At 45.4% G+C, this 253,972-nt stretch overlaps 94 protein-coding genes and 4 non-coding genes across 98 annotated transcripts; 47 read left to right on the top strand and 51 right to left on the bottom strand.

Annotated features, from left to right (window-relative positions):
* Nucleotides 1-1,152: 1,152 nt before the first annotated feature.
* On the bottom strand, nt 1,153-3,517 carry FPOAC1_004490 (uncharacterized protein; the record flags this gene model as incomplete). Its single annotated transcript, XM_044849036.1, has 4 exons — nt 1,153-1,733; nt 1,788-2,323; nt 2,373-2,771; nt 2,823-3,517. 4 exons carry the CDS (start codon nt 3,515-3,517, stop codon nt 1,153-1,155), a joined length of 2,211 nt encoding a protein of 736 aa, XP_044707746.1.
* Nucleotides 3,518-7,402: 3,885 nt separating this feature from the next.
* On the top strand, nt 7,403-8,291 carry FPOAC1_004489 (uncharacterized protein; the record flags this gene model as incomplete). The annotated part of the gene is made up of 2 exons (XM_044849035.1): nt 7,403-7,546; nt 7,605-8,291. The coding sequence occupies 2 exons, from the start codon at nt 7,403-7,405 to the stop codon at nt 8,289-8,291; spliced, it is 831 nt and encodes a 276-aa protein (XP_044707745.1).
* A 1,948-nt stretch (nt 8,292-10,239) lies between these two features.
* On the top strand, nt 10,240-14,150 carry PAN2 (poly(A)-specific ribonuclease; the record flags this gene model as incomplete). Its single annotated transcript, XM_044849034.1, has 9 exons — nt 10,240-10,260; nt 10,412-10,519; nt 10,575-10,750; nt 10,799-10,925; nt 10,975-11,561; nt 11,612-12,031; nt 12,080-12,984; nt 13,037-13,250; nt 13,298-14,150. The coding sequence occupies 9 exons, from the start codon at nt 10,240-10,242 to the stop codon at nt 14,148-14,150; spliced, it is 3,411 nt and encodes a 1,136-aa protein (XP_044707744.1).
* A 340-nt stretch (nt 14,151-14,490) lies between these two features.
* FPOAC1_004487 (uncharacterized protein) lies at nt 14,491-16,642 on the bottom strand (the record flags this gene model as incomplete). Its single annotated transcript, XM_044849033.1, has 3 exons — nt 14,491-14,500; nt 14,550-14,566; nt 14,615-16,642. The coding sequence occupies 3 exons, from the start codon at nt 16,640-16,642 to the stop codon at nt 14,491-14,493; spliced, it is 2,055 nt and encodes a 684-aa protein (XP_044707743.1).
* A 658-nt stretch (nt 16,643-17,300) lies between these two features.
* FPOAC1_004486 (uncharacterized protein) lies at nt 17,301-18,363 on the top strand (the record flags this gene model as incomplete). The annotated part of the gene is made up of 3 exons (XM_044849032.1): nt 17,301-17,381; nt 17,432-18,039; nt 18,096-18,363. 3 exons carry the CDS (start codon nt 17,301-17,303, stop codon nt 18,361-18,363), a joined length of 957 nt encoding a protein of 318 aa, XP_044707742.1.
* Nucleotides 18,364-18,565: 202 nt separating this feature from the next.
* Nucleotides 18,566-19,186, bottom strand: FPOAC1_004485 (uncharacterized protein; the record flags this gene model as incomplete). Its single annotated transcript, XM_044849031.1, has 2 exons — nt 18,566-19,083; nt 19,138-19,186. The coding sequence occupies 2 exons, from the start codon at nt 19,184-19,186 to the stop codon at nt 18,566-18,568; spliced, it is 567 nt and encodes a 188-aa protein (XP_044707741.1).
* Nucleotides 19,187-20,124: 938 nt separating this feature from the next.
* On the top strand, nt 20,125-21,783 carry FPOAC1_004484 (uncharacterized protein; the record flags this gene model as incomplete). Its single annotated transcript, XM_044849030.1, has 1 exon — nt 20,125-21,783. The coding sequence occupies one exon, from the start codon at nt 20,125-20,127 to the stop codon at nt 21,781-21,783; it is 1,659 nt and encodes a 552-aa protein (XP_044707740.1).
* Nucleotides 21,784-22,020: 237 nt separating this feature from the next.
* On the bottom strand, nt 22,021-24,453 carry FPOAC1_004483 (uncharacterized protein; the record flags this gene model as incomplete). Its single annotated transcript, XM_044849029.1, has 2 exons — nt 22,021-24,146; nt 24,315-24,453. The coding sequence occupies 2 exons, from the start codon at nt 24,451-24,453 to the stop codon at nt 22,021-22,023; spliced, it is 2,265 nt and encodes a 754-aa protein (XP_044707739.1).
* A 487-nt stretch (nt 24,454-24,940) lies between these two features.
* On the bottom strand, nt 24,941-26,722 carry FPOAC1_004482 (uncharacterized protein; the record flags this gene model as incomplete). Its single annotated transcript, XM_044849028.1, has 1 exon — nt 24,941-26,722. One exon carries the CDS (start codon nt 26,720-26,722, stop codon nt 24,941-24,943), a length of 1,782 nt encoding a protein of 593 aa, XP_044707738.1.
* Nucleotides 26,723-28,863: 2,141 nt separating this feature from the next.
* FPOAC1_004481 (uncharacterized protein) lies at nt 28,864-29,815 on the top strand (the record flags this gene model as incomplete). The annotated part of the gene is made up of 3 exons (XM_044849027.1): nt 28,864-28,914; nt 28,976-29,678; nt 29,730-29,815. 3 exons carry the CDS (start codon nt 28,864-28,866, stop codon nt 29,813-29,815), a joined length of 840 nt encoding a protein of 279 aa, XP_044707737.1.
* A 354-nt stretch (nt 29,816-30,169) lies between these two features.
* Nucleotides 30,170-31,265, bottom strand: FPOAC1_004480 (uncharacterized protein; the record flags this gene model as incomplete). The annotated part of the gene is made up of 5 exons (XM_044849026.1): nt 30,170-30,525; nt 30,574-30,798; nt 30,847-30,966; nt 31,016-31,142; nt 31,203-31,265. The coding sequence occupies 5 exons, from the start codon at nt 31,263-31,265 to the stop codon at nt 30,170-30,172; spliced, it is 891 nt and encodes a 296-aa protein (XP_044707736.1).
* A 375-nt stretch (nt 31,266-31,640) lies between these two features.
* On the top strand, nt 31,641-33,311 carry BFR2 (rRNA-processing protein bfr2; the record flags this gene model as incomplete). Its single annotated transcript, XM_044849025.1, has 2 exons — nt 31,641-31,701; nt 31,756-33,311. The coding sequence occupies 2 exons, from the start codon at nt 31,641-31,643 to the stop codon at nt 33,309-33,311; spliced, it is 1,617 nt and encodes a 538-aa protein (XP_044707735.1).
* Nucleotides 33,312-33,368: 57 nt separating this feature from the next.
* FPOAC1_004478 (uncharacterized protein) lies at nt 33,369-33,761 on the bottom strand (the record flags this gene model as incomplete). The annotated part of the gene is made up of 1 exon (XM_044849024.1): nt 33,369-33,761. One exon carries the CDS (start codon nt 33,759-33,761, stop codon nt 33,369-33,371), a length of 393 nt encoding a protein of 130 aa, XP_044707734.1.
* A 661-nt stretch (nt 33,762-34,422) lies between these two features.
* Nucleotides 34,423-37,731, bottom strand: FPOAC1_004477 (uncharacterized protein; the record flags this gene model as incomplete). The annotated part of the gene is made up of 6 exons (XM_044849023.1): nt 34,423-35,106; nt 35,153-35,419; nt 35,471-36,482; nt 36,529-36,536; nt 37,012-37,346; nt 37,677-37,731. 6 exons carry the CDS (start codon nt 37,729-37,731, stop codon nt 34,423-34,425), a joined length of 2,361 nt encoding a protein of 786 aa, XP_044707733.1.
* A 3,101-nt stretch (nt 37,732-40,832) lies between these two features.
* FPOAC1_004476 (uncharacterized protein) lies at nt 40,833-42,316 on the bottom strand (the record flags this gene model as incomplete). The annotated part of the gene is made up of 3 exons (XM_044849022.1): nt 40,833-41,434; nt 41,485-42,119; nt 42,186-42,316. 3 exons carry the CDS (start codon nt 42,314-42,316, stop codon nt 40,833-40,835), a joined length of 1,368 nt encoding a protein of 455 aa, XP_044707732.1.
* Nucleotides 42,317-43,544: 1,228 nt separating this feature from the next.
* FPOAC1_004475 (uncharacterized protein) lies at nt 43,545-45,142 on the top strand (the record flags this gene model as incomplete). Its single annotated transcript, XM_044849021.1, has 2 exons — nt 43,545-43,663; nt 43,741-45,142. The coding sequence occupies 2 exons, from the start codon at nt 43,545-43,547 to the stop codon at nt 45,140-45,142; spliced, it is 1,521 nt and encodes a 506-aa protein (XP_044707731.1).
* Nucleotides 45,143-45,209: 67 nt separating this feature from the next.
* FPOAC1_004474 (uncharacterized protein) lies at nt 45,210-46,641 on the bottom strand (the record flags this gene model as incomplete). The annotated part of the gene is made up of 2 exons (XM_044849020.1): nt 45,210-46,397; nt 46,456-46,641. The coding sequence occupies 2 exons, from the start codon at nt 46,639-46,641 to the stop codon at nt 45,210-45,212; spliced, it is 1,374 nt and encodes a 457-aa protein (XP_044707730.1).
* Nucleotides 46,642-64,805: 18,164 nt separating this feature from the next.
* FPOAC1_004473 (uncharacterized protein) lies at nt 64,806-65,226 on the top strand (the record flags this gene model as incomplete). The annotated part of the gene is made up of 2 exons (XM_044849019.1): nt 64,806-65,091; nt 65,222-65,226. The coding sequence occupies 2 exons, from the start codon at nt 64,806-64,808 to the stop codon at nt 65,224-65,226; spliced, it is 291 nt and encodes a 96-aa protein (XP_044707729.1).
* A 4,163-nt stretch (nt 65,227-69,389) lies between these two features.
* MIC33 (putative mitochondrial 2-oxoglutarate/malate carrier protein) lies at nt 69,390-70,424 on the top strand (the record flags this gene model as incomplete). The annotated part of the gene is made up of 2 exons (XM_044849018.1): nt 69,390-70,318; nt 70,376-70,424. The coding sequence occupies 2 exons, from the start codon at nt 69,390-69,392 to the stop codon at nt 70,422-70,424; spliced, it is 978 nt and encodes a 325-aa protein (XP_044707728.1).
* A 526-nt stretch (nt 70,425-70,950) lies between these two features.
* On the top strand, nt 70,951-71,033 carry FPOAC1_004471. Its single transcript has one exon. It is a non-coding gene; the product is annotated as a tRNA-His (tRNA).
* A 1,660-nt stretch (nt 71,034-72,693) lies between these two features.
* On the bottom strand, nt 72,694-72,775 carry FPOAC1_004470. Its single transcript has one exon. It is a non-coding gene; the product is annotated as a tRNA-His (tRNA).
* A 295-nt stretch (nt 72,776-73,070) lies between these two features.
* Nucleotides 73,071-73,856, bottom strand: FPOAC1_004469 (uncharacterized protein; the record flags this gene model as incomplete). The annotated part of the gene is made up of 1 exon (XM_044849017.1): nt 73,071-73,856. One exon carries the CDS (start codon nt 73,854-73,856, stop codon nt 73,071-73,073), a length of 786 nt encoding a protein of 261 aa, XP_044707727.1.
* Nucleotides 73,857-75,700: 1,844 nt separating this feature from the next.
* Nucleotides 75,701-80,551, top strand: FPOAC1_004468 (uncharacterized protein; the record flags this gene model as incomplete). The annotated part of the gene is made up of 1 exon (XM_044849016.1): nt 75,701-80,551. One exon carries the CDS (start codon nt 75,701-75,703, stop codon nt 80,549-80,551), a length of 4,851 nt encoding a protein of 1,616 aa, XP_044707726.1.
* Nucleotides 80,552-80,831: 280 nt separating this feature from the next.
* On the bottom strand, nt 80,832-83,353 carry FPOAC1_004467 (uncharacterized protein; the record flags this gene model as incomplete). Its single annotated transcript, XM_044849015.1, has 2 exons — nt 80,832-82,481; nt 82,529-83,353. 2 exons carry the CDS (start codon nt 83,351-83,353, stop codon nt 80,832-80,834), a joined length of 2,475 nt encoding a protein of 824 aa, XP_044707725.1.
* Nucleotides 83,354-84,046: 693 nt separating this feature from the next.
* Nucleotides 84,047-89,433, top strand: FPOAC1_004466 (uncharacterized protein; the record flags this gene model as incomplete). Its single annotated transcript, XM_044849014.1, has 3 exons — nt 84,047-85,589; nt 85,678-87,884; nt 87,940-89,433. The coding sequence occupies 3 exons, from the start codon at nt 84,047-84,049 to the stop codon at nt 89,431-89,433; spliced, it is 5,244 nt and encodes a 1,747-aa protein (XP_044707724.1).
* Nucleotides 89,434-90,017: 584 nt separating this feature from the next.
* Nucleotides 90,018-91,145, top strand: FPOAC1_004465 (uncharacterized protein; the record flags this gene model as incomplete). Its single annotated transcript, XM_044849013.1, has 3 exons — nt 90,018-90,240; nt 90,287-90,650; nt 90,707-91,145. The coding sequence occupies 3 exons, from the start codon at nt 90,018-90,020 to the stop codon at nt 91,143-91,145; spliced, it is 1,026 nt and encodes a 341-aa protein (XP_044707723.1).
* A 5,788-nt stretch (nt 91,146-96,933) lies between these two features.
* FPOAC1_004464 (uncharacterized protein) lies at nt 96,934-101,688 on the top strand (the record flags this gene model as incomplete). The annotated part of the gene is made up of 5 exons (XM_044849012.1): nt 96,934-97,631; nt 97,678-98,115; nt 98,168-99,010; nt 100,152-100,162; nt 100,220-101,688. The coding sequence occupies 5 exons, from the start codon at nt 96,934-96,936 to the stop codon at nt 101,686-101,688; spliced, it is 3,459 nt and encodes a 1,152-aa protein (XP_044707722.1).
* A 295-nt stretch (nt 101,689-101,983) lies between these two features.
* On the bottom strand, nt 101,984-103,082 carry FPOAC1_004463 (uncharacterized protein; the record flags this gene model as incomplete). Its single annotated transcript, XM_044849011.1, has 2 exons — nt 101,984-102,805; nt 102,858-103,082. The coding sequence occupies 2 exons, from the start codon at nt 103,080-103,082 to the stop codon at nt 101,984-101,986; spliced, it is 1,047 nt and encodes a 348-aa protein (XP_044707721.1).
* Nucleotides 103,083-104,191: 1,109 nt separating this feature from the next.
* Nucleotides 104,192-104,505, top strand: FPOAC1_004462 (uncharacterized protein; the record flags this gene model as incomplete). Its single annotated transcript, XM_044849010.1, has 3 exons — nt 104,192-104,314; nt 104,373-104,443; nt 104,499-104,505. 3 exons carry the CDS (start codon nt 104,192-104,194, stop codon nt 104,503-104,505), a joined length of 201 nt encoding a protein of 66 aa, XP_044707720.1.
* Nucleotides 104,506-104,984: 479 nt separating this feature from the next.
* FPOAC1_004461 (uncharacterized protein) lies at nt 104,985-105,865 on the bottom strand (the record flags this gene model as incomplete). The annotated part of the gene is made up of 2 exons (XM_044849009.1): nt 104,985-105,735; nt 105,783-105,865. 2 exons carry the CDS (start codon nt 105,863-105,865, stop codon nt 104,985-104,987), a joined length of 834 nt encoding a protein of 277 aa, XP_044707719.1.
* Nucleotides 105,866-106,561: 696 nt separating this feature from the next.
* FPOAC1_004460 (uncharacterized protein) lies at nt 106,562-108,313 on the top strand (the record flags this gene model as incomplete). Its single annotated transcript, XM_044849008.1, has 3 exons — nt 106,562-106,572; nt 107,972-107,988; nt 108,042-108,313. 3 exons carry the CDS (start codon nt 106,562-106,564, stop codon nt 108,311-108,313), a joined length of 300 nt encoding a protein of 99 aa, XP_044707718.1.
* Nucleotides 108,314-108,683: 370 nt separating this feature from the next.
* FPOAC1_004459 (uncharacterized protein) lies at nt 108,684-109,262 on the top strand (the record flags this gene model as incomplete). The annotated part of the gene is made up of 1 exon (XM_044849007.1): nt 108,684-109,262. One exon carries the CDS (start codon nt 108,684-108,686, stop codon nt 109,260-109,262), a length of 579 nt encoding a protein of 192 aa, XP_044707717.1.
* A 2,869-nt stretch (nt 109,263-112,131) lies between these two features.
* On the top strand, nt 112,132-113,577 carry FPOAC1_004458 (uncharacterized protein; the record flags this gene model as incomplete). The annotated part of the gene is made up of 2 exons (XM_044849006.1): nt 112,132-112,315; nt 112,379-113,577. 2 exons carry the CDS (start codon nt 112,132-112,134, stop codon nt 113,575-113,577), a joined length of 1,383 nt encoding a protein of 460 aa, XP_044707716.1.
* Nucleotides 113,578-115,938: 2,361 nt separating this feature from the next.
* On the bottom strand, nt 115,939-116,262 carry FPOAC1_004457 (uncharacterized protein; the record flags this gene model as incomplete). The annotated part of the gene is made up of 1 exon (XM_044849005.1): nt 115,939-116,262. The coding sequence occupies one exon, from the start codon at nt 116,260-116,262 to the stop codon at nt 115,939-115,941; it is 324 nt and encodes a 107-aa protein (XP_044707715.1).
* Nucleotides 116,263-116,331: 69 nt separating this feature from the next.
* On the bottom strand, nt 116,332-117,294 carry FPOAC1_004456 (uncharacterized protein; the record flags this gene model as incomplete). Its single annotated transcript, XM_044849004.1, has 1 exon — nt 116,332-117,294. One exon carries the CDS (start codon nt 117,292-117,294, stop codon nt 116,332-116,334), a length of 963 nt encoding a protein of 320 aa, XP_044707714.1.
* A 6,510-nt stretch (nt 117,295-123,804) lies between these two features.
* Nucleotides 123,805-124,187, top strand: FPOAC1_004455 (uncharacterized protein; the record flags this gene model as incomplete). Its single annotated transcript, XM_044849003.1, has 2 exons — nt 123,805-124,005; nt 124,053-124,187. The coding sequence occupies 2 exons, from the start codon at nt 123,805-123,807 to the stop codon at nt 124,185-124,187; spliced, it is 336 nt and encodes a 111-aa protein (XP_044707713.1).
* A 2,576-nt stretch (nt 124,188-126,763) lies between these two features.
* FPOAC1_004454 (uncharacterized protein) lies at nt 126,764-127,167 on the top strand (the record flags this gene model as incomplete). The annotated part of the gene is made up of 2 exons (XM_044849002.1): nt 126,764-126,924; nt 126,975-127,167. The coding sequence occupies 2 exons, from the start codon at nt 126,764-126,766 to the stop codon at nt 127,165-127,167; spliced, it is 354 nt and encodes a 117-aa protein (XP_044707712.1).
* Nucleotides 127,168-127,973: 806 nt separating this feature from the next.
* FPOAC1_004453 (uncharacterized protein) lies at nt 127,974-128,654 on the bottom strand (the record flags this gene model as incomplete). The annotated part of the gene is made up of 4 exons (XM_044849001.1): nt 127,974-128,057; nt 128,121-128,424; nt 128,477-128,514; nt 128,565-128,654. 4 exons carry the CDS (start codon nt 128,652-128,654, stop codon nt 127,974-127,976), a joined length of 516 nt encoding a protein of 171 aa, XP_044707711.1.
* Nucleotides 128,655-131,173: 2,519 nt separating this feature from the next.
* FPOAC1_004452 (uncharacterized protein) lies at nt 131,174-131,767 on the top strand (the record flags this gene model as incomplete). The annotated part of the gene is made up of 2 exons (XM_044849000.1): nt 131,174-131,302; nt 131,366-131,767. 2 exons carry the CDS (start codon nt 131,174-131,176, stop codon nt 131,765-131,767), a joined length of 531 nt encoding a protein of 176 aa, XP_044707710.1.
* Nucleotides 131,768-132,051: 284 nt separating this feature from the next.
* FPOAC1_004451 (uncharacterized protein) lies at nt 132,052-134,210 on the top strand (the record flags this gene model as incomplete). The annotated part of the gene is made up of 4 exons (XM_044848999.1): nt 132,052-132,190; nt 133,749-133,809; nt 133,881-134,082; nt 134,145-134,210. 4 exons carry the CDS (start codon nt 132,052-132,054, stop codon nt 134,208-134,210), a joined length of 468 nt encoding a protein of 155 aa, XP_044707709.1.
* Nucleotides 134,211-135,376: 1,166 nt separating this feature from the next.
* FPOAC1_004450 (uncharacterized protein) lies at nt 135,377-136,768 on the top strand (the record flags this gene model as incomplete). The annotated part of the gene is made up of 1 exon (XM_044848998.1): nt 135,377-136,768. One exon carries the CDS (start codon nt 135,377-135,379, stop codon nt 136,766-136,768), a length of 1,392 nt encoding a protein of 463 aa, XP_044707708.1.
* Nucleotides 136,769-138,110: 1,342 nt separating this feature from the next.
* On the bottom strand, nt 138,111-138,552 carry FPOAC1_004449 (uncharacterized protein; the record flags this gene model as incomplete). The annotated part of the gene is made up of 2 exons (XM_044848997.1): nt 138,111-138,301; nt 138,522-138,552. 2 exons carry the CDS (start codon nt 138,550-138,552, stop codon nt 138,111-138,113), a joined length of 222 nt encoding a protein of 73 aa, XP_044707707.1.
* Nucleotides 138,553-140,099: 1,547 nt separating this feature from the next.
* Nucleotides 140,100-140,848, top strand: FPOAC1_004448 (uncharacterized protein; the record flags this gene model as incomplete). The annotated part of the gene is made up of 4 exons (XM_044848996.1): nt 140,100-140,229; nt 140,313-140,364; nt 140,451-140,634; nt 140,687-140,848. The coding sequence occupies 4 exons, from the start codon at nt 140,100-140,102 to the stop codon at nt 140,846-140,848; spliced, it is 528 nt and encodes a 175-aa protein (XP_044707706.1).
* Nucleotides 140,849-141,622: 774 nt separating this feature from the next.
* Nucleotides 141,623-143,088, top strand: FPOAC1_004447 (uncharacterized protein; the record flags this gene model as incomplete). Its single annotated transcript, XM_044848995.1, has 2 exons — nt 141,623-141,690; nt 141,744-143,088. 2 exons carry the CDS (start codon nt 141,623-141,625, stop codon nt 143,086-143,088), a joined length of 1,413 nt encoding a protein of 470 aa, XP_044707705.1.
* Nucleotides 143,089-143,161: 73 nt separating this feature from the next.
* On the bottom strand, nt 143,162-143,881 carry FPOAC1_004446 (uncharacterized protein; the record flags this gene model as incomplete). The annotated part of the gene is made up of 1 exon (XM_044848994.1): nt 143,162-143,881. The coding sequence occupies one exon, from the start codon at nt 143,879-143,881 to the stop codon at nt 143,162-143,164; it is 720 nt and encodes a 239-aa protein (XP_044707704.1).
* Nucleotides 143,882-144,720: 839 nt separating this feature from the next.
* Nucleotides 144,721-145,223, bottom strand: FPOAC1_004445 (uncharacterized protein; the record flags this gene model as incomplete). The annotated part of the gene is made up of 3 exons (XM_044848993.1): nt 144,721-144,894; nt 144,959-145,098; nt 145,205-145,223. The coding sequence occupies 3 exons, from the start codon at nt 145,221-145,223 to the stop codon at nt 144,721-144,723; spliced, it is 333 nt and encodes a 110-aa protein (XP_044707703.1).
* Nucleotides 145,224-145,523: 300 nt separating this feature from the next.
* On the bottom strand, nt 145,524-147,736 carry FPOAC1_004444 (uncharacterized protein; the record flags this gene model as incomplete). Its single annotated transcript, XM_044848992.1, has 4 exons — nt 145,524-145,961; nt 146,052-146,242; nt 146,666-147,107; nt 147,629-147,736. 4 exons carry the CDS (start codon nt 147,734-147,736, stop codon nt 145,524-145,526), a joined length of 1,179 nt encoding a protein of 392 aa, XP_044707702.1.
* A 2,367-nt stretch (nt 147,737-150,103) lies between these two features.
* FPOAC1_004443 (uncharacterized protein) lies at nt 150,104-151,163 on the bottom strand (the record flags this gene model as incomplete). The annotated part of the gene is made up of 2 exons (XM_044848991.1): nt 150,104-150,464; nt 150,514-151,163. 2 exons carry the CDS (start codon nt 151,161-151,163, stop codon nt 150,104-150,106), a joined length of 1,011 nt encoding a protein of 336 aa, XP_044707701.1.
* Nucleotides 151,164-151,718: 555 nt separating this feature from the next.
* Nucleotides 151,719-154,070, bottom strand: FPOAC1_004442 (uncharacterized protein; the record flags this gene model as incomplete). The annotated part of the gene is made up of 3 exons (XM_044848990.1): nt 151,719-152,231; nt 152,280-153,692; nt 154,059-154,070. 3 exons carry the CDS (start codon nt 154,068-154,070, stop codon nt 151,719-151,721), a joined length of 1,938 nt encoding a protein of 645 aa, XP_044707700.1.
* Nucleotides 154,071-154,553: 483 nt separating this feature from the next.
* On the bottom strand, nt 154,554-156,215 carry FPOAC1_004441 (uncharacterized protein; the record flags this gene model as incomplete). The annotated part of the gene is made up of 1 exon (XM_044848989.1): nt 154,554-156,215. One exon carries the CDS (start codon nt 156,213-156,215, stop codon nt 154,554-154,556), a length of 1,662 nt encoding a protein of 553 aa, XP_044707699.1.
* Nucleotides 156,216-158,096: 1,881 nt separating this feature from the next.
* FPOAC1_004440 (uncharacterized protein) lies at nt 158,097-158,414 on the bottom strand (the record flags this gene model as incomplete). The annotated part of the gene is made up of 1 exon (XM_044848988.1): nt 158,097-158,414. One exon carries the CDS (start codon nt 158,412-158,414, stop codon nt 158,097-158,099), a length of 318 nt encoding a protein of 105 aa, XP_044707698.1.
* Nucleotides 158,415-159,443: 1,029 nt separating this feature from the next.
* On the bottom strand, nt 159,444-160,657 carry FPOAC1_004439 (uncharacterized protein; the record flags this gene model as incomplete). Its single annotated transcript, XM_044848987.1, has 4 exons — nt 159,444-159,486; nt 159,539-159,595; nt 159,652-160,525; nt 160,585-160,657. The coding sequence occupies 4 exons, from the start codon at nt 160,655-160,657 to the stop codon at nt 159,444-159,446; spliced, it is 1,047 nt and encodes a 348-aa protein (XP_044707697.1).
* Nucleotides 160,658-161,055: 398 nt separating this feature from the next.
* Nucleotides 161,056-161,754, bottom strand: FPOAC1_004438 (uncharacterized protein; the record flags this gene model as incomplete). The annotated part of the gene is made up of 2 exons (XM_044848986.1): nt 161,056-161,179; nt 161,231-161,754. The coding sequence occupies 2 exons, from the start codon at nt 161,752-161,754 to the stop codon at nt 161,056-161,058; spliced, it is 648 nt and encodes a 215-aa protein (XP_044707696.1).
* A 1,422-nt stretch (nt 161,755-163,176) lies between these two features.
* FPOAC1_004437 (uncharacterized protein) lies at nt 163,177-166,341 on the top strand (the record flags this gene model as incomplete). Its single annotated transcript, XM_044848985.1, has 1 exon — nt 163,177-166,341. The coding sequence occupies one exon, from the start codon at nt 163,177-163,179 to the stop codon at nt 166,339-166,341; it is 3,165 nt and encodes a 1,054-aa protein (XP_044707695.1).
* Nucleotides 166,342-166,922: 581 nt separating this feature from the next.
* FPOAC1_004436 (uncharacterized protein) lies at nt 166,923-167,544 on the bottom strand (the record flags this gene model as incomplete). Its single annotated transcript, XM_044848984.1, has 3 exons — nt 166,923-167,242; nt 167,293-167,355; nt 167,406-167,544. The coding sequence occupies 3 exons, from the start codon at nt 167,542-167,544 to the stop codon at nt 166,923-166,925; spliced, it is 522 nt and encodes a 173-aa protein (XP_044707694.1).
* Nucleotides 167,545-168,377: 833 nt separating this feature from the next.
* On the bottom strand, nt 168,378-170,045 carry CBS2_2 (Cytochrome B translational activator protein cbs2; the record flags this gene model as incomplete). Its single annotated transcript, XM_044848983.1, has 4 exons — nt 168,378-169,501; nt 169,558-169,789; nt 169,840-169,896; nt 169,950-170,045. 4 exons carry the CDS (start codon nt 170,043-170,045, stop codon nt 168,378-168,380), a joined length of 1,509 nt encoding a protein of 502 aa, XP_044707693.1.
* Nucleotides 170,046-170,800: 755 nt separating this feature from the next.
* FPOAC1_004434 (uncharacterized protein) lies at nt 170,801-172,792 on the top strand (the record flags this gene model as incomplete). Its single annotated transcript, XM_044848982.1, has 3 exons — nt 170,801-170,913; nt 170,982-171,900; nt 171,959-172,792. 3 exons carry the CDS (start codon nt 170,801-170,803, stop codon nt 172,790-172,792), a joined length of 1,866 nt encoding a protein of 621 aa, XP_044707692.1.
* A 159-nt stretch (nt 172,793-172,951) lies between these two features.
* On the bottom strand, nt 172,952-173,804 carry FPOAC1_004433 (uncharacterized protein; the record flags this gene model as incomplete). Its single annotated transcript, XM_044848981.1, has 3 exons — nt 172,952-173,242; nt 173,290-173,516; nt 173,567-173,804. 3 exons carry the CDS (start codon nt 173,802-173,804, stop codon nt 172,952-172,954), a joined length of 756 nt encoding a protein of 251 aa, XP_044707691.1.
* A 1,491-nt stretch (nt 173,805-175,295) lies between these two features.
* FPOAC1_004432 (uncharacterized protein) lies at nt 175,296-175,742 on the top strand (the record flags this gene model as incomplete). Its single annotated transcript, XM_044848980.1, has 1 exon — nt 175,296-175,742. The coding sequence occupies one exon, from the start codon at nt 175,296-175,298 to the stop codon at nt 175,740-175,742; it is 447 nt and encodes a 148-aa protein (XP_044707690.1).
* Nucleotides 175,743-176,099: 357 nt separating this feature from the next.
* Nucleotides 176,100-177,695, bottom strand: FPOAC1_004431 (uncharacterized protein; the record flags this gene model as incomplete). The annotated part of the gene is made up of 1 exon (XM_044848979.1): nt 176,100-177,695. One exon carries the CDS (start codon nt 177,693-177,695, stop codon nt 176,100-176,102), a length of 1,596 nt encoding a protein of 531 aa, XP_044707689.1.
* A 2,424-nt stretch (nt 177,696-180,119) lies between these two features.
* Nucleotides 180,120-180,193, top strand: FPOAC1_004430. Its single transcript has one exon. It is a non-coding gene; the product is annotated as a tRNA-Val (tRNA).
* A 100-nt stretch (nt 180,194-180,293) lies between these two features.
* On the top strand, nt 180,294-180,367 carry FPOAC1_004429. The gene has a single exon. It is a non-coding gene; the product is annotated as a tRNA-Val (tRNA).
* A 178-nt stretch (nt 180,368-180,545) lies between these two features.
* On the bottom strand, nt 180,546-181,626 carry FPOAC1_004428 (uncharacterized protein; the record flags this gene model as incomplete). Its single annotated transcript, XM_044848978.1, has 2 exons — nt 180,546-181,505; nt 181,555-181,626. 2 exons carry the CDS (start codon nt 181,624-181,626, stop codon nt 180,546-180,548), a joined length of 1,032 nt encoding a protein of 343 aa, XP_044707688.1.
* Nucleotides 181,627-183,086: 1,460 nt separating this feature from the next.
* Nucleotides 183,087-184,303, bottom strand: FPOAC1_004427 (uncharacterized protein; the record flags this gene model as incomplete). The annotated part of the gene is made up of 4 exons (XM_044848977.1): nt 183,087-183,617; nt 183,676-183,726; nt 183,774-183,976; nt 184,030-184,303. 4 exons carry the CDS (start codon nt 184,301-184,303, stop codon nt 183,087-183,089), a joined length of 1,059 nt encoding a protein of 352 aa, XP_044707687.1.
* Nucleotides 184,304-184,809: 506 nt separating this feature from the next.
* On the bottom strand, nt 184,810-186,608 carry FPOAC1_004426 (uncharacterized protein; the record flags this gene model as incomplete). Its single annotated transcript, XM_044848976.1, has 3 exons — nt 184,810-185,283; nt 185,334-185,793; nt 185,851-186,608. 3 exons carry the CDS (start codon nt 186,606-186,608, stop codon nt 184,810-184,812), a joined length of 1,692 nt encoding a protein of 563 aa, XP_044707686.1.
* Nucleotides 186,609-187,560: 952 nt separating this feature from the next.
* Nucleotides 187,561-187,982, top strand: FPOAC1_004425 (uncharacterized protein; the record flags this gene model as incomplete). The annotated part of the gene is made up of 3 exons (XM_044848975.1): nt 187,561-187,594; nt 187,661-187,801; nt 187,864-187,982. The coding sequence occupies 3 exons, from the start codon at nt 187,561-187,563 to the stop codon at nt 187,980-187,982; spliced, it is 294 nt and encodes a 97-aa protein (XP_044707685.1).
* Nucleotides 187,983-188,718: 736 nt separating this feature from the next.
* On the top strand, nt 188,719-188,959 carry FPOAC1_004424 (uncharacterized protein; the record flags this gene model as incomplete). The annotated part of the gene is made up of 2 exons (XM_044848974.1): nt 188,719-188,813; nt 188,863-188,959. 2 exons carry the CDS (start codon nt 188,719-188,721, stop codon nt 188,957-188,959), a joined length of 192 nt encoding a protein of 63 aa, XP_044707684.1.
* Nucleotides 188,960-188,979: 20 nt separating this feature from the next.
* Nucleotides 188,980-189,486, top strand: FPOAC1_004423 (uncharacterized protein; the record flags this gene model as incomplete). Its single annotated transcript, XM_044848973.1, has 1 exon — nt 188,980-189,486. The coding sequence occupies one exon, from the start codon at nt 188,980-188,982 to the stop codon at nt 189,484-189,486; it is 507 nt and encodes a 168-aa protein (XP_044707683.1).
* A 704-nt stretch (nt 189,487-190,190) lies between these two features.
* On the top strand, nt 190,191-190,826 carry FPOAC1_004422 (uncharacterized protein; the record flags this gene model as incomplete). The annotated part of the gene is made up of 1 exon (XM_044848972.1): nt 190,191-190,826. One exon carries the CDS (start codon nt 190,191-190,193, stop codon nt 190,824-190,826), a length of 636 nt encoding a protein of 211 aa, XP_044707682.1.
* A 3,315-nt stretch (nt 190,827-194,141) lies between these two features.
* Nucleotides 194,142-195,190, top strand: FPOAC1_004421 (uncharacterized protein; the record flags this gene model as incomplete). The annotated part of the gene is made up of 4 exons (XM_044848971.1): nt 194,142-194,268; nt 194,323-194,695; nt 194,948-195,098; nt 195,161-195,190. 4 exons carry the CDS (start codon nt 194,142-194,144, stop codon nt 195,188-195,190), a joined length of 681 nt encoding a protein of 226 aa, XP_044707681.1.
* A 761-nt stretch (nt 195,191-195,951) lies between these two features.
* On the bottom strand, nt 195,952-196,265 carry FPOAC1_004420 (uncharacterized protein; the record flags this gene model as incomplete). The annotated part of the gene is made up of 2 exons (XM_044848970.1): nt 195,952-196,028; nt 196,082-196,265. 2 exons carry the CDS (start codon nt 196,263-196,265, stop codon nt 195,952-195,954), a joined length of 261 nt encoding a protein of 86 aa, XP_044707680.1.
* A 488-nt stretch (nt 196,266-196,753) lies between these two features.
* On the top strand, nt 196,754-197,048 carry FPOAC1_004419 (uncharacterized protein; the record flags this gene model as incomplete). The annotated part of the gene is made up of 2 exons (XM_044848969.1): nt 196,754-196,857; nt 196,922-197,048. 2 exons carry the CDS (start codon nt 196,754-196,756, stop codon nt 197,046-197,048), a joined length of 231 nt encoding a protein of 76 aa, XP_044707679.1.
* A 569-nt stretch (nt 197,049-197,617) lies between these two features.
* On the bottom strand, nt 197,618-201,006 carry FPOAC1_004418 (uncharacterized protein; the record flags this gene model as incomplete). The annotated part of the gene is made up of 7 exons (XM_044848968.1): nt 197,618-198,195; nt 198,245-198,433; nt 198,484-199,630; nt 199,684-200,178; nt 200,241-200,368; nt 200,420-200,515; nt 200,568-201,006. The coding sequence occupies 7 exons, from the start codon at nt 201,004-201,006 to the stop codon at nt 197,618-197,620; spliced, it is 3,072 nt and encodes a 1,023-aa protein (XP_044707678.1).
* Nucleotides 201,007-202,335: 1,329 nt separating this feature from the next.
* FPOAC1_004417 (uncharacterized protein) lies at nt 202,336-202,704 on the bottom strand (the record flags this gene model as incomplete). The annotated part of the gene is made up of 1 exon (XM_044848967.1): nt 202,336-202,704. One exon carries the CDS (start codon nt 202,702-202,704, stop codon nt 202,336-202,338), a length of 369 nt encoding a protein of 122 aa, XP_044707677.1.
* Nucleotides 202,705-203,570: 866 nt separating this feature from the next.
* On the bottom strand, nt 203,571-204,752 carry FPOAC1_004416 (uncharacterized protein; the record flags this gene model as incomplete). Its single annotated transcript, XM_044848966.1, has 4 exons — nt 203,571-203,576; nt 203,624-204,061; nt 204,154-204,226; nt 204,277-204,752. 4 exons carry the CDS (start codon nt 204,750-204,752, stop codon nt 203,571-203,573), a joined length of 993 nt encoding a protein of 330 aa, XP_044707676.1.
* A 718-nt stretch (nt 204,753-205,470) lies between these two features.
* Nucleotides 205,471-207,128, top strand: FPOAC1_004415 (uncharacterized protein; the record flags this gene model as incomplete). The annotated part of the gene is made up of 2 exons (XM_044848965.1): nt 205,471-206,816; nt 206,870-207,128. 2 exons carry the CDS (start codon nt 205,471-205,473, stop codon nt 207,126-207,128), a joined length of 1,605 nt encoding a protein of 534 aa, XP_044707675.1.
* Nucleotides 207,129-207,921: 793 nt separating this feature from the next.
* On the top strand, nt 207,922-210,573 carry FPOAC1_004414 (uncharacterized protein; the record flags this gene model as incomplete). Its single annotated transcript, XM_044848964.1, has 1 exon — nt 207,922-210,573. One exon carries the CDS (start codon nt 207,922-207,924, stop codon nt 210,571-210,573), a length of 2,652 nt encoding a protein of 883 aa, XP_044707674.1.
* A 585-nt stretch (nt 210,574-211,158) lies between these two features.
* Nucleotides 211,159-212,342, bottom strand: FPOAC1_004413 (uncharacterized protein; the record flags this gene model as incomplete). The annotated part of the gene is made up of 2 exons (XM_044848963.1): nt 211,159-211,488; nt 211,536-212,342. 2 exons carry the CDS (start codon nt 212,340-212,342, stop codon nt 211,159-211,161), a joined length of 1,137 nt encoding a protein of 378 aa, XP_044707673.1.
* Nucleotides 212,343-212,596: 254 nt separating this feature from the next.
* FPOAC1_004412 (uncharacterized protein) lies at nt 212,597-213,098 on the top strand (the record flags this gene model as incomplete). The annotated part of the gene is made up of 2 exons (XM_044848962.1): nt 212,597-212,657; nt 212,710-213,098. The coding sequence occupies 2 exons, from the start codon at nt 212,597-212,599 to the stop codon at nt 213,096-213,098; spliced, it is 450 nt and encodes a 149-aa protein (XP_044707672.1).
* Nucleotides 213,099-213,430: 332 nt separating this feature from the next.
* Nucleotides 213,431-214,774, bottom strand: ARO4 (3-deoxy-7-phosphoheptulonate synthase; the record flags this gene model as incomplete). Its single annotated transcript, XM_044848961.1, has 3 exons — nt 213,431-213,696; nt 213,746-214,525; nt 214,726-214,774. The coding sequence occupies 3 exons, from the start codon at nt 214,772-214,774 to the stop codon at nt 213,431-213,433; spliced, it is 1,095 nt and encodes a 364-aa protein (XP_044707671.1).
* Nucleotides 214,775-217,531: 2,757 nt separating this feature from the next.
* Nucleotides 217,532-218,497, top strand: FPOAC1_004410 (uncharacterized protein; the record flags this gene model as incomplete). The annotated part of the gene is made up of 2 exons (XM_044848960.1): nt 217,532-217,627; nt 217,697-218,497. 2 exons carry the CDS (start codon nt 217,532-217,534, stop codon nt 218,495-218,497), a joined length of 897 nt encoding a protein of 298 aa, XP_044707670.1.
* A 744-nt stretch (nt 218,498-219,241) lies between these two features.
* FPOAC1_004409 (uncharacterized protein) lies at nt 219,242-220,121 on the bottom strand (the record flags this gene model as incomplete). The annotated part of the gene is made up of 2 exons (XM_044848959.1): nt 219,242-219,807; nt 219,860-220,121. The coding sequence occupies 2 exons, from the start codon at nt 220,119-220,121 to the stop codon at nt 219,242-219,244; spliced, it is 828 nt and encodes a 275-aa protein (XP_044707669.1).
* Nucleotides 220,122-222,387: 2,266 nt separating this feature from the next.
* On the top strand, nt 222,388-223,332 carry FPOAC1_004408 (uncharacterized protein; the record flags this gene model as incomplete). The annotated part of the gene is made up of 5 exons (XM_044848958.1): nt 222,388-222,390; nt 222,477-222,510; nt 222,578-222,624; nt 222,709-222,867; nt 222,940-223,332. The coding sequence occupies 5 exons, from the start codon at nt 222,388-222,390 to the stop codon at nt 223,330-223,332; spliced, it is 636 nt and encodes a 211-aa protein (XP_044707668.1).
* Nucleotides 223,333-223,643: 311 nt separating this feature from the next.
* Nucleotides 223,644-225,722, bottom strand: FPOAC1_004407 (uncharacterized protein; the record flags this gene model as incomplete). Its single annotated transcript, XM_044848957.1, has 3 exons — nt 223,644-225,163; nt 225,213-225,467; nt 225,515-225,722. The coding sequence occupies 3 exons, from the start codon at nt 225,720-225,722 to the stop codon at nt 223,644-223,646; spliced, it is 1,983 nt and encodes a 660-aa protein (XP_044707667.1).
* Nucleotides 225,723-226,417: 695 nt separating this feature from the next.
* Nucleotides 226,418-226,940, top strand: PAM16 (mitochondrial import inner membrane translocase subunit TIM16; the record flags this gene model as incomplete). Its single annotated transcript, XM_044848956.1, has 2 exons — nt 226,418-226,420; nt 226,527-226,940. 2 exons carry the CDS (start codon nt 226,418-226,420, stop codon nt 226,938-226,940), a joined length of 417 nt encoding a protein of 138 aa, XP_044707666.1.
* A 1,351-nt stretch (nt 226,941-228,291) lies between these two features.
* FPOAC1_004405 (uncharacterized protein) lies at nt 228,292-229,644 on the bottom strand (the record flags this gene model as incomplete). Its single annotated transcript, XM_044848955.1, has 2 exons — nt 228,292-229,489; nt 229,547-229,644. The coding sequence occupies 2 exons, from the start codon at nt 229,642-229,644 to the stop codon at nt 228,292-228,294; spliced, it is 1,296 nt and encodes a 431-aa protein (XP_044707665.1).
* A 708-nt stretch (nt 229,645-230,352) lies between these two features.
* FPOAC1_004404 (uncharacterized protein) lies at nt 230,353-231,264 on the bottom strand (the record flags this gene model as incomplete). Its single annotated transcript, XM_044848954.1, has 1 exon — nt 230,353-231,264. The coding sequence occupies one exon, from the start codon at nt 231,262-231,264 to the stop codon at nt 230,353-230,355; it is 912 nt and encodes a 303-aa protein (XP_044707664.1).
* Nucleotides 231,265-231,897: 633 nt separating this feature from the next.
* FPOAC1_004403 (uncharacterized protein) lies at nt 231,898-232,662 on the top strand (the record flags this gene model as incomplete). Its single annotated transcript, XM_044848953.1, has 1 exon — nt 231,898-232,662. The coding sequence occupies one exon, from the start codon at nt 231,898-231,900 to the stop codon at nt 232,660-232,662; it is 765 nt and encodes a 254-aa protein (XP_044707663.1).
* Nucleotides 232,663-232,750: 88 nt separating this feature from the next.
* Nucleotides 232,751-235,078, bottom strand: FPOAC1_004402 (uncharacterized protein; the record flags this gene model as incomplete). The annotated part of the gene is made up of 6 exons (XM_044848952.1): nt 232,751-232,774; nt 233,042-233,352; nt 233,404-233,675; nt 233,726-234,301; nt 234,351-234,984; nt 235,042-235,078. The coding sequence occupies 6 exons, from the start codon at nt 235,076-235,078 to the stop codon at nt 232,751-232,753; spliced, it is 1,854 nt and encodes a 617-aa protein (XP_044707662.1).
* A 196-nt stretch (nt 235,079-235,274) lies between these two features.
* FPOAC1_004401 (uncharacterized protein) lies at nt 235,275-235,798 on the top strand (the record flags this gene model as incomplete). Its single annotated transcript, XM_044848951.1, has 4 exons — nt 235,275-235,342; nt 235,399-235,430; nt 235,576-235,640; nt 235,730-235,798. 4 exons carry the CDS (start codon nt 235,275-235,277, stop codon nt 235,796-235,798), a joined length of 234 nt encoding a protein of 77 aa, XP_044707661.1.
* A 269-nt stretch (nt 235,799-236,067) lies between these two features.
* On the top strand, nt 236,068-237,054 carry FPOAC1_004400 (uncharacterized protein; the record flags this gene model as incomplete). The annotated part of the gene is made up of 2 exons (XM_044848950.1): nt 236,068-236,732; nt 236,787-237,054. 2 exons carry the CDS (start codon nt 236,068-236,070, stop codon nt 237,052-237,054), a joined length of 933 nt encoding a protein of 310 aa, XP_044707660.1.
* Nucleotides 237,055-237,400: 346 nt separating this feature from the next.
* FPOAC1_004399 (uncharacterized protein) lies at nt 237,401-238,608 on the bottom strand (the record flags this gene model as incomplete). Its single annotated transcript, XM_044848949.1, has 3 exons — nt 237,401-238,295; nt 238,347-238,496; nt 238,580-238,608. The coding sequence occupies 3 exons, from the start codon at nt 238,606-238,608 to the stop codon at nt 237,401-237,403; spliced, it is 1,074 nt and encodes a 357-aa protein (XP_044707659.1).
* Nucleotides 238,609-240,282: 1,674 nt separating this feature from the next.
* Nucleotides 240,283-241,342, top strand: FPOAC1_004398 (uncharacterized protein; the record flags this gene model as incomplete). Its single annotated transcript, XM_044848948.1, has 4 exons — nt 240,283-240,589; nt 240,639-240,699; nt 240,762-241,175; nt 241,228-241,342. The coding sequence occupies 4 exons, from the start codon at nt 240,283-240,285 to the stop codon at nt 241,340-241,342; spliced, it is 897 nt and encodes a 298-aa protein (XP_044707658.1).
* A 1,268-nt stretch (nt 241,343-242,610) lies between these two features.
* FPOAC1_004397 (uncharacterized protein) lies at nt 242,611-243,043 on the bottom strand (the record flags this gene model as incomplete). The annotated part of the gene is made up of 2 exons (XM_044848947.1): nt 242,611-242,933; nt 242,983-243,043. The coding sequence occupies 2 exons, from the start codon at nt 243,041-243,043 to the stop codon at nt 242,611-242,613; spliced, it is 384 nt and encodes a 127-aa protein (XP_044707657.1).
* A 526-nt stretch (nt 243,044-243,569) lies between these two features.
* FPOAC1_004396 (uncharacterized protein) lies at nt 243,570-243,876 on the bottom strand (the record flags this gene model as incomplete). Its single annotated transcript, XM_044848946.1, has 2 exons — nt 243,570-243,799; nt 243,861-243,876. 2 exons carry the CDS (start codon nt 243,874-243,876, stop codon nt 243,570-243,572), a joined length of 246 nt encoding a protein of 81 aa, XP_044707656.1.
* A 22-nt stretch (nt 243,877-243,898) lies between these two features.
* On the bottom strand, nt 243,899-244,609 carry FPOAC1_004395 (uncharacterized protein; the record flags this gene model as incomplete). Its single annotated transcript, XM_044848945.1, has 3 exons — nt 243,899-243,997; nt 244,115-244,224; nt 244,582-244,609. The coding sequence occupies 3 exons, from the start codon at nt 244,607-244,609 to the stop codon at nt 243,899-243,901; spliced, it is 237 nt and encodes a 78-aa protein (XP_044707655.1).
* Nucleotides 244,610-248,114: 3,505 nt separating this feature from the next.
* FPOAC1_004394 (uncharacterized protein) lies at nt 248,115-251,495 on the top strand (the record flags this gene model as incomplete). Its single annotated transcript, XM_044848944.1, has 1 exon — nt 248,115-251,495. The coding sequence occupies one exon, from the start codon at nt 248,115-248,117 to the stop codon at nt 251,493-251,495; it is 3,381 nt and encodes a 1,126-aa protein (XP_044707654.1).
* A 1,593-nt stretch (nt 251,496-253,088) lies between these two features.
* FPOAC1_004393 (uncharacterized protein) lies at nt 253,089-253,454 on the bottom strand (the record flags this gene model as incomplete). Its single annotated transcript, XM_044848943.1, has 2 exons — nt 253,089-253,237; nt 253,388-253,454. 2 exons carry the CDS (start codon nt 253,452-253,454, stop codon nt 253,089-253,091), a joined length of 216 nt encoding a protein of 71 aa, XP_044707653.1.
* Nucleotides 253,455-253,972: the final 518 nt, after the last annotated feature.

The following is a 253,972-nucleotide window of genomic DNA, read 5'->3' as shown; positions in this document are numbered from 1 at the left end:
CGCCCTTTGAAGTACACACAGTTCGGCTCGGAGTATCATCACGATGAGTGTTGAACAGCCCCACCACGTCCAACGAAGATTCTTCAACATGCATGCATGTCTATGTTTGCTTTGTCCATTAGGCTAGGAGATGCATACAACCTTTTTTGCTTTTTTTTTTCGTGCTGTGCATACATCCATCACTGGGTCCCGGTCCGGCATCAGTTCAGTAATGCAGGGCCTGGCCTGGTCTATTTTTTACCTAACCCTGACATGCAGTTGGAGGGAGGGGGGCGTATATCAAGCTTAGGAAGCTTCTGTGCGGCTTCTTAATACCAGTTCAGTCAGGTACGCGTAGGTCTCGATGACAACTGGCCCGGTAGTCTCAGAGGAAGAAAAAAGTTCATCCAAGCCGCTAGTAGAAACCGTTCCAGTACTAATCGTCCATCGTCTTTTAACTACCGGCTGACCGACAGATTCACAGACACACCAATCAATCACTAATAACCAGACTAGTCTAAAGCTGAAAAAAAAAGGCTTTTATTCGATAAGGGCAAGTTACGTAAATCCAATCCCGTCATTACTCGTCGCGTCTCTCCCCGATCCTCGGAGGTAGAAGTAGTAGTAGTAGACGACGTACGTGTCGATCAGGCACAGCTTGAGATATGCAAGATTTGACTTTTATTCCAACACTAACAGATGGATCAACTGAATATCTAAACTCTGTTTGAAGCCTTTTGCTGCAGGTGAAATGAATTTTCGGTAAAAAGACCGTTTGATAGGATAGTTAGGCAAGATAATCTTATTTGATACAAATTGAGCATCCCCATAATAGCATCTCAACAAAACTTGACGCCATCATTCACAGTGCGAGCTTTGGCGTCATGTATTATTCTTCGTCATCAATCCCCATTTTCATGAACCCGAGTTTAACAAGTGTCAAACCGGGAATACTAATAGTACAAGTCTTCTTCTTCCAAAACAACCCAGACACAGGCCTTCCCATTGTATTATGGCCCCCTTACACCATCTTCCAATTGTTGGTTTACAGTTCTCGGGGTATTAAAAAAATTGACCATAGAGAGCAAAAGAAGCAAAACTAAAAAGTAAATGTATGCTCTTTAAACCCCTAAGCTTGGAGGTCAATTTCTATCCCCGAGGAGACAAAACCTACTAAGCCATCTCCAAATATCCTAATGCCAACGATGGACCAAAAGGAATGTCATCGCCTTCGTGGGCTGTGGCCAGGTCTGCCAGGTGCTGGAGTCCCTGACTCGCGGTTGCTTCCACTGAGGAAGCTGGTCGCAGTTTTTCTGTGAGCTTCTCACGAACACCGTCCCATACCGCAACAGGTTTCTCTATGATGTCCTTGATCAGTTGCGTCGCTTCTTCTCGTGACTGGTCCAGCTTGATCAGCTTTGTTAGAGACATGGAAACAAGCGCTACAAAGTGGTTGATAAGCGGGCCGCGCCGCAAATGGTTATTAGCGAAAAGAAGATTGATGAGTTCCTTAGTAGGCCACATCGTTTCTGATGGAGTAGCTCCTGGGGTAAGCAGTATTACGAGGAGTCTGCAGTGCCAGTATGCCATATGGACCATTGGGTGCGATGCGGGTTCAATGTGCGCGGGCAGATCTTCTCGATAATTCTCGATGTAATCTGAGAGAATTTGAGCCGTGATTTCCTCGGTTGTTGAGGCTCCGGGCTGCAGTGTTGAAATGGCATGCCAGAGGCGACCAAGCAACTTCGAAAGTCCTGGGAATTGGTTAACTATTGCTGCTTGATCAGGAGGGTTGAGATGTCACTTACGAACGAGGTAGAAACACACCTCTCCCAGTATATTCTCCAGACCAGGAGGAGCCACCACGCTGCGTTCTGGTATGAGAAGCAATTTTCCTGTGCCAACGGCGTACCAGCGATCCATCAGAATTAACGACCACCATATCTGCACAGACAGTGCATCATCTGAATCTGGCTCGACGAGCGACTCCATGGGAGTGTACCTCCAAAGCCTTACTGAGCTGGCCAGGGCGATAGCACGTGTCAGAAGGAAGGGCAAGGTGGGCAGTGATCGTAAGTCGGCATCAATCACAAGCAATAGCAAGCTTTGCCCGTGAACAATGTGTGCGGCCCGTGTAACAGTCCGTGAAGCAGTGCTCTCGTCGCTCTCCCATTCAGAGAGGAGCCAGTTGGCAAGTTTTGTGTCGCCACCAGATCCCACGACAGCAGAGAGGGCGTTCGCAAATGCGTTCTGAAGAAACACTGGGCATTGCGCGAGCAGTGCCTGCATCCGCTCCTTCGTACTAGGCAATATCGGATAGACAGGTTGAAAGCTGGACAAATAACTGAGAGATGATTAGCTACAGAAAACACAGTATGTCAAAAATCACTAACCTGTGCAGCATGCCTTCATCGATGTCTACCTCTTCGTGTGCATCGGGCATAGAAACGTCCATAGGAGCCACAGGCGGTTTGGCAGACGCGCTTTCAGGCTTGAGGAGAGGTGCAGGTTGTGGTACTAATGAGCTATTGTCATAGGATGTGTATGCTTCAGGTGTTTCTGGGGAGGCCTGGATTCTATGCTCAGATCCCCATGGAGTCTGTCGCGAAGGAGTAGTAAATTCGTTTGTTGAAATACTGGAGAATGGTCGTTTGCGAGCCGACTCATCGCTCTGACTCGGCCGTGGCCTATCCGTGACGAAGAGTCTGTCGATGTCGTCTTGGCTGAGGCCTCCATCTGATTCGAGTTTGTTCTCAATGCTGTGAATACGGTCTGCCAGCTCCTTGATATATCTGCGATACGTCAGTTATTTTGTTTTACAATCGATACAAAAATATACGTACCCCTTACTCGGACCTCGTTTTTGAGGTACACGGCTGAACAAACATCTGATAGAGGACCTTGCACAGCTTGAGCAGGGCGCATCGCCAGTGTCGGTCTGGGCGTCACACTTTATCTTCTTCCTCCGGCATTCATCGCAGGCTCTTGAAACCTTTGACCTCTTCCTTGGAGGGATGCTGTTGTCGAGCGGATATTGAGGAGCCATAGGTGGCCCAACAGAGACAGACATGGCATGAGATACCATGGGATCGCTCGTAGGAGTATCGTGAACATATGATGGTGTTTGCTGCTGGTCAGGTTCAGGGTGAGGCATGATGTTTCGCAGATTGGGGTCCTCAACATTCATGTTGGGATCCGTGGCAGGCATCATGGGTGTTCCTGCCAGTCCTTGACCCAGCTGTGCTGCCAACTGAAGTTCCTCTAGGTTGGGGGGACGAGAGACGTGCTGTTGGGGAGCTTCTGTTTCTGGCTGTTGAAGTTCACTTTGATCATGGTCCTGGACTTGTACATGTTGGACTTGTTCGGGGACTTGATGTTCGGACTGTTCGTGGTGGCCATGATGCGCTGCGATACCATCGATCCTCTCTTGATGTTCTTGGGCGCCATCTCGACCGGCAGTGTTGTAAAAAGGACCGGATTCCATTGCCTCGGCTCCTGGAGAAGGATATGTGATGTTGCCATCGGTATCAGGTTCCATTTTTGTGGCCATAATTATGTTCGTCTGAGTACACGAATAGTACTCGACTGGGACTTGCGGGGTATTAAATCGTCACTCAGGATGGCAATATGCGCCTGGTATTAAGAAATTAGAGCAATGCCTCAATGATTCTAGTCTGGATACGCAATATAGACGCGTCCACCAAGGAGTCCTGCGCGACGCGCAAAGATATCACTGAACGAAGGCATTGTTAGCAGCAGTTCGACACGATGGCGACGATCAGTCCAATGTGAAGCTGACAACAAGCGCGACAACAAGATTGCGTTCGTGCTGTAAGATGGGAAAAGGAAACTATGTCTTGGTCTTGACGACTTACACGACTTCTTGTTCTGGGATCTCGGAACTGAATAAATGCGACGCCTCGACGGAAGAGGAAGAACTCGGCCCCGATGACTGAACAGGCACTTTGCTTTGTGTGGGTGTTTTGACAAGATCACGGAGAAGGAAGAATTTTTCGGAGGAGGCGGGAAATGCTCGGCCTCTGTATTGTGTGTGCGTGCTTAGTCATCAGGATACCCTAAAGCAACCTAATGCCGAAGGTTTGGCGACAATACCTACCTCTAGGTACTTAGGTAGGTATGTTAGGGTTCAATACATTTTGTAGTAAATAATCTGCTTCTCTTTCATATGCCGCTGGGGTTAGTCAAAGCGTTCAAGTGAATATTTTGTGGTAAGTTTCGTTTGGTTGTATTGTTGTTAGAGGTTGTACGTTGTCTGCTCTGTTTGATATTGCAAATATATCTAAGCAATTCAATTTAACTTGACGGACGCTCATGACTACTTCCTTCAGATAAAACAGCACAAAACATACTCCCTAGACAGACACATGAAAAGAACTGAGATATACCGGAAGTATAAGAGACGAAATTGTTAGGTTTGTTTATGCTCCTAAGACTATAGTTCTTAGGCGACTTACTTTCATACCCCAAGACTGAGGAGGCCATCTTTTCTACTACTCACTTGACAGGTACCAACATTACCAGGGCGACTGCGAAACAAGAACATACATGTGGGTACATAAAGTCTCAATCATGCGGCCGAAAGTATCGGACAGACATTCAAGGAATGAATCCGTTTATGTCAGGTGTTCATATTGTGCATGAAGGTATGGGAGACCTAGAAAGGTAACTTGCGAGCAAACTTGGCAAACTGTAGACTTGCATATGTAGGCTAACGGCCAAGCTTTGGACTATAGGTACAATATAAAACGCCGATGATTTTATAGGTCGTTAAGGTTTGCTGTGCCATTAATACTGCACCGTAAACCTGTCTTACTGCATGCGAATGACACCCTCTGATGGACCCTCATTCTTTGTTTCCTTTACACTGCAAAGCGTCATTCCCACCTCGATCGAGAAGTAACAGAGAAAGTAGCTTTAAGGTTCAAGATCTAATGTTTGATCTCAAAAACTAAAGGTAAAATATCCCTGACACATGAAAGTCGGGGGGTCAAACCAAGGTCGAACTGCCTATCTTTGTCTAGCGTATCCAGCAACATGTCGATATGCGCCGGAAACGCGAGATGTTGAGTGGTTTGATTGGGAAATAGCTTCAAGGACAGAAATAGTAAAAATGGCCGGTTCTGCAGATCAACTGAAACATTGGCAGGGGACTGGATGCTCAGATGACATCCCACTTACAACAACCGGCAAAAGGCGTGCAATTTCCCGCCTATGAATTTACGGAAGATGCAATTGTTGATCTTCAGAAGTCACTACTCATATGTCTGCCACGGGTTAAGTATTGATTGTAGAAATCTGGATTATTTGTCACCAAAGCTTCAGCCCTATTGATGATTGTCGGACAGAGGGAGAAATCATTCATGATGGTTATCGCGTACAGGGCGGTTGACCGGAGCTCCAAAACGAGGCGGAAGGATAGGCTCGTTGAGGCTTGATCGAGATTGCGTTGATGCCCTGTGCGCATAGTTGGTGATGCTTACAGAGTAGTACTATTTGAATGGATTTCTTTGTTCAGGGCCATAGCGTATCATCGCGAATTCTATTGTACTCGGACTGACCGGGTATTTAATCGCTTCCCCAGGTTCAGATTCCTTTGTCCAAGAGCGAGGACGAAGCTCTACCTGATCAATCTCTTTTGACCGTATAAGTAATCCGAATTTTGTTGATCACTTATGCACCAAATCATCCCTGTCCCTGTTGAGCTGCAGGTGCAAATTAATTACTGTAAGGATGTTTCTGGGGGAGGAATGCAAGCACTAGAACCGACAACATCATGGATGAGGCCTAGCTAGATATTGGTTAAGTATCCGTGCTATCTTCACATTTGATACTCTCTGTTTCTACTGGCAGGCTCTCCAAATTGTTCTGCTCGGGTTTCTAGACCCTGTTATCCACTCGGCAGAACCGGGACGTTGAGGCTGTCTCAGCAATCCCTGACAGCCGCCGCCTCCGCGAATGGATACGTACATGTTTCCCGCAGCGGAGGCTAGCGGGTAATGAACATCCTAGTGCACCTGGTCTCTTCAGCAGCCTCTGGGTGAAGGGAAACACATACATGTGTACCAACCAACTAGTCCGGCATCTATTCATGTTTGCTTCTTTCTGTTGGTTCGAGTCCAAAGAGGCGACAGTACGAGCCAATGGGATAATACAAAATCATCTGACAACTTGTTCGAAAAATGACAACTGGGCTTAGAGTGTATGTATGGCTGTTGTGTTACATGTGTTTTGCTTTTGATCCTTCGACCGTTGTCATATCTGACAAGTGGATTATTAGTGAAGAAAACCGAACGACAGTTTTTATTAGACGGTGAGCATTTTAATTACTAACGAATGAAATCGCTTTATAACCGGCATCAAAAGTCCACTTACACGAGCCATCTGTAATTCTACAAGCTGACAACTAGAAAATTGGTCCGAGTGAGAGGCCGGAGGCGTTGAAAACATGGAGACATTAGTTGATGAGCCAGGCCTGCTGGGGTAAGGACAGGTGAGTGGGTATCGTCAGCCCAGCCAGTGCCCATTGAATGAATGGTATCAAAACAGAATTGGATGTGGTTGCAACGGGAGCGGCAGTCATAGTGGCCTAAGGAGAAATATACCCCTGAAAAAGAACGGGAATGATTACCTACCTAATTTCGTTGATGATTCTAGAAGCTGAGAATCTTGCTCACTCAAATGCAAGTGTTTGGATTAAGCAACAGTTACAATGAATTCCAAGAATATTCCATTCATGTTTATCTCTCAATTAGCTTGTCTTTTAGTTACCTTCTAGGCCTTCTTTTAAGCACTGTCCTTCATGCTTAAGACTCTTAAAAACGGCCCTAACTCTCCCTCTATCCGCGCCCATAAAAAAAGGGACCCATCCATACCTAGTGCCTCACTGACCTGGCTGCCGAGCGAACGTACAGGAGGAGGTCGCACTCTAGCAAAGGTACTACGTAGTATGTCAGGTATCCTTGTCACTTGTCTCACGAACCAGCGAGCTTATTATTAGTCGATTCGGCGAGTTATCAACACGGCAAAAGTCCCCTTACCCTGCCTTTTCTGCTTCTAAGGTTTGCATCGCATCCACTCTCTCTTTTCTCTTGTCTCAGGGTCTTTCTTGCTTTTGCTTTTGCTTTTATTTCCATCCTTCCTCCTTTTTCTCCTTCCCTGTTGAAACGCCCTTGTCTGCTACACTGTCATGGCATCATCGACTGCTTGTCTCCTGCCTTAAGGGAAGGGTCGTTCTCACACACTTTCAACATTGGGTTTCTCAACTTGTTTCTTACTCGCATCACCCAACGTTATTGCAGTTTCAATGACGCTTGCGAAATAACCTTTTTTGTTATATTACAACTGCCGATCTACGTTGGAGTCCTTCCCACAACGACTAAACGCTTAATTTCTTCATCCCACCATGTTGTTAAGTATGGACGTTATGAAGGTGCGAGATTGGACATATCTCGAGGATCCCCCACAAGATATTGGCCCAGCCCGACATCTTCTCGAGGTTTACAGCAAAATCCCCTACAATGACTTGGACGGCCACATACGTCGAGTTGTAAGTTCATTCATCCATGTTTTGTTATTCCTGGCACAGCAACTGACTCTCTATCCAGCGAGAGAAGGCTTGGTGCGTCTCACAGTACCCTTGCGTTGGACGATGGAAATTCCTATACATCCCAGACCCCAAGGATCCTCGCTATCAACAGGCCCTTTTCCGCCTCAACGTCGCCGGCTCTAGGGATGTGCTTCTTGATCTCGGATGTGGCGTCGGACAAGTGATCCGACAATTCCGTGCAGATGGGGTTGAAGGCGCTCAACTCATCGGTACTGATCTGCAGTCCAAGTTTATCGACATTGGTTATGACCTTTTCCAGGATCGACATCAACTAGGCGCTTCTTTTGTCGCCGGCGATATGCTAGATCCCGAAGACAAGGAAATGGCTTCTTTACGCGGCAAGATCACCATGGTCCATGCAGGTAGCTTCTTTCACCTCTTCAACTGGATTCAACAACTTTATATCGGCAAACGCGTTGTCGAATTTCTGAAGCCAGGTACCAGGAACGCAATGATTTACGGCCGCCAAGTCGGCACCAATCACCCAGGACCAACCTCGACCAGCACTCGATCCGCTTATTTGCACGACCAAGCGAGCTTTCAACGACTTTGGGACGAAATTGGCGATTTGACCAAGACCCGATGGCAGGTCCAGGTTGAACCGACAGGAGAGGCTGTATCAAAAGTCCCTGGCTTCAGCAGTCATACATTCCCAGTCAACTTCACTGTTTACCAGGTGTCATGAGACATGAGCGAGGCGCATCATAGTCCCGCTTCATTTCTCCATATTACCGGACAATTTGATTGCGAAGCTTGTACCCAGCCCAGCGACTTTTCTCTTTTGGGTTGGTCAACGTATCCCCAAATTAGCGCCAGTGCGTTTAGCATCATAACGACTCAGATTCACCACCAATATCACAAAATAGTGAGAAACAACTATTGGAATTTCTTGGTCTTGCTCGCACTTATCCCTCCATTCCTTCTAGACTCGGCGGCTCACCAAGAGTGCCCGCAGGGTCACTGAAGCTTATCTTAGCTGGAACTAGAAAGGGGGTGATTGCCTAGCCTTCACCGACAGGCATCGGCCCTTGACCTGTCTACTTTCACAGCTAAGATACTGATCGACATGGCCTTCGCCTTGTGGGACCACGGCTTTTGACCTACGGATATAACTCCACAAGCTTCTTGACACTCAAGATTCGCTTGCGCAGGAGCTCCTAATACTGGCCCGACGCGCCATAAAACAACAAACAACTGCAACTGACGGTTCAGTCGAGAGCTGACACTGCCCCAAGACACGATTTTGCCTACAATGGGTAAATTATTCGAATGATTGATGAGACACGATAATATTGGCGGCGCTGGGTAACACGCAGTGTTCGTGATGTTGAGCTAGTTTGACTCATGCTAGTCCTTTTTTATTGGGCGTTCGACGATTTGTTAACTATACATGGATTAAAGTGAGAGAAGGTAAAATATAGACTGGTTCACATTGGTATGATTACTATTAGATTAATAATTGCATGATTGACACTCTTGTCTCTGAACTTTTGTCTGAGCTGCGTATCGTTTCTTGGCTTACAGGTCATGCTTCTATACTAACCACTTACACATGAGGTCCAAGACTTTAATGTCCGTATCCTTCATAAGCAATGCATCTCCAGGTTGTTGGACTTATGCGTTCAAGTTGGTAAAAGAAAAGTGGACTTCTTAATTCTTGAGCTTTCAAAATAAACAGCATAAGAAGTCTTGTCTCAGTAGCATACTATGTAAGCTGGCTTACTATTTTACTGCTTCAGCGGCCAATTTTTCTGATAGCCCTGGGACGCTATAGTCTTATGACTGTGATTTTATTGATGAATTGTATTTATTCTCAGCTTGATAGGGCATATGTCATTGAGATCCTTTCAAAGATGCAATGCTATTAAATTATCGAGGATAGCTAGTGGGTAGCAGAAAAAATAACCTTCTAAGTATTAGGTTACAGAAATAAATCGTCTAAGAGCTATAGTCTAAGGAGCATAAAGTGACACACTAATTTCGTCTCTTAGGCTTTTAGCGGCCAATTTTTCTGATACCCTGAGGGATAGGTAGGCATTTGCAATTACACTTGCTTGCTTGTTTGTTAAGTTATGTATTGCGGAATCATTTTTGTCAAGTCTTGATTAGCGCAGGCTTAACTTTGTAGTTGAGAATATTGAGTACATTGGGGTATAGGTTAGAAGAGGTAATTAGAATTATATGTCTCCGTTGATAGAGCATGATTATAGTCCTTTTTTGTCCGTTGTTTAGGTAGACAATCCACCTATATCTTGGTGGCCGTTTCAGACACTCTTTCAAGCTGGAATTCCTCCTTTGTTGCTTTGTTGAAAATGAAGGCATCATCGGTGAATCAGAGGTTTTTTCTTTCGTGAATCACAACTCATATCGTTTATGAATCACAGTCGAATCAATCCAAGGTAGGAAGGAAGTGATGTATAGAGCCCGGCGAGGAAATAAGACGTTAGACGCCGCTAATCACTAAGATAACGCGTCAACTTCGTGCGCCGGATGAACATCGGTTCGTCGTGCTGCCCCTCCATTGAGCTTGGAGCTGTTTACTTCCGTCATCAGCATCCTTCTATCGTTAACACAGCGGCGCACGAGTTGACACTTTTGTTAAGCTATGCGCCTACAACACTGCAAGGACCACAATGGACGCCGACTGGGATGAGGTACGCATACTCCCTGATTGAACACACCGAAAACACCGAGAACACCGAGAACACCGAACACATCAAATCGTCGAATCGTCGAATCGTCGACCGTCGAATCACTCTGGACCTATAATTTGTGCACATACTTACTTACACGCCGTCGTTATAGGTCACCCGGATACCCTTTCCGCCTCCGGGCGTGCACGCGATGCCGACGCCTGTAACTACTATGACCTTTGACACTGTTCAGGAACTCCTTTGGACAGGCAACGATTATGTATGGGAATATTGAAGCCTGAGCGCCGTGGCTAGGCTCTTGCTAACGATAACAGGGTCGAGTCACATCCTTCTACGGCCCCGAACTTCAGCGGTACACATCGTTCAAAGCGCACACCTCCGCCGAAGGTCCCGTCCGCCAGATACTCGTCAACGAAAAAGGTGTCGTAGCCTTGGGACCTCAGGATCTTCACATGGCTTTACGAAGGGGGCCGTATGTATGGCATATCAAGTAGGAGAACCCCTCGACACAGATACTCCTAGTACTAACTACGGACAGGCATGATGATATGAAAGATTTACGATGCATGAGTTTTACATCGAAGGGAACGGCAGAAATCGTTGCTGCTGGCTGGCAAGATACGATGCTTGTTGTTGACCTTACTAAGGGTAATGTAGTCAAACAAGTGAGCAACATGGCCCTGAATGCTGCAAATCTTTGCTAACGAACATTAGGTACCTACCGAACACCAGTACACCATGATGAAGCGTGGGCGCCTTATATGTGCAGCTACCAGAAACGGCACTGTCAATCTCTTGGACCCAGTCAGTCTTGCGGTTGTCAAGTCATGGAGTGCCCATTCAGCTTTAATCAACGACATGGATGCGCAGCACGATTTCATTGTCACTTGTGGTTTTTCACTTAGGCCGGGCCAGGGTTACATGCTCGATCCCTTCCTCAATGTGTTTGACCTGAAGAAAATGTCATCCATGCCCCCTATACCCTTCCCAGCAGGTGCTGCCTTTGTGCGAATGCACCCGAGGATGCTTACCACTAGTATCGTGATATCTCAGAGCGGTCAAATCCATATCGTGGATCTTATGAATATTAACACTAGTAACGTCCGACAGGCTAACACCCTCGCCTTAATAGGCATGTTTGAGATTGCACCTTCTGGTGATGCCATGGCGTTAACGGATTCTGAGAGCAATATTCACTTGTGGGGATCACCATCAAAGCTTCGTTTCGTGGAATATCCACAACCTGTCGAGTTCGCTACCCCACAAGAGCCTTTGCCCAACATCGAGTGGACGGAAGAGACGTGAGTTGCCTCTTTGAGACACCACATCCTCCATTTACTAATCCCTTTAGTCCTTTCAACACAATTGGCATGCCCTATTATCGAGAAGTTCTAGCATCCGCTTGGCCAGCTATACCCTGCGATGTCGGGGCACCCCCCGTCAAGTTCGACGCACAGTTTCTGTCAGGACTCAAAGCCACAGAGTTTGGACTCTATGGACGAAACACCAGGGGAATGCGAAGGAACCAGGTCGAGAACACGCGCAACGTTCATAAGTCGGGTAGCTCTGGGCTCAAAGCCCCCAAGTTCCTCAGCGAGAAGGCTCGTGAGCTTGCCTCTAGTAATGTTGCGGACTCTGATGACAGAATTGATGAGATGCTTGGTAGTCTTGCCGTTTCGGGGATTGAAAGCAAAAAATCCGAAGTGCCCATGATGTATCGGACTGTGGAGATCAAGTATAGTAGGTTTGGAGTTGAAGACTTCGACTTTGGGTTAGTTTCTTGGTCTCTGATAAGTGAGCTATTGCTAACCACGAGCAGATTTTTCAACAAAACCCGTTACTCCGGACTTGAGACACACATTTCTAATTCGTATGCCAACTCTCTCTTGCAGATCATGCATTTCACTCCTGTCATCCGAAACTTCGCTCTTCAGCATGCTGCTACCTCTTGCGTAAGCGAGATTTGTCTGCTTTGCGAGCTTGGATTTCTATTTGATATGCTTCAGAAGGCTGAAGGCTCGGTTTGTCAAGCAACGAACCTGCTTAAGACGCTTAGTAGCCATCCTCAAGCGGGCCCGCTTGGCCTCCTCGAAGAAGACCCCCATGGGTCATCTCTTAATGTGATGCTTCAGGGGCTTACTCGCTTTCTTTTGGATAAAATTGTACACGATGGCAAGGCCATCAAACCAGCTTCGCCTGATATTGACCAGGTGCTGGCTACCTCCGCAACAACCCTCATCAAGTGCATTAATTGCAGAAGTGAGTATACTCGCCCTGGCTCAACGTATGTGAACGACTTGCTTTACACTTCTGCTGCTGCTGCTGCTGGGGGCCGAGGTGTCAAGTTGCCTCGCATCACATTCTCTCAAGTTCTGAAGAACAGCATCGAAAGGGAAACAACTTCCAAGGGATGGTGTAGTCGATGTCAACGCTACCAGACTATCGCCACTAAGAAGGGTATCCATAGCATACCCGAAGTGCTTATGCTAAACACAGCCATAACGAACCAAGAACAACGGGCACTTTGGTCAACACCGGGATGGCTACCTGAGGAAATTGGAATCATTGTGGATAGAGAACAAATGTTCTGCTATGAGGGTGAAGATTTGAAGCTCCATCTCCAGCGAGGCATGCACAAGATAAAAGTATACTCATTGACTGGTATGGCCATCAATATTGAGAGTGGACAAACACAGAAATCACATCTTGTGTCAATGGTCAATGGTAAGTTTTTGAGACCCCATTAGCGTCGTCCTATGACTGACGAAAAATATAGTGGCACATGCAGAACCAGGACCACAGGAAGAAAGTCGATGGCACTTGTTCAACGACTTTTTGGTGAAATCTGTTAGCACAGAAGAAGCGCTCACTTTCAATACATCTTGGAAAGTTCCTTCGGTTGTTGCGTATCAGGTGAAGGACAAGGTCAACAAAATTGACACAGAATGGAAGAAGAACATTGACACTTCCATCCTATACCAAGACTTCAAGTATGTGCCGACCCGTTGTTACGCTTCATTTTGCTGACATTGTTTAGTCTCAACGGAGATCCTGCAACAAAGACGTACCGGGTGCTCAACCCCGATGATGAAGTCCCTGGCCCAGATACAATCATCGCGCTCGACACCGAATTCGTTTCTGTGCGACAACCCGAGATCGAGATGAACTCGGACGGTGAAAGGGAGACAATCCGTCCTACCGTACACGCACTTGCTCGGGTTTCTATCATCCGCGGCAAAGGTGAAGATGAGGGTGTGCCATTTATTGACGATTACATCAACATCAGAGAACCGATCGTGGACTACTTGACATCCTGGTCGGGAATCACTGAGCAAGATCTAGATCCTCGGGTTTCGAAGCACAGCCTCCTGCCACTGAAGATGGTATACAAGAAGATGTGGATTCTTCTCAATCTCGGATGCAAATTTTTAGGCCATGGACTCAGTCAAGATTTCCGAGTCATCAACATACATATCCCCAGGTCCCAGGTCATTGATACGGGCCAATTGTTCTTCCTCAAGTCTCGACTACGAAAGCTATCACTAGCCTTTTTGGCATGGTATCTTCTTAAAGAAGATATCCAAATGGAGACGCACGACTCCATCGAAGATTCCCGGACAGCCCTCAAGTTGTATAAGAAATATCTCGAGTTCCAAGATGCCGGAATCCTCGATACGATGTTGCAGGATATTTACCGTGGAGGTAGGGATGTTAATTTTAAACCGCCCCGAAAGGGTGATGTGCCAAGGTCCGATACGCCGCCTTTGCCCGAAAGCTCGACAGAGCCGGTCACACCGGTGAGAAACACCAATTACTTGGCACAGACTCCCGGCTCTGCTTTCGGAGGCGGTTGCTGGACACCAGGAAAGGGTTCCCCACTACCGTCGTAGGTGATAGAAGGTAGGAGGGGTCCTTACGAGGTTTTGGACGAGGATGAGGATGAATATTACTACACAGCGGAAGAGTACAGTAGCTCGGAAGAAGACTACGAAACGGCGGAAGAGTAGATGTCTTTATGAAAATAGCCTAAAGTATTATCAAAGTCACCTAAACTGACCCACTAATTTCGTCCCTTATGCTTCTCTATCATAATTCAAAATGAGCTGGGTGTATGTATGTGTTTGATGCGAGTGGATTTGTATATCTAAATCTCTTTCTTCAACTCCGAGGCACGCCTTGTAATCCAAAACAACCACCCTATCCGTGCGCCGGTGATGCTGTAAGCTCCAGCTATTCTGATCTAATACAGAGTTCTACACTATTATATATTCGGAGAAAGTTGATCGTACTTGACACATCGCTCGACCTGGCCGATGTTAGTATCCGCGTAGCACAAAGGTACTTCTGAACTTACATCTTCGATACTAGCCTGCATAAAACGTCTGGCTTCTAGTCCTAGCCACACAACCAACATGGAAAAGTCTCCGTGCTTGGCCATACTTGTTCCACTCTGAGCGCTAAGTTGTCGAAGAATTGGTAGCGAGCTGCTGAGTAAATCGACATCAGGGTTCAGGCTGCGACCGATACCCTCAAGAAGGAGGATACTGATAACAACATTGACAAAGTCACCTTCTAGACGGACATGGTGGTTTCGAACCATGCTGAGTACTTCTTGTAGGATGTCACCAATCTTGACGTTACCAAGGGCCAAAGTACGGCTCTTGACGCTGAGAACGAGATGTTGCATCTTGAGAGCAAAAACCTCCTTGTCCAAAACAGCATCTGGTTGGCGACAGCGCTCGCACATGAGATGGCCAGCCTTGTAACCGTCAAACTCTGCAACAGCGCGGAAAAGGTCGAGGAAATTTTCGCGATTCACAGCATTGAGCTCGGTCACCAATCCTGTATCGATAAAGATGAGCTGAGGGCGGAATCCCTCGGCATCAATTTTGGCCAATTCCTCTTCCCATGCCTTTGTATCCTTGCGATGTCGGTATGGTCGAAGCCGCTCGAGCACTTGCTCAGTGACATCCTCTGTCTCATCAGGATGGGCTTTGGTCATTGCCTTTCGTAGGCGTAGGTCTGGGTGGGCTGATTGGTAGAATCGTACCATGATATTGCCCGGATGCAAATCCGCGTGAACAAAGTTGTCAAGCAGCAGCATACGAAGGAAAGCGTCGAGACCCTCATCGGCGATATCGTGTTGGAAGACACCGCCACCGTTCTCCATGAAATCTGCTAATGGGATACCCTGGGCGTACTCCTCGATCAGAACATTACGAGTTGTGTATTCTGTGTAGGGATATGGGAACCAAGCAGTGGACCGGTCCTTGAAGTTCTTTCGGAAAGTCGCCAGGTTTGCAGCCTCGATACGAAGATCAAGCTGAAGCTTCATCATCTCTCCAAACTGAGTTACCTCATCTGGTAACGAAAGCCACTCAATAGTCGGGATAAGGTTGAGGAGCGAGGCAAAGAAGCCCATGATTCGAAGGTCTCTTCTGACCGTTCTCTCTACACGGGGATGTAGTACCTTGATTGCAACATACGATGACGGTATCCTCTGTGGTGAGCTCTTCAGGACTGTGTCAACGTTGCGCTTCACATTCTGGGCCAGAGGATATGAATCGCGTAGATCGGCTTCCTCGGGTTTAGCTAAACCAGGCCTCAGTTTGGCCTTGTAAACCTGCGCAATGGCACCGACGCCGAGGGGTTTCTCATGGAACTCTTCAAAGATCTCCTCGAAGGGAAGCCCGCCAAACGCAGCTTCAACAGTTACGCGCGTAGCATGGAGCGAATGAGCTGGCGCGTTCGAGTGGAGTTTGGACATGATCTCACACATTTCCGTTGGGAAGATATCGGTTCGTGAAGCAGCCCATTGCCCAAGCTTGATAAAGGCTGGGCCAGCTAGCTCCATCTCATTGACCAAAAAGCCATACCACCAGAGTGTCCCTGATCGCTCATTATCTCTATCGGGTTGTCGGCTTCCAATGTAAATGGCAGGGATCGTGATGATGACTGGTACGAAAATAACGACGAGCTGTAGAAAACGAAATCCAGTGCAGACAGGTTCGATAACCAACAGATCGATCAAGTATTTGATACGCTCTCCCACTCGCTCGAGGCCTCGAGAATCAGCCGGAACGCCCTTTCTCACTTCAGCTCGCGAAGCTTCGAGCATACGCTTTTCTCCGGTTTCTTGATCATTGCCGTTTTCTTGTTGCGACAATTCGACAAAAGCAGCTGTTCCTAGTGCCGCCGCACCACTGGATGCATGCAAAACTATTCTTTTCGTTGTAGGCGAAGACCATTTTGTAAATCGAGGATGGCGTGAGCTTTGTGAAGCGAATCGACGGCTAAGGATCGAGATGTTGGGCCTGACATTCGGACATGTTCGGAGGCCCGGATGCACGAAAAAGTGGCCTATGAAAGGACCAGCTCTCATCGCGACAGAGGAAATGTCTTGTTGAAGAATTGAATAGACGCGAACACTCTCATGTTAGAGAGGAGGTTAGGGAGTATCGCATTCGAGAATTGAGAAGAGAAGGTGGGATGCAGGTAGTTCGAAGGTATTAAAGAGCGACAAATACTTTTGCATGTGCTAACATTAATGATGCAACGACTTGATTGCAGGGATGCCCGCCATCCCCTGGTACAAGCTAAGGAATAGTGTTAGTGACGTCGAAGCTTCTAAATGCAAAAAGTGACGTACAAAGTACGCATTCATTATCAATCTCCTTATCGATTAACTCTTATAAGTTCAATTCTTTCTCGGGAACAACTCGGGAAAGCAGTGCGACGCTGACAAAAAGCAGGAACGTTTCTTGCTGGAGAACGGGACTTGCAAGGAAAGTGGGAAGCACTTGGCGCGGTTTGCCCCGGTCTTGCCTCTTTCGCCAACTCAAATTTTTTGATAGGCGCGATAAAGCATCCATTTTTGGGAATTTCCTGCTCATCCATTTCCCCATTCTCCAATTCTTTGATCTTGTCATCATCGCCAACGACATTTTCGATTCTTCCAAATATTGCGCTTTTGAGGCTAATACCTTTTCTCTCTTGGGCTCTTTATCAAACGATACAACAATATTTCATAACTATTTACAATGGGTTGGTTTTGGGCAGACGCAGCTCCTGCTATTGCAGTTCCCGTTGGCCATCCAGCGACTACCAACAAGGCTCCTCCAGTGCGCTCACATTCTTGAGATCCTTTGTTAATATGCTAACCACTCTACAGCCCGGTTGCCCTATGCACCAAAAGTCGGCCGACGCTTTGAATCCCGCTGCTAAACCTAAGCCCGCCCAAATCCCGTCTACTTCAGGATGCCCTGTCCCTCACGGTGCCCGAAACGAGGAGCAGCCCAAGTCTTTGATCTCTCAGCTCAACCCTCTCAACTACATGTTCCCCGATCTCTCCCAGAAGCCCGCGCCTAACCAGGAATTCGCCTTGCCGACTAGCCGAGATGAGTCAACCATTCCCAAGGGTTCTGGTGATGGCAACTGGGAGTACCCTTCGCCTCAGCAAATGTATAATGCGCTCCTGCGCAAGGGCTACACTGATACCGATATTACTGCCGTCGAGGGCATGGTTTCGGTGCACAACTTCCTCAACGAGGGCGCATGGCAGGAAATTCTTGGCTGGGAGCAACGATTTGCGCGGGGTCTCTACAAAGGCTGGCAAATCTGCAAGAGAGGAGAAGGTCATGTTCAAGAGGAGTTGAACAAGCATTGGGACGGTGTTGATACTGAGCCAAGCCTTATTCGATTCCAGGGTCGGCCCAAGGAGCTCACTCCCAAGGCTTATATGATGCAAGTCTTGGGTTGGGTTTACCCCTCCAAGTATGGGTAAGTTTCTCGTTATTTTCAGTATACCCAAGATTTCTTGTCTAACTCATTTCCAGCACCGAGCCCCCTTTCGACCGACACGACTGGTACGTCGGACGAGAGATCAACGGACAGAGGAAGGAGATTCGATACATCATCGACTACTACTCTGGTGAACCTGAGACTGACGGCGAGCCTGTTTTCTTCCTCGACGTGCGTCCCGCTGCTACTCCTCTGGGCGCAGCCGAGCGTATTATTCGCTGGAGTACCGATACTTGGTGGAAGGCCATTGGCGGCGACAGGCACGAGCAGGATCCTCAGCCTTGGTTCCGGGGCTCTTCGTAAAATCATTTCTTTGGCGCTTGGGTCACGATGAATGCCGGTGTTTCTGGGGATGTTTCTAGCGTATTTCATTCTCCTCTCTAATTGTTGTGATGGGATGTATTTTTATAACGATGGCTATGTGGGAGTCACTTGTACAAACAAACATTGGGTTGGATAAAAATTAGGGCCATTTGTATTATTATACTGCGTGTTTGCATGGCACTTAGTTCAAATTAACGGCCAATTCGTTCACTTGGTTAAGGAGAGCCTGGTCTTCTCCGGCTGCATTCTTGAGCACCTTTTCGAGCTGGTGATCCACGGTCATGCCAGGAATGTCGGACACAGCGCCTTGTGCCTGCTGAATTCGAGCAATCTGGAATTGCAGGAAGAATTTGGGCACTTTGATGGCAAGGTTTCCTCCAGCCGCCCTGATACCAGCCTCGGTAGCAAGGTAAACATTCAGCTCATTCTGAAACTTGTTGACATCGTTATCCGCCAGCGGTGATGAAGTCGCGAATTGGTCGAGAGCAAAGGCCAGAGGGGATTGACCTGATTCAGCAAAGTTGATGGAGGAAAAGGTCACGCCGTTTGAGTTCACATCAGGAACGCCGTCGATGGTGGTTCGCGAAGTGTCGCAGGTGACAGCAGAGGCCAGACCTGCGGCCCCGGAGGAGACCTCTTCAGGCAGGGCTTCGGAACCAACGATGAAGCAGGGATTCTGTCTCTTGGCCAAGTGAGGCGCTACAATGACGAGTTAGTATCGTGATGGTGATTTCTGTTAAAACGGGTGCATACCAGCGAGAGCAGATCCGGCGAAGAAGACGATGAGAGTAGGCCAATGCATTTTGAATGACAGTTTGGAAATAATACTGGTGAGAAAAGAATAAAATATAATTAACAAGTAGAAGATCCTCCAGGGATTGAAACGAATTGAAGAGATACAGACAAAGTGCGACGATATCTACTGAATCTTTGTCGAATAAACAGGAACTATTCGCCTTTTATACACTGAGACTATATGTGACCATGGTTAAGCAAAACAAGCCAAGGCATGAAATTAAATCAAGCATGATACCAAACTATAGAACCGAGTATTAAGTTTCCATCCCAATATCTAGGTATATCCGACAGGACCTGTATCATGGCTGTTGTCGTTAAGGCTGTCTGCGACACTATTCGTCCCAAACAGTACGAGCCAAGAGTTTCAAGGATCCCTGGTTTGTCGCAATACTACACACGAATTATCGACACCACGATCTAGAACATTTCTTACCGTCAATAGGGTTACATCATCCGTACTCCATCTCCCATTTAAGCTTGTCGCCGAGGCTGTCTAATGGCTGCTTCAGTCTTTGGTATACTTTCCAGATTGGGTAATGGGATCTGTAACAGAATGAGTTGACATCTCAGCGGTAACTGAGACGTCTTAGTCAACCTACCAACTCAGTTTCGTGAACCTTTACTGGTTAAATCCAAAACTTGAACGACATTCCTGTAATGAGAAAGTCCAATAGTATATTTTTCATCTGATTTTATAAACATTGTACATCAATTAATATCACATCTCTAAGATCCAATCGCCCGGATCAACGTCGCTCCATTCAACCAATCAGAGGTTGCGCTTCCTTACCAACGCTAAAAGGGTCCCTGGAACTTTTTTTCTTAGGCAAATCGCAAAAGCAAAAAGTAAAAGCTCGTCCCTTTTTTCTTTGAACGTCCATTTCAGAACGACGCTTTCTGCGTCGCACAACCTCAAATTATACCAGCAATCTCCGCTTCGCAATGTCTGCTGAAGCTGAAGCTGCTTCCAGCGACTACGTCCGACTTCACATTACCCCTCTCGATTCTGAACTTATCAAAGTCGTCCTGTCAGCGTCTGTAGCTCCCAAGGCGCGAAACATTTCTTACCACACGATTGACACATTTCCCGAGCGCCGCTACGGTTACGTCGAACTACCGACCATGGAGGCTGATAAATTGAAGAAGAAGCTTAACGGCGCTACGCTCAAGGGTACCAAGGTCAAGATTGAAAAGGCCCGGCCAGAGAAAAAGATTGAGCCTACTGCCGAGCTTGACAAGGCAGATGAGGAGCAGGAGAAGAAGCACAAGAAGACAAAGGAGTCAAAAGAAGAGAAGAGAAAACGAAAACGTAACCCCGAAATTCTTGAGGGTGTCGCTCTGACGGATCGCAAAGTTAAGAGAGGCTGGACAGAACCCGCCGACCAAAGAAGGAAAAAGAGCAAGCAAGATAAAGAAAAGGAAAAGGATGGCAAGTACACAGAAAAGAAGAAGCGCCTAAAGTCAAAGTACACAGAAGGAGATGAGTGTTTGCTCAAGACAAAGGTTCCTCCTAACCTCATGTCCACTCTCCACGAGGATGATCAGCCCCGGAAGCGCAAGAAGAAGGGCAAGGATCGCGAGGTGGTTATTCACGAATTTGAAAAGACGACAAAGTTTCCGAGCTTCTTGAAGAACTCTGCCGACGGCGAAGCCAGCACGACGACTGAGTACGTGGAGGGCAAAGGCTGGGTGGACGAGGAGGGTAATGTGGTTGAGACTGTTAAGGAGAAGAAGAAGGTCTGCGAGCCTGCACCCAAGAAGAAAAAGGTCAAGAAGGCTACGCCTCCTCCAGAGTCAGATGACGAGACTAGCGACAGTGGCACGAGCAGCAGCGGCTCATCTTCAGACGAGGATGAGGATGAGAGTGAGGACGAAATGGAGGTCGATGCTAAAGTAGAGGAGAAGAAGGAGGAAAAGACCTCCAAGGAAACCCCCCAAAAAGATGACGAGTCTTCCTCCGACGAGTCCTCCGACGAAGAATCTCCCGAACAACCTCAACAAGCAACACCTCTCTCAGCCATCAAAGCCGACGACAGCAGACCCCCCTCCCGCGATCTCACCATCAAGATACCCCCTCCTCTGACCCCCTCCACCAAGATCCATCCCCTCGAAGCCCTGTACAAACGTTCCAAGCCCGAACAAAGCGCCACCGAGACCCCAGCCAAGAAAGAAGCCGAGCCATTCAGCTTTTTCGGCGGCGGAGACGACGATGATGATATCGAGAACGAAGAGGACCAAGACCCCGCCAACCAAACGATCGCAACACCCGGACCCATGACTCCCTTTTCTCGCCAGGACTTTGAATGGCGCGGCGTTAGAAGCGCTGCTCCCACGCCTGACACGGCGCATCCCTCGCGCATGCGTAACTTTTGGCCTGAGGATGAGGAGGAGGGCGATGAAGATGCCGATATGGCGGAGCATGGATACGATGAGGAGGAAGGAGATAAGGATGCTTCTGGTCCACAGAGCTCAAGTGATTTCCAGGCTTGGTTCTGGGATAACAGACGTGATCTCAACAGATCTTGGATGAAGCGTCGCAAGACAGCAGCCAAGGAGAAGAGGCATAAGGAGAACAAGGCCAGAGCCAGCAAGGCAGTGTAGAACATATCGACGTGGTATAGCAGGTATTAATAGGACATAACGATGCATATGCGTTGATATTTTATGACCCCTCAAGATCCAACCATCTCCAGACGAGTTTGTCAAAATACGAAGCAGTTACGCATTTCGACAAAAGTCATAGGTATACCAAGTACTTGCATTCTTTCTATCAACTGAGGTTTTTAGGTATTTATGCTCTAATTGCGCTTTCCATCATCCCTCTCTCCACTGGTCGTCTCATTTGGGAGATAGATCGCGAGACGAACAATCGTTGACGCATCTGTGTGGCTCGTCATCCTCCGAACATACCCCCTCTTCATATGAGGCGACATTGACCTGACTCCCTGTTGCGGTCTTGTGTACTCTTGAGCTATCCGATATGGGCGGCTCTGGAGATCTTCCTCTTCCTGTACTGTTCCCTGAACGCACGACACTGCTCTCCTCAAAAGCATCATCTTCGGTCGTTGTACTCCTGTTTGGCCTCCGAAAATGACTTTTGTGAAAAAGCTTGTGGCTACCGTGCTTGATCTTGTTCATAAGACCAGGGCGAGGTTGGCAATCATCCACAGTCTCTTCTTCAATGTCAGCTATCAGCGTGCTGCGGCGTCTTTGAGTATCGGCATCTAGGGAAGCGCTCAGTCTTCTCTCTGCTGCGAGAGGGGTTGGCAAGTATTTATTCTTGAGTCTATGGTTGAAGGGGTTTGTATCAAAGAGTGAACCGCCGTTTGTCCGGGATGTTGGACCTATCGGGGGGTGCTCATTGGCAGGTGAGGGTACTGGTTCATGAAGGCCACTGCGGGCATCAACACCATGATGGTACAAAGTAGACGCCGCCGGTTTGTTCAAGTCTCCGCCATCTATAGATGATCTTGGCCAGTCGCTGGTCAGATCGCGGGAAAAGAGCCTCGGAAATGAGGTTATGACAGTGCCATCACTGACTCGCAACTGCTTTTCAAAGTTTTTGTTGCACATAATGTCCGCGAGGATTTCAGCTGTACTCTTTGGTGTAGTATAATGTCGCAGTGTAGGATCGCCTTGAGCTACCTTAGGATGACTCTGTCGTCGATCATCTGTACACGAACGCGAGCCTCCATGAGTGGGTGAGCAACAGTCGGACACAGTTCGACCATGCGTTTGCGAATCCGGACCATAGCCTTCAGGATAAGCCCGAGACCAAACAATTTCAGCAACGCTCCGCCGTGTGATGACTGTCGTCGTTGCATCAGATTCCGCACCACGGACTTTTGTGTGAACTTGCATGTCTGATGCGTTAATATTCGCGTAAGAGGTATTCGGCAGGTTTATGGTTGTTGCTGGATCTACTGCTGTAGGCGTAGGCATCAGGATGGTGTTCGAGTCTCCGTCTAACTTTGGTAAGGGTCGATCCTCAGAAGATTCTGTTGTAGTTCTTCTTTCGGATCGGTCGATTTGACCATTCTTGAACACTTCACTCAATACAATACTGACGACGTCGCGGATATCTTTGTCGCCAATGAGATACAGTCCTCTCGCTTCTGGGACATCACGCCCTTTGCCGTTGATGACACGCAGGTGTTCCCTCAAATGCCGGATCTTCTGAAGCCGATCACTCACTTTCCTGGCAATGCTTTGAGTTGCTTCATCGCCAGCGTACAAAGGTTCGTTCTCGCCCACTACCGCTTCGTGGGAATCTGAGCTGTCGGAATCAATGATAACTGCAGGAACGCGAGACGAGTCGACCCTCCACAATGTCTCTTGGCTCGCGTGTCTGGGCTCACCTTGATCTTTCTCCGACGCCTCAATGCAGTATGCTCGCTGTCCTGGCTCTGGCAATATGGGCTTGAAGGGAACTTTCTCAATCTTGTAGCCTTCTTGTGTATCAGCATCTTGATACATATAGTACGCAGAGCCAGTTGACCGGGGGTCGAAGATGTAGTAAGCTGGATACTCCGGTTCTGAGGTTGATCCAAGATCTTCAAAAGTGTCATCAGGATCAGCGTTAGGGTCTGGCCGAGGTGTGTCACTACCAGCAGTGGCAGCCTGCGACTCTTCTGCCATACCTTTCAGCTTGTTGTATACTGAACCCAGCTTGTATAGTCGAGTATCCGGTATTGATTGTAGGCGGTGTCTTGTCAAGGGCTGCGGTACTTGTTCTTGAGCGTCAATCAAGTCTATGCCCGACTCGAGAAAATGTGCGTTTGGTGTTGTTCCACCCGAACTGCTGGAACTAGTATCATTAGAGTGATCATCTGGGTTGAGAGCTTCGTTGCCCAAATTTCTCCAGTCTTCCGTGGCTTCTCCTTGACAATCGCCATCCGAGTGTGTAGAACTGGCACAGGAGTGAACTGAGGCCGTGTCGTCCTTTAGACACTGTATGATCTCCGCTGCGAAAACTCTTGAGGGTCTTGGGTATTCTTGCGCTTCATTGTTCTTCTAAAACATAGCCTTCTCATCTCCAAGGCTCATGAGCGTCGAGTGGGGGGCGTTGTTAGACAAGGACTCGATTTGTCCTTGGTCTTCCGCTTGTCTGTCGTATTCGTTACTGTCATCACAAGTATCAAGAGCGTGGAGAGTATTGCTACTCGTCACATCACAGGATGCGGAATACAGAACGAGGTCTGGTTGCGAGTCAGAGGTAGGGAAGAGCTTTGGGATTTTAGGGAGGCATCTTGCATCGTCATAACCCTCCATGCTGTCGAGAGAAGGATACGGTTTAGAATGAATTGGATTGTAAAAGTGACAGTAGGCAGGCAATGCGACACAAGTTGAGCAACTAGAGCATAAGATAGGTGGAATAAGTAAAAAGTATTAGCAAGATTGGGTTGTAATCAGTGAGTAGGGAAAATGTTGAAGAGACAAGTTCAGGTCGAAAGATAGGGTGCGGCCATCTTGGTAGGTTGGTCTTTCCATATTTAACTGCCTTAGGCACATTGGTGAAACTTCCACAGAAGGAAAGAGCCCAGCCTCAGAATATCAGAAAAGTTGGCCTTTACAGTTTTTGTAGTGAACGATGTAAAATATGTTTTGATTAAATGACGCTCTAAAGTCACGTCTTCGACTCATACCTTTCTATACCTATGTGCTAGCCGCGCACATTCTTATTTCCTTGATGCACCATGCGCCCCTTTCCCTTAAGTTATAAAGATGTATCCGTATCTGTATCCATACAAGCAGGCTTCTAGTCTGTGCTGGCACTCAACTCCGCGGACTTTTCCCACAAGTTCCTGAGCAGGGCAGTCGTCCCGTCTTCTTCTTCACCGCCGACAAGGCTCGATCCACTTAGTCTATCCGTCAACCTTCCGTCGTCGTCGTTTCCGTCGTAGCTCGATCCTGCACCATTGGTGCGAACCGAGGCAGCTCGCTTTGGTGTAACAGGCCGTCGAGCATCGGGCATGCTGACGTTGCGAGTGTGCTGGCGCATCATGAGATCTCCGGATCGCTTGCCGTTTGTAGAGGCCGAGTAAGGTCGTGGAATGCGCAATGACTTTTCCATACCCGGGAGATGGTTAAGACGTTCAAGTGAACGTGAGACGGGGTTTTGATACCGTCGAACGACAAGATATTCCATACCGGTTCGTTCCAAGAGCTTACCGACACGGGGATCTCGACTGTTACCGCCATCATAGCCTGGTCCGCCGACACCAATAAGTGGCGTATGGCCGACTACACCTCCAACACCACTGCCTGCTTGCCCGGGTTCAATAACAGAGCTGGCTCGTTGTAAGTTCAGCTTCTGCTGTGTCCGTGATGTCTGGGCAGTAGGCGGTGCTGTGCGTCGCGCTGCCTTGGGCGCAAGAGCGCTCACGTCGATTTCTTCCTTTGGCGTGCTGGTAGGTGGCTCTCGACGCTCTTCGCGATCGCCTTTCAAGCTGGTAACGGAGCGGGCCTTGTGAGGAGTTTCATCGTACCGAGGAAAGTCGCCTCGACGCGGTCGGTAGAAGGATCCATCACTAGTCAACCCTGAACCAACAGCCTCGACGAACCGGGATGTTAACTCATCCGTATTGCTTCCCGCAAGAGTACCCGACCCAGGGGTTTCAGCAGAAGCTGGAGCAAAGTGCCGAGGGGAGATCTGCGCTAGGTCGGCGCTCATCTGGGGTGGAGCTCCGTGGGACGGAGTGCGCTTAAGAATGCGGGATGTGAGATACTCCTTGCGATGCGCCGTCTCCCTTTCTGGGCTAGTTGAGTTTTGCTGCTCTGGTTCTTCTTGTTCCCGTTCGGCCTGCTTGTAGGCGGCAGCGTCGTTGGGTGTCACCGGTCTCGAGCGGTCGTCGGGGTGGACAGAGTGATTGCTGCTGTTGAGGGACCCCTTGCGGGAGAGATAGGGCGAGTTAGAACCGCTGGCATCAACCCATTCGTCCTCCTCGTTGCCCAAATCAAAATGCACCTGCGACTTGCCGCCAGAGGTTTGAGGCTGGTAGACAATTGTTGTACTGGATGCGCGCTTGAGTTCCGCAGATCGGGTTCTCTTGCCGATTTCCGTATGTGAGCGATTGCGCTTGAGCTTGGAGTGAGATGGGCTCTTGACGATCTTTGGTTGCGGGGAATTCTTGACCAGCTTCGTTTGTGACGCGCTTTTTACGAGATTGCCCGAGGAGGAGTCGCGCGAAGATAGCTTGGCGTCGCTGGCAGCTCGTCGATGCGAATTGGCGGCTGCGGCTGCAGCGTTTCTTTGAAGAAGCTGCTGCTGCTCGATCTGATCGGGGGTATCGGTATGACGACGGCTGAGCTTTGGTTGTTTAGGTGCAGTCTTGGAACCAGGGCCTCGGGCGTGATGCAGGTGACCAACAGTGTGCTGTCGCTGGTGATGACGAACGTGTCGGCGAGGTTGCTGATGTTGGTGTTGGCTGTGTACGCCGCTGCTCTCGCTCTGCGAATCACTCTCCTGATGGTTGAGCGGAGGTCGTTTTGATTGGCCGCCCGTGGACGATGCGCTGTCCGCATCTTTGGTGTGAGGCATGGCTGGCTGTACCTGTCGGATTGGGATGTGGAGGGGGAGGTAGGTAGGGAGGTATAATACAGCAAGTAAAGTCGTAAAGGTTGCGCACAAATTTCTCTCGGTAACGAATTGATCAAGATCGGTTTGAGGAGTCAAGAATTGCGAGTTTCGCGACGATGATCCTTTTTTTTCCCCCTTCGTTGGCTTATTTTTTGCGATTACAGTGTCAAGTTATGTTCCTCCTGGCCGGACCGAGGATCCGAGCATATGCTATCATGAGCACTGGGAAAGGGCGAATCGCGAACAGGGCAAGATATTGAGAAGAAGAAAGGTTGTAAGAAATTAATTAAAACAAAAGTCGAGTCAAGTCGTGCGTGTCGTGTCGAGTCGTGTTGTATGGAAATATGCAGCCGTCGGATCGCGAATGGTGGTAGTTCCGTTCCCGTAACCGAATATGGAGCTCCCTTTAAGTGTAGGTAGGGCTCCTCCCTTTCAGTGATGTCAATGTTAACGGATCGGCCGAGTAAAGAATTGGTGAGGTCAGGCGTGTGGAGGGGCGGAGTTTATCTCCGACGATCCCTCTGGAGTCTTTGAATCTGGGGATAATGTGATATGAGGAATTAAAAAGGGAGAATAATAGAAAAAAAGGGAGGAGAGAAAAGATGTTTGTACGCGAAGAGGAAGAATCAACTTTTTTTGACGACGTAAGGTCTAGGCGAGTAATTCTAGACCAAACCAACACAGACCAAGTAAAAAGAGCAAGGAAACCCCAGGCGAAACGAAGGGGAACAAACAAATGGCGGAGATTGAAACTAGGAACTAACTAGTGTTGCCGAGAGGAGACGAGCCAAGTGCCGGGACAAGCTTGTTTTTGTAGGGGAATCGAATGAAGTGAAGCCTTTTCGTAATAGAGACGACCGAGATTCGTTGATCTTGGAGAGGGGTGAAAGTTTAAGTTGTTTATGACTCTGACAACAGAGTAGAGCAGAGAGAGCACTAAGAGAGACGGCAGTTTATTACAGTGACGATGTTCCGTAAGAGAAAAAAAAAGGAGTCAAGTTGAGTTGGAGCTAGTGAACGAGCGAGATAATAATTAGGTAGCAGCAGTAGTCGAACAAGGTCCTTGGGGATGACGAGAATCAGACTAGCGAGTGGACTTGTTGAGAGTGTGATGAGCGAGATCAACAGAAGATAACTACCTACTACTTGCCTACCATATCTTAGTAGCGCAGGGAATAAATGACAAGTTATGTCAAAAGCAAAGAGCCGCAATCGGAACTCTCCCTCTTTGGCAATCCGAGAAGAAGGAAGACAACTTACGAAGCCTCGCATTCTGTCTTGTGGAACTTTGTCACAGAATGATAACGAGTCCCCCCCCCCCCCCCCCCCAATAGAAACTAGGTAAGAAAAAGAATGTGAGATTGGGCAAACTCACGAATGCGTCACTTGTAATACATACTGCATTAGTTACGGGACTGGCGGAGTTGGGAATTGCTAGTTGCATAGTAAATGGGGTTTGATCCGGCTTGTCTTGGCTTTTGACTTTTAACTTTTTGACTTTTTGACTTTTGTGTATGGAATCTCATCCCGGGCCGACTATAGGCGTAGCAGTGCAAGTGAAAGTTTGGAGGTGAGATGAAGACATCGTTGATCAACTTGGAGTCATGAACAAATATCAATACTGTTCATGTTGCCGCGTGTCGTCAGGTCGTGCCAAATTCAAGGTTATAATAAAAGTTTCTGTCATGTGATTCTATTTTTCTATTATTGTTCAGCTGCATGCATCTTGGTACAACATTCTTCATTCTTCAACCTCACCAAAGCTGACCAGATTCATTGAATCAGAGTTCTCTCCTAACACAACAGTTTCATAAAATCAAGTAAAAATAATAAGAATTACTGTTAATATGCCAGTAAAGTAAATATAATAACAGTTGTAACAAACTTTGAGTTGTTCAACATTTTCTTTACAACCTTCCAGAAGCTTGGCGACAAGGATAATCTGGGGGTGCCTTGCACGTGACCTTTAACTTCAATCTTCAATCTCCATTGTCCGTGTATTAACAAGCCAACCATCATATCGCCGTCTTCAACCAATCGCCATACCTACCTCGACTTTAGCCATCACTTCAACACCCCAGAACCCCGCAAATACATATACCATGTCGTCTATCGCTGAAATCGAAGGGGAAAAGAAGGCTTACCAAGAACAAGTGCGACATCTATTCCCACACCCAACGTTAGAATCCGTCATACTGACCAGTTACTCTCTAGTTCGAGATCGTTCTTGGCCAGCTCCGCGATGACCCCGACAATGTCGAACTCAAAGCATTAAAGGACGAGTTAAACAGTTTCATCGATCTTCTCAATGAACAGATTGCTGAGCTCAAGCCTGCCCAGGCTCCCAAGCCCGCTCCCAAGCAGCCATCACCACCACCCGAGCCCGAGAAGTGGTCGCGCGAGAACCACCCCGCCTTTAAGAAAGCAGCTCCGGCCGAGGAAAAGGAACAGGCTGCTCCCGCAAACTACCAGGTCAACGATACTGTTCTAGCCAAGTGGGTTTCTGGCGACAAGGGTTTTTACACAGCGCGCATCACCTCTATTACTGGTTCTTCGACGAATCCCATCTATGTCGTCAAGTTCAAGACCTACGATAACACAGAAACCCTTCAAGCTCGCGATATTCGACCCGTCTCCAACAAGCGCAAAGCCGATGGAACACCGACGTCTTCAGCACCCGCGACACCATCTGCTCCTGGGCTTGTCACTTCTGCGGGCGCAACAGTTTATCCCGATGCCAAGAAGGATGCTGAAAAGGATGGCGAGGTGAAGCCTCCCAAGCCAAAGAAGATCAAGGCCAAGAAGGAACTCGAGAAGAACAAGAATAAGTGGCAAGAGTTTAGCGCAAAGTCCAAGGGCAGCAAGACCGCAAAGAAGGACAGCATGTTCCGTACTCCCGAAGGTGTTCATGGTAGAGGTACGCAAAATTTCCGCCTGCTATACGAAAAAGATACTAACTTTCTCTCAGTTGGCTTCACGGGCTCTGGCCAAGCAATGCGCAAAGACCCCACCCGAAGCCGTCATATCTATCAAGTGAACGATGAGCTAGACTAATCAGCATTCTCTCTTGGCAGGGTACTCGGTTCGAAATGTAAAGGACATGCGGTGGGAGGCGTTTGGAAACTTCTGGACCTTTCTTGTTTGGTAACATGCCTTGCGTTTCATCATGGCAGAAGCTAACGATTCATCTTTACGGCGTTCATTCGCGTTCATTCCAGTTCTTTCCCTAATTCTAGTACGTAGGAGCGACGCGGCCTCGACCAGGCCAGCCGAGGTCAAATCAAATAGTGGTTTTTTTGAGCACATCATGTCTTACCCCCTGATCCGAATGTTTTACTAAGTGAGCTGATAGGGACATTCATTGCACATGTCTTTTTACATTTTGTTTGTGGTGAGTCGACCTGGTCATTACTTGCTGCTCAGCTCGATCTTTGGACAAATATCCTGCGCTATCTTGAGAAAGGCTTCAGCCCTCTCGCTCTCAGGTTCCGCCACTACTGTTGGCTTTCCCCTGTCCCCATCGTCTCCAATGTTGGGGTGCAGGGGAATATCTCCCAAGAAGTCGATCTTGTGCTCTTGGCATAACTTCTCCACTCTCGCGTTGGAACCAAATATGTTGGTTTCTCCGTGGCAATGAGGGCATTGGAAAAGAGACATGTTTTGCACCACGCCAAGGATATTGACGTCGACTGTTTTGAACATGTTGATACCCTTGACGGCGTCTTTGGTGGCCAAAGTATGAGGCGTAGTTACGATGACAGAGCCTATTCCCGGTTAGCAAGAGTGATTTGCTGCATGCCGTAATCAACTACCATCTAGAATGACTTGTTGCGTGATAGTCAACTGCGTGTCTCCTGTTCCTGGTGGTAGATCGAGGACGAGGACGTCAAGACCACCCCATTCGACTTCATGAAGAAGTTGTTGGATAGCCTTCATCACCATAGGACCTCTCCATACAACTGGTGCATTCTCGCCAACAAGATAGCCCATAGACATTGTCTTGACTCCATAGTTTGTAAGGGGAACCAATTGGTTATCTAGAGCATGTTAGCCATTGGTGGTAATTTCATGCTATCATCACTTACTGCTTGATAACCTTGGTTCTCCTGAGAGGTCAAACAAGGTCGGGACCGATGGGCCAAAGATGTCAGTATCTAGGATACCAGCACGGAAGCCCAGGCGAGCAAAGGCCAGGGACAGGTTTGCTATGTAGGCTTAGAAACGTTCCAATGCTTGTGATATAGTGTTGAATACCTGCAACTGTACTCTTGCCTACACCACCTTTGGCAGACGATACAGCAATAACCTTTTCAACGCCTGTGATCTTGCGACGTACTGGACGTTTACCCCAAGTTGGGGGCGTTCCAGATCGAGGGAGGCCCTGGCATTTTATATATGAGATTCAAACTCTATAAGAATGAGAATATGAGAAGCCACTCACCAGCGGGTTCTCATGTTGCAGAGCCCGGAAGCTCTGAAAGAGACGAGCTGTAGTTGCTCGCATGTTGGAAGCGATAATGGCAAATACAATCTGAAGTCTCGATAATTTATGGCTCGAGCCCCTCAATTATAAGATGCACAAATCTAAAGTCTGTCAATACCGTTTAAGAAAGAGAGATATCAGATTATCTACCTATGTCAGTAATACTGAAGACTGACTAAATAAGGTGTCATGGAACGCATGGGAATAGACTCCATGAGCTAGCGGACTCTACAGGGCACCATCCACTAATGTCAAGCTGCGACAGTTCTGCCATCCTCCACCGCCTAAAAGTTCAAGGCCGAATCTCAGAAATTTCCAACGTGGGGGCTATTGTTGTTAGTGGAAGATCTTCCATTGCAAGATTCTACAAAAAAAAGTCTAAATAACCAATTCACAATGGTTAAAGCAAAGGGTCGCGCAAAGGATTTCCAGGATCCTGATGAGCCCCTCACCAAGGGTATGTCGTAAATAACTTTTCTTTCATCTTCGCATGTTTCCTAACTATTTCAAGATTACGATCCAGAGGCCGATGCGAGCGAGCAAGGCAGCGGAAGCGAAGACAGCGAGGACGAGAATGCGGGAACTGAGCACTATGTCTCTGTCGGAAAGAGCAAGATGAGGAAGCAAGAGGGCTTGTCTCTTGGTCCCCAGTACCGTGGTTCGCGCGTCTCGCGAGATGCTCTTGAAGAAGAGAGCGCATCCGCGGACAACGACGAAGAGGAATCGGGCGACGAAGAATTCGATGACCCGGAGACCGCGGATCTTGAGCGCGATGAAGCCGAGGCCAACGACTCGGAAATCTCTAGCGACAATGCCCTTGGCGAGAGTGACGAGGAGCGCTTCAAGGATTATACTTTCCGCGCAAGCTCCAAGCCCAACAAGCCTATTTCGAAGAGAGCTACTGCTGCCGACTACATGTCTTCTTCTGACAACGAAGAAGAGGGCGCAGAGCTTGGCGGTTCCGACTCTGAGGACGAAGATATGGATGATGGTCTGGACGCTCTTGTCGATGGCGAGGAAGACTCTGATGATGAATCCGATGAGAACGATGACGAAGAGGGCTCTGGTGAAGATGAAGAGGAAGATGAAGATGATAGCGAAAGCGATGAGGAAGATTCAAAGGCCAAGGCTCAAAACGCAAAGCCCATGATGGCAGCTCTGTCTACCCGACCCGACGTCGACAAGGGTCTGGCAATTCGCCAACAGCGCAAGGCCTACGACGGACTCTTGAACATGCGAATTCGTCTTCAAAAAGCTCTCATCGCCGCCAACACCTTCGAAGCCCTCGATTCCAACCCCGAGCCCGAATCGGAGCCCTACGAGGCTGCAGAAGAGGCTGCCATCAAGCTCCTCAACACCATCAGCAGTCTCAAGGATAACTTTGGGCCATCCCACGCTGGCGAGAAGCGCAAGCGCGAGTTGGACGTGTCCATGACTACGAGTGAGATCTGGGAACAGATCCAAACTGAGGAGGGACGGGCTATCAAATTTAGGGAGGATCGTCTGGAGAAGTGGTCCCGCAAGGTGCAATCCGTCAACGTCACAGCTTCAAAGGGTCTTGAGGGACGAAACAAGACGCTCATCAGCGCTCTCAAGGATCAACTTCTCGACCCCGATAACCGCCTAGCCAAACGCTCCCGTGTCCCTCGCTCATGCGCCCCCGCGCAAGCTGCCAAGGGCGTTTCAGAGGACAACGATATCTACGACGACGCCGACTTTTACCAGGTTCTTCTCAAGGAGCTTGTCGACCAGCGAACAGTGGAGGGCTCATCAGGAGCTGGTGCCGGCGATGCCGTGCCAACAGTAGTCCTCACAGCAGCCAAGGATGTCAAGAACCGCAAGAACGTCGACCGCAAGGCCAGCAAGGGCCGCAAGATGCGCTTCACAGTTCACGAGAAGATGCAAAACTTTATGGCTCCCGAGGACCGACGCGCGTGGGAGCAGGGTGCTATTGACCGTTTCTTCGGCACGCTATTCGGTCGCAAGATGCAGCTCAACGAGAACGAGAGCGATGATGATATGGATGTTGATGTTGAAGAGGCGGGACTCAGACTGTTCAGGAACTAAAAAGGGAAACATTTTTAAAAAAGTTGTAATCGTAAAATCAACATAGACTTATTATTTTTAAGCATTGCCGAATAACCAGGTACCAAGAAACATGGTCAACAAAACAACGTGAACTCCAAGATGCACCACCGGTCCTCCAAGTGTTTTCGTAGTTGTAGCTCCCTCTTCTGTGTAGCCACTCATGCGCATATAAGCGCGATAACAAGGCCAGATATGCCAAAACGCAAAAGCAAGAGCGACATGTTGGGCGACATCGTCAAAAGGTCGACGGAGAAAGACGAGAGCGATGAGATTTGTGGCGAGAATACAGCCACCAAAGGATTGAACGATGAGAGCTGCAGCTGGAGGAAGTGGTTGAAGTTGAGTTGATGGTTTGAGGATAAAAGTGAGAGCAGCAGGAGTTTCGATGAGGGCGTGGACAAGAAAAGGGGTTGTTGCTGCAGACACCATTGTGAATCTACCGAGGATGTTGAGGTACTGGAAAAGTAATGTGTTGGTGTTGATATCTTTAAGTTATGCAAAGTTCAAGATGATCGGTTGTGGTGTTTATTGAACTCGGAGACTTACTAAGCCTGCGCTTACCCTGAGTGAGTACCGAGGCAGTAGGTTTATAGACAACTTGGCATATAGAGTTGATGGGTTCCCTAATTATCTAATTCCTATTTAGATTGATTGAAGAAACTCACTGCATTGTGTGTCTTGGATTGCGGACCTGGGAAGCATCTGCTGGCCAACTCTACTACAGAGGCTACTATACTAGTAGGTGAAACGTAGTCATTTGTTACTATTATTATACTATTCATTGCTAGATCTGCCTTGTAGCCTTCTTTTGCAATAATTTGACAAATGCATCAAATCCGATTGAGTGAAAAGGGTATTTATTATACCCAGATTGCCCCTAGTAGCGGCAAGTGAAGCGGCAACAGCTCAAATTTGAAATCTGGCTCTCGGGCCTAAGTTGTAATTTATACAGGATGATTTCGATACGGTGCCTTCCGAGTTCCCTGGAACGGGGACGCCATAAAGGGTGAGAGCCCCGTCTAATTGGATGCCAATCTCTGTAAATCTTGTTTGACGATATCATAATCATATAACTTCTCACAATGTATCTCTAATACATCTCCTTAAATTGTGGAAAGACTGTGTTGTCGATTCCAAACATGCCATTCGGTGGCTGAGATACTTCATTGTTGGGGCCTTGTCCTTGCCCATCGTTCTCGTTGTATTGAAAGCCATTCAAGCCCACATACCCTTCAAACATGCGAGACATCTCGGCCTGGATACGGGATCCGTTCTGAGCCAACGGATCTGGTGTCGCTGTTGATGATTGTTGGCCTGGTATTGAGGGTTTTCGGAACGTTTGTTGATCCATGTGACCTCGCGCAAGCCCTATCATGCCCAACGCAGCTGTTGACTGCGGATCATCCTCGGGGTTCAACCCAAATCGGGGTGCTACGTCTTTGAGCGATCGAATTGTCCGCCACAGCCGCTGTGAGGCCCAGCTCTTGGCGGAGAGATCCTTTACCAGCTCCAGGGCCATATAAAACTCCTCGCGGCAATTCGCACTGAATCGTACCGGAGCGTGAACGGAAGCAAGGAAGACGACGGCGATAGCTGACGTAAGGAACTGGTGGTAGAAGACCTGTACACGCCTGTATAGGTTTGTTGTGTTGTTCAAATGGCTGAGATAGCGGATAGTGTCTTTGGCAATGTCGACAACACGCTCTGACTGTACAGGGTGTGCCACGATGCTTGTGGCACTATGTAGGACAGGGGTATAAAGCCAGATCCGCATCTAATGATTGTCAGTTTGTATTTAAAACTATTGACAGTATACTCACTTGATTCAGGCGCAGATATGTCCAAATTCGCAACCGTTGGAGGTTATATGATGGTGTTGACGTAATGTGCTTCTCTTTGTCCCAGTTGCGAACTTTGACCTCTTCAGGGATCTGTTCATACCACTGTAGCAGCTCTTGATCGACACTTTCTAGCTCCTCGGACCGCACGTCGCGCGCAAGCACCGGACCGAAATGAGCAACCTGTCGCCACACCTTTGCGCCTATACGGGAATATGTGATCATGGCGACGAGATATGGATACTCTTCCTATTGTCTTATTAGCCAACTTGCCATACGTGGCATAAATCCATTACTAACAGGGAACGGAAGCTGTGTATCGATTTCCTCGTCTTGAACGACGAAAGGAAGGCCAGTCGCAAAAGCCCACCTTCGATCGAGAACATAGGCTGACCAAAAGCTGACCAGGGCGTTCTTTCGCTCCTCTTCGTCCTGAATCCGCATCAGGCCTGTTCTCTGATTGATGCCAAGCTCCAAGCATAATCTGGCAACATGTCCCATAACGCGCCACGCCAGAACTTCGTCGTTGGATAGGAATCGGTAGCCAGCAACAAGGGCCAGTATCGGTATGGTTCCAACATCTGCGGCTTCGGCCATGAGTTTTCGGTTAAGTACTGTTTCCATACTATCGAACAACCGGATTGCCTTGTCGCTATGCCCATGTTCTTCGACTACCAGGGCACAGCACATGATGATCTTGAGTTGTAGAGTCTTGTCGTCGTTGATGAGTTCCCTGGGGTTTTGCTGCCGAACAGATTCAAGAAAAGTTGCCATGCCCTTGGCGTGGGATATAACACTTTGAATGTTTAGCACCGGGTACATAATTCCTATTTCTTCCTCGTGTAAACGGCAAAGACGAACCATCTCGTCCTTGTCAAATTCATGGAGGGGATCCATTGGGCGCATGGACATGGCACCCGGCCCTTCGTTCAAATGCTGGTCGTCATCAGAGATACCCTTGTAGCCCATGTTGTTGATGGTGTTATTGGCAACATCCAAGCTAAAGGCCATGCTTGTAGGGCCTCGGAAAGAACCATACTTTGAACCGTCATGGCGGTTATATGAGGCAGAGCTGTGAGAGGGTGAAGGAGCAATCGTCGATGCACCATGGCTATGGGTCATTGCTCGGTCACTGACTGAAGGGAAACGAGCGGGCTCGGATTGCATGGTCTTGACTGTTTGGTGCAACCAGCCGACTTCGTCCTGGAGCCGACCAAGCTGTGCTGTTACCTGCTTGAATTCGTCCGATTCTTTGAAGCTTCCAGAACAGCAGTTGGGGGCATAAAGGCAGGCGAGATTAAGGTTGCCGCACCTTTGACATGGAGTTTCGCCGTTGCACTTTATCTTGCGCCTCTTACATTCGTTGCTGTGGTTTGTTAGTTAAAATCGTTTCCTTGGCGACGAACGTGATGTGCCGCTGTGTTACGTGCCAATGGCATCGATAAGGAAATGCAACAAGGGTTTTGTACTGACCATGCTATTGATATATACTATGATAAGGAAGACCGCGTGTTAGCCAAGTGACCTCGTAGTGTAGTGGGTTGATGTGTTGACATGGTAATGACAAGGAGAACAAGGGGGTTTATGTGGGCGACCCGGCAGCTTGGGTCTGTCCATGCGGTGCAACAAGGAAGCCGTTGTTGACGTCGGGAGACTCTTGACGTTTCGATAGGCGAATGTCGTCGAGTCCTGTGCTGACGAACCACGCCTCCATTGTTCGCCTTGGCCCTCTTCTTATCGTCTGAAAAGGTCACGTCTCACATCCATCACCCCTTGTCTCATCTGATGTTGATTCTTGGGTATCTGGGACAGGATATAGACAGTGAATGAAGTGGACTTACTCTGTTTCTTTTACTTCTCGTCTGTTTCCCAGCATTGCCTTGGCCATCATCTGTTGACTTTCTCTTATTGTTATTGGGGGCACTCGCACCGTGGGCGGAATTGTCCCCGACAGAGGCGGAACTTGGGCTGGCTTGATTATCGTAAGCAATAGCAGCACCTGCAGATGTTCCCACGGCACTTCCGGGGGTTCGGGCAGGAGTTCCACCTCTTCCGGCGCCGGAGCCGGGGCCCAGAGACGGACTTGAGGTTGGATTTAGAACCGGTACTTGGGCAAGGAATCGCAAGTCGCTTGCTTGTGTCTCAATCTGCTCCATGGTACCGAAATGACCATTTACTATGGAGGAATTATCGACAAGCGACGAATGAGAATGAGAATGAGGTGAATGTGTAAAGAGTATCTGTTCGTGCTGTAATTGAAGATGAGCGTGTTGTGTATTTGGTGTTTGAGGATATGAATAAGCCTGAGTCTGGAAATGAGTTTGAGTCTGAGGATGAATGTGAGCGTGAGCGTGAGCGCGAACTGCTAATGGTGACGCGAATTGAGCGAAGTGTCCGGGTGTCGAGTCCGGGGCTACAGCGGCTGGAACTTGTCCCTGAACGGCAGGAATGGGGTGCTGTGACCTTCGCCTATGCCAACGCCAGGTGCCACTGCTGTCGTTATTACCAGGACCGGGCGTATCAGGGTATTGACGGCCTAAAGGCGATTCCACGTGACCCATATAGTTTGGAGCGGAATGAATGTTCCTATTGTGGAAATCGTCGGCTTCACCAACTCGAACTCCTCCCTCATCCACGTCTCCTTCCATCACACCAAAGACAGAATAATAATCCTCTACCTCAGTCTTCATTCAAGTAACCAAGATTGGACTCTTTGTCCGTATTTCCGGTTTTTCGTCAGAACAATTGCCAAGGTTCAAGCGTTGCCGGTAAAGGAAATTTCAGCCGCACTGAACCACAAGCCTCTTCTCTTAGACGTTCCGGGTCCGCAAGGATTCAGTAAAGTCCCGGAGCCGACCCTAATCCAATCCAGCCCAGTCGGTTGAGCAATCGATTATTAAGCTTGTAACACAGCTCCGCGGGTGCCGAAGCTCGAGTGGTTTTGTTTTGCCTAATAGTCGACTGATTGTTGAAGGGAAAACGGTGAGTTCCAGCTATGCCGATGCTGTCATCGTACTTATGCAGCTCTCTGGTGATGGACGGTGCTGATAAGCGTTGACTGAAGATACTTTCATCAAATGTTCAGTTGATACAGTGAATATCGATTTGGCTTTCGTATAATCCTCTAATATGTTGTTCGTTTGCGATTCGTCGATGGTTGTATATAGGACATTCCTGCCACAATCACTCAGGGGAACTCCTTCAACTTAAACAACTGGCCCAAAGCACTGAGCATTTCGACTATCAACTCTTCAGAGCGCCCACGCCCATGCTCTCTGCCTTACATGTGGAGATTGAAGACACCCTCTAGCTTCCTTGGAACGCGGCCTCCTATCACGCCGCACGCTTAGCTTCACAGTCACAGTCTTGATACTCTCTTGGCGCAGACTCTTCAGCTGTGCGCTGCCGGTTTCCCTAAGGGGTATCCTTACCCTGGCTGCCTGACCAAACGTCGACTATAGCGTGGTCTCGAAGCGAGCAGGCCGGTATCGCACGCCACTGAGCATTCGTCCATGCTTCAAAGATACTTGGTGCCGCCCCCCGCTGCTGCACAGATCGGGAATTTGGAACAAGGTGTGAGGCTAGATCCTCACCTCACCAGCTTAAATCCCCCAAAGGGCCAGTTTCCATGGAACCATGTGTTTCGATAGCGTCGAAAGATCGTCCGCGGAATGCCATGTGTGTAAGCTTCGCTTCCCGAATTCAAGCTCCAAGCCTCATCCCCATGGCTGGGCCGCCAAAAAAAGCCAATTTGCGCGCCGTGCACGAGAGCTTAAACCCACGAAACCACGTTCGTTTCCCGTACGCCTTGAACCCGGCTCTTGTCACTATGATAGTCATGTCACCGTCAACTATCTGCGGGAAACTTCACCAACTACCATGCTAGTGTGAGTGGGGACCGCGTTGTCAAATCTGCAAGCCACAGTGTGCTTTTCAAGACGAGTTCCTGTTTCGAGACTCTTATGGATGCTTCCCACTCATCTCTGATTGGGCGTATTACTTTTGGGTCAGTCGGTGGCTTTTGAGTTGGCCATGAAGTCACTCGATGAACCGTTTGACTAGTCAGTCCTCATCCTGTTTCCTGGGTTCCATTCCGATAAATCCACGTTTCAGGGACACAGACGCACAGGGACACAGACGCACAGGGACACAGACGCACAGGGACACAGACACATGGTCAGAGAGCTTTAGCGTCGTCGATGCCACGAGGTGGAACGGTTGATCAATTCGCCCACTTGGCAAATTCAAGCTGAGAACACTATATGGGGCAGAATCCACTCAGATGGTCTCCGCAGCTCTGGTGATGAGTTACATACGATACGGCAAGCCCCATATTCCTCTTACATAGTATACTTACTTTACCGGTAATCTGGCAACCTCCGCGGCAGCTAACCCATTTCAAGGTTGCTTCTCGCGATGTTACCCCCGACCTAATGCACTCATCCTAAATCGTCGACATAAAACTGTCGACATGGCTCAGGATGAATGTGTCAGAACTGATAGGTTGGGCTAAAGTCATATTAACTAACAGACCATTAAGCGACAAAGCTCAAAACTGTGCTTGGGGAATATAGCCTACTGGTTAGCGTGTCTATTTTATTGCCGAAACATCCACTAACCTCGGCATCTGAAATGAAGATACCAGTGCGGTCCCTTTGTCAAGGTACATATTAATATTTCAGCCTCGAGAACCACACGCTTGGGCGATCTTATTCACGTCAGAGTGGAGGACTCTCGGTAACTTACTTTTCATGACTCATAGCAATTCCTCATACAGCGAGTGCACTCGCGGCTTGGCAAGTCTTTTTGTTTTACAGTTCCAGTAGAGGAAGAAACCAAGACCAGGACGTTCTAGACAATTCAGGGTACGTTTGTTGTCATTCGCGCCCTTCTCTCCACAGGACCCTCATACCCTTCCCCTTACATGTCGACTGACGCTTGTGGTTCTCACCCTGGTCTGCACGGATTTTGATCGTTGGCGTTAAAGTGAGGGCGCGATAAACATACATCATGAGTTGCCAAGCGATCTTAAGACAAAACCCCCAACTAATATGCGAACAGACCGCTAGGATCACCACGATCCTTATTGAACCAATAAACGGCCATTCTTTATTAGCCAGGTCATCCATTGTTTCTGTCAAATCAACCACGGAGCTGTAGAGATCACCAGAAATTAGATAGTCTAGCCAAGCCAGCAGCTTGGGTCGATTCGCGTTCGAAACCTCAACAGTGCTCAACCAGACTGAGACACGCTCTGAGGTGTCATTCAAGAGTTTTCTCACTATATCCGAAAGCGGGCCTCACTGAAATTGGTAATGTATTCGGCAGCAACTGAAACTATTTCTTGGCAGCTTAGCAATCTTGGGTACGGATACAATGACAGGCTCATCAGACCGTACCCATCATGACATGTATCTGCTGGGTATTCGATCCGTCTTGTTCAAAGGCTGGATTACAACTCTAACTCAGTTCTTGGCATTTTTGGCATGCGTCAAGTGACTCGATCCGGAATTAATCAGTGTTGTGGAACGTGTCTCTCGTAATAAACGTACGAGTGTACGAAGCATCTACTACTACCATATTGCGCTACCCATGTTCAAGCACATGGACCCTTAATGCATTCCGATAATCAAGGCAAGCCACCACGTTCTTTTACCCCATACTAATCGAGATCTAGATGTTCTAACGACTCGGTAACAAACCTCGTATACTGATCCTGCGACTCATATACAGATGCAGAGTTCCGCTCGGCCGGAGATCCGCTGTTCTCGGCGCTCCACTCGCCCCCGTCTCCGGCCTCACTTGGCTCCGACTCGGTTTCGGCTGGAGTCTCTGGCGGTGTTTGAAGGCCGGTTACGGTTGTTCTATGAGCCATGTTCCGCTTCATCATACACATCTCAACTGTGATGCCGGGACCGAAAGCACATCCGACGACGTAGTCGCGCACTCGTCCATCAGGCGCAAGGGCATCCATATCTTTCGAGCGCATACGGTCCATCACACTGAAGATTGTGGCAGAACTCGAGTTTCCGTGATTGATATAAGTATCGTAGCTTGCTCGCATGTGTTCTGGTGTGATGCCCATGACTTTCTCTGCGCCTGAAAGAATAGTAGCACCACCAGGGTGCATGGCCCAGTCGAAATCGGCTGCGTTCTGATAGTCCAAAGGTAATTGTGGTAGAGAAGCTTTGAGGTCATTGAAAGCTGGGCCAATCGAGGCAGCGGTGAGCTTGGGCACACGGGGCGTGAGTATGACTTTCCAGCCTATTATTGTCAGTAATATCCTTTGGTCAGTCGGTGTGGTTGAAGCTTACCAGCTGGGTGAACGTCAAAGCCCAGGTCTTCCTCTGTATCAGGGATAGTCCTGTGATCCCAGCCGAGCAGATCATATACAGGTTCAGAGCGCTCACCGATACCATTGCTCAATACGACGGCGCTACCGCAATCTGAGAACAGGCATGCGCCTATCCTCGTCTGCTGCAGCTCGTTGATGCTGTCTAGCTCACTGCGCACCAAAGTGGTGCTGACTTCTAGTGCTACACATAGAACGCGCGCGGGCAGTCCCCGTGCTTTATGACCCAGAGCTAGGTTTGCGCCTGTTCGAAGAGCCGCCAGACCTCCACTGCAACCTACACCGTGCAACAAGACCTTTTCAACGCCATGTGTTATGCCTAGACCTTTTGCGACAAAGTGATCGAATCCTGGATTTGCGCTGTCGGTACATGTTGTGGCGACTATGTGTGTGATGAATCGCGTATCGATCTTGGCTTCGTCAATAGCCTTGCGAGCGGCTCGTATCGCGAGTGGAACGCCATCAGATTGAAATATGCTGTGGAGCTCTGCTATTGATGGGGCATCTTTTTGGTTTACAGCAGGGTGTTCAGGCGTTCCAATAGATGATCGTGAGTCAATTCCGGTGTATCTGTTGATTGCAAGGACTTTTTGCATACTACATAGTATTCATGATATGATTAGCAAGCGAGATGGGCAGTCATGGTTCCGAAATTTGACCTACGAAGGCGTATCAGGATAGAATCTCTCGCCAAGGATATTGAGGCAAGTATAATCTAGTGAGTGAGGCGGATACTCGGCACTAAGGCCAATGATGGAGAGGCCCAGTTCTCCAAATGTGCTCGGAGCTGCCATGACTGAAGCTTTGGTGAGAGTTGTGGCGTTTGTGTCCTCAACAGTTTGTAAGGTTGAGACGATAGAATAAATGTAAAGTAAGTGGGCGATTCAGTGTTGCAACGTTATCCCCGGTAAGACCAGATAAAAGAACAAGGTTGAACAAACTCAATTGGAATATTCACTTGGCAAAACAATATCGTTGACGTGATCAATCGTTAATAATGTCTGTTATCTCGTTCGTCTTTTCGCCCGCGTGAGTTTAATCGATGACGCTATCTTGATGACAGAGCTAGGGGGGTAGCTGCAGGATGAATGCAGGGGTAAAGTAAAGAGAGGGGAAATATGAGAGGTAGCAGTAAAAAAGAATTGAGTAGGAAGAAGAGGACACGATGTTGATGTGGAAGGAGAGGAATTTGTTTATGGTAACAGCACAACACCAAAAGGGAACAGCGAGGCAACCAAGGCAAAGTAGTCTAGTATGTAACAGTACTGTCTCGGGTGTTGTTTGGAGGGGCTAAACGAAGGGGGGGAATTTCATGTGATACAGATAAAGACAAGAACAAGAACGACATGAGCTGCCTATTCTGTCGTTATCATATAATAGTTTTCAATAAACAAGGTTTAGCTTATTTATCTATCTAGTTAGTATCTATACGCGTCCATTCAGGCGCAGTTTATATACTAAGGTAAATATAAATATAAATATTCGGATCGTTCTAACCGAACGCGAGAAATCCCCCATCTTCTTGGGATGACTTGTAAATGAATGATGTATGAAACTAATGCTGAAACTTTCTTTGTTGGCTCGCCCCTGGCTAGACCTAGACGTGTTTTTGGTGCCCTCCATTGCAACGTCATCCCGCTGATGTGGTGGGCTTATGTCAATCCTACCGACGGGGGAATGTATATGCCGATGGTGTTCTTTTAGCTGTTCTATCTAGATTCGCTGTAAAGGTTGTCGTTTTTTGTTGCTCGCGAATACGAGGAGCGAAAATATCGGCTCATATTCCAGATATTGGCAATTACTGTACTGTAGGGCCAATACTCGCACAATGTTTACTGAATAAAACAATTGAGATGTCTACAACAGGATCTATTTAAATCATCGAAACACTTTGTACTTAGATAAACAAGTTTCTCGTGTTCAATGGGTCGATTTGTGGTTACATCATGATCCTGTTCGTTCAGAGTCTGTGAAACCAACACAACTTCTACCTTGCAATCTATTACCACTATTGGGCCGACCATGGCCCTTCTTAGCGTCAACCTTCGAGATGGGCTCATCTTGACAACAGTGATAATAACGCTTCTGTATATTTGGGAGAAAACAAGTGCAAAAATCACTCGTAATGGCGAGCCTCTCAGGTTTGTCGCTCCTCACTCAATTTACCCTATGCTCGCCATCAACATTTCAATCAACGTCAACTAACCACTCATAACAGAAAACCTCCAAACACACTCCCGCTCGTAGGAAACGGAATCATCTTCCTTCAACCTCGTCAAAAGCTCTTTTCATGGTTCCACCGTGTTGAGAGGCTCTACGGCTATGAAACCCTTCACATCACCGTCCCTTCTCTACCACCAGGTGTAATCGTCAACGACCCTCAAAACCTGGACTTTATCTTCCGCAACGAAGGTGTCTTTGAAAAAGGCGATTTCTTCAAACAGCGCTCCTGGGATCTTTTCGGCCATGGTATCATCAACATTGACGGTGAGTTCTGGAGGCTGCAGCGAAAGGCGGGATTGCGATTTCTTTCTGCTGCGGCTTTGAAGACTTTGACGAATGAGAGGTTACCAAGATATCTGGATCAAGCTATTGATGTTCTTGAATCAAAGACGGATACAAAGGAAGTGGTGGATTTGCAGGCTGTCGTTCATGAGGTTACGACGCAGTTGATGGGACGTATGGCGTATAACATGGAGATGCATGCTGACGATGACTTTACCATTGCTTTTGAGCACGCTTCTGGGGCTACTGCTGAGAGGTTTCAGAACCCGTTATGGTTCCTTACTGAGATGTTTACTGGAGCTCGAATGCGACGATCAATCGCGACTGTTAAAGCGTACGGGAAGCGAATTGTCACAAGTGCTGTGGCTGATCGAACGGAAACAGAGGGAAAGACTCAGTCTGACGCCCCGGGGAGTCTTATACAATCTCTGCTCGATTCTATCGGCGATGAGACTCTGGTTGCAGATGCTGCGCTGAACTATCTCTCAGCTGGGAGAGATACTGTTGCACAGGCTTTGACGTGGACGTTATATCTTCTCATGAAGAACCCGCATGTAGCGACCAAGCTACGTCAATCCGTCGAAAGTCAACGAGGTGAACACAGCGCCCCAGTTTCTGCCGCGAACGACCCTGAACTACTCACACCAGTACGGCTACCTTATGTTCTAGCCGTCTTTTATGAATCGCTCCGTCTTCGGCCTCCGATACCCTTCGAAATCAAGCAAGCCCAACAAGCAACTACCCTCCCAGACGGAACATTTCTACCCGCCGGTGCCATCGTGGTCTGGTGTGCTTGGGCGATGGGCCGTTCGCACACGACATGGGGTTCAGACGCAGACGATTTCCGCCCTGAGCGCTGGCTTACTACATCACCAACTGGAGATGTGACCGTTACTCAACGTCCAGCAGCCGAGTTTCCTGTATTCAACGGCGGACCACGAGTATGTCTGGGGAAGAAGATGGCCGAGTTGGTTGCAGTACAGACATTGGCAAGATTAGTCCCCCTGTTCAACTTTGAGCCTGCGTTCAAGGGTGAGAGAGTGAGCAAAAGTAGCTTGACTTTGCCTATGGAGGGAGGTTTGCCTGTATATGTACAGCATCAAATACCCTCATAACGAATAGTTATGTCATATATATAACCAACTTTTATTGACCCCTGGTATCGCTATGCTCTATGTACGCCTAGTCAAAAGTAATCTTTGATCCTGCAAACGCCGCCGTCTTTTCAGCGTCCTTGGCCTGCTTCCTCGCCGCCCAACTAGGATGCAGGACTCCTTCATCATCCTTCTTTGGTGGTGGTCTCTTCACCTCAGGCTTGCCCTCCGCGCCATGCTTAGCAGCAAGAGGGTTACGAATGCCCTTCTTCCAGGGCGTTCGTGGACCATCTCCAGCCTCTACGGCACCGCGCTTGCCATCCCAGCCAGCATCACGACCGCCCTTTGATTCCCAGGCTGGCTTTTGTAGATGCTTGGCCTTGTTGCCGAATTTCTTCTCCCAGATAGCCTGTCGTTGTTTTTGGCCAAGGCGTTTCTTTGCAGGTGCGACATCAACGTCGGAAGCGGACTCGGAACCGGAGATGTAACCGCCCATGAGTGTAGGTAGGAAAGTCGAGGTGCTGGGTCTAGCGGGTGCTGATGCCTTTTCCTTGCTCTTCTTTTTCTTGGCCGGTGGTGGTGAAGGGGATGCTGAGATGGAGAGTTTCTCTTCTTCGTTTGATTCCTCTTCTGATTCTGATCCGGAACCGAGACCCGGGGCTGCGTCTGAGCCAGCGTCGGAAATGTCGTCGAGGTTAACTTGTTCTTTGCCCTTGAATTGCGCATATTTCTCATGGTTGAAATCGTCATCGTCCTCTGAATCCGAAGATCCGCCTAGTAAATGATCGTATTTTGACAGAGCCTTTTCCTCGTCCATTGCATCCTCACTATCAGCACCCTCAGGTTCTTGAGGAGGATCATCATCATGATCCGAAAAACCCTCGAATTCTGATTCGGCCTCTTCCTCTTCCTTCTCGACCGAAGCGCGCACATCTTCCTTGACCTCTGGCTTGGTCTCCTTTTCTATCCTGTCGGATGGCTGCTCTTCTTTCTCTTCCTTCTTGGATTTTCGCACACGCTTCGCCTTTCCGGGTAGAGGGACATCGAGGGCCTGACAAAATGTGGTGATGGCGCGAGTAACGGCTTGCTTGACGAGTTCGCGGTTGTATAGTCCGCTGGTGACATTGTGCAGAGCAGCTTGTTCTTCGGGTGTGAGTTCGGGCTTGGGGACGCCTGTGCGGATCTCTTGGGGAAGGTTGGCCGATGCGGCAAGGTCCTTGACTTTGAGAATCGACGAGTACAAGTGAGCGCGAGCGGTTTGATGGAGATCGAGAGACTATTAGAACTTCAAGTTAGAAAAAAAAGCCAATGCGATAAATATGTATGATTCATACCTTTAGGACAGTCACCTCTCGTTCCAATCTTTCCTTCTTCTCGGGCTCGACTCCATCTTCGTGAAGTCTTTTGCTGTATCGCTGGCGCTCTAGTCCCTTTGCGGCTTTTAGTGCCTTGGAAACATCATTACAATGATTCTCGAGCTTCTCCCCGAGATTGGGTTCTCCGCGCTTTCGTTTGGGCATTGCTGGGTCTTTTTTATGTTGGTTGGCGATGGCTTCTGCTGTGTCGCAAAAAGTTCTATGTCAGGGCTGCAACAAAACTTTTGAGTGCGAGCGATAAGGTGATAACTGTGCGACTGAACTGTAAAGATGTACCAAAGCATAGTGCGAAATTAGACACTAGCAATGGCGACTGTTACTTCACATCGCGATAGTGGGGTACTTTAAATGCATATGGGAGATTGACTGAAACCAAATCTTGTCTGTTATGCTATTTTAGACATAATAAATACCATATATGCTTACGGAGTTCCTCTTGTCATACTGCTATTAGAGTCGTTACCATAGAGGCCCTTTTGCCGAGAGTACTGGATAACTGTCAGTTTAAAGCCAATTTGTATACTCAGTCATGATATGAAGAAAGTAAGGTATCATAAATCTTCTAGACCTTCATGGCCAGAGAGGAGCATTTTCTGCATTGAAATTCTACTTTTGTATTTTTCGTAATATTTTAGAACCTCGGATTGACATTTTGTTTCGGATATCGACCGAGACTAACTCTCAGAGAATATCAATACTGCTTGTCTTCATTAGGCAAAGCCGTCTAGAGAAGAGTATATATTAAGAACAGAGTAAGAAGGTATACCTTCTGGCTTTACCTCTTTAAAGTAAATCTAATATAATAAAACTCTAGAAATTATATTAATTTATTAATTAGTTAAATATTAATAAGATAATAAATATTTAACTATTAACTAGAATTATTTATATTAAAGTAAATATATTAATTATATTTATATAATTATAAAAAAGATATTTCTTTATAATTTTAATATTAATAGTAATATTAATAATAATATTAATAATTAAATATAAGCTAAATAATCTTATTAATATTACTATAGTTATCTCTTTTTCTATTTAATTTTTAATTTATTATAATTATAATTAATTTATATAATACTATTATTACTTTTTTTTCTATTTAATTTTTAATTTATTATAATTATAATTAAATATATATAATATTATTATTACTTTTTTCTTAGCTTAATTCTTAATTTATTATAATTATAATTAAATTTATATAATATTACTATTATCTTTTTTTTTATTTAATTCTTAATTTATTATAATTATAATTAGATTTATAAAGTATTATAATTATCTTTATCTCTATCTAGCTAAAAAGGCTTTAAGCCTTTAATATTAAATAATAATATAAATAAATTTAATTTTTATTATACTTTTTATAAATAAGACTAATTTCTATTAATATATAATTAAATAATAATTTTTAATTATAAAAAGAGAGAGAATATAAAAGATATAAAAGATATATTAATACTCTTTATAGTAAAGCCTTATTACTTTCTTCTTTAGCTTTTATTAAATTTAAGGCATTTTCTATTAATATATAATTAAATAATAATCCTTAGTTATAATTATATAATATATAATTAAATAATAATCCTTAGTTATAAGAAAGGAAAGAGGATATAGAGAGAAAATATAAAGGATATAGAGGATATAGAGGATATAGAGAATATAAAGGATATAGAGAATATAGAAAATATATTAATACTCTTTATAGTAAAGCTTTATTACCTTTTTCTTTAATTTCTATTAAGTTTAAAGTACTTTTTATTATTACTTTATATTTAATAGAGAATATAATAAATTACTAATAATAATAATAATATAGTCTTTAAGATTCCTAGTTAATAAACTAGTTAATAATATATTAATAGAATCTTATAAAGTAGAGTTAAAAGGTTATATAGCTAGATAATTTATATTAAGCCTTTAGCTTTAAGCTTTATTAATATTAACTTTAATTTTATAATAAACTTAACTTTTTTATTACTTATTTAATTACTATTAACCCTGCCTATTGCCTCTGCCTTTTGCAGTTATATATTTATAGTCTTAGGCTATAATTAATATAGTCTTTAGCTATAACTTAAAGGCCTTAATTATAATTACTACCTGCCTTTCTAATTATTTAAATTAATTAGTATATAAATATTTACTATTATATATATTAATTTTATCTAGGAATTCCTTTTATATATATAATAAACTTATAGCTAGCCTTTTAATAAGCTTTTTCTTAAGCCTATATAAACTCTTTAATATTATTTTTAGCTTTTAACTCTCTATATATAAGAGATAAAGCTTATAGCTAAAGGCTATTAATTTAATCTTAGTAAAGCTATTTATTTTCTTAATTATATAAAGGTTAATAGCCTTTATATATAACTCTTTTAATATTACTATATCTTTATAGAATTTAATAAATCTCTTAATAGTCTTAATATTAAGATTAAAAAAGTAATTACTATTAATAGGTTTTAGTTTAAAGATAATAGCTAGTATTATATTATATAAGACCTATAAAAGTAATTAATAAGGTACTATAAAGTATAAATTAAAATTAATTAACTTTATAGATATCTTAAATAAGTAGACTTATTAATTAATTAAGATTAAAAGAGAAAGAAGTTACTACTATTTATATAATTTAATAGAAGCTTCTTTTATTTATTATTAATATTATAGAGTTTAAGTAATTACCCTATTAGTTATATTTATATTAAAAACCTTATCTTAAGAGAAACTATATATAATTCTTTAATTTATATAGATAGATAAAGTATTATAAATAACCTTTAATAAAACTAAAAAGGGTAAAAATAATCTTATAATTATATATTAAAAAAAAAAAATAATCTTTAAGATTAATTATAACTTTAATTAATTATAATTAATTATAATTAATTATAAATATATAGGCTATTAAGTATAATAAGAAAATACCTTTTATATAAAAGGCCTTTAGTAAGGAAATAAGCTAATAGCTTAATATAATAATATAATATATTTATATATTATAATTACTAGCTAGATTAATTAATTAAAAGCTATATAACTTATAATTATAAAATTAATCTTTAAGTAATAAATTTAATATAAATAGCTTTTATAATAGTTTAATAGTTAAGTAATTTCTTTCTTATTTACTAATTATAAAGAGTAGCCTCCTTAATATAGAATTATAAGAGTAATATAATATTAGTAGGTAAGAAAGAGGATGATTTTTTTATTATTATAAAAGTAGGTCTTAAACTAAGAGGTCTTAAAGACTTACTTATATTTATATAACTAGCTTATATAAGTATATATAATAATCTTTCCTCTTAGAATTATTATATATTATATACTAGCTTTAAAGGGAGCTAATATAGTCCTTAATACTATATATATATTTATTATATAGGAATTAATTAATTAATTATTTTTTCTTAAGTAATTTCTTCTATTATTTACTATAATATTTCTTATTATTTTTAAATTTCTCTAGGTACTTTATATAATACTTAATAATAATACTTTTATTAATATCTAATATTTTAATCTAAATATTATACTTAAGGCCTTAACCTTTCTATTATACTATAAATCCTTTAAATAGTATACTATTATACCTAAGGTAATATATTTAATATTTAATTAAAAAGTTAATTTTATATTATTTTTTATTATTTAAGTCTTTTTTAATAAGGCTAGGTTTTTTTTTAATAAAATTATTAATATATATAAGTATTAAGTATTTAATTAAAATAACTAGATATATTATTTAATTAAAAAGGAATTTAAGTTTATAGGCTAGATTATTAACTATTTACTTAATATAGAAAAGGCCTATTTATTATTATAACTATTTATATAGTAATTTCCTAGGTAAATAATAATTATTATATAGTTAAAGGTATATTTTATTATTAACTTTAAGGATAATAAGTTAATATTTCTTATTATAGGCCTTTTTTCCTTTTATAGCTATAAAATTAAATATTAATTAAGTATTTTATTAAATAGTCTTTTAAAGGAATAATAAATTAAATACTTCTTTATTATTATTAAGAAAGTTAAGGGTATTATTTAATTTAAATCTATAAAAATACTCTTAGGCAGATATATTTATATTAATATTAAATACTCTATTTAAATTAAACTATAAACTTAATAATAAGTAACTCTAATTAGCTTTAAGATTCTTAATATAGTAAAAGTATAATATAATCTTAATAATCTAGTTTTTTTATTTTAATAGTCTATTAGCTTTAAGGTAATAGGCTATAATTATAGTTAATTTATAATTAAATTCTTTTTATAAGGATTATTAAAAAGAATTATTAAATTATTTATTTTTATTTAAGATAATAACTTAAGATATTCCTTAGTTAATTAATATAAAGAATTTAATTAAAGTAATTACTTAGTCTTTAATAGAATAAGTAAAATAGCTAGAAATTAATAAGTTCTTTTTACTAGCTATATAGATAACTATTATTAATTAATTAAAGAGATTAAAATTATCTATAGCCTATAAAGAGCCTTTTAAGGGAATAGGTAGTAATTTAATAATAAAATCTATTATAATAGTATATATTAATTAAATAGGTAATTAAATAGGTATATAATTATTAATTTATTTTTATTAATTAGTTTAACTTAAGTAATATATTTTATAAATATAAATATACTTTTTAATTTAATATAAAAAGTTATAAATAAATAGGCTAAATAGTTTCTAGGTTATTTTTTTAATTTTAAAGTAATACTTATTATTATATACTATTATTAGGGTTTTTAATATTATTTTATAAGAAATATAAAGTCTATATATTCCCTTATTATTATAATTATAAAGTAGTCTTTACTATAGAATAAAAAGAATCTTAAACTTAAAAGTATTAATAATAACCTTATTATTTAAAATATCTATAGTAATAAGCTTATTATTAAATAAGATTATTTTAATTATAAGTTTATATTTATTATTATTAATATATTCTATTAAAAAGTAAGCTTTTATCTTTAATATTATTATAGCTTTAATATTAATAAGTATATTATTTAATATTAAATAATCTAGTTTTATTTAATTAATATTTTTATTTAACTCCTTAGCTTTTAATTAATTTAAAGTATTAAAAATAAAGTTTTTTTTCTTTAAGATATAGAAAATATATAAATTATATTTAAATAGGTAAATAGAAGTATTAATAAGCCTTTAATTTACTTAATTAGTATTAAATATCTTAAGTATTATTTTCTTAATAATAAGTTTAATTATAAAGTAATTAATAAAGACTATTAAAGATCTTTTAAATAATTTAATTTAAGCCTTAAGGTAATATATAACCTAGATAAAGTAAGTTATTTTAAGCTTAATTAGCCTATATTTATATTTAGCTAATAATAAAATATAATTTAAAAAGTATATAAATAAGATAATATTAACTAGAATATAAATACTTTCTTTCTATATATAATTATCTTTAATATAGTAAAAAATAATATTAAAGCTTTATTAAAGATTAATATTAATTTAAAGAAATAGTTATTTAATAAGGTCTAGATAAAATATTCCCTTATTAAAGGTAATTTTAAATTAAACTGCTTTAAAGGATATTAACTCTTTAAGTATAAAGTTATAGTAAATTATCTTAATATAAGCTATTCTCTATTTTTTATTATTATTTATAATCTTATTATCTTAATAACCTTTAGCTAGTAAAATAACTTTTTATTATTAAAGTAATTTAATAAGTTTTATATAGTATAGAATTAAATACTTAATATAATTAGTTACTTTAATATATTATTTTAAAGCTATTAATTATATTAGGAATTTAAAGGTAATAAATATTATTACTCTTTTAGCTATTATTAATAGACTAAAGGTATTAACTTTAAAGCTAAAAATATAGATATTTAAATATTTAAACTAGTTTTTCTTTAGATTAATAATAAAATTCTTAAACTTAAATAAAATAAATAGAATTTAAAGATATTTAAGGTATTTAATTATTAATTATAAAAAGATAATAATATTATTAATAAAGGCTTAATAGAATCCTTAGAAAGAATAAAATAAATAATCTATATATTTCTATATATATACTAAGGAATTATAAAAACCTATTAATATAATTATTAATCTCTTAAGTCCTTAATAACTTATAATAATAAAGTAATTATAATATTTTAATTTAATTTTAAATTAATAAAAAAGATAAATATATTTATAGTAAAAATATATATTACTCTTTATAAAGTATTAATAATATCTTTTTATTTAGGCAAGAGATAGTAATTAAATATAATAATTTTATTAAATACTTATAAGTTAATAACTATATATATCTTTAATTTACTATTAATCTTTCTTTATACTATAAATACTAAGGCTATAAAGAGGATAAATTATTAAACTTATTCTATATATCTTTTATAATATAGTATATTAAATATTTTATTAATAAATTCTTTATTCTTTATACTATAAATATAAGGTTATTAAGATACTTTATATTTATATTAGTTATTTATAAGGGGAATAGTTATTTTATTGCCTTTATTAATATAAATAAAACCTTTATTAATCTATATAATAGAGAATTTATATATAAGCTAGTTAGCTTATTATATAAAGGGTAATTTATTATTATAGATATAAATACTATTATTTATAATAATCTTAAGTAAATCTAGCTATTATTATACTTAAACCTTATAAAGAAGTCTATAGAGACTTAGTAAATTTATAGTATTAATAATTAAATTAATATTATTTTTAATAATAAGTATATTAATAGATATATTTAATTCTTTTTTTAAAAATCTAATAAATACTATTAATAGCTAGTATTTCTAATTATACTAGTTTTTTTAAGCTTTTATAATATTAATTATAATAATATTAAATATAGTTCTTAGCTATTTATATATAATTAACTTTAGTATTATAATCTTATATACTAAGTTTCTTATTTTTAAATTATTAATATTAAAGATAATAGCCTTAAGGGTAAAGAATAAGGTAAATTTAATTAATAATAATACTTATATATCTATTTATAGACCTTAAATAAGTTTCTTTTTTAAACTTATTAAGGGGATAGTTATACTAGCTATTATAAAGGCTATAAATACTAATTTCTATATAAAAGCTAAATATAATTACTATTCTTTATATTCTTTAAGGTTTTTAAGTTTTTATTTTTAAAATATATAGATATTAAAATCTATATTATTAATAATTATAATGCCTAAAGGGCTAGTAATATCTATAAGACTATTAACTATAGTTATTAGTAATTTATAGAATATATAAGAATATCCTTTAAGAATTTCTTTTTAGGAAGCTAGAATAAAGTAGAATTCTCTAGCTAGGATTATTATAATATAAATTGCCTATATTTATTATAATACTTTTTTAATAAGTTATATAATTTAAAAAGGGATATAAAAATCTCTTAGTAAAGTATAATTAAAGTATTATATTATATTTATAATATTAATACTATAGAGTACTATTTAATTATTTCTAAGGAAAGTAATTAATAATAATAATAATATTCTATTTTAAACTTAAGTATTATATTTAAATTTAATTATATTAATATTATTTCTATTTTTATAAATACTATTAGTATAAAAAGAGAATATAGCTTATTTATTATAAAGTTTATTTACTTTATTATTAATACCTTTAATATATATTAGTTTTTTCTTTTTAATCTTATAATTTAAAGTATTTAATTAGGCTTAGCTAATAATAGGTTTTCTATAGCTAGTATTTATATAAATAGTAATAAAGAGACTTTTATATTTACTATAGATTTAAAATCTTAAGTAAATATAATTCTTATTAATTTTATATATAGTAAATATAAGGAATTAAATTATATTCTATATATTAAGAGTAATAACTTTTTAATTCTTTTAATTTAAATTAATAATACTATTACTTATAGTATTATTAGTAATATTAAAGTAGTCTTAAGTAATAGTATTTATAATTTACTAATAATAATAACTTATACTATTATAGCTATTTTTAATATAGTAATATAATTTATTATAAGATAAGAAATCTTATTAATAATAGATATAATACTTAGTCTTAGTAAGAGTATTTTTACTTAAAAGTTAAATAAGTAAGATATATATTTATACTCTTAAGTATTTTTATAATAAAGCTCTTATAATAAATATATAGTTATATATCTTATATTTATATATTTCTAATATAGAGGTTAATAAGAAAGTATCTTTTCTTAAGATATTTAATAAATCTTATTTAATAATTATAAAGTTAAGATAAGCTCCCTATAATAATATTAAGCTAATTAAATAGTTATTATTAAATCTATATTTATTATTATAATAATTATAATCTAGTTATATATTAAATATATCTTTTAAAGTATTATCTTTTATAATAAAATAATACTTTTTAAAATAAATCTTCTTTTCTTTTTAAATATAATCTCTTTTATATAGTTAAGTATATTAATTATTTTATTTAGACTTATCTTACTTTTTAGTTTATTTTTTATTATACTTATTATTATATTATTAATTATAACTTTACTTATCTCTTTAATAGCTACTTTAATGCCTATTTAAATAATAAGAATCTTTTTAATTATTATAGCTTTAATTATTATTTTAATACTTATTCTTATAGAAACTACTTTTATATTATTAATTATAGTTAAAGTTAAACTTAGGGAAGTCTTAATTAGCTATTTATATAATAATATAATAATAGTTTTTATAAGTATAAATAAAGTCTATTAATTAGATATTCTTATTAAGATATAGAAAAAAATAATTAACTTTAAAGTTAATTATAATAAAAATAATAAAAAAAATAAATATCTTATTAAAGTATTTTAATTATTTAGCTAGATTTACTTTTTATTAAGCTTATTAAGATAAAGTAATATTCTTTCTAGTAAGCTAAAGAATATATAGATTAGAATATAAAGTAGCCTAAAGCTTACTATTTAAATATTTAAAGTAATATATAAGAATTCTTATAAAGTTAAAGATTATAAAGTTTAAAACCTTTTTTTTCTTATATTTATTTATTTTAAATATTAATTAAGTATTTATTTCTCTAGTTAATATAAAGATATAGCTATTATTAAGATAATCTTTATTATAGTATTTAAATACTAATAAATATTTATAGAATATAAATATATTAATATAAATACTCTTTTTACTAAAGGTTATAATAAATCTCTAATTATATTAATTATTAAAATATCTAAGATTAAATACTTTAAATACTTTCTTTTAAATTTTCTTAAAGAAATTATTAATAAAAAGGGTATTAATAGCTATTTATTTTTAAATATTTAATTATTAATTATAATTTTAATTTAAATTATAATAATATTTATTAATATAGTCTTATATATACTTTATAGTTTATTCTAGGATATTTAAGTAATTAAGGTATTATTAATTATTAATATTTAGTAAGTTAATTTATTATAGTTAAGTAAGAAGTCTAGCTATTCCTAGTTTAAAGAGGATATTTAAATAATAGGTAATCTTTAATAGGGCTTAATTACCCTAGGTTATAAGGTATATTTAGAATACTTTTATAATTTCTTTTTATTACTATAAAAAGTAAATTAAATAAGATATTTAAATATAAAGAAAAGATAAAAGGTTATAAGTTAATATATATTTATTAATATTATAAGAAATAAATTATTAAATTTATATTATAATATTATAATTCTATATAATTATAGTCTTTAATATTACTTTAATAAAGTATTTATTAATTAATTAATAAAATCTAATTCCTTAGGTAATTATATTTTTTTTATAAATTAAAATAAATTTAATATTATTATCTATCTAGTTTAAATTATATAGAAAAAAGTATTATTAATTATTCTTTACTATATTAATAATAAAGAGAAGGTTATTATTTCCTTTAGAATAAATAGAAATAAATTAAGCTAGTATTTATTAAAATAATCTAGTCTATATTATAATTAATTTAATATTAAATTATTATAATATTATAAGTAATATTAAGGCAGATATATAATTATCTTTAAGATTACTTTTTATATTTATTTAAGTATTATATTTTAATTTTTATTAATCTCTTAGAAAAGTATTAAATTCTAAGTAATAAATACTTTATTATTTAATAATAAGTATAATATACTTTTTATTAAAGTAATATAAAGAGGCTTTATTTCCCTTTTTAACTATATACTATAAGTTTAATTATAAAGAAAAGTTAAGCTCTTTTAGTTATATTATAGGTTTTTTACTATAAGTAGTATTTAAATATAAAGGCTCTTTTTTATTATATTATAATCTTATTATTATTATAATAGCTTTAATTAAGCTTTATAGATATTAATTATATTTAATATTTTTATTAAAAAGAGTATTAATAATTTCTTTAATTTAGCTTAAGGGTTAAGGGCTATAACCCTTAGGTTTATACTTTAAAGGAATATAAATATTAATATTAATTATAAATACTCTTTAAATACCTTCTTTTCTTTCCCTTAGGATATTAAATTATCTTTATTTAATTAATATAAAGGTTTATATTTTAATTATAAGTATAATATTAAATATTTTAACTTTTTAAAGCTAAAATAAAGGCTATATTATTAATTACCTTTATAAAGTAAAATTAAATTAAAAGGCTTTTTTTTTTATTAAAAGTATATATTTAAAAAGATTAATTTATAAAGCTTTTTAAGATAGCTAATATATTATAATAATATAAAGATATTATATTTAAGTAGATCTAAGTTAATATATAAGAATATATAATAATTAGCTACTTAGTAAAGCTTAGACTTTATTTTTATAAAACTAAGGTTTAAATCTTAGTAAATTAATTTTTAGTTTTTTTAATTAAATTACTAGAAAAAAGGTATACTTAATATAAATAGTTAGGTATATTAATAGCTTAAATAAAAAAGGGTCCTTATAGCTATAGCTATTACTATTTAATATAGAATTATAAAGGTAATATAATATTAATAGGTAAAAAAGAGGATAATTTTTTTATTATTATAAAAGTAAGTCTTAAACTAAGAGGTCTTAGAGACCTACTTATATTTATATAACTAGCTTATATAAGCATATATAATAATCCTTCCTTTTAGAATTGTTATATATTACTCCTTTACTATAAAATATTTATTACTTAAGCTTACTCTTTAAGGTACTTATTAGACTTTATTTACTTTCTTTTAATAATTTTTCCTTACTTCTTTAATAATAATCCTATATATAAATAAGTATAATATTCCTATAATATACCTTAAATAATAAGACCTAGCTATTTATAGGTATTAATCTATATTAAGCTAATTAGTTTATTTTAAAAGCTTAAGTATAAAAGAGTTAATAAAAATCTCTTTTTAATTAAAGAAAATATAAAATATTATAATTAAGAGTTATAATATTATTATAAAAATAGAAATAAGTAATAATTATATAATTAAAAATTACTTAAATATTAGCCTAAAATAAAGATTATTAATTTAAATCTATATTAATTACTATTTTCTATTTTTACTTATTAATTAAGTAATATAAATATAATAAAATAGTAAATATTAATATAATTTTATTAAAATTATATAATAATATATCTTTTGCCTTTTTATACTTTTTACTTTTTAATTTAATTAACTTACCTTATAATAAGCTTTATTATTAATACCTTTAACTATATTATCTCTTTATAACTTTATAATTATTAAACTGCCCTTTATAACTTTAATTACTATAAAGGTACTTTAATTACTACTATTACCTCTTAATAATAATAATAATAATTAATCTCCTAGTAATTATATATAAATTCCTCTATAGAATTTATAATAATATAATTATTATAAAAAAGTATTTTTTCTTTTTTATTTTATAAATAAAAAGAATATATTTAAGTTAATAATATAATATTTAATATATTAAGAATAATTTAATATTCTTATAAATATTTAAGTTTTTATTATATATATTTTTAATTTACTTTTCTTAAGTATAAGTATTTAATTAGTTTTAAGCCTTATTTTATAGTCTTATTAATAGATATAAATATATTATTAGTAATATTTAATCTTTAGAGTATTAAAGCACTTATTAATATATATTTATTACTTTTAATCTTTAGTTAAATATAGTATAATAAGCTATTACTTTAGTATTTAGACTTTAATCTCTTAATCTATAGCTAAATCTTAATATATTATATAGAATTTTTAGCTTTTTTATATAGTAAATAACTTAAGGAATAATAAAGTTCTTTTAATATAATTTAAACCCTAATAATATACTTAAATAAGCTTTAGCTTAATTTAAGTAAATAAGATAATATTTATTATTACTTTATATTATTATATTAATATATCTTTAGCTAAGAATTTAGTAAAATTATTATTAATAATAATATACTAAAGAAAAGCTAGATTTAATATTATCCTTTAATAAACTCCTTTAAATACTTATATAATATAATTATATACTATAAAAATAAGATTTAATAATATAGTAAGCTATAATTACTATTAATAGTAAACTTAATAGTAAAGATAGCTACTTTATATATAAAGTTTATAGTTTTTATTATTCTCTTTATATATAATATAAAGGAGAAATATATATTTATTATACTTTTAATAAAAAAGGTTATAATTTAAATATTATAAAAAAAGTCTATATATTTTACTTTAGATTTTTTCTTTATTATTAATTTATTAAAAATAATAATAATAAGTATATATATTATATAGGCTATTATCTTAAGTACTATAAAGGTAATAAAAATATATTTATAGTTTCTTTTTAAATTTATTTTAAGTTTAATTTATTGCTTTTAATTACTTTAAATTCTATTTAAAATTAATATTATTACCCTTAGTAAATAATATATTTATTTTAATCTTAAGTATAGCTTAAAGTTAAACTTAATCTATTTTTTAATAAATAATTTAATAACTTATACCTCTTTACTTAAGATTAATAATTACTTAAGAATTAATAAAATAATATAAATAAGTAAATTATAAAGTATTATTTATATTATAAGATTAAGTAATTTAATATTAGCTTAGTAAATAGTATTTATTAATCTTATTATTAATATAATTAAGTACTATATAAACCTATATAAAATAATTAATATAAAAGTTAATTATTTTTTTAATTTATTAAGAATAATTTTAATTTTAATAAAGTTCTAGCTTATTTACTTAAACTTATATAAGTTAAGGAAATATTATATATATAAGTTTATTTATATATATAAATTATAATATATTATAGTTAATAATATTAATACTATAAGTATATTATTAACTTTCTTAAGGATATTAGCTATATATATAACTAATTGCCTTTTTTCCCTTATAACTTTAATATTATTATTTTATAACCTTAAAACTAATTAAATTAACTATATATAGTTTATTAATTTAAAAACTAATTTTAAGTATAATAGTTATATATTTATATTTAACTTAAGTATTTATAAGCTAATTATCTTAAATATTATAATATTATTATTAATAAGTAATCTCTTAGTTAATTACTAGAAAATAGAGATATCTTAGACTAATTAATAATTAAGGTTATAGATAATATTAATATTAAAGATAAATTTAATAATATATAGTAAGATAATAATATATCTATAAATTACTAAGAGGCTATAGCTATATTTAATTTTATTACTTAATAAATAGATCTCTTTATACTATATACTTAAATTTAAAGTAGCTAAACTAATAATATATATTAGCTATTACTTAAAGCTTATTAAATATACTTAAAGATATTAAATATTTATAATATACCTTTTAATAAATTTAATTAATTATAAATAATTTTCTTTTTTACCTTTTTAATTTTATACTTAAATAGGCAAGCTAATTTTATTAAATTATATTAATAAGGTATTATATATACTAACTATATTAAATATCTTATAAAGTATTATAATAAATAATTTATTTATTATTTATAATTCCTTTTATTACTTTTAATACTCTTATATATTAATAAGTTAATTAATATAATTCTTACTATATTAAGAGAAAGAATAACTAATAGAATATAAATATTAAGTAACTATATTATACTTTTAATATTAATACTCTTAAGGCTTAGTCTTTATTAAACTTTATTATTTATTACTTAAGTAGTCTTTATAAAATCTAGCTATTTTAAAATAAATATTAATATTAGCTTAAAATATATATATATAGTCTTAAGTATTTAGCTATATTCTTTATATTTTTAGCTATTAATCTATATTAAGAATCCCTTTAAAAGTATATATTATACTATAAGAAATAGTAAGCTATAAATAATTATTAAAAAGTTAATATTATAATATTTAATTTTAAATATAATCCTTATATTATTACTTAGTATTTTTATATATACTTTATTAGCTTTTTAAATAATATTATTAAGTTAAAATTTAAGGTTAAAGAATACTAATTTTAATATAAATAATAGGCTTAAAGTAATACTTATACTTATAGCTTATTCTAGTTTAAAAACGCTTTAAATATTAATAATTTAAATATAGAGTTTATTTACTAAGGCTTTATTAACTTTTAAAGAAAATATATTTCTACCTTTAACTATAACCTTAGTATATATAGGAATTAATATAATATTAACTTATTAATTACTATTAAACCTAAGTTAACCTTCTATAATTTTATAAAAGTTATTAATTAAATATAATACTATTAATATATAATATAATACTATTAATATATAATATAATACTATTAATACTATTAATAAGATTAAAATAATTACTTTATAAATAAGACTTATTACTAGTTTTACTTTCCTTATAAATAGTATAAAGAACTTATTATTACTATAGATTTAAATCTTTATTTTATAATATATAATAGCTCTTAGAATAATATATAATTAAATAATTATAACTAGATTTTACTTATATTTTAATTAATAAATATTAATATTTCTCTATATATAAATATTTATATAATAATTAATTATATTATTAAATATTACTTTAAGAGTAAAGTTAAGATTAAAACCTTTAATAATATTATTAAAGTAATTCTTTCTAGAGTTAATATAAGCTATAGGCTAGTTAGATTTATTATAAAATTTATAAATTACTTAATTATTAAATAAGACTAATCTGCCTAAGAGGTTTATTACCTCTTATTTAATCTTAACTTATAATAAAGTATATATATTATTTAATTAATTAATTATTATCCTTTAAACTACTATTAATAAGTAAACTTTATTTTTACTAAAAGTAAAGATATTATATATACTTTAAAGAATTAATATTAAAAGTATCTTAAGTAATCTACTTAATAAGAAAAATATAATTACTTTTAATTTCTTATATATATTAATTTTACTTATTAACCTTAGCTATAATATAAGTTTCTCTATATAATTAATTAAATCTTATTCTATTTCTTATAATATAACTTAAAGATTAATATAAATAGGTATAAAGACTATAGTAAAATTAAATTAACTCTTTATTATCCTTATATATATTATAATTAATTACTTATTATTAAAAGTAAAATATTCCTTATATTCTTTTAAGCTTATTAATATTATAGATATATCTATATTAATATTTATCTTTATAATTACTATAATTAAACTCTTAAGCTTAATCTTAATAAATTTAAAAAAAAATAAAAATAAAGAAAATAATAAGATTCCTTAAGAAGAATAGTAAAAGATTATAGCTTAATTACCTTAAAATAATCTTAATATTAAAGATATTAAGCTCTTTAGTAATTAAGAAATTAATATTATAGTAAACTAATTAATATATATTAATAAATATTTAAATCTTATAACTTAAAAAAATAAATATTAAAAAAGTCTAAAAAAGAGCTATATTAAAGAAATTAATAATATAATAAATCTAGAGATTATTAAGAATCTTAACCTAGAGTAATACCTTATATATAATATATTTATTAACTATCTTAATAATATAATTAACTTTATATATAATACTTCTTTACTTTTTTTCCTTTAAGTTAATAATTAAAGTAATATTAAGAAGTCTTTTTTAATTTATATAATTTCTTTTACCTTAAATAATTAATACTTAAAATATATTATAAGAATAGCTTTTATTAATATTACTATAAATATAATTAATAAATAAACTTTCTATTTACTTTTATATTTTCTAATATCTTATTAAGTAATTTCTTTTATTCCTTTAAAAGATAATAAGCTTACTAGTCTTTAAATAACTATTTAAAATATAAAATATATTATTATTAATAAAAAGTTAATAATTAATCTTAAGACTTTTTATTATATTAATATTAAACTTTATTAACTCTTTTTACTTTATTAATATAAATACTTTAATAATTAAAATATTTTCCTATTAAAAGACTTTTATTAATTACTACTTATAATAAATAAGCCTTTATATATATTTAAAAAACTTAATAATACTTTAGATTTTATAAGCCTTAATACTTATTATATTTTTATTTATATTATTAAACTTTAATAAATTATATATTAGTAAAGTATTAATTAAGCTAAATTTTAAAATACTCTTAAGAGACTTTAATAAAATAAACTTATACTTAATTATTAAAAGCTTCTTTATATAAAGGTATAAGTAATTCTTTTTATTATTAAAGTTATAGCCTTTAATAAGGCTATATAAATCTATATAATTAATTAGTAAGTTTATAAATATAATAGGGACTATATAGAGAAGCTTAATATACTTATTATTTATATTAATACTATATATAGTAATAGCTTTAAAAATAATACTAACTCTTAGACTATTAATAACTTATATAAAGTCTTTTTACTCTATATTAATATAAAAGTAATACTTATAGAAAACCTATAAACTACTATTAGCCTTATTAATAATACTATAAGAGTTATTAAAAATATTAATTAAAAATAAAGCCACTTTAGTATTATTAATCTTTAATATAAATCTCTTAAGATTATTATAATTAAATTTAAGAATTACTTTAGTTTTTCTTATTTTAGCCTTAAAAACTTTAAAATAGCTAAGATTATATTTATTTTCTAATTTAAATAGAAATATATTATTATTAATAATCTTTATATATATAAATAATTCCTATTAATTATTTTATATATAATTATTATTTATAAGTTATAAGGTATTATATTTAATATAGCTATTATAAATATCTCCTAAAAAGACTTTACTATTAGCTTTAGCTATATTATAGTCTTATATATTAAGAAACTATAAAGAATTATATTTAAGGCTTTATTTAACCTTAATAATATTATATTTAATATTAATATTAAAAGAAAGCTATATAAGATTAATTAGCTTTAATATTAACCTTAAACTATTTATACTTTATAAGTAAAATACCTTTATACTATAAAAAGCTATAATAAAGTAACTAGTTAATAGGCCTATATATATTAAATCTATTATTAAGATAATAATTAGTATATAAATATATTATATAAATTTATTCTTTATAGCTATTAATATTTTAATAATTATTACTTATTTATATATAAACTAAAGTATATATATATATATAAGTTATATTAATTAATTTAATTTATAAATTAAATAAAGAATATAAAATAAATATAAATATAGAGATTATAAGTAAAAAGATTTTATATAGAGATTATAAGTAAAGGTATATATAAGAATAGCCTTATAGCCTTCTTTAAATATAGAGATTATATAGTATAATAAAATAATATAATAATATCCTATAGGATATTATTAATTTAGTCTAATAATACTAATTTATTATAAAAGGCTTTATTATACCTTAAGATATAAAGAATAAGCTAGTATTAAGTTTACTTATATAAAGCTATTATAATACTTAAAAACATTCTAATAGTATACCAGAAGATAGTATAGTATATATATTATATACTATACTATTATTTAATATAACTTCTATTATTAGTAATATAATAGAAGAGCAGTTAATTAGGATTATACCTTAGTAAATAACTTATATACTGCCTATTAATTATATTACTTAGGCAGTATATATAGAATACTTATTATAGTAATAAAAAGAAATTAGAACTATCTAGATCTTAAATAAGCTAATAACTAGCGAAAGCTATATAGCCACTTGGCACTAGGGGTGGTTAAGTAACCACTAAGGGCGCCGAGAAACCGTATTTAAGTTTACGCGCCGAAATCAATAGCGGCACGCTATCCATTCTCCAACATTCTTCTTCATTCTTCTCCAACATTCATTCTCCAACATTCATTCTTCAACATTCAAAAGATGTCGTTAAAATTTTTGCAGCTATTTCGACAACCTCTCTATTTGGACTATTCAATTTCCAAATTCCCACATTCATTTCGAAATTTCCATTCCTCTCAAGTCCTTAACCGACAACGACAAGTACGCTATCCCATAGCCTCCTGGGGTAAGAAACTTGAAGATAAGCGAACACAGCAGCACAAAGAACTCCTTCAAGCTATCGCGGATATCAAATCCCAGCACCATGAGCGAACACAGCAGCACGGAGAACTCCTTAAAGCTATCGCGAATATCAAACCTCATCAAGGTTTCTTCAGCAGATTATTTTCTAGTTCAATAAACTAGGTATCGAAAGCTGGAGCAGTATTCGGAAGCTGGAGAGTAGGTCTTACTCTAGGCGTATTAATTTATTAAATACTAATAGTATAAACTAGGAGCTTGATGTCTGGTTCCCGACAATTGGTCCGATCATTAAGGCAATTATTCAATGGATAATGAATATGTTTTTCTTCTGAGGGCGAAATCGAGCGGAGGATTTTATAACAAGCGGAATTATTAAATTAATGCAAAGCCGATAAGACGGCATTTCAAAGAAACATGCAGCAAAAGGAATAAGTAAGCAACGATATAAAACATCAATCAAATCAGTGAAATGTCGTTGGAGAGTGTGGATCTAGACTGCATGGATCGCTGACAAGGTAACAAAAAAAGAGTGCATTCTCGCAAGTTAAAGTCCGGAGGTCCACTTGGCAGTTGGCGTTGATCTGTAAAGCATGGATTATCAGCATCGAGTAATGTTTCGGTTGGGTTAGAGAAATAAAAGGAAATGCATATTTTTGGTAGGGGGTAGCTGGTGTTTTTCGCACATCAAACCCCGGTTTATACTATAACCAACCATTTGCCTACGAGCATGTTATCTAGGACAAAGCTCAAGGGATACGACGTTACAAAATTTACGTCTCCGACCAACTAGACAACAAGACTCTTTTTAGGTGAGGCATGATTCTTGGCATTGTTCGAGACGTAATGAATCGCTAAGCATTACGGTCGAAACCGGGTGAGTTTTGGCGGAGAAATCTGGGGGCCTTGGTATCAACATATCATGAAGATGGATTGCTTTTGGGGGATGAGATGGAGTAACCTTGCAATAAATCCTTACGATAGAAAACTCTATGTAAAGCTGTAAAGCGTTGATACCCGTTTCTTACCGTATCATGGCGTAACAAATTGTGGTGATTGTTGTTTTCAAACCCCCAAATACTCTAAACGGCCATTGTCATGATGCCTCAACATATATCCACATGTTCGTTATCTGAACCCAAGGGACTTTTCAACAAACTCTAGGGCAGATAAACACGTGAAACCAGAGATACCAGTGAAGCCACGAGAGATTTGAGACGGCAACGTGTCTTGCAAGTCACAGCAAAAAAGTAAAAGAGAAAAAAATGTCGTGATTTTGGGGTCAATCTTACAGGGCTGAACGTCTTTGGGGGTTGGGGTTCATTCCATCATGAGAATGCAGTTCATGTCTCAACTCCAATTTTTTCTTCTCTTCTCTGTTGGAGACAAGGACCAGATATTTGTTGAAGCCCCAACCCAATTCACATGCTTGTTCAGTATTACATTGTGATAAGATAGGTCTAGCGGTCTGCTTATCGGTAGGTATTTCGGGTTTCTCCTCCTCGGAGTAAGCCTCCTCGGATTCTGTACCGGACTTGCAAGAGCGTACTGAGCCATGATGGAATTTCCTCATTTCACACCTTGTCTTTTTAGAGACACTACCATGACCAGGTATCTTGGGTTGAGGCTCAGTTTCAGGGCTTAGAGTGAATCCACCCGTGGTTTGATAGGTGTATTTCGTTGTTGAGCGTTTACAGCATGTTGCAGATTACGTTGGAAGAAACAGGCCGCTGTGAACTGGTAGGATATCTATTGTTGGGAAGATTGGCCATCAGAGATAGTTTACATGTGAAGACGAATGCTCTGTGTCCAAGTGACCTATGAGCGAATACATGTACACGATATCTTGACCAAGTTCAACAAAGTTGCACGTTCCTCGGGTTATGTTCCACGGCATGATTGCAAGTGACGTGTTGAGTCTCATAACCGAGGATATCAGATATGAACACGGACCAGTGTTGCGGCTTTAATTAGACAATGGCTACTACTTTAGACGCCCGGTGAAGAAGAATATTTACCAATTGTTACGTACAGTAGTTCATCTACCCTTGTATCATCTCAAGGACTTCAATGTCCTAGTCTCAAACGACCCTTGTTTGGTTTCCGATGAAGACCGGGGTTGAGACGGGAATGAAATTCTGGACTTGGTAGCTGAGAATTAGGTGTATTATGTTATTGAGCATTTTAGACGTTGGGGGCTGTTATGATGGACAAGTTTTGGCTTTTGTCGTGTAAACTTGACTTGTAATTGACAGTACAAATTAGAGAACGGCGTTGAAATAGGTACCTATGTAAAGACGTTTAATCGTCAACAGTCAACAGTCAACAGAGACGAAATAGACTCTGTGGAGTTGTAAATCGGTAGGTAGCTGTAGTGGAGTCATGTTCGGTTCGGCAGTGTTGTAGTAGACGCTGTATCCACCAACATCCACTGGGAGCCATGCTGACGGTTCAGTTGTTGAGTATCAAATGAAAGGAGCACAATCAATATGTTGTCATTGAGATACGTTGTATTAATATCGAGTCACAACAACATCCAATGTTGATATCATACTGCGCAGCCAATGAGATGGCTCCCGTTTATTACCGTCTGTTGCGTCATCGCTAGAGTTCATCAAGACGAAAGCCCAGACCTTGGCTTAGTATGTACATGTGACTTGGTACGCTACAACTTGCTTGATCTTCCACGCCTGGTGTTGCTGCAGCTCCAACTTCCAGCCATAGAGAAGACGCTTAATTACTTTCGGATAGGTAAACCAGCCCCTCATTTGCCGACATAAGCAGACCAGAACTTGAGCTACAGTCACGACAGCATTGCAATCAATTCAAGATACATTCAACGAATACTATGATTCTATAATTAGCCATCCAACTCTCTACCCAACACCACAGCTTCTGCTGCTACAGCTCTGGTTACAGCTACAAACATGGAATGAGGGGTTGTCAATCCCGAAGCACCAACATCATTGATTACAATTTGAATTGGCTAATAAGCAACGCGTAGTAGCTTTCAGACTACGGGACTTTGATCATCATGTCATTAACCCGCTTCAATCATTGACGAAAACGCTCCTTCTTCCCCGCATTCTAGACAAAAGCCGATAGCCCGCTGGCCATACACACTGTACTGCAAAGCTGAACGCGTCTTGTCTTTATTCACTGTGCTACTGTACACATTCGACGGACTGAACCTTGGTATGTGACGTCCTTTTGTGAGTGGCTCGACGGGCGCCCTTCTCTTCCCTCTCTGGTCCTCTGGTGGAGGGTCGTCAGTGGTTGATATGCAACGCGCCAGCTTCACGACGCTGAGCTGGATCAACATCACAAGCAGGTCTCGTGCTCTCGATGTAGCAGTAGCAGTATCCGTAGAAGTAGTATCGTTTCGCCTTTCTCTCGGTCGTTCGGAGAGATTCCCCTCTTTCCTTGGACCATCTGAAAGAGGTATCAATAGCCCATCCTCTCGTGTTGCTTGCTGCTCTTGCTCTTTAATTCTTTGCTTCCCTCCCACATCCTGCTGCTCTTCCTTCCCATCATCTGTACGTGACGCCGATCATAAAGCCTCTTTTTTGTCCTGCTACAGTACTGAACTGCACTGCACTGGAACATTGTTGTTGAGACGCCCAAAGCTGTTTCCTTGGGATCCCAATATCAACACTTCCGAAAACTCCCTCTACTCAACCTCCAACAAGTGGCTTCGTGCCTTGTATTAGAGAGCCTCATTTCGTCTTTCAATCTCCATTGTAAGCTCTCCCCTCGGTTGTCGTCTTTCTCTCTGTTTGTTGCTGTATCTCACTCTCGACGGCAATTAGTTGCGGAAGCAAACGATAGCTTCAAATCCTCGGATATCGATCTCTTTCTTCTGTTTATTCTCTGGTAAGCTCTTTTCTGTTTCTGTTGATGCTCCATATCCAGCTGCACCAAAGCCTAAGACATGGCGGGGAAAGGCCCACTGTGCCTGTGCCGCGGGAGGGACCCCAGCAGCGGGAATCTACCCCCGCCCCGTTCATGTTCATGCCTGGCTCTCGTCATCTGCACACACCCCTTGAGTCCATCCTCAGACACCCCAAGACAAGACTCCAATGTCCCCCACGCCAAAGGCACTTCAGGTCCGGGCATCCATTTCCAAAGCCAAGCTCAAGCCCAAGCGCTATGTCACTGGCCTGGTCTGGCTTTCGGATGTCTTCGGTTCCTTAAAGATGGCTGTAACCTGTGTTTGTACTGTAGTCGGCAGTGATCGGTACTGTCCTGTACAAGCAGTCATGATATTATAAAGACTCAATCATGCCCACAACTTGCATCTGAACTTGCACTTACACCAGATCAGCCTCGAACACATTTGCCTACCCATCTTCCTAGAAAACAAGAACCGACCTAGTCTTGTTTAGATCGACCTCTTCGAACCGAACTCACCTCCATACATCCATCATGAGCCAAACATTTAAGCAAGCAGCTGAATCAGCCCGCTCAAAGGCTCGAGGCGACTCGGCTGCCATTGCCAATGACATCCTTCACACACCTCTCATGAAGGCCGCCCTCCCCTTCATCAACGGTGGTATCAGCGGCATGGTGGCCACCACAGTTATCCAACCTGTCGATATGGTCAAGGTCCGCATCCAACTCGCTGGCGAGGGAACTGCCACTGGCCCCAAGCCTAGTCCCTTGGCTGTCACTCGACAGATCATCGCGAGCGGAAAGTTCCTTGACCTTTACACTGGTCTATCAGCAGGTCTTTTGCGCCAGGCCGTCTACACCACTGCCCGCTTGGGCATGTTCGACACACTGATGAAGAACCTGTCCGCCCGAGCAAAGACTGAAGGTCGATCAGTCGGTTTCGCAGAGAGAGCCACTGCTGGTCTTACTGCTGGTGGTATTGCTGCCATGATCGGTAACCCTGCTGATCTTGCTCTCATCCGCATGCAGAGTGATGGCCTCAAGCCTCTCGCCGAGCGAAAGAACTATAAGTCTGTCATTGATGCTCTCACAAGCATCGCAAAGAGCGAAGGTGTTGGTGCTCTTTGGGCCGGTGCTGCTCCCACAGTTGCCCGCGCCATGGCTCTCAACTTTGGTCAGCTTGCTTTCTTCAGTGAGGCCAAGGTCCAACTCAAGAAGAACACCGATCTCTCCGCCCGAACCCAGACTCTCACTGCCAGTGCCGTCGCTGGTTTCTTCGCTTCTTTCTTCTCATTGCCCTTTGACTTTGTCAAGACACGTCTGCAAAAGCAATCCAAGGGCCCCGACGGCAAGCTTCCCTACCGGAGCATGATGGACTGCTTCTCCAAGGTTGCCAAGCAAGAGGGTCTCGGCCGCTTCTACCGTGGTTTCGGCACATACTACATCCGCATCGCTCCTCACGCGTAAGTGTCCTCGTTGTTTCTGAATGTTGATGAATAGTTCGCTAACTTGACTTGTAGTATGGTGACATTGATCGTTGCTGATTACCTTGGCTGGATCACCAAATAAACGAGTCAATTAATAAGAAAGAATAATCGGTCGGACGGATAGATTCGACATCAAGGCGTTTATCTGGCGGGACATTGTAACTGGGTATACTTTTTGGATAGGAGCTGCAGGATACCATTGCTGCTATCATTTGGGATTTTCTTATGTTTTTATGAAGCAATTGATGAGATATTGATCATATAAAGAACACCTTGTTAAAAAGAAAGTTGATGTGTGTGATGTCTGTTGTGACGATGTGAACCGTAAATGTGCTCATGCAAGGTGTAGCTTCCTTTTCTCCGTGAGCTGACTAAATGAGGAACCGGAGAACAGGAAGATTGCCAAATGTTTGTGACAACCATTATAATGGCCGATGGTACGTTGGGAAGTGAAGTCAATTGCACTTCATGATTGAACTTAATTAGGTTTGTCAACAGTTTTCTTGTCCGAACTTGAAAGTTTACATGAAGCTCCTCCCGATAACGGAGTGGGGTCGTCTCTAGACACTCATATACAGAGTTTTGCTTGACCCATGTCAGTAATAAAAGCCGTCATCGTATAGGGGTCAGTACATCAGTTTGTGGCTTTTCCGAAGCACTGAAAACGCAAGTTCGAGTCTTGCTGACGGCAAACAACTTAATCTTTTGTTATTTTTGCTGCGAGTTGTAGATAGTTTGAGAGTGTTGATTTTTGGTGGTGATTTTGAGTGCTGACAGACAGGACCCCTCCATGAGAAAGCTAACGTATGGCGGGGTGAGCAGCTGCATCAGTGCACAATGAAAGCACCTGGCTCTCCTATCTTTTCTTCTTTACCAAAATTCAAGCAAAGTGCTTAGTTACTAAGTTGGTAAGTTAACGGGCAACGAAGGTTGACTTGTAACGGATAGAAACTCAATTGCACCTTAACTATCTTATTCACGACGACCCATGATGACCGGTGGGAAACGATGAAACGTTTGCATCACTTACACTGTCTTCCTAAGCTGTCCGGCTTTGAAAATATATATGTTCTCATCCCAAACATTTGTTTGAATCAGATCCACGCCGCTATATCTGGTTTTTGCCTCCATCACTGTGGACTTACTGATAGCTTCTTTTGTCAGTAAACTTCAATGGGAGCAAGGTCACGCCGTTTAACGCCGACTGCATTCAGGGCGGGTATTATGGAACTATTCTTAGAGTTGTGATCAACTTTGTCATGTAGGTCTGGAATCTTGCCTTGTTTAGGCATCGACAGGATTCTAACAACGCTTATCTTCCGCGTGAGGATCAATCACAAGACAAATTACACCCAGCTCTTTGAGCGGGAAAAGACACAAGAATTCCACGGCCGTACGCCAAAGACGAAGAGATCTGGCAGTCCATGGCATCTGATCCCAGACTTTGTCTGTCGCATTACGAGCCAGTGCATTACTGCCATTCTGGCGCTTAGAGTGAGAGGAAGAATTGACAGCCTTAACGGCCTTCTCGGGAGCCTTTGGGAGTATCGAGATACTGAGAACCATTCACCATGGCAAACGATCATAACACGCAAGGGCCCCTCTATAGAATGCGTTTCCGTCTGGCGCCCCGTCTGGCGCTTTTGCTTCAGCTCCGTGTCAGCCACCAGCCAGTCATCGCCAAGAGAACCAACACAGCAACTCCGGCATGTCCCAAGTCAAGCAACGAGGGCAGGAAAGCCGGGCACGAAGTTATTGAACATTCTTACCAACAGTCATTCTTGATGCTACTCTTTCTGAACAAGGGGCGCTAATAAGTCATACAATGCGTTATGCTATGCGCAATCAATGTTCTTCTACACATCATGATTGTATTGCTTCTTCACTTACATGTAAAATGGGATGGAGTTTGCAATGAGCGACGCAATTGCGTTCGAGGCAACGAGGTTCGCTCCAGGAACCTGGTTCTTCCAGCCATGGACCTTTGAGGTGATGTGCAGAGGTACAGCTATAATGTAATTATTGTTATATTATTTCTAATCGCTCAGATACCGACGAGTCACATGGGAAGGGTATCATGACTGCCCGTCAATCGCTCGAGGTATCAACGACGATCCCTATCGCCGTGATGTCTAATATTATTGTTAGCAGTCCAACTTCATATAAGCGGGAGCCGCATAATAAGAGATCTTTCTGTCGTCCAATTGTCCAGAGCCTTTTTGTCAATCAGTTGTTCAGAGTCAGCACGTCAATTTTCCCACACCATGACAAAAAAAATACCAAAATGATAAAGGCATATTCTAAACTCTACAAAAATAGAGATTCCAATTGAACATCAAAAGTTAATGTTTTGCCGTCAGCAAGACTCGAACTTGCGTTTTCAGTGCTTCGAAGAGCCACAAACTGATGTACTGACCCCTATACGATGACGGCTTGTTATTGGTGATTGACAGCGGAATTATCACAAAACATATACCCTAGTCATGGCGGACCCACTACCCTGTAGTCAAGAGCCTATTCATTCACTTCCTTTTCTTCTCAACTTCACAATCACAAGACAGAATCGGTTTGGCATATTAATTGTTTTTATTATTAGAAAATTCATTTTGCTTCTTACCTAATCAAAGCTCCCCGTCTGTAGTATCCATTCTAGAACCCATTCTTCTATCATGAAATGCTGACCTGCAGCAGTATCTTGTCAAATACACCCACCCATTCATTGCATGACTCAAATCCAAGGTGCAGGCCAGTGGCCTCGGTTTCCAGCATCGTCCCAAACGACCTCAAGTTCCTGAACTGTAAGGCCTTTCACCAAAGACATCTTTTCTTCATGATCTCTCATGATTTCGTCGACGAACGTCCAACTTGCGTTAAACAATGTTCGTTGCGTCGCAAGTGTTTTGCGCATCTGGATAGTCAACGCTTCACCAGTTTCGATAGGGCTTCTAGCCTTACATTCCCACTCGTTCAGCACACGCTCACACTGTGAGCCGTGAAACGCATCGTGAACATCCCTACGCATTTGAATATCGTCAAGGAGGTTGGACAGTTGAGCCTCTAGGGTGACAATGAGACGACCTACATATACGAGATTGTCGACAGCCTCGGCGAGGTGTGGTGAAATTGTCTCCATATGCGGCATACCTGTCGGGAAGAGATCGTCAATTACATCTGTAACCTTGATCCAGCTCTCAGGCTCGTCCTGAGGAGGAGGAAGGCTCCAGATGGAACTGGTGGTTGTCTTCCAGATGTTTCGCGATCGAGGACGGGTCTGGACATAGCGTTGAAGTTCGGTGACGTAGTTGCATGCGTGGACTTCAGGACACCACTCCATTTTGGAAGTCTTCATACAGCAACCATGATCATCGCACTGAAGCCAAGGACGAGCAAGGTGCTCGTTGGCACAGGTGCAAGAGGTTGTCTCTGCAAAGGGATCTGTGTAGATAGTGTTTCCGCTGGAGATGACGGGGCGCATGTCGCAGCGCATTGTGTGAGTTATGACTCGGTAGCACATGATGGCGATTTTGTGTGTAATTCTGTTTTGGTTGATAACTTAGCTTTCGCTGATGATTTCGTTGTGTCTGTAATGTCGAAAAGTTGGATCAAGCTTCATGCTGCATTTCTGGAGGCATGGCTGCGAGTAAGATATATACTTGATACAAAGGTCTTAGTTGGAATCACATCTGAATGGTGTTCTGATAGTTCTTTGTCTATGTATTTAGGACAAGATATCTGTCGGTGAATTTTGAGTGAACAACAGAGGTGCAGACAAAGGTCGGACATGTTGTTCACTGGTCTCATGGGCCCAACATTCAACAAAGGTGTCCCTTATACTGAGCCTGTGGTTGGTCTCAAGTTATTTGACTATACAACAGTTATCATGTTCTCGATATGTTTGCCATAATCTTTATAATGTCTATTCTGTTCGCTACTCTCTTTAGTCAATGGCCAGGCAACATTGGGAGCAGCAACAAAGAAAGCCACGGAACAATCATGAAGAACAACGGCGTTGTAGAACAATTAACAGCCCTGTAGAACCAAAGGCTTGATGAATTGCTCGATAGGTTTCGTCTATTATCCTGTGATAGTATATCTGCCTTGTAGAGTATGCTCCGACTAATACAGAGAACGGTTCCCCATTTGGGACACGGGAACCGGTGGCGGTAGTAAGTTTAAGCACCCACCGATACGGTAAATACGGAAATGCCAGTCGCATCTCGACACGATATGGGTATATAAATCATATGAGCCGGGCGGTATTGTAATTCGTTGTGACACGCAATGTGTATTGAGGCTGTGCAAATCTTGAGGTTATCTTACCGACAGCTTGGCAATACCACGGTTAGATAGGTATGCACACAGCATTTACCAATTCCAAAGACGTCGAAACGCCAAGGGTATGGACGCGACGCTACAGGGATTGGCACGCTGGGCTGACGCTGTCATCGGCATGATTTTTAGCCCGATTCCCGACATCAAATTCGTTTGATAATATCTGTAGTTGGTCTATCATGCGATTAAATTCTCATTGGACGGTAAACTGCTGGTTTGGTGATTTCTCCGGGAGTGACATTCTTGGTCATTACTCCGTATGCATATGAAAAAGGAAGTATCATAGATATTTGATCAGGAGGCGGCTCTAAACTTATATGCGGGTCCCGTACGTATGGTACAGCCGAGGGAGACCCAAGGATGGGGAAATAAAGTCCGATACTCCGCTTCAGCTTCACAAGACATTTGATGATGTGAGATATGGGAACGTGTTTTCATCGCATTCGGCCATGTTACAATTATCGTACTCCGTATTCCTCGTAAACTCTATTGAACGGTTACATGATAGGCTAATTTGACGTGTCGTTGCAATTAAGATCCCGCCACAAGCATTAGATCTAAGCCCAGCAGGGGTTATTCGGATGTCTCAACGCCTCCCTTCCCCTAACGCATCGCCTAATGCACCAAATTCGTTCAAGGAAAAGGCAGAGTTCCTTAGTTAGCAGCGCAGCTGGATGATGGTCAAGTTGACGAGGCATAATAGAATAAGCACGCGTAGACCCTGACAACTTCTGCACTTGAACGATGCACAATAAATGAGACCAACCTTCCCTTCTCAAAGTCCCGGCCGTACTTATCAAAACAAAGCCAAAACTTCAACTCCACTGTTCCTTCCACTAACCAAGCACTCCCTGTGGGCCCTAGTACTGAACCGAGCCACTCCAAGCATTACTTCGCCTACTCCATCATCCTTAAAACTTCTTTCTTACAACCAAACCAGCATCTCACATGTTACTTTAATATCTCTATTAATCGATACCCCTCCTTCGTGCACTCGTGGCCTCTGCCACTCTGCATTGAATCACCATGGCCTTCATCAAGCAGGTCGGGACCCTCATGGGGAAGAACTTCCGCATTCTTCTCTGGCGTCACTTGGCATTATGTATTTGGATGGCCTTCATTTTACCAGTCTTTCTGGCCGCCTTGTTTAGTTTTACAAAAAACCTCCTCGTCCCTCCCGCTAAGTTCGGGATTGGCAATGTCGCTCCCTTGATGCCTCTCGACGAGGCAATTTCAAAAGCAACAAACAATGGCCGTGAGAAACTGGTCCTTGTCAACAACGGCAACAACGATACAGACGTCAACCGCGTATTCGACACCGTGAAATCCAAGTTCGAGGATGCTGCTAAATCTGCTGAAGTCGAATTTGAGGTTGTATTCGTCGATAATCAGGACGAATTGACCAACAACTGCCCCAGCAACCTGAGAGGTGTTTCGAGATGTTTTGGTGCTATTGTCATGGAGTCATCCTCGACAGGTATCTGGAACTACACCATTCGTGCCGACGGAGCTTTCGAATATGCCCCTGCAAAGTTCCGCGTAGACAAGCCCAATGACCAACAAATCTACATCATCCCGCTTCAACATGCCGTTGACCAAGCAATTTCCCGTCTCAACAACTCGGACAGCACAACCTTGGACGACATTTCCGAGTACCCTTACACCAGTTTGACACCGGAAGAGCGCGACAGAGAGATTCGACGACGGTTCCAAAAGGCGATCAAGGGCTGGATGGGTGTGGCCTTTTTGGGCACTGTTGTTTGGGTCACCTACCATCTCACTGGTTTCGTCGCTACAGAGCGTGAGAGTGGAATGTCTACTCTGATCGATGCCATGATGCCAGTTCGGAAACCCTGGCTTGCTATGGTCGCAAGAATCATTGCCCACCACCTTTCATTCTCTCTCATTTACCTTCCGGCTTGGGTTATTGGCTCTATAATTGTTCGCGGAGGTGTTTTCGCCAAGACCAGTATGGCTATCGTTATTGTCTTTCACGTCATCACAGGTCTCGCCTTTTCTTCTGTATCTATGCTATTTGCATCGATCTTCAAAAAGGCACAGCTCAGTGGTAATACTGCCATCTTGGTAGTTGCAATTATTGGCATTGTGTCACAGGTCCTGACTCAACCTGGAACGGTTCCTGTTGCTGTGTTGTCATTGTTATTCACTCCTTCTGCGTTCGTTTTCTTCATCGCCGACATGGCTCGTTTTGAAGAGCAAGAGAGGCCGACAAATCTTTTTGAAAGGGCTCCAAATAGCCCTTCGGCCATTCCAGGAATCGTCCTCTGGGTGTTTATAATCATCCAGATCTTTGCTTACCCGTTGATTGGAGCCTTTATTGAACATGCCCTGTTTAGCAACGACACCCCAGGCCGCAAGATTCTTTTGAACCAGTCCGACGTTGATCGATTGGGTAGCAACGCTGTTCAGCTGCGACGGTTCTCCAAGACGTACAACCCCAATTTCTTTTCGAGACTTTTCCGCCGGGGCGCCAACAAGAAACAGCCTGTTCATGCTGTCAACGGACTAGACCTTAACATTGGCCAAGGCCAGGTCGTTGCTCTCCTCGGAGCCAACGGTAGTGGAAAGAGCACGACGCTTGATGCCATTTCAGGCATGAACAAGTTGACTAGTGGATCGATCGAAATAGATGGCCGCGGCGGTCTTGGAATTGCCCCCCAGAAGAATGTGATTTGGGACGACTTGACGGTAGAAGAACACATTCGTATTTTCAACCACCTCAAGGCACCCAACGCGAGAGCCGACGCCCAACAAATCGAAGAACTCATCAGATCCATTGACCTCTACCCGAAACGAAAGGCCTTTGCCAAGGCACTATCAGGCGGTCAAAAACGAAAGCTTCAACTTGGACTTATGTTGACCGGAGGCAGTGCTGTATGCTGTGTTGACGAAGTCAGCAGTGGCATTGATCCCCTATCCAGACGGAAACTTTGGGATATCATTTTGGCCGAACGTGGCAGGCGTACCATGATCTTGACGACTCACTTTCTCGACGAAGCCGATCTTCTTGCCGACCACATCGCCATCCTGTCCAAGGGTACTCTACGCGCCGAAGGCTCTTCCGTGGAGCTAAAGGATAAAATGGGTGGTGGATATCGAGTTCATGTTCCGAAAGACATCGGTGTCCGTGAAACACCTGATGTCGACGGAGTCGTGAAGAAAGATGCCTTTGATCTCATTACATACACTGCTCCATCGTCACAACTTGCTGCTGTTGTCATCAAGAATCTTGAGGCTGCTGGTGTCAGCGAGTATCGGTTCTCGGGGCCAACCATTGAAGATGTTTTCTTAGAGGTCGCTGAAGAAATCAAAGATGAAGAGGCTTTCCGTAACAACAACCAAGCTTTATCTCCACCCTCAACAGAGAAAATGTCATCAAAGGAGAACAGCATCGAGAAGCCGGGATTGGAGCTTACAAACGGACAACGCATCGGATATGTGAAGCAGGCCAAGATCCTCTTCCGCAAACGTTTAACGATTCTCAAGCGAAACCGAATTTTGTACTTGTTCGCCCTTCTTCTTCCTATATTTGCCGCCGGGTTAACATCAATCTTTGTCATGAACGAGGCCACACCCAGTTGTCAACCGGCAGATCAAGCCTCTCGAACCACTTCCAGGCAAGACATTTTCAGCCAAAAAGGCGTTGAGGACCAAATATACTTCCTGGCAGGGCCGACTGAGAAGTTCACAGCGTCTCTAGACACGGTCGGTCAGATTGGGTCTATGTTCGGATCTGGATCTTCAAGCTTCAAAGGTCCTGGAATCATTACGGTTGATTCTTTCCAGGCCTTCAAGGACAGGATCGAAAGCGATCGGAGGAGAATCACCACTGGCTTTTGGCTTGGTGACGATGTGCAAGGTCCTACTTTCGCCTGGGTCGCGAATCTCTTCATCTCGAGTCCCATCCAAGCACAGCAGATTTTGGATGTATTATTGACCAATACGACAATCTCTACAGCATGGAGTAACCTGGAGATCCCTATCAGCCCCTCTACAGGTGACTCGCTCCAGATGATTGTGTACATGTCGATTGCGCTTTCAGTCTACCCAGCCTTTTTCGCCCTGTACCCAAGCAATGAGCGACGAAGGAATGTTCGTGGTCTTCAATATTCAAACGGTGTCCGGCCATTCCCGCTCTGGGTCGCATACCTTTTGTTCGACCTTCTCATAGTTTTGCTTGCCACCAGTATTGGAACAGCAATTTGGGCTGGTGTGTCAGACATTTGGTTTCACCTAGGATACGTTTTTCTCATCCTGTTTCTCTACGGAATAGCCGCGACACTTTTCGCATACATTATTTCACTGTTCACCTCAACACAGCTGGGGACTTTTGCCTGGTCTGCAGCGAGCCAGACCCTTACTTTTGTCGTGTACATCATCGCATACATGTCTGTGTTGACATACACGCCAGTGACCAAAGTCGACAGCAGCTTGCGGCTTGTTACGTTTCTCATTTCTGCGTTTGCGCCTATCGGCTCGGCATTGAAGGCCCTCTTTATTTCGACGAACCTCTTCTCTACAGCCTGTGATGACACTGAGCTGACAACCAACCCCAGTGGCATTCTTTACTATGGTGGACCTATTCTTTACCTTATCCTTCAATCGATTATCTTCTTTGGCCTCTTGATTTGGCTTGATACAGGATCAGCCGGAGCCTCGATCAGAGGTCTCCTTCACGGAAAAAAGAAAGATACCGTATCAGACGAGGAACAAATCGACGAAGATATCATCAGCGAGCGCAACAAGGTCACCCAGAACTCAGAGAATGAGCACGGCCTTCGAGTTATGAATCTCACGAAGACCTTCCGGGACAATACGGCCGTGGACAACGTCACTTTCGGCATTAGACGCGGCGAAGTGTTTGCACTTCTTGGACCCAACGGTGCTGGAAAATCGACGACAATTTCCCTTATCCGCGGTGACATAAAGCCTGACCGAAACGGCGGTGATGTGTTGGTGGAGGATATCTCTATTAGCAAGAACCTTGCTGCTTCTCGTGCTAACCTGGGCGTGTGCCCTCAATTTGATGCTATGGATCAAATGACAGTGCGCGAGCACCTCGAATTTTATGCCAAGGTCAGAGGCATTGAGGAAGTAGAACACAACGTCAGGGCAGTTATGCAAGCAGTGGGACTCGAATCTTTTGCCACCCGAATGGCGCATGCTTTATCGGGAGGAAACAAACGAAAGCTGAGTCTCGGTATTGCCTTGATGGGCAACCCTACAGTTGTGCTGCTTGACGAGCCTTCTTCTGGCCTAGACGCAGCTTCCAAGCGTGTCATGTGGAAGACTCTGGAGGCTACAGTCCCTGGAAGATCAATTCTTCTTACAACCCACAGCATGGAAGAGGCTGATGCACTTGCTGGCAGGGCTGGTATCCTCGCACGAAGAATGCTTGCCCTCGGAACGCCAGATAATCTACGACATCGATTTGGAGATGCTCTACACATTCATTTGGTCTCGAGCACTGCTCCACGAACAAGTGACGAAGAGATGGCCCGAATCATGAACTGGATTCGCACGACTTTGCCATCTGCCGATGTTGATGAGAAGACATATCACGGCCAAATACGCTTTTCGGTCCGCGCCGGCCAAGTCCTTGCAGCAACATCGGGTCGCAGGGAAGAAGAGGTCACAAGAAAAGATGAGGATCTCAGCCAGAGCGCCATTGGGCATTTGGTTGTGTTACTTGAAGAAAACAAGGATCAACTAGGTGTTGGTCATTACAGTGTTAGTCCAACGACATTGGATCAAGTCTTCCTCAGTATTGTCGGACAACACAACGTCAAAGAAGAAAATTCCGAAGAAAAGACGGTCAGTCTTTGGAAGAAGATATGGATGTTTGGGAGATCATAGGTGTATCCCTCTATTGTCCTATTTTTGGGCATGATGGCGTTCTTGCATCTCGAATGGGCCGTGGATGCTTTTCTCCGTTGGAGACATGCATTGGTTGATTGAATAGTATTATTCGTTCACATCAGTTAGGTATTGTTAAATAAAGAATATGACTATGACCAAACTCTTGCGCTTTATATCTAATAGTACCCATTGAGAGCATGCAAAGTGAGCAGAACATTGTGACTACCAAGACACACTGCCATGCATACTCTAATAAACGCCCGTTCCCGTACATAGCCTACTCCACGAGGAAACCTCCGCCCATATCATCATCATCGTCAGCCATGTCAAACTCTTCGGTAACGTCACTAGGCGCATCCTCAATCTCTTGATCAAGCTGTGCCTCCTTTGCTGCTTTATCGTCAGCCGCCTTTCGTTCATCAGCATCTACTCCGCTCCAAATTTGTTCTCTGATACGCAGAGCCATCAAAAACTTCCTCCATGCTTTTAGGGCGCGATGTCGTCTGCGCTCATCTTCTACTTCTTGCTCCAAGTCGCCCAGACTGTCAATTATAGTTCGTACACCCTCTTCATGCTCCTTTGCAACAATCACACCTGTAAGAACAGCTGTTCCGTGGCGTCCTTTGAAGGAAAAGCCTGTGAGGGCGGGTGCGTAGTCTACACCTGCTAGGAATGCTGCTCGGCCTGCATGTTCGTGGATGATGTGGGCGCCTCCTGCGGGGACCATGCTTGGGACGTAGACGTCGATATTACCGAACTTGTTCTTTGGGACGATGCCGTTGCGGACTGGTGGTGGTTCGTACAGCTCAGTTTGGTCTTCGGTGTAGATGGGTGTTCCTGCATCTCCTTGATCATCTTCCTCGTGGTCATCGTCCAGCGGATTCTTTGGCTTGGCTTTCTTCGGTAGCCATTTGACGGGTATCTCGAACGGTTTCACTTCTCTACCCATTCTGTACCACTTATCTGCCGTTCTCGCTATTCGAACATCCCTTCTCCGGTAAATTTTCTCTAGCGGTCCTCGACTACCCGCGGCGACGGTTCCAGATGGTGTAGCATTCGGAATAAGAACCTCGTTACGCCTTAGATGTCGTTCTAGAGCGAACACGGGGTGGTCTTTAAAATCTTGTACGTTTCGCGGCATTGGCTCTCTCGCTTCGATACCAACGAGTTCGTTATCCTCGATTTGGTCAAGATCGGTTCGTCGTCGTCGGGCATAGAGTTTCATGACTCGCTTCCACCACGCGTCTCCGTCTTCAGCGACTGTTTCAATTCTTGCTCGTCGTGTCTTTGCCGTGTAGGCTTTTGCATACCGCCTTGTGACGTCCCTTGCAGTACCGTCTGCATCAAACGCTACTACATAAGACAAAAAGTTCTCTTTATCGGTTATGGGCGGTTCTAAAGCCCTGGGCTTCCAAAACGTGTGCGTGACTACTGCGTCTACCGGCTGCCATTTTTGATGTCCAACATCCAAAACCTCGACCCAGTATACTGGATATGCTGACTCTTTTATTCGTTTCCGAGTTTCAAAGACAGGTTGAGGTTTCGGAGGTGATATTGTTGGTGTGAAGTTATATGCTGTTGCGTTTGGATGGCCCAGCCTTCGACGTGCCGATGAACCGCTAGATGGTGAACCATACCCAGCAGTAGCCATCTCTTGGTACTTAGCCAATGCAGCCTTTACTTGTTCATTCTTCTCGGCCTTTGTTAAGCCCTTCTTTGGCTTTTGCTTTGGTTTTGGCATCGTCGGAGCTGAATTCGTACATGCCAAAGGTTGCAGCGAGCAAACAAGTCGTGCTTGTACGCCTACGCCACGTAATAAGGCACAGTATAGTTGCGCCCCGACATCTCTAGAGCCTTGGAGCTTTTTCGCTGCTTCGCGGAAATCATCACGATCCACGCAGCTTTCCATATCATCAGGTGGCTCATACTGCATAATAGTTAGTAAATAAATGATGCGAAAGCGGCTGTACACACATCGTCTAACTGTTTATGATCTTCCGCCCAAAGTGCTCGTCGAAGACCCCGTTCTGTAACTTCATATTTCGTCTTCCACACATCTTCAGCTTGTTTGAGACCAGTTTTCAAACTTTCCGTTCGTCCAAACTGTGGGAGATGTGAGCCAGGAGTAAGATATGTGACAGTCTTGTCAGTTAAATGCGGTCGCAAATAATCCTGTACTCTGCCATCGTTACACCAGTGATTGCGACGTGCAGCTTGAGCTAATAAACATAGGAGATGCGTTTTGTGGACGTCGATGCGGATTTTGCGCTCTTCCTTGGTTATTGGTTTGCGCCGTTCCGCTGCCTTTTTTGCTTGCACTGTAGATGATTGTTGAGCTGTCAGGTTGAGTTCCAGGGCTTGTGGTGCCTCGGGTTTTGAGCTCAAGTCTTGAAGAGGTGCAGTGAAGTCGACGTCCTCGAACATGATGTCTTCGTCGTCAGATTCGTCATCGGACTCCAATTCCATGGTTTGCATGGTTGGTAGCGGTGGGACGACATCTTGAAACTCGATATCCTCATCTTCATCGTCATCTTCTTCAACTGTAGCTTGAGGTGCTTTGCTTGGCCCAGACTCATTTGGTGCTGGTTCAGGTTCCTTCACTGCCTGTGCAACTGGTTTCTTTGGTGTAGCGCGACGTCGTTTTAAAGGTCTCTCTGGTGATGACGGAGCTCTTGGATTCACGCCAGCTTCTGCGAGCATGTCCTGGTAGATCTCTCCACCAGTTGGTTCTGCTGCTGCAGCAGCTGCAGCACCCCTTCGGGCGCTTGACCTTGTCGCAGGACGTTTGCGACCTACCATTATAGTAGCATATTCGTGATTGAATTATTAGAGATGTTTTGGTGAAGTAGCGCGCAATTTGTCGCAATCGCAAACTTGACTTGGCGTGAGTGACTGCCTGCTAGAACCGGTTGCGTCATGGGTGCCGCGCTGTAGATCGCGAGGTCACGTGAGAGTAATTACCCAGGTATAGCATCCCCGGGCTGTTTCCACAATGTGACTTTAAGTGCCATTTATTTCGTCGCCTTATTAATCTTGGTTCTTTCTTCAAGTCCTCATCGTCGAAATACAGTCGAAGCTGCTCTGAAAATTACATCGATAATGAAAAATAGTCACCAAAAACCTCAAAGCTAGAAAGTAGTTCCAGTGCAAATCCGAGTTATCGAAGAGCCCACATTCGATAGCTTGTGTACGGACGACTGGGTCCTAGTCGCCAAGATGCTGCAAAGCTTGATCAACTATGCTCCGGCTGACTGTTGTCCTCATGCATGCCAATGAATCGCTCTCATGCGTGCTTACAATGATAATCCTCCACTTTACTCTGGTCGCTGTGCAGATAGGGCTGCAAGGATCTGCGCCCCCCTGGGCTGTTTTCGAGAGTCAACATGAATGCGCACATTGTCATATCCTGATAACTAGGCTGGACATTTTGGAAGCTCATATTTTCTGATCAAGGTCGAACATATCTTTAGCTATACCGCCAAGATAAACAAGATGTCCGACTCAAACTATGCCTTGGATGAGGCTTCTGGAGACGAGAACATTCCTGCTCAAACCCATATCGGGAAAGGACGTTACGAAACGCCTTTGTGGTTCGATGACCATATTCAGACCAAAGAGGAGCTTCTGAAAATCGAACCCAGAATCATGGCTGTTGCCAACACAGGGGACGAAAACGACCAGTCATCGGGGAACCCTGTGGACCGGAGCGGAAGCAACTCTGGGGAAAGCTGTTTTCTTATCAAGCAGGAGATTCTAGATGATCTCTTAGACAGCATAGCATCCCTTCATTTAGCCGATCCACGGCATCTGCCTCCAGGCCGACAATGCACCATCGCGCTGCACACACCGATTCGGCGTGGCTTTCAATTTTTGGATGAGTTAGTCTTGCAGGCCGCCAAAGAAATGGGCTGCTCGCTGGTATCATTCAGTCCCTATGAGCTTCATGATCTTGCTCTTGACTTCTGCCATCAGGAAATATCCTTGGAAGGCAAGCCTTCTTTCCATGCCACCGAAGATAGTGATGACTGGTTAGTCGACATCAAGATATCTGAGCGACACTTGGCACGCTTCTTCGGCTTCAAGACAGAAAGAAAAGCCAAGGATACTGATACGGAAAATGGTCTAGAAGCTATCAATGCCTTGATCGACGCTGTAGAAGCAAAAACCGAAAGACTTGACCGGCAGAGTTCTGACCGAGATTTGGATCTCAAACAAGTACCAATAAAGCTGTCTCAACAAGAGAAGCCTCGGGCGACACTCGTATACTTGCGCGATTACACCACTCTAAGTTCCGAAGTATGCCGTAGGCTCGCTTGCCGACTGAGAGATACAATTCTCAAGCGCAGGCTGGCTGGTGAGAAGATCACCCTCATTATCGGCCTCGCACACCCAGAGTCACACGAAGACTTGGAATACAGTGGCCAAGAGATCCTATCGGGGAAGATTGAATGTGACTGCGACATTTGCGATTGCATTGGGAAAGCGTGCCAGTGCCATCGAAGTTGTGCGGTATGTTTGACCCGCACCAAGCTCGATGCGACTGGACTGCTATCACAATCGATTATGCCTCTCAATGTGCCAAAAGGTTGGAAAGATTTAAGAGTGTCAGATTGGAGAGGCTCGCGGACTGCTGCACGGATTCGTATGCTGAAGCGGACGCTGCATCGACACCTTGCACACCTCGATTCCTCTCCACCCCTTCTTCTGGATGCTGACCATAGCCTCTCCTCCATCCTGTCTGAGAAATCTCTGGATATATTTGCATTCGAATCGTCCAGCGAATGGGATGAGATCTTTGAAGCTATGGTCCCGCGTATCGTAGGGAGGTGTCTAAGAAAGCGATACGTTAACCTTGCCCATATTGAATCAATACTACATCGATTAGCAACTGAGACACGAGGAATCAACGACAAGGACAACATTACGATATCGCCCGAGGAGCAAGCTAGAAAGTCCTGGCAACTGGAATTGAGCATGATAGGACGAGGCTGTGTCGAATGGGAGAGTGTCCTTCTTACCAATGTGATCAACCCAGGTAAGTATAGCGTATACGTTCTTATAGTTTGATCTGGACCGACCAGCTATAAGGGATCGGTGAACTTGACAACTAACAGTGCTTCTAGCCTCACTCGAAACCACCTTGAATGATGTAGTGATGGATCAAAGTGTCGTGACAAAAATTACGACTCTCGTCAAACTGTCTAAACTAAAGCCAAATGCCTCCTCTGACGCGCTTCTTGCTCAAATGCGCATCACTGGTGCATTGCTTTATGGTCCTCCAGGAACCGGCAAAACTCATCTTGCGCGTGCAGTTGCAAGAAGCTCCGGGACAAAGTACTTGATGATGGTGGATGCTGCTACTATCCTTCAAAAATGGCAGGGTCAATCCGAAAAGGCAATCGCTGCGATCTTCTCTCTTGCGCGGAAGCTATTTCCATGTATAATCTTCCTCGATGAGGTAGATGCTCTCTTCTACAAACGAACCGGGGAAGATAGGAGTTGGGAACGAGCAAACACCACTCAATTCCTCCAGTCAATGGATGGTTTGCTGAAGCAAGAGAATATGCCATTCCTACTCGCGGCTACCAACCGGCCAATGGATCTTGATAGTGCCTTTCTGCGTCGACTTCCACACAAGGTTTCGTTCGATATGCCAGATCAACACTCGCGAGCTCTGATCCTAAGGTTGTTTCTAAAGGAAGACGATCTCGATAGTGTGGACATTGATGCTCTTGCAACCAGGACTGCGGGCTTCTCCGGATCAGATCTCAAGAGTTTGTGCGGACAAGCTGCGCTTGAATGGGCTTCAGAGCAAAGCCTAGATCTGGAAGAGAGAGGCAAAAACCCAAAGATCCTTCTGAACGATGGACACTTCCATCGTGCACTTAGCAGCACTCGTCCCACCGTGACACAAAATGATATCTTTCAGATGAACATGTTTAAGCAATGCTATAATGCGACGATGTCAGTCTTACCCCCAACAGAGGCAACACCGGAAACCAACAAACATGAGCTCTCTACTACGACCAAAGAACAAGAACGAGACTTTCGTGTACTAGACTCTCATCATGTGAAACCCACAGGAGATGAGAAACAGCAACCTCCAGTAAAAGCAGACGAAAATGCAGACACTACTCTAGCAAAGGATGACTCGAATTCAATCCAGAAAGCCATTGACACCAGGCCTCTCAGCAACGTCAGCGACCAGATCATACCCATCACCAACCCCCCAGAGGATTGCTTGCTAAAGGACCACCTGTATTACAAGTACACATCTTTGCCCTCCGCCACCTCGATCCGTCTGCTCAAAGTGCTGATGATCCCAGATGATGGAAAAACACACCTGAGAGACCCGATCAACTGTTCTTTAATCACGGTAGACCTCGATAATAATCCTGACTACTTCGCTTTGTCTTATACTTGGAGCGATCCGCGAACTCTGTACACTAACCAGGCCGACATGATGTCCCGGGCGGCTTGGGCAGCACCAGCTTTCGAGGTACAATGCGATGGCGAGACTGTTTCAGTAGCCACCAACCTTTATACGGCGTTGATTGCGATCAGGGCGAATCTCAGCGACGGAACGTACGCTCAAAAACTGGGTGAACAGTACAAGGCACAGGATGCGACATTCTTCTTCATTTGGATCGATGCACTTTGCATACAACAGGAGAATTTACAAGAGAAGAGCAGTCAGATACCTCTTATGGGTCGAATCTATAGCCAAGCACGATGTACCCTTTTGTGGCTTGGCGGAAGCGAGCCTATGATCAGTCAGGGGTGGGCTGCCACACAGGAAAGACTCGGGCGAATCGTTGACATGCAAGGTACCTCAAAAGACACCAGATCAGAGAGGGTTCAGAACGATAGTCTACTAGAAATAGACGATGCTGCGTCGTACGCTGCATTTGGGGTGGAACCATTGACAGTGCACGAGATATTTGGGTGGTATCTCCTGATGAGCCGCTCTTGGTTCAAGAGAATCTGGGTCATGCAGGAGTGGATATCATGCCGGCATGTTGTGTTAATTTGCGGCGAGATTCTGATCGATCCCTCCAGTTTCGTGTTCAGAGTAGCCGACTTTCAGTCCCGTGGGTGGATTGATCAAATGCAGCACATGATAATTGGAAACCGTTGGGGACCAGCAGAGAAATACATCGGCTTAGTCGCTGGGAAGCTAGAATTGTTTGCACCAGTCCGCGACTATGAAGAAGTACCATGGATTTATCGAGCTGAACTTGACTACGATATTCACGATGATCTGGATGAAGCACTTCTGTCGGCTCATCTTTTGAGATTGCTTGTGTACGACAGAGAGACACGACCAATTGTATGGAAGCTCAAGTATCATTTATTGTGTCGAATAGGACTGATTAGCTTCTTAGTCTTGGTTTGTCGGTCGCTCAGCCTTCGCAATGACCGTTGCAGAATTCAGGGGGCTTTGCTCGTTTGATCCGCGCGATAAAGTCTACGCCTTACATAACCTCTTCCGCGACCATAACGGAGATGCCATATTCCCCCCTCCGGACTATACCAAGCCAGTGCGGGAGGTATACGTCGATGCAGCCAAAGTCATGGCTCGAGATGTGGGTGTACGCATTCTCTGCCTCTGTGAAAGGCGTGACGAAAATCCGGACAATCTTCCATCCTGGGTTCCCGATTTGCGGTTGAATGGGGACCAGATCCTCCAGTCAGAGTTGGACTCTTACGACGCTGCGGCCGGTCTAGATGGTAAACCCGTGGTTATAATGCAGGGCGATATCTTGCGTGTAAGCGGAAAACGAGTTGACAGGATCTCTAAACATTGTCGATATTACGAGTATAATCCGTCAATGGATCACGAGGAGTTTTTCAAATACTCAGAACTGGGCCGAGTGCAGTACGCAGAGATTTGGAGGGTTCTGGAATGCATCCCCGAAGTATCCTCGATCCTGAACCCACCATGGCGCCTTGAGAACCGAAGCGGCTCAAGCGAACCAGTTCAAGGTGAATCTAAAACCCCACGACTCGTCGAAAAGCCCGACTCTGAACCCATGACAACTTTGCAAAATAGGTTTGAGGTGCTTTGGCGCACGCTGCAGAAAGATAAGATGTATGACTATCACCCACTACCAGGCCGCTTTGGAAAAGATCTCGAGGCCCTCATGGACTTGGACTTGGACACCTACTATAGATCAATCTTTACAAAGGAGCATGGCGACCTCATGCGCCGGCTCGGGAAGGAAATCCGCGATGCCGAAAGCCAGGAAAACAAGGCGGGCCCTGGTTGCAATGACACAGCATCTGGGAATCATGTCCTTTGTGAAGTTTGCCGTATAAAAGACATGGCGCGGAAAATGGACGGGTTCACGGAATCACTACGACAGTCCACGAATCCATCAGAGGTCCTCAATAAAGACCAAGCTGCCACTACCAAACTTTTCGAAGCGTACACAGCAGTCTCAAAATTGCTTGGTAATCTACCACCAAACGCGCCGGTGCATCAGCCTCCCTACTGGCAGCAGCACGAAGATCTCTGGCAAGCAGTACTGGAAGCATTCGACAGACAAGACTTCGCTGCGATTTATAATTCGGTGCAAAATCTCCTACGGCTTGATGTGTGGAGCTCTGCTCAATTGAAGGAGCGGCAGAAAAGTACAGATTTACCACACGGAAAGTTGAATATATTTGCTACAGAGAGAGGTCGACTGGGATCCACAGGAGGATTAATTGAGTCTGGAGATGAGATTTGGGCATTACATGGATTGTACACGCCTGTCGCGCTGCGCAGAGTTGGCGAGGGCAGATACCAAATGGTTGCATGCGTCTACGTCCACGGTATCATGCATGGTGAGGCCGTATCTTCTGGAGATGGATCTACTGAAATTTTAATACAATAGATACTAGGCAAGTAACAAGAGGTTATATTGCGAGGCTATGAGAGTACTGACGAAAAACATCCCCTCTATTTCAGATTATAGTTTTCTCTTTCCATATGATTGTGTTGTCTTGTTTCGTATCTGTTCTTTTGTCTTATCAATCGCTATTGTCGGAATCTCGAATCCCGATCAGTAATTCGGAAAAGTCAACGGGACTTCAAGGCCGGTTTAAGTTTGGCATTGACTAAGAGTCCCGGTTGACAGCTTACTCACCACCTTTAGTGTCACAACTTACAAGGTTGTATCGTCAGCAAGCCACCCTATTGTTCACTAATCCGACAACATCACCTTGTCCGAACCAATCATCTTGGACCGGACTGCACGACATGTCTGTCATTGTGAAATACTCAACCGGGGTTTTTACAGTGCCGACTGGAAATATGTGCTTTGTCATGATAGCTTCAAGGATAGCAGAGGCTTCAGTTTGACAGTTAGTTACGTGCTGAATATAAAATGGCATCACCGACTCTTTGGAGAGTAGTGCCATCACAAAGAATACTCTACCAATACTATCCATCAACTCCTAAATCTATATTCAACCCATCATGTCTGATAAGTCCATCGTCTTGGTAACTGGCGCCAATGGCTACATCGCCGGCAGTGTCGTTGAGGCCTTTCTCAAAGCAGGATATGCTGTTCGGGGAACAGTCCGCTCTAAAGCCTCTGGAGATCCTCTTGTAAAGGCTCTTTCTTCATACGGAAGCGACCTTGAGATTGTCGAAGTACCGGACATTGTTGCTCCCGGAGCTTTCGATGCCGCTGTCAAGGGTATGTCGCCAGTCTCATCCATAAAAACAGCTTCTTACGAGTCCAGGCGTACATGCGATCCTTCATCTAGCTTCCGCCGTGAGTCTGAGCTTCACAGACCCTGATCCAGTCCTAGACGTTGCCATCAAAGGCACTCAGAGCGTCCTGGAGTCTGCTCTCACCGAACCGTCAATCAAGTCAGTTGTCTTGATGTCGTCTATCGCTGCCATAACTGGTTCTGCCATCCCACCTTCAAACCGAGTCACAGAAGCCGACTGGAATGATGCTGCTTTGGATGCTGTCAAGAAACTCGGAAAAGAGTCGCCCGGTCCATTGATCTACGTTGCGAGTAAAGTGGCTAGCGAACGAGCCTTTTGGAAGTTTCGCGACGAAAAGAAGCCTTCTTTCACAATGGCTGCTCTTAACCCTACGTAAGCTTAAATGCACAAGTTACCTCGTGTTGATGTAACTAACAAAGAGTATATAGTTTTGTCATGGGACCACAGCCAGCCCTCGACTCAATCTCCAAGATTGGTGGCACGACTGCTTTCATCTGGCAGGTGCTCTCAGGCCAGGATATCCCGGAACCATTGGTCCCGAACCCTACCTATGTGGATGTTCGCGATGTCGCCCGAGTTGCAGTGTTCAGTGTCGACCATGCTGAAAAGACCAACGGAGAGCGGTTCTTACTGACAGCCGGCATGGTACCCCCTCAAGCTGCTGCGGATGTCCTCCGCAAGGCTTATCCTGACAGGCAGGATATTATCAAGGTTGGACAGCCTGGCGAGGGATACTATCCCGGTTATGCGTTTCCCAAGGAAAAGATCCTTGACGCTTCCAAGACTGTCAAGTTGACGGGGCAGGACTTTTACCCAGTTGAGAAGTCAATTGTCGACACGGCCAAGTCTTTGGAGAAGTTTTTGTAGTCTTATATGGATGTGCGCTTTTGCCTTCATAGTGTCATAACAGCGCCGCTTTGTCTGCAGATGTATTTACTGAGATCGATGTAGGACAGACACTGGCACACTACTGGACTAATTGTAGTTATCTCATTGAACCATACTTGGACACCATGCATTAAGACGTGATCAACTTGTGAACTATATAAGGTGAAGTATAATGTCAGGCATCTCTTGCTCTTGCTCATACCATCACTGTCTGTTGTCTTGTAGCAGAAGACGAAGAACGTTCCCCTGAGAACTGTCTTTGTCGTGGACCTGCAGCTTCCACAAAAGGTCTTGCAGTATTTGAGTGGATTCGTGATTAAAGACTAAGTTTTTAATTTGATCTATTTGTTGTTTCTTGAAGCCTTTGTAGCCTTATTTCGTGTTCTAGACAGGGTTGCTGCTGAGGAATTAGGCTTTCGTGTAAACTTAGTAAAAAGGAAGCTTTTTAATTGTATCAACGCAGAACAGCAGCTTTCCCGTGAATCCAGAGGAATTGTAAGTCTTTTGTTTTAGGCGACCATGTCTTTAAAAGCCGGGTGCTGCTAAATCATCTAGCTACGATAAATCACTATGATGTAGACAAGATATTTTAAGGATGCTAACCTTTCTACTACCTACTATGCGATTCCATGCGAACTTAAAGCTAATACTCCAAGTTTAAAAGTTGTAGAGTTGCATGAGTGATGAAAGTCAAAAGGCACGTCGTCCCCATATAAAGAGCCAAAGGCTCCCATGTTCGTACTCAAACAAACCTGCACTTTACCTCTACAAGCCAAACTCCCAACTACCCACTTCAATCTTTTGCTACGTTTACCGATTGTTCTACAGAGCCACCAGACGATTACTCACGCAAGAGATTCAAGCAAGAAAGATATTATCTTTACACAACCAACGCCACCAACACTACTAAAACCACCAAGAAAACACCACCTATCTTCAGCCATGGATTACGCCTTCGATGTCCTTACGGTCTTGACAACTGTGACTTCGTTTCGCAGAAGAGGACCTAAGAGATTTCCTTGGATATTTCGATACACGCCAGTGGCTCCCGCACCCGAGGGTTGCAGCTATGCCTACGCTTGCTGGTATTACCTGACAAACAGGCAATGTTTTAACCAGTGCCTGGGCATAATGTTCCGGTTATTTTATGCAGCGGGACGGTGTACATGTGGTCGTTCATCATCAAGGTCGGCCTTACGTATCTTGTGCGATTTGATTTTGCCATTCAGCGGGCAGACACAATGGCTAATTGTTCTCTCTGGTTCGTACCTGGCCAGTGGTTTGTTGACAGCTCGGGACGCTGTTAATGAAAAGACTCTCCAAAAGCTCGAATAACAGCCCTTGAATCCTGGATCAATATTAAGCTTAACTGCCGCCCCCTGTTGTATTGTCTGACTGTCTTCCTGATCGATCGACCCTCGCCCACGGTACTCCAAAGCTATTATAGTGATATCTCTTGCGGTCGAAGAGGCACCTGCTGCCTATGGACCAACTATCAAGCTTTCTAATCATGTTATTCCTCGTCAAGATGCTTCTCCAGCGCCCAGACCTGTCACCTGTACTATTGTATCAGCCGGTATTCGGTTTTTCTAGTCCATCGGACATTCGGTCTACTGGGTAGCAGAAAAGTTGGTCTCCTGGAGCTTAGGGCACAAAAATAAACAACCTAAGAGCTATAGTCTAAAGAGCATAAGTTGACCTACTAATTTCGTCCCCTATGTTTCCAGCGGCCTATTCTTCTGACACCCTGAGGCCGGTCATCAAGGACGGAGCTCTTACCTCCTCTGCTCTCGCATGTCCTTCTATTTTCCTGACCCATCGGACATCCAGTCATCACAGACGGAGCTATCACAGAAAGAGCTGCTACTGGCAGGTCTAACACCTCCCCTGTCGTATTATCTGGTAGTCAGTCTTGCTTGTTGCTCTGCCTCTTCCTCGACCCTCTTCAAACATCCAGATCCTTTGAGCTGGGACTCCCACGCCATGTACATTGACCTCATCGCGGCTATTCGCGAAGCCTCTCAAGGTAAAGACACGACACCCCCTTATTGTATCATACGGTCTTTGGTCTTTCTGATCCATCAGAAATCTAGACATCAGAGACCGAGTCATCACAGACAGACAAGTTTCAACCCTCCTGTTCTACCAGATCAAGTCATTTCGGATTGAGGCCTTACCGGCATCAGCACCTGATGCTGGTCATCTGCGGTTGGTTGTCTGACTAGTGAATACCTAATCCCAGGCCCCTCTATCATGTTAGCTTCGACTGTCTATCATGCATCAAGTCATCACGAACAGAGTCCTTATTCTGCCGTCCCAGTTTCAGCCCTCGGGATGTCGGTGTTTTTTCGCTGCCTTTACTGCAACTCATCTACGCGGACCGCGGATAATTTATCGAAAGGCATCTCGGTTCTCAATTGGATAGGGTCATAGCCATGTTTCGTCCGAACTTTCCCTTGGATCTCCGATCACTGTGGACTGTCGTAACAACAAGGCGACTCTAATGCTTACAGGACCGTTTCGCATAGCTAAGTCGTCTGCAAATGATTTGCCCCCGCTTGTGTTGAAATTATAATTCGCGAAATACCACTACAAGCTTCAAGTGTCGTGGAGAAATCACCTGCTAGGAAGCTAAGCCGAAGCCTATTCTTGCCCATCTATACATGCGGTGGTATCGCCAGCCTACGACTGAACAACAAATCACAACAAATCACAGCCCTGTCACCATACTAAAGTCTTTGCTATTACCCGATAATCCTCGTAGTACTGCAATCCATCAGTTTTCTGAGTTTCAGACTCTCTATGACAAGTCGTCGCTATCGCTACCTGTGGAAACGAACGAGGATACTTGCATGTCTTTAGGGTCAAGACATGTCACCATGATACCATCTCAGCTGGATACCGCACCTGCACTTCGCGTCAAGGGACATTTTATCATGCTTCTGTCCTCTTCTAGAAGGTTTGAAACCCGCGCCACCATCATGACGCCCTTAACTATTGGCGCCGGCAAACCACCAGCATTCTACTACGTTGCTTGGCAACTCTCTTTTATTTTGTCAAACAGGCAGCCCAGGATCGTTCCGCCCTTGAGGTATACTCGAGACCTCAACTTCTTGTCGATCATATCTATGGTGAGCTTCATGCTGGTCAAGTTTATAGCCAGTCACCAAGACAAGTCGACAAGCCGCAGCTTACGTCTTTGATCCGTATCCTGAACCAGACAAGGAGGATCCCACCGAAGCCCATAAGTTTTGAGTAATCCGGTGTGGATGGAAGCGAATGAAGATGCCTATATTTGGAGACCGTTAGACCTCTAGAGGTTACTGAGTCAAGCTCTATATGTCGGGGACTCTGGGGGTTTCTGTGTCCCACTGTTGTGATGGTGTAGCGTTTGTAGGAGGTTTGGGCTGTATCGGAAGAAGATGATTGAGGGTGTGTCATGACTATTTCGGGTCAGACAATGAGGGGAATGCAGGCAATTATTCGAGACGAGTTGGACAAGTATTCTCTCAAGGAGGTTCTGGGAACACATGTTTGCCAATGTAGGTTGGTTATTTGATGTATTGGCTTAGTATAGCCTGGGAAACTCACGTATTCATATCAGCCTACTCGTCTTTAACCGAGTATTGCTAACTCTTGACTTCGCGACATGGAGAGAAAATAACACTCCGCCGTTCCATGTCATGTCAGAGAGGTCATCGATAGTGAACGAGTTTGTGTTGTACTGGCTCTATAAGTATAAGGCATGTTGTCCTTATAACAGTATTGTACGCACTGTACTGGAACTGTCCTGTCAATTCCCGCGGGAAACCCACGTTACCATTTAGACTAAATCACCACCTTGCCATATATCCCCCTACTTTGCACACCTGTGATAGTATTATATCACTAAAGTAATAATAACTTTAAATAATTCTATAATTATATATATTAATTTAATTTAATTAAGATTTTATATACTATTTAATTAATATATATTATATTTATATTTTTTTTCTTAAATTATTTTTTAATCTTTTTCTTTATTTTTTCTTATAATCTATATATAATATTCTTTTTAATTAGATCTTTTATTATAATAATTTAATTAATTAAAAAGAAAGCCTTATTTAAGTTAAATTTAATTAAGACTTAGCTAGTAAGCTTTTTAATTATTATTAAAGCTTTAAGAATAGCTTTTTCTTCTTTAAGTTATTAAATTTAATTATTTTTATTATTAATTAATTTTATTATTTTCTTTATAATATAATTAAAGTTATAAATTAATATATTTTTATTACTTTAAGTAGCTTTTTATTATTTTTAAATATCTTTATTTTTCTATAGTATACTTTAAATTATATTATTATTTACTTAGGCTTTCCTTAAGGTTATTAAGCTTTTAAAGGTTTTATATTTTTATTTACTAGGCTTTAATATCTCTATAGCCTTTTTAATATAAATTAAAAATATCCTAGATTTTAAAAAACTATTTATTATATTCTTATAATTTATAGCTTTTTCTAAAGCCTTTTTATATACTTTTAAGAAAAGTTATTATTAATTTAAAGAGATTACTTTATATATAGCTTAAGTATAAATTAATTAATAATAATATATTTTAAAGGGCTTAAATATAATAATATTAAGTAATTAAATAATATATAATAAATATAAAGGTAATTAAAAGAGTTAAATCTTATATATTTATATTTTCTTTATTAATTTAAATATTATATATAATTTATATTAATTTAAAATTAATAGTTTTTATTAAGAAGGATTTAATAATATTATCTTAAGAATAAAAACTTTTATAAACTATTAAATAAAGATATTTAAATTAAACTAGCCTTTAAGACTTATTTTATATTTTTAATTAAGAAAAATACTTAAAAATTACTATCTTTAAAGGTTTTTACTAGTAAAAATAATAATAAGTATAAGTTAATAAGATCTTATTAATATATATTTAATTATTAATACTTAAGTTAAATTATTAGTCTTAATAACTTTAAATTATACTATTATAACTATTTTAATTATTATATTTACTTAAGTTTCCCTTAATTATATACTATTCTTATTAATATTATATATATTATTTTATATAATATTTTTAATATTAATAATCTATTAAAGATTATTATAATAATTAAATAATAATTTCTTTATTATATAATATTTCTTAGCTATTTTATAGACTTTTATAGGCTTTTTTTATATAATAGAATATTATATAAAGAATTAATTTATTTAATTCTTATTAATATAGAATATTTACCTATTAACTTTAAATAATTACTATATAAAGCTATATATTTTAAACTTTATAAAAAGTTAAAATATTTTTTTTTTTTAATAATATAAATCTTTAGATTATTTTCTTATTTAAAAGTTAATAATAATTCTTTTTAATATACTATATTAAAATTATAAGCTTTAATATATTAATTTTTTAATATTAAAAGCTTAATTAAATATTTTTATACTAAAGTATATAAATTAATATTTTTAATATTATTAATAATTAAAAAAATTCTATATTTATAATTTAATAGCTATAAATTTATTTTTATTAAAATTAGAAAAAATAGATTTATTTTAATAAATATAAAGTAATATAAAAGTATAGGCTTTAATAATGAGTTAATATTGTAAGGTATGCAGGGTCAGGGGGTATATGGCAAGGTGGTGATTTAGTCTAGCTTACACCATTATAAATGCCGCGGAGAGATTTCCCTACCAACGATTGATGCCAAACAGCAACTACAACAAAAAGAAAAAGATGCGCCCATATAGATCACATCTCCGACCGGCCTGTGTTCCTTGCCGGAAACGCAAATCCCGTTGCCAGTCCGATGAATCAGGCGAAGCTGCTTGCCTTATGTGCCGAGCTCATCGCACTGAGTGTGTATATCCCCCGGAGTTTAGAGTACTAGATCCATCATCGACTCCCAAATCAAGGCGACGGGCAAAACGAGACTCACGCGACAGTGGCTCCAACCCAGTGCCTGCATCAGTGGCGGATGATTCACTTATTGAGCAGTCCACATTGAGTATAGGACCGAACCCAATACCAACACCAACTCATGGATCTATTCAAGATACAGCTGCAAGAAACGCAGTACCAGTTATCTCTCCATTGGCGTCGAGAAGCACAGAATGGCCCCAAAAAGACGCTCAACCCGAGGAGTCACCATTGGCACTGGGATCCAATGATGAACAACAGCATAATCTTCATATAGTTGGTCCGACAGTGACATCCGATAACCAGGTGTTATCAGACTATCTATCTGCGATGCCTAGTTCAACAAGAGGGTCTCGAATTGTCAGACCAGTTCCGGGAAATAGATCTCGTCCTGTCTTATTCACCATGGTCCAGAAGCGACCGGTAGGGCTGGACTCAAATCGCACTTTCCCAGAGGAGAGGCTTCAACTCATTGAGAAGATACTGGAGCCCTTTGCCAGTCATGTTCTAGATGTGTAAGTCCATAGCGCAATGATACAAGACACTGCTGACATTGTCCAGTTATTTCGAAAAGGTTAACTCGTCTTTCCCTTTGCTCGATGAAGCACATTTCCTTAAACAGTACATGGAGAAGAAAGATAGCATATCTCCCGCGCTACTCAGCTGTTTATACGCTCACTCTATAATCTTCTGGAATAGCTCTCCTATCCTGTCTCGTCACAGGTGTCCTGATGGACGCTTTATCTGGAATCTTGCTACCGAAGCCATATACTCGCAAATACACAGGTCTCCTGGTATATCTGTGATTGAAGCGGCCATTTTGAACATTGGCGGGCGTGAAGTAACTTCTCTTATTGGCAATGGGGTCTTGTTCGCCTCGTCAGTCGCAATGGCGCATTCGCTAGGCCTGAATCACAGCCCGGCACCATGGGAGATCCCACAATCCGAGAAGAATTTGCGGATGAGAATTTGGTGGGCACTTTTGATTCATGACAAATGGTATGTAGACATCTTGATCAACCCCGTCACCTCCAGTCTAACGCGCAATCAGGTTGAGTTTAGCACATGGAACACCTCCCATCATCTCCTCGAGTCTGAATGATGTACCCAAACCGCTCGTGGAGAACCTTTGCGAAGAAGGTGCATCTCCGGACAAATTGCTCAAGGCCACCATATACATCGCTCTCTTGGGACTTACAGACGTCTTGGACATGCATTTGAGGCATGTCCATCGGCTTAGAAACGCGGACGAACCTAGACACACGACACGTCTGGAGTTGGCACTGAATAGTTGGGTTGAGAATCTTGGTGATGACATCCGTCGAGTCGTCATCCGTGGGACGAATCTAGCAATTCCCGGTGCAGCAAACTTACGCCTGTCATATTTGACCGTCAGGCTATTATCTCAGAGAATTGACCTTGAAGAGGGGAAGCGCATCCATGAGGCCAACGATAGCCGCCTTTTAAATCGCTACATGCAAGCCCGAAGAACTGCAGAAGATATCCTAATTCTGGTGCAGGAGTTACAGGCAGAACATCTTGCAGATTTTTGGCTCCCAAGTAGCGCCTTTGCACTCTCCACAACAGTCAGCTTCCTTCTCCGATGCGCTCTAGAGACGGAGAACTCTACTTCGGGGCTCGTCCAAAGCTCTTCTTTAAAGATTGCTTCCGACCTCTTATCTACTCTTCGGTCGCATAAGGAGAAATATGCTTGGGATCTTGGCGATATTTGTTTGGCTCAGCATACTGAAGTTGTGGAAAAGCTTCTGGCGATTACTCCACCCGAAGACCCAAGTGCAGAAGAACCGCAGGACTTTTCCAACTTTTTTATGTCTGATGATGCTTTTCTAGATCAGTTGTTTCCGAGCTTATGGGATCCGTTGCAGAATGTCTGGTAGGTAGTCAACACTTTCCCGCGGCAAACCTTGATTGAGTCTCTCCTCAGGGCATCAGAAAGATTGACCGCTGGAAGGATAAGAAATTAAATCAGTCATATAACCTCAAAGTTGTCTTATTATAGAGATTTGCATAGAATAGAGTCTTAAAGGTTTGGAGTACAGTGCCACTGAAAATACGGGAACAGATTGAGAACCATGGGACTATTTTTCACGTGCATATGATCTTCTTCATCATTACATCCATTTTCAGTGTCTATGACCTGAAAGACCTGAGCATGTACACGCTCACATTTGGTGGTAGCTACAGGAAGAAATCCAGATCTGACCACAGAAACCAGCAAACTAATGACTATAAACAAACGACAAGCCATTGCTAACCACTATTCATAAGCCGTTGCAGACCTGACCGGGTTATAGACTTTCGTTAATTACATGAACTAAGCTGTACACTAAATGGAGGACTGCCCACAAAGTGCGTAAATTGACCTAATGAGACCTGTTATGATCCCAATATCCGATACCTAAAACACCCTCCACTCCATTGTCATTGCTAGTCGCCACATTCCTTTCATATAAAGTATAGCTCGTTGTCTTCTGCTCACTCCATCAACAAAGGCTCTGGTCACCGTTGTCGCTTTGGGTTGCTTGTTTCTTGCACCTTGAACTTTGAAGTTCCGATGTCAACGTTTTAAGCAGCTCCTAACTATAGACTTATGAACATTGAGATACCTCACAATCTACGTAGTCTTAGAGCAGTTATCGTGTAGATATTTATTTATTAAGATTAACATACAAAGATTCATGCAGAATCAAGAGTATGTAAGTTTGCAATTATTGAAAAGGCAGAAGTGGATTGCTCAGAGTGTTTGTTTTAGTCGGTCAGTATATACTGGAGCCTGTCGGTGCCTTGTCACTGTCAGTCACTCCCTCCAGTTCCTTAGATTTTCCAAATCTTTCTTTGCATATAATAGCCTAGCGGTTTCTGCTCCTTCTTCTTACCATCCCTCTACACGTAATCAGAGACAAAGTCAACATCAGACTCTGGTAATCGCGTACAACCACAATACCTCAGAACTTCGGAGCATTCGCTCAGGTCACAGGGAAATGATCGGTGTGTGATTTATTTGGGCTGTCTAGTTTCACAAAAGGTCTGAAGGTCACCATGCGACGCAAATATATACTGAAAGTTGCTGACACCGTGATAGATTCTCTAGCCTGGCTTCCCAAGCCCAGCATGGCCAGATTTGAGGATCTCCCGCTCGAACTGGTGAACAAAATCATCATCGAGAACGGCCTTCCTCTCAAATCTCTAGCAGCTCTGCGCTTGTGCTGGCCTCATATCGATGTGATAACCCTTCCACCTTTGTTCCGTAAGGTTCACATCACATTCGCTCCAAAACACCTGGAAAGACTCAAGGCTTTTGCATCGTCCCCACGCGTCGCACCGTATGTACAAGAGCTGCTCTTCTACGATCCCAAAATCATCCAGACACCCTATAAGGATGGTTTCGTCCATACAGATAAAGGCTTGGAAGGATACTCGCATGCATTTCTTTGCGACCTCTTGAAGTGTATTGATGCCCTGCCAAACCTACACACATTCACATCTGGGCCAGGTACTGATGACAAGAACACCAAGAAAGAGGATATTGATGGCCTCTTGTATGCCATTTTGCCTGCTTTATGTCGACCTTCATCCCGTATTACATCTCTCAGACTCCATGACCCCCTCAACTACTTTCTTTGGGCACATACAAAGTTCTGCCGTCATGAAAGGCCACACACAATTTTCAAGTCACTCCCAGACAAATACTGCACTGGGATGCGTGTTAACGCCTCTACATTCTATCATGAATGTGCTTGTACTTCTTTGGGTCGTCCGAACAGTGTACATCGTTTCTGGCCGTACGAATGGATCACTGCTCTCCGAGGCTTGGTAAAACTCGATCTTTTAACAGAAACTTACAGGGACGATCGACCTAGCCGGCCGGAAGTCGATGACTTGTTCGTCGAATTTCTCAAGGGGGCAGTCAATCTTGAGGAACTTTCCATCCAGTGGAAATACAATATGAGCAGCCTTAGGAAGTGTCTTCTTACAGATTCTGACGCTGAGCAACTACAGCGCCTCTTCGACAGCAACATCAAGTTTCCCCGTCTCAGGACCATCAAATTGGCATATGTCCAACTCACCCTCTCCGGCAAACCATTTCAGGACTTCATAGAACGTCATGCAGCCACCCTACGACATATCGTGCTTTGCCAAATTAACGAGAACGTTCCTGAAGTCATCAGATTCGCTGCAAGAAGTCCTAAACTTCATCTTCATCGATTTGTTGTTTTCCCGAATTACGATTGGCGTTTCCCATTGAAAATGGAGTCGTCGGCATTGGTTCCGGAACAGTCGCTGTTGGAATATATCAACAGTAATGACCCTGAGCATCAAGACCCTTTGTCAGCTTTGGGCCGCGACCCTTGTTGGGGAACAGTTGTTCAGAGGATAAAGCCTCGGTCGGTAAGGGTAAGGTGGCCAGGGAGCTCAAGAAAACAGTGGACGAAAATATGTTGGAAATTGATGATTCCCGGTGTAAGCCCTCCCGTTGCTTTTCTTGGCCCCGAGGAGTGGCCAGAACAAAATGGGTGGATGCACGTTGCTTGCAATGAATGTAGCGACTAGTCATGTCTTCGACACTATGCGACCCGTCAGGGAGGTGCCAGAAAGAAAGGTCGATGTTTGAGCTTCAGGGTGCAAAAAGCAACCAACTCAAAGCTACCACGACGATCTAGTGTGTTTGGCAATGTACAATTAAGATAAGACGCTTTGATTCCACTAGTAAATGAGAACTATCATGACAAGTCTAACCCTCATCCAACGCCAAAAGCAAATCGTGATTGCATCGCTATTCTCTGTCCTCCCTGTGCCGATAAAACCAACCTCGCTTCAAGCCTTCTGGCACAGTCCACCAAGCTAACTATTGCGTATTATGTGCGACGCCAGCACTAGCAGCACTCTCACCAACCTTGACTTCTTCCTCGGGCACGCCAACGCCAACACTAGCTACACTGGCGATACTCTGTGTTGTCATGCCTCGTTCCCGATCACCACCAGGTCGAATAAGTAGTCCTTCTCGTGGTCCTGCTATGCTCGCTCCCCCAGCGGGAGTCACGCTCATGCTGGTGGTGGTACTGACACTATCGCTCCTTGGTCGACTTGTATCACTAGCCCTTCGTTGACGAACCTGTCTCTCCAACTCCCTGATCTTTCGCTTCAAAGCATCATTCTCCTTCTTGGCAGTCTCGAGCTCGCCTCTGTAAAATGCCGTCTCCTCGTATCGCATGGTAGCTGGCATAAGTCCGGGACTCAGTTGCTCGCTGAGGCTTCCGGGTATTGCACCAACGGAACTCGGTGGGATCGACGTAGGCGGGAGTCGCTGTTGTTGAAAGTAATTGGACGGATCGAGACTGCTGCTGTGTTGCGGTCCGGGAGAATTTGTCAGGCTCCTCCGAGAGGCGGTACTATCCTGCCGCGAGAGAGGGGTAGCATGTGAGGGGCGAGGAGCGTGGATCCGTGCTTCGTAGGACGATGACAGCTGCTGGCTGGCAATGCCCTGAGACGTGGTCGATGACGTTCGGTGGTGTCGAGCGGTGGGAATGGAGAAGCCTGCACCTGATAGGCGAGATTGTTCGGCTACATCATGGGATGAGTTTGCAGCGGAGGTGGATGAAGTGTTGGACACGACCGAGGCGTTCTGGGCAGCTCGAAGAAGTGACAGCTCGCGAGATAAGCGATTTACCTAGAAGATGTTAGAGTGACCCTCGAATAAATCGTCAAGTTGATGGACTTACAACAGCTTCCTGTTCCTTTTCAAGCTCGAGGTGAAGTTCGGCAGCGGTCAACGGACGAGGATGTCTTATCGGTCCAGGCCCTCCAACGCCCAGCTCCTGGGAAGGCGGTTGTGAAGCGGTCAGGGCAGGTGATGAAAAAGACGGCGAACGAGAATGGTTAACAGTACTCTGGTTCGAAGGAAGAATATTCAGAGATGGCGAGGCAGGACCCGGAGGAGTAGCCATTGTTGCAGACTGGCGGCGAGATGCCGCGAGAGGAAGTGGTGAAGGCGGGACTGAGTTGAGGTCCGGCATGCCGGTCATCAAGATGTTCTTTTAGTTTCCTAAGTGTGGTTTTTGTTTTGTTTGATGATGATGTATGAGCCGGAGATTTAATCTCAGGGTCTTGATAGAAAAGAGAAAAGAATGTTTCAACTTGGGTTAAGGTGTGTTCGGGACATGTTCGAATGGAAGCTCCCCAGCGGGCCGGCAGCTACTAAACACGCCAAGGCCGTCCAAGCTTCCGACTGGTGGGGTTCTGAAGCTGTTGAATGACAATGCCATCTCTAGGGTAATTGACTTACCAGCACTGATTGAATGAATCTTACTTTTTGTGACTGCTGGCAATGATGGAGATACATGTCACTGATGTTTCCAAGTATTAGTAATTCTCTGTGATCAACTGGAGCCATGTTGTTATCCTCCTCTGGTTAGCTATGACTGATCAAGGTTATCGACCATAAGCTGAATGTCATGATGAAGCGACTACCCAGACAACAGCAATAACAACATTACAAGACTATAGCGGGGAAAGTAAACGGATCGATTCGAATAAACCAACTGAGAAAAAACGGAGTATTATAAACATTCAATTATTCTTATCAATACTTGTCAATATTATCCAACACTCAAAGTACTATACCTAAAGCATGATGAAACCTCCCAATTCAATCCTTGAAAGTGGGGTTCAGTGAGCTTCAAGATCCAAGCTCACAGATAGCTTCACCTCAACCAACCACCAAGAAAATCATCTGCATCTCAGCGTTCCTGAAAAAGGGCCGTCTATCAAAAACTCACCGAGATTACTGGATACGGACCAATCGAGGTTCTGACTGATGAGGGGTCAATAATCTTTGTAAACAATTCCTCATCTCGATCTCGCCCATGATGTAATCGACCTATGACGGCATACTATTCCACCTTCGACGTCAACTTGCAATCATTCTCTGTGCCCATGCTTTCTTATATCTAGTAAATATCTAAGTCTTTTTCTTCCTCTTTTTTCAATCATCTGAGACAATTCAACCACAAATTTTACACCCTTTCACCACCCAAACAAATACACAACAGCCATCATGCCTGAAGGACGTCAATCTCCTGCTCCCGAGCAACAGAGCGGTCGCCAGCAGCAGGATCCCCCTGCCTCTGGAAAGGGTATCAACGAGACCGACAACAAGGATCCCAAGGCTCAGCTTGAGGTAAGATTGCACCAATGTTTCGAGACGTGGTTGTCACGATACTAACCTGCCCATGTAGAACCTCTCATCAAACCCCAAGGGTATCACCGACGATGAGGTCGAGAAGAAGTTCGCCAAGACCGAGAAATAGTCAGACACCCCGAATGAATGGTCTCGAGCGATCAATTGCTAACCTCCTACAGAGCAAATGATACCACGATGGTAACGAATTGAATGGAATTAGTGCATGGATAGAATTAATTAATCACGACTGAAATAATCATTATAAATGTCGCCTTTGCCTGTGTCTTGCTATGTTGGCCTGTGACCTCTCATTCATCCTTCTGTAGGTAGTAGTTTCACTTGCTCGGAATGTTCCAGCTGTGTTCATCATCGCGAAAGTGCCTTATCGTACAACTAACTATTCCCAGGAGGGCCAGCCACAGAAGACTTTATTAAAATGGCATGACTAACGGATACTTCATTCCAAACATACCGACAACAGCCTGTCGGGACATCTTGAATCACATGGGCAAACTTAGATCAAGAAACTATTGTATTAATCAATTGTGCCGTGCGTAAAAAGTCGTAACAATTCGTCAACAGGCTAAACAAAGCCACAATAATACTATCTCATCAGGGCTACAAAAGAACATCCACCTTGATTAACCTTTCCTCCATTTTTGATCGTTTAGTGCTTCTCACCAGATTCGGGAGCGCTAACATTGGGACCGTTGTCTGCAGAGGCAGCAGGAACTGATGTTCCCAGAGCACCGTGACCAGCCTCAGGAGCGGCAGTACCAGAAGTCTTCTCCTTGCCAAAGACCTTCTCAAGACCAGCAGCCTTGTAGGCGCTTCCACCGTGCTCCTCCTTCTTGAGATCAGCAAGACGACGAGCCTCAGCGTGAACCTCTTGGACCTGTCGGCTGCCCTCGGTGTAGAAATCGGCAATCTTCTTGCCGGTGGGTGTGTTGGAAGCCTTCTCAAAGTAAGAGCTCAAGCCGAGCCACAGGCTGTTGGCACGTTGGGAGATTCCGTAGCTCTCATCGGTGGCCTTGGCCCGGTCGGTGGCGTGGTACTTCTCGTCGAGACCCTTGAGGGTAGAGAAGAAGCGGTTGGTGACACCGTGGGTGGCATCGAGATCAAGAGCTCGCTGGATGGCGGCATCACCTACAACGTAGCCGTGGGCGAGGTACTCAGCCAGGATACGGGCGCGGGGCTTCTCCTCCTGGGTGATCTCGTCGGAGTCGCGATCAGCGTTCTTGGTGGTGGGAACATCGTCGTCGCCATCGGCGGTGGCACTGGTAACCTCAAGATGGTTTGTGCCGAGCTGGGTGTTGTTGAGGAGAAGAGCAGTCTTCTTGGCGGTCTCCTTCTCGAAGATGACCTCTGCGGACTTTGTCTCGCCCTCCTGAGTGACCTTGAGATCTTGGATCTTGCCGCTGGATGGTTGTTAGCTTGGTTTTGCAAGGAGATAGAAGATTCTTACCAGAAGCTGAAAAAGTCCTTGATCTCGCCGTCGCTGGTGGCGGGGGCAATGTTCTTGACGTTGATGGTAGAGTTGGCAGACATGATGAATGTGTGTTGTGTTGTTTTGTTAGGGGTATCAAACTTGTGAGTAAAAAGGTACGATATGCAGGTGATGAAAGGGGAGGCAGCTGTTTATAAACTGGCAAATGGTAAAGTAGGAATGACGACACCAAGAATGATAGTGACGAGGCAACTACTAAGTTACTAAGTTAGGCAGTGTATCTATTTGTCTCTGTGGCTTGGTTGGGAATGGGACCGACCGGAGCTGGAGCTGGGAGCTTCTGTGGAGGGGGAACTGGACTGGACTGCGGGGCAATTGAGCGACATCATCAGAGGGAGCCCAGTTTGATGGCATGATATGCACGTGAATGATGTTGGAGAGTACGTCATGATTCACTGATTATAGGTGTAGTCGTAAGTACCCTCTAGCACCATCATTAATTGTTGGGATTGGCATTCTCAAGAACAAACTAGAAGCTGTCATTCTGTGGCGAGGTGATGAAACAGTCTCAGACCAAATCAAGTCGCAGATGAATGAAGTTTCTTTTCACATGTCAAGACCCTTTTTCTTTAACGATGATCTTGGCTGATGATCACCTTCCTTCTTATTTCCGTAGCATGATGGCGATGCTAGTATCATGAATAAAGTCATGAGATATTCGTCTACGCGTCTTGACACGCGTATCTGACGATGCATTCAATATGGCGTTTTACATTCGACTGTCTTCTATGCAGAGAATGTCTGCAATGTAAACGTGACCTCTCTGAGACCTTTTATGTGTTGGGTTTAGTACATATCTTCATGGGCGCTAATAGTTCCCGTCCTGCGGGTAAGGTAAAGTAACCGTCCGTCCCTAGACGGCGTATGGGTTCTAAATTAATCTCTTTGATGCATGACGCATAAAGGGCTGAAAATTACGAGACATTATTACAGACATGAGAGGAGAGTCAAGAGTTGCGATAATTCAGTCTTCAATACAGAGTAGAATTGAGTGATTAAATCCCACTTATACCATAGATTTAGTGAACAAGGCCCAGACCATCCGCTCTTCATCACCGCCTTTATCTTTACCTTGCCAACTAACACGTCTCCATTCTATCGCATCAAACCCCTGTCCATCAAGCGCTGATGGGAATTTTCCAATGCGACTCTTCAATTTAGTGGTAAATTAGTTTTCATCCCATCCTCCATCAATTTGCGACAAACCCTTACTTCTCAGGGAGATGACTATGCTATGATCGATAGTAGTCATGCCATAATAACATTCGCGTTAGAGTTAAACACCATTCGTGTCAAATATCACCAACCATCACGAGATAAAAACGCCTCCAACAAGAATTACCGCTCGCCACTTGTCTATTTTTTAATCCTCTTCCTCATCTGGCAAAGTACATCACCTAAGCCCACTCTCCCGCTTCTCTAGACAAGCGCTGAGGGTCACACGCCAGGTTGGCGATCGACTTCAAAGACCAGGGTCTTTATGATCCTTGTTCCTCAACCAGGATCGCCTCTCTAATTTTTTTCTCTTTCTCATTTTGTCAAGAACGGAACGTGAAGTCTAGAAAGGGGAAATACAACAGAGGAAAAGGACACCTGTCAATACGAAGCTCTCGCAAATATAAACCTTAATATCACTGTGTGTGTGTTCAGCCAGATCTTACTGCATACAAGTATTGATTACAGGTCAGGTCAGGCCAGCCAGGGCAAAAAAAAAGCCCCCTCTCGTGTTTAAACGAGATCCATCACGGGCTTCAAGGCGGTCTAAGCGGTTGGGTTCTAACGCCTCCCCCAGAGACCAGACCGCATTGATGCAAACTTGCAACCCTACTATTAACTATTAACATCTAACCATGCCATGAAAGGGAACCAGAGCACACCACCATAAGCCTTTTCCCACTTTCTTTTGTTTCGACGCCAAGGAAACAAACTAGTAACGGTCCAGGTAAAAAAGGAACCCATATTCCCAGTTTTTGGTTTGGGGGGACAAGGACCTCGTCTCTTTTTTTCCTCTATCCTTGTTGGTGATTTCATTTCACCGCTCACCTTTTCTTTTTTGCTTACTCGAGTATTCTCTCTTTAACTCATATCACTTCAACGGACGATCAAACGAAAAAAGAATATACCTATAAGTCATTTCATATTTCAAGGCTTGTTAAATATCAAGGTATGTGACGTACATGTCTCTCTTTCATGGTTTGCGACTAACAAATTGACTAGAAACTACCATGCCTCTTGTTCCAAGCTCCGCACCGCTGCCCAGCAGTATGACCACATTTGCTTACTTGCGTGAGCAAAAAATACTCAACATCGTCTACGTCGGCCTTCTCGTAGTCGAAGTCCTTATGGTTCTAGGCGTCATCTCCGTCGCCCTCGTCAAGCGAGTCAAAGCACACCGACGACCCAAAATGACACGACCAGTCACACCTTTAACAAACTATCCGCCTCACCAATATATGCATATCGGAAACGAAAAGACAACAACATTATGACGACTTGAAGACCTAAGAGAGGGAAGGGAGAAGTACCAAAGTTGGCGGTTGATCAAACTCAAAGAACGACATCACTACATTTTATTCCTTTGTTCACGACACAACATTCAGTTTCGAAAGGGCTCATTCACTGTTTTCAGAAACAAAAAAGGGGACGGAGGTTCGGTTGTTCATGATTTACGCAGGGTTTCAGTATGCACAATGCGTTTGTTCACTTGGAGCGGGACATGATGATTTACGACTATATATACCCAGATCTTTGTTAGCTAATGCAATTTACTCTTTTTTACGTTAACTATTCGTCCCTCACAGAAGTTGACACTGCAGAGACACACTGTCTGCAAGACTTGTACGAAATACTAACGACATCATGGCTCTTCTCTCACAACTGATCGCCGCAGACGTAGACAAGCCTAGTCTGTGGCAACCCAAGCCCGCGCGTAAGTGTCCGCACTGCGAGTTCTATCCTTATCGCCAAGAGAAAAAGGTATGCGAGGTTTGTGAGTTCAAGATGGGCGAAAAAGGCGTGAGAACCTACGTTGAGAGTAATGAGAAGAACTGGGTTGTGTATCACCTCGTTCGAGAAGGAGAGCTACCAGCCAGGTCTTTACTCGAGGATCATATGCGCACGCGACTTGTTAAAGAGAACCGTTGCCGACGGCTCTCATGCGCCGTGGAGAGGGTCTCTGCTTACGCCCACTGCGAGCCATGTCGAGAGAGGCTCACCAAAAAAGTTGCTGACATGAAGGATCCGAGGGCTGTTCCCGAGACAGCTGTCGCTCGCCTCCAAGCGCTGGGCTACTCCGAGACAGGGTTTGCCATGAGGATTGCCAAGAACGAGACTTGGGTTCTGCCCGAGGACTGGACATGGGAGAGTTCACTAGGTCAGTTTGTGCATCCTGATCGTAAGACCTACAACGGGAACTTGGATCCTGAGGAGATGGTTTGATTCGCAGTTTTGCTTTGCAATCCGAGGTCGACCATCCGATGGGCTGGCCCCATTGGAATCGTGGACTTCAGTGAGTCATGACTGATCTTCATGCAATACCGACTATCTAAGCACGACTGTCTTTTGACCCGGGAATCTTTGTCAATCGTGACTGAGTTTGGAGTATGATCTAGAGAGTGGTTAAAGTATTGCATTAGGAGTAAGTAAATACTGCTTAGTCCATCCGTTGGTTCTCAAACCATTCTTTTCGGAGGTAGGTAACTCATGAATTGATATATTTGCCCAAACTGACATCGCAAGAGTCCATGCCGTGATTAATATTCTTATCAAATAACATACATATCTAATCTTCAACCGTACTGAATCTCTACCTAGAGGTCATCTGCAAATATCATCAACTCACTATATGCTTAGCTATTCATGTCTGTAGCTGCCATTAGCACAAAGAATGATACGAAACGTGAATAGAAGTCAGTTTCCTATTGGCACAGCCACTGACCAAAAAGACCGTGTTTTGAGGATATGGTTAGACTTAAGAAGATAAAGTAACTTTGTTAATATCTATACCCGTATTGCTTATCAACCTCAACTGAAACCCAGTGTTTTTCGGCATACTTCAGATATGTGACTAGATCCAAGTTTGATCTATCCACGCACATTGAAAACTCCAGATACGCCATGACTGACAAGGCAGCTCCTGGACTCTATGATGTGGGCTATGACGGGTAGAAAAAGCTGTTAGAAAGTTATTTTGTAAATGTAAAATCCTTTTATCCTGCAATATTTAATAGCCTCGTTTAGCCATGATCTTTCACTGTCGACTTAACTTACGCAACCCTACCGCTAGCCAAGATGTCACGACAACGCCGCATCATTTCGTTTCAAAAACTCCCTTACGACATTCATTTCGAAATCGCAAGGTACTTAGAATACAGAGATATTCTTAGGCTAGCAGCAACAAACCGACAATTTTATAATGTCCTCGACCCAAGTACAATCCTAGGCATGGACAAATTCACCCAATTTGTCGAAAAGCGCGATGAGCATCTCGGCAAGATAGGCGCCATGATCTTTGCTTGCAAACGCTGCCAGAGATTTCTACCAAAAACGAAATTTTTATATTTCGCGACCCGTTACTATGAGACCTCGCCCTGCCTTGACTGTATTGCGGCTTTGAGACTATGGCCTCATTTGCGACCTGCGGAACGCTCAGACTGCGCGTTAAAATATTACTTCTGCCATAACTGTGGAGAGTATGGGACTGAATCTCAAAGATGTCATGGAAAACGAATCGTTGACGACACCCCGGAAGCTGAAGCTGAGGCGGCCATGGCTCTTTGTATGCAGCCGCGGCGGCAACGAGAGCGGTTTGAGAAACTCCCCACGTGGATCTTTGCAAAGATATCATCATTCTTAGACTTTCCAGACGTTCTGAATCTTGCTCAAGTCAGTCGCAGACTGAACGATGTCGTCAAGCCTAATGAATGGACCCCGTTGCACAGGCGATATCGATTCATTGCCGAGAAATGGACAACAATTCCGATCACGGACCGCGCTAAAGTGTTTCCCTGTTTTTCATGTTGCAAAATTCGTCGCAGTTCAATGTTCACGTCAATACACTGTTTCACGGCCCTATACTGCCCCGAGAAACTCTGGACAATGTGTTGCGAACCATGTCTACGGACGGCATCGTGCAGCACGATGAATCCAATAGCGAAAGAGCGTCGAAGAAGAGAAAAATGTAATACATGCGGATGTGTTAAGTATAGACGAGAAAGTTGCGGTAACTGCCAGAGCTATACGCTCAAGGAGTCATTGATTGAAAGAATAGATCTTTGATCAAGGATGGGCTCTGTTGTATATTTCCACTCTAAGTAAAATGTCATAGAAATGACGGCAGGGACTTGGCGCCTGACTTGGTTGGAGCCATTTTGAAGATTTGGATACGCGAATGTATTAGACAGTACATGCATGAAAGCTCTTTTTATATGTTGGTGTACTCACTACTTGATTCTTGATGTATTGACAGTGGCCGGTAGGCAGAAGAAAAGATGGCATTTCAACTTTAGGGTATAGAAACAAATAGCCTAATGAATGATGCCTTGAATGGATTTCAACACTTGAACGTCGTAGCCCTCAATCTTGGTAAATCTGCGTATTCATACGATAACAAAAGCTCTGGACTGGCAATGGAAACTTGGACCTTGCATGCGAATAAATACTTTTTCCCCTAGCAGCAGATGGTCCATCCATTCAAGTCTTCAGGTTCTTTCCTGAGGAGTTGATGTATAAAATGTCCCTTTCCTCGGGTTCCTAGACAGCTTGACTTTACTTGTCCACCTGAAAATAAATAAATTAGTAACTTTATGATATATTAGACCTGGTCTTAGGATATCTATTTATTTTTGTGTTCTAGAACTTGGGAGGCTAACCCTTCTACTACATTTAGCCCGGGTCTCGGGAAGAGACAGAAGTCATATTACCATTCTCAGTATATGTCTCAGTAGCTACCTAGGTAGGTACCTAGGCACAGAAATAGGTTCTTGATTACTGGTAGGTGCCCGAGGGATCCATGAATGTTTTTTTCTTTTTCTTCAGCTTCTCGATTATTGAATGGTAGCCTATTAAGATCATACCAAGCACGTGATGACATCCAATTATGCAGGTCAACTGTGTCCAGACATGCAACTTCCCCTCTCACCATTTGCACTTCACAAGATCAATTCGCATTTATTCTACTTGTCATCACCTATCAAGAGATACCTATTCCGCCTCGGTATACCAAACTTAAACTACGAAGCTGGCTTGTTCGCACAGAACAAAATCTCAGTGAATCACGACATTCAAATCCTCAGTGAACCACAGCGCCATGAAGAAGAGTCTCGATAATATCCCCCAAGAGCTTCTGTACAATGTCCTGGGTTATCTAGACTACCGAGCTCTTGGGACTATGCGCCTTGTTTGGCCCTCCCTCGACGAACCAGTCCTCCTCCCTCGACTCTTTAGTGTCATACGGCTGTCCTTCTTAGAGAAGCATCGGCGTCAATTCCTAGGTATGTGTGACGGCTTGCTGTCAATTTAAAAAGAGATGTAAGTTTAACAGTATCAATTTATAGGTATATCCTCGTCGCCACGTTTGGCGCCCCATGTTCGGGTTCTTCGATGGCATTCGTTGTGTCATACAGAACAATTCAGCTCCTCGTTACCTCGGGTGCTAGCGTTTCTCTCTAGTGATGCTATCCCAAATTTCCGCCCACTATTCCTGGAGGGATTAGACGCCATGGTCAATCTCAGGACCTTTACCACCATCATGATAGATCCTTCGCAGTCACAAGGTACCCTGTGGCGCGAGGACATGGAATATGGAGGCTTTAACGTCACCGACGAATTTTCCAAGCTGGATCTTCTTCAGGCTTTCGATAACTTCCTTGTGCCAGCTATGCTCGGTCATGGGTCGAAAATCGAGTCTGTTCGTCTTCTGTGCAAGAGTCTCATCATGGGAGATACAAGACCTGAAAGTGACCTCGATTGCGACCCGCCTACGTTCTTTAGGGGTTTGATCGAAGCTTTCCGTTCACTAAGGGTCAGGCTCGATTCCTTCGCACTGCGTAATGTCAAGGAGCTTGACCTTTGTGCTGCCTTTCCTTCAGCCACATCATCACAGTTCCAGCGGAATGAGTTGCAGGCTCATATGCTCGATATAGTCTCTGCTGCCAAGGAGCTCCGAGTTTTATCTCTGCGCTCGACCGACCCCGATGCTGAACTCGAGCCCGATATTAGAGATTCAACTATATTTCCAGGACTTCACACTCTGGAATTTAAACAATTGAGTACACTCAAGCTTGTGAACCTGGTCTTTTCCGTCAAAAACTTCAACGAAGTGCTTGCAAAGTGTGCAAAAACGCTGCAACATATCCTTCTTTACAACTGCACCGGAAGCGAAACAGGGCTTTTAGAAGTGGTTAGGTTTGCGGCCGCCAACTCGTCTATAAATTTACACAGATTTTCAGTCTGTGTATCTAAGGATATCGGTTTGGGCCCTTGGGAAGAAGGTCAAACCATGGCTGCACAAATAATACCTGAGCAGGAGATTCTTGCATTTATCAACGGCGAGGGAGTTGAAGACGCCGTGAATCCCTTTTTGCACCATCAACCTATCGGCGCTGATGACTGGCAGTCGCCATCTGAACGGTATGGGGGGCAGATTGACCATTATACAGACCTGTGGGCGACTGCGGTAGAGAGTCCGGAGAGATTGGCTGAATGGTCCCAGTGGGGGTCTTTGCACTATTCTTGCAAAGTATGCCAGGCTTGAGGGACGACGAACATGTATATGTCGAGATATCAGAAAAAATGGTCGCAGAATAACATAAGAGACGAAATTGCTGGGTTAGTTTATGCTATTTAGATCAAGTTTCTTCCATTATTTATTTTTGTACCCTAAAACTTGGAGCGCCAACATTTCTGTTTCCTACCACATGGGCTCTGTAGATCAAGACCACTCAATTATCGCATGCATGTAGAAAAAGTCCCATGGTTCTGCGTAATCTGTTCCTATATTTTCAGTGACACTCTGCTCCAGAACTTTGTGGCTTTATTTTGTCTGAGTGTTTATGAAGTGACTACTCTGAGGCTGCATAAGCTATGAGGCACCTTCATTCATAAGTTGCTAAAACTTCACAAAGTACTGCTAGAGACTGGAGAAGGAGATCATCGTTGACCATTTCTGGCAGATCTTCAGATCTGGCCATTACGCCCTTGGGAAGCACGGTCATAGATGGCAAGGGGAAGATGCCGAAATAGCCCTCTGATCTCCTCGTCATAGAGACCTATTTCGAGAAGTAAACGGCTCGGGAAACAACGGCTTGCAGATTCTTACGAAGAGCGGCTTTTTGCAGCAGCAGACAGGAGGCCATTTGCCAAAAGTGTAATCGGATACTGACAGAGATCGGCATGCCAGAAACAACTTTGTTCTTGTTGGACAAGATTGCATACACGTGGGATACCTGCTTCCCCGGATCTGCAGCAGAGCTGTTTCGAAAACAGGCTCTGGGAAAAGATTCCCGATAGACAACAGACTTCTCTAGGGACAACCGGAGAACAGATCTAGCATCAGTATGATAACAATACAATACTCTGAAGGCGTAACGAGCTGTGCTTCCTTGAAAATATAGGCAATATAGAGATAATACAGAGGTGTACCTTCAAAATCGCCAAGAAGCAAGAAAAAGCTGTCTCGGTTCTGCTGACCATCGTGGTCGGGACCCCCCCTTCTACCGTATGTAGGTAGGAAAGCTGCAGTCGCCGTTTCCTCTGACGATAGGCAATCATCCGTTTGAGGGGGGCTGTAGTGTCGGGCCGAGTTTCAGAAGAATGACAACATGGAAGATCTTGGAAAGGAGTGATGCCGATAGATAACAGATTGTCACAGTAACAATTTGATTGCACATATGATGCGGACAGAAGATCAAAGATACAATGGTCCATCCCTTCTCTAGAGAGAAGATAGAATGTAGAAGCACTACAGAGGTATACTGGGAAACCCACAAAGAGGCAAGAAAACGCAATCTAGTCATGTGAGACGGAGGAGATTCTCCAGCAAAGAAATGTTCTGCGGGAATGTGGACGGACGGTAACATGAAAGTGACGGATTGCGACCGAGATCAGAGACAAAAGAAAACGGCGGGATGGAATTTTACTCGACGCGTATTCGTATTCAACGGGAAAGCCGTTTTTAAACGGCTGGACACATTTGAGGCTATCTATGACACGACTGCTCCAAGACTGCACTGATTTCGGCAACCGTTGTTTATGAATCTTCAAGGTGTTACGGCTTTAGTTCACCTATGACATAGCAAATACTCCAGCGAATTGTGTGATTGATCTTTGATATCTGTATTCATATACTTGATATGCATCTAGTGCTCAAATTCCCGTGCCCTAAGCCTCGCATATGCCCGCCAAAGCCAGAGATATCCCAGCCAAGCGCATGCGACGTTCCGACGGCAACTCCAATACGAGCCTGCAAAAAAGAAAATATTAGCATGGGCCTGGTCTAAAACCTGAATTCCTGCAGATCGCCATACTGCAGTTTGTCGGGTGCTTTGGGAAACAGGAGAAACTTACATTCTCGGTGTCATTGTCGGTTTTCATCTCCGCCGGCAGTCTCGTTGTCGCGGGTTTGTGCAGTCCATGAGTTACCTCACCGTTCGATTCCACTTCTACTTCCATCTGGGCACAAAGATCACATTCCGAAATGTTAGTGGCAACATCGCCAACACCAGAATGCCCGCTTGGTTTAGCCATACCCCCGCAGCCGCTCTCCTTGAAAGTAGAGGCAGTTGCGGGCAGTTGTGTCAACAAAAGGATCAACTGGCTAAACCAAACGGGCATCCTGATGTTAACGATGTTGCCGCTGGTATCTCGGAACGTCATCTTTGTACCCAGACGAAAGTAGAAATGGTAACGGGACTCGTTTTCTCCACGTCCCTTGAAAATCCACGGGAAGAAATAATTCTCACGCCAGGGGTCCCTGAGAGGGAAGGGGAAGCTTCCCAGGAGCCGTCCATCAAGCGGGCGCTGCTTCATCACCACATTCGCAAAAGGTCGTCCGAAAATTGACACGCGCACATGGCGCCAGAGTGTCACAACGTGGCTAGCCACCAGATCTCAAACCTCAAGATGTCTTTGAAGGACACGCGCACGCGCACATGGCGCCAAAGTGTCCAACATGACCAACCACCACATCTTCACCCTCAAGATCGACGAAGTTGCAATGTCCAAGCATTCCAATCAACTCCTCTTGTAAATTGTCAAAATGTTTGTTCATACCCTTTCGCCCTAATAACCGTCCACGGTTTACATGGCTGATACTAAGGGTATTGCGGGATTCGGCAGTAGCAAAAACTGGAATGACAATATCATGAATGGTGAAGTCGGCTTCGTGAGGGTGTTGGAGGAGAACACTGTCTTCAAGTGAAGATGAAGAGAGACTGCTCATACGTGGCTTCCTCAAGGGCCGCCAGGAGCCTACTCCTCACCAGATCCATCCGCTGTTTTTCTTGACCCCCTAGCCATGGCGCGTCCTTTGGTGTACATCCAAAACTCCAACCCAGTCATTGAATCTTGTCATCGATCGCATAGGATCATTACTGCTAGACCAAATAGGCTGGGCTGTACCCGTAGGCTTGCTGACACCGATATCACTGAGCTGTCGATATTGCGGTACAATGTTACCATGTTGACGATGTCGCCGCTGGTATTGCAGAATATGAACCTCTCCTGGAGATGACAGTAGAAATGTACGGCAAGTCTCGCCAGGTACCTGGTAAATCGGAGGTGCGGGACCAACGAGACCGCTATGTGTAGCCAGCGATGACCTCCTCAAGACCATCTTGGAGACATGTTCTCGACAGGTGTATCCAAAACTGTCAACAGAAAATTGTAGAGTGTCTAGATGAATGGCGTTGGCTCTCTGCCCGTAGGCATAGGCTGTCGAAAAACGTCGTCTTGATCTCGCCCTTGTTACGACTTGCTTGTCCTCGCTAGGATCTTTGCATATGTAGACTTCTGTTTGAGGTCGGGCAAGACCATGTAGGTTGCCTTCAAAGCGGCCCGGGCGACGCGGCTGGCTGCGATGTTGGGACACAGGACGGCAAGCAGTGATGACTTGGGCGTCACGACAGGAAACTTGGGCATCAATCCGAGCGAAATGCTCATTGGGTGATCTTTGTGCTTTGAGCCTTTCAGCCTCCTCCGAGAAATCGTCGAGAAATCGGGTATAAGTCTCTCGGTCTGCCGCCCGCTTTTGGACATTGGCATTCAGAGAGACAGTCTGATCATGGTTCTCTGTCATTGTCTTGTGTTGATCCTCTAGGTGACCCTTGAGATTTTCGTTGCTGTCGATGAGCATCTGGTTCTGAACAGACGACTTCTTGACTTCCACTTCCTGGGCTACGCCGATCTCCTGAAGCTCCTTGAGCTCAGTGACTATGGCCATCAACTGCCCATCGATGTTGACATCTTTCGCCATCTTGGCTAGGTGTATACCTTTGACGGTGTCAAGAGGCAAGGTGAGTTTTTGTGTTGGTGAGGTAGTATGCTGTTTTGGTGAGCAACTTGGCAACAAGACGGGACGAAGAATACTAACTCGAGTGCAGATATCTGAGCTTTTTAGATGTCAAGAGAAGTAAAGTATGATATCTTCTGAATTTTGAGGATGAAGAATTATTTTTTGCTAACGAGGTGAACAAGTGATGGAGGAGTGTTGCACATCAGCTACTGTAGGTAAACAAACGAAGACCCAGACCCAGCCCCACTCCCCTACCTCTTCGATTCTACCTATTGCTTCCTGCCAGTGCCAGACACTTGTATACTAACTCCTTCGGGAGGTACTACGTCTTGTCAACGGAGTGACACCGATTGGTACGCCAGAGCCATTGGTGTATAACATACTATATACCTATCCACCTGCGAACAGTTGTAAGTTTGTCTATTCAAGTTTGTACCAAGGCGTGAACAGGCTGAACATATCAGATACTACAAAGGTCATGCATGTTCAACGAGTGTTCAAACTCGGCTACCGTTTTACTTGTGTTCCGCAAATCCTACCCCTACCCCTACCCCTACCAGTCTCGTTTCTCTTTGACACACACAACTACATGCAACGCTCTCATTGTTCCTTCGGTACAACGCCAAACCAACCTTTAGATAATGTAAGCTCATACATGACAATCCCTTCCAACGTGGTAATGGTACATCACTCAGGTGATGTATCATTACCCACGGCCTGTTACCCCGAATCGAGCTTTCTTAGTCCTAGACTAACGGCTGCCGCGACTGAATATTCGGATCGCACCAGCAGGAACAAAGACACCAACTTGTCTACCTCCTACCGACACGTATCACACACACACAGACTCACAACCACATACCCTCATATACCCACACATCCTTACATCCTCACACCTAAACACCCACACACACTCTCGTATACAAACTCTCTGTATACATAGATGAACTGGGAAGAGAAGACCCTACGTCCTTCATCATTGAAACCGTATGCAATACTACAAAGACGACTTTCAGAAGGAGCACAGTTACTTCTCGACTTCTGATTGCCGACGAGGCAAGTTTGTTTGCTATCGTGTTCATCCCACTACATATGATTCTCGATAAGACGCATACTGCAGACGTGCCGACCGTTGTATCACGATCTCAGCCCGGTTGACAGAAAGTCCCGAACGCTGTACAGATGCGTCGTACCAAAAACTCAATCCGAGTCAGTACAATGACACCGGCGGTGCTACACACACTTACTCGGGTTTTCAACATATGGACCTACTCGGGCGTGGAGCTTTTTCGCCGGTGAGCCATCACCCAACTACCCGGGTACAAACATCAGTATCGACTCTGACGACAGTTCCGATAGATTTTGGAACATGGTCAACTTGAATGATACTCTCGGCAAACGCCATGATCGACATGAAGGAGTCAAGTAACTCAGGGTCACATATACGGTCTTGGCTACACTGGTAACCATCTCGAGACAATATCGATTCTGCTATTGTATTCCAGTGTCTCCTTCCCTGGCTCTGATCCGATCGAGCGTCCTATTGCTCCCGATTTATCCTGCAGTTGTACTTGTACATTATTCCATCGACACCTGCGAATTTTCTGCTGGCTTTGCCCAGTTTCGCTTCTTTGACCGACACGCAAGTTACCATCAAATCTGATCAATGGATCCAAGCAACCCGTGTCTCCCTTGGCGCAGTTTCAGATATCATCGTCTACAGATCAGCCGCCATTCAACGACTTCAGCGGGGACCTTAGAGCGTTGCAAGACTCCCGGGGTAGACACAACGCCATGAAACTCATCACAACCTTCTGAATTGGCGTTGGCAGTCAGATGGTGCCTTGGCAGGCTGAACCCGGGACCCAGTTCATTACCAAACGGCGGACTATGGATTTCGATTTCCTCCAAGTAATCTCGACGAGCTTCACGAAGAGTCATTCAACGAGGAATGTCTCATCTCCATCGGTAATATTTCAGATAAGGCCGAGAAGCAGGATCCTCTCAAGTCTCCATCCCGAAATGGTTACAGCGGCATTATCCTTAAACCTGGTAGCTCTCACCAAGAATCTACATGATTGGCTGGACAGGTGCTATTGGGCCTTCAAGGTCAGGCCAGAGCCCCAGGGGAAAGAAGTTGGGATATCTTCCGCTAGTTACACTGCAATTCTTTTGGCTACCTGCCGAATTTACGGACAAAAGCAAATTTCCCGTATGTGTTCCTCGATGGCCCGAACAGTACGGTGAATCGCAATTGGGATGTCTCGCATTAGAAGCGTTACCAATGTTTCCCGCCTCGCGATATCTTTCTTCTACAGAAAAAGCCAACGGCAAAGGATATGCAACAAGAGCTATATTCAACCTTCTTGAACGAGCAACCTTGCAGGCTAAACCAACGGTTAAGCTATCCAGCTCTTACTCCCAGAACAGACTGCTCGCCTCGACAATTTACAAGAGGAGTTGCTTGGACATTGCAACTTCGTCAAATGCTCCGATTTTACCGACACGCCCCCCAGAGATTGCACACTTCTGAATCTTATGGACGTATGAACCCAACTATCACAGCTGTCAACACTCCCTGAGCGTTGTTAGTCACGGTTACCCCAAGGAGGCATCCCTCTTCTTGGACATGATCCGTTTTGGCTGGGAGTGTATGATCCTTCTGACACTGCGGGGTGTTACAAAGGGCAAGGGCTCACACCTGGATGACGAGCCTTCCAATAAACGTGGTCCCTCTGGCTCCCAAGACAAGGCAACGAAAAGTCATGGAATGTGCGATACAGCCAAGGTGAGCATCACACCGGGCATTACACTTCCCCGATCGTACATCCGAAGAGTCAACGGGTCCTACATCCACCAGCCTCAGCTTTTCAAATAGGATCGACTCCTATTTGTTATTACGGATCTCCTCGAGAATTGTTACGTTTGGCCATGATTACCTGTGGCAGAGCTGATCTTCCTCGATGAATACCGACTTCGACTTGAGCGCGTCGTCAAGGATGGAGTTTAAAGAGCGAGAGAGTGTCCTTCGGCGCAGGCAATATTCAATTCCTCGCCATCGACGACGGGGGACTTACATCCTCGACGTGCACAGGGCGGCATCTTCAAGAACTAAGTGGCCTGTATTCGTGGTGAGAAAAGAAAAGAAGGTGGCAGCAGTCGCTGTCTCAATCCACATGGTAGAGCACCAGAACGAACAGGTAGTGACAGACAATGCATGCCAAATTCTGGAGAAGGATGCAGACGCACTCAAGACCAATCGTTAGGTATTGACCATTACGATGACCTCAATACTAGAATCTCGGGTCGCAAGTCTCAGGATGCGTTGGCTTCCAAGACACCGAAATCCCAGACAATACAACATGCCTGTCATTCAAGTATTTACTTGGACAGGCAAGCAAACAAAAATCGGTGATTTCTAGCGGTTTTGTTTGCCTTGGTAATGACAGTATCGAGCACCAAGGTCTCAATTGTGAATGCCCGTTTCCGTTTTGCTATCGCCGACTTAAGGGCCGATCAACCTTACTCAGACATCCTCTTCTGTCTACGTCCCATTGCAAGGATTGGCAGCCTGAATCACAAACGTCAACTATGAACGACCCGACAAGAGAAGGATCATTGCCTTGTCGATTCTCTTTTCGCCAGCACAGTTCTGATCAACCAGCCAAAACCTGTATCAGCTGTTGAGGATTCCTAGCTATTTTATCGCCTACGCCCTGAACTATCGCACTCTCCAGACCACGACCGACGAACCGACACGTACTTCAGCTGATCTACAGCGACCACTCCGGATATACACAGCATGTGCAAGGCAACAGTGCTTAGTATGTGTGAATCCAAGCCACCCACATCGCATATTACTATTATGCGGTGGACAACTTGAGCTTTGCGGCCAACGTGGTCAGGTATGGATTCAACCCTTTTCAATTCAGAGTCTGCGACGAGATTCGCGATATCCCATTTCAAGGCCTGCGAAAGGCTCTCGCACGCTTTCAATTGTAGGACTCTGTCCTTGGACTGCTTTTAATAGTAGCTTGATTTAGGTTGAACGCCCTGCCGACACCGACATGGATGATGATAATGATAATGGCACAGTGGCGGTCTGTGACTTGCCAACCTCAATTCCAAGTACAGATCGTTTGCCAAGGAAGCTCCTGTCAATAAGAAGGTAGAAGCATATGACTAGTCCCATGAGGAGTACTTCTAGCATTGGAACTCTCAAATTTAGGGATTTGGAAACTACCCAAACCTTCTACTGTGACCGAATGAAGGAAGTACTTGAAGGACTCAGATATGCAGCCGAGTACACCTATTCATCTACAGCCTGGGACAAAGACAATGTCGAACGCTCTACAATGCTTCGAATGGTGGATATACACCGTTACTTGTCGACTACTTTAATGAGGAGGAAGCTTTCGACTACATTTCCAACCCACCCCTTCGCCCTTAGTCATTGGTGACCAACATCGAGACAGTAAATCAAGTTGTCCGTGTCGGTATCTACTCCATTACAGTAGACCGTCTACACGCCAGCTTTCCAACGTCGTCATTCAACCATCATCCCAGACTGACACGACCTCGCCAGGCTATCTCTGCCCACAACCCCAGATCGCCAACATCTGCACCAGCAACATATCCACCTCCAATGATAAGAAGAAAGCCAAGGACTTGGGCCTCAACCCCTTCTTTCAGTGCGAGTCCCTCCTTAATATCAACAAGCTTGGCCTGTCAACCAAGCTGGCGCCTGCCTAGGTCACAGGCGCCAGCTTCGCTATAGTAGCGCCAGCAGATCCGGACAACATGGACGACGCACGAAGGGCTACGAGCTAAGCGCTACAAGATGTGGAACAAGACACTATACCCGTACACGGTTCTCGTCCCGCACGTCTTCAAAGCAGCCCCAGGGCTCACCTACGTGCTCTCTGCCTACCAGTGCTATGCTTCTCCGGCCGCGTATGCCGCCTAGCACCTTCGATCGTATGTGCCTATCGGTGGATCTCTCTTTGAGCACATACTGAAACATATCTTGGGGGTAGTGTCCTCGTTCATTGGTCAAAGGATCTTGTCCTTGTACACACCCAACAATGGCTGCCATTCGCGATGGAGAAGACCACCGACGACAGATCTTGGCGAGAACACAGCTCACCTTTGCCGCACTCCCACTCAACGGCGATTCGGACCTACGAGACTGGGGGTCTTAACCAGCGTCTTCGCCTCAGGTGTCGTCGAGTAGAGAATGGCAGTCCTAACAGATGCCTCATTCCCTTTGATGAAGGAATGAGCAAAAGTCTTGCCACCAGTCATGGTGTCCTGGGATATGCACGGAGTCGAGAAGGATTTCACTGTCAAGGAGAGAAGGGATTAAGTAAGCGCGAAGTTTGTCATGAGGGTGACAGAACTACGCCCCATTGCGTCCCTGAAAAACGAGAAGGCATTTATTATACGGCTCCAACTGGTCAATCGTGTGGCAAGTCTTTTGTCAACATTGAGAGCCGAAACAGGCACCAGAAGAAGTGTATGGGAAGATGTCTAAGACGAGCGCATGATCATCTTTTGATGAGAGTGGAACATGATTCGGGGTATTGTTAAGAGATGGACAACTTCCCAAACTTTGCATTTATCAATGTTGACAAAGGCGTCTATGGCAGACTCAGAAAGTGCACATATCTTTCCGCATTTTTTCTGAGTCTGTTGCGTCGCCCTTGCATTACTGGCCCGTGGCGAAGGTTTTCAAGAGGTACCAAGAATCAGTGTCATCTTACGACATCTCGACTCGCCGTGATGAGTCTATGACTGTCAAGGGCATGACGGCAATAGACTTGCTAGTCGGGGGAGAACAGCCGTATCTGTCGCTCTGTCTGGCTCTTGATCTACTTGTTCGAGTCGCTGCGAGGTCATGGCCCTTCAACCCGCACTCAGTACCTACACTGAACACTTTCTCTACAAACCCCTGCGTTACGTGCCTGGCGCAAGGTGCTCGAGACCGGAGGGAATGGCAAGGCCATCCGTACGCCCTCCTAACTTGGTCCCGGTGACGGCAAGAAAGGTTCCAAGAAGGTTGTTTTGGAGCCTGCTTTCACCCGCCGCATCACCCAGTTCTACCGCGCCATGGAACAAGCGCGCAACCAACAGACCCCCGGCCGAGTCCTTCCCTGGACACCTCCTCGACCAACCCCTGCGTTCCAACTCTACGCACGATCTTGACGTCCAATCCGTACAATCACTATTTTGATTCATGTGAATAGGTGTATACCTTCTGTGCGTCGGACCAAACGCTCTGGGAGACACCTCCGGAATTGGAGTATGGGAAACTGGCGAGAGTCGGCGCGGTAGCTCAGCACTTATTAAGGGCAGCTGTGGATGTCCGTCCTTTCGCTTTTGGGGCCCAATACTGAATCGAAGCTTTTCGCTATCAGCCAGAGGCTCGCCTGGTAAGGTGCCAGTCAACGATATGACTTCAAATGTGTCATCATGGGAACAGCGAACCCCGAGATCGCACACATCTTCCCATTTGCTGCAACAATCTACTTCCATGACATTATTGCCAGATTAATCCCAATTGATATTCCAATGGCGTGTTCGGGTCCCAAGCTCTCTGAGGGATGGTGGACGACAAGATATGCTTCGGTGTTGGAAAGGGGCATGCAGTCACATTATCGCGAAACTCAATGGGTCCGCTCCAGCACACCGCTGCAACTACTACCTTGTTGATACGACAGCACTTACAGCCTGGTCTTCTCATCTTCGATGAGGCAGACGCTATGGACGATACGTCGCTATTGATTCCCATCGCCCATTACTCATCGAAGACATCCAGAAACTCGACCCAGATTCAGAAGAGGCTAAGGTCTTAGAAGCTCAGACATTATGAATCGACCTTCTTTTAGCTCTATCATCAACTCTCGTTACCAGACTGCCTTTCCCGTCCCAGTTCGCGGGCAGAGGCGATGTTGTCCAATTCTACAGGGCCAAGAAGGACAGGGCGCCTTGGTGTTGTTATGCGTTAGTGGTAATCTAGGATGTCAAACGAGGACAAGCACGTCGTAGTGTTTGACCTGGACCTAGTCTACTAGTCACATCGCATTGTTTCAATCTACCCAAAGTGCCGACTTCAACGTCGAAACGAGCTCAATTTGTTTGCGAGGCAATGCCGAACGAGCCCCAACAAAAGATCTAGCGAGTCATTGTTCCTGCTCACATTCACCACTGTCGCCATTCGTGCTACGACTTTCAACCTTGTAGTCACACAATTCCCAAAGAGAACGCTCTTGGTCCTAGCTGTCAAGGTACTGGAGGGCAATCATGGGTCGGCTATTTTATCATAGAAGACCAGTCCATGGATGGAAGCAAGTTTTGGACCGGAATTCCCGGCAGATCCCTTGACTGTAACGGCAACGCTTCGAGAAATGGTCAAAGGTCTTGATAAGCCGATTCACAATCATAAGGCCCATCTCTTGGTAATCAGGGACTTGCCGCATCTGTGTCAAACACCAAAACAGTCAACACTCTTACCAACGGGCAATTGTGAATTGACGGTCCGGTTATGCAGTGTTCCTCATCATGTCCGCAGCCAAACAACACATTGGCCCACGGTCTTGACACTTGCCTTTCTACGACGCGAGCAACACCTGGCCTTTGGAACTCGTTCCTGGCTGTATTCCTAAGACACGAGGTCTATCTAATGCGGGTTCCATCATCAGCCATAACAGATAGATCAGGTTATGTCGTCGACTGTTAACCGGTCGTTGCGCATGTCAACTATTTTCGTGACTTTAACCCACGTTCTGTGACAGTCTCAAGACTTCAGCATCCTGTACAAATACACACACCACGAACCCGACCTCGACGGTCGATTTCGTGAATCAGTAACGGGGCAGCTGGTATGGAAAGCTCGTTGACAACGTGCTGGCATGGTCGGCGTATACACCTGTAACATCTAGTTACAGATGGGTTAACCGATTATTCAGCGCCGAGACAGCTATTGAGTTCAGAGAGCGCCAGAGATTGAAGCTCCAAGTAAGGAACTTCAGATGCATCGATAATAGGTAGAACCTATTGGGCTTTTCAGAGCATGGCTTCGTTGAATGTACAGAACCATCGAAAACGTCAGCCGCGATACAATATCACGAAACACGACGATGCGATCGTCATCACTGACATTGATTTCGGAATGCTTCATGTTAGAGGTGGAGAGGACGAATTTATTCGTCCAAGTGAAATCATCATGCATAGGTATGGACCGGCATATCGTGCTATCGAACAGCCGTTGCACCTCAACTTCTGATTCAACGAAGCCATCCAACGGTTGGGTGCCCTTCTATTATAGGAAACCCTCCACGCAACTTGGACAATCCCAATGAGACTGCAATGGAAAGTCTTACAGCTGGCGAGATGGCTTGTTTCGTCCTCTCCTCAATTCCTGAGTCATCGAAGCCGGCGAAGCCAGAGAAGCGAGTCGGCAATCTGAACATCCCAGGTGTCAAAATTGTGGCAGAGAAACAGAGGGGTGTATTACGAATCTCAGACATAAAAGTGAGAAAGGCACTGAGCAGAGACAACACAAGTGTATAATCACACAGATGGTAAACCCCGAGGGCGCTCATGCGTCATGGAAAAGAGTTGTGTCATTGATAACACACTACGCGGCTCTGCATACTATCCAGGCAGAGAGCATTCCGACATCAGTCGCCCAACAGTCAATCATTTCGGCCGACGCCGATATATTCGTCAATTTACTGACATACCCATACTTTCGTCTATGCTGGTAGCGTATCATCGATGATCTATTCGAGTTTTCTAGTCGGCGAGTCCAAAAGCATAAATGACTATCGCACCATTATGCAGGAAGGTCTAGAGGAAACTAGAGAACCCAGAAAGCAAGGTGACGGATAGTGGCTACTCAAAGGTTGATATCAGCCATCATTCTTCCTTCAAAACGACTGACTGCACCTGATCGATCCTCGACTTACGAACGAGGCCTTTTACGGGCCAGGAAAAATGAGCCGAAACTGTTCAGCCGCTACCATATGCCTTCACGCCAGAGTACTTCATCTTCCCCCCCCCCCCCCCCCAGTAGTCTCATGATGTCGAGGGCATGCCCCCTCTCGATCATGACTATCCATTCCGCTAGCATGACACTGTCAATTCCATCGGGAGCACTTTCGATATCTGGACAGAGGATATACAACCGGTTTCCAGGGTCAAAACTCGCATGACGGACCTCGGTTCATTGGGATCCACTACCGAAGGGGACGAGTTTTGAGTGGACATGTGTTTTCCATTGGATTTTCTGTACATCATGCGATTGGAGACAAGTTACAGTTCTTTCAGGACTTGAGCCATCTCCAGTACAAGTATGCTACCTTCATTCTGCTAGTTCTGATATCTTGGACACTACACCACTCTGTTGGCGGATTGGGGAATGCCTCGTATGATTATCTCAGACCGCGACAAGAAGTTCACCTCTCCTTTCTCGAAGCGGCTTTGGGCCGAGATCGGTAGACAACTTGCTATGACTACGGCCTACCATCCTCAGTCAGATGGACTATATGATCCATTCGGACAACTGGGCAGGCATCTCTCAGGACGAAGGTGAATTACTTCGCCCATACCAATTTCTCGCCGACTGACCCGGGCCGAAGCCATAAAGACCGTGAGGCAGCTTTTCTGCAGGCAGAAAAGCTTGATTCACCGTCTGTCATGGTTACCTCGATCAACGAGGCAGCTGATAACTGGGATTGTTCGGGCTGCAGCGAGAAAGTCCGTTTGCTGGCGAAGAGCCGTGAGCATTTTCACAATCTACCAGAACCGAATTCCATGGCCCTGTTTGTCTAAAGGGCAACACTGTCATAACTAGGCACTACTGGGAGGTGACCGCCACCATGGTCGATGCAGCCTTCCACGATAAGTACCTGTCATATGTAGACGATGACTGTGGGTTTGATACCCAAGTGATGTGGTGGCCATTGCACCACACATGCATAATTGGCTTGATCGAGGCTTAGGGTCATTCCGGGCCTGACCTGAAACAGCTAAAGACAATGGGCTCGAGTTTAACTGGCTACCGAGGATTTTATGCGACGAAGAAGACTTCCCAAAGGAGGTTTTGAGCGTCGACCAACAAGGCCAGATCGGAAGAAGCTACAAGATTCGAGACTGATGACAACATTATTTGTCTGTCACTACACCTACACGGATGTCTTGAGAGTGCGTTCTTAGAATGCCCTGGGATACCTCCTGATAAAGGAAGCTCTGGTAGCTTCTTCGAAAGACGACACCTATTTGCCCTGAAGGTGCAAGTGACCAGTGCTAGTTCACAGTACCTGCCATTGTACGAAACAGCAGACGTTACCAAGCTTGAGGACCACGATGTTAAAGTCTCTAAATTAACCGAAAGCAGAGATTTGACTACTAGTGGAAGGTCTGGCTTATGGATGTTGTTACAGCTTTCCTCAACGGACACCTCCAAAACACTATCTTCATGAACCTCCACCTGGATGGTCTGTTCCAAAGAACAAGTTATGTCGCGTTGTCAAGAGTCTATATGAACTGAAACAAACACAACGAGCATGGTACAATGGCAGGATGCCCTAGAACACCAGCTAGTACAAATCCATGACCCTCTGCCGAACCATCGACTTTCATGCCGAGGTCCAGAGGTTCAAATTCGCTTCAATGCCGTAAGACGTCCACAGAGGAGGAAGACGAGTTATATCGACTCCTACCTATCAACGATGCCACCAGTTAGTCCTGCCCACTTCTCTTATTATATCATAGTTGAAACTAACCAGCGCCCAGTTGCCATCATGGCCAGTCACGCAGACATCAAAACCTTTGTGACAACACGACGAAGCTGTATATTTCGGAAATACCGCCGGGGATGGACGCTTTGTCGGTCTACAGACTGGGGGGTTCAGACTGAATTCGTTCTCATCATCATAATGGCCGAAACCGATGAGCATATTCTCAGAGTTTCCAGAATTTGCTGTGTCCATTTCTGCTTCGATATGAGCTCGAGGATATCTTTCGCGTGCTACGTATTCCTGATTGGAAGAACATGGAATAAAATCGCAATATGAGCTTGGGAAGGAACTGGAACCGGGTCAGCTTATCGGTAAGTTCAACTGCACATTATGAATCATACGTCCGCCACCGAAACGGCTTATTCATTATTGACACTCGCTGACCCTTTCTGTTAGATGCATACGATCTGCGCCTAATCCTGCACAAACTGGAGAGCTGGAGACGTTCATGCACGATTCTTCGCGCGTTAGGATGCCACCGATGGGATAGTCAAGCCCATACCGCTCAACACACATCATTTTTGAGAGTGGTTGAGAACAATCCCGTCGGACATTACGGTCGGGTACCAGTGGCGCCACCTTGGTATTATGCTTTTGTAGCTGCGAACCCAAAAGGCTGCTTGTACGAGGTCATCTCGACGACCGCCTTGGCAGCTTTGCATGACTTGCCTTTCTGAGACATCGAACTCAACGGTACGCTGCTGCCGTAGAACATCAACAGCTTGCAAGTCCTGTGTCAGATCACTTATCAGAATTGTCTGCGTTCTACAAGTACCTCCACCTGGAGAATGTCGTGTTCCCAAACACTTTCGATACACTATTTCGGCCTGTTGAGGAAGGGTAACAAGACTGTAGCGAGTCAAGTCATAAAGCTGTCGCCGCCTCCCACATTTTCTTCAGCATGGACAAGGTACACATTCTTCAGCGACTGTCTTCGTCATTGTTACAATGTTCCGATAAGAGCTGGAACATGTTAAACTTGAACAGAAAACTTCATTATTGGTGGTCGAACGGCTTTCAGGGGTTGAAGTTCTACGGTTGGATACCAGTGAACTTGAACGACATATTCAAAGATCGAGGAATGATTGTCACAGGCGGGCTCTTGAACTCTCGCGCATCTATGACAACATTTCGGAACGCAAAGTCAACAAGCGCATCGAATTATGCAAGAAGTGCAAGACAATCGACCAAGCGACTATCAATTGTCATAATCTTCCCCTTTACACACCTACTTCTACCACTATATTCTGCACATCCACTATACTGTCACTATCCACTGCTATAGCCGCAGTTCCATTCGGGAGTATTGCAAGTTTTATCTGCGATGTCCTCTGAGACTGGGGTTCCTGTGTGCTAAGCCTTAGTCTGTTGCCGATACTATGATCCCCCCTTAGGGTGCAAAAACGCGAACACGTTTTCGTATTGGGAACTGTCACGGACCCAACTATAGATCACCAGGCAGCGATAACTCCCGAGACCGTGTTTCTTGTCTGGACAAAACCCAAACTCAACCTGACGCTAGTCAGGGAGTTCTTGGAGCAGATAGGGCAAGACACGGGCATTTTGGCTAGCAATAATAATTGCATCCCCATGGTTAATTATTTTAACCACAACATGAAGGAGTTCGTCATGTCACTTATACTTGCCAATGTCTTTGAACTTCTGTATCCAGATTCGCCGTGGCTTCCTAGATGAGGATACCTACGCCAAGCCCGCTAAGCAAGGTGACGAAAGACACTTGATGACTTGAATCGAGGGTTTGTCTAGACCGTTTATATGCCCTGATTGCGAAAAGGAATACTCGTCAAGCATCATCAGGCCGCAAGTTCTCTGGTTGGAGGTGTCCACCCCAGAATTATGAAACCCAGACATGATGCGTTCATTAGTGGGTGTTGAGAGCATCGGCTCTGTGTTCAAGCCCTTGACCAGCATCAAGATGAGACGCAGATCTCAAATTGAAGGTGTATTGGGCGAGTCTCACTCAGGATGGTTGAACCACGTGTCCCCGCAGCCAGTGGAGGACCTCATGAGCAACAACTCAATCAACGCCATCATCCAGCGGCTCGTTCGGCTTTTGGAATTGGCCAAGAGGTACCTGGTGGAGAAGTTGACTCGAATACCAGGTTGCCCCTGCGAAGCCAAGGAGAGAAGTATCTTCCTCGTCCACTCGGCAGACAGATCCAGCCGTTGTCAGACCCAGTTGCCCGAGTTACCTATGCGAATTGAGACGATCAGAGATGGCAGATCATATAGCGATCTACCATAGTAGGTGTTGCTACGTCTATGCCAGCCAGCCCTGAGAATTAGGCGGTCCACTGGTTCATGATGTACATGACCACAGTTACACGATTGGTGGCCCCGAGCATTGTTTTGTGACTCACAGTCTACTGGAAAGTACACCATGCAGAGGACCCCTTACTGTTCTCTTGCGTCACCACTTTCAGGGAGCCGGAGGTCAGCTACAACTGCCTCGGGCGGCCATGAAGTCCTTCCTCGATGCTGTCTGTAAGTCACGATAGAGCGGCGCAAATCCTACCCGATCTACTCACTGCCTTTTTTTTCTCCCACTCCTTTTCTCCCCTCTTTCACCCTCAAGATCCGGCGCGATCTGTATTCGTCTGTGGCCATGCTGACAGCTTCGTGGAAACAGTGCCCGGCATGGTGTCATCCTACATGCAGATCTGCGTTCAAGGCTTTGCCTTTTATCGATTAGTACAACCGGGACAACTTTCCAGGGATTTTCTGACTGGTGAATTGTTTACTTCAGTGTGCTTGCTATCAAAGGGTCTTCTATTGCGCAAATCCGGCACGAAAGATCATTTTTAGCAATGAAACACGCTCATGCTGTCCTTGACAAGCCTGCTGTGGAGCACAACGATCAATGAACTTCGACTTCCGTTATTCAAGTGCCCACTACACTTCTTATGAATTCCTCGACACAGATGGACCTGGACAAGTATCATGGACGGAAGGATTTCGCGGAAAACCCCGGCACTTGATGTCGCAGTCCCTCATTTAGAAGGGCTATGATCAGCAGGATGGTTAGTCTTCCGTTCCCAGCAGCTGAAGAATTGCTGGCACATGCAGAGGACCCGGACCATCGCTCGATCAGGTTCCTTGTTTCAGGCAGTGCTACTTGCACCAATCCAATTTTCAAGGAGGTCAAGGTAAATATAGTTTATCTCTTGTGTAATTCGGCCAGTCACTAATGAGAAACAGAAGCATCTTAGGGCTTTCAAGCGCGGCGTATGCTACATGGTACTTTCGAGCCAAAGACCTCGCTGTATGGACAATTTGATGCACGACCTTACGGGGAAACTCAGTATCCGGACACCTTTTCAGCAACGAATAATATGGATGACAGCTATCTGTTCATTCCACTACGAATTGTACGAAAACCAATCCCAGAACCCAACAACCGTGACTATCGCAAGGGTTTAGTGGTGGTAAAGATGCTTGACATCTTCGCACAGAACCCAATACAGCATGGTCTTCGTTCCACATCTCTTGAAACGACTTCCGGCTGTAAATTCCGCGTGAGGAAGAAGGTGGTCCCCTGTAACCTGGAGCAGAACCCACCTCTCAAACTATGGCTACCACTACAGAGAGATGTATGGAGCAATCCTTCATGAGAAAAGATTGACTTCTCAAACGGACTACAGGCCCAGATGTTGCGGATGCTTGAAAACGTTACTTGACAACAACTTCCATGACCGACACCGAGACAGAATTGATCAATTGGTTTGGTTGATGGTTGCATGGCCGAAACGAATGCCCAACAATTGAGACAAATACCATACAGCGGCCACTTCTTGTCACCGACCGAGATTGTTGAAAGTCTGGAAGACAGCACGAAAAGCAGAGGGTCATGCGCATGGTAGGAGACTTAGCCTGCGAACTGAAGCTTCCCTCAAACATGAGGATCCATCCCGCGACGTCGGTCCAACACCACACGCCAGCGCACGCTGACGTCTTCCACGAAGACGAGCCTGGACCTATTGAAGGGGGATCTGATGATGAAGGTGGCTACGTTGTCGATCATATCACCAAGCGAGGTCCGTTGTTTCTGGAGAAACTCTACGCCCGTTGAAGGATTCTATGTTCGATGGAAAGGATGGAGTACAAAGCATGATCAGCCCTACATGTCTTCAACGTCTTCACTTTATCACATGCAACTATCATGGGGATGGTGCTTCATGGTGAGGAAGCCAACGGTAGACGGTGCTGGACCAAGTACAACGAAATCGACTTCATATTCCTTTGGTGGACGAATCATTTCTTCGATGAGAGTCAATTCCAAAAGGAGGTATTCACGTCCGTGCCTACATCAGGAAGATGATTGATCCCTCGGAGGACGCCTCTGGTTCCCGGCTCGCTCCTCTATCAGATTGTGGCAGAGGTGGGAATACGAGGCTTCTCTGTCACCTAACCTACTTTCCACGATACAACAACCCATCGACTTGTCCAAGTTCATGATACAGGCCCGGGCTCAGTCTCTCTGGGAACCATCCACTGATGCACTATCGGGCCCGATATGGCTGCACCTCCAATGTGGTCAGCCTCTCCTGCGTGCCGATATCACGTTTACTATGTACCTCAAGCATACCTCTAGGTTCCGTACAGCGCTCGTCCTATGCCCAACGTCGCTTTTTCTGCAGAACAACTCAGCAGCTTTCCTTTAAATATCCTTCACCTTGCAAAAACCGGGCCTATGGGGCCACAGTCGGGTTGAATATCTGCACCTTAACAGAGAACACTGGTCTACCGGTCGTCACAGTCTTCACTATGCGTCTGTCGTTCGCTTTCGAATGATATTGCTATGAGATGAATATTAGCAGAGTCTAACAAAGCTATACGCCGAAAAAACCATTATACCTTGAAAGAACCAACATGAAACAGAGTCTAAGAGGGCCACGTACCTGGGTTTCCCCGTAAACAGATGGATTACCCACATAGAGGACAAGGACCGGACAAGCTGAAGATGCTTCCAACGTGCAGAATTGAGTAGATTAAAGGATTACATATATATAGATTAATAAAAGTCTCTCCTGGAGTAATGACTTCTTCATCCTTAGTTATCTAGCTAATGTCAGCTTGTGCCCTGTTTCTATTCCTCTTAAACTCAGTACTAAACCTTGTAATACTATGCTATCGCCAACTTGGAGCTTTCTGAGGTCTAAATCAGTGATGAGCAATGTAAATTGTAAGCCAGGACTTTTAGTGAGAAGCCTGCGGGAAGTAATGTCTGGGTCATGCCTATGAGTGCCCGTTTTTGACATCAACAATACAGTGGAAAGGATGATTACCGACCCGAAGCAGGCTCGACCCACGCAGTGACAGCCAGCTGCCAACAATTCAAGGTCGCTTTGAAAGCAATGGAGGCCACTCATTACCAATAGAGAGAAATTTTTCATCCCCCGCTGAACTCAAACATAACAAACACATCATCATTTGTCTACCATGACTTTGCTCCTGAACCCGGGGGCGATAAAATAAACCTTCAACAACATCTTTGCCCTCGGGGACGGGAGCTATCAAAGTTTCGGCATGAAACTTTTCAAGGTACGGCGAACAAGTGTATCCTATGAGCACATCACTAACCATCTCTGTTAGACTGTCAGAGACACCACTTCCGTTACCTGAATATCAGGTACCAGAGGCGGGCCATCACCGAGTAAGTCATCAGTTCCATCAAGGATGCTTGACAGCCTAAACTGACTTTTGTGCGGTGGCTGCGGAAGCGAGGAATTCTGGTGTTTGTGGGCTGCAGGGTCTTCAGCCAGGCACAGCAGCCAACAGCAACTTGCCTCCCCACACGGGTGAGCATCTTGACCACAGACTTCCAGCTCTTGGTGGAAATGTCATTTCATTGGTTGTGCCTGGCTGTGCAGCAGCCCAGGAATATCCTCGTCCGCCGGATGAGTTTAAGCGAGAATACCTCCATTTGGTAAGTTTCACACTATATCAAGATAGTGTTGCAGTGATAAGATCGCAGACTAACAACTACAGGACCCCTCGTCAGTTCGAACATTACTGGGTATCGTGCGGCGATTCCTGAATGGAGGATTTACATGAGATTCGTGGCCTGGCGTTGACTGCCACGCAGGCCAGGGTAGCCTCGGCCCTTCTTCTATCTACTGGCATAGACAATACAAACCACTGAACTGAAAAGCATTCTATCCGAGATTTATCATTCTTTGCCGTAACCATTCAAGCTGCTAAAATATGACTCCCAAGGGCATCTACCTTGGTTCCATGTGTTAATTAACTCCTTACCATTCACTCATCTGTGACGTGTCCCTCCCATTTGTCCAAATAAACATATCACCTGGAAATCAATCCCTCCTAGAGCTCGGCCCATCTTCGCTGAGAGTTAGTACTCAACAGCAAAATATTATTTCTGATTAGGTAGTCACGAATTCACAGCAGATGAGTAGTCGGTGGATGATCGGCCACGGCAAGTGGCAGAGATACGGGTTGGATCAACATCCACAAAGTGTGATAAGCAGGAAATAAAAAATAATTCCACCGGATGCGATTCAAGGAAACAAGTAATACCAAGTTATCTGCAGTGACATGCCTTGGCAGGGGAGATGAATAATATGTGGTATTCGGCAATCGATGATTTACTGATGAATGCGCACTGTACCAGGGAATATACACAGCCTCATTAAGCAACGTTATTTGGACCACAACTGGATCACCTTTGTATTCACCTTTACATATTATTCTACTATTGTCTTTCTCTCACTCTCAAAAACAAAGGAAAAGCGCGATTTTTAAATTAACAACTCATTTCCTCAAAGAGGGGTTGAGGGGAAGCGTGATAGACCCATATCGTGGACATTACGCGGCCTTCAACGCAGATTTTGAACCACTTACACGAGAATCATCAGCAGCGACAAAAGCTTTATAACAGAATAATAAGCATTTATGAATAACTCTCGGTCTAATACTATGCTTATCTTAGGCAACTAATTTTAAAATATTTAGACTCATTCCCTTTTTTTCCTTTGTCTTTAGTGGCATAAGAGGCCGACTCATCTAATTAGTCGTCGTTTGCTGAGGCCGCGCAATGCTGCGTCGCAAGCAACTATTTTCTCCTCACTATCAAAAACTTGAACCTTTCGCTACTAACAGACCATTCCATTAATTATCACATTCTTTTTTTTTTGTCCCTTACTCTATGGGAAATGGACACGGAAATATCCGTCGTTGAGGCAGAGGACAGCCTTATAAAAATGACAATGCCCCCACCACTTCCTCCTGTGTTATCCACAGCGCACGAGGACCTACACGATGTAGATGCTTCTTCGACATCTCCTCCCAGCATAATAAAACCTCCTGTCCCAGGTCGACGTCCGAGGACTTCCCAGCCACCGAATAATGCAGAGGTCTTGGTTCCCCCACTGATTGCGGGCGCAGTTGTTGCTGCTTTTGCGACTGCCCTTGCCGAAGGATTGGACAACCAACTTCTCGCGCACTACTATCTCCCCGAAGAAAAATTCCGAGTCAACGTCGATAGGGTTCTGGATCGATTATTATCAGAGTTTACCCTTATGCTGTGGGATGAGTTATGGACTTTTTACTGCGACTCGAATCCGCATTCCACGGACCAGATCAAGAAGCTTTTCGATGGACCGGTGTGTCAACTCATACTCATCCTCAATGGACCTGAAACACCACGATGTATTCTCGATAGAATAGGCCCAGGTATCTCAAGACGGCCGTCGACTTGGTCAGAGATGGCGCGGGGTATCGATCTTCCTATTGCGCTTCAGCTGTTGTGCAGTTACTGGGATAGAGAATATCCTGCTCGCTCGCCAAGGGGGTCACCCAACGAGATTGCCGCCTCACTACACACATATGTCACGACAGGAGACTCTGCGAAACATCTCATCACTAAGATCCGAGAGACACTCATCTCACCGCACCATGTACAGATGCACATGATGGAATCGGCTCTTTGGCATATTCTCTTCAGGACTCCTTCTCGACCGCCAGTAGACGGCTTCCATGTTGTTCAGTTCAAGTTCGAATGCCAGCTACCCGGTATACTCCATGATGTTGGCGATCCTCAATCGTTCAAGATTGGTTCTCTGACGGCTATGACTGGGACAGCCAATGATTGTGTTTATACAACTGTGTCCGAATATGCGACCAGGCAGTGGCCCAAGTGTGGTGAACTCCTGTTGGGATGTATCCAAGAAGCTGTCCAGGCGGCCTTGATGTCGAGTCGCGACGGCGATGCGTTTAACGGCATGTCTATCTGGGACGGCACCGACAACCCCTTCTTATGTCCGGGTCTGCGTCTACTACACGTCGAGGTCGAAGACGGCTATTTACGACTCACCGTGTCAGCGTGGATGCATACAATGATTGAGATCTTACAACAAATGGCATGGACATGTTCCGTCCTCAGTGCTTCACCACTTCCCGGTTCTCCTTCCGAGTCTGCGGTTCAGGTAGCAGATTGGCAGTACATGGAGGAGTCAATTTTTGTCGAATGTAGTCTGTCGCATCGGCCTGTACCAGAAGGAGACGGAGCACCTTGGGTGAGACAGCTGGGGGGTGTTGCAATCGCAAATGGATTTCCTATAAGTAATATTCGACAAGATTCGCAGATGTCATAGTTGCAGATGTGCAGGGAGGTTCATTACGAGATGAGACAACGATTAGTTTGTCAGATGATACCCATTTAACAGTTTATATTGAGAAGTATTCAATGATGACAAGTTATAATAATTTGCCCGCATGGTGTATGTGTTCTTTGAGATAACCTCATCAACCTGGTCCTTTGTTGGCTGGAGGCATGATTGCCGTGTAGTTGGAGCGTCTCATAGAATCCGGATTTGGTCATAACACGAAATAGCTCTTCAATTTTTTGCTGACGTATGGAAATGTACTCGATGGGTCTGGTGTTGCGTGTTTCTTTTCGTGGCAGCTTTGAAGCGCAGTGGTGAGATTTATTTGTCGGCGATGTTCAATAACGTCCCCCTCACTATCCAACCGATCATCCTTCTCGGTGCATTTCCCCCCCAAAATCCCCAAACTATGATCATCAATTAGTAAATGCTTCATTTTAATAGTCAATCGCGTACCTTGTCCTCCGTCGTGAATTAATTATGTGTTAAATCTTCCTTGTCGCATCCCATCACTCTAGGGTATCTTCCCCGCCTTGGCCATCGATTGGCACTTGTACAATCGTATACGAAATTGGCGTGCTTATTCATCAATCCATCCATCACGTGTGCATCGGAAATGGTGTTAAGTTTGCATGTGGAAAGAATCTTGCTTAGGCTTCACTTCCTGTAACGAATGGGACGGGGTTATCGGGACGACGATGGCGAAAAAAGTTTTACGAGCGACGCGCGTTGTGTAACTGTTGGTCGCTGTACGGACAAGGCGAGTTGAGACGAAGTCTGGCTGTGGCTAACAAACTAAACTCGGGCTATGCTAATTGGGATCTTTCGTATAAAGGCGAATTGATTGATTGAATCGACGTCACAGTGGAAGCGAGCAGAGGTGGAGGGTTTTGGTATGGTTGGGTTGGCACAACTAGACGATATTGTCAGTTTTCACATCCCAAAACCCGATACCTACTGTATTATGGTTGAATCAATCCTGGATCCGTGGGTTGAGGGTAGGGGAATTATGTTGAAGGTTACGTGAACTAATGCTGGATATTATTCTTTACTGGATGTAATTCCTGGGTATTGTTGTAGAAAAGGTGGCGTATAAAGTCGGCGTCTAATCAGAGCTTAATTGCTTCGTAGGTCCAAATGTGTACGACGTGGGGTCTGTTCCTGGAAATAAAGTCATTCTCATGCGTTGGGCGTGTGTCATTGCTTCGTATCGCTCTAAAGTGAGTTTCGGTTGTCTTGGAGAAAGGAGGGAAATGAAAGAAAGGCCATGGCGAAAGGTGAGTCAAGGGGACATTGTCGTGATCAATCGTGGTCTGGTTCTACTGTTGAATTAAGTCTTTGTTCGGTGTTCGCCTGTTGATGGTTGAGAGGTGGCATGCTCTTTCGAATGAGCTGACTCTGCAGTGCGTGCGTCCATTCTAGCTAAAACGCCCTGTCCTGGGCCCGTAGGGGAAGTAGGAAGGAAGCCCGAAAAACCAGGGATCAACGGGATCCACTCGATGTCGCCTGTTGCCGACCCCACTATCGGATGTTGACGATGGTATAAGATATGAAGATAATAAAAAAGTGAAGCTATCACAAATAATACAAAAATGAAACAATAAGAGGAAAAAAGAGTATAAAGAAAGAGAGATAGTCAGAAACTCAGTAATGAGGCCTCACCAAACTCATGGCTGTATATACCAAACCAAGAGCAGAAGGGGGTACTCGAGATGCGATGCCCTCTTTATGTGGGAGTGACCCTCCTTGTTTCCGACAGCGTCATGGTCCATCTTGGGAGAGAGTCAGGTATTCACACGCCATTACGGCAGTCTTATCCTGGTAATGAAGCATGACGATGGTACGATGCAAGCCAAAGGATAAACACATCACAGTATGTAGTCCTACTGTACTCACCACCTCTAGAGGGGAAATCCATCCATTCCTGCCATCCTGAAAACATCTGGCTAATTGACACCATCCAATGGCTATCATTGATCGATCAAACTGGGCTGGGTGTAGAGTCATGACTAGCCAATCGACCTAGCACTTCCCCTCAGTTAACTACCACAAGGTTTCACGCGGGCGCTCTTTAAGGAGGGGAAGAAGGAGTTTATGATTGATTGCAGTTAATGGTTTGTTCTAAAAGTCCCTCTTTAGTTGCAACCCTAGCATGTATCCTATCAATTGTCAGGTGAGTTACGCCAACGAGCGCCAAAGCACGCATCCGCGAGCCGAAGCCTCCGGGGGACACGGACATGGGATAGAGGGAGGACGGAGGAGGGGAAGATAGAACTGGCGATCCCTCGTCATCGGTCATCTTGGTTTCGTCTGGACTGATCGACCACACACGATACCCCCTCTTTACTAAGAATATGTGTCTTTAACTCTTGCAGTCTCAAAGACTCAATGTCTCTGATCTGATGACTTGTAACGGCCTTCGGCGACTGGCAATTGCTCTTGACTAAATCACCTCACTCGATTGCCGGGGGCCCATAAACGAATCGAGAGTGGATCAAATCGACAAGCTTTCCCCAGATTCTGTCCTCTTGATCTAACTTGAACTGGTCGGTAAGCGGGTACCAGACCGGTACGTAGAGCGGGTTCCCACTTGCCTGCGTCCCTGGTTGCGCCAGCACTAGACCCGTTGCGTCTACAGGTGTGGTCTGCTGAGCTTGGAGCCAGGGGCGTCACGCCTTCCGTCAGGCCAAAGTCACGCGATTATCCAACGACGACCTCAACATCGACGAGTGGTGCAATAATCCACTATGAGTCTACTGTATCGTACTGTATTATAGTGACCCTACCTAATGCGTGTTTCTTTTGCAACATCAAACAAAAACAGAAACCGGAGCGAGGTGCAGGCACGGTTGCAGGCACGGCAGACTTTAGTTATACCCCACTAGGTCGTGTCTTGCGGGTGTGGTGTAGGCATAGACATGAGCAGTTGGTTACCCCGCCCAGTCTGACGACAGCTCATTGCAGTAATTCAAGGTGAAGTGAAGTGAAGTGAAGCTGTACCTGTACCTGCCTCTGCCTCAGGTAAACTAAACCACTTCCCCGTCGGGGATGGACGACGCCGAGCGGCAGGTGCGATTGCAATAAGTAACAACCACCTCCCCTCCATCTGCTCTTTCCTTCTCCTTCCCTCTCATCACACATCAACACCTTCAAACCAAATCAACTTCACTTATAATCTTCTGCTTTCACGCAAAAGGTTTGTGGTCCTTCCTTTATACAATGCCCATCATTCCTACCAGTATCACTAACATTTCTGATCCCAGCAGAACCAGCTAGTAACCAGATCTATTCGATCAATTCACCACAAAACCCAATCATCATGACAGAAGAACTCTCCAAGGTCGACTCAGCCGTTCAAGGTCTCTCAAGCTCACCCCCCAAGGAGGAGAAGAAGACACGGCGACAAAGCTCAGCAGCGGCACCTGGTGTCTACAACGTCAATGACCTCGGTAAGTCCAACATGGTTCTCTCATAGCTCCTTCCGATATCGGGAAGAAGCCCATCATACTTGTTTACTGACTTATTGCTGCAGAGGCTGAGGGTATTGACCTCGAGCTCCCTATTGAGACTCAAAAGACTGGATGGTAAGCCATTGACCCTTGACGTCGTCGACCCCGCATTTCACCCGTAAGATGTCATCCATTGAGACAGCCACTGACCCGTTCAAAAGGAAAATCAACAAGAGCTCTAGCACAGTAGAAGACCCTGCTATCCTTAAGCTTCACCTTACGAAACCTCCCGTCAAGAGAATCACTCTCCACTTCCCATTAGGAGTGGAGGTGCAAGCACGAAACCTCAAGGGTGTGACAATCAAGGACGCACTTGATGCCATCCACAAGCAGTACAAGAAGCGGGTATGTTTGGAACACTTTACACTTGTACATGAACGCATACTGACATACACAGGCCGACGATGAGCTCGAAAAGCCCTACCTCGCTGGTTTCGAGTGGGACAAGGAAGAGTCATGGACCCGACTTATCGTTCACTTGCAGACCCAGGCCACGTCCACAACATTGGACGGTCCCTCCGGCGGCAAGAAGAAGAAGAACAAGAAGAACGAGGAATAATTTCTCTTGGCAACCATGATATCTCTTCCAATACTTCCAATAATTCTTGTTCGTTTCGCTGGTTTCGTTGCGAGTCGGCGCTCGGGATATTGCGTCTAGATATTCTCGGTCCGGTCATATTCTGCGCGATTGCTGGGAGCATCGCCTGGTGTACTCCTCTACTCATAGTTCTTTGTATCGCTGGTCGATTCGGTCGGCGTCCCAAGGATCCATGATATCATGGTTCCTTTACATAATATACATCTCCAAATGATTTGTCATATATCTCATGTGTTTGTCATTGTTCTGTTGATTCCGACCCCATCTGTTCACCCACAGACCCACAATGACCACTCTTACCCCGCGATAATGATGTTAGCTTGGATAAACTTGTACCTGAATCCTTGAACTACGTGGGTTAGCAATTTGTTATTAACCAACTCAATTTAGGAAGTCAATAAGAATGCGATTTGTTATCAATCTTTGTTGATTCCCGATCATATGCGATAAAATGGCCTGTTACGGAACCTCAGGGTAACATCCTGTAACATCCTCGCCTTTTCAGTTCAGCGGAATCAAAGCGCGATGATTTCCGGCTAACGTCGGGCCGTCAACATGATTGACATGCGGAATCGGAATTACGCTCTCAACGCCGGCTTACACGGCTACTGAGCGTCATACGTCGTTCAAACAAGGGGGCTTTTGCTTAAGCCGTCGAAACACAGTTATAATCATCATATTCCCACTCTCACAAACTTGTTCAGTTGAAAACTCAATATCATTCAGTCAGTCATCATGCCCATCACAACCTTTGATCTCAAGGAGAAGTACCGTTATCAGAATGGCTTCAACTGTCATTTAGAGTGAGTATCACATGTCAACTCTCATTCATGAATCTCAACTGACATCCTTTCAGATCTGAAGCTGTTGAGGGCGCATTGCCCATCGGCCATAACTCTCCTCAGAAGCCACCATACGGTCTCTACGCAGAAAAGCTGTCTGGAACAGCATTCACTGCCCCGCGACATGAGAACAAGCAAACATGGCTCTACAGAGTCCTTCCCTCTTGCGCGCATCCCCCATACCAAGCTGATACAAAAGCTGCAAGCGAGGACAACAAGACCCTCGACGGCGCAGAGGATGGAAAACTACACTATATCCCCAATCAGCTCCGATGGGATCCCTTTGATCATAATGAAGCCAAGGACCTGGACTTTGTCACTGGTTTGAGACTTGTTGCCGGCGCGGGAGATCCTACGCTGAAAGAGGGCTTGGGTATGTATATTTACGCTGCAGGAAAGAGCATGGATGAGAAATCAGCTTTTTACTCTGCCGATGGTGATCTTCTCATCGTTGCGCAAGAGGGCGCTCTTGATATCCGTACGGAATTTGGATGGTTGCTCGTTCGACCTATGGAGATCGCCGTCATTCCTCGAGGTGTCAAGTATCAGGTCCATCTTCCCTCCGGCCCAGCTCGAGGCTACGCTCTTGAGCTATACCAAGGCCACTTCAACCTTCCAGAGCTTGGCCCTATTGGTTCCAACGGTCTAGCCAACGCTCGAGACTTCCAATCCCCTGTTGCATGCTTCAGCGAGGACTTTGGAGCGACAGCCATGGATGGATCTAGCAAGTATACAGTGTCTGTCAAGTTCAACAATAACCTCTTCAAGACGGTGCAGGCGCACACACCATTCGATGTTGTAGCATGGCATGGAAACTATTACCCTTACAAGTACGACCTTGGCCGCTTCAACACCATCGGCAGTATCTCCTTCGACCACCCTGACCCCTCCATCTTCACCGTTCTCTCAGCGCCGACAAACACCCCCGGCACAGCAGTCGCAGACTTTGTTATCTTCCCTCCACGCTGGCTCGTCGGCGAAGATACATTCCGTCCACCATGGTACCACCGCAACACGATGAGCGAGTTCATGGGCTTAATCCAAGGCGGCTACGATGCGAAGAAGGGAGGCGCAGGAGGTTTCGTGCCTGGCGGTGCTAGTCTGCATAATGTCATGAGCGGCCACGGTCCTGATGCCGAGAGCTACGAGGGTGCGCGTAATGCAGAACTCAAGCCTGTCAAGGTTGGAGGAGGAAGTTGTGCGTTCATGTTTGAGAGTTGTTTGATGGTTGGTGTGACGAAATGGGGATTGAGCACGTGTCAGAAGGTACAAGAAGGATATAATGAGGAGAGTTGGGGTGGTGTTAAGAACCACTGGAAGATTCCCGAGGGGTTGAAGGTAAAGTCCCACCTCCTATAAGGGATCTATAAAATTGTTGTTGATAGCTTAACGAGCCGCAAATTGGAACCAACTTACAAAGATTTGTACATGTCTATTGCCCGCCAGTTCTTAGAACAAGATTAGACGGCATCTCCCTATCCTTGAACTCATCATCCATCTCATAAACCGTTTCCTCACCATCCGCTTTAAAGCCTTGCTGCATATACACCAAACGTCCCATACTTGATCCCTCAGTAACACACTCGATATTGCCTCTTTCCACAGCCTCATCCAAACCCCACTGAACTAACCTCCTCGCAAGACCCCTTCTCTGGAACTTGGGATCAACAGCGCAAATATCCATAACAAAGACCGCCGGAGGTGAAGCCGTAGCTTTCTCCCTGATAATCTCGCCTCGACGCTTAAAAAGCGATTTATCCGCCTGTGCAAGGAACTTCTGTTCAGTTTTATTCCCAGGGTATAGATCCTCGAGAAAAGTGCCCTTTGTGATATCACCAGGCGCATCGCCCCAGCCTTCGACAACAGAAGCCTGATGCCAGATTGCCATTCCGGCGATGGCGCCGTTGACGGTAGCTTTAATAAAGACAGTGTTTGGCTTTCCGTCCCGGTTTTTAGAAACAGAGTTGAAACGGCTGACTAGACGTTGAACGCCAGCATTTGCGCCTTCGGGTGTATCCCAGCCTGGGTTGAAAGCGATCCAGATTGCATCGTTGGTTTGATGGCCAAAGGCGTTGGCTTGAGCTCTGAAACAGCCTTCAAAGTCATCTGGGTTCGTGATGACTTTGACGCGGATATCTTCCTGGGTAGCCATTTTGTGATGAAGTTATGAGTAATTGATGATAGTAACAATAAGATGAGATGAGAACGAAGGGCGTATTTATGATTTTGGTGGATAATTATGAGAAATAGACTTCATCGTAGTTGAGGCATTAGTTCTTGTGAGAGTGCATGATAGTGGACCACGATTCCACTTCTTCATAGCCCCGTGGGGGTTAGTCTCTCTCGGTATGGATCGATAGACTAACTATGGGGTCGCAGGAATCTCTATTGAAATTCAGTAACAGACGAAATAATTTGGTCGTTGCATCATATATTCTACCTGTATTTGTGCTGTGAACTTCCCGCCATATGAACATTGGTCCTGGACATTTTGCGTGTTTGTGGCCGGCCTGGGATAGCTTCAACCTACCTCCATTGGGGAAGCTCTTTGTTCGGCGTGAGTCATCACGCACGTATAGGGTGATACTGTATCAGTGGTGGTCGTAACTTGGAATCTTTGTGTGGAATAAATGATGAATCGGTATAAATCATTAGGAAATTCATGCTCAGCAAATAAACATAACTGGAGAGTAACGGAGAAGTTGACGTCAATGTGTCAAATGTATAAGAATAAATAACCCAAAATTCCAGTCAGATCCCATAAATGACACGCTATTTTCTCCTCTTGTGCGTCCCAGTCTCAAGACTTATATATCTGTTCAATTTTCTCACTGGCATATTGTCAACTCGTTGACATCGTAGCGGGACCAACAAATTATTCTTTGGGTAGTTGCCAATTTCTTCATCCGAATCGGCGTCTTGTCCCCTAACTCCGTCAGAATCAGAATCGTCTTGACCTGGGTCGGTATCAAGACCACTGCCTGACTCTGCCTACATACCGCCAAGATTCGTGTCCTCGTCTGAAACATCACCATCGTCGTCGTGATCATTGATAATATCGTTAATGAAATCGCCTACGTCGTCGTCACCCGCAAAGTCAGTAGCGACGTCTGAGATGTCTGATCCTTCTTGATCAAAGTCCAAACTCTCAACGTCATCTTCGATCTAATCCCTATCAGAACCAACTCCATCAAGATCAAGGATCGTCATCGTCATCATCTGACAAAACTTGATCGTCAAAATGATCCGCTTCTGAAGCTTCTACAATGAAAGAGATTGAATCATTGTCTTCGCTCTTATCGTCTGACTTGTCGCAATATTGAGACTCTTCTGCTTCCGAATATTCTTCCGAGTGCTCAGATGGTTCTCCTGGTGTGCCTGGTAGTAGGTTTTCGTATAAGTCGTAGGTGTAACAGGGTGGTAGTGTCCGTTATCCAAGCTGAAACCCTCATTGTTGATGGAGTTCGACTTATACTGATAATGTTCCTGAACATAGTTGGAAAGGAAGTATCCCCAGCGGCACCGGCTAAAACTCCACTACCCGCTACTGCTGCAACTTTGCCCCCAGAAGAATTCCCAAAGCTGGTATGCTTTATATCTTGACTCTGTGTATATGTATCAAGTGACCGCTGCCCGCTAGTAGACTGGACCTGCGACAAGTATTCGGAAGGATGAGCAGGTGACGGAGTTGACTTCATGTGGACAGGTAAGTCGGATTTGTGAATCAAGGTAGTTTTTCCTGGTGCCGTTACTGGACCGGATGGGTCAGGCTTCTTCTCGTCTGGAGTAACCTGTTACGTGGGAGCTGGCTTCTGGGTCGGAGAAAGCTTGGCGATAGAATCAGGCTGTTCGGCTGTGGCGGGCTTCTGTGAAGAAGGTCGAGTCGTGACAGGTTTCTGAATTATTGCGGGTTGTTGTGTAGACGACTTTGGAGCCGCCAAGGTCTGCTGAGATGGGACAGGCTTCTGAGACTGTTGGGTTTGGCCTAGAACAGGCTTCTGAGTCGAAGTAGACTTCTGAACTGCAATAGGCTTTGATGATGGGGATGCTTTGGAAGGAGGCGTCTGAGCCAGAGCCAGAACGGGTCTCGCAGATGTAACTACATCGTGAGTTGGGGTGCTATGCCGCGCTGTGATCGAGTTCTGAGATATACCAGGCGTAGTTGATCGTTTACCTGGAGCTGCTTGGGGGATGATAGATAGCGGCGAAACCACACCATTTTGAACTTGCGACTATTCATGCGTTGTTTGTGCTATTCCGACAGGAGACTGAGAGGCTTGCAAATGGTTAGGGGGTGATGACTTAACAGGCGCGGCAGTTACTGGCTGTTCTGGCTGACCTGATTGAGCCCCGATAGGCTTGCGTTCAATGCTCGGGAGAGAAACGAGTTTGACCGATGAATCAAAGGGCTTAATTTCGGGTGCCTGAGGTTGAGACGGTAACATGCTGGGTTTTTGAGGGTTCACGCTGAATGGTTGATAACCCTGAGCAGTTTCTTGCTGAGTCACTTGGTCTGCCGAGGTCTGTCTATGAATGTAGGAACTATGTGACGACAAGGAATATCTATCACCAGGCAGACTTCTGGGCTGTAGTATTGTATTCAAAGGACTTCCAGGGGATGTATTTGGCTGGAAAGACTGGAAAGGCTTCAAAGAATCTTCCCCAGGGTCTTGCTGAGATGCGCCGGGATACGGCATATATGGGCTTTTTTGCTTCGGTTGGAGTTGCCTGTGCTGAGGCTGAGGAGCTTGCCGAAAGTGCAGTATACATATCCCAACTGCTTCTATGGCTAATCGGCACTCGCTGTTGTCCAGTAAGACTTCCTGATTCCATGTTAAAGGTTGTATGCACTGGGTCTCCAACGATAGACTGAGGAGGGTGGAATGGCTTGATGTGGTGAATAATCAAGCGTGTAGAGATAAATAATGAGCCATACTTTGACAGAACGAGATTTGACTGATGTAGTCAGCAGTAGAGAGTTGTTCCTCGAGGAACTGTTTCAGGCTTGGCCTATTCTTCTCATCCACGTTGATGTATGATTGTGGGAACGGCTCTTTGGCAGGGACGATTGTACTGGAAAAGATGACCTTGAGCCCATGTGTCACATTGGGCTTCTTGGTTGAGGGGTTTGGTTGAGACGTTTCGAGAAGTTTTGAGGGGTCTTGGACGAGTTTGGCTACCGCTTCTCCTGAGTGGTCGATGCCATCAACATACACATAAACAGACTGTGTTTTAAGTATCTTGGTGACGGTTTTCGTCAGGTACTTAAAGAGCTCTTGGACATTCCACATCACTTTTGGCGTAGAGGATAGGGCGTCCTGAATTCTCTGGAACCTGGCCTGTATATCGTCGAATGCCTCAGGGGCCTGCGGGACGAGCTGATGGTAGTATTGCTCTCAGCAATCCAAGACGCGCTCGTGGAAGTTCGCTTCCACAGATGGAGAAAGAGCATGTTAAATGAATCGCGATTGGCTCCTGTTGTAGTTGAGTATGGAAAGCATGCTTCTTCAAAGTGGACTTTTCACATCCCTCTGACCCTCGGAGTCAAAGCAATCCGTGCTTGGAACTCTGTCAGTTTGAGGAGAGGGGTTCTCTGATTCAATGTTGAAGCGTTGAATTGAAGGAAACTGGAAGCTTTGTAGGAATGCAGCTGGGTTGGGTTTCAAGCTTTGTGTTCGCGGATGAAGTGGTGGGCCCTGCAATGATAATGCTAGCAAAGGTAATAATATACTGAATCTCGATGTGAAATACCATGGTCGATGCACTTGGATATGGCGGGTAACGTATTCTATTGAGTTATCTTTGGCTTGGGACCCTCTAGCTCGTAGTTGGGAGCGATACTTCGGGGATTGCTTGCCTCAGGCTTAGAGGCTATCGGCTTCCTGGTAACACCGCTTACATTCATAGCCAGCACATCAACATCGACGAAATAAGGCATCCCATAAGACTGATTGCTGAAGTCGGCCGTTGAAGAGAATGACTTTTTGGTTGGCTGCGCGAAGCTCATGCTGGAAATAACGCAACAGCTAATTACTGTTGTACTTCTGTGGTAATATCGTCATTGTTGTTTTTCTTCTGAAAGATTAAAATGCACTGCAGGATAATGGACGGGATTAAGTCCATGACGTGGGAAGGGAGAGCGGAGTGTAATATATAAGAGTAGCAGGCCTACCCGTCACTCCGGGAAGAAGTAACGGAGACCACACATGTGCCACTCCAGTATGTCTACGTACTCACGACCACACCAGTACAGGCATTACAAAACCTGGCACGCCATCAGCTTCACAGGTAGGTGTGTAGGTGCTTTGGAATTGCTTAGTCGCCATACCGTGCAGCAGTCTACAGTTATGTTTTGTCACTGAAATGTGTTGGGGGCTGGCCGCGTCTCGCCAACACACCGGGATAGCGACCTCATACACCTTGCCTTTTTACTAAGTGATGGAACATTCTTGTTCATTTTGCACCTTTGGCAAGTGTAAGATACTACAGTTAAGACTCGGGTATCTATACTATAGTTAAATTACCTATCCCAGCAGTCAGGCGAGGCCTGGTCTTTTGGATCCATGATGAAGGCACGTCTTTTGCGAGACCCCAGGGACTATAAATCATTGATCTAAGTATCGCACAATAACAAGTGGCGATTAAACTATTCTGATCAAGACTTGATGATGTGTCAAGAACAGTACTACATACTGGCTTAATTTCAGGCTGTCTGTTCATAAGGCAACACCACATCCATTCTATGCAACTCTTCCAAATCCATTCAAGCAGGGCTGGTAGGTCTTACTTTCTATTTTTATTCAGGTTGCTTTCCTTTGCAGTACGACATTGATTCCGAAATATTCCTCAAAAATGTACAATACATATTCATCTACAACAACTGATGTACTTTCTGTGGGTCAATTGCGAGCCTGATTTCTCATTAATTTTGTCGTATAAGAGAACCCCCGGAAGAATCTGGGGGCCAATTCTTACATCTTATCCCAACCATGGGCCAGTCTTTAAAATAATTCCGGGGTCAGCCAGAGCCTTATGTGTAGGTCCAAAGTTAACCTGAGAGGTGCCCCTGATAGTGTAATAATAAGTGGGTAATTTTACTGTTGACCTGAGATGTGGTGGGTCAGCGTTATGTTAACCGATTGGTTCAAGGAGTGGGGGCTCTCAGTTCAGCTTTTCTTGATGTATCGTTCCCCTTGACCTTCTCCAATCACATCTCATGTTCGCGGCAGAATACCCACTTATTTTTGCGCTATCAGGGGCACCTCTCAGGTCAACTTAGAGTGGTATTGTACTCTGTAGGATAACTGGAGAGGTGCCCCCTTAGCGTAGTGAGAAGGTGCCCCTGCAAGCATATAATGCGGGTCATTTTGAAGTCAACCCGGAAGGTGGTCAGCTCATAAACGTCACGTGTTTTCACGAAGCACCTTCCATTGCTGAGGCTCAGAACTGGGTAAAATAGCTGATTAAATGTCATACTGATATATCAGTGATGTATGTATCACTGATGTGATGACTAGGCGAATCTAAATCTGATAGTAAGTTTATTTCAAGATCTATCTTATTATACGAAGACTTCAAGTCGGACAGTGCTCCACTTGAACTTGGGGCGATCCAATCAGAAGCCCTTGGAGCACCTTCCGGGTTGACTTCAAAATGACCCGCATTAAATACGCTTGCAGGGGCACCTTCTCACTACGCTAAGGGGGCACCTCTCCGGTTATTATACCACCCTCTCAGGTCATCTACGAACCCGAGCCTTATTTGAACCCTTGTTCTTCATCCCGGCATGGGGGCCAAATCTTTCAGCCTCAAGCCAATTTATATAAGTTTTCTGGCAAACTGACATCTCGGATTCAGTTACAACGACGATTTTAACGCAAGCACTTATACAGAAAAGATAACCTGGGAGGGTTGCTGTGCCGTTCACGGTTTCAACAACCGCTCGCATTAGAGTATAGAAGCGAAATATCAACACTGGCTTCTGATACCCTGTTTCTGTGAGATTATGTTGAAATTCAGAGCCGAAAGTTCTGTATGCGGCCACAAAGGTGCAGAGGATAGGTCTCGATTGTCTCGGCTATGTGCAATATATTGTGACCTGTTGAGTTGGAACACAAGATACAACGTGATATGCAAAAGGTATCTTGACAAGAGTCCGCCAATATGGCTTATCATTTCAAGGCAACCATTGCAATAATCAACAGATCACGCAGACATCTTTCTCGAAAGTGATAAAGGTCAAAGAACTGTGTTTCATTCCTTGTTTCATCGTCCAATATTCCCTTTGTATTATAGGCATCACTCATGGCCGTATAGGCCAGCTCTGGCAGACCTCCATGATCTATAGCTGTCTAGAGAAACGGGATGTCCTATCCTACAAAGACTCCCGTCTCTCATCCCACGGAACAAACGTCCCGTACATAACCGCCCTCTCCTGATCAACATCCCCTTCATTCGCATCAACCTTCCAAATGACAACAGCTCTGACGAATCCAAAGAACGCAAGACCCCACATCAACACATTACTTCCCATCAGCACACCCTTTACACTGCGGCTCTCCTCCTGGAAGCACCGCGTCCAGAGAACGAAACTCGCCACAGTGGTAGCTACGAGGATGAGAGATTCGATGTAGAGAAGAGCTACAGATGACAGTAGTTTCATCTCGTGGATGATGAGGCTTGTTGCGCAGAGGAGGAGAACGATGACAAGACTCGGGTCCGCGAATTTCCAAAGCCTATAAATGTTAGAAAGGGGTGATATCTTAGGAAGAGAAGTATACTGACCAATTGTCAAAGTCGTTACCAGGCTCATTCTCCTTCCAAACGGTAATCCACATCAAAGCGCTAAAAACACCAAGTGTCACAGCAAACTGTAACGCAAGCACGAGACCATGTATGACAGAACTGACCACCCACTTCCCCTCGACGCGCAGTATCGTCACTGGCACATGTCCACCATCGCAACTATGCCTCTTTGTCGTAGAATTCTCCCAGGTGCGGTTCTCGCACTCTTCATTGCCTTCGTCTTCTTCCTCGCTGACCCATGGCGGGAACGGCGTCAGGGGCGGCGATCCTCCTCTATCGAGGGTGGTTGTGGGAGGACGGATAGTCAGGGCGGATTCTGTTCGTGCTTCGGAGTGCATGGAGCCATAGTCGATGGAACTAGGTGATGGACGAGATATAGAGACATTGCGGTGATGTTGGGGATGGTGAGGAGCTGTTGATGCGCTTCGAGGTAAAAGGTCTGGAGAGAAGAGGCTTGAATGCGTTGAGCGTGTTGCAGAGGAGGGTTTGGCGGGAGATGTTATGCTTCGTTGAGGGTGATGTTGATGTTGAGCGCGTTCGGGGGAGAGGGATAGAGTGAGGGCGTTTGAGCGACTGCTTCTCTTCTTTCCAAGAGTTCGGGCGGCGTCTCGAGGTAGTGGAAGCTCCATGATGTAAAGGACGATGAGGATTAAAAAGAGTGTGAATGAAGAAGAATATTTATCTAAAATGCGGAAGAAAAGAAATAAAAGAATTACAGGTGACGAGGTGAGGATAATGAAGAGTTCAAAAGTTGACAGTGGTAGGCACTGGCGACGACCGACACCAGCACAACCTCAAAAGGACCATCGCGACCAATCCACTATGACAACCTGATTAACCAAAACAAGTGTGACAACCTTTTTTAACTCTTGTGTATCCTTACAACGCTAACGTCAAGTGTCACCAAAATCGTTCTTTGTTCCAGATCAAGTATCGACATCGGATCAAACTGCCGAGGGCGACTCCATCATCCAAGTGGCTGCAAGGGGACACATTTCTTTGTTTGCTCTCGATTGACTAAAGTAGTTGGTATCATAAGCCTCGTTCCTTATTCCCACATAGAATATTCGATCAACCATGCGCCATCCCACAAACTATCCACGGGTTACCAATTCCCGTCTTTAATCCCATCCCATCAAACGCCTATAATCTCGATATGCAGCATCGCCGTACAAAGTACCCCGTTACTCAAGACTCATTCGTGCCTCGTCGCCGATACCCCATTGTCCTCCAGGCCTACCTTGTTTCTGAATCTCCAAGGCCAGCTCCGCACCTAAAGCGTCGGCGTCATCGTCGTTGTACAGGCTGCTCGTCCTACTGGTTCTACTATCTCGTCTGGTGCGTTCCTTATTATCCGCTCCAGGTCGGTCAGTGGCTCGTTTTCGCAAAAAAGGCGACCGAAGAAAAGATTTTGAGGATGTCGAGTGTACTGACAAGGAATCGTCTGCTGCTTTGGAGCTTGCGTCATCGTTACTGGTGTCCTCTCCTTGTGCCTCAGCGCTTCGTGTCGATACCATTGCTTCGTTACTGGCGTATGGTTGAGATCGTAGTTTCGTTACTGCTGGAGATTCCTTGTCTTTTGAAGCTTCCTTGGAGTCTTGCTTCTGATCGACTTCGACGAGCTCCGCATCGCGGTACCACTTTCTTCGTCTGGTCCATCGACCCCAGCCATCTGAACCTCTTTGGCCGTGTTGCCACTGAAAATGTTAGCAACAGAATATCATAGCTCCAGTGTGCTTTCTTACCTTGTTATCATAAAAGATCCATCCGTTCTTCCCTTCGTTCCCATCATAGTCTATTGGGCCACTCTCATCAGATACGCCATCAACACGCCAGCGACTCCCAGGAACCCATCTCCACTCCATTTGGCTTCCGTCTGATACATCTGGTAGTTCAAAGTCATCTTTGGCTGGCACCGAGTTGTTGTGGTCATCTGTCCATGCAGCTCGTTCATATGCAAATAAATTGTTAGTCCAGCCCAAACCGATCCATCGTCTTTGGTTCTCGTATATGATGAATGTGAACTTAACACCTGCGGTCTTTCCTGTAACGTTCCTACGGTTGGTTTGGAAATTTGTCGCTTTCCCAAGTGCCTTGGTAAGTTCTGAATCTCCTTGCTGGGCAACACGTTCCGTGCCCTTCTTTGAGGCTTGGGCCAAGTCCTTTCGGAAGGGTTGTTCGGGAGTGTCAAATTGGAGACCGGTAATGCCGGCAGCAAGTCTCCGAACTGTGGAGCTTCTCCAGAGAATGGCCCGCGATACTCGGAGAACCCTTGCATGCCAAGTCAGAATGATAGTTCCAGCCACTAGTATTACACGTCTGGTGGTGACGACTCTCCACGGCGGAACAGTAAGCGCAATCCATATGGGCGTGATGATAAGCAGTCGCATGAAGATGACAGTCAGCGCTGGTCGTGTGGTAGCACTGATTGCGGTTGTTTGAGTGCTTAGAAAATCCGTCATGTCGAGCAAAGGCTCCATGAGAACATTACATCTTCCTGTAAGCTGTTTAAGAGTCTCGACGATCTCGTCTAGTGTCTTTTGATGTTTAGTGTTGGTGACCTCGGAATTTCCTCTAACATGTTTCGACTGTTTCTCGCCGGCGTTTGCTTTGCCGTTCTGTTGGCTGCTCTCGCCGTTGGTTTGGTTTGCTCCCTTGGTACCAGCATTCTGACCCCGGGACTCAGTCCACCCACTGCTACTGAGGGGACTGTATCTCCGGCCGTACATGCCGGCAATGAGGGCCACTCCGACCAGGACTGGACCGGCCCACGTTATTACTACATCGCCATACAAAACAACCGCCCAGAAGAAGCACAATAATAGGAAACTTTGCCACGGATCTCCAGTACTCCAAGTGAGGAGTCCGGCAAGTGTATTCAAGGGAAGGAGGAAAGGGTGGCTGTAGGCGAGAGCGCGGGTGATTTGAGGAGGAGTAGCGAGGAGCAGGGGGCTCTTTTGGTGGACGAGAATAGTCGATCGTCGTGAGGATCGGGAGGGAGTATTCGAAGAGAGTGTCACGGGGGAGAAGCTGGCGTAGGTCGGGGGTGCGCCGGTAGTTGAAGATGAGGGTTCGTAGGAGGGAGGTGATGCGCCGTGAGACGCATCGTCGCGGGAAGACATGGGTGACGGTGCAAGATGCGACAGCCACGGGGTATCCTGGAAGAAAGTTTGCGGTCAATAAACAAGCGGTGTATTAATGATGGAGCTGGTTTATGAGTATATCGAGATATGTTGCAGGGCAATTTACCCTTTCTGAGCTGGACTAAGCTGAACTGCCGCGTCGCGACGTCAGAGGGTCAAGTCGAGGGTCGCAAAAAGGTAAGACCAAGACAAGGTCATGGAGTGGAGGGAGATGGGGTAAGTTATGTCATGGGGCGCCACTTTTTAGCGGCTGCCCGTCTTTTTAGTGATGTCTGGGGGATAAAGACACGCGAGCAAAAGATATAACAAAAGGAAGATAAATAAATAGAATGTTTGGGTAAAAAAGGTAGATAAGGATAGACCTGAGAGATAAAAACTTACAAAAGCTGCCATTTGACAACAAGTTTTCCAGGATTCTTCAGCGACTTTGTAAGCCACGATTTAATGGCAACGTCATTCAGCAGCAGGCAGCGTTTACCCCGGATTGTAGTGGTTGCTCTGCTTTGCTTTTCTGCCCCGCGACTTTAGGTCAGTCAGATGCATGTCATTCTCTAACAAGACAAATAAAAGAAAGGACAGAAAATAAACCCAACAGAAGGAAGAGTATGGTAAAGTTGAAAGAAACAGACATTAATCATAAAAAGTCACACGTGAGCTTTCTCGGTTGGCGCAGTCATCCATTCCATTTTCTGACTTGAACCTTGGGTCATTGTCTCTGTCACATGCTAAACTCTTCGGTTCAAGTAGTGCACATGAATCAGGTTCTCGGTGCGCAAATCAACCTACAGGGTAAATCGCTGTTTCATCAAGTCACAGGGTCTTTTATTGCATCCTAGTATTATGCCAAGTCTTCATTGGTGATTTGTTTTTTTCATCTCATGATAGTCTCATAGTCTCCCCAAACGTCTGCGCCAATTCAAGTGGCCCTTCAGAGTGAGGGTTTGTGTCCTGTTCTTCCAATTTGGGGCATGTTTGAGGCCCCCATTCACTATCACCCCAGGGCTTATCCCTTCTGTAGTGTGTCGAGGCTATTCCCAGGCGTTCTCGTGTCTCGTCGTCAAAATTCGGTCGCTCATACTCGGGATCATATTCATCCACCTCAATTCCTTTACCCTCGCATATCTTATCCATATCTTGAGACACGAAATGCGAATGCCCACGAAAAACCTCAAACTTGTCTGGCACAAATGGATTTTCTCCATTCTCATACAGAAACTCGTCGACGTCTGAGTCAAGTCTCAACATCTGACCTTCATACCAGGAACCATCGACAAGCTCAATGGTGACCTTTGGCCGCGAAGACCGACTGCACCAATCATTTTCTTTCAATGCATTGAGAAATTCGTGTGGATTTCCCGTCGGGTTCGGGTCCGTTTCCTCCTCAACCCCGTACTGGCGCGAAAAGATAGCATAACGCAGCTGCAGAGAACGAAGTGAATTCAAGGGTCCTACAAATGTCATGAAGTTATGTGCTTCCAGTTCGAGTTTGTCTAACTCGAGGTTTTGAAGGCTTTGCATCACGCATCTTGGAAATTGCAAATAAGCATCGCTCCACCGGCCGCAAATACGAAGGCTCTGAAGATTTTCGACCTTCTCCAAAATTTCGTGCCCCTTTGGGTCGTCGGCAAATAGATGCAATCGACTGAAGCCGGGCCTCTGAATGAGTGACTTCAAGTCCGCAAGTGCGTAGCCTTTGTTGTCGAATTTGGAAACTGAGTTAATGCGTGTCAGATCTTCGATAATGAATTCGGAGACCTTGTGCCTTTCATGTCTTGCAAGCATCCTCAGAGAGCTACAGACGCCGCGCCTGTGGACAGTGTACTTTGGTCTATTCCCAGATTGCTCATCTTCCCACAGCAAGCTCGAATCATAGCCATAGACACTTTGACCAGATAAATCTGGCAAATGATATACGAAACCATACGGGAACGAGCGAATCATGGGCGTCTCGTACATGGGCATGAACAATCTCCCATGAGCTTTGGTCGAGATAGTTACCCGACGTAACAGAGGAAATCTGTCGAGGGCATACTCAAATACTTTGATATCCTCCCCAGACTTGAGTATACACTCTTCCTCGTCCGCTAACTCAGAATAGAGTTGTTCACACTCGTCCCGTGACATGGCTGCCGCAAGTTGACGAGTAGCATCATCCGGCCGACCTGTCAGATCGGCGTTCGTCCAGCCTCCGGCCAGTTCGCAAATGTCTTCACGGCACGAATCCAGATAATACCCCCAATCCCAATCGCGCGTCCTCAATTTACTACTTGTATACTGGAACTCGCTCTCGTCCCATATTATCTCGGTCACACCATGGCGAAAGACTTCATGGTCTGCGACTTCTTTGACAACCTTGAGGTTACGAGGGCTTGCCGAAATAAAGACTCGTTTTAAACGCAAGGTGAAGCGAGCGCGTAGTGAAGATGATGTGAGGCGTAGCGATTTGATGTCGCGATTGGCTAGGAAGCGGGCGATGTAATGGCCCAGCTCAACCGGTAGAGTTGACAGGCTAGCGGGAGGAGATTCGCTGCCTTTCATTCCGATAGGTGGGTGATGGCTGAATTGCGAGGCAGAAAATCCTGGGGAATGCATGAGATTATATAGGAGATATAAACCTTATGGCTGACTCATGATTCCCCCGCCAACATTGAATATCCTGTTATGAGTCACTCCGACAACTTTATCTCAAAGTTTATGCAGGAATCATCCGGTGGCAGTGCCTGTTTATACGAATTGAAGTCGTACAGACTAAAGTACAGACACCAGTCAACTTCATGAAAATAGCCGTAATGTGGAGATTTCTCAACACATAACAACTATCAACAGTAGAGGAGAGCGAAGGTCATCTTCATCCTGAGATGGCTCCTTATCGGAATGTCCTACCTTAGTGCTAAGTATACGTTTTGTGGTTATAAATCTTTGAGGAGAGTCTGTACATCACCGGGCTACTGTCCATTGTAACATGGAAATGCATCATCATGTAACAGGCAAACGTGATCAGGAAATACTCAACAGAACAACAAGGATAGTATTGAGCTTAACTGCTAGCTATCCAACCGCATGTCGCAACCACATCATGACCTCAACTCCGCCCTTCATAACTCCGTCCGTGATTTGTCGTCAAAAGGATGTATCTTAACCCCAGCCTGGGCGTGAGATAGTTGTTGTATTCGAATGATCAAAGGATCAAGTTGTTTATTTGCCGCAGCCAGAGCAAGAGCCTAGATATAATTAGTATTGGACATCGGCAAGATCATGTCTGTTGACTTACAGCTAGAGCCGCAGTTGCAAGAAGAGGCACCAGAGCAGCCACAGTCGCCAGCCATTGTGAAGATTGTTTGGTGGGTAGGTAGGTAGTTGTTTAAAAAGGGTGTTATAGTAGTTGATGTTGGAGATGAGGATGAACAAAAAGAATTGTCCTTTGATCTGGATCATGCAGGGTCTTATATACAAGATAGTTGCGGCCTTTGTGCGTTGATGATCCCTGTACAATGAGGGGTCCTAGTGTCATGGTGGAATCTGGTTGGCGATCTGAGCTTGAGTAGTGGGGTTCTGGCATGAGTTATTTTGGCGGTTGGTTTAGAATTCCGCGTGATGATCCACGATGGATGGTTCGAGATTTGAGACAAGGACAGGGACAGGGATAGGGTATCGCGGTAGTGTTATTGAAGATTCGAGATATCTAGACATATACATTTACCAACAAAGACAGTCAATATGATAGGTATCCAAATGTTTTTGTCTAATAATTGATGACAGAGTAACGAGATCCTCATCCTATCTTTGTTTGATCTTCTGGCCATCATCAAGACTTGGTCTGTAGGTTATAGCCAAAGTGATTGCCACTAACACCATCCACCCCAGCGACGTCTTATCATTGGATCGCAATATTAACGCTTCTTTGCCACCCTCCAAAAGAACAATCAATATTCGGCAGTTGATATGGAACTTGTATGCAAACAACGGATAGCTATGTCACATGCTGTCATGATAGCCAGGTGATTACAAGTGCAGCTATAAAACAGCTCGAGGCGAGGAAAGATAGCAGCGTTAGTTGATGGACGTTGTCAATAAGCAACAGCTCCAAAGCTGACTTTACCAGTACATTTGACTTCTCTGACTCGGTGTCGCTCAGTCACTGCCTCAGCTTACCCATCGCAAACACATCGTGCTTCTTCTCCGACGTCCAAAAACCTCCAGAAAGCCCACATGGCGTGCCAATAGCCTACAATAACTTGCCAAAGAACTGGCACGATTCAAAGTCAATCAGCACAGAATTATTTGTATTTCTCGTCATGATTTTTCCCGGTTGTTGTCGTTGTGCGCAAGTCCAAGAGCGCGCAGATGGTCCACCACCAGTTGCATAGTTGATAGGAATGAGCCGAGGTCAATGTCCTTTAATCATGGGCTTTCTCTGAATTACTCCATGATCATTTGATACTTGTCAAGAACGATTCCAGTGATACGGCCACGCTTAACGCAATATCCTTTATAGTGGATGATGCTTGGGTAGGGATTTTTGTCAAGACTCTCCATCATAAATCTCGTCAAGAACCAATGTTGGTGTGCTCGTACTCTCCCGGGCTCGAAGTGAAAGAGGCCAGGTCGTTTATAAAAGCATAAGTTTTCGTCGTAGTCGCCTTCACCGATGGACAGTTCAGTGTCCGCCGGATTTTGAGGAAACAAACCCTCATCGGGGACAGGTTGAAGACCTCTGATGTAGTCTCTGAGAGACATCTCCCCATCTGTTGTAGCCCGTCCAAAAAAAACGTCATCTTTTTTTATCATCTAGAGGAACGTTTTCTGGTGTGTCTTGGTTTCCTAATCATCAAACTCGGCCACAAACAGGTCATCAATTGACATCGGATTTGGGATCAGAGAAAATTTCTGGCCGCTCTGGCCATCAAGTAGACACATCTTTGACTGGCAACATGGGTGGTGATGGTGCGATGTAGAATGAAGGATAACGTACGTTTATAAGACTGATCGATAGAAATATTTGAATGGTGTCGGATATCTTGAGCCTCAGTTATGGCATGGCAAAGAAGGGTGTTACATCTGTCGTCTAGAACTCATTTATAAAGTTGCGCTTTATGCACACTACCCAGCTTTCTACATGTGTACATTGGTGATGGGTGTTATGACATTTGAGCCGCACATTTCCAGACAAATAACCAACAATTAAGGGGTGACACAGCATATGCAAGTGAGCCATGAGGGCCTCGGGGTGACGGTGGGGGAAATCAGGCTGTAGCGTGACTTAATCTTAACCTCGGTTCTAATTATTCAGTTTTAATTTATTATCATCAAACGTTTTAGTCCTCGTTAAGGGGGCATTTATCCCTATAACGGAGCCATTAAGAGTGTGATCAATGGAAGGCTGTCATTGAGTTACTATTTACAGGATAATCGTAGCACACGTGCCATTTAGAACAAGGCAAATCTATGAGCCAAGTTTCTCAGCAATTCATAGGCTTCTCGACTGTCTGTAAAAGTATTTAGGACGCTATGATGAGTGGCCGTCCAAGGATTGTTTGCATTCTTTTCTTGGAAGATATTGCGTTCGGTAGACGTGAACTAATTGAAGCACCTTTGTTAGAGACTTGACATCACTAAGCTTCTTTCGACTATGACTTAAATTGGTCCTTCTCCTACCTATGTAAGTAGCCTGTATCTTAAGCTAAATAACGCGGAAATCAAAGCTGAGTAGCATCAAGCCGTGCCGCCTATCTACCAAAAGCGCATAATACGGCTGCTACTCGTCCACTAACCATATCTCTGGACCAAATCTTTCATAACGTCAAGGACCCTATTAAACTCATTAGCCACCGAACTAGACCGTAGAATAAGAATAGCCTCACTGTGTGCGAAGTGTCTCGTTATCGACAAATAGGGCTGATACATGTGTGTCAAATCTCCTAGCTTGATGTCAGCTGCGCAGATCATGAAGGAAAAGAGTTTCTGAATGTCTCACAGTCTATAGAGGTCTAAACGACCTTCAAAATCCTCTTCAGGCGGCGAGATCTGGGCGAATGTGTTGTAGGCAGCTACGTACTCATCTCCGAATCTATTGCAAGCTGGTCGCCACTGGCCAAACTCATCTTCAAATTCGAGCTGGTTAGCACGGGTAACTGTAAGTGTGCAATAGGAGAACGTACATTCGTTGTGTGCAAAGAAGCAGCACGCATCAAAGACAAGAGGCTGATCGTTGTCTACATCAATCCCTGAGTTTGCGTACCAAAGGTCTCCATGAACCAATGAAGGTTTCACTGTTCGACCGTCACTCTCGAGAGGCCTCAGGAGCCTCGGGATGACCTTTTCGAACAGAGCTCTTGAGAGAATCTCAAGCTCCTCACTGGGCCCTTTTCTTTCAATCTCCAGGTCAAGTGCCTGCCTCATGGACTTGGCGAAGAACGTCTCCCACCTATCTTCCCACTCCACGAACTGGGGTAGGTTTCCTGCATAGGTGGTGATATGGAACCCGAACTTGCCGGTAGGTGATATACTTTTCTGGTGCAGCGTTGACAGAAGAGCAGCAAAGTTGTGAGGGTCAGGCATATCCTCAGCCATTTCTCGAAATTCGCAGAGGAAGAAGTGGGTGTCTGTTGTTGTCTCGTAGGTGCCGCAAGCGATGGGCCTTGGGACAAATTCTGGCAGAACGTCATGTATCGCTCTCATGGAATGGAACTCCCCCCTGGTCATATTCATCCCTAATTCTTTCGACATGATCTTGATGAAGAAGCACTTTGGTGTACCGTCATTGAGCAAAACATCGATGCGACCCGTCTTCGCCCAGAAGCTTACGCCATGGTTCTCGATGGTTGTGACCTTGCATCCTTCCGGCAGTTCTTGGAGGACAGTTAATATGAGGACGACCTTGCCAGTTTTCCAAGGGCTTGTTGCTTACCCCTCAACACAGCTGGGTCAATGTTGGCATTGCCCGCCCCGAATTCAAGGCCGTTTGCGCCGCTGTAGTTCATTTCCTGTGCCAAAGACTGTGCTGAATCTTCTCAGCACTCCGCTGGAGTATTATAAGCGACGTTCCTGGACTGCGCCCACAAACAATGCCGTCTGACCCAATCGCAGGCGAGCTGCCAAAATGTCAGGCAACCACGTGTGGATGTCGGCCAACGGCATACAACCCACTGCCAAGAATCTTTTTCGATTGCAAGTTTCTATCGTACCAGAGCATTACCCATGTTATGCGGTTAGAATACGAGTGGCTATACAATGGTAGCATCCTTTCTAGGCTACGTCAAAGTAATTTCTTTGTTGAAAAGCGCTCACAAGGAGGAACGGCTAAGGGTTGGAAGAGGGTTTGACACTACATTTTCATAATTGACTACTTTCACTTGGGCATTTTATCTCTTTCTCCTCGTCATGCAGAGTATTGAAGTTGCGTTGATTCGATTGTGCTTAAATTCTTAGCCACGTTTCTTACTCTAAAGTTTCCACCATGGTCTGCAAATCGAGTCTTCGTCAAGTCCTGGAAGAAGATCACCCTTGTTCATAGAATCATAAACATGGGAGTCCTACAAGCATCAATGACATACGACAAGCCCTCCCATTGAAATGTGATCATTTCTCCCTCTCCGAAATCCATCCTAGAGTTGAGTTTCAAGACCTTTCCAACAGTGGCCATATTAGCAACTGGCGCTACAGGCTTCACGATGGCAAGCCTTTCAACCATAAACTCGGCAAAATGTGACACGCACATATGGCATTCCAATGGCACTGGGCCAAGGGAACAGTTGTGAGGACCCTTCTCTGAAGCCTGTAGGGCGATCTGACTCACCTGCCGTTCGAGTGAACTGGTAAATGAGTTCCATTTCCTGTTCTGTGAGACTGGGCTGTCGGTCTTTCTGCGTTTCGTGATTGAACTGAACAGCTCCTCGTCTGAATACCGTTTCTTGGTGTCTCTTTTTGTCAGGAGATGTTTGTCTTTTGCAAGTCGTCTTGGTTGGACGCGAGTTGGCGAGTTTGATTTTGACGTCTGGCCAAAGACGTGTTCTTGGAAATGTCTCTTGCAAAGAGGCGCACCTCTGAGAGGGTTTCCTTGGTAGTTTTTCGATAGCATGTTTGAGATCGTTAGTGATAAATCTGATGATCAAGCTTTTGGGATAGTGAGAAACGCAGACCAGGTAGGCTTCTGCTTGATTTTGTACTTTCTCGACTCCATTGACGATCTGAATAACAATATTTTTTACTATTGAAAGGATTCTGAACAAGACACATTTCTTTACAATGAGTCAGGCTCGGAAGTTCCTTTGTTCTAACGATATTTTCCATACACAGTAAACTATCTAGGTGCTGTCTTTCAGTCATAGTGGTCTTCTCTTTGTTTAGTCTGTGTTCGATAATTACAATAAATTACTTTTTGAAAGCTTCATTGCGTGTTCAAAGGAGAGTTCATGTTTTTATTTGTTCTCTTTGGTCATTTTGGTGGTTGTCAAGGGTATCATCACAAGAAACCCATTGTTGGCTGTAGATAAACACGGTGAAAGATTAGCCTTATCAGTTCTATCTACATAGTAACACCTAAACCAATGACGATCATGCTAAAGTCATCTGTAACACGAAACACAGACAGGCAGACTGCAGTCAAATGTTGCTCTATACATTGTATGGAATAAGCGTCATGGGGTCAATTGTGGCTACTGTAAGGCACCAGGATCGGAGTAGTAGATGTATTCCGGCGACGCAACCCCGGGTTTTTGACCGGAAATCCGTGCAAAGTCAAAGTCAACGGTAGTCTAAAATTGTCACAAGGCCAAAGATGCATGACAGTCTTCTAGAACACGTATCAGTGCAGCTTGACTGCCGGTCTATGCTTCTTATCATTGTACAACCAGACCATTCCGGAATCGGCCCCAGGTTTCGGTTACGAGACCGAGGAAGTAAGAAGGATAGGTACTCTATTCATCATGTTGGTGATAACGTCTTGGCGTTTGAGGACCCACGGCTCTATGCGCCGACCACCTGATTAGTTCTACTAGTTTATAGTGCATTGACTCAGTGAAGATGCACTGTAGCTTTAAGCCGTTTTGGCAGTTGACTCGGTGAATTGGACAGGGCAGATAAGCATCATGGCAAAAATAGCGACTTATCTTTCACCGAGTCACTGGGTTTCACTGAGTCAAGAGGAACCAATCACGGCTTTTATCGCGCATTAGCTTGTAATCTTTAGTTGCCGCGCTTCACCGAGTCACCACTAAAAAAGAAAGAGACCTTCTGGAACTGGGGAATGAAGATCATGTACCTCGATGTACCTTTTCTTTCCTCTTCCCGGCCGTGGCTTTTTGGAGAAAGGAAAGAAAGCAAACCGGCTGCAAGATCGGACCATCATGGCCGATACGCCACTCGTTGTCCATCATGGATAAACCCTTAAAACTTTGTGAGCGACGCTGTTCTTTGATAACATTTTGGAACAAGCATCTTTCTTTTTTTACTCTCTCCCCTCCATCATCATAGGTCAGGACTGAGAGGTGACATCTTCATCATGATGTCTGCTACTCGTATCGGACAACGGCTCGCCCGTCAGTCTCGTCGCTCCCCCATCACTCTTCAACCTCGTCTCACACCAACAATTCGTCTCAATGGCGTCTCATCACGGACATTCTCAGTCACAGCCACCGCCCAGGCCCCTCGCTTTGTCGAGTCCCAGAGCAGCACTAAACTGCAAGAACATGAGCTCTTCTCAAGGAGACACATCGGCAGCGAGTCGAGCGAGCAAACAGAGATGCTCAAGATGCTCGACCCTCCAGTGAGCTCCATGGAGGAGTTCCTTGAACAGACTATCCCCCCGCAGGTCAGGAGGAAGCAAAAGGGTCTTAACCTCGTTGAGCAGTGGTACGAGGGCGGCGCTGAGTCTGCTGTCCCTGCTAATGGTCGCACCGAGCACTACATCCAGCAAGAGATGCGAAAGCTCGCAAAGAACAACAAAGTTTACGAGTCTTTTATTGGTGCTGGTTATTACGGAACTCTTGTTCCTGCTGTTATCCAGCGCAATGTTCTTGAGAACCCTGCTTGGTACACCAGCTACACTCCCTACCAAGCTGAGATCAGCCAGGGCCGTCTCCAGTCCCTCCTCAACTTCCAGACTCTTATCACCGATTTGACTGGTCTTGACATTGCCAATGCCTCTGTTCTCGACGAGGCGACCGCCGCCGCCGAGGCCATGACCATGTCAATGGCCAACGCCCCCAAGGGTAAGGGCCAAAAGACCTTTGTTGTCTCAGAGAACTGCCACCCCCAGACCATCTCCGTCCTGCAATCCCGAGCCGAGGGCTTCAACATCAAGCTCGTCATTGGTGATGTCCTTGCCGACAACTCCAAGCTCGTCCGCGAAGTCGAGGGTGACCTTATTGGTACCCTGATCCAGTACCCTGATACCCACGGTGGTGTCCACGATTACCAGGCCCTTGCCGACATCGTCCACGAGAAGAAGGCCCTCCTCAGCGCCTCTACCGACCTGCTCGCTCTTACCATGCTCAAGCCCCCTGGAGACTTTGGCGCCGATATCGCCATCGGTAACTCCCAGCGATTCGGTGTTCCTCTGGGCTACGGTGGTCCCCACGCTGCTTTCTTTGCCACTTCCGAGAAGTACAAGCGCAAGATCCCCGGTCGTCTCGTCGGTGTTTCCAAGGATCGTCTCGGAAAGCCTGCTCTTCGTCTTGCTCTCCAGACTCGAGAGCAGCACATTCGACGTGAAAAGGCTACCAGCAACATTTGCACTGCCCAGGCTCTTCTCGCCAACATGTCTGCTTTCTACGCTGTCTACCACGGTCCCAAGGGTCTCAAGACTATTGCTGAGGATATCTGGAGCAAGACCCGTCTCGCTCAGAGCCTCATCCTCGAGAAGGGCGAGTTCCAGCTGCACACTCAAGGTCTCCGCGAGGATGGCTCTGTTCTCTTCGACACTGTTACTCTCAAGGGTTCTCCTGAGGCTATTGCCAAGGTTCACGAGAAGGCTGATGCTCAGAACATCAACCTCCGCCGTGTCGCTGATGACAAGGTTGGCTTCTCTCTCCACGAGGGTGTCACCCTTGAGAGCCTCGGCAATCTTGTCAAGATCTTTGGCGTTTCCGAGTCCGACTTCAAGGCCGCTCTCGAGTCCGACAAGGGCAAGTTCCTCAACGATGAGCTCCCAGCTTCTCTCCAGCGAAAGTCCGCCTACCTCGAGCAGCCCGTCTTCAACCAGTACCACACCGAGACCGAGCTCCTCCGATACATCTACCACCTCCAGTCCAAGGATGTGTCTCTTGTCCACTCTATGATCCCTCTGGGCTCTTGCACCATGAAGCTCAACGCCACCACCGAGATGCTGCCCGTTTCCGACCCTGGTATCAACAACATCCACCCCTTCGCCCCCGTCGAGCAGGCTTCCGGTTACCAGGCCCTCATCAGCTCCCTCGCCAAGAACTTGTCCGAGATTACTGGTATGGACGCTACTACTCTGCAGCCCAACTCTGGTGCTCAGGGTGAGTTTGCTGGTCTTCGCTGCATCAAGGCCTACCACGAGGCTCGTTCTGGCGAGAAGCGAAAGGTCTGCCTGATCCCTGTTTCTGCCCACGGTACCAACCCTGCCTCTGCGGCTATGGCTGGTATGAAGGTCGTCACTGTCAAGTGTGATGGCAAGACTGGTAACCTGGATATTGAGGATCTCAAGGCCAAGTGTGTCAAGCATGCTGATGAGCTTGCCGCCATCATGGTCACCTACCCTTCCACCTTTGGTGTTTTCGAGCCCGAGATTAAGCAGGTCTGTGACCTTGTTCATGAGCACGGTGGTCTCGTCTACATGGACGGTGCCAACATGAACGCTCAGATTGGTCTCTGCTCTCCTGGTGACATTGGCGCTGATGTCTGCCATCTTAACCTCCACAAGACCTTCTGTATTCCTCACGGTGGTGGTGGCCCTGGTGTCGGTCCTATTGCCGTCAAGAAGCACCTCGCTCCTTACCTGCCTGGTCACCCTGAGATTGATCCTCAACGCATTGGTGCCGAGCGTGACAGCACCGCTGTTGCCCCCATCAGTGCCGCTCCTTGGGGTAGTGCTTCCATCCTCCCCATCAGCCACACTTATATCCTCATGATGGGTGGCGATGGTCTTACCAAGCAAACTGGTACTGCCCTCCTCAACGCCAACTACATCATGTCCCGTCTCCTCCCCCACTACAAGGTTGTCTACACCAACGCTCAAGGCCGATGCGCTCACGAGTTCATCCTTGACGTCCGACCCTTCAAGGACACAGCCGGTGTTGAAGTTGCCGACATTGCCAAGCGATTGGCCGACTACGGTTTCCACTCTCCTACCATGAGTTTCCCCGTATCGGGAACCCTCATGATCGAGCCCACCGAGTCTGAGTCCCGAGCTGAGCTTGACCGCTTCTGCGACGCCCTCATCCAGATCCGCAAGGAGATCGCCGGCATTGAGTCTGGCAAGGTTCCCCGCAAGAACAACATCCTCACCAACGCCCCTCATCCCCAACACGACCTCCTATCCTCAGAGTGGGACCGCCCTTACACCCGCGAAGAGGCTGCCTACCCTCTCCCCTGGCTCCGGGAGAAGAAGATGTGGCCCTCTGTTGGCCGAGTGGATGATGCTTACGGTGACACCAACCTGTTCTGCACATGCCCTCCTGTCGAGGGATCTGAGGACTTGTAAATGGTGAAAAGGGAATAATGGATTTAACATGATCATATTGGGTTTTATTAGCGATTGGTTTTTTAATAGGGTTTGAGCGAAAGGGGGGAAACAGATATCATATTCAACCATGATGGTGTCGTTGCATTTGGAATGGTTTATTGGGAAGCTATTCAACTATGGCGAACTGATCTCTGTATTGGCGGAGTTTATGCGAGATATGATGAATGGATTTTCTAGATAAAAAGTTCTAAAACTACTTAGACTAAATTTATGAGTTAAAATATCTGAAGCTTTGTCAATATTGAAACGTGATTTGAGTGGGATGTGTCTTGTAAAGGAGACATTATCTCACCGATGAGACCTTTCCCCCTACCCTACCAAGAAGGTCAATTGTCAAGAGAACACAATACAACGTAGCAAGACGATTTCGCATTAGACTTCGAGGGATACCCATATCAACAACGTAGCAAGAAGTGGTGAAATATGTGCCAGAATATTTTGTTTAAAAAAAAATTGTAAATTCCTTGTTGAAAAGTGTCTTGATATCTTGCTTTTTAAATCACAAAAACATTAATTAAAAAACCATTCTCTCTGCTCGCTTAGTGCTCCTCCTTGATATGCTCAGCATAAGCAGCCTCATCCATCAACTCATCCAAAGCAGAAACGTCCTCAGCCTCAACCTTGATCAACCAGCCCTCGTTCTCAGGATCCTTGCCAAGATCAGCGGGTGTCTCGACGATGGGGTCATTGACCTCGACGACGGAACCAGAAACGGGAGAGTTAATGTCAGAAGCTGACTTGACGGACTCGACGCTGCCAAAGGACTCGCCTTGGGCTGTCTCTTCGCCTACTGCGGGAAGTTCAACGTAGACTACATCGCCGAGAGCTTCGGCGGCGTAGTTGGAGATGCCAATTGTGCCTGAAATTGTTAATTGGGCATGTTCTGAGAGTTGAAGCGAGGAAACTTACAGGTCTTGCCATCGGCGGCTACGTCGACCCATTCGTGGCTCTCAGTGTATTTTCTGGCGAGAACTAGAAATGCGTTAGAACTCAATTGAGTAGATCCAGATTTGAAAACTCACGGTTCATGGAAACTGAAAAGCATCGTCGGGGAGCAATGTTGTTGACTCTGCAGGTGAAAGCAGCCGTGGGAGCTCGGAGAGCAGTAGATCGGACCTTGGAGGCAGAAGCCCAAGCTTGACGAGCAAAGAAGCCAGACATTGTGTATGTGATTGTGATTGTGAGACGTAAAGGGATGATTGATTAACTGTAGAAGTGAGTTTGATGATGATAGTTTTAGCTGGGCTTCCCTCCCCTCCATTTACTTACTATCTCTCCCACTACAGAGTTTCCGTCTTCGGCGCCGCTCCGTTGGAACGAAACCCAGAGGTACCTCGGAGTCACTGCCCGGCCCCAGTAAAGAAGGCGTTTTTGCTTAGTAGTAGCGTCATCAGAGTTGGAGATGGAGGATCCGCATGAACAAGGGTGGCATCAGGCCATGGGGGTACTTGTACCACCCCACTAGAAGAAGTACTTCTACTTGCTATCTCTGTCATGATGGACATATCACCGCTAAGAAGCCAGGATTAGCCGCCTGTGAAGGTACATGCTACTTACATCTTTCACTGAGTCATGTATAGATAAAACCCCAGATTGTACCTTGGAATTTTTGGACAATTATGCGGGGAAAGCTTTGGATGAATTTCCGAGGATTGGAACTTTTCGGAGTTTGGGTACGGAACTTGATGTGCAGGATTAATTATTATCATGTAATTTTGACTCAATTGAGTGGGTATTTGTTAGTAGAGTAGTCAGACATTTTTTTGGCATGACCATTGATGTGTTGCTCATTACGCAGGTGTTTCGTCTTGTCTTGGAGAGTCAGGTAAAACATCATGAGATAAGGATCATGGCATGAGGAATACAGCAACAACAAGACACAAGTTCGTGATATAGGTTATGAAGAGATGATCTTAATCATTTAAAGTCAATTCTGTATCAGTAAACTATTTTCCAAACGCCAAAATGAATCTTGCTACCACTCATTAAAAACATCATGACTTGAGCCAAGGCTGAGGGAATCCTCCAACCCACTCCGCAACCTCATCTCGCAGCGCAGCAATCTCCTTGACACTAGATCCATCACCCAAGTACTCCAAAAAGTTCTTGACGGTACCTGGGTTCTTAGCTCCCTTGGCCTCGGCCGCAGCACGGGCATCCTTATCAACCGCCAGAGTGATCTTCACACCGCGGTCCACAATATCGGCCACGCGCTTAAAGTCCTCGCCGTTGAAGCCCCGCGTCGTCATGGCGGGCGTTCCCAAACGGAGACCACCCGGCTTCAACGCCGAACGGTCACCAGGAACGGTGTTCTTGTTACTCGCCACACCGACGAGTTCGAGAACGCGCTCTACGCGCGCACCGTCGATGCCATTGGGCTTGAGGTCCACGAGAACGAGATGGTTATCGGTACCACCAGAGACAAGCTTGTATCCGAGGTCGGAGAGCTGCTTGGCCATGGCTTGGGAGTTGGTCAGGACCTTTTCTTGGTAATCCTTGAACTCTGGTGTCTGGGCTTGCTTGAGAGCGACGGCGAGAGCGGTGATGGTGTGGTTATGAGGACCGCCCTGGTGGCCTGGGAAGACAGACGCGTTGATAGGACCCTCGAGGTCGTACATGATCTGCTTGCCCTTCTTGTCTGTGCTGCGCACGCCCTTGCGGTAGAAGATCATGGCACCGCGAGGTCCACGGAGGGACTTGTGGGTGGTGGTAGTAACGATATCAGAGTCGTCAAAGGGTGTTCCAATAACGCCAGCAGCGACAAGACCCGAAACGTGAGCCATGTCGGAGAGAAGGTAAGCACCAGCCTCGTTGGCGATAGCGCGCATACGCTCATAGTCGATAAGGCGGGAGTAGGCAGATGTACCTGCGACGATGACCTTGGGGCGGTACAGCAGGGCATTCTCGCGCAACTTGTCGTAGTCGATCAAGCCAGTCTCCTCGTTAAGTCGGTAGGGGAAGGTCTCGTAGTACTTTGAGATCATAGAGATCTTCTTGCCAGGAATCTGGTAGCCGTGGGAGAGATGGCCTCCATGGGGGAGGTCAAGACCCATGATACGATCGTGGGTGTTGAGGATGGCCGAGTAGGCGTAAAGGTTGGCTGGGGATCCAGAGAGGGCTTCACCGTGTTAGTTAGTATCAGTCATGATGGGAATTGAGTGTTGAAAGACTTACGCTGAACGTTGACACCCCACTTCTCAGGGTCAAGACGGAAAGTCTCGAGAGCTCTGGTTTGGCAAAGACGTTCGGCCTCATCGATGTGTTCATTGCCGCCGTAGTATCGTGCTCCTGGGTAACCTTCGGAGTACTTGTTTTGCATGACACTGCCTAGGGCATCGAGAACTGATCGCGAGGTGAAGTTTTCGGAGGGAATAAGGTTGATGAAGTGGTTCTGACGCTTCTCTTCCTGTGATGGGGTTAGAGGTGTTAATTGGGAGTAAGAGTATAGCAACATACGCGCTTGAGAATAGCATGGATCTCAGGATCGCCTTGCTCAAGGCTTGAACCGAGGAGCTATAGAGTTGTCAGTCATTGTTAGAGTGTGGGTTAGATAACTTGCTGCTTACATCTTTCTGGGAAGCGAAACCTCTGGTGGAAATGCGCGTAGCCAGTGATGGCTTACTGCGAAGGCATTGCTGCCGAAGAAGTCTCATGTTCATCATGATTACTGTGATGATGGGAGTTTGGGGTATCGTAGATGGAATTGACAAGAGAAAAAAGAAAGCAAGAAAATTAGATAGAAACAACGACGACTTCTCAAGCAACAGATGAACTTAAGCTAGAGCAGGCAATACAAGACCTAATAAAGAGTCGCCCGCCAACATGTCGTGTTTGCCGCTTCGGCTCATGAGTTCCAGGATCGGAGCATGAGATCAGAAGCAATGGAAAGGTACGTACCTCCGCGGGCCGGTTCAGATGTCACCGAGTCAATCTTATCTTCACTGAGTCGGGGGAGATCTGAAGGGGTTGGTTCCACATGACCTCGGAGGGATTGTCTTGGAGGGCCGGAGGCGTTACTTGGAGGTACTTGTTGACATTGGGTTTTGTCTAGAACATTTTGAAAAGGTGGATTCTTTTTTTTTCGTCCTTGACTCGGTGAAGAGCCAAGATAGAGGCTAAAAGAGGTGAAGTCGATGAGGTGAGGCAAGGTGTATAGGGTAATCTATCTAGACCAGATTAGATAGTGATAGTGACATGGAGAATCTAGTCTAGTTAGTCTAGAAGGATTCTGTCTCCCCCGCAAACAAAGCAGAATAGAATTCCATCTCCACTTGCACTCGCTTATTCCGGAGCCACGACCCGTCTTACGGCACTCGCCTTGCATCTCTCCTTTGCTGTGCTGTAATGTAACCGCGCCGCTCTGACTATCGTCTTCTGACCGGTCATTGTTTGTCCTACTATACTTAACTACTCCACAATGCCACCAACAAACCCAACACCTTCTACCTCTGGCATGCGTCCTATGCCTATAATCCGCAGTAGGACAGGCTGCTTTACCTGTAGGAAGCGCAAGAAGAAGTGTGATGAGAGGTACAGCACCATAGTATATCTATCTATCTAGAAAAGTACCCCCTTTTAACTTACCGTGAATAATGTAGTAAACCAATCTGCAGTGGTTGCAAACGCAATAAACTCGACTGTATCTGGCCAGAGCCTGTTGCCGCCACATCCAGCAGTGCCAAGCTGCCAACAACAACAACAACAAACAATGCCAGGGTAGCAAGACCTTCATTCGGTGCTTCTTCAACTGCATCTCAAGCCAGTATTTCTTCTTCACTACGTCAAAGTCAAGACCCTGATCATGAACTTGAGCAACACGACCCGCACTCGGTCAATGACCCCGTGCTACCGGACTCAATCCCGGAGCATGACCGAGTACCCCATAATGGCGATAGTTCTCCGGCCTCTGGAGATACTCACATGATCGATGCTGAGGCTGATGTTGATATCGACACTCATGTCGACATTGATGGCGATACTATCGAGACTGTCATTAACGATAACGCTCATCATCATCAACCTTCCCCCTCACCGTCATCATCCGCATCGTCATCAGATTCTCCAACCGTCATAACAACAACATACGACCCCGACACAGCCAACGCTCTCACACTAGCCTTACCGCCCTCATCAGAGGCAGGACTACCTCTCAATGGAACCATCACTATGCCAATGTCGATGCTCCCAGAGCAGGGACATCACTCATATGAGCTGCTCAGCTACTACCTAGCCCGAACCGCCAACAGCATGGGCAACGGATCAACAGATGTGAATCCCTTTATCTCAAAACTTATACCCTTGGCTTTCTCAAAACCTCTTGTGCTGCAACTCATACTCGCCCAAAGCGCCGCTCACCGACAAGCGTCAGCTGAGCGTCATCCAAGTGATGAGGTTGCCCAGAGGTACTACACCGACTCGCTACGAATGTTTAGGAATGTTGTCGATGAATATGTTTCCGGCAACGCTGAGAATACACTTGTATTGACAGTCGGGAGTCTAATAATGTGTTTAACCGAGGTTTGTTCATACACAATCATCCGCCGCCGCCATCAAGTTACTAACATCTATCTGCCAGGTCGCCAAAGGCGATATTCACGGTACAATATTCGATCATTTAACAGCATCAAAGTCATTAGTGAGCACGCTACTCACAGGCGCACAAAACCATGTATACGACGATTTACCAGACTTTCTTATCGAGTACTATATGCATATAGCAGCCACAAGCATGATCTCAATTGATCCGCAGTACAACTCCCAATCACTACTCAGCCCAGACATAGAAGTCAGGGCCAGGAATTTGGTCGCGCGCAAATACGTCGGGCAGCTCTGCGGATGCTGGCTCGAAATCCTTATTCTTATATGTCAGATCTTCCATCTGGGGCAGGTGATGTCTTCCCCGACAGAAGACGGCGCCGTATCACCAAGCCCTGACAACATCGTCAACTTTGCTTTTCTACAGTCTCAAGTCATGGGCTTCTATCCAGACCCCTCTGTCACCCCATACACACGTCTTGCAGGTTTGGTCTGGAAACAGGCCGCTCTATTATACCTATGGACAGTCCTAGGAAAACCACACCAGCAACCTCAAGACAGCTTCCAACGCGCGTTGGTCGAGTCTGCGGTCGCCGAAGCAGTCAATTTACTGGACCAATTTCCCGCGACGGTCAGGATAAATACGAGTCTTTGCTGGCCACTCGCTGTCATCGGGTGTAGCACATCCGACCCGACAGTCCAGCAGGTCCTAAGAACGCGTCTGCAGACAATGCTGGATACCATCGGCTTGGGAAATATGAGACAGACTTTAGTCCTGCTAGAACATATCTGGGAACAGCCGCCGGAACAGGTTAGCCCATGGATACTGTGCAGGGCGATGCGTGAGCGTCAAATCTGGATCTCTTTTGCATGAAAGGACATTGTTATTCTTTGATACCCGCCTCGATGTATAATATAGAGTCCTCGGGGCACATGCAATATAACTGACCACGCTCTGCACCTTGTCGCATCCAACCTATCCGATTACCTATCAACGCTATCATATAATCATCAAAGAGTCAAAGCAAATTGTTTAGTTGCCAAGTAGAAACTCCCAAATCTTGGCCGACACCAAAACTCCATCATGTGCCGCCCTCGCTCTCGTAATACCCTCTTCATACATTTCCTGAGAAAAGATCTTTTGCTCATATCTTGCCTTCATGATCTCCTCCATGATAAAATCATCAAACTCGGGATGGGCCTGGAATGACATGATACGACCAGGCCTGTATAGTCCTTGTATCTGACACTTGGAGCTGCTACCCAGACTGACCAGACCCTCTGGGATCTCGAGGACTGCATCTCTGTGCATTTGATGAAGACCCTACATTTTGTTAGAGCGATGATGACAAAGTATGGGAGGGTGCTTACGAGCGATTCAACTCCCAAGAGCTTTTGACCAGTCTCGTTAAGATTGATTCTATCCACGCAAACTTCCCAACCGCCAGGACTAACAGCGACCTTTGCGCCCAGTGCTCGCGCAATAATCTGATGTCCAAAACAGATACCCACAATGGGTTTATCCGTACCTGTATAGATATTTTGGACAAACTCGACGAGTTTCAAAATCCAAGGCTCATCAGCGAAGGATGTATGTTCTAAAACCATGTCAGCTTCTTCCCATAGTAAGAGCCGAATGGCCACGAACTGCTTCCCGTCAACAAGAAGCCATCGACTTCTTCAATGTTTGGATACTCTTGAGCTGTGACAACATCCCATCTGCTAATATCATAGCTCACATCCTTGACCTTATCGCCCAATGTCTCATGCTTCAGTCCCTTGTCGAGGAGAGTACGAAAGACATCTCCATACTGTCCACGCGTTTCAAGGACAGAAGGAAAAGGTGTATCACACTCCAATACAGCAATTCGAAGGTTGCGTGCCATCTTGACTAGTTGTATAATGAATAATATGGATATGGAGTTTGTGCAAATCGAGGAACAATATTGTTTGATACTCAGACAATAAAGGAGCAGTTCTATCTTTAAGTTGGACACACCGACATCTAACATCCCCACTGATGGGTAACCTCATGACCTGTTTCACGATACATGATATCCTCGTTCGAGTAAGATTAACCGAATCAGTGGGTGTTGTTCGGTCCGCGGTCGGTAGCCGCGCTTTACCGCGCCTCCACATGAGTTTGTGCGCGGTGATGCGCGGTAGTTGCGATTGAGATAAGCGATGCCATGATGGTCTAGTTTCAGATTCATGAGTAGTAAATAGTAGCGACAATGTTAGTTTGGGGGGCTGCCTGAGGGAGAGTCTTGGTTTGTATATTGCCATCAAAGAAGCTGGGGTTGAGATGTCCTCCAGAGATGACCATCGCAACTGATAACTTGGTATTGTAAGGCATAAATAAGCCATTTTTATAATAGCTTTAATAAGATGGATTACATATAAATTATCGGTCTTTTAAACTGGTATTATTAAAACGTGGTTTCTTTATCAGTCGTCAAGACCTCTTGTACAAATTAACTCCATCACCCATCGATCTACAATCATGACATGAGCTGATTCAGTGTTTGTATAGCCTAGAAAACCATCCGTTGCTTGAAACTGAAAAGACCAATTAATCAATCGAATAGTTCAGGCAGGAAGAAACCTGGTCGAGAACTTGGGCAGTCCCCATTTAACAAGCATTGAGCAGCACCAGGATTTGACATCTCAACACACGACAAAGGACAAACGAACGTGAAAGTGGATGCAGCTCTTTAGTTCCTTGAAACTGTCAATCAGCCGAGGCTCAATTGACAAGGACAACTTGAAGCATACCAGATAAACAAACCAATCATGTATCAGCCTCGTAACAAAAGCTCCTTAGGCACTGCCATTGAGTTACGTTAGTGTCAAACAAGAGCTAAAGTTCCTTGAATCGAGTGCTGCACTAGCTAGGATCCCGATGGATGGTATAACAGAAGTATCTTAAATCCATTAGCGCTTAAATACGTCATGGAATTGTACGTGAAGGAACATGATATTGTGTGATGCTTAGCCAATGGCTAAAGTACCGATCTGCAACAATACAGCCGAGACAAGACAAAGAACAGGTTCAGGTCCCAGGATTAAGCTCATGGAAGAGTCAAGACTAGTTCAAGCGGGGAAAGAAGACAAAGAGAATTGGTGATGGTTCGTACATATTGATGGTATTATGACGTCCAAACGTCTTCATTTATTCCTCATTCCCAGCCTCTCATTCAATTTAAGTTGAGAATTAGGTTTAGTAAAATAACGCATTGAGAAAGTACTAAATAGTTAAATTGATCTCGATTTCCTCTTTGTTTAATTGACTTGGTTGCGTCTGTCCTCTATTCTTTGTCTTTATATCACTGCCACTTCATTTATCGCCATCGACATCTTATGCAAGCAAAAGCTCAATGGCACCGTTAAAAGATTTAGGTTTGGGTCAAATCCTTGCCCGAGCCCTCTCCTCATCAACACTCTCTCAACCACCAACTCTCGTTTCTCGCCAAACCGTTGAAACCGTCACCGTTACCGCAGACAATGGAAACGACGCCCAAACTCTAAGCGGCGGAGCTATCGCAGGCATCGTCATTGGTTCCATCTTTGGAGTTCTCCTCCTTCTCTGGGTCATTCGCTCGTGCCTCAACTTGGGGGCGCCGCCACAAGAGAGGGAGAAGTGGTATCACTACAAGGAAGAGCCTCGACATCATCACCGCTCGCGAAGTAGACGGTCGCACAGGTCGAGCATTTCTGCGCCGCCTCCCCTTGTTGTTAGGGAATCGAGATCGAGAAGTCATCGGGGAAGATCGCCTGGACATCATGGACGGGATCGCAGTCGCAGTACACGGTATTACGTCTAAGAGTTGGCGACAGGTTTTTGCTATGTGGGGACCTACAAATAGATGTCCTCTGATATTAGTCAAATCTTTTCTTTATTAATTGATGAAAGATGATGGGTCTTGGGACAGGAGTTGGGCGCACGCCTCAGGATATCAGAAACGTTGGTCGCTGGGAGCACAAGAGACGAAATTAGTAGGTCAGTTTAGGCTACTTAGACCATACTTTTTAGGCTGTTTATTTTCGCAGCCTAAAGCTTTCTTGGCAATAACGATTTATGACATGAAAGACGTCACGAGGTCGAAGGAATGATATACACGAAACAAAAAATAGTATTTACATACTTATCTACTGTCTTAAACTAGAGATTTTCTTATCTTCTAAGGCTTGTGACTCTTTATATCATCCTCTGGATTAGACGTGGATGTCGTCTCTTCCATGGACGCACCCTCCAAAGTAGCGTCGTCCATGTTAATCTCAATAAGAGGGCCCTTATAGTTCTTCCTTCCATCAAAGATCCAAGTACCGACAGAAAGTAACAGAATAATTCCAAACGCAGCGATACAGTAGTTCATGTTGGTGGGGGTGACGGGAAGCTCGGGTGGAAAGACAAACAGAACTGTGGTAAGGATGGCCCACGCAACACCAACAAGACTGCAAATCCAGCGCACAGGGGTGCTCAATTTGAAGGGCCGGTTTTCGGGTAGTTTATTGCCGCCGCGAAGGAGATGAATTGCAGGGGGGATGGCATATGTGACACCAAGAGCCACGACAGAAGCTGCAGTGATGGCGTTGAAAGCGCTCGAGCTTCCAAGGAGAATAAGTCCAAAGATGATTACCCAGGCTGTCGTCCAGAGTAGGGCATTAATCGGTACATCTAGCGTAGGATGAACCTTGGCCCAGACATGGCTGAAAGGAAGTCCGCGGTCGCGACTGAATGAGTATGTCATGCGCGCACTGGTGGTCATGATAGCAGTACCGGCAAACACGATGCAGACGATAGAGAAGACAATGAGACAGACACTTCCGGCTTTGCTCCCTGTAGCGTCAAAGTAAATTTGCAGTAAGGAGCCTGCAGGAGACCCAATAACGCCTTGGACGTCCTTGAGAACGAACATGAGGCATGACAGGAAGATGAAACCAGAAAACATGCCAATAAGGATACACCAGATCATGATTTTGGGACCTTCAACCCTGGCATTTGGAATTTCCTCAATCATATGAGCCGCAGCGTCGAAACCGGTCAGAGAAAAGGCACCCTGAAGAAGGCCAAGCATCCAAGCCACTCCATCAGGCCATCCAACCTGGTTGATGAAATTCCCGTATACGAAGGAGCCGCTTTGGTAATCGGGTGCTGCACAGGCAAGGACAGTGATGCTGATAATGACGAAACCAGAGATACTCCAGATAAAAGCGGCTTTATTGAAGAGAGGGAGTAATCGTGTGCCAAAGGCGTTGATGACCAAGGCGATGAAGGTAAAGACGAGGTAAATGAGGAATTGGTGCCAGGGCTTCGTTTCGTAGGTAGGGTGCATGAAAGTGATTACGTTGATAACAAAGGCACTTCCAAGCAACGGCCCAGTCGCTGTCAAGACAACATATCCAGCTGCGTTGATCCAACCAGTGACATAGCTGATACCCCTTGACCATCGTGGCCAAGCTATAAGGGCAGCCCAGTGATACTGACCACCAGCAGTTGGGTAGGCAGACAGCATCTCTGCCAGAGGAGCAGCCAAGCAGAGGTTACATATTCCAGCAACCATAAGACCCCAGATAACAGAGCTGGGGCCACCAGATGGAAGAGCAAGACTAATTGACGCTGACAGAGCAGTCCATGTGTTGAGGATCGCAAAGGCGAGACCGAGGAGGGAGATTTTGGAAAAGTTGCGCTTGAGTTCCTGCTTGTGGCCGAGTTGTTCCAGAGCAGCTGAGTCGTCGATAGGTACGTTTTTGTCCCGTGGCGATTGGGACTCCATGATGAAGATTATGTGATGATAAGAAGTTGGGACTGGGGAATATGGGGAAGGGAGTTTAGTTATTTGAATGCCCACAGCCGTTAACGGATGATCGCTCCCATTACTGGTCTAGACTGCGATCTATCTATCTACTTGTGCATGGCGATCTATGAGATTACAGTAAACGTCCAAGCCTTGAGTATGGCGTACTTCTTGGAGAATATGACGATTCACACTCGTAGCTCATTAAGAGGGTCACACCATGACAGATTGGGATGATCAACGGTGGGGATTCGTTTTTTTGCCCCGGGCCGTGGAAGAGCCTATCTCTTTTTGATCTAGAATTGTTTCTTGTTGACGTTTTCTTTTTTGTTACTTGGAATTTAAACAAATTGTTGCTGTTCTCTCAGCCACGGTCCTCATACCATCATGGCATGGACTCATCATGTTACCGATACCTACACAGTCCCAACATACCCAATATCCGTTTGATTGTTTCACAATCCAAAGATTGATAGAGTATCTCTTATCATTTCCCCATAGATAACTAGGGATCCATCAATTGGACAGTTGAGTGCATCAGCGGGCTTGCAAACATGATAAAAAACCCTTCTCCAAAGCATTCTTCTTTCAGCATAGTTTACTCAGATTATTACCAGATTGGGTAATATGTCTTTATTTCTAGGCAGACACGTTCTTTGGAAGTGATCGGCTACACGGCCAGGGACTTGAGCATTACCCCAACCTCAACTACAGCTAGCAGACTCCAAACTTCTATCGCCAATCCTTTCAGTGGAGTAAACCCCAAACTGCCCCGAGCTTAGTTTTAAGTGTTTGACTTGTGGATATTGACGAGATAACGAGATAACATCACTGTATGGCGACAGATGCTAGTCTAAATGCCTCTGACTGATCCCCACTGCTATCCACATCTAATGTCCTACAGCCAGCCTACCTCTTATAACCCGGGAATAGTATAATATACATACTGATTACTAGCACTGGCCAGTATATCAGACTAAAAGCCTGCTGTATAATAGATGCCGATATAACTCTAGCTTGATTCTGATTCTTATATATATTTTGCCTTAACAGATCTACTTATATTAGAAAAATACATATTAGTTCTGGCTAGAATATCCATAGTAAGTGCCCTTTGCCGCCTACGTAGACGTCCCGGCGTTAAAATAAAGACCAACCAACCGACCGAATGCTGAATGCCTATCAGTGTATTGTATCGACTTGCGGCTCTTTGGCCTGTCACTGGCTCGTGCCAAACCCGTCCCAAGATCCGACTTAACCGAGTTGACCGGTCGAACCGGCTCCTCAAAGAGCTACAACTCTTGACTATCACTGCTGTTCTCATAGTATCAAAACCGGCATTGACCGGCTACAATTGAAGGGTTACTTGATATGGGTATCCCTCGAAGTCTAATGCGAAAGAAGGGTTACGTATGTCATGTTTAATAGAGGTCCCTTTCTTTATTGAGTTTTTTCTCCAATTAATCCACATGCTGATAGTCTGGAGAAAGAGTTTTTTATTACGTGAAGTAATCTTCAAGTTATCCAGTTTATTCGGCTTGACAGACAAACTCCGCCCTATGCCCGGCGACATTGAACGGTTTCCCCAAGTTTGTGTTTTAATTTCTGTGGATTTATTGAGTAAAAGTTATTCACTTTCTGGGTTCCCGACTTGTGGAGGTTGGAGAGTTGGAGATGCGCCCGTTGGAGATTGGGTTGGTTGCAGATCCAGTTGCCCGACGGGTTCATGGAGACGGCAAACTGTTTGATAGGCAGTGTTGAGTTTATTAATGGTTAAGCAATTTAAACAATTTAAACAAACGCGTCCGATGGAGGGACATTGATTAACTTTAAGTTCCTGAACAGGATCCTGACATTGTGAAATGAAGCCTCGGCCTTTTCCAGTACCGTCTCAAAACAGGTCGATTTCTGACGCTGTAAGTGCAAACAACACAAGGTCAACCTTAAATCACAGAATATTGGCATCACGCCATTCTCCAAATTCGGACGTGATATTTGAGGCTCTGTTGGCGTTTATCTAGATAAATTGCCAAGGACTGCCAAGACGGGTGGCTCCAGGGTAGTGACGCTCTAATTTAACTTTAGACAAGACATGGAGCCATCTGTCACTGGAGGGCATCGAGAATTGTGTGTATCAAGTTACACAAACTATTATTTGAGTAACCTAAAGTAAAAATAAATTTAATCTCAGGTTAGTACATAACATATGCGTTCAATCCTTGTGAATGTCTCTGCATATCAATTCAGTATCCAGGAACAACTACAATATTGGACCCAACAGACGAATTAGAAATCACTTTGCTCTTTGCTACACAGGAACTTCCGCTTCTTCACCTGACAGATTATCAAGAATATAGGTACTGAGTCGGGCATTCTCTAGTATCCAATCATCAGAAAAACTTCGGTACTGTGGTCTAGTTGGTTATGACATCTCGTTAACACCGAGAAGGTCCCCGGTTCGAGCCCGGGCAGAACCTCACTTTTTTGCGTGTTGCGGTGAATGTGTCTTTTACCGTCGAGTATGAGAAACGGTGTACTTAGGCTCTAATCAGTAAGCTTCTAACATCTAAAAAACCCGGTCTTGTGGCCTAGTTGGTTATGGCATCTCCTTTACACGGAGAAGGTCCCCGGTTCGAGCCCGGGCGGGATCAATCTTTTGCTGTTCAGAGCAACTATCATTTTTTTTCTTATCTCCTCATGTTTTTTTTCATTGCATTCAACATGAGGGACATCGCCAGTCTATTCGTGAATTTTTGTAAATAAGATAAACAACATCAATTTTGCATTCAATCTATGATCCTTGTTACTCCTTTCCGTCAATACTTCCAACTAGTGAGTTCGGTTCATGTAGTAGTTATAGTTATCTTCAGCCATCTTAAGAGCCTTAGCGCTGGCCTCATCCAAGTCCTCCTCAGGCAATCCCAGAACCTTATTAGCAAGTCCATACTTGGCCTCAAAGTTACCATCACCATTGGGAAAGAATGTTCGCGAATACATGGCAAGCGCCCAGCCAGAACGATCACCGCTCTTCACCATGTCAACACCACGCTGCCATCGCTCTTTGGCGCCCTCATACTCAATGGTCCAATCCTTGTCTGTAGTGCCGGTCACGCGCTGAAGACTGTCAAGCATCTGTCGCTGAGAGAGGAGGAAGCTGGAAATGTAGAGGGGCTTGTTTCGCCATTGGGAAATGGTGGGAGACTTGTCGTTCTCATCATCAGGAATGACCTTGAGACTGAGAAGGGAAGCAAAAGCTCGACCACACTGGTCCCAGGTTGAAGTATTGATCTGGGTATTGCCGTCGTCGTAGAATGTGACCTTCTTCTGCCCATTGCTAAAGTCGAAACCGTACCATTGAGGACCCTGGCAGACAGAGAATTCGTACCAGAAAGAACAGCACATGGCAATCCAGGATGAAACACCTGCCTCTTCAATAGCATTGATGCCGGGGTAGACACCTCCACCGGTCATGTTCTCATCGGCGAGGGACTTGTTGAGGATGTCAATACCGTAGACGTTGGGCATGATCCAAGGTACACCCGCGGTTGCGGCAGCGCGAACGATCCGCTCCTGGGTGCCGGGAGCAACTTGGACAGAAAGTGAGATGGCGAGGAACTGCTGTCCTCTGAGAGCTTCGACAAGAGAGTTTTCATCTTCGTAGTCGACTGTGACGACACGAGCACCTTGGGGAGCAGTGTTGGTGCTTCCCTTGCGAGTGATTGCGGTGACTGTGTGCTTTCCGGTCTCGATGATGTGTTTGGCCAGGTATTTGCCAACACTTCCACCAGCCTGTATTATATGAGTGAGTGGGTGATGGGAGAGGTGTTGGAGAGCTTACACCGATGATGGCAACTCGTTCAAGTTTGTTGACAAAGCCCTCAGGCTGGTCCTTGGCGTACTGCTGAGACATTTTGATAGAGATTTATGAAGATTGGAGTAGAAGAGTAGTGAGCTTGTTATTGTTGTTGTGAAGTGATGAGTGATGAATGATGTTGAACTCTTGAACCACGGCCCTCGTCCAGATCTTTATACTTTAATTCTCAACTCTTGACTGAACAGAACTCATAATTAACTCCGAGACATCATTAATTCCTTTCATCTTGATGGCAATTTATCGATCAATGATGCTATCGCGGACTTAGCAATTGACTTGAGCGGGATAGCGATTACCACATTGGGTAAGTGGATTTCCGGCATTGTGGATTGCCTCTCGTCCGACCAATCAGAAGCCCCTCAATACGAAAACCAGTAACTCTCTAAACTCTGTGAAACACAATAGACTCGACCTTAAATCCGTCAATATCTCGACCGAGAAAAGAGCGAGACCGAACCAATCCTAATTCCCGCTTGTCGTGCTTCGGGGATTTATTTTGGCCGTGTTATGTCGTTTCACGTTGATGATTCGATACCCGGCATCGAACTGCCGAATTACTTCAAGGTTCTAACTTCCAAGCCACTGATGCGTATCACAAGCAACTCAATCTAAGTTACATATACTATAGACGAGATATCGTAAATGCTTTATCTAGCATATGTGTCTAAGGTGTAGATAATTATCATATCTACTTTACTAATTTGATAGCCTAGTAATGCCGCTGTCTGCACATATAGCAAGATACTTGTCACACGATTCAGAACTAGCAAGAGGTTAAAACTGCAGTGAACCGGTATTGAAATTGGGTAGACGGCGCCGGCATTCGGTAGACGGTGTCGACATTGTGTATGCGGTGTCAATGATAACTTGGACCATGGGAGAGCGTTAAAACTGCAGTGCAAAGAATCTCTGGGTGACGTCAACGGTTGATTGGCGTCAATGATAACTTTGACCTCAGGAGGAGCCTAAGTTTGCAGTGAAACTGAAGGCTGAAGGGGAGGGTTGACCTGTCAAGATGGGGTGGGCAGCGCCGATGATAAATTGGGTCCTAGGGAGGGTTAAAGTTGCAGTGAAAAAAAGCGCGCGTTACAGCAGTGCGGCAGTTGTTAGAAGTGAAGACTGCAATAGGCTATCGGGATTGGACCCCGGGAGAGGGTTAAAAATGCAGTGAAGAAACGACTTCCCGGGAAAAGTCGACATCCTGGGGGAAGTCGACATCCTGCCAAGATCGGGTGAGCAGCGTCGATATCCGTAATAACTTGGACCTTGGGAGGGAGTTAAAATTGCAGTGAAAGAAAGGAAGGCTGGAGAGAATGGTGATCGTCGTTGCTCGCCCTACTTTGACTTGGGTACTCGATCACTATTTGTCACCTCAACTTGACCATTGGATCATATCCCGCCAACACTGATGCCTCAAATTCATCTTGCTGCGGCCCTGCAATAATAGATGGTAATAATGTGTCCCTACTTTTATTATTATTCATACCTCCAATACCCTAGCTTTGTCTAGCAGGATCCAATTCAACCTTGTTCTTCGTAATAGCATCAATCTCAGCCATAATCTCAGGTGTCAACTTATCCAACACCTTGAGCGAAGCAACAGTATCCTCCAATTGCTCAGGCCTACTAGCACCAGTAATAACACTCGTAACGTTGGGGTTCTTCAAACACCATGCGATAGCAAGCTGGGCCTGGCTGATACCCAACTTCTCCGCGATGGGCTTCAACTGGCGGACCTTCTCAATCTCAGCTTCCCAGTCGTCAGTACCGATCTGGCCGCGCATAAAATCTGCGAAACTGTCCTTGCTGGCGCCGAAACGAGAGTCCTTTGGTGGTTGCCCGTCGACGATGTCGTTGTACTTTCCACTTAGGACACCCATCTTGAGTGGGGAGAACGAAGTGATGCCTAGACCGACGCGTTCGTAGAGGCGCTGGAATTGGCCTTCTACTCTGTCTCTGACCAGCATGTTGTAGAAGGGCTGCTCTACGACTGGCCCAATCATGCGGAGATCGCGGGCGATGCCAACCTATTTGATCGTAAGACCTTGGTCTCAAAAGTTGTTATTAATGTTGGGTGTGACTTACAGCTTCAGCAATCTCGTCGGCGGACCACTCTGAAGTACCCCAGTAAAAGGCCTAACCAGTCAGCATCACGACTATCTACCAACGCTTTCTCGACTCACCTTGCCGTTATCAATCAGGTAGTTGAAGGCGCGGACAGTCTCCTCCATGGGAGTAAGTCTGTCTGGCCTGTGAGCGTAGACAATGTCAACGTATGGTAGCTGAAGGCGCTCCAGCGAAGCTTCCAAGCCCTCAATGATGTGCTTCCTTGAAAGACCATGATTGTTGACAAGAATCTCTCCGTTAACAGCACCCCAGTTGATCTCTGTAAAGACTGTCAGCATGGCAACCAGAATGATCGGAGAGAGTAGAACTCACTTGTACTGATGACAAGATCGCTTCGCTTCCAGCCAAAATGCTTAATAGCCTTTCCCATAACAACCTCGGCCTGACCAGCAGTGTAGTTCTCAGCCGAGTCGAAAAAGTTGATTCCCAAATCGTAAGCCTTCTTCATGCAAGCAAACGCCTGCTCATCCTCAGAATAACCGCCGTAGGTCAACCAACTACCCAAGCCAATGGCGCTCACATGGAGTCCAGAGCGCCCGAGGCGGCGGTAGACCATGCCAGTATCTCTAGGTTCTGCCCAAGCCATTGTGATGAATTTTTATGATGATGTGTGTTTTGTGTTACTCTGTTTGAAGCTGAATCAGTATACAAAGTTGAGTGAGTTGCGGAGTAATTCTCGGAGAAGAGCGTAGAGTGGAGATGGACTTACACTGAACAAGCTAATCTTGTCTGGATGGATACCAACAGTTCGCCGATTCTTTTGCGAAGAGGAATTGAGCAATTATACGAACAAGAATACTGTGTTAATAGCCAACTTGACTCATCCGGCAAGTGTAACACAAACTCCAAGACAGATATCCTGACTCTTTGCCGTGCTGACCATGCTTCTGCAGTTGACTTGCAGCGGGGAATTAACACGACAGGGGTCCGGCGATGGCGCAATGTGGTCCCTGTATTTCACCATTAGTCCATTGTTCCCCAGAACACAAAGAGCACATACCAAATCAGAATCGGTTGTCCTAAGACTTAGGGTCTAGATTATAATGAACATGGTCTAAATCGTTTCCTAAAACGCAAAGTTCTTAGGAAAGCTTAGGTACACGTCTCGATTATTTGCCGCACCGTTTGTTGTTGATCTTGCTCTCCAACATCGCGGGGCATCGACTCCAGTAGCATGCGAGTAAGCGGCGAAGGGGATCTGACGAGATAGCCGAGGTCCAACGGTGGCCAGCAAATTTGAGAGGCTTGGTCCTCCATGAATTGGTACGTCGGCATCGCGAGGTTTGGCTGCGAAGTCAGAAGCTCGGCTGTGTTTGGGAATGAGGTTTGTGGGTTTGCGTCAAAGGCAACTGCTTCGCCTTCTGGTACTTCGACAAGGCGGCCCGCGCTGAAGATTGCATCCATTCGTAGCGTGAGAAGGGAAAGTAGCGTTCGATTACCTCCTCGGCAAGAGGATAGTATGTCGCGTAGTTGATGTAGAACTGGGGCTGATCGGTCATCTGTTATTGAGTGGTCGCTTGCCATGGCATCAATTACCGCTGTAGCAATCTCGAATGTTTTAAACTCCTGTTCAAGCGGTTAGCTAATACTGTGTGTCCTCAGTGTTAAATACTCACCAGCGTAGGTCCGTGAGACTCAAGCGCAGTCTTGGGAAGTTCAGATACCAAGCTTAGAAAGTCTTTGGCTATATCCACTGGGTTCATACTCGGAGTGACGATCCCAAAGCGAAGCGCAGCACGCCATAGCACAGCGCGCATCCACTGTCTAGTGACAAACATGTCTGCGCGCTGTACCTCGTTGATTGGGCCCCAATCATCATTGTCGGCCGAGTCAACGAGTTTCTGCTGCAGTAGTTCGAGGCAGTTTTGTGCAACGGAAACCATGTTGGGTAGATCCGAGTCCGAGTCAAAGTTGTGAAGTAACTCGAAAATGCCGCTTTGGTCAAATACCCAGAATAGATGCACCAGCTTGAGGAAAGCCGGGAGGACTTCTGCGCGGTCATTTGCTCCTCCGAACCAAGGAAATAGGATGTTTGGTTTGAGGACTATGGGCAGCTTGTGAAGAAGTGCGACGCCCCTGTGTGTACATGTTAGTGAAGATCTAACGAACACGATTGTGTTCATGAATTCATACCTTTCTGTGACGAACAAAAGCCAAAGAATGCGTCGCGAGACATGTTGGCCGGCTTCAGACAAAGAAGCATAAGTGGATTCGCGATCGAGCCTCAGGATCTGCGCTTGCGTGATTGCTTCGCGTAGGTAGATGAGAGACTTGGTTCCACCAGGAGAAGCATTTTCATGATAAATGTGTAGGAAGAAGGAAATACGCAAAGCATCCAAGGGACCCAGTGTCTCGCTTAGTCGCGTCTCGGCGTCCTCCACTCTGGGCTGCCACGGAGTATCGAGCTTCAACTGAGCAATGGCAGCGAGAGCTACAGCGTTGGCAAGGAACCGAGATGCACCTCCATGGGAAGGATGCTTCTGGATCTTGTTCCTTAGATCGGTTGCATCGACTATGGGCCAGATGGGGTAGAGTCTTTCAGAGTAGACATCGAGTATGTCAAGCAAGCTAGCTACCTCATCAATAGGGGACGGCGATTTCTTGGCAGCTACGATAGGCTGATTATCGTGTGGGCTAGAAGTACTGTTTTTTCGTCTCCGCTCAATCTTGTCCAGAGTCCTGGGTCGAAGTCCCCTCGGGCCTCTTGTCCCTTGCATACGGATAAAGGTACATTCAATGCCTGATGCCTCGCATGCAGTACAGGGGGGAGTCTCTGAGCAGCGGATCTTGCGTACCTTGCATGAGTCGCAAGCCCTTCTTGCGAGTTTCTGACGAGATGCTGCTGGAGCATTTCTCGGAGGTTTTGGTGACGAGGTTGAAGGTGGGGTCATGGCTTCAAAGAGTTACGGGACAAAGAGAGACAGTGTCTAGCCAAGAGTTGCAGTTGCATGTAAATAGGTAACTAGGGATAGAAAACCCAGCAAATTAGAAGAGTTCCTCTATAGTAGTAGATTGTGAATATTTCTTGGACTGTGTTTTTCCAAGGATGGCGTGCTCGTAGCTTAGTATCTCGTCTTGATAGACCCCTGTCTTCCCCGGATTTTGTCTCTCACTAGGTAGACCTCGGCATATGGACCCTTGGTAGTGGGCTAGGATCGGTGCCAACTACAACGAGTGTCTCCAGAGGGTGGCATCTAATCTTGAACGTCTTGTTCAACTGTTTATCATTGTTCCAGTGGACAACAGGTAGTAATACTGTGATATACTATTGTACTGGCAACCCAGAGTCCCCTATACTAGTGACTGGCCCACTCATGACCACTGTTCCTCACCCCAGGCAACATAGACTGCTGGCCTATGTTGCCTGAATACTAGTTCCATCTCGTTTGCTACTGTTGCCAGCTGGCAACTCATCTATCACTCTGAGCTTGGCAGTGCTAGGGCAAAGGTATCCCACCACTGACCAGAAAAATCTGCCCTCGCACAAAGTAATATTTTTCCTTCCATCGAATTCCACTCTTCTCCTCCCCCTTCCACCTACAGGGGAAAAACAACAACCCATATTTCCCATCATTTTGTAAACAAAGGTCCTCTTCTGCATCTTGCAAAAGTCATGGCCATCACTGGTTCAGTCTCTATTCAAGTCACTGCCCGTTCTGCAGGTTCTGCAGCAACAAGGGTTCCTCCTCCGGGAGGACTTCTGAGTTGACTTGTCCTTGCGGATACCATCGCAAGGAGTATATTGCACACAGTCGCCACGACTGTGCAGCGCCAGGGTCTCTCTGAATCAGTGGTGGCCAGCATCCCCTCCTGCAAGGGCACCGCCCTGACAACCAATCGAAGATGAAGCGGTCTGTCAAGAACGCCGAGCATGTTGGTATGTGTCTTCTTCTATTTGCATGCATACTTACCTAGTATGTATAAACTAATAATCTATTTTCAGGTCTATTCACTCCCACGGCTGGTCAACACTTCCGTGAGGAAGTTGTTCACGATCGGGTGGCCCTCATCCAAAACTCAAAGGGGGTGCGACCCGACAACCAGTCGAAAATGAAGCGTTCTGTCGAGAACGCCGAACATGTTGGTATGTGTCTTCTTCTATTTGCATGCATGACGGGTATTTGAAAACTAACAATCTATTCTCAGGTCTATTCACATTGGTTTCATCAGCAGCTTATGGGCTTTTGATCGAACCAGTTTCCATTCGCATCTGGGACTTACGCCTCGGAAATCACCAAACAATAGCATCTTCTCTACTCAACTGACCACTTCATCTTGGAGAAAATCCGGTATGTTATTCTCTCTTCTTGTCCTTCCTTTGCATCTCCTCAGCACTCCCTGTTCGGAGCTGACTTGAAGAAGATGCCGAATTCAACAAGGATTCACCCCGGAATACTGTCGAAGCAGAACTACCGCTTCGGCGACATGGCGTCCATGTTCATCACAAACATGAGAGAACGGGCCAACATGGCCGGTAACGAGTTGAGCATAAAATGCTCTTGGCGAGATGAGCAAAAAATGCTCTTGGCGAGATGAGCAAAAAATGCTCTTGGCGAGATGAGCAAAAAATGCTCTTGGCGAGACGAGCAAAAAATGCTCTTGGCGAGATGAGCAAAAAATGCTCTTGGTGAGATGAGCAAAAAATGCTCTGGTGAGATGAGCAAAAAATGCTCTAGATAGGTTGAGCATAAATTGCTCTTGACAAGGCAAGCATAAAATGCTCTTGCCGACAACCCCTACGAAGCTCAATGACAGCTTCAGCGACCAGGACCACGTCTTTATCACACACATGAGAGTGATAGGATGGCGAGGTATTCCCCGCTTAAGACCAGTCTCTCGTCAAACAGGACTGGCAGCCAGTACAGCATGACTCTGGAAAACTTCCTTCACTGTTACGCCACTACACCATGCCGATGAAATTCTTCCTCTGTAATATTCACAAGGAACAACCCTCTTGGCTTTGATGCTGGCATGAATCTCAAGCCCAGTTGCACAGTGACAATGTTCACGCAATGCGTTGTCAAGTTTCCCATCACTTACGGCGGTTATATCAAAAACCACAAGACACTCGATCACGAGCAGTCACCCATCATGGTGTAAGTACTTCTTCCTCTAGTCTCTGAATCTCATATGCTAACTGTATAGTGACCACCATGATCCCAATAAACAATACTTGTTCAAGTCGGGAAGCGCTGCCAACCACAAACAGGACCTGGCTCTACACGTCCTGAACGCCACCTGAGAGATGCAGATGCCTCAATCATGACTTCGCTGTCAATTTGGGATACTCTTCCAAACTGGCCTCAGCTTCTGAAGGCATGCCGAGATGCAGGACATTCACCTTTGCTTCATGAGGCTGCTTGCCGGAATCCTGTCGAAGCTGAACTTCAGCTCTGTCTGGCTCTTGATCTAGTACTTCACTTGATACCAATACCGCACAAGCGATGCGACATCGACGCCTCACAGATGGTCCTTGAATCCTGGTGCGCCCCAACACTTCTTTTGGAGATATCGTTCCTGCTATCTCTGCAGATCGGCTTCGAACAGAACTTCATCGCGACGCGTCTTGAGTCCAATTACAAGACCCAAAAGAGCCCTGTATCAGTATTTATTGTCACTACCTCCCCGTGTCGGGATTGGCAAAGAGGCTGCTGGCGCTCCACAACCTGCTGGCCACCAACAGACAATATCATGGGCTTCAACGCATCTGGCTTTAATGTCTATGGGCAGGAGAGCATTGGAGTGGCCGATATCCTAGCAGGAACATAGCCCATATCGTCCCTTTCTCATGGAACAAGAATGAAGCCAATCGAAGGTACACCAACTGCAAGACAATGTCGTCCCCCCCGGACGGAGTGATGGAACCCTTCCAGGGAACCCCTGACACTCGTCTGGCGGGGGAGGCAAGTGAGAACCTTCAACCGTTGTTCGGGTCCTCCCTTGAGGAAGCCACCTATGAGTGCCGACCTCTATTGGAACATGGTCTATCTCAATTTCTCGCCAACAGACCCGGGCCGAAGCCACAAAGACCGTGAGGCAAGATTTCTGCGGACGTGGCTTCCCTTGAGGAAGCCACCTATGAGCAGTCTGTGGTGCTCAGTCGTCACTCGCGCTACTAGGCGTTGGACATCCTACAGGCATCTTGATTTTTTTTCTAAAAAGAAAAAAGGCATGAGGTTTGAGGTTAATTTGGTGGCTAATCATGTTGTGGCGGTCCTTTGCAGACGACTTAGCTGTGCGAAACGGTCCTGGGACCAGGGAAAGAGCAACCTGAAGGTATGATAGTTGGAAACCGCAAGTGGGAGTATCGCTAACAGTTCGCAGTACAGATGACGGAAATTGTTTACTTGGGCCGTGATCAGGCTTCGGAAGACCAAGTCGTTCTCCTCCAGACGGAGTCACGGAGTCATGGAGTCATTCCAAGGAGCTCCTGACACTCGTTTCTCGAGAGAGGCACATGAGCCCATCACCGCATGCTTGAGAAGCGAGGCAGCCTGGAACCACTCATGCACACTTCACAGAACAAAACGAAAAGACTATTGCCAGTCGCTTGGCCATCGCTCAAGCCAGAGACAAACATGCTGTCATTCGATATACGCAACCCGATAACTCGAAGGGTGGTGGGCTCATGCCCAATATCAAGCTGTCTTGCTTTTCAAGTATGCGGTGATGGTTCAACGGTTGTGGAAGTGTGCATGGGTGGTTCTAATGGCCAAACAATTGACTATGCTGTCGCTGACCCCATTTATGTGGGTGAGCTGTCGCTGACCCTATCTATGTCGATGAGATTGTACAGCGTCAACTCTGCAACTTCGGATCTCTCTGCGTCGGCACCCGACACCAGACTCACAATGTTTTCCCACGGTGGGAGTTCGTTTGATGATTGTCATACCCAGACCAGCCCGACCCCAGCCGCTACCCTCGTCCACTCACGAGGTCCTAGCTACAATGCTGGACCTTCATTCATTAACTGGGTGTCGGCGGGCGGCGAAGACGGACTCTGCAACCTCCACGTGGTGCCGCCTGGGAACCTGGCTATGCCAGAGCCAGTGCAGAGACGCAAAGACTCGAACAACGCGACTCGAGCGATGAGTGAAGCGAAACCCTAGACTCGCAGCCTTTCCAGCCAGCAATGTTATATCCCGAGTTCAGATCCGTAAGTCCCTCAGCCTCAAGGAGCCGCCCCTCTCCCTGGGGCGCGCCACTACCTCTTCAAAAGCGGCATGCTGATATCGTTAATGCTTTCAGATAGGAACAAGCACAAAGCCAGAAGCTACTTGAATGAGGTCGACTACTATGCTGAGACGCTACGGGTCCATGGGTCGCCTGACCAGTGAATCAGCACGCAGTGGAAGTCTGTAAGATCAGGTACTGCAGGTATTCGCCGCAGTTTTGTCTGATTCTTTCAAGCCCGGTCGCGGAGGCTTCCGTGGTGTAGTTCAATTCTGCAAGACTGCAAAGGCCACCTTGACCTTTCAGAACACCCGCCAAATCTCAACTATCAGCAATAGACTGAGGGGGTATCCTCAGCGGCTGAATTCTGTATCATGCGACGCCGATTTATTCTCGCCATACCAGCTCACAGAATTGGTTGGTCTTGCCGCCTTCTAGTCCTTTGACTTGTTCAACAGATTGGCCACACGACTTTCAAGTTTCCAGGTGAGTGTCTTCCCCATTCTACTTGTATCTTATGGACTGTTCTGCACAAGGCAATCCTTAAGGCCCGAGTGGTCAATCTTTTCAAAAGTACACAGCTTAACACGTAATAGGTGGATGAGCTCTGGAAAGCACCAGCTCAGACCATATCAAATCTATCCATCGGGAATACAAGATGACAAAGGAGGAGCTGGCAGCGACCATTACTAGCTCCCCAAAGAAAGCCCTATACTTATAGGCTGGCTACAAATGCCCGTTCCCACCACGCCAGGCGAAGGCATCACTGCTTAAGCAATGGTCAATGCTGTGCAAATGTTATCTGAGCACCAGAAACGTGAGGACGAGCGAGAGGAAGCACCCTGCCCTGCGGACACCTGCCAGGGCGTAGATGGACTTGTTGGCAACATGAACGGTCCGAGTCTCTGGCCCCAACAATCGTGGCTATCATTCGCCACCTGAATGGAGATCGGCGTCGCGCAATTCAAGAAGCTCATCCAGTTTGGAACACCTTCTATTCTTGCTCAATCGTGAACTTCCCCAACGGAGGCGGGCGTCGTTCAATTTTGATTGGTTGCTGGGGCTTGGGCATCTTCAAAGAAGAGTCTGGTTTATGGCCTTGGTAGTGCCCTAATTAACAAGTGCTTGGGAGATAAAATCAGTATTCCAGTCAACATGGACGAGGCAGCTTATTTCCAACCCCATCAAATGACCAAGGACGACAATACCCTCTCGGCGGGATAGCGATGAAGCAGCAGCGCATTCCTGCCAATACCTGAACGCCCGAAACAGCTGCCAAGGACTTGCCCAGTCAATATTACGCCGTTCGCTTGATTACCTGTGCTCTTCATCTTGTCCTCTGGACGTTCTGTCACTTTGTTATCCATCACTTCATCTTCTCCGAAACACCCTTTTGACTTGGGTTCATATCTTGATCCAATACTGGGTCTTTTGACTTGGCTCTTATCTTGATCCATTACTGGGTCTTGTTGGGCTTGGGTTCATATGTTGATTCGGCGCTTGGTCAGAGACTTGGGTTCATATCTTGATCCATTACTGGGTCTTTTGACTTGGCTCTTATCTTGATCCATTACTGGGTCTTATTGGGCTTGGGTTCATATCTTGATTCGGCGCTTGGTCAGAGACTTGGGTTCATATCTTGATCCATTACTGGGTCTTTTGACTTGGCTCTTATCTTGATCCATTACTGGGTCTTGTTGGGCTTAGATTATATCTTGATCTATCACTGGGTCTTTTGACTTGGGTTCATATCTTGATTCGGCGCTTGGTCAGAGACTTGGGTTTATATCTTGATCCATTACTGGGTCTTTTGACTTGGTTCTTATCTTGATCCATTACTGGGTCTTGGACTTGGCTCATATCTTGATCCATTACTGGGATTACCCCGAAGATCGCATGGCATACCCGCCAAACTTCTCTCAGTTTCTCGAGATGCAAGAAGATGCTGCTGAACATGACTTGGTTCGTATCTTGATCCATTACTGGGTCTTTTGACTTGGGTTCATATCTTGATTCAACAATTGGTCTTAGACTTGGGTTCATATCTTGATCCATTACTGGCTGTCGCAGAAACATTCGTCCTTGGACAGGTTGGTGAACACCTCACCCGGGCTATTCTGCCTCAAATTTATCCTAGCTCGCCGCACAAGTCCCTAGTAGGTGCTTCTTATCCCATTTCTCCCTACACTTCTAAATGATATAAGGCGGTGACTTCACAGGAGGGGCTTCTCCTCTACATAACCAAGAAGAGGAAGCCAAACACGATCCTACATGACAGCATACAAATCTCTTTGCACTCCCCTTCATAGATCCTGGAGCTATGCCTCCTCAGGTTGCCTTTTTCCCTGGGAGGCATCACCAGTGATCGTGTGGTTTCCCACTCCAACCGCCTAAGAGGTCTGGTCTAAGTAGCACAACCTTGCCTACTAATTTTATCCCTTTTGTTTCTAGCCGCCAATTCTTCTGATACCCTGAGGCCCCTCTGGTCATCTCGAGTTGGACCATAAATAGTCCCAGATACCAGATATAACTCAGGAAGATACATGCAATCATTAGATTCATCACCCGGACTTTCCCATCCGTCCCTAGCCGACGATGGGACGCGTTGCTGGATCGCCCTCTGCATCAACAAGACAGTCGTGAGCACCCTCGCAACAACGCCGACTAGATGTTACTCCAGCAGTCGTCTGGAAGTGGCACGAAGCTGCTGAAGATGCTACGATGCTATTTGACATTATCTCAACACTCTTGAATAAGTTTCGTCTTGTCAAAGTATTGGCCGAACTGTGGCCGATACTGCAATGGGGAACGATGAAGGAAGGTGAAGGATGATGAGGGTGATAGATACTTAAAGCCGCATAATCAATGGCGCGCTGTTTCAAGAGTAAGCCAGGCAATCCCCTTCTACTTTCTAGTACGATTCTAATCAAGGTCTTTCTACAGCAACAACCGCAGAAGTACGAAGATTGGCATGACAGCCATGTTAGTCTTGTGTGGTGACTGCATCTCGACACAACCTGAGCATTCGGCGCATTGCATCGCATTGCATCGCATCGCAACGCAAAAGCCCAACAGCAAAAAGCAACTGCCCCCCAACTCATCATCCCGCGAATGAACACCTCGGACATGAAAATTCTCATCATTGTAAGAGGCAACTATGATCACTATTCATAGCTTAATCATGCCAACGTCTCTCTCCGATTGCTATTCATCAGCGACAACAGCATCGGTCGTGAGATGGGTCAGAGCCAATGGTCAAGAATTCTTTGTTCCCATCGACAACGCAATTTCATTATATCGAATACTCTACCCTTGGTTGTAACCAATCTCACCAGAGGGCCACACGCAGCAAAAGGAGAACAAGAGTTCTATTCGCAGGTTCGTCTTTGAGTTTTGAGACAGTCCCTATTTTATAATACTAACATGATACAGTGCCCTTCACAGATTATTTCATAGGCGCCCGGCAGCTCAAGCGGTGCTGGGAAGGAGAATACTCCCTCACCCAACCTCTCCAAGTCACTCACGCGACTCCGGGGAATGAGGCAGGCTCACAGTGGAACTGTTCCCAGCGCATGGCCCATTCACTACAATCAACGACGAGATCGCAACTACCTTTCTGTGGTGCAATGCCGATGACAAGCCCGCCAGACGCAGCTGGATCAAGAAGAAGCGCGGCCTGGCCATGTCCCTCGTCAATGAGGAGCAGACAAGTCACCCCACCAACTAAGAATGGCCATGCACCACCACCCACAAAATCAAGAAAGAGCTCTCAATCTGTCAATCCTCTATGCTCTCCATTCTACCTGTCCTGATCCAACCTCCGTGCCGCTTATATCTCTGGCACTGACGACGAGACAAGATGATGATCACGATGCAGGCCCTCTGGCCATGGCACTTGATCGTCGTCCTGGAGGTTGGATCAGGATCTGACGCAAGCCCGTCTTGGGTTCTGTTGATGTCTGGCCGCTGGCTACGCCTGAAACTGAGAATCGAGAAGCAAGCATTTGCTGCGGACACCAAAATGGTAGAAGCACAATGCTAGCCCCTTATCGTGCAGCGTCTATAGCTCTGGCGCTCGCCCATCAGCAAAAAGACCATTGCGAGCGTCAGAGCTATGGCTACGGTACTTGACCGTCACGGAGAAGAGCCGTTTCCCGGACCCGACAATCAATCGAAGCCGAAGCGTTCCCGCCACCAACACTCCTGACGTTAGTATATGCCTTCTTCTATTCGCATGCTTACCCAGTATCTGTAAACTAACTATCTATAGAACTCACTGGGGATGCCTGCGTTACGATAGCTTTGCAACCATATTTGGCCAATACCCAAACATCGGAAGTTGATAGGGAAGACATTTGAATGAACCATCGCCGGCGCAAGGCCATGCGATTCGACCCACCAGCTCCCGATGACGAAACGTTTCAAGAACTGAGGAGTTCATATCTGACTACAAGACCAATTATACATCAGAGACTGATATTCGGTCGCATGGTCTACATCTACGCCATGCTGTTCGTCAACGGCCTGCGATACCTTCATTCCTGAGACTGGAGATCGTGCAGTCTCGCGTTTTGGCCATGACCCTTTCCTCGATTCTTGGAATCCCACTCTGCCAACGACCAAGAAACTGGTGGTGCGACATCCTCAGTGAAATCGACAATGCAAACGTACTCATGCCTCGTATCACGTCACGCTTGTCCGCTGCTACTGCGACATTCTTTATGCCAACACCCCGATCGTATCCTGGACTTACCCCACGCCCGTGTCGCAGTCACGTCAGACACGGTTCAATAATATACCTCCAAGGTACTCCAGAAAGGAGCGAGGAAGGGTACAGTGCAGATGGGAGTCTGACAGGGAACCAATTCGAAAGAAAGAAGGCTGTCTAGAATGTTATTTCGACATCACAGCCGATTACTGTCCTTTGGGTTCTTTCGAGGTTCGCATTGGTGGTTAAGCTGTTAGTCTTATCTTAACGGGCTATCCTCCTGAGTGCGTCCAGGGGGCGATAGATCTCTCCAACACAAACCGAAGCAACGAGACATACGCCGAGTTGCTTGTTCACTCCCACGGTTCTATCTTTGCTTTCTTCAGAGCACCACCGATGATCTGGACCGAGAAGCGTATTCTCGAAGAGCCTGAACCCCGGACAAGTAACGCAAGCATCTTTGAACAGATTCACCACGCCTACCTTCAACTTCAGTTCGAATCAGGAACCAGCTTAGGACGAGGTTGTGGGCTGATGACACTCTCGAAGACTTATCCGGCATGACTTGTGGCATCTTTGCCGCAAGGTCTTGGACAATGACATCGCGGCCTTGGGTTGGACTCGGGAACTGGTTTAGTTCCGATGCCGAGATGGCAATTGGGGTCATCGTGTCAGCCACATTGCTATATCAGCTACGGCTGCAAATATCCGGGCCCTCCCCAGGCGACCTTCGCCCCTGGGGAGGCATCACCACTCATCGCACTTAGCGATGTGAGAACGATCCCTCGTCGACCCTTCCCCAGAAGCCCTATGTCAAAAAGGGTCGACCGGGGGGTCGTGATCTTCGCAACACCTGCTCCTCGGGGAAGCACCACCACTAATGGTGCAGTGTCACACCTCTATCGTGGCCCCTTGTCGACCCATCTCTGGAACCTATATCGAAAAAGGTCGACAATGGGGCTGCGGTCTTCACTGCACCTGCTCCCCGGGGAAGCGCTACCACCAATCGCTCTCCACGGTTCAACACCGACCCCTCGTCGACCCTTCCCTAAGTCCCATGCCAAAGGGTCGACAGTGGGGTGGGTCTTTATCACCCAGCTCCACGAGCTTGGGACGGGCACTAGGGGGGCCTCCAAACAAACCGTCCTTTTCACCATGGGAGGCCCTCCTAAGTTCTGTGTCCCTCGACGACTCCGACGTCTGTTTAAGAAGAGAAAGGAGTCGTCGAGGGACGTAGAACTAAGAGTCATTTCCCGTCCGTAAGTTTATCTCCATCACCCCTCACGAATGTCTCGATGATAGAAGTGGCTAACCTTTCAATAGCTTCGATGTGTATCGCATCGACAGCAAGGGAGAGGGGGGGGAGATAGCAAGGGCAACAGGCAACAGATGCCACAGTATCTCCCCCCTCCCCCCCATGGGACGGGAGAAGACCGTCCTTGAAACATAAAAAGAGAACAATGTTCTCATCAAAGGGTTTTTACCCACCAAAAAACGTGGCGATATGCCTCGCATTGAAGAGGAGGGATGGAGGAATTGGAGAGGAAGGATGAAGAAAGGGGGAAGGATATGGTTGGAAGATGTTGATTGGAGGTTAAAATAAGAAGGATTGGATAAGTCTCGAAAACAACATGGAAAACACCATGGAAAACAATACATTTAAAACACTTGCCTTTCTTTCGGATCGATGTGAATTTGATTGAGATTTCGGCAAACTTGTCGTACTGTGATTATTTGGGTCGTCCGTTTCGTTCGAGATTGACAGTCTGGTAAAGAGGCCTGGTCGTATCAGGATATTGATGCATAGTAAGGAAGTTTCTCCGACTGAGGTAAATGGCCATGAGATCTTTTAAAAAGCTGAGCACAACAGATCAAGGGTAGGAAGTATTCTGAATTGCTGCATCACAAAGAAGAGAGAACAACAATCTGGTCCTCTAAATCCGAACACTTGTATTAAAAACAAAACATTATATAAATCCATAAATGAACAAAGAAATATGGTGACCAAAAATAGCATCCTTAGATATCTTCGTCGTCGTCATTCGCCTTCTCAGCCAGTGTGAACTTGCTCTTTCCAGTCTTCTCATCCACCTCGTGCTCAATAGCAAGCTTCTGCAAATGTCCGAGGATGTTCTCCAACTTGGTATCCTTGTTGCGTCGATCCTTTCTACCGAGATTATCCAACCAAGAGATCTTGTTAAGGATAAAGTAGATGATTGCGATGACGACAGTGACACCGAAAGAGTAGAGCCAGATAATGACAACAGTGACAATATCAACCCAGCCGTTGCTGCTCTGCTTGAAGTTGTCTGGAATGGAAGATACTTCTCCTCTGCCGGACAACCAGCCGAAGAGGGCGAAGAGAGTAGCTAGGATATCGACACCGAGAATGGCCCCGACGAGTTGCCATGATGGCCATGTCTTGCCGCCGCGGGTGACAAAGATGAGCCAGTTCTCCGTGAGAGCGACTTCGAGGAAGAGGATTTCTTGCACGCTTCCAAAGTTCTGGACGATTCCGCCGTTGGGAAGGAACATTGTTCCTCGAATGATCCATGTGCCGAGGGCTAGAAGGACACCTAGAATAACACTCATGATCCCTGTGGACGTTAGTCTTTTGTGAGAAGTATTGGGTAGGAGTGTACTCACAAATCTTGGGGAGCTGCCATTCTACAGGTCTAGGTTCCCAATGCGCATTGTCGTAAGCCACAGCTACAGTAGCCAAATCGGCGAACAGGGCGAGGAAGACAATCAGGTCGACGCGGATGGTCTCGTTGAGAATGATCATGGAAAGCGTGAGGTAGATTTCGAGGTGCAGGCAAAGCGCGATACGATATTCTGGAAGATAATTAGCTCAGCACGATCAGCAATAGTGGTGTGTGACTCACGGATGTACGACTTCATTCTTGCAAAGATCTGACGGGCTGTCTTGATGGCCAGTACGATTGTGCTCAAGCCTGGTGCCAAGAAGACGATATCTGCAGCCGCCTGCGCAGCCTCTGAAGCACCTTCGACAGCGATACCACAATCAGCCTTCTTCAGAGAGGGAGCGTCGTTAACACCATCACCAGTCATGGCGGTGAGATGGCCTCTCTGTTGAAGCATCTCAACCACAGTGTATTTATGCTCGGGAAAGACTTCAGCAAAGCCATCTGCGCGTTCGACAAAGTCATGTTGCACACTTCCAGACAAGCCGCCGTGAATCAGACGATCCGAGTTGTACACCTTGGTGCCTAAGGACAACATCTTGCAGGTCTCCTTGGCGATGGCGATGGCATCTCCTGTTAACATCTTGACAGGAACGCCGAGATGTCCTGCCTCGATAATCGTTTGTGCTGTATCTTCTCTAGGAGGGTCGAACATGGATAGTAGTCCCAAAAGAACCCAATCACCATCATTCTTCTTGTACGCAACACCGAGAGAGCGGAAACCGCGACGAGCAAAGTCCTGAGCCTTCTCTCTGTAGAGTTCGCTGAGATGCTCTGATCCAGGTCCTAGAAGCTTCAGGATAGCCTTGGGCGCACCCTTGGCACAGATAAATTTATCTTGCCCAAGTCGGCATACGGCGGTGATTCGTTTGGACACAGGGTCAAATGGTGTGAAGGACTCTGTTACCCAGCCCTGCTTGAGGATTTCTCGGGCTTCAGGGTAGCGCTTGAGCGTAAGGATAGTGACTTTGTCGATGGGGTCCAGTGTCCTCAGGTTGTGACTCGAGGCAAGGGCTGCGCATGCCATCATCCAATTGACGTCTTCTCCTTCGGCGACAAAGGGGTCTCTGATGGAGAGCTTATTAGCAGTCAATGTACCGGTCTTGTCTGAGCACAAAATGTCGACTCCAGCGAGTGATTCGATAGCTGTGAGCTTTTGTACAATCGCCTTCTGCTTGGCCAAGTAGGCTGCACCGACAGCCAGGGTCGTTGTAGTAACAACTGGCAAACCGACAGGGACGCCAACAATGAGGAGAACAAGAGCGTAATGCAGCAGGTTCTGCGAGCCAGGAGCCGTGACGCCAATGTGGTGGAAAAAACCGCCGATCTGGTATGAGTTAGTTGACAACGCCATATATCCACCGATAGAATGATACGTACCCAGGCAATCAATATCCAGAACATGACCAACACCAGCAGGCTAGTACCTATCTGGTTCATTATTGCTTTGAAGTGTCCTTGGTCCTTTGCACCTTGTACTAGATCTGCTGTGCGACCGACAAAGGACTGTTTGGCAGTTGTTTGAACTAGACCGAAAGCCTTTCCTCTCTTGCAGCCAGTTGTATAGTAGACCATATCACCAAGATATTTCTCAACAGCCAATGACTCTCCTGTGATTGAAGACTGGTCAACAGCAGCGAGAGGGCGGCTTCGATGATCCAGGGGCTCATTTCCATGAGTATGGCCTTGAGTTTCTTCGGTATGTTTTGCGTCTCCATTGGCTCCGTCGTCATCGGCCATTTCATCTTCTTCGTCGCTCCGATCTAGTTTGTCTTCGGCTCTGAGTCGCTTGTAGATCTCAAAGTCTTCGGGGCGGGTATAGTCGCAGATAAGTCGAGCGTCTGCAGCAACTGTGCCACCTTCTTCGATAATGAGCTGCGATCATGTTAACACCCTTTTCGTATGGCATGGATGGCATGGCAGATGGAGCTACTTACAATATCGCCAGGGACCAGTTCTCTGGCGGGAATCTCATGCTCAACAGCATCTCTCACGACATGACAACGCATTGCGATATCTCCTTTCAGACTTGCGACAATATCGGCAGCTTGTTTCTCTTGAATGACTGTAGAATGGTCAGTGTTTTCGAGAGACAGTTCAGGTAGAGGGATCTTACAGCCTACAAAGGCGTTCAGCATCAAAATTCCAACAATGACACCAAAGTCAACCCAATCACCCAAGCCTACAGCGAGCAAAGCAGCGACTTCCATAACTGTCACACTTGGTTAGCTTGCTTCCCATGTAGACAGACCGGTATATCTCACCATAGAGGATAGGACCAGTGAAGAAGCCGAGGAACTTGGCAAACATGTTTTCCTTTTCAGATGTCAATTCGTTCCATCCGGTGACCCTTCTGCGCCTCTCGACTTCTTCAGAGGATAATCCAACGGCTATGTCGGTCTCCAGCCAAGCCTCAGAAATACCAGTTTTACTAGTGGATTGTTCTTGGTCGTCACCACCACCGCCGCCGAAGCTCCACCAATGCTTCTTCTTGGCTTTCCCGCTTTCAGAGCCATCAGCTACACTTCGGCGACGGTCTTCGCGATAGTTGCTGATGTAGTGATCGAGGGCGGGATACTCGCCAAGGTCAGGATCAGGGACAATGCTGCCAGCTCGGCCTTTGGAGGCGCGAGAAGCTCGTCGGCCAGCATTGGCTTCCACATCGTCGGTTTTCCCCTTGCGACGGTGGAAGAGCTTCGACATGGCTGATAAATCGATACGTGAAGAATTGTGGTGAATAACAGAAAGCTCTAGATGCGAGTACTAGTCCAGTGAATCACAAACATGCAGACACACTCCGATACAGCTAATTCGAGGAGGCACCACAGCTGTATTTATTGTGTCTGCGAATAGCTTGTCACCTCATTCGGATAGCTCTTCTAATTTGCGTCGCAAGTCGGCACTGTAACCACACGCGATAGACAGCACATACCCGTACCCCTCGCGCTCGCGACAACGACTCTATGACATGCGAGCGGTTTTTTTTAAACAATGGCCGAGTGTTCCGAAAAGTCGGTTCCTATTCAAGAAAGGAAGCTGAGATGTGCGATGATCGCATCCCTCCCGCTCACACCGGGAAGCTCGAGGCTTGAGCGATGGGTGGGAGAGTTTCTAGGACAAGCAAGAAAGTTGAAAGTTGATGTTTCGCTACCGAATCGGCAGGACTTTGGGGCATCCAATACCAACGGCTTCCACTGTTTCGCGGCTTCGAACTATGCTGTATAAGGTTCACCAGTTGATATTACTGGCTTTTCGCGTGAAGGCTGACATCCGTCAGAACCGAGAAAACAAAGTTGATTATTCCCGTCCAAGTGAAGCTCGGCTATGCGGCATCTGATGATCGTCATGGATAGCTCAGGTATGCATGCGACGCTGAAATCACCAACATTCTCGCCCTGTAGCTATGAGTTGTTTTTGTTTGCATTGATTGTTGATTGTTCGAATTGTCCAGACTGTCAATGGGTCAGAGCTAGACTTCCATTATTACGTCACCTCAATAATCGCATTTGCTTCAAAGGAAACAACCATGTTCGTTCTAGAAGTCTAATCGAGTGACGATTTAGTGGCTTGCGCTGACTATCTATTGAACCGGTTTGTATAACCGTCGCAGTGTATCACAACAGTGAGCGCCGTTGAAAGAGGGCGTGTTGGATTATCAATTCCGAACCAAGACCGCAGACGGGATCTGCCGTTCAACATTAACTGTAAGTGAACAGAAACGTTCATTGCCTGTATTACTATCTGTACTTGAGGTCGAATAACTGGTTGTTGACTGTCTTGATGGCGCATACACCATATCCTGTAGATCCTCCAAGCTAGACTGTCGGAAAGAGAAATACCGTTCGCCGATGCTTGCTTTTGAATATCAAAATAGAGATGCCTAGAGTGTTAGTATAGACGTCGGTCGCATATTGCTAGATATCACAGAAGAGACACAGTCGAGTTAAGACTAGTAAATGTAATAACATTACTACCAGCAAGTTAGCAACCTTGTACAAGTAGATGCTGATTCCGATCGGTTGACCTACTTTTTTAAATACCCAAAAGAATAAGTCCAAGAGCAAGAGCAGCAGGGGCGGCCTGAACGTAGAGAATCTTTGTGTTGGCCGTAGTGACACTACCAAACACGCCTGCAACTACAACACAACCGTTGAAGAAGATCTGCAGCTGCTTTGCAAACACAGGGTTCGGGTGAACAAGCGACCAAATTAGACCGGCAGAAAGGAAGCCGTTGTACAGGCCCTGATTAGCAGCCATGGTCTTGGTCTGCTCGGCGAACTCGGCAGTGAGCTTGAAGGTCTTTCGTCCACGGGGAGATGTCCAAAAGACAGTCTCCAGCAGCATGATGTAGCTGTGCAAGGCGCCGACAAAGCCGGTAGTAGCGAGTCCAAAAATACCCATCTTGAAGGTTCAAACGGTACGTAAGTAGTTGATGGTTTAGTGCAAGATAGGTGGAGTCGATTGACGAGAGTTAGTGTGAGAGACAAGCGTTGATAGAGAAGAGACGAGAACTGATAGAAGAGAGACGCGTTGGATTGTTGGAAAAAATTGACTTTTGAGACATTGATAAGGTACAAAGGCTTCGCGATGGTTACAGGCTGGGGGATGACTAATTTTTTCTCTTCATTCTTTCAACTGCCACTGCCAAAACCAACACAATTCATGGAAAAAGGGTCCTTGCTCAGTTCTGACACCCAAGTTTGGAGTACTCGACCGAAAACAGCGGATATGTCACCTAAAATTGGCAACAATCAAAACCTTAAATATACAACATGGGCAATTGGTAGGTCAAGCGACAGAGCGGATGCTTCACGTTTTCGTATCGCGGTTTCAGTACAGATAACAGCTTCAGGCTAGCAGGTAGCAGGAAAAATACCCTCCTAAGTCTTAGGTTATAAAAATAAATAGTCTAAGAGCTATAGTCTAAGGAGCATAAAGTGGCCTACTAATTTCGTCTCTTATGCTTCCAGCGGCCAATTTTTCTAATACCCTGAGGTCAGGGTATCAGAAAAATCACATGGTCATTGGCGGCAGAAGAGACGAAATCATTAGATAAGGCTTCTTAGACTGTTTATTTTTGTACCCTAAAGCTTGGAGCGCAGGTGACTGACTTCAATATAGACTAAACTGTTACCTAAGTTTGGGAATGTTTTAAATAATTTTCAAAAATTACGATCAACTAAGCTTCAGAATCGTTTACAATCATACATTCATCTCATTCATTCCTAACTAGGTACATATAACGGCCTCAAAGACCCAGCGCTTCCCTACGGCTTTTACTGTTAATGTCAAGATATGGCGCCTCGCCCAAACTACATACTCTATCTCCAGCCCTAGCTGCCGAATAGTCGTATGTAGCACAATGAAACGTCGATCTATTATCCCAGATGGCGCAGTCATTCTTGCTCCATCTGTATCGGACCTGAGCATCGTGGTTCTGTGTGACCAGGTTGAAGAGATAGGCGAGAAGAGTGTCGCTCTCATCCTTGGATAGTCCGTTGATACGCTTGGTAAAACCCTTGTTAACAAAAACCGACTTCCAGCCTGTGACTGGGTTTGTTCTGATCAAGGGATGGACAGATGTGAGTTGCTCGCCCTGGTTCAGAGGTGAGCCTCGGATGCCCTTGCGAATAGGGTTACCGAGACGGCGCGCTTCATCGTGGAAGAATGTCGCATCATGGGTCGCTGTGAGACCTTCGAGGAATTTCTTCATGGGGTCTGAGAGTCTATCGTAGACCTCATATCCTGATGCCCAAAGCTGACCAAGTTAGCAGGATGTAATGCAGCCAAGGCGTTTGAAGCACAATGGGTGGCTTCAACCTTGCTTGTCAGTGTAAGTGGCGGACATACCGTATCGCCACCAGTCGCTGGTAGTGTGTGAATCTTGAGCATCGCATAATCTGAAGGGACCTTCTCAAAGGTACTTTGGAAGATTAGTATTACCCAACAGATGTAGTCGGTGTTTATACGCACATATCAGAGTGCCAACCAGCACTCGCGAATCTGCTTACATCGCTCAATTGATGTGTCAAGCCACCACCCTTCTTCTGCTTTTCACTCGAGATAACACTGATTTGATCACCCAATTCACTCCCCTCTTCTGTGAGGGGATGCACATGCAAACCTGAACTGGCAGGGCACCCGGCGAGGTCTGTGAGTCGTAGCATAAAGTCCTTCATCTCATTGGGAGTGACATCCTGGTCCTTGAGAAAGACAACTCCGCGCTGAGAAATTGTTACAGCAAGGTCTCGAATGTGTACATCATCCCATTTAAGCAGGTCTCTGATTTGAAGACCATTAAATTCACGACCGATGACTGGGGTGACGTCGAGTTGTGAGTAGTTGTCAAGACTGCCCGTGTAAGTCAAGGGCTGGTCTAGGCGTGGTCTGCTCTGGGCATCTCCGCCGAGGATATGACCAGGGAGGGTCTCGATTGCAGCTGAAGGCATGATGATGCAATGTAAGCTCAAAGTTGAACAATTTCGATAGTTTTCGAGAGATAAGGTGAGATGTAGACAGTAATTATGTGAAGCTGCACTTATTGAATATCCCGGAGTCTCTTTCGGAGGAAAGTAATACACTGATTAAATAATAGTCATGGCCCGACAAGTCGGAAACTAGAACTAACCCCAGACTGAACGTTGGAGCTAAAACGTACAGGGTCGAATCACGACTCAATGTGACTCCCCGCATATTAAGACGACATCGGGAGTTAGAATGGCATGCTTTGGAGGGAGAATTTCTCGGAGAATCTACCCCAGTTGTCAAACGAGGCATGACCAATCTCGTAGTTCGATAGATTGTTAGTGCTCTTACAGAGGGTCGCATTAAGATCGGTTTTCGCCCGTTTCTTCTCACAAGTTCAATACTTGGCTAATTATTGACCCTGTACTATGAGATTCGAGGTTACCAGATTTGGCTTCATGTCCTTATGGCGTGCGCGCTCGCGCCACACCTAGTAGGGGGCACTATCGTTGATTTGTATGCATCCCGGAGACTCTTTCGGTAGGTAGTGACCGAGTCTATGGTCAAAGTGTAGATATGGTTATAATATATATATTTTGACTGGAACCTCAAGTTTGTAGATCATCAGCGACTAGCACTTGATCATCTAGACAAGTCACCATCTCGAATCAACTCAACCGGTCAACAAAGAATTGTTCCAACATGGGCAATCTTGATATTGAGACCAGCTCGGCGGTTGCTGACCGCACATCGGCGGATAACATCGACAAATCTCAAATCGGAGTTGGCCGAACTGAACTGAGCCACGCACTACCACCTCATGGTAGTTACGAAGGCGGCCATCGGTGGGATCCCGCGGCTACTTGGACTCCCGAAGAAGAGAAGAGGGTCGTCCGAAAGACTGATCTCAAGCTTCTGAGTTGGCTGTGTCTTATGTTTTTCGGTCTCCAAATCGACAGAGGTAATATTGGCAATGCCCTCGCAGACGACCTCCTTACAGACCTCGGTATCCATCCGGGAATTTACAATAATGGAACCACGATCCAGGTGTTGTGTTTCTTGCTCGCTGAGTTCCCTGTTCAATTCCTCACCAAGAGATATGGCTTCAAAAACATCCTGCCCACTCTCATGGTCTGCTGGGGTCTCGTCTCGACTTTCCAGGCCTTCATGACTGGACGTACCGCTTTCTATGTCACCCGTGCTCTGATAGGCTTTTTTGAGGGTGGTTTTATTCCTGGTGTTGTCCTCATGGCGACCTACTTCTATACATCAAAGGAGTTGTCTATTCGGCTGGCTGCTTTCTGGTCTACACTCAACGTCGCCCGTGTCATCTCAGCTCTTCTTGCCGCTGGACTTCTCGAAATGCGAGGAATTGGCGGTCATCCCGGATGGTTCTGGCTTTTCCTTCTTGAGGGTCTTCTCACTGTTGTCATTGGCCTCGTTTCCATAATCTATCTCCCAACTTCACCCACAGGCACCAAGTCTGTGATCTGGCGCAAGCCGTGGTACACCGAGCGAGAAGAAGTTATTATGATCAACCGTATCCTTCGGGATGATCCCGCCAAGGGTCTTACGGCGTTGAAGGAGCCATTGACGTGGCAGGACGTCAAGAATGCATGGACCGACCCTTCTCTTTGGGGACTCTATTTCATCGGTCTTATCGCATACATCCCAGCATCACCAGTTCAAGCGTACTTGACTTTGACACTGAAGCGAGTCGGACACTTCAACACTTTGGCCAGCAACCTGCTCACTGCACCTTCTGCCGCGCTTCAGATCTTTACCATGCTTGGGCTAGCTTACAGCTCAGAGTATTTTAATGAACGAGCATTCCACTGTCTTTTCGGAGAGATTTGGTCTCTTCCTCTGCTTACAGCACTCTTGACCCTTCCCGATCAAGGTCGTGAGTGGGGTCGATTCTCTATCATTACCCTCATATCAGGATACCCTTACTTCCACCCTCTGGTGTCTTCTTGGATCTCTGAGAACTCCTTCGACGTCAAGAAGCGAGCGGTCGCTGCCAGTACATACAACGTCATTGTTCAAATGTAAGTATTCCCAATCCTTTGGTCAAACGAAAAATGAAACTAACAGAAAACAGGGGAAGCGTTATATCGAGCCAGATCTACCGAGTGGAGGATGGACCGTACTATAAGAACGGAAACAAAGTTCTGATCTCGATTTTGTGTCTCTCTGTCGTTGTTTTTATTGCTCAGAGACAATGGCTTGTGTACCTTAACAAGAAGAAGACCGATGTGTGGGAGCAGATGACCCCGGAGCAGCAGGCCGAGTACCAGACGGATAAGGAGCAGCGAGAGATTGACGGAAACAAACGACTCGATTTCCGGTTTGCTTATTAAGTTTGTTGTCCTGAGGAAGAGTAATAGGAGGTGGTAATTATGTATGCCGAGGTCTATTGAAGTTAGCTAGATATGCTCTAAGTTTTAGGGTATAAGAATAAGTAGCTTAAGAAACATAGTCTGAAGAGCATAAAGTGTTTTATAAATTTTGTCTCTTATGCTCCTAGCGGCCAATTTTTCTGATACCCTGAGTATCAAAGTCAGACATTTTGGTAGCCTATCTAAGTTTTAGTTAGGCGATTGGTCCTCTTTACGCGTATACCTAACTTGGCAGGCCCAAGCTTTCTTCAGCAGGTAGGTAGGGTTGCGTTGCGTTGCAACGAAATCTTCCCGATCCAACAATCACAATCACTTTGTCCAGGAACAAGTGTAACGTCGGCTCGTCATTGTTTTGAGGTCTGTTTCGTAAACAGCCAATGATTCAATGAAGCCTCAATACATGTCTTTCGGTCTGAGACGGGCATTGGGTAGTAAGCCCAATGCTCTCAATCTAACTCTGACACAGACACAGTCTTCCCTCGGAGCTAGGAACCCGATAACCCGTACCCATACCCATCGTATCTTCCACTCACGACCCCTCCCCCACATCAGCTTAAGAGCTAGTAGCTCTCTAAGCTCTGTGTCAGATTGTTCAACTCGACATCTTCATACTTCTCAATCTCCATATCTACTTCCATCCAACCTATCAATAACTTCTTCTCGATCAATCCAATCTCGTCCTTCTATCCTCGACTCTAAAACTACATCTCTCATCTCTCGCCAGCAGCAGCGCAACTGCTCTTGTCGACGAGCCATGCTTCGAAACGGAAACGACGTTACCAGTGCCAGTCTCGACATCCGTCGAGGTCGACAGGTTCTGCCCAAGAATGTCAAGCCCCTACACTACGATCTCACCCTCGAACCCAACTTTGAAACCTTCAAGTACGAAGGTACTGTTGTCATCGACTTTGACGTTGTCGAGGATTCAACATCCATTGCTCTCAACACAGTAGACCTCGAGATCCACGACACCCTCGTTGAGGCCAATGGTAGCACCATCAGCTCCTCCCCCACCCTCGACTATGACAAGGACTCCCAAACTACAACCATCACCTTCGACAAGACCATTCCTGCAGGCCAGAAGGCTAGGTTGACCCAGCGTTTCACCGGTACTCTCAACGATGACATGGCTGGTTTTTACCGATCTTCATACAAGGACGAGCAAGGAAACACAAAGTACATCGCAACCACCCAATTCGAGGCTACCGATGCTCGCCGAGCATTCCCCTGTCTCGATGAGCCTGCTCTCAAGGCCACCTTCACCGTTACTTTGATCGCTGACAAGGACCTGGTTTGCCTGGGCAACATGGACGTTGCCTCCGAAAAGGAGGTTGACTCCAAGGTAACAGGCAAGAAGAGCAAGTCTATAACATACAATAAGACGCCAATTATGTCTACATACCTATTGGCATTCATCATTGGAGATCTCAAGCAATACGAGACCAACAACTTCCGGGTCCCCATTCGAGTGTGGTGCACTCCTGACCAGAACCTTGATCATGCCGTCTTTTCAGCTGAGCTGGCTGCACGAACCCTTGAATTTTACGAGGAGCAGTTCGGCAGCAAATACCCTCTTCCCAAGATGGACATGGTTGCCGTTCCTGATTTCGCTGCCGGAGCCATGGAGAACTGGGGTCTTATCACATACCGAGTCGTCGACCTTCTCCTAGATGAGAAGACCAGCAGTGCGGTTACCAAGAAGCGTGTCGCCGAGGTTGTTCAGCACGAGCTGGCTCACCAATGGTTTGGCAACCTCGTCACAATGGACTTCTGGGATGGTCTCTGGCTAAAGGAAGGATTTGCCACATGGATGTCGTGGTACTCTTCCAACGCCTTCTACCCCGAGTGGAGGATCTGGGAAGGCTATGTTACTGAGGATTTGCGATCTGCTCTGAGTCTTGACTCTCTGCGCAGCTCTCACCCTATCGAAGTACCCGTCAAGCGTGCAGATGAGGTCAACCAGATTTTTGATGCCATCTCATACGAGAAGGGTTCTTGTGTCCTTCGCATGATCTCCAAGTACTTGGGTGAGGACGTCTTCCTCAAGGGTATCCGAATCTACCTTGACCGACATGCCTACGCCAACACAGAGACTACTGACCTCTGGGCAGCTCTCAGTGAGGCCAGTGGCAAAGATGTTGAGCGTGTTGCCGATATCTGGACCAAGAAGGTAGGTTACCCTGTCGTAGCCGTCACCGAGGATGAATCCAAGGGCACAATCAACGTCAAGCAGAACCGGTTCCTTAGAACGGCCGATGTCAAGCCTGAGGAAGATGAGGTGCTCTACCCAGTATTCCTTAACCTTCGAACAAAGGAGGGTATCCAAGAAGACCTTGCGCTCAACGTTCGTGAGGCCGACTTCAAGGTGCCTGATTTCGACTTTTACAAGGTCAACTCTGGTCACTCTGGTATCTACCGCACCTCTTATACGAGCGAGAGACTCCAAAAGCTCGGACAAAACGCCAAGGCAGGATTACTGGGTGTCGAGGACAGAGCCGGAATGATCGCCGACGCTGGTGCTCTTGCTGCCGCTGGTTACCAAAAGACATCAGGTCTGCTGTCTCTCCTCCAAGGTTTTGACTCGGAAGATGAGTTCATCGTCTGGGATGAGATCACACTCCGTGTCGCTTCTCTTCGAGATGCTTGGATCTTTGAGGAAGACGATGTCAACAAGGCTCTCAAGGCTTTCCAGCGAGACTTGGTCAGCAAGAAGGCCAACGAAATCGGCTGGAACATTTCGAGCTCTGACGACTTCACTGCTCAGCGCTTCAAGGCGCTCATGTTCGGTAAGGCCGCCATCGTCGAGGATGAGGCTGCGAAGAAGGCGGCCTTTGAGCTGTTTGAGAAGTTCATCAGCGGTGACCGAGAGGCCGTACAACCCAACCTCCGATCTAGTGTATTTGGGGTTGTGCTATCGTACGGAGGCGAAGCTGAATACAACGCTGTTCTCAAGGAATACGAGACCGCCAAGCAGAGTAGCGAGCGCAACACTGCCCTTCGATCACTCGGTTTTGCCAAGGACCCTGCCCTTATGAAGCGAACTCTGGCGTACACTCTGAGTGACAACGTCAAGACCCAGGATATCTACATGCCCCTTGCTGGTCTCCGCGCTCACAAGGAGGGTGTCCTTGCTCTTTGGGGATGGGTCAAGGAGAACTGGGATGTTCTCACTAAGCGACTTCCCCCTGGCATGTCACTCCTCGGCGATATGGTAGCCATCTCAACAAGCTCTTTCACACACGGCGACCAGATCGACGATGTCAAGAAGTTCTTTGAAGAGAAGGGTAGCAAGGGATTCGAGCTTGAGTTGGCTCAGAGCCTTGATAGCATGAAGGCCAAGCAAAACTGGCTCGCTAGGGATAAGGATGATGTTAAGCAGTGGCTTGTCCAGAACAAATATTTGTAAAATTGTGCATAGAAAGGGAGTTAATGATATAGGAAATCACAACACTTGAATAAACGAACAATTATAATACTCCCCAACCAAATGATGTTCTCGTGCCGGATCGACCAAACTAAGGCTTGAAGTGGCACATTAGCAGCTACGCAGACCTTGGATAATTCAGCTGCTAGGAACCATCAGGGTGGAAGCATAAGAGACGAAATCAGTAGGCCATTTTATGATACTTAGGCCATGCTTCTTAGACTACTTGTTTTTGCACCCTAAGACTTAGGAGGCAATTCTTTCTGCTACCCAGTAGGGAACGTAAGAAACAATGTTAACAAGTCGGTTCAATGTCTTAAGCAAGATTTCGTAGTAATTTCTTCTCTTACGCCCAAAGTTCAAAATGGACTTCCTCAACTCCCTAAGCAATTGACTCTACAGCTAGCAAGAAACATATCATCGACCCCATACATAAACACAATCAATAATGCAAGATTTGTTTGTCGTCTATTATACATGTACAGATATACACGGTCATACACCACCACTATGTCTGTCCTATTCTTTCTGTTCATACACCTCATAATTCTTTTTTTTTACTTTCTTTTAAGCCTTGCCAGTCAACCAATCCCTCTCCTTATTCTTACCGTATCCCCCTGTTCCAGTAACAGGCAGATCACGCTTCCGCAACTCCTCCTCAATGACCTTCCATCGACCAACCGCAACCTCACGGTCGATGGGTGTGACTCTCCTGCTGTGCACTGTGACGTTGGGGAGTGCGGTGAGAGCCTTTTGTTCCTCGAGAACCTCGGCTAGCTTCTTGCCGCGCTTGGTGATGGTTAGTGCGACGGTGATCAGCTCGCGTGGTGTGCGGGCTGCGGCGAGCTTCACGTCGGGGATGAAGTGGCCGGTGAGTTGGTAGAGACGCTTTCGGACCTGTTTACCGTTAGACGTATTTTCGCAGTAGAGATCGGATTATTTACAGCAAACTTGAGGTGGTCATTGTTCAGGATAACGGTCTTCCATGAGGGGTCCAGAGCATTAACCATCTGCTGGGCCTCATCAGCGGAAATTTCAACCCTCTCCTCGACCTCTCTAGCCTTGAGCTTCTCGGTCACGATGCGGAAATGAGAGCTCAGCTGAGCCTTTCCACCCTCGAATAGAATACCAGCGGATAGTGTTCGGTCCAGGTGGGCCCTGTTTCCAAGGGGCCACTTCTTCACAGCGTACTCCTCAAGAAGACCTCGCTGCTCGTATGAAAGCGCCTCAACAAGAGCTTGACGCAGATAAACCTCCAACACGACCTGGTCCTTCACTCGGTCTGCCTTGCCGAAACCCTTGAATTCGCTCTCCTCGCCCCAATGGCCGGGTTGCTCCCACCACGTCTTGAGAGTGTCAATCTCTTCCAGATCTTCAATCGAAGTCGCAGGCGTATATCCAGTATCAACAGACTCAATCTCCTTCTCACTCAAAGCCTCGGAGGTGCTGGGCGGCAGAACAAGACGAGTGTTGCGCACAGGCGAAGGTCTACGGTCAACATTTAACAACTCCTTGGCCTCGTCGGGCAGATTCGTAGGTTGTTCCGGCTCCGGACGCTCGTTGTAGGGATCCTCAGCGCCGGGAGCTTCGCCCTTCCAGAGCTGCTTTCGAATCCATTGTGTCTTGTTTCCGATAGCGTTGACGGGTGTGGAGGTTGAGAATGTGGCGCGGGCGACGAAGGGGATTCGGTTAACGGGGGCTACTGCCGACGGTAGCGAGGCGAATGCGCCTACTCTCGGTATTCGAGGCATTATGAGGTGGTGAATTGGAGGGTATCGGAGGTGACCTGAGGTCGAAGAAGGGTTCGTGATGGGGTCGTTGGTTAGAGGTATAACTCGATATGGAACTTTTTCCAGTGTGGTAGTATTGACCAATAAGATTCTACGAGGCTGAGGTGGATACCGGGGTTTGACCCACCCATCATCAACTATCGATAGCCTCAAGTGATTGACGTGCGACCTCCCATGTCATATAAGCAACCAGTCACAGCTCTATAATAGCCGAAATGGCACGAATATCTCTATTTATCCTCCTCTTGGGGGCATTTATTTCTCTAGCAGCAGCATGTACGCGAAAATCTCATCATGAACCCCTGCAATAGCTAACACATTCCTCCAGCCGCGCCCACCTTTTGCAAATGCACATGCTTCAAGAACAGCACCATCATCCCTCTCGGTCCCAAAGACGAGTCCCTCCGCCGCTCCATCGATCTCCCTACATTCCAGCTCGAGCCACGCTCAAAGTCGAAATCATGCTCCGAATGCACCAAGGCCTTCTGTCTCAAGCAAGGCATTGACTTTTGTAAAGACGCGACCGAGGAGGATGTCTCGACCATGTGCTTCCAGCGCGATAGCAACAAGGACAAGATCATCGTCTGGGCTTTTATCATTGGGACTGTCGGGTTACTGGGCTGGGCTGCTTTCAAAAAGGTTGTGGCAATGCGCCAGGGGGGTGCGTTTCCAAGACAGGGTAGCAACTATGCTCCCATGCAGGGAAACTTTCGATGAGATTATGAATAAAGCAATATATCGAACTCGTCTTGGTTGAACCAGACGCGACTTGACGGCCTCGGGTATTGGGTAGAAAGGCCTTTCGGCGTTGGTTGGGGTTTCATCGATTTAACATGGGGTTGACCCCCTATCATAGCTACTTGTACAGTTGGATCATTCATGACTTGTGTTTCAAAAACAGACCAGGCATCGTGACAATTTTAATACACCCTATATACGCCGAGTTTTTCCATCTTCTGACCTTTCCTACCAGGTCTACATTAACTCCAATTTTTACAATTTTCAATGCCGAATCTCGCTCCCCTCTACGCCGCAACAGCAGTATCCGTCTAGGAGCTGTTGATCTCGCGACGAGTGCGGACAGCATCAGCCAAGTCTTCGAGGACGGTGACGGTGTCCTCCCAGCCAATGCAAGCATCAGTGATGCTGACACCACGCTTGAGACCAGCAGGACCCTCAGCGGGGACCTTTTGGTTACCCTCACCAATGTTGGACTCGATCATGACACCGACAATAGCCTTCTCACCCTCACGGAGCTGCTCACCAACAACCTTGGCAACCTTGGGCTGGTTTCGGTGGTCCTTGGAAGAGTTTCCTATTACAAGTTAAAATTGAGAACATCAAAGGGGTACACTCAAACATACCGTGGGAGCAGTCAATCATGATGGCCTCCTTTTGCTTCTTGTCCTGGAGGACCTTCTTGGCAGCCTGTACGCTCTCCTTGTCAAAGTTGGTACCCTTGGTTCCACCGCGGAGGATGACGAAGCAGTGCTCGTTACCCTTGGTTCGGGTGATAGCAGCAAGACCTTGCTTGGTGACACCCATAAAGTGGTGCTGAGCAGCAGCGGCGCCAATAGCGTCAATGGCAACACCAAGGCTACCATCTGTACCGTTCTTGAAACCGACGGGGAAAGAAAGACCAGAGGCAAGCTCACGGTGAAGCTGAGACTCGGTGGTACGGGCACCAATAGCACCGACAGAGATACAGTCGGCAAGGAACTGAGGAGAAATGGTGTCGAGCATCTCGGTGGCAATTGGCAGACCTTGAGTGGTCAAGTCAACGAAAAGCTGGCGGGAAACACGGAGACCCTTGTTGATCTTGAAGGAGTTGTCAATATCGGGGTCGTTGATGAGACCCTTCCAGCCAACGGTTGTTCTGGGCTTCTCGAGGTAGGCGCGCATGACGATGCAGAGATCGTTGGAGAGTTTGTCAGAGAGCTCCTTGAGTCTGGAAGCGTACTCTTGGGCGGTAGCAGGGTCGTGGATGGAGCAAGGACCGACGACGACGAGAAGTCTGTCGCTCTGGCCGAGGACAATGTCGGCAGCATCTTGACGGCCCTTGACAACAGTCTTTGTGGCCTTCTCGGGCAGAGGGATCTCGGAGGTGAGGAGAGCAGGAGGGATCAAAGGATCCTGTCCGAGGACTGGCTTGTGTTAGTCAATGGACTTGCTATGCTTGAGGAATGGATGGTAGAAGCATTGGATCTACGACAACTGTTGACTCTTCGCAGTTGTCCTCTCAATGAATGACTTGCTCATGAAGGAGGGCCACCACGAAGCATCATGAGTCCTCTGCACAATCCCAACACGGGTCGAAGAAATAGATTTAATGGCAAACACTAACCTCTGGTATCATCGGCAGCGATGGTAGTCATATCGATAGCTGAAGGCATTGTGAATATGTGAGCTAAGATGTTCCTTTCCTGTTGCGACTAGAAATTTTGATATGGAGGGGTTCGAATTACCTTTGGGCGGGTAGTGGTATTTAGATGGGAATAGACACGGAGTAGGCGATGGATGGGTGAGTCAAAGTAAACTTCGAGATAAACGCCACGAGGCTGCAAGTTGACAAGTCGATTTGGATTGATGCGAGCAAGTTGATGAAGTAGTTAACAAGTAGACACACTTTTTTTTCCTTCTTTCTTAGGTGACTCAAAAGTTCTGGATGCATTCAGGCCAGCCCAGCGTAGCACCGCACCGGAGGAGCTTCGGAGGGGAACCCCACCGAGGGGTCTTCAAGAGAAGGCGACCTATTTTTTTGCAGGGGACTTGAATGCAAAATACATTGGGTTCACTACGTCAGGGTTCTAGAATTTTACAATTATCAATGGTCTAAGCTCAATTGGCTCCGATTTTGGTCCGCAGAATATCAATTTCTCGGTTAGACGAGGTGAAGATGAAAAAGACTTTATATCACATTGGATAAGCTGATATTTAATGATAGTGAACCGCCTATGTCGGAGGTTGGGTTGGTAGTAAACCCAATATGCATGCAAGGAACGGATGATCACTTTTTACCGCCACATGTTCTACCCATTCCGCACGAAAGGGTGCAACCTCCACAAAGCTGTGAGAGGTCATCATGCCGTGAGTTCACTGTTGTGTTGCATTAGCCTTTTCTTTACGAGTTGTAAAGTACGATTGGTACAGACTAGATTCTCGCATATTGAGGCCTTGACTAATATCTACTCATACTTGAGCGAGATCATATTAAACTTCGAGGAACACCCACATCAACTCATACTTGAGCACATAAAAGCCGGCCGGTCTTGAATATTTCCCATTCGGGGTCCAAGGGTTTAGTCTAAGAAACTAGGGTATGCTACAGTGTTGTTTAGCACTATTCCTCCCTACCAATAAACGTGTCTAGGAAAACAACGTGAAATAACATACGATAATCTCTTGTATCCCTTGACAAGTAATATGAGCAATTCGCCTTTGTAGGATTTGTATGGATTTGTATCTGGAAAAAGTGGAAAAAGGGAGATATTCCTAGTGACGTCGGCAAGCAATAATGTTTGTGTTAGGGTCTGTTGGTATCGTGGCGGCTTGCAAATCTCCCCGTTTAGAACTTGTGAGGTTCATCAGTTGCACAAAGGAATGTGTGTCGCCAAGGAAAGGGGGGAATTGATGAACCACCAAAACATGGGAAATTGCGTGGGAGGGTGCATCAACTTAAGCAATGCTACTACAAACACAGCGTGTCACAAGATGGAGAAAGAGTTCGTGTTTGTTACTGAAGATGGTTCCTTTGACATTATCCATGATTTTCGTGTGACACTACCCTACAGCACAGACCGGAAGGTCAAGCACCGAAGAGTCTAACCAAACGATCTGAGCCAAGTAACTACAAAAGTTGTCTCAGACATCCGAATCAAATCAAGAATCCCGTTGCAACGTCTCAGAACAATACTAGACGGAAAATACGGGATATCAACCAAGCGAAACACGACTGAAACCTAACTAGACATTCAAGTTCCGTTGATAACATGTCGACTCGACTCTCACGACCTGTTGAAATGCAGTGAACCGTGTTACGTCTGAGCCTCGTACTGCGGATCTGTTGGCCCGTGAGACCCTTGTTGTTAGCCCAGGCTGTCCACTGAGCCCAGCCCGCCTCTTGACCTACACTTGCTTTCTCGTGAAGCATGACAAGACAAGACAAGACAAGCCTCGTGTCAAGGGTCAACTAGATCATCGTTTTTCCTCAACAAGGGATCGCTCGGGTTCTCGGCCACCCCACGGCCAGAGTCCTAGGAATCCGATCGCCTGGTGAAGTGAACCGGAGGCGCGCCATGGCGTTGTTGGTCTGGGTCTCCATTGACAAACTTTGGCCATGTTCTTTCTTCCACCTTGATTCACTGACAGAACAGAACCAACCCAACCCAACCAACCCCTTTTTCTTTTCTCTTTTCCCTTTTTGATTTGGCAGTTGAAATCAGTGACGTTCTGTTCTGTTCTGTTCCTTCTATTGACATCATCTTTCAGCTTTTCATCAACATTCTATTCTTTGATTCATCATTGCTGTGCAGTTTGACTTACTTTGTTTACTTCCATCCGATACAAAACGGTTTCTTCGCTTCACCCAACGCCGAGACATACCCTCAAATCAAGATAGCATAGACCGCCTTATTTCCCCGCTCCTTCCATTGTCTCAGTGACAGCCAGCCCCGAAAAGACCCCCCAGCCTCTCAGGCTTCTCGCTCTATCTGCCTGGCTTACTGCCTGCGTTCCAAGCTTCCCCTCCCCGTCACAGCCTCCGATCCACTATCCGTGGCTTCCCAGTTGCCATCCTTGATCAAGGCCGCCACTTCCTCGTGAATTCAACTCTAACCCAAGCCCAACCTCTTAGACTTTCTTTGCCTGCCGTTGACCTTGTTCTATTCATATTCTGTCAACATCATCGCCATCAAACCCAAATCACTTTTTTTGATCTGACTTCCATCACGCATACATCACCTTACATCGGATATCCCCGCGAGCACTACTATACGACTTTCCCGGGGACCTTTGACTGTATCCACCCGCATTGATACGCAGGGTCCGATAGCAAGGTCTACATCACTTGATCGATCCAGCTTGTCGGACAACTTGTGCAATTTCTAGATATCAACATCAACAACGAACATATTGCAACGAGAAGAGACAAGATGTTTACCGCACAGAGACGTGTTTTTGAACGAAAACGGGGTCGAGAAGAGGAACAGCTCGCTGCGAATGGCATGAGCTTCGGTGAGCACCGAAATGTAAGTTGACCAACCATCATGACAATGATAACCTTGGGTTGTTTGAATACGAAATTCTAACTTTCGTAGAAACGACTCCAATGTCTTCCTCTACGTGCATCTCCTCGAACTGCACAGCAATGGATACCCGATTCGTCCATGCAGCCTTCCAGCCATGATCAATTCCAACAAACCAACTTTTCGCAATGGCCGTCAAACACGACGCCACAAATCAATGGATATTCTGACATAGACATGATGCAAACAAATCAGATTCAGCAACAACAAACATCGGACCGATTGAGCATGATGCAGTTGGAGTCTGACAACTCCAACGGGCGCATGCCTACTCCCATTCAGCCCAGCTTTGCCGCACAAGTTAGAGGCCAACAGCCAATGGCAGCCCCACCCAACGGCGTTGCAAACCTCGGACATCACAACACCGGCCTCAACGACGATCAGGGCGTTCCTCGCACAATGGCTGGAGGATGGCACGCCGCTCAGAACGAACGACGCCTCCCCTCGCCTATTTCCGAAGGTGATGATTCCATGGTATGCCAACCCATCACCCCTATCACGGTACAGTTCAACCATGAGAACATGTCTCCAGGCATGGAGCATCCCAACGTGAAAATTCAACCATCGCCTCCTCATGATGTGGAACACCATATGATGGATGCAGAACCGATCTGTCCAGGACATGCGGCTGATGGTGAGGGTGACCCTACAACACCTTCTCCTCGACGTGGTCATATTAGAAGTCGACACACCGTCAACAACTGGACATGGCAACCCGGCATGAAGAAGAGTTTTAGCATCGGGTACCGATCAGACTGTGACAAATGCCGTGACAAGGTTCCCGGTCATTTCAACCACATTATCGTTTCCTAGGAGGGAAAGGATATCATCGTGGACCCCTTGAAACATCCTGCTCTATAGGATAGTGTAAGGCCACGCAATTGGAGCGAAGAGAGACAGAATCGCGGCATTGGTTTTCGAACCAGAGGTCTGCAAAATAAGGCCCGCAAAAAGGCAGTGCGCGAAGCCTGTAGTTTACGGATGGGTTTTCTCCACGATTGAAGTTTTTGGACCCGACACATCAACAGGTCGAGTACAATCATGCTATCCTTGTGGCTCCGGGCTCACACTAGACTCTTGGCGAACTTCGCTGGACACTGACAGCAGAGGACGATCCTTTATTTTTTTACTTTGTTAATGGCGTTATGGATATGGGAAGCGGCTACAACAGCATTTGATTATTTGGGGCACTATTCGGGTACACAAGGAAACGGGATTTGGAAGTTAGCGAAACGATCGGTATTGGACCGTCAGGTATAAATGGAAATACCACAACAGCGATAATGTCAATATCAACAATGGAGCTATACAAGGCTCAATTAAGCAAACACATTGGACATTGTGATACTGTTTAGTCGCTTAGTATTGAATAGATAGGTAAAGTAAAGTAGGGCTTTGCCTCACACCTAATGGTACATACAAGATGGTCCCCCGACGCCGTCTAATGCACTGCCAATCTACACATATGATACACTCCTTTTAGTTTCCTCCGTTGCTGTCAGCTCTGTATCCCTTGCATTGCTGCCGTTTGCCTTTCCAATTATATTTTTATACAGTTTACCAGAACTTCCACCATGACTTGCCGGAGGCTGGCACAGGTTGTGTTCCCAATCGGTCTAGAGGGCCTCCAATTTGTTGATTCTCTCGCTCAGTCTGAATTGCTTGCTCCAGCTTCGCTTGACCGTTAGCCGCCAAGTTGCTCAACTGTGTCTGTGCCGCGGCCAACCCCTCTGTTGCTTGCTCCTTGATCTCCTCCGTCTTCGATCCACCTCCTAGCACGCCAGAGAAAATCCCCAGCACGCCCTTGCCACTTGATGTCTTTGTAACGCTCTCCTCGGTCTTGTCCTGGAACGTGGGCTTGATATGCTCCTCGAAATGTGTGCGGTGTTCGGGGGCGCCAAGCAGAGGTGGTAGCTTCTCGCCTCTTGCCTCGGCTGCTTGGTTGGCCTCCTCGACGAGGAGAATCTGGTCCTCGGTAGCTTCGCCCTTGATGTAAGCGAGACGGGCCATGGCTAGCTCGTCGGCTTCGAGTAGCTTCTGTGCTTCAACCCATTCGGCTCGGCGGGCGCGGTTATATTGAATCATATCGACGACGGAGTATACGGAGACAACACCTGCGACGACTAATTCCTGTCAGTCAGTTTCCCCTTGCTGTATTTCGTCACAGTAACATACGTGTGAATGTCACAATTCCTCTTATAGTCCATCGATGCGCAAAGTCAAAGAATTTCCTTGATGTGTCGAGGAACATATCCGTCTTGCTAACTTGAGCACGCTGAGCGGCGATATGAGCCTGGCGCAGTCTCCTCACGCGCTGCTCGGGTGTCTCGCCTGGGATGCGCGCTGTTCTTTGGGGGGTTTTGGAGGTTGCGTGGGGGATTGTGGACGTGAAGCGGGTGGCGTCCTTGACGCTTCTGGGGCCTATCTTGGAAGCCATTGCAAGACCAGTTTTCCTTATTTCTCAGTAAAGAGCTGACGGGAGTAGTATAAACAGAAAGCCGTTTAATTCTGCGGCGGTCGTCGTGGGGTTGTCGTCTTGGTCGTCGTCGAATCGAGATATGGAGTGGGAAGTGGTGTCATGAGATTTTTCGGGTCGTTAAACTGGCGTGCAGAGTGGAATTGTGGAGTTTTGATTGGTGCGGAGTAGGTTCGGTTCAGAGGAGGTGGGCTTTAGACGACGTAAAAAAGGTTTATTAAGATTGTTAGAGAGATAATGACGATGATGTTGACGATCAATTGTTTTATTTCTAACGAAGTACTGATGGTGATACTATCACGGTGGACTTGGTACCGTATGACGGCCCCCGGGATCTAGAAAACAACAAATGAACCGTGTTACTCTAGCATCTATGACATCTTCGTCGAGCACAGAAGCAAACATGTCTTTAAATACAGCCCACTACCCTATGGAGCTCTTGAGGATGACGCCTAGATGGAAAACTTGCTGCGCGATGGGGTGAGATCAGCGGCTGCTACAGTGGTATACCTCAACTACACGGCCTCCACCCGTTGCAAGCTTCTCGAGCAGGTTCCGTCATTACGGGCAGCAGAAGCGCCAAGAGCACAGCATGTAATTGTACGTCAAGCATAAAGAGAAGCTACAGCATTGGAGGGCACATCACGATCAGGCAAAAGAACTCTTCTTCATGAGACGGCATCAAGCCATCAACACAATGAAAAGTGAGGTTCAAAATCAAAAATTCCGCCCCCTATGGCCCCGAAGGACAATAGAGTATGGAAACGACTCCGCGATGTGCAATGCAGGCCTTCCATACTGAGAAGGCCACTTCATGAGCTGGCTTTCTCGGAACAAGGTAAGTATGAAGAGAAAAGAAAAAAGGAATTGAAAGAGGGCGACGAACGCGGAGCTTTATAGGAATCTGAGACCCGCTTTGGTGCCTTGAACCTGAGGCGCGCAGGGGCTGGGAAATTACTGCTTTTGGCAGGGGCCATCAAGCTTTAGCTGCCTAGAATTGTGTGCAAGTGAATGACTGGAGGTTCTTTCCACAAAATTGTGTTTTGTCTGCGATTTATCTTCAAGTGGAAACAAGCTTTTGGAGTGTGTTTGTGTTTTAAAGAGGAGACATTTTACTAGCGTTGCGACCACTGCAGAGAGTAGTTGGAGAAAAGACTTGCTTGTATGACAGCTGGATGCTACGTTTCGTTATCGAATAGACTTGTCGCGTTGGAGAAGACTTGTTGAAAAGTTTCTTTGTTGAAAACGTTCAATTTAATGATCAACTCTTCTCTGGGAATCATTGAAGACTACCCGATTGACAACAGTGGGCTCGATGCAGTCTCATCACAAGCAATCTGTGCCAACATGATTGGACTTGGTCACTCCCATTTAACAGGAGCAACTAGCGCAATGAGTGAAAGCATATTCACCATAACCTACATCTTCACGCGCGCTTCACCTATGCGAGAAGAAACTGCCTTTTGAATTCACCGTACTTCGAGGGCTCCTTCTCGGTAACATCAGGAACACTCGTTGTGGTGCAACTCGCAATCCAGGCCGGCCTTGACTCAGAAGGACATATGATCCAAAGATGACTTCCGACAACAACCATCCAGCAGGTAGTGTACATAAGTCGGAAGGCTCTACTATACAGTTGCATTTTGTCCCTCAAACTCTGCCCAGTAGTTTTCATTGGCAAGAGCAATTATTGACCTGAATTCTCATGTGAGTTGATAGCAGCGCCTTCCTCAAAGAGACACGACGTCTGTCCCCTGGATCGGGTGCTTTAATGATGCGCGCAATCGTGCAAGAGTTTTAAGAATACTATGTTCAACAGTGTGATCTGGTTTTTGGCTTCTTTCATTTTGAGTATATGCAAAGCGATGCCGTTCTGTTATCATATCTTTGAGGATTGAATCTCATAATGCAGCACTCTCTTACAGTTTGCATGATTCTCCCAATGACAACAACCAGCTGCTCCATGACGTCTCCACAGTTCTACACCTCTAAATCTAGCCTGCGCTTTCCGCTACAACATTTTCCCGCTCAAAATTCTGCGAAATTTGGGAAACCCACTGCTACACGTGATCCGACCGCTCCTTCCCGCTAGACTCGCTAACCAACCCCCACCAATGCAGAAGGTAGGGCTCGAAAACCCTTCTAGGAATTTGACAAGCCTCAACCCTCCGAAATTTCCACGCCTCACGACACGACATCGACAATCGGAGCACGGTAAGCAGACAAAATGGTATGGATACACGCGCCCATTGTGATTGCGATGAGATGATTATCGCCATCATGTTTGCCAGCATTCGCTGACCTGCAATTCTACAGACGATCCGGTACAACCAGAAGCTCGTCAGCAACCGTGAGCAACACCCAATCCGATGAACGATATGACACCAAAGAACACGAGGAACTGACTCCTCGAATAGATTTCCGCAAGGACTGGCAACGCCGGGTCAAGACCCATTTCGACCAGGTATGGCGACACTCCGACGAGAAGAACGATGATATTTCGATTTTCCGGAACCTCAAGGCGCACAAATATTAACTGTTGGAATAGGCCGGCAAGAAGTCCAGAAGACGTGTCGCCCGTAAGGCCAAGGCTGCTGCTCTTGCCCCCCGACCTGTCGACAAGCTCCGACCCGTTGTCCGATGCCCTACCATCAAGTACAACCGTCGTGTCCGCTCCGGCCGTGGTTTCACCCTGGCTGAGCTCAAGGTATGAGAATATCTGAGTCGAAAACAAACGACTCGAAAAATACGCAATTGCCCAGATCTGACTTGTTTGCAGGAGGCCGGTATCCCCAAGGCTTTCGCTCCCACCATCGGCATTGCCGTCGACTTCCGCCGCCAGAACCTCAGCGAGGAGTCCCTTGCCGCCAACGTCGCCCGCCTCAAGGCTTACCAGGAGCGACTGATCCTCCTTCCCCGCCGATCTAACGCCCTCAAGAAGGGTGACTCCAAGGCCGACGCCTCCGTCGAGAAGGTCTCTCACGTCGCCGCCGCCTTCCCTATCGCCCCTACCGATATCGCCGTCAAGGAGATCTCCAAGAGCGACATGCCTTCCAACATTGAGGCTGGCGCTTACCGAACTCTCCGTGTCGCTCGTGCCAACGCCCGATACGAGGGTGCCCGCCAGAAGCGTATCCGTGATGCTGCCGAGGCTGAGTCTGCCAAGAAATAAACTTGCAAAAAGGGAACAGGTGTTTGAGGGTTTTGCTCTTTATGTCATTGAGGCATGGGCACGTCGGTTCGAGGCTCTGATGAAAGGCTTGGCCTGGGTTGGAGGAAGGATACTCTAGGTCCAGCTCAAGAAATTTACTGCATGATCACCGGCTTTGTTCTGTCATACCTCGGTCAATGGATGCATTACGTGCATATGGTGTCTCTGCTTGTTAAAAGTTACTTGTTATGATTTCAATTCGGTACATGCTTTGCGTGATGTGACTGTCTATGCTTTCATTTTGTGTATCCATCTATATGCTGATAACTTGGCTACTCATCTGCGTTTTTCCCTAACAATTCCGTTCCCTGTCTAATCAAGCTTTGTAGTCGGCTGACTTGAGCTGACTCGAGGGTTTCTCCGTTCTTGACAATTTCGGTACACAGCACCAGACAATTCTCTCTATCCACCTTGGCCATGTTGGCTTGCTGCTTTGGGTCGACCTGTTGGGGTTCCAGAGCAAGTTCCTCAGGGATAGCTGGAGGAACCTCGGGCATGCCGCCCTCGATTTGAGGTGTTTGATCATCAGATGCAGTTTTACCGGTGATTGCAAAGCTCAGAGCATCCATGGCTGCAGACACGTCGAGTACCTTTGCAACAACCTGTGCGCCATCCTGAGATCGTGACAGAAGGGCAAAGACGAACCATGCTTCGGACCGAAGAATAGGCCACTTCTCTTGTGTGATGAGGAAAGACAGAATTTCGGAAAGATCATGTTCAGCATAGAACAGACTTCTCGATTGTGTCTCTTCGTTCTCAGACGTCCATCCTGAGAGGACTTCGTCTACAGGTGTGGTGTGGAGCACACGGCATACAGTAGCGACACTGCGTGCAGCCTCAAGTCTGGTTGGCTCCGTATCAGAGCGACCAAAAAGAGAGATGACATCGTGAATGGTTGTGTGCGTCTTAGAAGACCCCTCAACCTCCACAATCCTGGGCGTCGTAATTCGACGGACGTTGTCGGGGGAGTTGACGAGAAGTAAGCGGAGTAGGGACACAGCCGAGAATTGAACTTGGGGAAGAGTGTCGATACTCAATATCCGTGGTACACTGGCAGGCTCTAGCAATTCACCCAGCACTGATTTGTTTTGCGTTGGAATTGCAAGGTTCTTGAGAAAGGAGAGTGCTGAATGGAGAAGCTGGGTATTAGTGACCTCAGTATCAGAGAGGATCGCCATAAGAGGAACATGAGCCTGATGCTTCTGCACGAAAGCTGTAGAAGCCTGGTCTGAACGTGAGAGATTGCCAAGTGCTAGACAAGCCGCTGACTGCAGAATAGCATGAGGTTCTTTCAGCCACTTCAGGAGAGACTGGGGCACAGAACTCTCGAGGGGATAGAGGGCAGGGAAATAATCACTGCCAGTCAAATCCGCCAGTGTAGTAAGCAACGACGTGCAAAGCTGGCCTAACTCCTTGGCCGTATCTTCATCATCGAGCTCAGCATCGAACTGAGTGTGTGCAATGTAAAAGGCCTTGACAAACACATCCACTTGCTTTGACTTGAGGAGTTGTTCTTGGAAAGATTCGTTTGCGAGGTAACTCGCTGCAGTGGAAACAAGGGCCATAAAATCCTCGATGTCAGAGCTGTGAGCAGGGCTAGTTGCGAGTCTGAGGAGAGTAGAGACCGTATTGGGGTCTGCGACAGTCGCCTCACCGTCGTGCGTGATAAGTAGAGCCAGGATTTTGCAGAAGTAGGTCACCAAAGGGCTGTAGTCGGATAAGTTAGGCGACTGGAGCAAAGCAATGAGATGACTGCTGAGTCTTGACTGTGATGCAAGAATTTGGGCAGGTTCTGGGAATGTTAGCATAGGAGTTTTTGATGTGATGGGGAAAATACTTACCATAGTCCACGAGGACATTGTAGAGAACGGGAATCAAGTATGGAACAAGATTCTTATCCTGCAAATGATTGATGAAAGAGATTATGTACTTTCCCTCGACAACACGAGCTCGGTTGGCATCCGTATCAGCACAAGAGTTCCCGGTAACGCGCAAAGCTTGTACCTTGACACCGTGACTCTGCTGTTCCTCAGAAGCCAGGATATCAAGGAAGAATTCGAGAATGCCAGAGTCTCCATATGGAAGTCTCCAAGCAACTGATGACATATTAGCGAAATTCAGATTCGAGACTGGTGCAGCTTACCGTCTCGGCTTCCATCACCGAGTGCCTTGGCTGTGGCTTCTAATGTGGAAGAATCCTGTGATTTGAGAGCTTCCAGAACTGGTGAGAGTAGTTTTGTCCTTCTTGAGACAGCATCTTGAGCTTCGTTGGCTGCATCGTATGCATCTGGTGAAACCCCACTGCCTTCGCGCTGCAATAGTACAGCCACGTCCTGGGGAGTTGATGCCATTATCTAACCCTCAGATAAATGTGATGTTGTTGGATACTTCTGTTGTCAGTCATCCTACCCTATAAGACATGTAGGACTATAATTTGCTTACAAAGGGAAACCAATTTTGCTGATTCAGGCCCGTTTTCTAGGGAGAGAGATATCTCAAGATTCACTCGAATTTTGAAGGATATTTTAAATTGTTTTCTTCCTTCGCAGTCCGAGATTTCTAATTCAGTCACTTTAATTGCGGTCAGATAACATCCTGTTCCTGCTCCATCGCGGGGCATATTTCGGTGAAACTCGGTGAATCATGGTGAAACCCCCACCTCACCTTGACTCCCGCCTTTATGGTGCTAGAAAAATTGGCCCCCGGAATAATAAGAGACAAAATTAGAAGGACAGTTTATCGTTCTCAGATCATCGCTCTTAGACTAATTATTTCTTTACCCTAAGGCTTAGGAAGCACGAGTCCGGCTAAAACTCGGAAGATTGGCTGCCGGTGGTTCGGCCGGTGCAAAATTCCGACCTCGGGATGATCCGCATCCAACTTTGCTTTGCTGGGGGAAAAGTCTCGAGCAGCGCCATCAAGATCCGATCCTCCTCCTCGTTGCGAACGAGGGCCACTACGCTATTTCAACGTCGCTTCCCAGCGATAACTCCACCTTGATCCCTCCGATACTCGATTTCTTTTCTGTTACCATAATCCTCTCACAATGGTATGCTATCTACCTTTAAACTTACACACTAGAGTCCCACCATGACATTTATGTCTCGATTCGCCGCCTTCAATAAATTCGCCCGCTAACACTTTTTGTCCCCCAGGCGCACAAGTTCGTCGTCACAGCCTTCTTGACAGGCTCTCGAATCCTCGGTCGGTCCTTCGTCGCCGCTTATAAGCAAGCTCAAGCTGCTTCCGCCTACCAGCGCGCCCAGGCCAAGGCCGGTAACACCACAGGCGGTGCTTCTCTCTCCTCAGGCATGACTCTCGACGAGGCATGCAAGATCCTCGATGTTAAGCCTCCTGCCGGTGGACAAGCCAATGTTGAGGATGTGTTGAGCCGTTACAAGCGACTGTTTGACGCCAACGATCCCCAAAAGGGTGGCAGTTTCTACCTCCAGAGCAAGATTGTGAGAGCAAAGGAACGATTCGAGCGAGAGATTGGACCTATAAGGGAGAAAATGGAGGCAGAGGCCGAGATCAAAGAAGGTTTCAAGCCCAAGGTCTACAAGGACTAGTCCGGCATTCCCTTATATGCTTGGGTAATGAACGATTGGAGGCGGTAAAAAACAAAAGCGGTACACCACACTTGTACGATTTGGCCTTGGAGTACGACACCTCCAAGAATGTGGAGTTCTGAGGGGGGTTTTTCGGAGAGGGATGGAGTTTCTCCATGTATACATGTACATCTTCACTCGACTGCGGCATGGCACGGCGTTTATTGGTTTATCGGTGGCGTGATGAGCCGCTCGAGGTTGGTTCTTAGACGAAGAAAAAATATACAGAACAGACGACCTATGCTATCTTATGTTTAATACAACTGTACGATATTGAACGGAGCACTTGGGACCACTTTTTGTTATAAGTGAGATGATAGCATATACAGCGATGGACGGCAAGTTATGTCTTTGACGGTATGAGGGAAGAAATATTAACTCTGCCAGCTACGGATCTCCAGACCGAATCTCTTTGCAGACATTATAATGCCTCGACCGAAACGACTAAATACAGCTCGCAGTACCTCTGTTGTCTCTCGATCCCTCATCCACCGCCATCCCAAGGCACAAGCCCAGGCCCCTGAAACGATCCCGACGTCTTTGCACTATTCGAATACCACTATCATCTATAAACATTAAGTGGCAAGACACACCTGAAGATTCTTTTACTGCAATCCCCACGAATATACTGTTATACAGGATGAGACTTTTAATTATTTTATGAAGAAATGAGATGCTTTAAAACAGTTGACTTTCGGTAGAAAAACAATATCATAGGGTACAAGGCTATGCTTTTTAATCAGATTCAATAAAACTGTATATCAGAATAAAGGCTCTGTGAGGACCATGACAATGATAGACACTTTCTTCTTCCTTACCCAACAAACCACCAGGGGAAAAGATGAATAAGCAACGACGCAAGTTATCCCACCCCCGACAATGCTTAAGGGCTGAAGCGTCTATCAGTAGAAATGAGGACTGAGATCCAAGATCGATAGAGTTCCTGGATGAACATGGAGCTACAACAGTCTCATCGACGGTTTAGAGTCGGCACGATGGTCTCTCAGCCTAGCCCCTGATTCATTTGATTTTTCTTGCCATGAACAATTGGGGTTAATTAGTAGTTATGAGATTGCTAACGGTATTATAAACTCAGTCTGTTCCAACCCTGCGACTTATGCTAGACCGCACCTTTTCATCTTCCCTGTTGATAATCCCTATGCTCTTACTCCTGTCCGTCAACGCCAAACCCGTCTGTCATTCTATCCGAAAAAAAAAAACAAAAAAAAACATCACAACATAAACGATCCCTATTTTTATCAACCATCAAAAGACCTTTCAGTCATCCACAGTCATGACCAAAAAGACAGACTCAAATCCAACCAAGCGGACGTGCACTATCCGGCCTCACTCCTGGACCTGGCTGGCTGTACACACTCTCACTATACTGAGAAGGGCCAGGCTGGGGAGTGTTTGGCGCAAGGTTCGGGCTATTAGGTCGAGGAGTCATGATTGCCGGAGAATACGTAGCGCCAACAGGTCGACGAGGAATTGCAAGACGACCTGGTGAGTTGTTGACAGGCCGAGGAGCACTGTAAGGCTGCGGCGAAAGCCACGGGCTTGCAGCAGACTGAGCGTTTGTATTCGCTGAAGGGGGTGACTTAACAGCAGGGCGAGTAGTATACACATTCTTCGGCCGGCTGATCTCATCCATGGCGTGAACTTCAGGATTGCGTTCAGGTGCCCTCATCCACATCCGCACAGTCTCTCCCCATTCTCTACCATACGGCGACTGGCGATCCGAGGGAGTATCGGGAAGCCAATACGAACGGCTTTGACGATCGGGGCTTTGACGCCCAGGGGTTGAAGGAGGGACCGGAGGAGGGGCTGGAGGTAGATGTTGCCTGAAAGGATGGACGATAGTCGGCCTTGACTTTTTGGCATGTTTCCTCTTGTAGTGCCTATAGCTCAACCAGGAGATGAGTATAAGCACACCCAAGAAAAGGATAGCTCCTATGGTGCCACCGATTATATTCGCTTCTGTCAAGTCCTTGGACTTTTCCTTGGGTGTTGGAGTTGCAGATGGCTCCAGAGTTGCAGATGGCTCCAGAGTTGCAGATGGCTCCAGAGTTGCAGATGGCTCCAGAGTTGCAGATGGCTCTGTAACTGCGGTTGTTTCTGAAAGAGTCGATGAGGTGACAGTTGGCTCTGAAAAGACTGCCGATGTAGTCTTCCCTAACGTTGTACTCAACTTTCCGGGATCCGGTAGAGTCCACCATACAAGGGGAAGGGATGAAGTCTTGGTAATGTAGATCGTTGTTGGGATACTCACAGTTTGGGTTTGTTTGAGAGGCAAGGCAGGCTCATCCGGCTTCTCAGTGGGAGTCTCGGGTTGACGAAGGCGTGTAGACCACTCGCAGGCCTGATTTTGGCAATCGAACCATGAGAATGTGCGCCCCTCGTCCCGTGTAGGATCTATCATGATAGGTGCTTCGTCCTTGGCTGGGACATGCGGAACTGTGAGGGCTCTGTCGATTCTGGAGTCATCCTCTACAGATTCGGGAAAAATGCTATCGGACAAAACAAGTCAGCATACAGCTTAATGAGTCATTTTGAAACGGACTTACTATTCGTTATCATCTAGATTTTCGTCATGTAGATAGGGGTCATCATCAACCCCATGCCCACCTCCGATAACGTGGTAGGCACTGGACAAAGTCGCCATGGCGATAAGGGGGAAACTTCTTCCAAGCATTATTTCTAAGATTTGATCTTATCTTGGAAAAAATGGTTGGAAATAGATAGATAGATAGGTGAGGTGAGATGAGGATTGTGGAAATGTTTGGGTTGAAGAGTGAAAGCTGATTTCCAGAGGACGAAGAGAACATGTTCGCGCGGGAAGAAGAGCACCATTTTATTGTTTGTCAGGGACTTGAACTTTGTCAAACAGAGTTTTTAAATAGACTCACGAACGAGGTTTGAGTGAATGCATGTTGGTTATGTTTTTGCGTCAGTTGTTTGCTGTATCGTGGGAGTGTTTGTCACGTCACACGACTATATAGAGAACAGAGATTCTGCGCAAGTAAGCTTAAATAGGGTCTTATTTAGAGGTCTACAAGATGTATCTAAGTGTGTTTTCTCTTCACTGTTGACTGTAGGCGAGGCAAGTCAGATCACTTCTTTGGGGGAAGTTGTGATTTAGACAAACTGGGTTTTGACATTGATGCGTGGGTCGGGATACAAGTCAAGGTTCATGAATTAGATTGATAATTATTTCCAAACTCAAAGATCATGTTTTCACGCATCAACCAAACCTTTTAACAGCCCTACCTACAATTAATATGAAAGTTTGATCTTGCGCTCCAAGCTCTAAAGTACCAGAAACCACGACCCAAAGTCAAATACCATCAGCCCATTACCGCCTGTGACAAACTCAAATCCAGTTATCGTCACGCGCCTTTCCTTTTCCTTTCGGATCACTGTAGTGCTGCTCCTCAGCGAACTGTGACCCCGAAGCTTCACCCGCATTATCTCTGACTCCCATCTCATACTCCTCATTCTCTCCCTTCCAGTAGTCAGTGTAGCGAGGTGGTGGGCTTGCGACACGGATAGGTCTCTTCATGACTTCTGTTCTTGCCATATTTTCCTGCGAATGAATCGATGCTGGTATGGGAGTCGGTCGCGAATCATCTGAGTGTGACCACCGAGAGACCCCGCCGTTGCGGATTGTGATATTGACGTTGTTTTGACTATCTGATGGTGGAGGAGGGCGTCGACGTCGCCAGATAGCGTAGCACACTGGGAGACATAGCAGGAGTACCAGACATATGGTTCCGACTATGACGCCAACTAGCTCGATGGTGCTCAGATAAGACTTGGAGGATGGTGCGGCGGTAGATGTAACAGGAGGTGGTGGTGGTTGTATGTTGGTAGGAGGAGGATTGAGACTGGTTATCCAGATGGTGGTGGGTGGTTCCAACTCCAAGCTCGGTTCAAGTGTTACTATTGACTTGAATTCATGAGTGATGGTAGACATGATGATATCAGATATAATCTCGTCCACCGGTCGTTTTCCGACAGGGTTAGGCACTGTCTTTGTTACCGTCAGAGGCTCATCGGATGTCGACATGTCGCTCGTGGATTGAGTCTCGCTGGCAGTTACTGTATCCCAACCCTCGGTGGTGTCAATGGTAGTAACTCCAATGACAGTATATCCAGAGGACAATCCCGTTGGCGTAGATGTGTCGTTCTTTTCTTTCTCCTTGTCAACGTTGGGAATGTAATTCCTCTCCTTGGCCAAGTTGTTCTTCTTGTCCAAGTCAGCGTCTGGAAAGCGTAAGGGCATCATATGTTGTTGTGTTGGACTATTGAGTAATATATTGGAGTATGCATCTAAAAATGCTCGTCTAAAAAAGAATATTCTTGACTTTAAGTAGATATTAACCAAGTTAGAGGTAGACTGATTCAATGAGCCCCCTGAATAGTTGACCGCGTATGCGCTGTCGGTCTTTCTGGGCTGTTATTAGACTACGAGTTTCTGTATATATCCAACGGTGAACGAAATGACCAGATCAGCAACAACATCTTGTACTACTTCACATAAGCTATCATGGGATCACTGATTCACTGTGATTAGATACTGTCGTCGTTTTTTTTGAAAAATAGCGTCTAATCGCATGTTGACTTAACTGTGATCGTCTAGAGTGTCGGTTAGCAGAATGAAACCATTAATCAATGTCTTGCCACTACTTGGATCAATATTAAATGCTTAAATAACCATGGATAAAGTGCTAGGTTTTGCAGTTTATTCTAGTAAAATTTATAAATTCTCGACTTTCGCCAGCTCTCTAGCCTAGCCACAGCTCCCCGTACACCTCGGCATCAACCAGCACACAGCTCCAAGTAACGCATAAAAACACACAGAGTTGTCACAAGGAAGTTCAAAAAATACAATAGTTTCCACAACCAGCATCTGAGTATGGAGAACCACCAAGGTCCGCAGGCAGATGGCTCACCAGCGTCGCCAACCCAACACAAGAACCAAGCTCGTTCGTATGTCGATGTAACTGGTAACCTCTACAGTACAGTTCCTCCAGGATGGACGCCAGTTGTCACTGTAGAAGGCTGGACAAACGTATTTACAGAGTCCGGCAAGCCAGTCACAGCTAAACGCAACCAATTGACGATCATCGAGGAGATTGCGACTACTACAGTTGGCGAAGAAGGACCCCCATCTGGGAGTTCCAGGCCAGGTTGGGGTTGGGTGACTGAGAGTTCAACTTACACGATAGATATCCCGACGCAGAGCTCCTCGACAGATCAGCCCACGACTACGAGTGAGTCTACAACACAAGGAAGTGTCACTGTCCCATATAGTATGAGTCTAAAGCCTATAATTCCACCATGGTGGAGCGAGTCATTTACAAACACATTTACAAAAAGTGCCATCACCACCGAATCAAGCTCAACAATTCTACCATCCGCAACTGCATCAGCTGCCCCAGAAGCTTCATCCACATCCATAGGGGAATGGGTTGGGATAATAGTTGGGTCAGTTTGCATGTTCGTGCTGATTGTCATGTTTATTCTTTCCTTCTTCTTCCGAAGCAGGCCCAAAAAACCCACCAGAGAGAACGCGAACAACATCAACATTAGGCTTGAAAATGGGCCTTCTAGGAATCGCCCGCTTGCGGAGACTAATCCGGGTTGTGTTCCTGAGGGGTGGGATGATACAAGGCTGTGATTGTGCGACAGTGAAGGTGTTGGTGGTTTTATGTAGGTGTATATAGAGCATGATTAGCATGGATGTTTCAGCATTACACAATTTATCACTAATCGTGGTATCTATCCCTGATCTGCAAGTCAAGTAATAGCTTACCCAGTGTAGAGATGTCATCATGGTACACATATATATAGGAGTTCCAAGTTGTGCTCTATTGACTTTACGTTTTCCTCCTAACCAACCCCTTCCAAAAATCAAAGCTATTCTCATCACTCTGCAATGCCCAAGTCTTCCCTATCGCCCTCCCACTAGCATCTATCTCTTCAACCTTTAACATTCCCCAGTCGCGCGTAATTCCCAACACACGCGCCTTCACACCACCTTCAGCCTCAAGACTGACCTCTTGTCTCGTATGTAGCCAGTGGCGGTAATATCGTGCCTCAAGACCGCTTGAGAAGCCTTCGCGGAGGAATTGAGCGTAGATAGCTTCTATACGAGTGAGGACACGAGCTAATAGAGTTTCGAGATGAAGTTCTGGAGCGCCCGCGGGGACGAGATCGGAGAGGGACATTGTAGGACGGGAGTTGAGAGTGTTGAGACCAATACCCAAGATGATTTGGTACTTTCCATCAAAGTAGACACACTGCGAGAGCATACCGCCGACCTTGGAGTAGTGTGGTTTCTCTTGTGATCGTGTAGGATCAAGTGCATCTAATCATGTCAGCTTGACTAAAGTCTGCAAGGCCTAGCAGGATGACTTACAAATGTCGTTGGGCCATTTTATCTTGATGGGAATTTTATCGTAGCCACGATCATAAGACTGGACAGCTTCTACAATGGCAATAGATGCGATGTACTGAATGAATACAACAGGATGGCTCACTGCGAGATGGGCAGGGTGGTTGATGATGGTTGAAAAGATCAACATGCCTGGAGGGGCAATCCAGACGTTAGAACCGCGACCTCTCCCAGCGACTTGTGTTGTGGCCGAGACGGTAAATCCGCTTGGAAGTTTTGGCATGAGTTTGGGGTTTCTGGTAAATGTTAGGGTAGAGTTTCGCATAAGTTCAAAGGGGTGGCATACTTCTCCAGCATGGTGTTTGTGCTAGTTACCACTTCACCGTACATGAGCAAATCGCCCCAGGTCCTAGCCGTTGGCTCAATTTGTCGATAGCGTTTTAAACTTGAGAAGAATAGACCATGGTTAAAGTGCGGCGTAAGCTTGGGATGAGGAAGTCCCTTTTCATGAGGGACGATCTTCTTGGTGATCTTGCTGTAGTCAATACTGCCATTCTCCGAGATACTAGCTTCATTTGTATCGGGTAGAGATTGCTGAAGACCTTCAAGATTCCAGATCGTGTCCTCATTCTGGATATGAAAGCTATCCGTCTCTGCTCGGATCCATTCCTCGCCGTCCTCTTTGCTGATGATGTCGCTCCAGTCGGATAGTAACTCAGATACACCCGTGTCGGAAATGGAGGAAAGATGAAGTCTGGATAGAGACGGCACTCCGTTGTCATGAGAGCTGACTTCGAGACCGAGTTTTGTTAGACATCCCTTGAGGAAAGTAGCTCTGTCTTTGTCGGCGGCTGCGAGTTGGCTAACTAGCTCGTCATATTCGGGAAGACTTGGCTGGGGGTTCAAGTTGGTTGCAGCAAACCTAGAGATGTTAGAATCTGAGTGAGAAATGTATGATGAGGGGGTCATACTCTGGATGAGGTCCAGTAAGCAAGGCTTTACCATCACCGACCGTGCAGAGAACAACGGCTGCTTTGCCATCCCCACCGTCAACATCGATCTCCTCATCATAGGTAGCCAACACCTCAACCTTCCTATCCTTAACTGAAGCAGCATCAACAAAGACACCACCTCCATTGTAGTAGGAAATAATCTCAGAGGCCACCTCTTGTTCAAAAGCGTCCTTCGGCACACTCAACCGCACCGCCCTAGCTCCCCTTTCGCTCTTGTACTCAAAGCCCTTGAAAGCACCACCTCGACAAGTGCCCGGGAAGAATCCCAGCTCTCTCCTTCCGATGACCTCCATAGGCTTGTTACCAACTTCGAATTCACACCTCTGAGTTCCGTAGTAACCACCTGCACAGAAACCCAGGTACGAGCCGCCTCGACGGACATAATCGCCGATACGACGGTTCCCCTCACCGTTGAGGGCCTGGCAATAGCCAAGATCACCGCCGCCAGGAAAGACGAGAAGCGCACATGTCGCCTGCCAGGGTTCCTTGAGGATGATGGTTTCGGTGATGGGGATGACAGCATAGTTTGGACCAAGAAGACGACGTAGGGACCATATACAATGCTTAACTGACTCGACGGTTGTACCGAGGCCTTGGGTGAGTTAGTGAGGGGTATTCGTAGTTGGGTCCTAATAATAAAAAGTCGAACCTGTGTAAACAAGCACATTCAGCTTAGCCGGAGCCATGATGTGAGTTTTGCGGGCTTTTGGATTTATTGTTGTTGTAAGTTGTCACTTGACTTTTGCTGAGATGAGAATCGCCTCAACCAAAAATCTCCGCCCTTTGAACCACCTTTTTCTTATACTTGACTTCTTTCTTCAACAACACAAGACAACCAAACTTAAGAACCACCTTCTTTTTTGTTATACACGACAATAAAAAATGAGTAAAGAAGAGAGTAACGCGCAACAAAGCGCAAATGCCAAAGACGATGATGAACCAGATGAGTGGTGAGTTTTATTCTTTTCCCCGAAAGCCGAGGCCTTTGCTAACCGCTCGATTCAAGGGAGAAGCGGATTTTCAGCACCGGGTGCGCAGGTTAGTTCAATTGCATATCACAGAGTGAAAATGAAAGAAAGAATATAGTCAATAGATAGTCACGGTTCAAGACGGCGACTATTTAGACTTTTATCTTGTCTCGTCTCTGTTTTGTTGGGAAATTAAATCGCTGACGTTTACTTAGATGAGAATGCGAAAATGACGGACTGTTATTTTGAAAAGAAAGATTGGCGCGCATGCACAGCAGAAGTAAGTTTTCCCATTAATTTTTATTATATTTCATTCAATCTTTATCGAATATCTCTTTACGCTGGCTGTTCTGACACTATCGTACGTAGATGGAGGCATTCAAACAGTGCTGGAAAGCTCACAACAACGATCAACGCACTTCCACCAAAGACAACTAAAATATCACGAATTGGATTGTGATATTATATCAAAATCTGTATAATTATTGTATCAACTTGTATTGTGAGAACTTAGACTCTCACTGTTCTCATCTACACGGTCAATAAAGACATCATGACTCTTCTTCAAATGCTGTCGTCACACTGTCCCCACCCACCGGACAATCTATCCACCCGTCATATCTCAAATTAGGTAGTTATTCACAAGAGCTTCAACTCAAGCTCCCACCAAGCTACTCCAAAACCCATCACAACACCACAATTCCACAATGTTTGCCTCTCGTAGAGCATTCGTCGTCGCCCGAAGGCAAATCCCTCTTACATACAATCGGTCAATCGTCCCCGCCTTCCGATCCTACTCCGTCGACGCAGATGTTGATGTTACCCTGCAAAACCCTTCTGAGGATGTCACAGAAGTGAACCAGGAAGATGTCATCACAAAACCAAAGTATGCGCGCACCACCGCCGCCAGACCAGCCACTGCCACAAAGCCATCTCCCGTGAGAGCTTCCACCGCCGCAAAGCCGACTGCTTCTCCTGCTGCTACCAGAACAGCCACGACGACGAGTTTTCCTCCCAAATCCGCTAGCAAGCTTGCCAACTTTCACACGCCTGTTTCCCCATCAAAGAGCACGTTGAGCGAGTCTAGCGAGACGGACGTCGAGAGCACACATGATATCAACTGGGAGACGAGCTGGTTCGGTCTCGGAGTCAAGCCTGTCACTGTTGAGCAGAGCGAGGTTCTGTCGAGACCCATTGACGTCGAGGATGTCGAGGTTAAGCCCGATGGTATTGTTTATCTGCCTGAAGTCAAGTACCGACGACGCTTGAATGAGGCTTTTGGACCTATGGGATGGGGTATGGTTCATCGTGGGGATGTTGTCGTGGGACAGAATATCGTCACGCGAGAGTATGCCCTCATCGTGAACGGCCGGTACGTCCAACATTCCCGCACAGTTTAAATTATGCAGCAGCTAACGTGCAACAGAATCGTCTCTCAATCTCAAGGTGTAAACAACTTTTTCAGCCCCGAGGGCGTCCCCGCCGCTATCGAGGGTGCCAAGTCCAACGCTCTGATGCGTTGCTGCAAGGATCTCGGTATCGCCTCTGAACTTTGGGACCCTGTATTTATTCGTTGGTTCCGAAAGAACTTTATGGAGGAACGCTGGGTTGAGCACGCGACTACCAAGAAGAAGAGGACATTCTGGTACAAGAAGGGTCTTGCTGAGGCAGTGTACCCTTACAAGCTTGTCTAAGCATCTTTATCAAATCTCCCCTTGTACCTACCTACACTCTTGCGTTTCGATTTAGACGGTAAAAATATGATGTACGATATGGTTATGTATGACTTGGCAGCAGAAGTACCAAATAAATATGGCATGGGCGAATGGAGCAACACTGTATGACTCGAAGGAAATGAATGGGCCAAACAGAGACCGAGAAGCATGGGGATATGTGCACCAAACTTGTCGTCTATAGATATACATATCCATGGATGGAGAAGTATTCCTACTTGAATATCACCAAAGGCCCATTTCAAGAAGAAAACCATGTCTAATGAGACCCAAACTCCTGCACAATCCACCTTCCAGAACGGAGTTTCTACCTTTCTCTTCCAGATGAGCTTGCGCCTCCTTGTGCAGCATCACCGCCCCAGCTCCAAGGAACCCACGAGCCTGATGTAGTCCTAGTACCAGCTCCCACGTTCCTCCGACGTGCCTGGCGGTCATCATCCGAACTAGTATCAGCATCAATTCTCTCAAAATCCGTCTCGCTGCGACTCTTGCTGATGCCGCTCCACCCGCTCAATCCACTAGGCGGTCGCTGGGTAGGTTCTTCGTCATCATTGTTGGCATTGCTATCGTAGCCTCCATACGCCATGGGGTCGCGGCGAGGGCCTGTGTTTGCTTGAGCGCGCTGGGTTTCGGAGCGAAGATCTTGTGCTTCGCGATCGAGTGCCGAGAGAAGAACATTTAGACGGTCGCGCTGAGTGGAAATAAAATCCATCCTGGCTCCAGACTCGCGCAGATGCGGGGGAATCAAGACCTCAGGGTTGGTAGGTTCTCCACCCACTGTCCTGGTACCAGCTGACTGAGCACCCGCGTTGGTAGCAGCTGCTACAGCGCTGGAAAGCAGACTGTAAAAGTCGGTACCGGTGCTTCCGCTGTTGTTGCCGGCCCATCGCGCGGCCGGGACGTTGAAGCGCGAGAGAAGCGATTGCGTGTAACCCTGGTTCGTCTCGGGAGGAGGCGACTCGGGTTCGGAGGGTGGCAGGCCGAGGACCTTGATCTTGAACTGCTCGATAGCGAGCTTGAGGTATGATATTCCGGCAGCAGTCAAGCGCTCATGTGCACTCGCGATGAAGTCGTCAATCTGCGTCTCGTTCTTTTCAAGGTACGGGTGGACGTATTCCTCATACAGGAGTCGGGCGCCTTGCGTCTGGGGGAGGATAAGATAGAGGAGGAAAAGCAAGCGGAAATATCCATAAAAGGGGATCCTGGTTGTGTCAGTTTTATATAAGTGACCTTTAGAGAGCTGTAGTACTAACCATGAAATAATAAACCAGACCCAAGACTCAACGAGGAGACAACAACTGAGGACAACCCAGTACATCAACCATGGCGTCAACTGGGTAGGATCATGTGTCTTGAGAGCTTTATAAGATGCGAATATGGGAAACAGAAACGAAGCAACAGAACTATTGAAAGCAAACAGTCAGCGGATCGAATACATTATTGAGAGTCGCGACAATGACGTCTCATGACGAAGCTTAAAACTTACGATAAGAGCATAGGAAAAAGGTCAAACATGGCTGCAAACGTTTCGAGGACAAGAAACGCTCGTACGTGAGAAAGAAAGAAGATAGGTATTCGAGTGGTAGAGGGGAAGAAGACCGACGAAGAGAGTTATTTGTCAGTCAGTACCTCTAGGTAAATGTAATAGTTAAGAAATCTATCAAGTGAGGTAGAGTCGAGTTGAAGCTGAGATGGAGACGGGGCGGGTGAAGTGGGCGCCGAAACCGTAAGCGGGGGCGGGGCACGTTAGGCTTGACCCCACTGGAGCTACAGTAGAGATGATGATCAGCTGGAGAGAATCTACGACTCGTGACAAAGTCGAGTGAGTAGGTATTTTGTTTGTGACTCGAGTATGCGACTTTTTTTTTTAAATATGTACCCAAGAATGAACACGTAAACTAATGAAATTGTCCATCTGTTATCGTCTTCAACTGTTGTATTCTTACGTCATTGCTGCAAGCCTCGAGTTAGGTAAACCTTCAAGACAAGTGTCTGTATGTATATCTGTGGACGACACTGGTTTGTAGGCACCAGTATTCGTAAAGTATCTGTATCAAATACTCTGTTATGTTTGCAAAGACGGCAGAATGTCCAGCCGCAATCATCGCTCCCTGACAAGAGAGATTACGCTCATGGTCAAATGACTCAACCAAGACATTTTGGCAGCACGAAAACAGCAGAAACGAAATAAGCAATAATACACAACAAAAACGAACGAGATGATAATAAAAGAACAAAGTAGAAGGGTCCGTGGTCTCTTTATCTTATCATGTCCGCCCGCAGCAACGGAGCCCGGTATTCAAATTTATAGCTCCGTCTCCGCTCTAGGCCAAGCTTCCAGCTCCGGCTCCGACTAACACAAAAGACCGAATTGGAAACGGATCCCGGAAATATTTGAGATCTTCAACATGGAGATGAGCCTAAAGCACAAAAAGGAGGCTTAGATCCCAGTGGAATCCTTCGCTTCGGCCAACTGCAGCTTGATTGATAAGGCTGAATCTGAATACCTATTCAGCGATAGAGAAAGTTTGTGTACGTCAGCCATCGGTTAGATAAAGCTCTTAGATAGTAGCTAGTAACCTCAAGACACCTCTAGAGAATAGTTATCATAACCACCGTATTCGATAAACAACAACCATTCGTCAAGCTACACGTCATATCGTCCCATTTAACCAAAATCCCAACACTATCTGATCTCAAACTCCCAATAAATCCCATAAGAATAGCAACTTAAAGTCAAGCCTCATTCATTTTGTGGTCCCGCGGACGCCCGAGCCCGGCTTTGACGGACCATTTAGACCCACACCGAAAACTTCGAAACTCTCCGTTGTAGGCAGCTGAAATATTCTTGCATTCTGGGTATCCACTGCTGTGTCAAAATGTAGGGGGAAAATAACCTGTAAAGAGGCTGTTTGACGTATGTATGTGGATTGTTAGTGCCGGGGTTGGGCATCTTATTCCATCCGACGGGTTTACAAATCTTGGAAAGCCAATTCTCTTTAAGAAGGGCGGATAGCCACTAGATATAAAGTCTCTATAAAGTATAATATCCTTCTTTGAGGAGAACACAGTATAACAACACGACTCCCCTACACTGACGAAACAAGACTACCTTCAAGGAGCAAACAACATAGACGACAACTTAGTGACCAACCTTTGATACCCTCTTCAACCGACACATCCGCAAACATGAGTGACATGTCAACACTGCCCAACGGGCTCGTCACATTCGGCCCTCAAGCCAACTGTACCCTCGACACATGCCCCATTGAAGCGAGCATCTTACGATACCAACCCAGCATCCCCGCCAATGCTGTCTTCACCGGCGTTTTTGCTCTGTCATTGATCATCCATGCCTTTCAGGGCATCAAGATGAAGACGTGGGGATTCATGACGAGTATGATAGCTGGATGCATTCTCGAGATCATTGGATACGTTGGCCGCTTCATCATCAACGATAACCCCTTTGACTTTAACGGCTTTCTGATGCAAATCAGTATGTCGTCTTGCTGAGATGGATGGAAAATTGTACTAACACGCTGTAGTCTGCATTACCGTTGCGCCCGTCTTCTTCTCTGCAGCTATTTATGTTCTTTTATCCCAAGTGTAAGTTAAAGACACTGGTCCAAATGCACTGTCTCTTGCGATAACCATCTAACACTCTTTAGTATCAACCACGTCGACCCAAGCATTTCTCGATTCCCTCCCAAATACTTCTACTGGATCTTCATCCCCTCCGACATCATCTCTCTTGTCCTCCAAGCCGTTGGCGGTGCCCTCTCGTGTGTTGCTTCAACCCACAAAGATGTCAAGACCGGCGAAGACATTTCGCTTGCCGGTCTGATCTTCCAAGTCGTCACTCTTATCTGCTTCTGTACCTTGTTCATCGACTATGTCGTCAAGGCTTCCAAGTCATCCTCTCGCAGCCGTCTCGACAAGCCAATGATGACATTCCTTGCCTTCCTTTTTCTCTCAACAATCTTCATCCTTATTCGATGCGCCTACCGTATTGCTGAGCTCGGCCAGGGGTACTTCAGTGCTCTGTTCCGAGACGAGGGCCTTTATATCGGCCTCGAATCTTGGTAAGTTCCTATCGTTGCTAGTCGCGAAATGCCACCCACTAACTGTTTCCAGTATGATGTGCATTGCTGTTCTTCTTCTGAACGTCGGCCATCCCGGATATGCTTTTACCAAGAGCCAGGGAGAGGTGACGGAGAAGAACCAGGGTCAAGATCAAGACTTGGTGTAATGATGCACGTTGGAGTCTGTCAAAGACTAAAAGATGTGCTTATGGTTGTCAATTGCGTTTCGTGTATACTCAGTTTGCGATGGCTGTGACCAGTCATTGTCAGAGAGTTGTTCCTTATTTCTTTTGTTTGAAGCGATAAATTAGATATTTGCAAGGCGTCACTGGTTGTTATTATGCCTTGGGAAGTCATATCTGGTTTATAAAACAATACCTATTAATCACCACTGTTATACTCCGTAGAATGCCAATGATATCCACTCTGATTGCCGAAGAGTCTTTGGCATGGTCATCCCGTACTCGGATCAGACATAGGGCTCGAGCGACTTCGCTTACCGAGATCCATACATACCTCGGTGATGAGTTGACGACGATCAAACCATATCATAGACGGGCCACATGTGGTCAGACTGAAGCGAATCCGAACAAGACTGCCGTTCGCCTCACTGAAGATTGTTCGGGATCTTGCTGTTCATATGAATGCCGAGCCATAGTAGCAGCCACGCTTTGCCGAGAGTTTTGTCATCAAATACTTTTCCAGGAAGTCGAGATGTGATAGTTCAATCAACATCTAGATTTGACTTGTACTCTCATTTGCATGTGCAATGTAAATCACCGTAGTACACGAGACCGCAATTAAGGCCGGCCCTCATAAGTCAGCGCACTGGCTTTTAAATCATATGCCGAGCCATATTAGGTTCGCCGTTGCGACAGTGCCGGAGGCCACCGTTTCCCGAGCATAGGCGCATATACAGCTGCCGTCGATCTCGGCTACGATGATCGGGTGACAGAAACTTGACAGCTGGACCCTGCGCTCTTGTCAAAAGTTCGCCGTCGTGAGCCAACACCGAAAGCCAGCAAAATACGGAGTGCTGTATGTGTCTTCAACCAAGTACTGAGCGCTCAAGTCGATGCCGGCGGCATCACGATACTACCCTTTGCTTCGTAAAGGCCTTCGGCAAATCTTGAAGTGGTATCAAATTAATAACAGAGATCCCCGATATTCTTGGAACCAGGCCCAACAACAGGGCATCGGCCCATATACCGAATTCGTGTATCGTGTCTTCCAACCTTGATTTGTTTTGCCTTGTGTCGCGTGTTGAAACAGTCCAAGTTCTAAAACCTTCATCGGAATATTTGCTTCTGTTATCCACCAACCCCGCGTGAGTGGACAGCCTTGGAAATGAGACGGAATGATTAACCTTTTGAGTAATTGACGGAGTCGTTCAACACCAGATCGGAGAAAGGTGTGGATATCTGGCTAAGAGAATTCACCACCCACCACGTGTCGGCCCTAACCATGAATGGAACTGCATCGCGATGTCAGATGGGCCATTACAGAGTCTGGTATGGATATTTGCTGTTATGCGGAGATTATGGTCGTCTGGTCGTGTTAGTGTGTGCAGGGGTAAGGGGAAAGATGGCCTGGGGTCGGAACAGAGGAAAGGCAAAAACTGTTCAACATGACGCAAATGACCGAGGAGAAGAAAACATATTGTTGCAGATGATTCGAGGGGTATGTTGATTCCAGCAATAGACGGCTTCCGGTGTGGCGGAGCGGAGGGACAACTAGAGTCTAGACTTGCACAAATTTCTGAGAAGAAATTAGCTAGTAAGATAGGCAACAATGACGAGTAACTTACGCTGAACAATGTAATTAGTATAAATGAGCTCTGTCAGCCGTGCCTGCGTGGAAAATTCCATGATGATTCCATAACTACCGCACGGGCGGCCAGCACCAGGATATACATAAATATCACCGCTACCACCGTAGACGGAATGCAATCGAGTCCCATCAGCAATTAAATCACCACGAGGAATTGGTAAGAGCACGGTAACATAGTAGCAGCCAGCAAGGCTGCAAATGAGGCGCCTGGACGGATAGGGCTCCAAGATTGAATGTCATCATGTCGGTTATTGGCGAGGCGAGCCGGTCCCAGTGAGTTGGGTAAGCAACCGGGGTGTCAGCTCTATCCTTCTCTGAGTTATGATCATCGTGAAGGAAGAGCCGGTAGCTTGTGAATTGGGATCGCCTAAGCCAATCTGAGTTTATCAGTCGTGCCTGAACATTCATCCTCGTGAAAAATCTGGTCTCTTTTGTGGATAGGTTATGGAGACATTGGGTCGAATTCGGGTAGCGTGCTAGGACTATCTCTGTATACAAACCAGGATTTATCGAAGGGTGTCTAGCTTGAATCGTATCGTGCTAGTAAACCGGCGACTGTGCGTATCATCGAGTGAGACGAGTATGTAGGCATGTCGGCATGTAGGAAGATCTGGACTGGTTGTCGATGGCGAAATGTAGGGACATTTTCTGCGTGTCAAAAGTCTCTTGGGCGGTTGCAGAGGAGGCAGATCCGATTTGGACGATGTCACCTTTCCAACATGAGGTGAATCCATGTGCGCGGACGCAGGCACCAGGGGATAACTCACCCTTGAGGGTTGCAACCAAGTGGGAGACTATAATCGTGAAAGGGTTAGCTTCAGGCACCACTCTCTTATTGGCTCGCGGATAACTTACCGTTGCCGTTGACCATGGAGATTGAACTGAAAGGGGTATTACGGAGATAGATCTGACATGTCGGAGTCAGCGAGCGCTGCTCGCAGAAGATCGCCTTCTAATGAAGCCTGCATAGATTTCCACCGGAAGTTACAGTACTATATTGAGTCAGTGCCTGGACTTTGAAATATCCAAAAGTAGAAGTTTCTGCGCTCTTGTTACATAGAGAGGCAGACAATTAAAGAGGACTAAGCCATGATGATAGACAATCTTACCGTCCAGCCTATTGTCCAAAAATGAACAAAAACATTGAGAGGCGCCATTGCAGATCCGACCGGTGGCAAATTTCCACGCCACATGTTGCCATTGCGTTTTGAAGCACGCTCTTCAGCAATACGTACGCATAGTGTCAGCGGCGGACGGCAAGGCGCTCAAGGACCAAGAAATGTCTTACAGAGATTGAACCCTTCAAAGCCATTTCCGCTAAACGATCTGTGCGGTTTTTTGGTGCTGGATTAGATTGACTTCTTCAAAGCCACGGGTGGAACGCTGTCAATGCGGATCATTTAACAATTAATGGCCTTGAGCTGTCTCTTTCAAAATGACCAAGGCTTATTGTGCTCTGGGCGACCTCAAAATAGAGAGCAAGGTTCAGGCGTGAACGCTTGGAGTGTTGGGGTGTGTATCGCACTGCACGAGACGCACAAAACAAGTCGTTTTTTCTTTTTCTGTCTCCAGACACGATCCAAGACAAGCTGAGGCCGGAGCATAAGGAGATTGAAGATCTGGGTATTAGCCCAAGGTATTTGGAGAAAGGGAAAGAAAATACCGAACGTTCAGTGTTGATTCGTTCAATAGCCAGTTGATCTCAAGGTGTGCAGGGACCAGCAAAGTAAGTTCAAGCCAATGCAACGGTCTATCGCCAGAGTTGCAGAACGGGAACCCTAGCTCCCGGTTGTAATATTTTCAATTCAGGGGAGCTGCCCTTGTTTTTTTCTGTCTGGAATATAGTATCGGCAACAACTATCCAAAGCCAGTTGTTGTTCTGACTGGTCTGACTATAGACTTTGCCACCCTGTGTTGAGTTGAGGTGGTTGCATGGCTTTGGCACTGGTTCGATCATGGATGTTGCGGACGGTAGGAGGATCTTTGAACAAGTGCTGACAGACGAGCGAATGCCCGACTGCAACGCTACCATCGGCATCTGATTTGACATATCAAAGTCTCGTTATGGGTCCGAAATACGAGGGATAAGAAAAACGTAAGACGAAGTAAAGCCCACTGAAAAGATATACTTCGAATTTCGAATTTCGCTGGCTAATTCTGTTAGACACAATACGAAAGCGTCGCGGTATTTTGCACAAGCCAGAGATTTGTCTGGCGGACACTAATAACGGCCTCAATTCATTGAAACTCAATTCAAGATTGTCAGGGGCTTTTCTTCTGATTTGGTCTTTTTGAGTTTGCATCGTCCATAACTCCCACTCGAAGTGCGTTAGACAGCTTTGACGGAGCCTAAGCGTTGTACCCGTCACTACGCTAAAGAACGGATGGTATGAGACGACATTGTGACCAAACGGCGTTCCTTGCAGTAGCTTCTACAACGGCTGTTCTCGCCCAAGTGGAGAAGGTTTCAAGCCCCAAAGCCATCCGCCTGGAAGTGGGAGCCGCTGACCCCTTATTGCTGTCGAGCCAAGTATGAAGCTGGAGCGACATCCAAGGGCTGATAACATTGCTTCTTTGTTGCAAGCCTCGGATAACGTAGCCAATGGAAACATGGCCGTCGCTTTTTGAAGCATGATAGGGTTGCACTTCGAACATTTGCGACGAATCCCTGGTTTTGTAAACGTCAGAGGCAGCTATGAAGGGCTCAAGCAGGATATCTTGAGCATCTGAGTGGACGTCTGTCTTTTCTCTGTAGCTCTGTCCCTTGAGGTATCGTGTCTCCAGAGCAAACCAAAGTAGAATGTGGCGGACGGGTATGTAAGACGGCATAGACTTGGCGTTTGCGGTGCGACACGCACATGGTTTGTGGCTGACTTCTGACGGTGACCTGGGATATGTTAAATTGGTACGTCGGACATATGTCGTACCTTGTGCCCATCACACCGAGAGTTGATGAGTAAGTGATATCATGTCAGCTGCGACGCTTCTTTGGATGCCCATTCCACTGTGGTCACGAACGAGTTGTTGTTCCCCTCTCGCATCCGATCCTTGACGCGTAGAAAAGGAGACTTTTGTCCGAGCTCATCGTATGAAGTCAGTCTGACATAGTCAGTATGCGTGTCTGGCTTGTTGAACAAATCACAAAGAATTCCAAAGCTTCAGATGATGCTGCAATTGTGGAATTGGGCGAGGGGTTCCATGTTGAAAATCATTGTTTGGTGGAGAGGTCCGAGTAAATCTTTCCACTGTTCTGGAACCTGAAAGTCACGGCAGTCCACTGAACAACACTGTAGGCCCTGTCAAAAATCGGTCGAGAAGCCCAAAGCCTCCAGTTTTCAAGACCTTGGCAGTTGCCAGTGAAGCCCGGGCTGCATGTTCGTTCTTTCCTCCCTTGTCGCACTTGTTAAAAACGGTGGACTTTCACCCCCTGCATCTTATTAAACACACCCCATTTTACAGAGTAGTACTTGGGCGTTTCCGTCCCCTGTGCAGCTGTGCTCAACAGCCCGCGAACTGTTCATCCTGTTTTCACCTGCGTACATAGTACTCGCGTGTGCATGTACCTTTGCTCCAACCACGGAGCACTTTGACACTCTATTGATCTGATCAGTTTCATTGAGGTTATCCTTGTCAACCATGAGCCATGGTTTCATTAAAGGCTAAAGTACACAAGAAACTCTACTACTCTATGATACTACAACTGTGTGAAGCTCTCACTTTAACCTCTGCAACCAAACAAGATATCTCCTCTCCGCTTAAGTAACTCATCTATCGTGATATAAACAGCACATATTGAATCAATCAACATCAATCATGCAGTGTGCCTAATGCGAACCTCCCATAAAATAATAAATAATACTCGCCTGTTGTATCTCCCGTCACCTTTCCTCTTTACGCCTAGTCTCGAGTGTCTCCACACCCTCCTTCCCCCCCTGTGCCTGGCACACCCCACCTCTCATCCCTTCCTTCCTTCATCTTTGCCCTGGGGCGCCCTGTCAATCTAATCCCCCCTTCATCGTAGTCACCAATTTCTCATCTTGCCTGTTACCTTAAGAAGAAAAACCTGAGCTTGTTTGCTTTGTTGGTTCCATTGGCTCAAACATCTCGTCCCTAAACGGTTTTCTCTTCCGTTCTTCGACCATTCGCCAACCTCATTCATTCTTTCCTTTCCTTCGTTATTTTGTTCTCGCGGCACTTCGAATCAATCATTATTCGAGTCGTGTTGTACCCCGGATTAGACATCAAATCATATCGCCGGCCAGGAAGTTTTACGTTTGATAGTCACTCTCGGACTTCGCACCCGGTGACTACGTCCTTCCTTAAGATCCGCAGACCAAACCAAACAGGGCCTGTTGGACTCAACATAGCCTCGAGCATTTAGCGGAAAACTCGCTTGTTTTGCTTTGTTCGTTCTGCTCCTAAGTCTGAGACAAACTCCTTTCTTTATCTGCCAGACTTGCCTCATTCTTTTTCCATTTCTGGACTCAACGCCCGATCTACTCTCGTTTGGTCACCATTCAGTTACCCGCTTTCTCTTCTTTTCCACAAGAGTACCTCGTCTGCCGTCGTCCGTCTCCGGCCCGCAACAAACTTTCGCAACGCACAGCCAGACTATCTCACGAAGCTTTTGATCAACGACAAATCGAACGACCAACACATCCGTGCGAAACGGCCGAGTACGAATAATTGTGGCTCCGTGCGACTATCGAGTCAACAGACCCCCAACAAGATTCGACGACTGCAAGCAGATTGTCAATTTCCAGGGCGGCCTTGGCTGGCTTAGAACCACAGCAGGTACGGATTTGTCCTATTGCTTATATTTGGATGGGGTATCCAGTAGTATCATCTATACTTAACTATTGCCATGGAATTGGTTGAGGAAAAGAGCCAAACGGAATTTGTTCTTCATAACCCCATCTCCGAAACATTACCGCTCGCAACAGAACAGCAGGCTAACTAAAACAGTGTTCGAAGCAGGGTTGGCCAGTTACCAATCTAATTCAACCTAGACGAAGCTGTTGATGGTGATGAATTAAGAGTCTATACAACGCATTCCCAACGATATCATCGAACCGAGGCAAAATAACGTTTCACCCTCGGAACTTGACCATGAATCGGTTCAGGAATAAGAAAAAGGGCAAGGATGAGCTCGACGCTCCTCGACCTTCGATGGAGTCCGAGTCTTCCAGCTCCTTCAGGCTGTTTGGCAAAAAGAAAGCTCCCGAAGAGGAGCCTAAGAAAGAACTCGATCTTGCAACAGCACTACCCTCGACCGACGATTTTCGAACAAGTCTTCTAATGACGAATCTTTCAGCAAGATTCTCCATGCTTCGGGAACAAGATGACCCCAACACAAAGCTCGGCAAAGCCAGTGATGATAGCGTTCTGTTTCCCAACAGACAATCAAGAATGTTGGACTTTAATTTTGCAGCTGGATTGGGGGACATCGCGGAGGTTGAATCAGTGAAAGCCCCGTTTGCGCGCTCATCAACACTATCAAATGATGATACTTCCTCACTGAACGGGAGCGTTATGGGCCGCTCGAAGCCTATCGAAGGAAACAATCTATTTGGAGGTCGGCAAAAAGTCTACAAAATCGGTGCTGGAGGAAACAAGGGAGCTATGAGTGGCCGTGTACTCTATGGCGATGATGTGGCCCAGTCGGCTTTCCAAAAGTGGCGACAATCCGAGAAGGATAGGCAGTCATTTGAAGATGTGCAGCAAAGCGAGCCACTCGAGTCAGAGATTGGAAGACCAGAGTCTCCATCTCAGACTGACTATAATCGCAAGAGAGAAACCAACTCAACGATATCATCCGGCCCATATGCAGCTCGGGACTCGACAGCCGCTACATCTATCAGCTCTTCTCAAAAAGACAGAGAGTCTTTCGCAAACACATTCCGCACTGCCAGCCCGACTCCCACAGTGGAAAAAACTGTGACACGAACCCGCCGACTGTACGAGCAAAGCTTGAACCAAGACCAACAAGACCACCAAACATCGGCACTCTCCAGATTCGACACCTTATCGAAGCGGACTATTGGCAGCAGAACACCAGATCTGACGCCTCCTGTTCCATCTCCGTCCAGTGCAACATTTGGGGATCGTTTTATCACTCGTTCAGTATTAGGGAAGGCTAGTGCCCCCAATCTGCGATCTTTCAGCCCCCCATCGGAGTCGGTGAACAAGTTTCCCAACATGGATCAGAAGGCCTTTGGTGCTACACCTCCTCTTAGCCCTCCCATTAGTGAAACTGGCGAAGTCCAGCCCCTCGACAGAAACATGATTCTTGGCCGAAACAACAGTCAATATGACGAGTCGAGATATGCTCAAAGGCAAGTCCAGATGCAGCGAGGTCGAGAAACCCCCACCATGCGGTTCCGTAACGATTCAAGCACTTCGTTGTCGGGACCTCGTTCTCGTTCTTCCTCTGCACATCGCCCATCCGCAGAGAAAAACGAATCTGGATCTTTCCAGACCGAGCCTACCGTCCAAGAGGAGTCGCAGACATCAACCTTCTTCAACGACGACGATGACGATGAGATTCAAAGCCCTGATCTTACCACCCCCCAACTTACTGTTGAGAAACCGGCGGATAATGAGCACCCCGCTTTGAGACACTCTGCGATGCCGACGCCGCTGATCATTAGTGATGGACCTGCGGGTGTCGCACCTGCCAAATCAGACAATCTACCCCATGATTCTCCTACACTAGGACCGACGTCTGGGGGATTGAGCGGCATGGTAAGGCAGCATCTGCGATCAGACAGCAACGCCTCATCGATTTATGGAAGCATGCCTAACGATGTTGACTTGTCCTCTCGATTCCCCCCGGAGAGAACCGATGCGCATGCTTATGAGCCCAAGACAATGGACTCGAATGCTTGGGAGTCAATTGAGAGAGACCTGGCTATGTCAATCGACGGTAGTGTGACTAGCCCTACCAGATCTTCCGGCCTTATGGAAGCGCAAATGACGTCTCTGCCCTCGCCTTTACAAGAACCGAAGCAGGACACCCGCCCGGAGCAAAAGGATGAGACAGACGATTTTGCTCGCCATCTTGCCGATGGGGCGCGACGTGTGAGGGAGAGATTGACCTCTTTTGTGGAATCTGACAGTGGTTCCACTGCACCAGAAACTCCGTTGTCTGAGCTACCACCCCTTCCGCGCCCGAACGCGTTGGGCATTCTAAAGTCCAAGCCTAGCATTGGCTCTATGGGCGAGAGAGGTCGAGAGACTGTTAATCAGTCAAAGACGAAGAAGCTACTGGGCCTCCGAGGCTCGTCGCCAGCATCGGCTAGAGTTTCTCCTACCCGTGATACTTTCGACGATAGAATGGCACAATCTCCCGAGGGGATCAACGAGGCCGATACGTCAAGAGACCCTGAAGAAAAGGAAGGCATTCACGCGGGGCTCAAGGCTTTCCGCCAAGCTCGCCGAGAACTCCAGAGAATGAAGGAGCATGAAGTTCAGCAGCGACGCCAAGGTCCACAGAGCCCCCCTACAGGCAGAGACAGAGCTCAAACTGCCACTTCATCCCGGGCACCATCCCAGGAACGCAGCAGGCCACCTCCAGTCTCCTATAATCGTATGCCAAGTGAGGAAGCCGGAGCTAATGGAGGTTCTCGTGCCGGCTCTCGTGCTGGCTCCCGTTCTGGATCCAGAGCACCTTCTGAGCGTGACCGAAGCGGTTCTGAAGCAAGCAGCGGAGGACGCTCGGGCAGCCGACCACCACGTCTGAGGGCAGGATCTAGTGCCCGCGATGATTACCAGGGACCCGTGGGATCCCCCATCGGAGTTAACGGAAAACCTCGACAGGGCCCCATGATGAGATCACCTATGATGCCAGGACAAGACATGCGACGACCGCCAAACTCGCAACCTCAACAACCATACCCCGGGAATCCTGGACGTTTCGTTCGCCCCGACAATAGTCTGCACATACATCCTGCACACGGATACGATCATGGTCAACCATCACCAATCTCCCCGAATGCCCCATCTCCGAAGGGTCTCCCTGGCCATGGCCCCGGCCCACAAAGACCGTATGGCCCCGGCGGCATGATGCGAAACCGAGACATGTCGGAACCTTTGATCAAATCCCCAGGCTTACCAATGTACCCTCGGCCTGGAATTGCTCCCCTCAACGGCGGCACAGTCTCTACTCCTAACCTCCACGGCAACATGACGGCCCCTCCACTGCCCCCTATCAATCCTCGACGTAAGAATACAGGGGCTGCGCTTGGTGATGCCACGATGAACGCCCACCACCTCCCTTCGAGCCCTGGTATTCCGATTGACCAACGCGGCTTTCGAGGTGAAGATGATGACGGCGTCGGACACTACCGCCAGAGACTACGCAAAGCCACTAGTGAGGCGAACGTAAATTCTCGAGCGAGATCGATGCTCCCAAATCCTGCACCACCAATGGTTCCCCCGCCTATGCCTCCTAGCACGGGCAGCAACGCGCTTCCCGGTGGCATGATTTAGCGGTTGAAACAAACCACTACTAAAACCTTTGATTCTTTTAATTCATATTTTGCCCACAACGATGGGTTCACGACGAAGATACCTTACGGCCCCTTTCCTTTTCTACCTTTCTTTTCACCTTAAATCCTAATCCCGGCGCCTCCAGGTACACAGCAAAACGCTAGACCATGGGGCCTTTGACATTTACGTGTATTTTGAGGGTAAAGACTTTTTGTCACCCGTACGTTTCGGTTTGGTAGGGACTTTTAACTAGATGTTGGAGGGATAGTGTGAATCTAGTATTCAGGCGCAATTGGAAGCATGGCTGGTCAGGGAATCAAGCAGGCCTTTGATTCATGGAACTGGCGCCAGCGCAAGTGTGAAGGGAAACCATGTCTGGAAGCAGAATGAAAAGGAATAAGCGGGCATGCATTCAACAGGTTGGGAGAGGTGTTTGGTTTTTGTACGTATAGGATTGGAAGCTGGCAGCCCAAAGGCGCAATGAGAATACCAAGTCAATTGACAGTATATTGAAACATGGAAAGTTGTCGGGATTGAGAGTGTACATGCGATGCCGTGTATTGATGTCTTATGGAGTAGGGTTGGTAGACAGGATCACATTGTGATGTTCATGCCTGCTTCTGTTGACTTGATGGCCTATCTTTTGGGTTCTGTAGTCCAACACTCATTGACAAACAAGTATTGCTGAACAATATTATCTTGATCACAACCACACAAAGTATTCACAGTTAACGTAGACCTTGTCAGTATTGTAACAAAAACAAGTCCACGTCTAGCTTCATTTTGGCATCTCTACCAGTACTTTACATCCACCATCACCGTTAGGTATCAACGACGAAGTAAAGCTTGAACTTCATGGTAAAGTTGGAAGTCATCTAGTCTCTCGATTTTTTATTTCTTGGATTTATTACAGGTGCTACGTGGCGACGCAGTGGGCTGGCTTTCTTTGCATCTCCATGAAAGGGCCGACGTTGAAGTTCTCAGCGTTATGTAATAGGGAAAATCCCGGAACATGAAAAAAAATAAGACTCGGCCTTTCGGACAAGACCGGGGGGCGCACTGTCCAGCATGCAGCAACCCATCAAACAAGGGTCTTTTTCAAGGGTTTTACAGGTGGCGATGTAGTAGTGAGGTTGAAATTGTCTACATGTGATTGGAGCGTTTCAATCCCACTCATGACTGCTACCTTGGGTCGATCCATGGATGATGGATGTTAATCACTCAAGCAATAGAAAACAAACGACTAAGACATCAAAGCGTCCGACAGCAAAAAGAGACGCCGAGAGGAGTGGATTACATTCAGGTCACGACAGGAAACAAGTTTGGGAAGAAAGAGAAAAACGTTGTGATTAGGTATTCTTGTCTGCGATTATGAAGAGAAGAGGTCGCCCATAAAAGAGACCACGGGTATCGATATGTTGTACACTTAGAAAATGAATCCGTTTTGAAATCATTCCTCCTTCAAGACAAGCCTTGCCCAAAGCCAATACGATTGATAAACGCCCTGGTTGCAGAAAAAGATGAAACAAAGACCACCGACGTCATTTCCTTCCTTTGTGCGCCTCGCAAGAGAAAGAAAAGCACATTGCAAGCTTAACATAGACCTGAGAAGAGACCAGCGTTGCTGACACTGAAACGTCGAGAAAGGGTATCGATCAAGTCGGAGAAGTGAAAGGTGAATGTGACGACCGGGTCATTGTAGAGAGAAGAAGGAGATGCGCCATCGTTAAAAGTCGTCATGTCTCGTCAGAGCGAGGGTGTGTTTTGACTCTCATCTCGTGGGTATTGTAGTCTCTGAGAAAGGCGAGAGGAGTAGGGGAGAAAGAAGGAATTGTTGTCGTCAAGACTGGGCATTTAACAGAGAGGGCAGTTGTTGCACTGCTTGTGGCCACAGGCGGTGCAGGTGGTGCTGATGACAATCATGCCTCCACACTGGCAGCAGTACTCGTAGGCAGGCATATTGGTGATGTTGGTGAGGTAGTTGGTTTTGGTGTTTGTGTTTTGGTAGTGGTATAAGTTGAAGTAGATGTTTGTATGTTGAGTTTGTGATGAGAAGAAGAGGAACAAAATCTCGAGCAGATGGAGGGAGAGAGAGGAATATAAATAGTCCAAAATGAAAGGAGATGAGAGACGGAGAGAGAAGGGGCAAGGCAAGGCAAGACAAGGCAAGACAAGACAACCGAAAAGCCACACCCCCAAGCCCAAGGTAAGGAAGGTATCTACCGCCGGAGGAAGGAAGGACCCTCGGAGGTGATGATCGGACGTTCGGATGGGGTCAAGTCACAAAAGACGGGAAATAGGTCCACAAAAAAAGGGAGCAATTTTATCGTAAATGCCCGAGCAAAAGAGAGAAAGAAGTGGTTTCTCTGACTTACACGCTTTACAGGGCCACCCACTGGGTCTAGACGCTAGACAGGGTAAAGGCAAGGCAACCCTTTAGACTAAGATCCAAGGTTTCCCTGGCGTTGCATTTACTG

Source organism: Fusarium poae, chromosome 2, assembly GCF_019609905.1.
Source record: "Fusarium poae strain DAOMC 252244 chromosome 2, whole genome shotgun sequence".
Lineage (NCBI taxonomy): Eukaryota > Fungi > Ascomycota > Sordariomycetes > Hypocreales > Nectriaceae > Fusarium > Fusarium poae.
The sequence above is the reverse complement of the archived record's forward strand: the minus strand, read 5'-3'. Positions and strand labels throughout refer to the sequence as shown.